This window comes from Heterodontus francisci, chromosome 12 (assembly GCF_036365525.1).
Source record: "Heterodontus francisci isolate sHetFra1 chromosome 12, sHetFra1.hap1, whole genome shotgun sequence".
NCBI lineage: Eukaryota > Metazoa > Chordata > Chondrichthyes > Heterodontiformes > Heterodontidae > Heterodontus > Heterodontus francisci.
The window spans coordinates 84,042,860-84,331,217 of record NC_090382.1 but is presented as its reverse complement, the minus strand read 5'-3'; the positions used below and the strand labels follow the sequence as shown (position 1 = coordinate 84,331,217).

General features: G+C 44.9%; 1 protein-coding gene and 1 long non-coding RNA gene across 5 annotated transcripts; one reads left to right on the top strand and one right to left on the bottom strand.

The window, feature by feature from the left end:
* Window positions 1-102,323: 102,323 nt before the first annotated feature.
* LOC137375965 (uncharacterized) lies at window positions 102,324-140,981 on the bottom strand. The gene is made up of 4 exons (XR_010976107.1): window positions 140,651-140,981; window positions 135,756-135,805; window positions 129,253-129,418; window positions 102,324-103,324 (listed from the first exon to the last, which is right to left on the bottom strand). It is a non-coding gene; the product is annotated as an uncharacterized lncRNA (long non-coding RNA).
* LOC137375964 (organic cation/carnitine transporter 2-like) lies at window positions 140,353-263,452 on the top strand. Of its 4 annotated transcripts, XM_068043769.1 has the most exons (11): window positions 140,356-140,989; window positions 166,207-166,310; window positions 173,692-173,846; window positions 180,878-181,049; window positions 203,016-203,142; window positions 217,272-217,372; window positions 228,971-229,185; window positions 232,340-232,522; window positions 247,411-247,546; window positions 251,190-251,315; window positions 259,604-259,692. In XM_068043769.1, the coding sequence occupies exons 1-10, from the start codon at window positions 140,504-140,506 to the stop codon at window positions 251,281-251,283; spliced, it is 1,773 nt and encodes a 590-aa protein (XP_067899870.1). In that variant the 5' UTR covers window positions 140,356-140,503; the 3' UTR covers window positions 251,284-251,315; window positions 259,604-259,692. The 4 variants fall into 4 exon arrangements, with proteins under 4 accessions (XP_067899871.1, XP_067899868.1, XP_067899870.1 ...); XM_068043767.1 differs by lacking the exon at window positions 251,190-251,315 and having other exon boundaries at window positions 140,354-140,989; window positions 259,604-263,452; XM_068043768.1 differs by lacking the exon at window positions 259,604-259,692 and having other exon boundaries at window positions 251,190-254,479.
* The last annotated feature ends 24,906 nt before the right edge of the window (window positions 263,453-288,358 follow it).

Below are 288,358 nucleotides of genomic sequence, written 5' to 3'. Positions count from 1 at the left end.
TACCCGCCATCCTACAGTCAGGCCGCAATCATCAGACCGGTGGCCGGCCTTCCTGCACCTTCACTTTGCTGTCTGGGAAAAGCAGACATTGCAGTGGGGGACTGTGAGATTGTTAGTGTGGGGAGGAATGGGGTCAAACTTTTGGCATTAGTGTAGGGAATGGTGGGAAAGGGTGACCTGTGAACTTTGTAAGTTTGGGTGGGGAAGGTCATATTTGTAAGGTAAATGTTTTGGGGGAGAAGGGCAGATACTTAATTTTATCGTTATTGGGGGGTGGGAAAGGGGCAACAGAATTTTAATTTGAACTGTGGGGCTTGGGGGGGTGGTTCCCCTTAAAATTTTAAATTAATCGGCAGAGCTGGCTGCCCTTTAAAAATGGAGCCAGCACCTGCACACAGGCAGCTGCACCATTGCCGGCGTCAGACAGCCCACCCCCTCCACTTGATTGGGTGGGGGGGGGGGGGAAATGGGCCAACTGGGGTACTTAAATGAGACGCTGCATGGGAGATCATGGCGGCAGGGCCGAGCATTTTTTTCACCTGCCGCCACTTCTGGTCGTAGGTGCTTAAATTCCAGCCCTTTGAGAGCACTCTGCATGGCAAGTGCTCAGGGTTGATCAGGGTAGGGGCAGGAGAGAAGAAAAGCAGCCTGTTATTTAATATAAATTCAATAATGTAAAGAATTTAGGGGAAATTTCTTTACACAGAGATGTTGTGAATTAAAATTAAATTAGTTGAAGAGAGTTGACTGGTATGGAAAGGATCCACCCAGACAACAACAGGGAATCCTGTAACAAATTAAAATAGTTTCATGAAGGTTCATTAGAGGTTAGTTGCAATAGCGAAGTAATGCTAATTCTCAGCTCTTATTTGTTGACATGATAGTGTCATCTCCAAATCACAATATATTAATAAAAATGGTCAACATTGAAATAATATGTCAAAGTGAAACAGTTGAAACAAATAGCTTAATTACCCAAGTGAACAAGTAAGGATAGCAGGACACAAACAAGGCTGCTCATTGACTTGGCCCCATAGGGGCACCAAGTGTAAGGACATCAAGGTAAAGCTACATTGGGAATGTGGAAAGAGGGCTAGGAACAGACAGATTGGTGTCAAAAGAGATACATAATAGCAAGAGCCTTTGGCACTCTCAGTGATAAATGATTAATGAGCTGCTCAAAAGTACCAATTCATTAGATGTGTGAGCCTGACTTGTTACGCTGCAGGAAGAAAAACATCGGGCCAAAATTTATGGTCCGGCTGCCGACGACAACAATGGCAGCCCATCATGGAATCGCCGCAACATTAAGAATGGCGGCTCATTTAAGTAACCAGGGCAGACTGCCCACCATGATGACCTGCCTTTGCACAGGTGCTGACATCATCTTTAAAGGGCTTCAGGCCCTACATTTCAATTTAAATATGCAAAGCTAGATTGATTTTCAAGAATTAAATAAATTAATCTTGACCCTCCACCCTACCTCCCCTCCAATAACCATCAAATTAGTTCCTTGCCCTGTCCCCCCAAAAACACTTAACTTGTGCACCTGACCTTCCCCCGCAAATGTCGTAAACTTTGCACTGTAATTCTTCCCACCATCCCCCACACCAATGAGATGAGTTTGACCTCACTCCCCCAACGCCCCGCACTGAAAAACCTACCTGCTCACCCCTCCCCATCAGTGTTCCACCTCGAATCCCCAGAAAGGGATCCGAAGGCGTGGGGGTGCCAGGCACCAGCACCAATATCGCACCTGGACGGACGGCGGGAGCGTGAAGGTACTTAATTTGTTTATTTAAATTAATTTACATATTTAAATTTAGCTCCCGTTGCCAAGCAGCAGGGGGGCCACAGCAAGGCCTTGCCGCTGCTGGCAATATGGGGCTGGGCCTTCCCAGCGCGAGGTCCATGGTGGGCTTCTCCCAAAGGCATTTTCTGGCCACCCCAGTCATGAACCCCGACGTTGGGGAGGTGTCTGTAAAACGTCCCATCAGTTTAGACACTTTCAATAAATCAAAAGGTGTGGAAACAGAAAGGGATATAACTGGCGAGAGCTGGTCAGTCAAGTAATCCCAGTAACCCTTAAATAATTATAAAAACAGAGTGATTCCTGACAACGCTGGCCACCACTGATGTCATCAGGCTGCGCCGCGGTGTGCACATGCGCAAACGGGCTCCTGCTCTCTGCACATGCACTGCATTCCGGCTTGCCAGGACTGGTTAGCGCATGTGCCGATGACGTCATCGTGGGACATGTGCACCTTCAGGCAATGCGCCTGGTCGGCCTCTGTGCATGCTCTTTATACAATGCCAACGGGTATTCACGCATGCGGTCAACCTTCGGATATTCACGCATGCGTCAAGCTTCGGCCTGAGTTTCTGAAAGTGGAAGGAGGAGAGGTTTTGTCGGGCATTTTATCGCAATTATTTAGTCATTTTGGAGATTTCAGTCTGCTTCATTTTTATTAGCGATTGCTCCAAGGTAAGTTGCTCTGAAAACATTTCCATTGTCTGGGGCACTGTATGTGCTCCAGTCCACTGCACTGCACTAAAATCCTTTCTGTTGTCTGCCACTGTGTGCAGGCAGTACATGTGCTCCAGTCCCTGTTGTAATTGGCTCTGAAAACATTTCCATTGTCTGGGTCACTACAAGTGCTCCAGTCCCTGTTGCAAGTTGCTCTGAAAACATTCCATTGTCTGGGGCACTGCATGTGCTCCAGTCCACTGCACTGCACTAAAATCCTTTCTGTTGTCTGGGGCTGTGTGCAGGCAGTACATGAGATCCAGTCCCTGTTGTAAGTTGCTCTGTTCCTGCATCCATAACAGCAGTGCACATGGACACACAGCCACCTGTTACCCCATCCGCCCTTGAAACAACCATGCATAGCCCTGTGAGACTCTGCAATTGCCAGCTGCTGCCTATCCAGCAGAGAGGGCATCCAGAGGGGTCAAGCACTTGTGGAACATTCAGCAAGAGGAGACTGAGCACTGAAAGAAGCAAGCATGCCGTGTCCAGTGGTAGCATGAATGTGAATGCTCTTGCTGAGTACACAACTGGTGAGGTGGGAGTTCCAACACACCGTTCTCCATCCCCAATGTTGCTTTAAGGCAAAGGTAGATAAGAGCAAAAGAAATGGAAGGTGATGCTGATAGTAGTAGGCAGGATTAAATGGGAGCGGATGGGAAGGCGCAGGAGTAGCATAACCACTAGCAGAGAACAGCTGAGCTAAATGGCCTGCTTTATGTTCATAGTCCAAAAGAAATGTGCTTCTTTTTCCAGCACTCTCACATCATTCATGTTGAACCTGAGAGTAGCATTGAACCATCACGAGATAGGGGCAGTAACATCATCCTGACTCCTACAGCTGAGGTGGGTACTAAGTGGCGGTGTTATCAGTGCATGCCATTACTGCAGAACATAAAGCATGTTCAACAGTAACTTCATTGGAGGGAGGGAAGCTCTGACACTGATGTTCTTTCCTTATTTCTTTACATGTAAAACGTGCCCTCGAGAAAACAATCCTTGAGACTTAAGGACGGCATTCAAGCAACGGAGGCAGTGGAGGAGAGGACGCAAGGATGTGCTGATTGCTGCATCTGAGGTGGGTAATAAGTGCTTCATTGGCGATGTTATCAATTGGTGCCTTCACTGCAGAACTTAAAAAGGTGTGCACAACAGTATTTCAGTGGATGGAGGGAGGGAAGCTCTGACACTGATTTTCTTTATTTCTTTTCATGTAAAACATGCCATCGAGAAAACAATCCTTGAGACTTAAGGTCAGCATTCAAGCAACAAAGGCAACTGGATCATGCTGCAGAGCTTGTCATGATGTGGAAAGGAACCTTACATTTATGGATGATGTGTAAGCGCACATTGGGATGCACTTGGGGAACATTCACCAAGAATAGACTGAGCTCAGACTCTTGTGAGCATGGACAATACAGTAGTGGAAAAGAGAGCCACATGTTCATTCACCACAAGGCTCTCCAGGAACAATCTCTTTAGTTCTACATAGCAGAGACTCGGCCTGCCTGTCTCACGGGAATGCTGGCGACACAACGCTTATGTATCCATGCACAGCAGTGCCTCGAATGCTTCATGTATTTAATAAAATTTCTCAATAATTAAACCCGGAATTGTTGAGGTTTTTGATGCTATTTTCCCGACTTTGCAACTGCACTTCACATATTCAACTGTTGTGTGGTCCTTGTTGTGGGGGGTGGGGAGGGCGGTGGGGTGGGGTGGGGGGGGGGAGGGGTGAAGGAGTTAAATTCAGAAGCTCCTAAAGAGAGGGATGCAAAAGGCAAGGACCAGACAGCTGGAATGCCTGCAGTACAGTTGAGAAGTAGGGGAGAGAGCGGCTGGATGGGGGATCTGCAGCTGGAGGGAACGGCTGGATGGCGGGGGCCGGAGGTGAGAGGCCGTAGAGAGCAGCGGGGAGCGAGCGGCCGAAGAACATGGTGTCGCCGGGTGCGGGGACCGCCTGGTACGTCTTTTGCTGTTGCAAGTTTATGGAGCATGCGCAGAAAAACGCACTCCTCCTCCCTCACCCGCTTCTCTCCAGCCACACCGCTCCCCCCCCCCCCACCCCACCCCCGCTGGTCTCTCCGGCCGCTCCGCTCCTCCCTGGCTCGTTCGCTTACCCACTCCCCGGCCGCTCTGCTCCCCCCAGGCCTGCTCCACTGCCCCCCCCGGCCCGCTCCGCTCCCCACCCCCCTCCCCGACCCGCTCCGCTCCCCCACTTCCCCGGCCCGCTCCGCTTCCCGGGCCCGGCCCCGGCCCTGGCCCGCTCGCTCGCTCTCTCACTCCGGCCATGTGTGTGCTGCCAGGTTGCTGCCGTGTGATTATTTGAGCAGCGCCATCTTTAGTCCTGGCAGCTGCCTAAAGTCGCTGACTGTGACGTTATAGTGGCACATGCTGCATTTGCCACCGAGCAGTAGCGTTGTCAGCAAATGCAGCCAGAAGTGCCTCAGCTGGCACAACTTCATTGATAGAGATAGTATCATTGTGATTGTTATGTCCTGTTTTCGGTAAGGTTGCATCAGAGCAGCTAGTAATGAGATATCCTCTTCGTGTTATCAAACTTTACTGCTTTACTGATTTTTAATTCTAGCACAAATAAAGCCTGAATTGATTTACTACTAGAAGTCATCAGATAGAGGAGGCATGTCATAGTATCGAAGTCTATATTTTTTCCTTCCCTAACCTTCCTGAACACATTGTAGCCAGGAATGTTTGGTTCCTAGCCTGCCCATGTTAAAGCCAGGCTTCCATTATAACCACTATCTTATAACTCCACGTGGCAACTTGTGCCTGCATCTCATCAACCTTATTTGTAACTGTCCTCACATTAACACACATGCATTTCAATACTATGCTAATCAGTTGTTTTTCCTCCATCTAATTACTGCTCCTTCTACACTTCTTTTTTTGCTGTTGTTGTTTGCCCTCCTAGTTTTCTACGCACATTGTTTCTCCTTTTTGCTGCTGTATCCTGGTGCCTCACACACTGCCAAATTAGTTTACATCCTTCCCTATAGCACTAGTTAGCCCCCCTGCGAGGACATCGGTCCCAGCCCTGTTTAAGTGCAGTTTTTCCAGGTCTCAGCAAATAATGTTCTGTTCGTGTATGTGTAAACTGTTACTGCTTAACTTTAAAGCTTGAAAGCGCACACTTTAACTCCCAATCTTTGTTTGGAATTCTGCAATCCAACATGTAGTACTCAGACGCGCTTGTTATTGTCCTCTGGAATGTGTAGGTTTGGTAAAGTTTGTTCCAAACAAAATTTGTTATCTGTAAACCCCTCCATTTTATATTTATATAACATCAAAGTGTTAATTATTTTGCTGAATGCTTCTATATAGATGGCTCCAGCCTCTTCTTGTCTCCATTGAACTCAAGTTGAGCCATTTCATGGACAGATGGTTTCTTTGCATCCTGTCTGGTTCTGTTGTAGACTAACTGATCGAAATTGATTGCTATGATAGTCAACAACTTCATTATCATTTTATCATGATGATACCATGATGGTAGATGGCAATCCCGATGGATGTTGGTCTTCTCTTATCGAACAATTCTATGTTCCTATGCTCTCCTATGTGTGCACTCACCAATGCCATTGGGAGCTTATTAGCATATACCAAAATGAGAAGAAACAGTGCTGGAGTCTATAACTTGTGCTCTTATTTTGTCAAGGGTGATAGAGCAAAATAACGGAGGCGTCCCAGTTCCCAGTATCAGTTGACATTGACAGAAGTACTTAATTTTGAAGTCTGAAGAAATTTTTGAGACTGCTGAAGCTGCTGATCAGATTTTAAAACATTATTCTTTGTGTCTTGGACCTGAATTGAGGTGGACTTGCCTCAGATACCCTGGGAACTTCTGAGGACACCACTAAATCATTTTCCCTACCCACAGTAAGAGATTCTGAGTATCAGATATTGGAATACAGATTTCTAAATAAGGTTCAGAGGGTAAAGTGAGCTTTCACAAGATTTTAAGCTGTACACGCAGTAAAAGTTTACACATTGGCAAGCACTACATCTAGTTCTTACAAATGAAATGTCTATTGGGCCCAAGAGACACAGATTGCCTTGTTACAATAGGGTCTGTCTCTGTCTTAACTTCATATTCTTAAGAAAAATATCACCCTCCTCATATAATGAGCTGTCCTTGTTTCTTTTGAATGTTTTATCTTCTCCTTTGCCAATCTTGTACATCATATTCTTAACCCTCTCTTATTTGTCAACCTCCTTACATTGCTGGTGTGAGCTTATCTGCAGAACCTTAAGCACCACGTGCTTTCATCTTTGTCTGAAAAGTGACTAACATCTGTTTTGATTAGTTCTGTAGTCAGGTATGAGGCCTGAGTCTTACATCTTCCCATAGTTGCTACCTCTAGTTTTTCCCACAGTGATGTTGCTTATGTTCAGACCAGTATTTTCCACCAAGTCTAAGCAGACCTGCAAAAAACTGTACCTCCATTGTCTGACTTTAACCTGTTCACTATCATATTCTAGTTGAAGCCTTCTAGTTATCTACTGTGGTTACATCCATGCCAGTAACTTTATTCTTGTTCAAGCAGCCTTTCTGTGAGCACAGCAGAATTTAGTTAGCCTTGCTCACTCTCTCTCTCTGCTCTCACTGCTAATTCCTATATTATTTAGCCATGATGGTCTCTTACCTATTATACTACACAGAATACTACATTCCAAGTGTGGGAATTCCAATGAGTGTTCCATTTTTGCAATTTTAAATGGAGGAGGAGGGCCAGTGCAGAATGGAAGAAAGTGGGAGGATTAGGGTAGTGGTGGTGATGAGATGGTGGTGGCAGTATTGATCAGGGACAATAATAAAGTTCTACAGTCTGACAATATACAAGAGTGTTCAAAGACTGAGGGCTAAATTTTGGTCAGCACTGTTTTTTAGGGCATGGGGTGGGGTGGGGGGTGGAGGGATGCCGGCGGTCATGATTTGTGACCTGCCTGCGCCTGTTGAGGTGGAGGTAGTGTTAAAACGTTTTTATTTTTGTACTAAAATCTTATAATTCTGAGTGTTTTAAAAAACTGAAAAAGAATTTTTCAGTTTGGACATTGACATCTGCAAATAGCTGAATTTTTTGGATGTTGACTTTGAATACAAGAACAGGAAAGGAGCCAATTTCAAGGAAACAGGCAAAGGGTTTTGACTTCCCCAGAGCAACACTTTGAATGACGGTGGAGACTCTATGTCTGGTCATGTGAACGGCTCAGGAAGGGGGTTTTGCTTTCACTTTGGACCCTTTAAAAAAACAGTGAGTTGGACAAACAGCAAGTATTTTGAAATTTGTCTTTAACATGCCTGGAGACCAGAGGGGAAGACCCAGAAAAGTGTTACCTCTCCCTGTAAAGGAAGCCTGCATCTCTTGAGAAGAAACCACTGTATGTCAGAAGTAGCAGATTCCTATTCTCTCCTGTCTCTGAAGAATTCCAGCATCAATTGTGGTTCCTGTTGCCTCCTGTATTTTAACAAATCCTGAAATCTGAAGAAGTCTTCTACTTCTAGTCTGCTGCTTTTAGACTAAGCAGCCCTGTTGCTAACCCGCTGCTGAAAGACCTATATGAAACCTACTGCAGTCAAATTGCCTTGAACGGCTTCCCATCAAAGACGGTTCATCAACCTTGCCTAGAGAGACTTTGAGTGGCATCCGACTCTGGGACACCTCACCAAACAGAAAGACTTCCTACCAGAACATGACAAATTGATTTTTTTTTTAATTATTTCTTCTATTCCTATGAAACAACTGTAAACCCAAAATCCTTTTTACCCAGTTAACCAGTTTCTTGTTGAATGTATGTGTGTGTGCATGAGGGCAAGGGAAATAAGTAGCTTTTTGTAGAAAGATTTATCTCATTATTGGTTAAGATTTAGTTTATTAATAAATAGTTAATTTTGTGTTAATTTTGTGCTTTGTTCTGGTGGACAAATAGAGTAGAAAACAGGCTGTTTTTCAGTAGGTGGGAAAATTTATTGATATGCTGTGACCCGTGGAGAAGTGGGGCTGAATTAACAGAGCACTCCTCCGTTGGTCATAACAGTAAGCAACAAGCAGATTTTGTGCAACTGCCTCATTTACCTGATTGTAGAGTAGCATTAGAATTTGGGAGTATTAAAATCAATTAACCCATTAACCCCTTCACTCAAGTTTTGAAATGATTCAAATTTATACATTATTGGTTGTACTTTATTCAATATAAATAAGACTTGACACCTCCTAATGTCTGAGCAGTAGTATCAAAGCCAAAAAGCATTACCATTACACCTGGGTAGAAGCACGGTTGGTTATGCCCCAGCTACCATCACGTCAGTCAATGCGATACATAATACCTTTACACCTTACGTGCTCAGAACACCCTTTCTTATACTCTTGCTACACGACAAAGTCTTTGGAGACCACTTTAACCCAATCATGACCTTGCTATTATTTGAATAACCCAAATACAGACAACATCCCAGACACTGCCATCACCATCCCCAGGTATGTCCTTCCCACCGGCAGGACAGACCCACCAGAGGTGGCGGGACAGTGGTATACAATAGGGAGGGAGTTGCCCTGGGAGTCCTCAACATCGCCTGCGGACCCCATGAAGTCTCATAGCATCAGGTCAAACATGGGCAAAATAACCTCCAACTGATTACCACCTACCGCCCTCCCTCAGCTGATGAGTCAGTACTCCACCATGTTGAACACCACTTGGAGGAAGCATTGAGGGTGGCAAGGGCACAAAATGTACTCTGGGTGGGGGACTTCAATGTCGATCACCAAGAGTGGCTCGGTAGCACCACTGCTGACCGAGCTGGCCAAGTCTTAAAGGACATAGCTGCTAGACTGGGTCTGTGGCAGGTGGTGGGGAACCAACACGCAGGAAAAACATACTTGTCCTCGTCCTCACCAATCTGCCTGCTGCAGATGCTTCTGTCCATGATTGTATTGGCAGGAGTGACCACTGCACAATCCTTGTGGAGACGAAGTCCCGCCTTCACATTGAGGATACCCTCCATCGTGTTGTGTGGTACTACCACCGTGCTAAATGGGATAGATTTCGAACAGATCTAGCAATGCAAAACTGGGCCATCAGCAGCAGCAGAATTGTACTCAACCACAATCTGTAACCTCATGGCCCGGCATATCCCCAACTCTACCATTACCATCAAGCCAGGAGACCAACCCTGGTTCAATGAAGAGTGCAGGAGGGCATGCCAAGAGCAGCACCAGGCATACCTCAAAATGAGGTGTCAACCTGGTGAAGCTACAACAAAGGACTATCTGCATGCCAAACTGCATGAGCAGCATGCGATACACAGAGCTAAGCAATTCCATAACCAACAGATCTGATCTAAGCTCTGCAGTCCTGCCACATCCAGTCGTGAATGGTGGTGGACAATTAAACAACTAACTGGAGGAGGTGGCTCCACAAATATCCCCATCCTCAATGATGGGGGAGCCCAGCACATCAGTGCAAAAGATAAGGCTGAAGCATTTGCAACAATCTTCAGCCAGAAGTGCCGAGTTGATGATCCAGCTCGGCCTCCTCCTGAAGTCCCCAGCATCACAGATGGCAGTCTTTAGCCAATTTGATTCACTCCGCGTGATATCAAGAAACAACTGAAGGCACTGGATACTGCAAAAGCTATGGGCCCTGACAATATTCCGGCAATAGTACTGAAGACCTGTGCTCCAGAACTTGCTGTGCCCCCAGCCAAGCTGTTCCAGTACAGCTACAACATTGGCATCTACCCTGCAATGTGGAAAATTGCCCAGATATGTCCTGTACACAAAAAGCAGGACAAACCCAACCCAGCCAATTACCGCCCCATCAGCCTACTCTCAATCATCAGTAAAGTGATGGAAGGTGTCATCAACAGTGCCATCAAGCGGCACTTGCTTAGCAATAACCTGCTCAGTGACGCTCAGTTTGAGTTCCGCCTGGGCCACTCAGCTCCTGACCTCATTGGAGCCTTGGTTCAAACATGGACAATAGAACTGAACTCAAGAGGTGAGATGAGAGTGACTGCCCTTGGCATCAAGGCAGCATTTGACCGAGTACGGCATCAAGGAGCCCTAGCAAAACTGAGGTCAATGGGAATCAGGGGGAAAACCCTCCGCTGGCTGGAGTCATACCTAGCGCAAAGGAAGATGGTTGTGGTTGCTGGTGGTCAATCATCTGAGCTCCAGGACGTCACTGCAGGAGTTCCTCAGGGTAGTGTCCTAGGCCCAACCATCTTCAGCTGCTTCATCAATGACCTTCTTTCAATCATAAGGTCAGAAGTGGGGATGTTCGCTGATGATTGCACAATGTTCAGCACCATTCGTGACTCCTCAGATACTGAAGCAATCCGTGTGCAGAAATGCAGCAAGACCTGGACAATATCCTGGCTTAGGCTGATAAGAGGCAAGTAACATTCGCGCCACACAAGTGCCAGGCAATGACCATCTCCAACAAGAGAGAATCTAACCATCTCCCCTTGACATTCAACAGCATTACCATTGCTGACTGCCCCACTATCAACATCCTAGGGGCTACCATTGACCAGAAACTGAACTGGAGTAGCCATATAAATACCGTGGCTACAAGAGCAGGTCAGAGGCTAGGAATCCTGAGGCGAGTAACTCACCTCTTGACTCCCCAAAGCCTGTCCACCATCTACAAGGTACAAGTCAGGAGTGTGATGGAATACTCTCCACTTGCCTGGATGGGTGCAGCTCCAACAACACTCAAGAAGCTCAACACCATCCAGGACAAAGCAGCCTGCTTGATTGGCACCCTATCTACAAACATTCACTCCCTCCACCACCGACGCACAGTGGCAGCAGTGCGTACCATCTACAAGATGCACTGCAGCAACGCACCAAGTCTCCTTAGACAGCACCTTCCAAACCTGCGACCTCTACCAACTAGAAGGACAAGGGCAGCAAATACATGGGAACACCACCACCTGCAAGTTCCCCTCCAAGTCACACACCATCCTGACTTGGAACTATATCGCCGTTCCTTCACTGTCGCTGGGTCAAAATCCTGGACCTCCCGTCCTAACAGCTCTGTGGGTGTACCTACCTCACATGGACTGCAGCGGTTCAAGAAGACAGCTCACCACCACCTTCTCAAGGGCAATTAGGGATGGGCAATAAATGCTGGCATGGCCAGCGTCGCCCACATCCCATGAATGAATTAAAAAAAAACAAAAGATGTCATGTACCCATCTGCCTGCCCAGGCCAGTCAAAGTCTCGGGATTTCTGACTTCAACTGTTTCACATGCTCAGATTCCTATCTGTTCATGAGCATTTCAATGCTTGTGCCTAGCCAAAGCAAGGAAAATATAGTACCAAGTGGCCTTGGTACTCAGCTGTGTTGTCTAGGATTCAAGGCACTATTGCTTTCTCTGGCTTCTATCTGAGTCTCTAGAATTTTACCAAAGTGTTTATCTTTTGGTTCTCACACAGCAGCCTGCCTGTTTTCATTCTCTGCTCGAATTTTGAATGAAGTTTACCTTTTTACAATTTGGTTCCTTTTAAACCTTTGAGGTCAATAACACAGTTGGTCAATGAAGATCCAAACCACCGATTCCCATCAAATTACCTCTCAGCCGCTTTTACCCAGGGCATATTACAAGCAGGAATATATAGTTCAATATAAGCATTACCATATCACAACTTGTTAATCAGACAACTTGTTAATTAGCAAGAAAACCCGATGTAGGGATTTCCCAGGATTCTTGTCGTAGGGTCAAGTGTTGCACACTGCTGGTTGCCTCTGCGCTCAACAGGGTATGCTAATGGCCATCCTTTTGTTCTTAAAGGCAGTCTATTGTTCTTAAAGGAAAGCTGCACTGAACTACAGGAGATTGCTGAAGACTATTCCTGCAGTTGAAACAAGGAAAATGGGACACCAGGGTAGAGAGGGGGTTTTCAGGGTCATGGATGCAACACTGGAGGGCTTAGTGGTGGAGGTGGATGCCACAGTTTCACAAGGGCGGCACAGTGGCGCAGTGGTTAGCACTGCAGCCTCACAGCTCCAGCGACCTGGGTTCGATTCCGGGTACTGCCTGTGTGGAGTTTGCAAGTTCTCCCTGTGTCTGCGTTCCTCCGGGTGCTCCGGTTTCCTCCCACAAGCCAAAAGACTTGCAGGTTGGTAGGTAAATTGGCCATTATAAATTGCCCCTGATATAGGTAGGTGGTAGGGAAATATAGGGACAGGTGGGGATGTGGTAGGAATATGGGATAAGTATAGGATTAGTATAAATGGGTGGTTGATGGTCAGCACAGACTTGGTGGGCCGAAGGGTCTGATTCAGTGCTGTATCTCTAAACAAGGGACCAGGAGACCTTCAAGGACTGTCCTCAAAAGGGATTGGGAGCTTGTGGCTAGGGAGGCCAATTCCCAACATTTGTCCCCAAGGGTTTGGCAGAAGTGCCACAAAATGCCTAATGCCTTCATGCAGGTGGTTACAGTCAGTGAATGCATCATCACATGACATTTCACATGAGTTTACATAACTCCATCAGACTCTCACACTGCTCAATGCACACTTCATCACTCACCCATCAGTACTTCCAGCCACTCAGAACTCTGTCCTGACTATCAGATACTCCACCTCACTCTCACACATCTACCAGTGTTGTCAGCCTCACATGCATTTCTTACTGCCTAACAAAAGAACAAAGAACAAAGAAAATTACAGCACAGGAACAGGCCCTTCGGCCCTCCAAGCCTGCGCCGATCCAAATCCTCTATCTAAACCTGTCGCCTATTTTCTAAGGGTCTGTAATTCTTTACTTCCTGCCCATTCATGTATCTGTCTAGATACATCTTAAAAGACGCTATCGTGCCCGCGTCTACCACCTCCGCTGGCAATGCGTTCGATGCACCCACCACCCTCTGCGTAAAGAAATTTCCACGCATATCCCCCCTAAACTTTTCCCCTTTCACTTTGAACTCGTGTCCTCTTGTAATTGAATCCCCCACTCTGGGAAAAAGCTTCTTGCTATCCACTCTGTCTATACCTCTCACGGCCTAAGCCTATCTTCAGCTAATCAGCTATGACAGTCACATCACCCAAACCCAGTGCTACACAATCATTGATATTCTGCTCTCTATCTTGCAGGACAAGGTGGCAGAGCAGAGCTCGTGGGGACAACGAAGACTGCATCTCCTAAGCCCTACGGAGGAGATTACTCTTCACATCTTGGGCATGGCTGCAACAGGTCCCATGTCATCTGACATCGCTAGATACATTGAGGATGACAGCCTGTTCTTGCCTTATAACCCTTTCCAACACCCTCATCCTGCTATCTGTCTGCAAGCCATAGGTGATGTCACCATGCACCTTTTGCTTGCCGACCCCCCCCACCACCCCACTCCATTTCCCTCACACCAACCTTCACCTTCTGATTTTCTGATTTCAGACACTCAAGAACTGCTGAAATAAAAGCAAAATACTGCAGATGCTGGAAATCTGAAATAAAAACAAAAAATGCTGGAAATACTCAGTAGGTCTGGCAGCATCTGACGAAAGGTCACTAACCTGAAACGTTAACTCTGCTTCTCTCTCCAGAGATGCTGCCAGACCTGCTGAGTATTTCCAGCATTTCTTGTTTTTATTACCCTAGAACTGCTGCCTGCCCATCCACTGCAGCTTCAGGAACAGCAGAGAGAGCAACAGCACAGCACTGATATAGGGGCCCCATCACTTAAACTGACACACCCAACGACCAGCTCAGACACTAGCACTACACATAACTTCGAGGCTAATATATCGTGTGTTGCCAGGCATGAGTGGGCTGCAGCCAGGCCATGAGTAAAGGATAGTTCCATTGCCAGCTCACCAGAGGGCAAGATCACAAATGAGTTCTGCTACAGGGACACAGATGAGAGCCACGATGGGCTGGCTTATGGAAGAACGCTGATGGACATGTGCATGGAATTTCTGGGTGCATTGTCTGGCTTGCCAGACAGCCTTCTGTCACTGCCAAGAAGCATAGAGGAGTGCAACTCTAACCTGGCAGAGGGCATGGCACAGAGCTTCCCCTCTACACAGCCTTTGCTCCTTTTCCATGGCGTGTTGCAGACATCATGAAGATGCAAATGATCCTTTCTATTGTAATAACTGCATCTCTACAACCAATTGGGCTCACAAAACTGTGGTAGACTTTTTGACTCCAAACTTGAATTCCAGAGAATGGGTGTGACAAGCTCTACTTTATGAAGATGATATGTGATTGAGTGACACCCTGACTCCATTGTCTGACAATGGCCTAACCATCAGAGACTATTTATAAATTCTCTGGAGGAGAAACTCTGGTCACATGACAGAAACTAGGTTTCTGATAAGACATTTTAATAACAGTATATTCTTGGAAGACAAAGGATAGAGAGAAAATCCTCTATGACATCAAAGAGAAAGGACCTTGGCTAACACCATCAACTTTAAGGTAGAGACTGGAGTTGGCTTTGAGCTCATCCACCAGAGAAATTGTACCAGGTTTTCGCCACAGAGCTTTGACTAGAATATAACAAGAGAAATCTGCAACAGTGCATCCATCCTCCTAAACCTCCCAAGATTTTCTTCAATGAACAAGGAAAAGATTACAGACCTGCATCATTTCAAGTTTTCACCCCAGAGAATAGCAAATGCAACAGGTAACTTTGACTGTGAAGGCTTGTGCAAATGAAAAAAATGGAAGGATGATTTGGGAAGGCTGCCTTTGTGGAGAGAGAAGCTGAGTTAACGTTTATATTTAGAACATTACAGCGCAGTACAGGCCCTTCGGCCCTCGATGTTGCGCCGACCTGTGAAACCATCTGACCTACACTATTCCATTTTCATCCATATGTCTATCCAATGACCACTTAAATGCCCTTAAAGTTGGAGAGTCTACTACTGTTGCAGGCAGGGCGTTCCACGCCCCTACTACTCTCTGAGTAAAGAAACTACCTCTAACATCTGTCCTATATCTATCACCCCTCAACTTAAAGCTATGTCCCCTCGTGTTTGCCATCACCATCCGAGGAAAAAGACTCTCACTATCCACCCTAACTAACCCTCTGATTATCTTATATGTCTCCATTAAGTCACCTCTCCTCCTCCTTCTCTCCAACGAAAACAACCTGAAGTCCCTCAGCCTTTCCTCGTAAGACCTTCCCTCCATACCAGGCAACATCCTAGTAAATCTCCTCTGTACCCTTTCCAAAGCTTCCACATCCTTCCTATAATGCGGTGACCAGAACTGCACGCAATACTCCAGGTGCGGTCTCACCAGAGTTTTGTACAGCTGCAGCATGACCTCGTGGCTCCGAAACTCGATCCCCCTACTAATAAAAGCTAACACACCATATGCCTTCTTAACAGCCCTATTAACCTGGGTAGCAACTTTCAGGGATTTATGTACCTGGACACCAAGATCTCTCTGTTCATCTACACTACCAAGAATCTTCCCATTAGCCCAGTACTCTGCATTCCTGTTACTCCTTCCAAAGTGAATCACCTCACACTTTTCCGCATTAAACTCCATTTGCCATCTCTCAGCCCAGCTCTGCAGCCTATCTATGTCCCTCTGTACCCTACAACATCCTTCGGCACTATCCACAACTCCAACGACCTTCGTGTCATCCGCAAATTTACTAACCCACCCTTCTACACCTTCTTCCAGGTCATTTATAAAAATGACAAACAGCAGTGGCCCCAAAACAGATCCTTGTGGTACACCACTAGTAACTAAACTCCAGGATGAACATTTGCCATCAACCACCACCCTCTGTCTTCTTTCAGCTAGCCAATTTCTGATCCAAAGCTCTAAATCACCTTCAACCCCATACTTCCGTATTTTCTGCAATAGCCTACCGTGGGGAACCTTATCAAACGCCTTACTGAAATCCATATACACCACATCCACTGCTTTACCCTCATCCACCTGTTTGGTCACCTTCTCGAAAAACTCAATAAGGTTTGTGAGGCACGACCTACCCTTCACAAAACCGTGCTGACTATTGCTAATGAACTTATTCTTTTAAAGATGATTATAAATCCTATCTCTTATAACCTTTTCCAACATTTTACCCACAACCGAAGTAAGGCTCACAGGTCTATAATTACCAGGGCTGTCTCTACTCCCCTACTTGAACAAGAGGACAACATTTGCTATCCTCCAGTCTTCCGGCACTATTCCTGTCGACAATGACGACATAAAGATCAAGGACAAAGGCTCTGCAATCTCCTCCCTGGCTTCCCAGAGAATCCTAGGATAAATCCCATCTGGCCCAGGGGACTTATCTATTTTCACACTTTCAAAAATTGCTAACACCTCCTCCTTGTGAACCTCAATCCCATCTAGCCTAGTAGCCTGAATCTCACTATTCTCCTCAACAACATTTTCTTTCTCTACTGTAAATGCTAACGAAAAATATTCATTTAACGCTTCCCCTATCTCCTCTGATTCCACACACAACTTCCCACTACTATCCTTGATTGGCCCTAATCTAACTCTAGTCATTCTTTTATTCCTGATATACCTATAGAAAGCCTTAGGGTTTTCCCTGATCCTATCCGCCAATGACTTCTCGTGTCCTCTCCTTGCTCTTCTTAGCTCTCCCTTTAGATCCTTCCTGACTAACTCTCAAGCGCCCTAACTGAGCCTTCACATCTCATCCTAACATAAGCCTTCTTCTTCCTCTTGACAAGCGCTTCAACTTCTTTAGTAAACCACGGCTCCCTCGCTCGACAACTTTCTCCCTGCCTGACAGGTACATACTTATCAAGGACACGCAGTAGCTGCTCCTTGAATAAGCTCCACATTTCGATTGTTCCCATCCCCTGCAGTTTCCTTCCCCATCCTACGCATCCTAAATCTTGCCTAATCGCATCATAATTTCCTTTCCCCCAGCTATAATTCTTGCCCTGCGGTATATACCTGTCCCTGCCAACCGCTAAGGTAAACCTAACTGAATTGGGATCACTATCACCAAAGTGCTCACCTACATCTAAATCTAACACCTGGCCGGGTTCATTACCCAGTACCAAATCAGGTTGATGACCTAATGAAAGATGATCAACCTGAAACATTAACTCTGTTTTTCTCTCCACAGATGCTGCCAGACCAGCTGAGTATTTCCAGCATTTTCTGTTTTAATTTCAGATTTCTCGCATCCACAGTATGTTGCTTTTGTGTGGAGAGGCTGCCCCTCCACCACCCCCTCCACCTGCCTCACTTATTTCTCTGACTCTGCCCTGGAGGTCATGCTGGAGGCAGTGAGATCCCCTGGGGATATGCTGTTTCCTTAGGACAGGAGGAAGAGAGCAGCCACACTGAGCTGAGGGCACCTTGATTGCCACCGATGAGCAGTGAATGATTCCCTGTGCCTGTGCGAATCCAGCCACTGCAGTGAAATCAACAGCCCTCTTTGTCCCCATCCATCCCCACCCTCCCCCTCCTGGCTGAACTTGTTCTCACATTGAACAGCTTCTCCTTCAACTCCGCTCACTTCCTTCAAGTAAAAGGTGTTGCGATGGGTACCCATATGGGTCCTAATTATGCCTGTCTTTTTGTGGGATATGTCGAACATTCCTTATTCCAGTCCTATTCAGGGCCCCTACCCCAACTCTTTTTCTGATACATTGATGACTGTATCGGTGCTGTTTTCTGCTCCCGCCCCAAACTGGAAAACTTTATCAACTTTGCTTCCAATTTCCACCCTTCTCTCGCCTTTACATGGTCCATCTCTGACACTTCTCTTCCCTTCCTCGACCTCTCTGTCTCCATCTCTGGGGATAGGCTGTCTACCAATATTCATTATAAGCCCACCGACTCCCACAGCTACCTTGACTACGCTTTCTCACACCCTGCCTCCCGTCAGAACTCCATTCCATTCTCTCAGTTTCTCCGTCTCTGACGCATCTGCTCTGATGATGCAACCTTCCACGACAGCGCTTCTGATATGTCTTCCTTTCTCCTTAACCTAGGATAGCCCCCATTGTTGTTGACTGGGTGCTCAGCCGTGTCCGGTCCATTTCCCGCACCTCTGCTCACACCCTTTCCCTCCCTCCCAGAACGCTACAGGGTTCCTCCTGTCTCACTTTCCACCCCACCAGGCTCCACATTTAAAGTGTCATCCTCCGTCATTTCCGCCATGTTCCAGCGTGATGCCACTACCAAACATATCTTCCCCTCCCCTCCCCTGTCAGCATTCCGAAGGGATCATTCCCTCCGCGACACCCTGGTCAACTCTTCCATTACCCCCGACACCTCGTCCCCTTCCCACGGCACCTTCCCATGCAATCGCAAGTGGTGTAATACCTGCCCATTCACCTCTTCTCTCCTCACTTTCCAAGGCCCCAAACACTCCTTTCAGGTGAAGCAGCAATTTATTTATACTTCTTTCAATGTAGTATACTGTATTCGCTGCTCACATTGCGGTCTCCTCTACATTGGGGCAACCAAACGCAGATTGGGTGACCTATTTGCGGAACACCTCCGCTTAGTCCGAAAACATGACCCCGAGCTTCCTGTCACTTGCCATTTCAACACACCCCCCCCCCCCACCCTGCTCTCATGCCCACATATCTGAGCTGGGCTTACTGCAGTGTTCCAGTGAACATCAACGCAAGCTCGAGGAACAGCACCTCATTTACCGATTAGGCATGCTACAGCCTACAGGACTGAATATTGAGTTCAATAATTTCAGAGCATGACTGGGCATCCCTCTTTTTATTTTTATTTTTACTTTTTATTTTTTATTTGTATTTCATTTCATTTTAGTTTGTTTCATCATTACTTTTTTTTTACCATGTGCCTGCCCACTGTTCTTTTTTTACATTTTTTTCATGTTTTTGCTTGTGGTTAGGGCTTTCATTATTCTGTCAATTAGCACCCTCTCTGCACTAACGCTTTGTATTTCACCACACCATTAAAACACTCTTTGTCTTTGCCTTTGCCCCATGTCCTCCTTGTCAGTTATTCTCTGTGACCCTCTGTCCGATCAACACCTTGCCATTTGTTCTCTTTTGCCCCACCCCCACTTTATTTGCTTAAAACCTATATTTCTAACCTTTGCCAGTTCTGATGAAAGGTCACTGACCTGAAACATTAACTTTGCTTCTCTCTCCACAGATGTTGCTGAAACTGCTGAGTAATTCCAACACTTATTTGGTTTTATTTCAGATTTCCAGCATCTGCAGTATTTTGCTTTTATTTTTGCCCTCTTTGTCAGCCTGGCCTCAGTTGTCAGTGTAAAAGTGCATATCAGTGATGGTTTTGGAAAACAAGGCACCTGTGAAATGCACTTGTGGGCAGCAGAATTGTGATATCCTGGAGCTATCAACAGACGATGCCTGAAAGGAGCCAGATGCAAAGAAATTCAGGGCTGTGATGATCTTTACAGCTACTGGCAATGCATGCCCACTTAGAAGGAAGTCTTGTTGCAGATGTCAGAATTGACCTGCCATGAAAGTCTGAGGTACTGTTGCTCCATTATAGAATCATAGAATGATTACATAACAGAAGGAGGCTGTGATGGCTGACATCAAATGTAGTCTCATTTGACTCATTCTTCAACTGAGGTGTTGATGTCAGAATCAGATTCAATGCTTGAAAGTGGTGTTTTCAGTGCTCTGAAGAATGGTGCATTTCTTGAGACGATTTGTGAACTGTGCTTACCAGTGATCAATGATTCTTTTGTGTTGTTCATAACAAATGACCATCACATTTCACAAGTAGTTGAACTCCTGGCTTTAGCAGTGTACCTCTAAATTTCACGTTTCACTCTGCATTTTTTTTCATTTAATCCTTTTGTTCTCGATTGCGTTCGCATATATGTTATGTTAATTTAGAAATTCAAAGAGGTCAGGGCATTGCAGCAGGATAGTGATGTGGGTAGCTCCCAACAGAATTGGACAGGAAGAGACAGAGAGTTTAACAAAAATTGTACATCGGCAAATAAGGTCATTGCAGGGAATAGAGGTAAAAAAAATGAAATTAAAGTTCCTTTACCTAAATACACGAAGCATCTGCAATAAGGTAGATGAACTAATGGCATGAATAGAGGTAAATTATCCAGATCTAATTGCCAATACTGAGACCTGGTCACAAGGAGATCTAGGTTGGGAAATGAATATTCCAGGGTACACAATATTTTGGAGAGATAGACAGAATGGCAAAGGAGAAGGGGTATCCCTAATAGTAAAGGATGACATAAGGACATTAATAAGAAGGGATATGGCCTCAGAAGATCATGAAGTAGAACCAGATTGGGTGGAAATTAGGAATAGCAGGAGTCAGAAAACACTGGTGGGAGTAGTTTACAGGCCCCCTAACAGTAGTTACATTATTGGACAGAACATTAAATGGGAAATTATTGGAGCATGTAAAAAAGGTAATCTATCAATTGTGGGGGACTTTAATCTGCATTTGGACTGGGACAATCAAATTGGCAACAGTGGTTTAGAAGATGAGTTTATAGAATGTTTTTGTGACAGTTTCTTGGATCAATACATTGTAGAACCGACTAGGGATAAAGCTATCTTCAATCTTATACTGTGTAATGAAGCAGGGTTAATAAGTAATATCATAGTAAAAGATCCATTGGGATATAGTGATCATAATACCATTGAATTTTATGTTAAGTTTGAAAGTGACTCATGTCAATCACAAACAAGAACCTGAAGCTTAAACAAAGCCAATTAAAAAGGTATGGCGGAGAACTGGCTAAGATTAATTGGGTAACTAGACTGGAAGATATGGCAGTAAATGAACAGTGGGAAACATTTAAAGAAACAATTCAAAAGGTTCAACAAAAGTACATTCCATTCAAAAACAAAAACTCGTCAAGAAAGACCCATCCGTGGCTCACTCAGGAAGTTAATGAGAGTATTAGACTAAAAGAAGAGGCTTACCGTGATGCAAAAAATAGTAACAAGTGTGAGGATTGGGAATGTTTTAGAAACCAGCAAAGAGCAACCATAAAGTTGATAAAAAGGGAAAAAATAGAATGAGAGTAAACTAGCCAGCAATATAAAAACAGGTTGTAAGAGCTTTTATAAGTCCATGAAAAGGAAGAGAGTAGTTAAAGTAGATGTTGGTCCCTTAGAGGCAGGGACAGGAGAAATCATCATGGGGAATGAGGAAATGGCAGAGGCATTGAACAAATATTTTGTGTCTGTCTTCACAGTAGAAGACACAAGTTCCATATCAGAAATCGGTAGTAACCTACGGGCTAAAAAGAGTGAGGAAATTAAGGTTATTGATATCAGCTGAGAAAAAGTATTGGAGAAACTTGAGGGACTAAAATCTGACAAGTCCCTGGGACCAGATGGCCTACATCCTCGGGTTCTAAAAGAGATAGCTGTAGAGATAGTGGATGTGCTGGCTATGATTTTCCAGAATTCCTTGGATTCAAGAATGGTCCCGTCAGATTGGAATTTGGCAAATGTTGCACTGCTTTTCAAGAAAGGAATTATAGAGAAAACAGGGAACTACAGGCCAGTTAGCTTAACATCAATCATTGGAAAGATGCTGGAAACTATTATTAAAGAAGTATTAACATTGCACCTGGAAAAGCATAGTATAATTTGAACATGGTTTTACCAAAGGGAGATCCTGTTTGACAAATTTATTAGAGTTTTTTGAGGATATAACTAGTAGGGCAGATAAAGGGGAAGCAGTAGATGTAGTAGACCTGGATTTCCAAAAAGTATTCAATAAGGTGCCACATAAAAGATTAATAGGCAAGATAAGGGCTCATAGTGTTGAGGGTAATATATTAGCGTGGATAGAGGATCGGTTAACAGACAGGAAACAGAGAGTGGGCACAAATGGGGCATTTTTAAGTTGGCAGGCAGTGAATAGTGGGGTGCCGCAAAGAGCAGTGCTGGGGCCTCAGCTATTTTCCTCTATATTAATGACTTGGGTAAGGAGACAGATAGTAATGTATCCAAGTTTGTTGATGATACAAAGCTCGGTGGAAAGGTAAACTGCAGGGAGGACATAAAGAGGCTGCAAAGAGTTATAGGCAGGCTGTGAGTGGGTAACTAGATGGCAAATTGAGTATAATGTAGTGAAGTGTGAAGTTGTTCACCTTGGTCGTAAAAATAGCAAAGCACAGTATTTTTTAAAAGGTGTGAAACTGGTAAGTGTTGATGTGCAGAGAGACTTGGGGTATTCGTACAAGGAACGCACAAAGTTAACATGCAGGTGCAGCAGTCTATTAAGAAGACAAATGACATGTTGGCCTTTATTGCAAGGGGATTGGAGTACAGGAATAAAAAAGCCTTACTAAAATTGTACAGGGCATTAGTGAGACTGCACCTGGAATACTGTGTGCAGTTTTGGTCTCCACATTTAAGAAAGGATATATTTTCAGTCGAGGTGGTGTGGCAAAGATTTACTAAGTTGGTCCCTGGGATGAGGGGGTTGTCCAATGATGAGATGCTGAGTAAATTGGGCCTATATTCTGTGGAGTTTAGAAGACTGAAAGGCGATTAAATTGAGACATACAAGATTCTGAAAGGGCTTGATAGTGTAAAAGCTGAGAGATTGTTCCCACTGGTCAGGGAATCTAGAACGCAGGGGCACAGTCTCAGGATAAGGGGCCAATCATTCAGGACTGAGATGCGAAAAATTACTTCACTCAAAAAGTTGTGAATCTTTGGACTTCTCTACCCCAGAGGGCTGTGGATGCTCCATCATTGAATACATCTAAGGCTGGGCTAGATAACTTTTTGGTCTCAAAGGGAATCAAGGGATATGGGGAGTGGGCAGGAAAGTGGAATTAAAGCCCAAGGTCAGCTATGATCGTATTGAATGGTGGAGCAGGCTCAATGGGCCATATCGTCTACTTCTGCTCCTATTTCTTGTGCTCTTGTGTAATCATTAGCTCTGCAGGGTAGCTCAGGAAGATGTGTGTGCAAAGGATGTGCAAAGATGAATGCAGCTGGAGGTTTTCCAGTAGTCCAGTGAGGAGTTGCTCTGTAATTACAAAGAAAGTGATATAGCTCTTGCTTCCATGACTTGTTCTCAGCTGTAGCTGTACATATCACTTGTTTCCAGGGTCGCATACATTTTTCAACTTCTCCGTTAGCTCTTGGCCAATGGAATATGATTTTCCAATAAGTGAACCTTAGGTCGTTTGTGAATTTGCTGATCTCATCGTTGTTGAATGGGGTCCATTATCACTTTTTACCTTCTGAGGGATTCCAAACAAAGCAAAGATTTGGTTAAGCTTTAGGATGACTGCTTTTTTTGAAGTTGACATACTAATTCCATGATTGGGAATTTGCTGTAGTCGTCAGTGACAAAAAGCAAATGTTCACTTGTGGGCAAATCTGCCAAATCAATGCTAACTTTAATCCATTTCCTGGAGGTAGGTCATACATCTTGAGAGGATCATGAAGATTTGACATTGTGGTTGCTTGACATGGCAAACACTGGTTTACTTTGTGCTGTACAAGCCTGTCAATTCCTGGGAACCATACCCTTTCCCTAATGAATTGTTTGGTTTTGTCTATTCCCTGGTGTCTTTCATGTGCTATATCAACAGTGCATTCCATCAATGAATGTGGAATGACAATGCAATTGTTGCGTAATATGAGATCAGATGTGGTTGTAACGGTGAGCTCATTTCAAACATTGTGAAGGCCTTGTATTGTGTGAGCGATTTTGTTTCTAGATGCTTTTTCGATAACGTCTTTCCAGTTTTGTGATTCCATAGCCTTCATACATGTTTGTCAAAGCTTATCTTGTTTTGTTGCTGCTTTGAGGCTGGCTAGTTCTAGCGACTTTGGCACCACATTTACGCTTATGCAGTGAACACATTGTCTGGCAACCTTTTCCTCACTACTAGTAGGACCAACTGTCAGCAGCAGATGTCGCGAAAGGTTGAGCTTGCTTGACTGATTCTCAGGATGGAACTCATACTCTTGTAATTTGAGTATCCAACATTCTATTTGAGTGGGTGATTTGCTAAGTGGATTGTTGAACAAGCTGATTAGTGGTCTATGATCAGTTATTACTTTAAATTCGCTTCCATATAGATAGAGATGAAAGTGTAAGATGCCCCCTGTGATTAAGAGTGCTTCTCTTTCTGTTTGCGAAAAATGTTGCTCTATGGGCGTTATTGATCGGCTTGCCATCGCAACTATTGATGGTTTATCTGTCTTAGTTTTCTATCCAAGAACTGCACCTAAGCCAACTGGGCTTGCATCCACAACTAGCTGAGTGGTTTTCTCAGGATTGAAATGAGCATTTGTGCAACTTGATGACAAACATTGTTTGATCTGGTGTACTGCCTGTTGCTGTGATTCCATCCATTCTAAACTGGTGGATTCTTTTGTCACATCACATATGGAGGTGGATAGCGTTGCAAGGTCAGTTTTTTTTTACTGCAATTAAGTCAGTGGTGTGTGTGCGACAGTCCAGTGTTCCCCACGACCACCTCCACCCCCCCCACCACCCCAAACATGATAGTTGATTGCAGCTTTGCATTCATTTCCACACCGTGAATACTCATTACCCTACACTTAGTTTAAATTAAGTTCTAACTGCCAGATTAAGTTAGTGGCGAGCAGTGTTCCTGTGCCACCCGGCTCACGCTCGTTTAAACGTGGTGTATCACTGTCAGCTTTGTTCAGTTGTGTCTGAAGTCAGTAGTGGAATCACGTCTTGAACTCATCGGTACACGGAGGGCCAACATTGGAACCAACTAGGGCGATTCTTCTTAGGGGATGGCGGGAAAGGCATGGGGTGGGGATGCATGGAGAAGCAGGGGAGGCATTACGGCCAGATGAGGAGAGGGTCTCCGGCTCCCCCTTTCACCCCTTCTCTGGTTTGTCCGCAACAGGGTTTATCCTTTCTTTACACAGTGATTGAACTTACCACCTCAGTGAGCACTTGCTCCTGTTCCTCTAATGCCATTGCAAAAGAACCAATCGGACAGGTTTTCTTGAGCTTAAACAAGAAAGATGTAAGTTTATTACTCTTAACACTCTAAACCGGTTAAAATATGTTATGCATTCATGCACGCAGTCACACGAGAGTTACACACGCACAAATAGATTACAGAGGGAAAACAGATTTGGTGGCTGGAGTAAAGTCCAGAATAAATGGTATTTAAATACAGTTTTAAATCTCAAGTCCACATCTGAAGTTGTATTCCTGAAGTCCTCGCTGGGCCGCATGCATAGGGTTGGGCTTGCTTTTCTCAGGGATCCTTAAGGTAGAAGAGGGGTTTGACCCTTGTACCCTAGATGCTAGCTGTGGCAGTCAGTAGACTTGAGAGGCGTGGGGGGTTGGGGGTGGGTAGTAGTTTCCAGTTGCAGCTAGGTTTTCTCTTGATATTTACTGGAGAGAGAGAGAGAGAGACTTGCTTCGCTGATGGCTTTTCAGTTACTCCTGTCTGCGTTTTGTATTACAAAGCTCACAGTCTTGCCAGTGCCGTGTAGGCAGTCACATAACACCACCAAGCACCTTTGTTGTTTTAATGAGGTCTTTCTGGAATCTTCTCTGAGATTCAGAGTGCTACACCAGTCACACTTGGAGGGGGATGGCTCTTTCAAAGTCAATGGGAATGGGTGTAGATGGCCCCTGATGACCGTGCTGATAACGTCATTCTAAGTAATTTAATCACCGAGAGCACCCCATTGTTCTGGCTAGGTTGAGTCAGTCGTCGTCTCCGGTCTGATCTTTTGGTGTTTCAAATGTAAATTCCAGTGGTCATCTTGGCTGCCAGTTTACTTTAAAAAAAAAGTTACTTGCAAAAATTTCCAGTAAAAGTCTAATGCAAGGTTCCAACCAATGACATTAATATTTCCCATTTGGCATATCGGGTTATGATGACAAGAGGGTACTAGGTCAGGACAGGGTTGGGTTATTGGATGCATGGAAGAACAAGGGAGGATACTCAGGCAGGACAGGGTGGGGTTATCGGATGCATGGAGGAGCAGAGGAGGGAGGAGGAGAGGACAAAGGATGGGGTTACCAGGTGCATGGAGGTGCAGGGGAGGGAGAGAGGTGGGGAGCGTCCAGGGTGTGTAGTGGTTGTTATTGCTGCTGAAGCTGGCTGTGAGAGGCTGCAGGGGATGTGGGGGGCTGTGGGTTGATTTGAGCATTACCGTCAACAGATGATCATGAGGGGCCTAAGGAAGGGATCAGTGCTATGTATGTCAGGGTCCTGTGGGGCAAATTCAGGGTATTGGCTGGCAGAGGGAATGGTTCTGCAACAGGAGGCAATTGGATTTTGTATGGAGGGAAGGTCAAGACTTAGGGTTGGGTATTCTACGGCATCATAGGGAGCAGAACACGTCTCAGCAATAACAACAAAATGGATTTGTGGAAGATCAAGGGTGAGAGTTGGCAGTTGATGGTAATGGGAGTAGGAATGGGGGAAGGATGGCATGAATAAATTGATTATGATCTGGTCCATGGTAATAGGGAGAGTTTCAATGGTAACAGAGGGAAGGTGTATAATTACATTGGGTGGGTCAAGGGTGATGGGTGCAGGCTGGAAAGTGGCAGGAGGAGGTTGGAAGGTGGGGAGACTTGCCTGGTAGAATTACTGCAACATTTTCTCAAAGGATAATGCAAACCACATGGCCATTCAAGGATTGCAAGTCGAGTGGGAGGAGACCAATGATGGTGGGTGGGATTACTTGCTGGCTGCAATTTTAGGGCACATAAAAATGATCTGCTCATTATCTCAATGGTTCACTGACTGGCTCAACTGGAAAGCTCTGCTCATTTAATTATTTGCAAAGTTGCAAAGACATGGGTCTCATACACCCAATTTGCATCCTACCCCGTGAAGAAGAGCAGACGGAGCAACTGAGGAGGGCTCTTTTCCCTCAATGGATGATGCCTGAATGTCAGCAACTGGCAGAACAAGAAGGTGAGGATGCTGAAAATGATACCAGCCCAGGAAAGGTATTATTGAAGACAGACACTGGCACTTCATCGTATCCTCAGGATAAGGACTAATTATCTTCAAATGAGAGGGAATGCCAGAGTTGCCTAAGGATGTCACGTGAAATGGTCACAGAAATTTGTCGGATCATGCAGCAACTGCTTGGGTTTGGTGGGAATCCCAGGCGAGTTGCCCTCAAGGTTACTGCTGCACTCAGTTTTTTTTTGCTAACAGTGTCTTCCAGGGATCAATGGGCGACATATGTGGCATATCACAGTCTGCAACCCATAGGTGCATCAGAGAGGTGCCCAATGCTCTATTTTGTTGTGCTAATGATTTCATCTACTTATCTATAGACGAGGGCAGCCAGGCAGCAAGGTCTGCAGCCTTCAGTACCATTGCTGGGTTTCCTAGAGTGCAAGGGATGATCAACTGCACTCATGTGCCTGCTGCATTTATGAAATGCCAAGGCATCCACTCTTAGAATGTGCAACTGGTTTGCGACCACAGAAGAAGAATTATGCAGATTTGCGCTCATTTCCCAGGGAGCTGAGGTAGATAGATTCTTGATAAGCAAGGGGGTGGAAGGTTATCGGGGGTAGGTGGACTCATACATTTTGCAGAACTCACAGCTGGCAGGAATTTATAAAAAAGCCTTTCACATAGGCTGGCCAGCAGCTATGCAATTTCACTTTGAATAGGGTTTCCAGCCTGTTAGTTTCAATAAACAATATCTCCCCCTGTGTTCTCGCGGTTTTGATCCTGATCAGTTCCAGACAGCTCAGGAAACTCGTGCGCTGGCTGTTAAAGGCAGAATGCCGGAAAAATTCAGAATTAATTACCTATTTCCGTATTTAAATTTCTTACTTAAGAGCTCCGCATGGTTTCCTGTTTGCCTGAAAACAGGCCGTGGTTAAACCCAGAAATGGGTGAGATCATGTTTGGTTTCCGACTCAATGGCACTTTTTGGTGCTTTAACCCCCTACCCGCACCCCAATGCATGCCTTCTTGGCAGTTAAAATTCTGCCCGACGAGCCAGATTGAATTGTTTGGTGAAATAACAGGCAGGGCCGATGAACATAATGCAGTAGATATTGTTTCTATGGACTTTCAAAAGGCATTTGAAAAAGTACCATCTAAATAATAGGCTAAGCAACAAGTATATTTTATATTTTTATTTCATGTTTAATATTTAAAAGTGGAGTGAAAGCCACAATCAGATATTGAATGTTGGAGCACGCTTGAGGGATCAAATGGCCAATTCCTGCTCCTATTTCTTATATTCTTATATCTATAAGGAACAGCACATCATCGATCAGGCTATGTAAGTGTAATATTTATTTGACTACATTAATTGCAGTAACAGCATTTAAGTAGATTATTATGAATCATCATAAGAATGCTGAAGCAGTGTTTCCAGTGCCTCAAAAGGTCAGTGGCATCCTGCTGTATAATGCAGTCAAAATTTTCTAAATGATTGTCGTTTGCTGCATGCTTCATAGCATGGCAATTAAAGGAATTCTACAAATGGGCAGCTGCACCAAGAATCCTCGGATGAACAGCTGGAAGATAAAGAAAATGATTTTGAGGGATCAGAGGAGATTGAGGGCAAAAGCACCTTCAGCTGTTGCAAGAGCTTAATTCAGGAAACTTTCACCTGAAGACCAGAAGAAAACTTATTATTTCCCATACTTTCAATATTATGCCCATTCTCTGCAATTAATCACAAACTCCTACATTCCCGTGCCCAACCTGTTTATTTCTCAGACAGGCTACACCTCATCACTGCATATCTCTTACTGTAGCCTCACAAAACTCTTGTAACTATGCCAAGGCTGGTCCAAATGTATTCCAATCAGGAGAGACAGCATCATCCATTACCAAATCCGACCTATCCCTGCTCCTAGCCTCAATGTCACTGTGCCAATGTACAAATGAGCAGACCCCATTCCAGCAGTGACTTGGCTGAAGACTGTAATAATCATACATTCCATTTGGTCAAGATGATCAGGAAAAGGGCAAACCGATATTGCAGCCACCCAGCCGAGGTGGTGTCATAAGAACATACGGATATATGAATTAGGAGCGGGAGTAGGCCACTCAACTCCTCTGCCATTCAATAAGTTCATGGCTGAACTGATGATTCCACATTTCCACCTACCCCCGATAACCTTCCACCCCCTTGCTTATCAAGAATCTATCTACCTCTGCCTTAAAAATATTCAAAGACTCTGCTTCCACTGCCTTTTGAGGAAGAGAATTCCAAAGACTCACGACCCTCTGTGAGAAAATATTTCTCCTCATCTCTGTCTTAAATAGGCGACCCCTTATTTTTAAACAGTGAGCCCGATTCGAGATTCTCCCACAAGGGGAACCATCCTTTCCACATCCACCCTGTCAAGACCCCTCAGGATCTTATATGTTTCAATCAAGTCGCCTCTTACTCTTCTAAATTCCAGCAGATATAACTCTAGCCTATCCTATCTTTCGTCGTAAGACAGGCCACCCATTCCAGATATTAGTCTAGTAAACCTTCTCTGCACTGCCTCCAACGCATTTACATCCTTCCTTAAATAAGGAAACCAGTACTGTACACAGTACTCCAGATGTGGTCTCACCAATGCCCTGTATAGCTGAAGCATAACCTCCCTACTTTTGTATTCAATTCCCCTCACGATAAATGACAACATTCTACTAGCTTTTCTAATAACTTGCTGTACCTGCATACTAACCTTTTGTGATTCATGCACTCGGACATGTAAATCCCTCTGCATCGCAGAGCTCTGCAATCTCTCACCATTTGGATATTATGCTTTTTTATTCTTCCCGCCAAAGTTGACAATTTCGAACTTTCCCACATTATACTCCATTTGCCAGGTCTTTGCCCATTGACGTAACCTATCTATATCCCTTTGTAGCCTCCTTATATCCTCTTCACAGCTTACTTTCCTACCTATCCTTGTGTCAGCTGCAAATTTAGCAACCATACCTTCGGTCCCTTCATCTAAGTCTTTTTTATAAATAGTAAAAAGTTGAGGCCCCAGTACAGATCCCTGTGGCACACCACTCATTGCATCTTGCCAACCAGAAAATGACCCAATTATGCCTACCCTCTGTTTCCTGTTAGCTAACCAATCTTCTAGCCATGCCACATGTCACATGTCGGGTGTATCATCACTAGGGAGGGGCTGGAAACAGGAATACACAGGCAATACTTTTTTAAAGTTGGTTAGTTCGGGACTGCTAATGATCAGGCCTTCAACAGAGGAGGGGAAAATAGGAGAAAACTAAGATTACAATAGCAGGAAGTTAACAGAGAACAAAAAAACTATACGAATGTTAAAATGAGTAATAATTAGTTGTACCTTTCTCAGTTTGAAAATGGATATAGATAGTCACTCTAACAACACCCTTCCCCATAAAGAGATAGAAGATTATCTCAAAAATATAAACCTTTGTGCCTGATCTTAGAACATTTGCTTGATAAGTAATGGATGAGCATACAAATTACTAGATTAACAAAGGCAAAGGTCCAACCAGTATGTCTTCTGACAGGAGTCACATGGTACAAAGATAATATAGTTGTTGACTAATCATAGTTGTTAATTAATCTACAATGGATACAGGCATCACACGAGGCATGGGGTTTTAGAAGTCTTATCTGAAAGATAATTGTGAAAATTTGAAAGGACAGCTTTGATATCATGTCTATCATTTTAGGGTCAATTTAAAATAATGGAAATTCATATCATCCCAACTGATGCAAGATTTATTATCTTCAGGTTAATGAATATCTAAAATGAATTTGGAAAAGTTAAGCAGCGGGAAAGATATAAACTGATTACATTGATAAGGAAGACAGCCTTTATCCTTTCTTTCTTAATAGTTCTAGGAAATGCTCCAGTGAACATAAATATAAATCGAAGGTCCAATTATATGGTTGGTGCTCACAGCAAATAAATTATTTATAACCACAGAAAGGAGAACATGCTTATTGAAGCATGTTAAGTACCCAATGCTGGGGGCTGAAATAAGTAGTAACGGAAGAGTAATGTCATCTGCCTGACTCCAAAATGGAGCTGCATAGAGTAGAAAATTAAAGATGGCCAGGCAGGGCTATAACAAGAAGAGCCAGTTAATTTGTTTTTATTCTTTCATGCAATGTGTCAGCATTTGTTGCCCATCCCTAATTACCCTGGAAAAGGTGGTGGTGAGCTGCCTTCTTGAACCATTACAGTCCATGTGGGGAAGGTACACCCACAGTGCTGTTAGGAAGGGAGTTCCAGGATTTTGATCCAGCGATAGTGAAGGAATTGCAATATAGTTCCAAGTCAGGATCGTGTGTGGCTTGGAGGGAAATTTGCAGGTTGTGATATTCCCATGCATCTGATGCCCTTGTCCTTCTAGTTGGTAGAGGTTGCCGGTTTGGAAGGTGCTGTATAAGGAGCCTTGGTGAGTTGCTGCAGTACATCTTGTAGATGGTACACACTGCTGCCACTATGCGTCAGTGGTGGAGGGAGTGAATGTTCATGAATGGGGTGCCAATCAAGCGGGCTGCTTTGTCCTGGATGGTTTTGAGCTTCTTGTGTGTTGCAGGAGCTGCACCCATCCAGGCATGGAGGGGAATTTGCAGGTAGACGTGTTCCCATGCATCTGCTGCCCTTGTCCTTCTAGCTAGTAGAGATTGTAGGTTTGGAAGGTGCTGTCAAAGGAGGCTTGGCGCGTTGCTGCAGTGCATCTTGTATATGGCACATAATGTTGCCACTGTGCGCCGGTGGTGGAGGGAATGAATGTTTAAGGTGGTGGATGGGGGCCAATCAAGTGGGCTGCTTTGTCCTGCATGGTGTCAGGCTTCTTGAGTTTGTTGAAGCTGCACTCATCCTGGCAAGTGGAGAGTATTCCATCACATTCCTGACTTGTGCCTTGTAGATGGCGGGCAGGCTTTGTGGAGTCAGGCAGTGAGTTATTTGCTGCAGAATTCCCAGCCTCTGGCCTGCTCTTGTAGCCACAATATTTATGCGGCTGGCCCAGTTAAGTTTCTGATCAATGGTAACCCCCAGGATGTTGATGATGGGGGATTCAGCGATGGCAAAGCTGTTGAATGTCAAGCAGAAATAGTTAAATTTTTTCCATTTGGAGATGGTCATTGCCTGGCACTTGTGTAGCACGACTGTTACTTGCCTCTTATCAGTCCAAACCTAAATGTTGTCCCGGTCTTGCTACATATGGACACGGACTGCTTCAGTATCTGAGAAGTTGCGAACAGCATTGAACACTATGCAAACATCAGTGAACATCCTCATTTCTGACCTTATGATGAAGGTAATGTCATTGATGAAGCAGCTGAAGATGGTTGGGGCTAGGACACTACCTTGAGGAACTCCTGCAGTAATGTCCTGGGGCTTAGATGTTTATCCTCCAACAGCCATAACCATCTTCCTTTGTGCTAGGTATGACTCCAACCAGTGGAGAGTTTTCCCCCTGATTCTCATTGACTCCAGTTTTGCCAGGGCTCCTTGATGCCATACTCAGTCAAATGCTGCTTTGATGTCAAAGGCAGTCACTCTCACCTCACTTCTTGAATTCAGCTCTTTTGTCAAAGTTTGGACCAAGGCTGTAATGAGGTTGGGTGTCAACTGGGCCTAGTGAAACTCAAACCCAGCATTTGTGAGCAAGCTGTGCAAGTGCCATTTGATACACTGTCGGTGACATCTTCCATCACTTTGCTGATGATCGAGAATAGACTGATGGGGCTGTAATTGGCCAAATTAGATTTGTCCTGCTTTTTGTGTACAGTACATACCTGGGCAATTTTCCACATGGTTGGGTAGATGCCACTGAAACAGCTTGGCTAGAGGGTACAACTAGTTCTGGAGCACAAGTCTTCAGTACTATTGCTGGAATGTTGTCAGGGTCCAAAGCCTCTGCTGTATCCAGTGCCTTCTCCCATTTCTTGATATCATGTGGAGTGAATCAAATTGGCAGAAGACTTGCATTTGTGATGCTGGGGACCTCAGGAGGAGGTCAAGATGGATCATCCACTCAGCACTTCTGACTGAAAATGGTTGCAATTGCCTTAGCCTTGTCTCCCCCATCATTGAGGACGGAGATGTTTGTGCCGCGTCCTCCTCCCATGAGTTGTTCAATTGTCCACCACCGTACACATCTGGATGTAGAAAGACTGATCCGATCCGTTGGTTGTGGGATTGCTTAGCTCTATCGCATGCAACTCCCTTAGGAAGGAACTCCAGAATGGGCAGCACAGTGGTGCAGTGTTTAGCACTGCAGCCTCACAGCTCTAGCAACCCGGGTTCGGTTCTGGGTACTGCCTGTGCAGAGTTTGCAAGTTCTCCTTGTGACTGTGTGGGTTTCCCCTGGATGCTCCAGTTTCCTCCCTCAGCCAAAGGCTTGCAGGTTGATAGGTAAATTGGCCATTGTAAATGACCCCTAGTATAGATTGGTGGTAGGAGAACAGTGGAGATGGGGTAGGGAATATGGGATTAATGTAGGATTAGTATAAATGGTTGGTTGTTGGTTGGCACAGACTCAGTGGGCCAAAGGGACTGTTTCAGTGCTGTATCTCTCCTTCTCTCTCAAAGAAAGGATAAATGGACTGACCAGGATAGCAGGCTTCCTGATGGTGAAGGACATCATTGACTGCATACACATGACTCTGCAGGCCCCCCACATCAACACAGTTGCAATATCACAACCACAAGGGCTACCACTCTCTGAACATGCAGTTCATCTTGATGAATGTTCGCTATCCTGGCAGCACCCAGATTGCTTTTATCCTGTACCAGTCCACAATACCAACTGTCTTCGGGCTTCCAAGATTCAATGCAATGGTGACTCCTTGGCAACAAGGGCTACCCCCTCCACACATGGCTCATGAATGTTTTCTGCCATCCCACCATGTGAAGTCAGAAGGCCTTCACTGAAAGCCATGGAACCCTAGGTAACATCATGAAGCAAGCTGTCGACTTCCTCAAGCAAAGCTTTTGCTGCTTCAATCTCTGCACTACTCACCTGAGAGGGTGTCCATGTTTGTGATGGTGTGCTGCGTCCTTCACAACCTTGCAATTCTGAGAGCCCAGCCACTACCAGAGGCCACCTTCAAAGGAGGAGGAGGAGAAAAAGAAGGAAGAGTTTCAGTGCTGTATCTCTAAACATAAACAAGAGGAAGCGGACAAAGAGGAACAGACCACAACCAACAGGACAAATAAGAGGGACTGTATAAAGAGGCTTCACTTCAGTTGAAATGAACTTCCCCAACCTAACATGGACTCTCGAGTTCCTAACAGTACATCAATATCAGATTCTGCATCACAAAGTCCCCTTGGTCAATGTCATTCAATATAGGCCAACAACAATTACCTTTAGTCACCCAGTTTATCCAGCAATACATCAATAATACAAAAAAAACCTAATCATCCCTTGTGCATCACTTACTGCCTATCTTGTGGGTGCTTTTGCCAGTCCTACTGCTCCTATACAATGCTACCCAAGTGGCTGCAGCATGGCAGGTGGCAGGCTGCTGATTTTCACTGGGGGAAGACAGCAGATGGCCTTGCAGGATGCCCTTAAGCAGCTCTAGACCTTGAGAATCCAGATTCAGACTGCAGCACCTTGGCATAGGTGGCAGAATTCTACGCTGGCTGGTTTAGAGGTAACAGCAAGGGCACTGCCAGAGTGGCAGTGGTGGAAGCATGAATGCTGCCATCCTGAGAGAGGACAGTAGGTTCTTGCTTCATGGTGCCACTACCCCTCTCACATGAAGGCACCTCAATCCTGGAAATCCACCACAGCACAGATTTCTGGACTGCTGTGAGAGCCTGTATACCCCTTTGAGCACTGCAATCCACATCTGTGATGGTGACTGTCTGTGACTAGATTGCAGCAACCTGAGCCTGCATGCCAGCAGCCAGGGAACTCATAACCTCTATTTGAGCTTCCATGGAAGCACTGAGACATCAGGAGGCCTCCACCTGTGCTGCAGTGGAAGCTGAGACAGTGGCCAGCAGGAGGCAGTTCTTGAATATCTGAAAGCACAAAAGCACAAAGGAAGAGTATGGGTAAGGGAAGGATGGATGGGGAGGAAAGCAGATGTTCCACAGTCACTCCATCTCCATTTCAAAGTCATGGCACCTTTCAGAATGCAGGTGAAGAGTGAGTGAAAGATGTGCACAAGACAGCAACTTACCATCATCCTCGATGGCCTCAGCAGTGCCAGGTGCCACTGGCCCTGTGGCATTGGTGCCAACAATTCTATGGACCAGCTCCTCAAGGCACTGTAGGGATGCAACTGTGCTGGTCCTCTGCTGGTCCTGTGGGTTTCCCACCTCATGTATGCCACATTTTTCTGCAAGAGAGAAGGCAGAATGTCAATGACAGTGTGCTTGGATGATATGCCTTCCATTGCTGAATAACTGTAGGTTTTCAGAGGTGTGAAGAGTTGTGTGGGTGACTGCCATGATTGTGAGAAGTATGTGTGTGTGTGGTGTAGCGTAAGTATGTTTGGGATGAGTCCTGAGTGCCAGGGTGAGCGGCTGGGTGAGTGGTGTGGGTATGGTTCATTGGAAAGTTTGAGAGGTGGGTAGTGTGGTGGGTGTGATTTGCAGATGCATATGCTCACCTTGACCATCTGAATGAGGTAATTAATCTTCTTTCAGCACTGCGACTATGTCCTGAGTGGGTCACTCTGGGCATTAACCGATCTTGCCACCGACTCCCAATCCCTTCTGAGGCTCATTTGTGAAGCTTTCCTACCCCCCCAATGGAAACATGGGGCTAAATTCTGTGCCTGTCGGAGGGGTCCCAACGTCAGGCTGGAAAACCGGGGGTAAATGCGCCTTGGCCATTTGGGAGAGCCTCAGTGCATTTTTACGCTCAGGCTATTAACTGCCTGGCACTGGGACTCACATCCTTTTAAAAGATGGAGCCGGCCTCCAAGAGTTGTTGTCCAATTGTAGGGCTGGCAGCTCTTCAGTCTCAGCAGTACCACTGGGAGCAGTGGCCACTGCTGGGACTGCAACAGGCCTGGACCAGCCAGCATGGATGAGGCCCAGGGTGTGCCATAGGGTGCCCTAACAGGAGGAACCTCTCCCCGAGCCTTCAGAATGGCTGTCAGCTTTTACTGGGCAGCCTCCCCATATGGCCTTCCCTCAACCCCGCTGATAAAAGGCCATGGTGGCCCTTAATTGGCCACTTAAGGGCCTCAATTGGCCTCTGGGCAAAAAGGCCGTCCTGGACCTTCTCCGCTCTGGTAAACTTCCATGGCATTGGGAAGGCAACAGGCACTGCACCTCTGCCTTCCCTCACCATTTTATGCCTCACCCCACCTCGCAGCCTGTCCCTGGAGGGCTAGTAAAATCCAGCCTATGGATTCTTTTCTGGCTCTCATCTGTCTGACCAGTACTTTCAGGGCAGTACCCTTTCCCTGGCATGATGAAACGTCCTCCTTGTCCCTTAGGCCCCAAAGTGATTAATCAGAAGCCTGCAGTGTTTTGTTGCTGCTTCCCTTTTATAGGAACTGTGCCTTTAAAAAGGGAAGGTTTCCTGGAGAACCTTGTTTGTTCAGATCACTGCTCGGTCTTCTGTGGTGAGCAGAGGCTGCCAGCAACGCTACAGAGACCAGTTCAAAACAGGAGCCACTCAGGATCATGCCACAATTATAGAGGTGAGATGGGTACACAAATTTTATGTGCTTCACACCTTGTTTTGAACCGTGTGAGTAGGTCATGAATCACCAAACCGCTGTGCAAAAAATGGGATTATCCAATTTATAGCCCCTCATGTTTAAATGAATATTTTGGTAAGAAAATCATATTCAGTATTTTACCATTTTAAATTATAGAAGTGGAGACAAATTAAATGATGTCATCTAAAAAACTGATTATAAATCAATCTGCAACATGAAATCTGTTATATTATCTATGTTTTTACTTAATGCGAATATAACATGTACTGGTATTTTATGTGGGTCCCGACCCCAATGGTCTGTGAGTCCTGCCCGCCTGTGTGATCTTCCCAGAAGTGCCCAATTAATTGGCCACCTCCAGAAACACCATCCAATTAGGAAGTCCAATCATCCATCTCTTCACTATGGACATCCAATCTCTCTACACCTTCATCCCCCACAAGGATGGTTGAGGGCTCTCCACTTCTTCCACCCAGCCAGTCCCCATCCACCACTACCCTCCTCTGCCTGGCTGAACTTGTTCTTACATTGAATAACTTCTCCTTCAAATCAATGGTGTTGCTATGGGTACCCGCATGGGTCCTAGTTATGCCTGTCTTTTTGTGGGATATGTCGAACATTCCTTGTTCCAGTCCTATTCAGGCCCCCTCCCTCACCTCTTTAACTAGTAAACTGATGACTGTATCGGTGCCGTTTCCTGCTCTCGCCCCGTACTGGAAAACTTCATCAATTTGCTTCCAATTTCCATCCTTCTCTCACCTTTACATGGTCCATCTTTGACACTTTCCTTCCCTTCCTCGACTTCTCTGTCTCCATCTCTGGGGATAGGCTGCCTACTAATATTCATTATAAGCCTACTGACTCCCATGGCTACCTTGACTACACGCCCTCACAATCTGTTTCCTGTAACGACTCGATCCCATTCTTCCAGTTTCTCCGTCTGCGACACATCTGTTATGATGATGCAACCTTCCACAACAGCACTTCTGACATGTCTGACTTTTTCCTCAACCAAGGATTCCCTCCAACAGTGGTTGACAGGGCCCTCAACCATGTCCGGCCCATTTCCCGACTTCTACCCTTACCCCTTCCTCTCCCTCCCAGAACCGCGACAAGGTTTCCCTTGTCCTCACTTCCCAGCCCACCAGTCTCCACATCCAAAGGATCATCCTTCGCCATTTCCGCCACCTCCAATGTGATGCCACCACCAAACACATCTTCCCTTCCCTTCCCCTGTCAGTCTTCTGAAGGGATCGTTACCTCCATGCTACCCCGGTCCACTCTTCCATCACCCCCGACACCTTGTCCCCTTCCCATGGTACCTTCCCATTAAATCATAGGAAGTGTAATACCTGCCCTTTTACCTCCTCTCTCCTCACCATACAAGGCCCCAAACACTCCTTCCAGGTGAAGCAGCGATTTACTTGTACTTCCTTCAATTTAGTATACTGTATTCGCTGCTCACAATGCAGTCGCCTCTATATTGGGGAGACCATACGCAGATTGAGTGACTGCTTTGGGGAACACCTCCGCTCAGTCTGAAAGCATGACCCGAGCTTCTGTTCACTTGCCATTTCAACACCAGTCCCCCATCACCGCCGCCCCCCCCAGCCGCCCCCCCCCCACCACCGCCAGCTGTCATGCCAACATTTCTGTCCTTGGCCTGCTCCAGTGTTCCAGTGATTATCAACGACAGCTCGAGGAGCAGCACCTGATCTTTCAATTCGGCACTCTACAACCTTGCGGACTGAACACTGAGTTCAATAACTTCAGACCATGACTGGACTTTTTTATATTTTTATATTTTCATTTTATTTTATTTTTTTAACTATGTGCCTGTTTTTTATGTAGACAGAGCTACTCATTATTTCACTATTAACACTCTCTCTGGATTAATGCTTCATCTTTCACCACTAGCATTAACACACTCTTTGCCTTTGTCCCAGGACAGCTTTGTTATTTAATCTCTACTGCCCTCTGTCCTATCACAAGCCTTCCCTTTTGTTCTCTTCCCCACTACCCCCCTCCCACCCCCTTCACTTGCTTAAAACTTAATTCTTTTCTAACCTTTGCCGGTTCTGATGAAAGGTCACAGACCTGAAGTGTTATCTCTGCTTCTCTCTTCACAGATGCTACCTGACCTGCTGTGTATTTCAGCACTTTCTGTTTTTATTACTAATAAATATCCCTTGCAAGTGAGTGAATTTAAAGATACTCCTAACTAAATTCATCAGGGGCTCCTAGAAACATGAATGGTACTGTTTTAATTTCACAGATATGATACTTCTAAACCTCACATTGCTTGTAGGCTGGGACCACAAGTGGCAGACATCTAAACATATTAAGATTGAGATGGCACAGAGCATAGTTTATATTGTAACTCGTGGAGAACTGACGGTTCTTGTCTGATCACTTACTTGTATCACTCTTCACCCACATCCCCCTTCCACGCCCCACCCTATCTCATTCTGTATCCATCCCTGGAAGAAACTATCCCCTATTCACTTACAACTGCACTTTCAAAAGCTCAACTATCTCGCCTTTGGCCCTCCGTTTGCCACAACATTTCTGCACCTACTGATTTGCTCAACTACTTTCACCTTTGATGTCCTGGTTAACAATAAAAAGATCAGTCTCTCTAACCCTGACTGTACCCTCTGGTGTGGCCCTCATCTCCACTTCCTTAAGTTCAAGGGATGCAGACTTGAAAGGTTATAGCAGACAACTGGTTTAGCCACCCATCGCCAGATCTGGCTGGACTACTTACAACTCTATCAGGTCCTGCTGTTGTTTTCTAATACTGCTCACTATTCCAGAATCATCCTGAATGCAAGGATAACCCCCGCTTCTTTTTCCTACTGCAAACCGTTTTCTTATGCCCCATCCCCTGTCCCCTCTACCCTCACCTCCAACAATAAGTACAAGGAGCTCATGGACTTCTTTGTCACTAAGATCAAGACTACCCGATCAACTGCCTCTGCCACATCCCTCCCTACCACTAACCCACATGGTATATTTCCAATAATGGTCCCCCCCCGCCTGAGACCTCCCACCTTACTTCATCTAACTCTTTCAGCATATCCATATAGCATCAGCATAACCTTTGAACATTAGTGACAACCTCAGAAATGACCCTCAACATAACATAAGGAACAAATGCCACATTACTATCATTATCAACACCCAGCAGAAATTGCAACATTAAGATGAACCCTCTTGAAGTGACACACATTAGCATCCTTCCCCACATATCAGTATTTGAGCTGTGCAGATCTCAGAAGCTGATGAGCGGGGTTTTTAGAAAACACATTGGGCTGAGTTTTCATCTGGGATGAGTCTTCAGCTAGAATGTGGTCAGAGTCTGACGTGTGCTATTAGTCCAACTTTGTTGTACCCTAACCCATTTCCTAGGTCATTGCTTGTTAGCAATGTTATTGCTATAAAGAGGAAGAGGCCAGTTATAGGAACCAGAAACCCCTTGAAGGTTTCCTAAAGTAGGGTGTCTAAAACAGAGCATTATATTCTAACTGAAACTTAACTCATAATTTGTATGTGTTTAGCATTATCTCTTTGCTTCTTTACTTGTACTTGCCAGAGCACAGTCATGATGCGCTGAGTTCTGCTGCAATGTAAGAAATGGTAATATTATTTCAATCAAAATCTTAGCTTATACTGCAGCACTCAAATGTTGGGTTGCTGCTTTGCACACTTCAATGGATTCTAAGATTTCGGCCATCAAATGTTGCATCATGGTCACATCCACAGTGTTCTCATGGAGTTGGCCACCACTTCCAAACTTGGAAAGGATTAACTCTAAGCTCTCTTCAAAACCCTGTGCCAAGTTGGTGCTGTATTCCTCCATGCTCCTCGACAGTGACAGCAGGCTTGCTGGCAGGCCTGCTATTGCACTGAGCATCAGTGTGCATTCCCAGCAGCCTTTTCCTGTATGCTGCCCCATTGTGTCCCCTGCAGCAGAACTTGAGTGCAACCTTGCCCACCAATGAGCTGGCACCTGTGCTATCCTTCTCCTGCCATCGCTGCAGCCCACTTGTGCTTGGTGACTCACCACTTGCCTCCAAAGTATGGACAATGCCAATATCTGAGCAGGTGACTGCGAGCTTGAGATCGAGTGACAGTGTTTCATCATGATCAGTCTCTTCTTCCTCTTCCCCCTCAAGGCCGTGCAGTACTGCCTAGCCAGGTGACAGTTCTTGAGTATCTGAAAGTAGAAAGGTACAAAGGCAAGGGTTGTGGTGAGAGGAGTAGGAGGAAAGTAGGGGGTGCATGCTTATACCCTGTGCAGCTTTGGAATCAGAAGCGATTAAGCGATTATGGGATAAGGGCGAATTAGGATGTGTGAAGGAGGGTTAGATAGGAGAGTACTGTCATCTTCACTCCTTTCTGTTGTGAGCTTCCCGTAAAAGACTGTAAGTGATGTTCCACCGGAGGAAGTAATGTCACATCGCACATGACAAGTGAGTTGTGGGTGTAGCCCGGCAGAGTAAGATATGTGTAGATGTGTTCCTGTAGTAGCTGTATATATATATATATCTATATATATATATATATATAAATATATATAAAATATATGTTCTAGTTTAAGTTATAATAAAAACCCACATATTCTCTGGATGTTACTTGTAGACCTGTGACATTTACAATAGTTCACATACCAAAGGTGTACAACTCTCTACCTGGTCTAAAGGTTCTAGCCTTTACTCTGGATATCAATGGCACACAACAACTTGGATACTGTTCCACTAGATGTGGTACATCTTTGTTATACCACTAAGCAATAGTACATACTCACGATAATACTGTTTGCTTAGCAGCCCGGAGAGCCGGAGTCCGTCCTGTTGCTCAATGTGCCGATGAATCTTCCATGCGTGATTTCTGGAAGGCTGGCCATGCCACCCTAACCACTGCAGCAAAGATGCAAAGAGAGAGAGAGACAGGGTGCAGAGAGAGGTGGGGGGGGGGGGGGGGGGCAGAGAAAGAGGGAGGAGGGGAACAGAGACAGTGGGCGACAGAGAGAGAGAAAGAGGAAACAGAGCGAGAGAGGGGAACAGAGAAATAAAGAGAGAGCAGAGACAGCACAGAGTGTGGACAACACAGAGAGGGTGGATGACACAGAGACGGGAGGACAACACAGAGATGGGGGGCAACACAGAGATGGGGGGACAACACAGAGATGGGGGGCAACACAGAGACGGGGGGACAACACAGAGGGCAGAATACAGATGAGGGGAGACAAAGAGAAAGAGTGACAAAGACAGACAGAGAGAGAGAGGAGGGAGAGAGAGTGATCGCGATCACTCCTGACAGATGGGCATCTATCGGGAATAGTCCGCATCGCAACAAGTGTGCGGGCAGACATTGACTACATGTGCAAGCAAAAACTGCCAGTTATCTCATTAAATCAGTGTCCAACAAAGTTCCAAGAAAGTAATTCAATAAATTAGTCTTCTCATTTAAACCTCTTCACAAAAATGCACATTTGTTGTTGTGTTGATTAATAGTAAGATAAATGTTCAATTCCTTTACCTTTCTGCAATTGTCTCACCAGCCACCAATGTAAGACAAAAATTGTAATATGGCCCACCATGTAAACATATTGGACACCCCTACTCCAATCCTTTAAGCTTGTGTTTTAAAATAACCTAGCAGCTGGGTTATTTTAAAACATAAGTTTAAAGGTTTGTGTTCTGTTAACTCATTTTAAAATGGCAAAAGTCACTTAGGGAATGTCTCATTTCTATGCTCTGGCACAAATTACTTTCACTTGGGACACAAGTTCAGTGACATGTTGAAAGTTGCTAGACTTTTACTGCGATATAGATGTTACAATTCTGTGGCTATCCATTTGAAATCACATTGTTCCAGAACTTGTATTGAGGGGAAAACAGGCAAGAAAATCCAAGGAATCTCCATAAGTCAGCAATGTAAGTCCTTCATGAATACAAGAGTACAGTGCAATAGGGCTGAGTGATATTGGCAGTAACAGGATGCTGCTGACCCATATACAATAGTTAGTAAATGCAATGTAATGGATAGCTTTAATAAACCTTAATATATGATGAACTGTCTAGGATTCCTTAACAAAATCCATGCTGCATTTGCAGTTTTAAAAACTGTTGTGAATGACATCGTAAAAATGTATTATGTTTCAATGTCCATGTTAGAAACAGTTATTAACTGATTTTCTTTTGCTGTGAATTGGATTAAAGGGAAAGTTTTACAAGTATGTCAAAGATCAGTAACTGCAATGTGCATCATTTACTACCCAGTTTGAGGGCTGATAACCTGAGTGGTATTTGAAAGTTATCTGTAACATATCATTAGATTGTGTCAAAAATGGCTTGGACATAAATTGGTTTGTCTGCAGTACAATCTTACAGATAGTGACTAAGCATTTTGTAACTGAATAATACATGCAGTAAGAACCACTCAACACTTTGCAGAAAAGTTTTTTGTTAATAATTATATTGTCAGAGCTGGATTGCATTTGACAGTGATAGACATGTAGACATGTGAATTTAAGAGAATCGCTTTATTAGAGGAACTGAAGGGCACTCTTTATTTGTAATTGTATTTATCTAATTTTGTCACTAGCTTTGGTGAGTAAGTGACATTTTGTCCATGAGAGATTCTGTTGTTTCAGAATTTTAGAATCCAGGACCTAGTTAAAGAGCCTGTCAAGATAAATCAACTAATCTTGGCTATCTAACTTTAACCTCTCTGTCCCTTCATGTCCCACTCTGCTTTTTTATTTTACATGACTCTTCTGAAGTACTATCTGCTTCATCTTATTGAATTCCCCTGATTTGGAGATCACTGTCCTTTAGTTGACTGCCCTGTCTTCAGACACATATTACAAGCAAGTGGAGAAATTGCACAAACATTGACCATTACATGTCAAATTCTCTTCTGACAGTTGCAGTGTGAGAAATGGTCCCTCTTCCTATTGCTGCTTTTTCTACTGCCTCACCTCAATAGCCACAATAACAATCCTCTTCTTCAGTTTCATAGTTTATTGGATGAATTTGCAATCCTGACACAGTGCGACTCCACAGAGGTCATCCGATAAGGTCCATCTACCGCCCGTGAAATGGTGTAGCTAGCTCTATTCTGCTCTCCATCCATGTTTGTATGCTAAGCTACTTTATTAATAGGGAGAAATATGTTTTAAATCACACTGTGTTTTGATGGCATTTGATTAGATTAGATTTATATATATAGATTAATTGTCCCCATGCCAATGGCTGAATCAATAATTTTGTCAAATGTCCGAGGTTCAGCATGTCGGTGCCTATCCCCAGCAGCCACTTAGATACAAAATGGGCTGAGTGACAGGAAACAGAGAGTAGTGGTTAATGGATATTTCTTGGGCTGGAGGAAGGTTTGTAGTGGAGTTCCCCAGGGGTCAATGTTGGGACCCTTGTTCTTCCTGACATATATTAATAACCCAGACCTTGGCGTACAGGGCACAATTTCAAAATTTGTGGATGATATGCAACTTGGAAGCATTGTGAACTGTGTGAGGATAGTGTAGAACTTCAAAAGGATATAGACAGGTTGGTGGAATGGGAGGACAAGTGGCAGATGAAGTTCAATGCAGAGAAACGTGAAGTTATTCATTTTGGAGAAAACATGGAGAGACAATATAAAATAAAAGGGTCAATTCTAAAGGGGGTGCAAGAGCAGAGGGTTCTGGAGGTATATGTGCATAAGTCATTGAAGGTGGCAGGACAGGTTGAGAGAGTGGTTAATAAAGCATCCTAGGCTTTATTAATAGGGACATAGAGTACAAGAGCAACAAGGCTATGTTGCACTTGTATAAGACACCAGTTCGACCTGAGCTGGGGTATTGCATCCAGTTCTGGGCACTGAACTTGTGAAAGAAGTGAAGGCATTAGAGAGAGTGTAGAAAAGAGTCATGAGAATGGTTTCAGGGATGATGAACTTCAGTTATGAAGATACATTGGAAAAGTTGGGACTGTTTTCCTTGGCGAAGAGAAGGCTGAGAGGAGATTTGATAGAGGTATTCAAAATCATGAGGGATCTGGACAGATTGGATAGGGAGAAACTGTTCCCACTTGTGAAAGGATCGAGAATGAGAGAGCACAGATTTAAAGTAATTGGCAAAAAAATCAAAAGCGACAGGGGAACCTGAGCACAGTCTTAGGTAGGACAATTTCAGGGCAGGGAACGGGAGGCAGTAAATTAGCGAGTGACTCTGAAAGACAGAAGAAGAAAAGGTTAAAAAGTGTGCAGCACAGGAATTTGGCAGTGTTAAAGGGTATTTATTTAAAGGCAAGGAGTATAGTAAATAAAGCCAATGAGCTGAGGGCACAGTGCTTGAAAGTTTCGGCTATGAGGAAAGATTGGATAGGCTAGGGTTGTTTTTCTGAGAACAGAGGAGGCTGAGGGGTGACTTATAGGAACATAGGAAGATAGGAACAGGAGTAGGCCATTCAGCCCCTCGAGCCTGTCCCGCCATTCAATGAGATCTGCAGCTTAACTCCATATACCTGCCTTTGGCCCATATCCCTTAATATCTTTGCTTAACCGATTTAAAATTAACAACTGCTCTAGCTTCAACTGCTGTTTGTGGGAGCGAGTTCCAAACCTCTACCACCCTTTGCGTGAAGAAGTGCTTCCTAACATCTCTCCTGAATGGTCTGGTCCTAATTTTTAGACTATGCCCCCTAGTTTTAGAATCTCCAACCAGTGGAAACAGTTTATCTTTATCTAGCCTGTCTTTTCCTGTTAATATCTTGAAGACCTCAATTAGATCACCCCTTAACCTAATTTGTGTAATCTCTCCTCGTAACTTAACCCCTGTAGTCCAGGTATCATTCTTGTAAACCTACGTTGCACTCCTTCCAAGGCCAATATATCCTTCCTAAAGTGTGGTGCCCAGAACTGCTCACAGTACTCCAAGTGGGGTCTAACCAGGGTTTTGTACAGCTGCAGCATAACCTCTGCGTCTTTATATTCCAATCCTCTGGATATAAAGGCTAGCATTCCATTAGCCTTTATGATTATTTTCTGCACTTGCTCATGGCATTTTAAAGATCTATGCACCTGAACTCCCAAGTCTCTTTGGACATCCATTGTGCTTAACCTCTTCCCATTTAGAATGTACCCTGCTCTATCCTTTTTTGGTCCAAAATGGATAACCTCACACTTGACTTAATTGAGGTATACACAGTTATAAGGGGCCTAGATAGAATAGACAGGAAGGACCTGTTTCCCCGAGCAGAGAGGTCAATTACCAGGGGCACAAATTTAAGGTGATTGGTAGAAAGATTAGAGGTGACATGAGGAAACATTTGCACCCAGAGGGTGGCGGGTGTCTGGAATTCAATGCCAGGAATGGTGGTGGCAGAACCCTCAGTTTTTTAAAAAGTTATCTGGACATGCACCTGAAGTGCTGTAACCTGCAAGGCTATGGATCAAGTAATGGAAGGTGGGATTAGATTGGGCGGCTAGTTTTTCAGCTGGCACGGACACGATGGGCTGAATGGCCTCCTTCTGTGCTGTAATTTTTCTATGGTTCTATGATTCTAAAAACTTTTTCACGCAGCAAGTGGTTACCGTCTGGAATACCCTGCCTGAGACTGTGGTGCAGGCAGGGTCAATCGAGGCATTCAAAAGGGAATTCGACTGTTATCTGAAAAGGAAGAATGTGCAGGGTCACAGGGAGAAGGCGGGGAATGGCATTAGGCAAATTGCCCATTTGAAGTGCTGATGCGGACATAATGGGTTGAAGGCCTCCTTCTGCGCTGTAACAATTCTTTGATTCATTGAATGTTACTTGCCCAAGTCTGAATCTTGCCCAGGTCTTGCTGCATGTGGGCACAAACTGTTTCAGTATCTGAAGAGTTGTGAATTGTACTGAACACTGTGCAATCATCAGCAAACATCCCCATTTCTAACCTTATGATGGAGCAAAGGTCATAAATGAAGCAGCTGACGATGGTTGGACCTGGGTCACTGCCCTGAGGAACTCTTGCAGTGATGTCCTGGGGCTGAGATAATTGACCTCCAACAACCACAACCAATTGAAGCTTATAAACCAACCATCAATCTATGTTGCTTTATGTTTGAAAAAACAGCAACACATGATTTTTATATTAAATCTCTTGAGTTATGAGACAGTGGGGTTGGCAAATTTATGAACAATACTTTAACAATGGTATTTCGGTTGAAATAAATCCACACCACGCATTTTTAATTTAAAGTGTATGAAACCAATTTTCAAACAGTTATTTTCCTTACAACCATCTCAAACTTAAGAACTTATCAACATCAGAAATGTGAGCAGGGGTAGACCTGCTGGCCTGCATTATACACAGTCTCTGACTATGAACATGTTCTTACTTGTTGGATTTGTTTCTCAGCTTTCTCATTGTCCTGAAGCATGTATAGGCAGTCTAGGCGATAACTTACTGACACACTGAGCTGAATTTTACCAGCCGGCCGACGCCATGGGTTGCAACGCAGGGACTGGTAAAATGCTACGGGGAAAGACCCGCCTCGAACCGCGACGTCGAGAAGGACCCGCCGCATATTACTGGCAGCGGCAGGACCTCGGTATGGCCCCCCTGCTGCATGGAGGCGGCACCACAATTAGCATATGGTAAAGAGTACTTACTTTTGCTGATAATGCTGCCCACCCCCTCTCCGCTGACACTTCCGGATTTTTCGCTGAACGGGCAGCCGTCACGTGCCTACCCATTCACGATTTGAAAAGCCGGCGGGTTCTCAGAGGCAGAAGTTGGCGCCAGTGAAGTTAAGTTCTGTTATTCAGGGGTCTAACTCTGCATTCCCAAAGGGAGGAGGGAGGGGGGATATTCAGGGGTCTAACTCTGCATTCCCAAAGGGAGGAGGGAGGGAAGATATTCAAGGGTCTAACTCTGCATACCCAAAGGGAGGAGGGAGGGGGGATATTCAGGGGTCTAACTCTGCATTCCAAAAGGGAGGAGGGAGAGAGGAATACACAGAGGTCTCACTCTGCATTCCTAAAGGGAGGAGGGACTGGGATTGCTGGAGGGAAAGCTATGCTGGCATGAAGGGAGGTACCGTGTACCATCCCTCCATTAACAGTGTATGCTCTGTGTTTGTGAGGGGGCAATGGCACACTCGGCACCCTGTGTGTGGGGAGGGTGCCAGAAAGGGCAGGAGCATTAAGGTCATATGGATGGTGTGGGCAATCAATTCAGTTTGTAGGATCTTGATGTGGTCATGCTGTGCCACACTAAGGGTTGGCCAAGATAGGCAAAGCCATGGCATGCCACATAGTTGATCCAGGAAAGCAGCTGATGTACCCGTCAACACCAATCCATGCCCTGTTAGGAACCTTCGAATACATGCAGGGTTCAACTTTATTTATCACATGGAAATAGGTATGGCTCATCCTACATTGGGTGATCCTCTGCATGTGAGGATCCCTTTGCGCCAGAAGTAATACCAACAGGCAGGTGTGATCCACAAAGAGGCCCCCGGTTGTGAGCAGCAGCTCCCATGGGAGCTGGCCATTACGTTTGCTGTGCATCTGCAGGCCCCACATGACATGCCATCGATGTCAGAGCACCAGTGTCAGAGGAGATTGCGCATGTCGAGAGGGTGGTGACTCGACTCTGTGCCCTACTTAAGGATGACCTGCAGCCCATGGGCTCCGGTGGACATCCCATGCTTTTGTTCCTCATAGTGGCAGCGGTTTTCAAGCCTGACACCTCTGCAGCCTTTTAGGGGCCCACCAGAGACCTTTGTGGGGTCACACAGTCGGCAGTGCACCGCTGCATCAGGGAGGTCACCAATGCCCTGCACCGGAGGGCCAGTATGTCCGCTTCAGGACGGACGCTCACAGTCAGGCCCAGAGGGCCATTGGTTCTGGCACCATTGCCGGAGAACCATAGGTTTTAATGTTCATAGCCTGCACTCATGTGGCCGTCAGGCCTCCCGCCAGGCTACCACTTGCAGACGTCACCATGAAAGGAGCCCTCTCAATCTAGTTGAAGCTGGTATGTGATCACCGCAGATGCTTGCAGCAAATGTGTGACCACTTCTCAGGCAGCTGTCATGACACCTGGGCCTTGCTCCAGTCACGGCCGCCACTGCTGTTAAATGAACTGGCTCAGATGGAGAGGTGGCTTCTTGGAGATAAGGGCTATCCTTTGCAGACATGGCTCCTGACGCCAGTGAGAGACTCCACCACTGCTGCAGAGGAGAGATACAATGCCAGCCACTGAACTACATGAGCCACCATTGAGCAGGAGATCAGCGTGCTGAAAGAGCACCTCCAATGCCTGGATGGATAGTGTGATGCCCTGTACTACGAGCCGAAAAGGCCAGCTCCTTTCTTTGTTGCTCTGTACAAGTACGCACCCAATAGGGGCCGGACTTGTCATGATGAGGAGAGACATCAACAGGATTCCTTCTCGGACTATGAGGACACTGAGGACCTACAACATGAAAGACGCGTGGGAGGGCAGATGGCACCCAGGCTGTCCATGCAGGGCTAGCAGTGAGCTAAGAATGTACGGAAGTGGTTTATCAGATAAAAGCTGTCTGCTCCATAAAAATCGACATGATCTCTAGAAGCCACACATCATCCTCGCTCACCTGCTGTGCACCAGTCCACATCTGCAGCATCCCTTTGTAAACCATTAGAAGCAGCAGTTGACTGAGCCAATGTCCATGTCACTGCATCCGTGGAAACTCTCATGTGTAATGGTGGCATGGCAATGATGTTATTGCATAAGTTGGCTCTCTTGAAGGGCCAACAGTGCCAAGGGATGTGACATTGGCGCTACATGCTGGCACACTTCATTCGCACAGAGAAAAGGACACACATGTTGGTGAGGAACATTTAGTGAAAGACCTATTTACATTGCTGTGACATCAGTGCATTCCCATTTGTATCAGTGTGTTCTCTGTAAACCTCTGTAATACCTTTTATGGTGTATTTAAGTCTCACGTCCCGGAATGTGCAAATTTAGGATCATTCACCCAGATGTGACGCACCTAAAAGAAGGAATGTTACACTTAAGTGGGAGAAGAGGATCGCAACATCACAGGACACTGGGACACAGTAGGGTAAGTATGTGGCAGCAAAGAGCAAAGCGGAACGTGCTAGGGTCACACAGTAGGTCAGGTAGCATCTGTGGAGAGAGAAACAGAGTTAACTTTCAGGTCTGTAACTTGGACAAGTTAACTTTGCTTCTCTCTCCATAGATGCTGCCTGACCTGCTGGGTTTCTGTAGCACTTTCTGCTTTGCTGCCAGATTTACAGCAGCCCCATTCTTCAGTAGTCAGGTAAGTATTTCTTTGGCAGCTGTCAGTAGGTAGGTTCTGGGGTGCACAACTGTCAAAAACTCTCTCACTGCGCTGAATGTCCTGCCTCTCCCCACGTAATATGGGGAGGGCGGCTCAGCACCATGATTCTAATGAGCCCCCGCGCATAATATCCTGAGGGCTCTGTGGTGGCTGCTAAATGCAGGCACTCCGCTCAGTTGAAAGGGCACCGCAGCCCAGCGCCCGAATAAAATACAGCCCACCTTGTGGGTGTGGGAAATATCAAACTTACCCGATTTCTGATGACAGGTACTTGTAAGGACAATTGATATTCGACAAACCTAAGTACAAAAAATGAAAACAGTATGTTCTTTATGGACTAAATTAAATGCAAATGTCTTGAAACTTACATGCTGTTACTGCACATGAATGCAAGATCGATAGTGTCTATGATATTCTGTAATATTGTGTGATTTGTTATGTTACTATACATGAAAACAAGGTGTATAGTAACTGTAATATTCTGCAATTACGCTGACAATTTTTGCTCTCCAATACAGCAAATAGATGTAGAATGAATAGTATCTATGATACTGTGTGTCATGCTCCAGGATTAATCCCATCACGGTCAATGAATAAAGGTTCCATATTGCTTTTCATATCTAATAACAATGTGGAACTGATCTTATTACTGAATATGAATTCAAGGTGAATATAATCTGTAATACTTCATAATATTTTGGTTTTGGTGCTGTTACTGGAATATGAATGTTGGATAGATCAAATGTTGCCTTGATGTCAAAGGCAGTCACTCTCACCTCACCTCTGGAATACAGCTCTTTTGTTCATGTTTGGACCAAGGCTGTAAGTAGGCTTTACCTCTTTTTCCAGTACATTGATGACTGTATTGGTGCCGTTTCCTGCTCTAGCCCTGAACTGGAAAGTTTCATCAACTTTGCTTCCAACTTACACCTTTTCCTCACCTTCACATCGTCCATCTTTGACGCTTTCCTTCCTCAACTTCTCTAATTCCATTTCTGGGAATAGGCGATCAACAAATATCTACTATAAACGCACTGAATCTCACAGCTACCTCGACTAAACCTCCTCACACCCTGCTTCCTGTAAGGACTCTGTTCCATTCTCCCAGTTTCTCCACCTCCATTGCATCTATCCTGACAATGCAACCTTCCATACCAGGGCTTCAGATGTGTCTTCCTTTCTCCTCAACAAAGAATTCCCCCTACAACTGTAATTAACAGGGCCCTCAACCATGTCCATTCCATCTCCTGCATTTCTCCTCTCACCCCTTGCATGCCCCCTGCTCCCCCCCACTCCCAGGACCACAATAGACTTCCCCTTGTCCTCATCTTCCACCCCACCAGCCTTCACATTCAATGCATCATCCTCTGCCATGTTCGTCACCTCTAACATGATGCCACCACCAAACAAATCTTCCCCTTCCCTCCCTTTTCGGAATTCTAAAGTTCTGAAGGAATCTGTCCCCCAACGACATGCTGGTCCACTCCTCGATCACACCTAAAACACCTTGCCTATGGTCCTTACCATGCAAGCGCAGGAGAGAAAATTCCTGCCCCTTTTGCCTCCTCCTTTCTCACCATCCAAGGACCCAAACATTCCTTACAGGTGAAACAGTAATTCACATGTACTTCTTTCAATTTAGCATACTGTATTTGCTGCTCATGATGCAGTCTCCTCTGCATTGGGGAAACTAAACCCGGATTTGGTGAACACGATGCAGAACACCTCAGTTCAGTTTGCAAGTCTGACCCAGACCAGCCACTCACCTGCCATTTTAATTTTTCTCTCAGCTCTGATGAAGGGTCACTGACCTGAAATGTTAACTCTGCTTCTCTCTCCACAGGTTCTGCCAGAACGGCTGAGTATTTCCAGCATTTCTTGTTTTTATTATAGCACAACAGCCTCTTTCCTTTCGCAATAAAGAACAAAGAACAGTACAGCACAGGAACAAGCCATTCGGCCCTCCAAACCTGCGCTGATCTTGATGCCTGTCTAAACTGAAACCTTCTGCACTTCCGGGGACCGTATCCCTCTATTCCCATCCTATTCATGTATTTGTCAAGATGCCTCTTAAACATCGCTATCGTACCTGCTTCCACCATCTCCCCCGGCAGCAGGTTCCAGGCACTCACCACCCTCTGTGTAAAGAAATTGCCTCGCACATCCCCTCTAAACTTTGCCCCTCGCACCTTAAACCTATGTCCCCTAGTAACTGACTCTTCCACCCTGGCAAAAAGCTTCTGACTATCCACTCTGTCCATGCCACTCATAACTTTGTAAACCTCTATCATGTCACCCTTCCACCTCCGTCGTTCCAGTGAAAACAATCCGAGTTTATCCAACCTCTCCTCATAGCTAATGCCCTCCAGACCAGGCAACATCCTGGTAAACCTCTTCTGCACCCTCTCCAAAGCCTCTACGTCCTTCTGGTAGTGTGGCGACCAGAATTACATGCAATATTCTAAGTGTGGCCTAACTAAGGTTCTGTACAGCTGCACCATGACTTGCCAATTTTTATACTCTATGCCCCGACCGATAAAGTCAAGCATGCCCGCCATATGCCTTCTTGACTACCTTATCCACCTGCGTTGCCACTTTCAGTGACCTGTGGACCTGTATGCCCAGATCTCTCTGCCTGTCAATACTCCTAAGGGTTCTGCCATTTACTGTATACTTCCCACCTGTATCAGATCTTCCAAAATGCATTACCTCACATTTGTCCGGATTAAACTCCATCTGTCATTTCTCCGCCCAAGTCTCCAACCGATCTATATCCTGCTGTATCCTCTGACAATCCTCATCATTATCCGCAACTCCACCAACCTTTGTGTCATCCGCAAACTTACTAATCAGACCAGCTACATTTTCCTCCAAATTACTTATATATAACACGAACAGCAAAGGTCCCAGCACTGATCCCTGGGGAACACCACTAGTCACAGCCCTCCATTCAGAAGAGCACCCATCCACTGATACCCTCTGTCTTCTATGACCGAGCCCGTTCTGTATCCATCTTGCCAGCTCACCTCTGATCCCATGTGACTCCACCTTTTGTACCAGCCTGCCATGAGGGACCTTGTCAAAGGCTTTACTGAAGTCCATATAGACAACATCCACTGCCCTTCCATCATCAATCATCTTCGTCACTTCCTCAAAAAAGTCAATCAAGTTAGTGAGACACGTCCTCCCCTTCACAAAACCATGCTGCCTCTCGCTAATAAGTTCATTCGTTTCCAAATGGGAGTAAATCCTGTCCCAAAGAATCCTCTCTAATAATTTCCCTACCACTGACATAAGGCTCACCGGCCTATAATTTCCTGGATTCTCCTTGCTACCCTTCTTAAACAAAGGAACAACATTGGCTATTCTCCAGTCCTCTGGGACCTCTCCTGTAGCCAATGTGGATACAAAGATTTCTGTCAAGGCCCCAGCAATTTCTTCCCTTGTCTCCCTCAGTATTCTGGGGTAGATCCCATCAGGCCCTGGGGACTTATCTACCCTAATGCTTTGCAAGACGCCCAACACCTCCTCCTTTTTGATAACGACATGAGCCGGTCTATCTGCACTCCTTTCCCTAGACTCATCATTCACCAAGTCCTTCCCTTTGGTGAATACTGATGCAAAGTACTCATTTAGTACCTCGCCCATTTCCTCTGGCTCCACACATAGATTCCCTCCTCTGTCCTTGAGTGGGCCAACCCTTTCCCTGGTTACCCTCTTGCTCTTTATATATGTATAAAAAGCCTTGGGATTCTCCTTAATCCTGTTTGCCAATGACTTTTCATGACCCCTTTTAGCCCTCCTGACTCCTTGCTTAAGTTCCTTCCTACTGTCTTTATATTGCCCAAGGGCTTCGTCTGTTCCCAGCCTTCTCGCCCTTACAAATGCTTCCTTTTCCTTTTTGACGAGGCTCACAATATCCTGCATTATCCAATGTTCCCGAAACTTGCCAAACGTATAGGAACATGCCGGTCCTGGATTCTAATCAACTGACGTTTAAAAGACTCCCACATGTCAGATGTTGATTTACCCTCAAACAGCCGCCCCCAATCTAAATTCTTCAGTTCCTACCTAATATTGTTATAATTAGCCTTCCCCCAGTTTAGCGTCTTCACCCAAGGACGACTCTTATCCTTATCCACAAGTACCTTAAAACTTACGGAATTATGGTCACTGTTCCCGAAATGCTCCCCTCCTGAGACTTCGACCACTTGGCCGGGCTCATTCCCCAATACCAGGTCCAGTACGGCCCCTTCCCTAGTTGGACTATCTACATATTGTTTCAAGAAGCTCTTCTGGATGCTCCTTACAAATTCTGCCCCATCCAAGCCCATAGCCCTAAGTGAGTCCCAGTCAATATAGGGGAAGTTAAAATCACCCACCACTACTACCCTGTTACCTCTACATCTTTCCAAAATCTGTCTACACGTCTGCTCCTCTACCTCCCGCTGACTGTTGGGAGGCCAGTAGTAAACCCCCAACATCGTGACTGCACTCTTCCTATTCCTGAGCTCCACCCATATTGCCTCGCTGCATGACCCCTCCGAGGTGTCCTCCCGCAGTACAGCTGTGATATTCCCCTTTATCAATAATGCAACTCCCCCACCCCTTTTACATCCCCCTCTATCCCGCCTGAAACTTCTAAATCCCGGAACATTTAGCTGCCAATCCTGTCCTTCCCTCAACTAAGTCTCTGTAATAGCAACAACATCATAGTTCCAAGCTCTAAGTTCATCTGCCTTACCTGTTATACTTCTCGCATTGAAACCGGTCCCACTGTGGTCAGCAACATCTCCCTTCCTGCTCTTCCTCTTAGTCTTACTGGCCTTATTTACTAGTTCGCCCTCAGTTATTTCACCTGCTGTCCTACTGCTCTGGTTCCCACCCCCCCTGCCACACTAGTTTAAACCCTCACGAGTGACACTAGCCAACCTCACAGACAGGATATTTGTGCCCCTCTAGTTTCGATACAACCCGTCCTTCTTTATTCTCTCTTTATTCTCTGTCAGGCCATCCAAATAGATTCTCAGTTTTAAACTGCTCCTCTCCCTCCATCAAGGACAAGAGCTCCTCAATTCTTTCAATCACAGACAGATATTTCTGGATTTCCTGTTTTTCTGTTATCCTTGATGACTTCATTTTGAAGGCTTTTGTCACCTGTATGGTCAACTTAATCAGAGGGACAGAATGCTTACTCTTATGGCTCTATCACACAGTTGTCCTATACCTGTCTGTTCCATGATCCTGACAGATCACTCTGGGACCCCTGTAAATTGATAGTTTACTAGATCTAATTAAGGACTTCCCCCTTTATCTTGTTACTTGCAGCCTGTTCATCTGGCTATTGTAGGAAATTGATAGCTACTGCATCTGATCATGGGCTTCTTGGCTTGTTGGAAAAGCATGCTGGGATACCTAGCCTTTCCAAAAATGTAAAATATCTAAATAAGCATGTATAAGTGTTCTAGGTTATATCATACATGGGACTTATTACCTTTAACTGTAAAACTGATGTTACAACTGTGTTTGTGTACTTGGTGAGTGTTAATATACTTAGTGTTCATGAAAAGGAGCTGGCTGCACTGATTCCGGTGACCACAATGGAGGGAAGAAAGATCACAATTATTCTTGTTTCATTGAAGTATGTCCCTCTGGGAATAATAATAACAAAGCGACATTTAGTATAACATTGGAAAAGGCAGAGCAAAATATCAAAATAAAGGTGCATGTATTTAATTGCTAGTAATAATGATAAATATCTGAAGAGGGGAGAAAATGATACAGACAGTGTAAATGTTTGACTGCATTGATGTACTGCAGCATTCAGATTTTGCATACTTGGGTACGGAATTTCCTATGTGGAGACATTCTGAAAGTTAGACTCCAAAATAGGCTTATTCCCCACCATTCTGCCAGTGTAAAGTTATGCTTGGGACAGATGAGGGAGCTGGTCCAGCTCGAGGTAGGTAAGGAGTACACAAGATCAAGAACAGCAACAGGAGCTTGAGGAGTCAGTCCAACCCAAATCAGCAAAGAGTGTAACAACGCAAAATCTGCGGGCACAGTAAAGAAGCAGATAGCAGGAAAACCCACATCATTCAGCAACATCCAGAGCAGCATGGGAACCAGCAGCACCATACTCACTCCCTAGATGTGAACTGTCAATCAGAGGTGGATCCTGCCTTGATTATTGAATGAAAACTTACCACTGAAAATTTGGCAGGTTCAGCACTTGTTCAGTTCAATGAATGATCCATCAGCAGAGAGGCAAATCTGACCTCTGATGTTATAGAATACAATTAGAGGAAATATCATTGGGTGCAAATATACAAAGTGGGTGATCCCCAATGACTCAACTGGTTAAGACAATGATAGCAGAGCCATACATGCTAGAATGGTCACAGGTTTAATCCCCACTCTGTTCCAAACTTCTTAATTCCAGCCAGGATAATATTTAGAATACTGCAATTGACCTTTCCACGCCTAGTTTAGAGTGGCAAAATTGGCCAAGATTCAAGTTCCTAATCACAATCCAACTCCTGCTGGAAATATACATGTATGGATGTTGGCTAAGTACTAGATGGAATTCATATGTGATACCCACACTCCACCACCACTTTTGAGCAGTTTGCTGATACTCACTTTCATGATTGAATTTGGGGAAGACAAGGAAGGAACTGAAACTCTACCTGAAGTCAATGTGAGTCAGATGTGAGCAAGAGAGGAAAATTGATGGAAAAAGAAAGAACAGCAAAAAAAAGGCTCTTTATTATAGCTTTGTCTGGCCATCATTTAATTTCCACTTTATGCACCTCTATTATGCAGTGGGATAGACTGCATTGCTCTTCCATTACTACACATTTCAGCCCCACTAGTTGTTTAACATGCTTCAATGAGCATGTTTCTCCTTTGTATGATTGTAACTAATTCATTTGCTGATGAGTGCCGACTAAAAATTTGGATCTTCTATTTGACTGTACTTATACTCAAGAGAGCACCAGAATAACACAACCACAACTCATTTTTAGCACCTTTAATGTAATAAAATGTCCCAGGGCGCTTCACAGGAATGAAACAAAATATGACACTGAGCCACATAAGGAGATATAAGGTCAGACATACAAAAGCTTGCTCAACGATATAGGTTTTAAGGACTGTCTTAAAGGCGAAAAGAGAGTTAGAGAAGCGTAGAGGTTTATGGAGGAAAGGCACGCCACCAATAGTGAAGCGATTAAAATCGGGATGCTCAAGAGGCCAGAATTAGGTGTTGCAGAAATCTCAGAGGGTTGTGGGGCTGGAGGGAATTACAGAGATAGGGATTTTGACCCAGTGACGGTGAAAGAACAGTGATATAGTTCCAAGTAAGAATGGTGTGTGGCTCATAGAAAAACTTGTAGGTGGTGATGTTCCCATGCATCTGCTGCCCTTGTTCCTCTAGGTGGTAGAGGTCGCTGGTTTGGAAAATGCTGTTGAAGGAAGCTTTGTGAGTTGTTGTAGTGCATCTTGTAGATGGTACACATTGCTGCCACTGTGCACCAGTGGTGGAGGAAGTGAATGTTTAAGAGAGGGAATGGGGTGCCAATCAAGCGGGCTGCTTGGTCCTGGATGGTGTCGAGCTTCTTGAATATTGTTGGAGCTGCACTCATCCAGACAAGTGACAAGTATTTTATCACACTCCTGACTTGTGCCTTGTAGATGGTGGACAGGCCTTGAACAGTCAGGAAATGAGTTACTCACCACAGAATTCCCAGCCTTTGACCTGCTCCTGTAGCTACAGTATTAATGTGGTTGGCCCAGTTAATTTTCTGGTCAATGGTAACCCACAGGATATCGATGGTGGGAGATTCAGTGATGGTAATGCCATTGAATGTCAAGGGAAGATGGTTAGATTCTCTCTTGTTGGAGATGGTCATTGCCTGGCACTTGTGTGGCATGATATTACTTGCCATTTATCAACCCAAGCCTGGATGTTATCCAGGTCTTGCAGCATGTAGGCATGGACTGCTTCAGTATCTGAGGAGTTGTGAATGATACTGAATACTGTGCAATCATTAGCGAACATCCCCACTTCTGACCTTATAATGGAGGGAAGTTTATTAATGATGATGGTTGGGCCTAGGACACTATCCTGAGGAACTCCTGTACCTATGTCCTGGGGCTGAGATGATTGGCCTCCAACAACCACAACCTTTGTGCCAAGTATGACTCCAACCAGTGGAGAGATTTCCCCTGGATTCCCATTGACTTCAATTTTTCATGGCTCCTTGATGCCACACTCAGTCAAATGCTGCCTTGTGGTCAAGGGCAGTCACTGTCACCTCACCTCTTGAATTCTGCACTTTTGTACATGTTTGGATGAAGGCTGTAATGAGGTCTGGATCCGAGTGGCCCTGTTGTAACCGAAACTGAGCATCGGTGAGCAGGTTATTGCTGTTAAGTGCTGCTTAATATCAATGATGCCTTCCATCACTTTGCTCATGATTGAGAATAGATTGATGGTGTGCTAATTGGCTAGATTGGATTTGTCCTGCTTTTTGTGGACAGGACATACCTGGGCAATTTTTCACATTGTCAGGTAGACGCTTGTATTCTATCTGTACTAGTTCTGTGCCTTTCAAATTAAAGTTTATTTTGTGTCTGATAATGGGTTCCAATAACTTCGGCAACACCAAAGTTAGGCCGGTTGCCTGTAGTTTCCTGGTTTATCTCAGTGAATCCTGAGCAAAAGTAAAATGAAATGATAGCAAATAGAAAGTGCAGGTGCTACTTTGCAAAGTATCACATGCGTATTCCTGTTTCCAGCCCCCTGTGGTGCCCATGATCCAACACGTGACACCAGCTACACTGGGAGGCTGCAATATCACCTTGCCCTTGCCCTGATCATCCTGTTCAAATCAACATTGTGTTTGTTACAGGCTTCAGCTCTGTCATTGCTGGAATGGGGTCTGTTCATCTGTGCATCACCATAGTGACATTGAGCAGGGATAGGTCAGACTTAGCAATTGATGATGGGGTCTCTCCTGATTGGAACACATCTAGACCAGCCTTAGCATAGTTACACAGAGTTTTGTGAGGCTAGAGTAAGAGATGTGCAGTGAATAGGTGTGGTCTGGTTGACAGATTAATAGGATTTTTTTTTCTTTCACAGGATGCAGCCATCGCTGGCTAGGCCAGAATTTATTGCCCATCTCTACTTCCGTTGAGAAGGTGGTGGTGAGCTGCCTTTTTGAACCACTGCAGGCCATCTGGTGTAGGTACACCCACAGTGCTGCTGGGAAGGGAGTTGCAGGATTTTGACCCAGTCACAGTGAAGGAACGGCAATATAATTCCAAGTCAGGATGGTGTGTGCTTGGAGGGGACTTGCAGGTGGAGCTGTTCCCATGCATCTACTGCCCTTGTCCTTCTAGGTGGTAGAGGTTTGGAAGCTGCTCTCTGGGTGAAGAAATCTCTCCTCATCTCAGTCCTAAATGGTTTACCCCTTATCCTTAAACTGTGACCCCTGGTCCTGGACTCTCCCACCATTGGGAACATCCTTCCTGCATCTAGTCTGTCCAGTACTGCTAGAATTTTGTAAGTTTCTATGAGATCCCCTCTTATTCTTCTAAACTCAAGCGAATACAAGCATAATCAACCCAATCTCTCTTCATATGCCAGTCCTGCCATCCCAGGAATCATTCTGGTGAAACTTCGCTGCACTCCCTCCATAGCAAGAACACCCTCAGATAAGGAGACCAAAACTGCACACAGATGTGGTCTCACTAAGGCCTTGTATAATTGCAGTGACATCCTTGCTCCTGTACTCAAATCCTCTTGCTACGAAGACCAACATTCGCCTTCTTAACTGCCTGCTGCACCTGCATGCTTACTTTCAGCGACTGGTGCACAAGGACACCCAGGTCTCGCTGCACCTCCCCCTTTCCCAATCTATCGCCGTTCAGATAATAACCTGCCTTTCTGTTTCCACCACCAAAGTGGATAACCTCACATTTATCCACATTATACTGCATCTGCCATGTATTTGACCACTCACTCAACCTGTCCAAATCACACTGAAGCTTCTCTGCATCCTCCTCACAGCTCACACTCCCACCCAGCTTTGTGTCATCTGCAAACTTGGATATATTGCATCTAATTCCCTCATCTATTTCATTAATATATATTGTGACTAGCTGGAGTCCTAGCGCTGATCCCTGCGGTACCCCAATAGTCACTACCTGCCACTCGGAAAAAGACCCATTTACTCCTACTCTTTGCTTCCTGTCTGCCATCCAGTTCTCTATCCATGTCAGTACCTCACCCCCAATCTCATGTGCTTTAATTTTGGATGCTAATTTCTTATGTGGGACCTTATCGAAAGCCTTCTGAAAGTCCAAATACACCACATCCACTGGTTCTGCCTTATCTATTCTACTAGTTACATCCTCAAAATATTCCAGTAGATTTATCAAGCATGATTTCCCTTTCGTAAATCCATGTTGACTTTGTCTGATCCTGTCATTGTTTTCCAAGTGTTCTGCTATTACATCTTTAATAATGGACTCCAGCATTTTCCCCACCACTGATGTCAGGCTAACCAGTCTATAATTCACTATTTTCTCTCTACCTCCTTTTTTAAATAGTGGGGTTACATTAGCTACCTTCCAATCCATTGGAACAGTTCCAGAGTCTATAGAATTTGGAAAAATGACCAGCAATGCATCTACTATTTCTAGGCTCACTTCCTTAAGTACTCTGGAATGTAGATTCTCAGGCCCTGGGAATTTATCGGCCTTCAATCCCATCAATTTCCCTAACATCATTTCCCTACAGGTTTGCGTCTGCCTGCAATGAATTTGGCCTAACCATCAGCCTCAAGAAAACGAACATCATGGGGCAGGATGTCAGAAATGCTCCATCCATCAATATTGGCGACCACGCTCTGGAAGTGGTTCAAGAGTTCACCTACCTAGGCTCAACTATCACCAGTAACCTGTCTCTAGATGCAGAAATCAACAAGCGCATGGGTAAGGCTTCCACTGCTATGTTCAGACTGGCCAAGAGAGTGTGGGAAAATGGCGCACTGACACGGAACACAAAAGTCCGAGTGTATCAGGCCTGTGTCCTCAGTACCTTGCTCTACGGCAGCGAGGCCTGGACAACGTATGCCAGCCAAGAGCGACGTCTCAATTCATTCCATCTTCGCTGCCTTCGGAGAATACTTGGCATCAGGTGGCAGGACTATATCTCCAACACAGAAGTCCTTGAAGCGGCCAACATCCCCAGCTTATACACACTACTGAGTCAGCGGCGCTTGAGATGGCTTGGCCATGTGAGCCGCATGGAAGATGGCAGGATCCCCAAAGACACATTGTACAGCGAGCTCGCCACTGGTATCAGACCCACCGGCCGTCCATGTCTCCGTTATAAAGACGTCTGCAAACGCGACATGAAATCGTGTGACATTGATCACAAGTCGTGGGAGTCAGTTGCCAGCATTCGCCAGAGCTGGCGGGCAGCCATAAAGACAGGGCTAAATTGTGGCGAGTCGAAGAGACTTAGTAGTTGGCAGGAAAAAAGACAGAGGCGCAAGGGGAGAGCCAACTGTGCAACAGCCCCAACAAACAAATTTCTCTGCAGCACCTGTGGAAGAGGCTGTTACTCCAGAATTGGCCTTTATAGCCACTCCAGGCGCTGCTTCACAAACCACTGACCACCTCCAGGCGCGTATCCATTGTCTCTCGAGATAAGGAGGCCCAAAAGAAAAGAAATTTCCCTACTAATACTGATTTCATACAGTTGTCCTTCTCACTAGACCCTATGTTCCCCAACATTTCTGGGAGATAATTTGTGTCCTCCTTTGTGAAGACAGAACCAAAGTATGTATTTAATTGGTCTGCCATTTCTTAGTTCCCCATTATAAATTCCCCTATTGCTGACTATAAGGGACCCACATTTGTCTTCACTAATCTTTTTCTCTTCACATATCTATAGAAGCTTTAACAGTCAGTTTTTATGTTCTCTGCAAGCTTACTGTCATACTCTATTTTCCCCTTCTTAATCAATCCCTTTATCCTCCTTTGCTGAATTCTAAACTGCTCCCAATCCTCAGGTTTGCTGCTTATTCTGGCCATTTTATATTTCCCCTTCTTGGATCTAATACTATCCCTGATTTCTTTGGTAAGCCACGGTTAAGCCACCCTTCCTGTTTTATTTTTGCACCAGACGGGAATGAACAATTGTTGTAATTCATCCATGCACTCTTTAAATGCTAGCCATTGCCTATCCACTGTCAACCCTTTAAGTAACATTCCCCAATCTATCATAGCCAACTCGCACCTCATACCTTCATAGTTTCCTTTATTTAGATTCAGGACCCTAGTCTTGGAATCTACTCTCTCACTCTCCATCTTAATGAAGAATTCTATCATGTTATGGTCGCTCTTCCCCAAGCGACCCCGCACAGCAGGATTGCTAACTAATCCTTTCTCATTACACAATACCCAGTCTAGGATGGCCTGTTCTCTAATTGTTTCCTCAACGTATTGGTCCAAAAGGCCATCATGTACGCACTCCAGGAATTCTTCCTCTACAGTATTATTGCTAATTTGGGTTGCCCAATCTATATGTAGATTAAATTGACCCATAATTACAGTTTCACCCTTATTGCATGCATCTCTAATTTCCTGTTTACTGCCATCCGCGACATCACCACTGCTGTTTGTGGGTCTATATACAACCCCCAATAATGTTTTCTGCTCCTTGGTGTTTCTTAGCTCCATCGATACAGATTCCACATGAGGATTCTCTGGGCTAATATCCTTCCTCGCTGTTGTATTGATTTGTTCTTTTACTAACACCTCCTTTCCCTTTTTGCCTGTCCTTCCTAAATATTGAATACCCTTGGATGTTCAGTTCCCATCCTTGGTCAACCTGCAGCCATGTCTCCGTAATCACAAATATATCGTATCCATTTACATTTATTTGCGCGGTTAATTCACCTACCTTATTGCAAATACTCCGTGCATTGAGACACAATGCTTTTAGACTTGTCTTTTTAATATTCTTAGTCATCTCAGCATTATTTCGTACTATGGCCCTATTTGCTTCTTGCCCTTGATTTCTATGCCTTCCACTTTTGCCTTTTTGTTTCCTGTCTTTCATTTCTATCCTTGTTTCCTCCTCCTCAGTCTCCCTGCACAGGCTCCCATCCCCCTGCCATCCTAGTTTAAATCCTCCCCAACAGCACTAGCAAACGCCCCTGCAAGGACATCGGTTCCGGTCCTGCCTGGGTGTAACCCATCCTGCTTGTACAGGTCCCACCTTCCCCAGAACCGGTCCCGATGTCCCAGGAATCCAAATCCCTCCTGCACTATTTCTCCAGCCACACATTCATCTGGTCTATTCTCCTGTTTCTATTCTCACTAACACATGGCACAGGAAGTAATCCTGAGATCACTACCTTTGAGGTCCTGCTTTTTAATTTAGCTCCTAACTTCTTAAATTCATCTTGCAGGACCTCATCCCTTTTTCTATCTATGTCATTGGTACCGACATGTACCATGACCACTGGCTGTTCACCCTCCCTCTTCAGAATGTCCTGCAGCCACTCCAAGACATCCTTGACCCTAGCACCAGGGAGGCAACTTACCATCCTGGAGTCTCATTTGCAGCCACAGAAATGCCTGTCTGTTCCCCTTACAATTGAATTTCCTATCACTATGGCTCTCCCAGTCTTCCCCCCACCCCCACCCACCCCTTTCACCTTCCTGCTGTGCAGCAGAGCCATCCGTGATGCCAACAAACTGGCTCTTGTTGCTTTCCCCTGGGAGGCCATCCCCCAACAGTATTCAAAGTTATATATCTGTTTGAGAGGGGGATAGCCACAAGGGACTCCTGCACTACCTGCCTGCGCCTACTACTCCACTTGGTGGTCACCCATCCCTTTTCTGCCTTTGCAGCCATTACCTGCAATGTGACCACCTCGCTAAACATACTATCCATGACATCCTCAGCATCGCGGATGCTCCACAGTGAATCCACCCGCAGCTCCAGCTCCATAATGCAGGTAGCCGGAAGCTGAAGATGGATGCACTCCTGCACACATGGTCGTCAAAAGCATGCCTGATTTCCCACATAGCGCAGGAGAGCCCATTACTTACCTTTAGATTACTTAGTTACTCCCTTTAATTAAAAAATACTAATTTGGCTAGGGGCCTTGTTCTACTCCAAACACTAACCATTACAATCTAAAGTCCTTAATAAATTACACTAATTTTAAAAAAACACACTTTAGCAGTACTAACCTTATCACTTATACAGTAAGTTTAAAAAAAGAACTTTCCCCTGATTTTTTTAAGCTATTTCCAGGCACTACTCACCAACCTGCAGCTTTCCTGTGAAGTCACTTGACTTTTTTTTCAAAATTCGGCACACCTGTACTGCTCTCTGCTCCGGGAAGGTAAGTTACTGGGCCTCGATCCTCAGGCTCAATTTATCCTCTTCTCTCGCTCGGCGTTCTCCCCACAGGTCTGTTCCTCTCTGCTCTGCTCCCGGGAGGTAAGTGCCTTGTAGATGGTGGACAGGCTTTGGGGAGTCAGGAGGTGTGTTACTCATCACAGAATTCCCAGCCTCTGACCTGCTCTTATAGCCACATTACTTATATGGCTGGACAAGTTCAGTTTCTGGTCAATGGTAACCGACCCTCCTACTCCAGGATGTTGATAATGGGGGATTCAGTAATGGTAATGCCATTGAATATCAAGGGGAGATGGTTGGATTATTTCTTGTTGGAGATGGTCATTGCCTGGCACTTGTGTGGCATGAATGTAACTTGCCACTTTTCAGTCCCAACCTGATTGTTGTCCAAGTCTTGCTGCATATGGACAAGGGCTGTTTCAGTATCTGAGGAGTCGCAAATGGCGTTGAACACTGTGCAATCATCAGTGAACATCCCAACTTCTGACCTTATGATGGGGGAACTTCATTGATGAAGCATGGTAATGTAGTTGCTTGTGATTTAATGAAGAGAACAGTTACAAGATGGGAGTACTGGAAATAGTAAGGTTCCTTGTAGTTTTTAGGAGACAGTATGCTGAATTAAGATCTGAAAAAGAGCTGTTGCAATCACTGAAGGTACTTTTGCCCTCTACCTGCTCTGGTCTCTCAAGGTCCTTTGTTTTATCTTCCTGCTTTTCTTTAGGGGGTCCTTACATGCAGTTGTCAATTTGCATAACTCTTTTAATTGTCATGCAATGGAGAATGCAACAAACCACAAAGACCTGGGAAGTTTTGACTGCATTATACTGTTGGATCCTGCTGACCTATTGAGGCACTGGAAACACTGCTTCAGTATTCTTATGATGTGCTCAATTGTGCACTGGATGGAAGCATGATCTTCACTGCATTTGTGATTGGTTCTGGAGTAGGTACCACACAGGTATCATAAGCCAAGGCTGCTGCAGATGTTTTTGTTCACACAGGATTCATAATAATAAACCACGAAAATGCTGTTGCTGCCAATAATATAGTCAAGTAACCATTACATTTATGTAACGCTATAGATGATGTTCTATTCATTATAGGTAGATATATCAAATATACTTCATGTTTGGCCTAGTATTTGGGTGGAACTTTATCAAATGTCTTTTGAATGCCCATATATACAAACCTACTAAATTATGTACATCAGCCCTCTCTGTTATTTCACCAAAGAATTTAATTAGGTTAGTCAGACATGAATTGACTTCAACAAATCTGTGCTGACTGTCACTTATTAATTCATGCTTCTCTAAGTGAAAATTATTTTTGTCCTTGCCAATAGTCACCAGTAGTATTCCCATTACTAATGTTAGATTGATTAGCCTATCATTGCCATATTTATCCCTCCCCCTTTTTTCAACAAAGGTGTATTATTTGCAATCTACTGGTCGTCTGGTACCACTCCCATAACCAAGAAGGGTTGAAAGATTATGGTAAGCGCTACTTCTATCACCATCCTAGCTTTCCTCAGCAACCTTGTATGCATCCCATCTGGATGAGGTGATTTGTTGACTTTGAGTGATGCCAACCTATATAGCATTTCCTTTCAATCTATGTTTGTCCCATCCAATAATTCTACTCTCCCTCTTCGACTGTAACATTCATTTCCTCCTCCTCCATTTAAAATTGAAAAGAATGGAATGCTCATTGGAATTCCAACACCTGGATTGTAGGATAGTGTGTAGTAGAATAGGTAAGAGACCATCATGGGCTAAGTAATATAGGGAGCAACAGTGAAATCAGAGGATGAGCGAGGCTAAATAAATTCAGTTGTATTCACAGAAAGGCTGCTTGAACAAGGATCAACATAAAATAGAACTAAAGCTACTGGCATAGATGTAACCATAGCACTGGCTGAATCTAGTTTTAGATAACTAGAATGCTTAACTTATACTTTGTTAGCGAAAGAGTTTAAGTCAGGCAAGAGAGGTACAGTTTTATGCAGGCCTGCTTAGACTTGGTGGCATGATCACTGTGAGAAAACAGGCGACAACAGCCTTGAGGAGATATACGACTCTGGCCTCATGCCTGTGCTACAGAACTAATGAGAACAGATTTTAGTCACTTTCGGACAAAGGAAAAAGCACATAGCATGGCACAGTGGCGCAGTGGTTATCACCGCAGCCTCACAGCTCCAGCGACCCAGGTTCAATTCTGCGTATTGCCTGTGTAGAGTTTGCAAGTTCTCCCTGTGTCTGCGTGGGTTTCCTCCGGGTGCTCCGGTTTCCTCCCACATGCCAAAGACTTGCAGATTGATAGGTTAATTGGCCATTATAAATTGCCCCTAGTATAGGTAGGTGGTAGGGAAATATAGGGACAGGTGGGGATGTGGTAGGAATACGGAATTAGTGTAGGATTAGTATAAATGGGTGGTTGATGGTCGGCACAGACTCGGTGGGCCGAAGGGCCTGTTTCAGTGCTGTATCTCTAACTAACTAACTGACAAGACATTCAAAGCCATCTTGGAACATTAACACTGGTGGAGATGAACCTCAAAGGGTAAACGGTGAAGCAATGGGATCCTGAGAGATTGGAATTTAGACATAATCAAATTATATTGCAAAAGAGAGAATACACTGGAAAATCATGTGACAGTCTCTCCACCTGTGTGAAACGTTGCAGTTTCTTCTCTCTACAGCAGACACACACTTGAGTTTGACCAGTGAAGGACCCAAGTGGGGGTCTGTCTGTCTCTCTCTTTCTCTCTGTCTCCAGGCAACCCTGTAAGTTTCAAAACCTGCCTATGGGTTGCTAAACATCCAAGCTTATCATTGCTACAGACAGGAACTCTAGGCAGGAAACCATCTGCATTGCTGTCTCCAAGAAAACCCTGAACCAGATGGCCACCTCTACCAGCCAGAAGGTTCAGGACCATGAGTTCAGCTGGAAGACAACTAAATTACAAGATTCCACAGACCGTATATTCTTTTATTTGTTCTCGACTATAATCCAACCAATTTATTCTTCATCACTCTTTAACCTATTTGTGTGTGTGTGATTCTCGTGTGTGTGTGTATATTAGTGAAAGTTGGAGTGTAGTTTATCATTTTACTTAGTTCGGGTTTTGGTTTTAAGTACAATAAACTAACTTCTTGTTTAAACTCAAGAAAACCCTATCTAATTGGTTCTTTAATGATCATTGCACATTAAATTGTTAAACACTCACTGAATTGGTAAGCATGTTCACTGTTTAAAAGAAATGAACCCAGTGTGGTCAAACAAGGAGAGGGACAAGAGGGGAGACTTTCGCCCCCTCCGCACCTGATCATAACAATATAAACAATGCAAATAATTTAGACTAAGCTATGGCAGAGCAGATTGCGTGTCTAGGCTGAAGTATGTGGGAGATTGCAGATAGCAAGACCATACCGAGTGAACACATCTGCAGTAGATGTCTCCATCTTGAATCTCTGGTTCAGTCTAATAGTAAATGGAGTAAGGAGAACCAGATGAGGTAGAGGAGAAGGAAAAACAGAACTGATTCTATCTAAAAGGGACAATGTATTGAATAAAGATTGATGAAAGAATAGCCAGAATGCAGACCATGGCACCTGGGAGCAGGAGGCTGTCTGAAGGGATGAGAATATGAAGCATAATGGGCGACACAGTGGTGCAGTGGTTAGCACCACAGCCTCACAGCTCCAGCGACCCGGGTTTGATCCTGGGTACTACCTGTGTGGAGTTTGTAAGTTCTCCCTGTGACTGTGTGGGTTTTTGCCGGGTGCTCCAGTTTCCTCCCACAGCCAAAGACTTGCAGGTTGATAGGTAAATTGGCCATTGTAAATTGCCCCTAGTATAGGTAGGGGAATTGAGGGAAGGTGGGGATATGGTAGGAATATGGGATTAATGTAGGATTAGTAGAAATGGGTGGTTGATGGTTGGCACAGACTCGGGGGGCCGAAGGGCTTGTTTCAGTGCTGTATCTCTAAAATAAATAATGTGATAGTTTTAAAGGATCCAATAATGAGGGAGACAGACAGCAGCTTTTATAAGCAAGATCAAGATTCCCAGAAAGTATGTTACCTTGCTGGTGCCAGGATGAGGAACAGGCTTAAAAGAATGTTGGAGAATGAGGCGAAGGATCCAGTCATTCTAGTCCATATTGGGACCAACAACATAGGAAAGAATAGGCAAGACGTCCTGTTCGGAAAGTAGCAGGAACTAGAAACTAAATTAAAGGACAGGATCTCATGGGTTATAATCCCTGGATTATTAACAAAGACACATGCAACTTGGCACAGGAATAAACAGATTAGGGATGTGAGCCCGTGGCTGAAGGAGTAGTGTGGGAAAGAGGCGTTCCATTTCATGGGACACGCACCAGTTTTGGGACAGGAAGGAACTGTACCATTGGGATGGATACATGTATGAATGTTGGCTGAGCACTAGATTGAATTCACATGTGATACCAACACCCCACCACCATTTTTGAGTTGCCTGCTGACGCTCACTTGCATGATTGAATTTGGTGACGTGCAGGAAGGAACTAAAACTCTACATGAAGTCAATGTGAGCAGGATGTGAGGAAGAGAAGAACATTAATGGAAAAACAAAGAACAGCAAAGAAATAAGATACAAAGTCACTTTTGTTGTTACAGCTCTGACTGACCATCATTACATTTCCGCACTATGCAGCTCCATTTTGCAGTCAGGCAGATAGCATTACTCTTCCATTACTACTCAAGTCAGCCCCCAGAATTGGTTGCTTCACATGTTTCAATGAGCACATTTCTCCTTTCAGTGGTTATAACTAATTCATTTGCTGATGAGCACCCACCAACAATGTGGACCTTATATTTGTCTGTACTTATGTTCAATAGAGGATTACTGAGAGTTATTAAGAAAGAAAGGATAAAAGTTGTTTTCTTTACCTATGTAATTAGTTTATATATTTCTTTCTGGTTAACATTTTAAAGTCATTTTAGATATTCATTAGACTGAAAGCAATAAATGGCCAATGAATTGGAATGATAAGAATCTCCATTATTCAGACTTGGTCCTAAAATGGTGGACACATTATTTAAGCTGTCCTTTTGTATTTTCACATCTATCTTTCAGTTAAGATTCTTAACACTTCATGCCTCATGTCATGTCTCTGTCTTATCTAGACGATTTGATAGAAAATGATTGCTCTGATCAGTCAGCAATTAATTATCTGGGTGTCAGCTGACACCTGTTAAAAGGCAAATTAGCTGGACCTTTGTCTTTGTTATTGTAGCAATGCTTTTTTTTACTCTTTCATAGATTGTGAGTGTCGCTAGCAGGTCAGCATTTGTTGCCCATCCCTAATTGCTCTTGAATTGAGTGTCTTGCGAGGTCATTTCAGAGAGCAGTTAAGAGTCGACCACATGGCCTGGAGTCACATGTAGACCAGATAAGGAGGGCAGATTTCCTTCCCTAAAGGACATTAGTGAACCAGATGAGTTTTTATGACAAACGTTGATAGCTTCGTGGCACCGTTGCTGAGATTAGCTTTCAATGCTAGATTTTTATAAAATTTTTATTTTTTTATTTTCTATTCATTCATGGGATGTGGGCATCGCTGGCCAGGCCAGCATTTATTGCCCATCCCTAATTGCTCTTGAAAAGGTTGTGGTGAGCTGCCTTTTTGAACTGCTGCAGTCCATTTGAGATAGGTATACCCATAGTGCTGTTAGGAAGGGAGGTCCAGGATTTTGACCCAGCGACAGTGACGGAATGGCGATATAGTTCCAAGTCAGGATGGTGTGTGACTTAGAGGGGAACTCCTTGGTGGTGTTCCCATGCATTTGCTGCTCTTGTCCTTCTAGTTGGTAGAGGTCGTGGGTTTGGAAGGTTTCTAAGGAACCTTGGTGCATTGCTGCAGTGCATCTTGTAGATGGTACACACTGCTGCCACTGTGCGTTGGTGGTGGAGGAAGTGAATGTTTGTAGATGGGGTGCCAATCAAGCGGGCTGCTTTGTCCTGGATGGTGTCGAGCTTCTTGAGTGTTGTTGGAGCTGCACCCATCCAGTCAAGTGGGGAGTATTCCATCACACTCCTAACTTGTGCCTTGTAGATGGTGGACAGGCTTTGGGGAGTCAGGAGGTGAGTTACTCGCCTCAGGATTCCTAGTTTCTGACCTGCTCTTGTAGCCACGGTATTTATATGGCTACTCCAGTTTAGTTTCTGGTCAATGGTAGCCCCTAGGATGTTGATAGTGGGGGATTCAGCGATGGTAATGCCGTTGAATGTCAAGGGGAGATGGTTAGATTCTCTCTTGTTGGAGATGGTCATTGCCTGGCACTTGTGTGGCGCGAATGTTACTTGCCACTTATCAGCCCAAGCCTGGATATTGTCCAGGTCTTGCTGCATTTCTACACGGACTGGTTCAGTATCTGAGGAGTCACGAATGGTGCTGAACATTGTGCAATCATCAGCGAACATCCCCACTTCTGACCTTATGATTGAAAGAACATCATTGATGAAGCAGCTGAAGATGGTTGGACCTAAGACACTACACAAATAATTGATTTTAAATTCCACCAGCTGCTATGAGCTGAAGAAGTCATATCCAACACAAAATGTCAACTCTGTTTCTCTCTCTGCACAGATACTGCCAGACCTCTGAGTATTTCCAGTATGTTCTGTTTTTACCTCTGAATTACTAGTCCAGTGACATTACCACGACACCATCGTCTCCCCATTATGATCATCCGTTCCTTATCAAGCAAATATTTGAAGTACAGCTGCAAAGGTGGGGAGGTGGTGGCATAGTGGCAATGTCACCATAGCAGATGGTGAAATTTAAATTCAATTAATAAAAATCTGCAAATAAAAGCTAATCTAATGGTGATCACAAAACCATTGTTGTAAAAACCCAACTGGTTCACTAATGTCTTTTAGGGAAGGAAATCTGCTGTCCCTATCTGGTGTGGCTTATGTGTGACTTTGACTGTTACATGCTCTTCCATTCCCATTCATTTCAGCCCCCGGCATTGGTTGCTTACCATGCTTCAGTGAACACATTTCTCTTTTCTGTGGTTATAACTAATTCATTTGCTGATGAGCACCCAGTCAATTGTATCAAACTGCTGCAAAATGCAAGAAAAGGAATGAAACCGGACGGACCATCCGGCATCTACCAAGGCACTGGAAATGACATCAGCAAGCCCATTCCTGTCAAGCCTGCAAAATCCTCCTTACTAGTTTGTGTAACAAGGGTTCTTTTTTGTACTTAAGAACTTAGAATTCTATATGTTTTAATAGCTGAAATTTTTGGATGTTGACTCTGTACAAATGAATTGGAAAGCAGACAATTTCAAGGAAACAGCAAGAGGTTTTGACTTCTGCAGTGCAACACTTTGAATGACAAGGCAGATGCTCTGCCTGGTCATGTGATCGGCTCAGGGAAGTTTTTGCTCTCACGTTGGACTTTAAAAAACCAGTGAGTTGGGCAAAGAGCAGGCATTTGAAATTTGGCTGTAACCTGCCTGGAGAGAGAGAATGTTCAGCACCATTCTGTACAGGAAGACTGCATCTCGAGAGCAGAAACCCATGTATGTCAGAGGTAGCAGATTCCCATTGCCTCCAGTCTCTGAAGAATCCCTGCATTAAGAGTTGTTCCTGTTGCCTCCTAAGTTTTGGGAGATCCTGAAATCAGAAGAAAGCTTCTACTGCTATACTACTGTTCAGAGATCTAAGCAGACCTGTTGCTACATCCCTGCTGAAAGACCTATGTGATGCCTGCTGCAGCCGAATTACCTTGACTGCCTATCCATCATAGACTGTCCATCAACTTTGCCTATAGCGACTTTGAGTGGCATCCGATAATTCAACTCTGGAACACCTCACTGTCCCGAAAACATCTTACCACAATGTGACAAACCCAATTATTTTATTATTGCTTTATATTCCTGAAGAAACAGCTCGAAACCAAAAAATTATTTTTCCCCGGTTAACCATTTTTTGGATGTACGTGTGTGTGCATGAAGGCTAGGAAGAAAAAGGAGTGTTAACAAAATCTTTTCATATGTATAGATTTATCTCATTATTGTTTAAGAATTAGTTTATTAATAAATAGTTAATTTTGTTGTTGATTAAAGAAACCTGGTTGGTGTGCTTTATTCTGGGAGTCAAATAGAGTATGTAATTGGCTGTTTTTTGGATGGTGGGAAATTTATTGATATGCTGTGACCAGTGGAGAAGTGGGACTGAATTAACAGTGCACTCCTCCTGCCTCAGTCATAACTCTTGTGCCAAAATTGGGAGCGTTGTCCCACAGTATAATCAAGCAACAATCTGACATTGTCATACAGAATCATACCCTACAGGTAATGTCCCTGACACCACCGGTAGTGGTATACAGTGGTATACAGTTGGGAGGGAGTTACCCTGGAAGTCTTCAACATTGACTCTGGACCCCATGAAGTCTCATGGCATCAGGTCAAGCATGGGCAAGGAAACCTCCTGCTAATTGCCACCTACTGACTCCCCTTGGCTAATGAATCAGTGCTCCACTATATTAAACACCAACTGGAAGAAGCACTAAGGAAAGCAAGGGCACAAAATGTACTCTGGGTGGGGGATTTCAATGTCCATCACCAAGAGTGACTCGGTAAAACCACTACTGACTGAGCTTGACAAGTCCTAAAGAACATAGCTGCTAGAGTGGGTCTGCAGCAGGTGGTGAGGGAACCAACAAGAGGGAAAAAAATACTTGACCTCGTCCTCACCAATCTGCCTGCCGCAGATGCATCTGTCCATGAAAGTATTGGTAGGAGTGACCACCACACAGTCCTTGTTGAGTTGAAGTCCCATCTTCACATTGAGAATACCCGCCATCGTGTTGTGTGGCACTACCACTGTGCCAAATGGGATAGATTTCGAACAGATCTGGCAACTCAAAACTGGGCATCCATGACGCGATGTGGGACATCAACAGCAGCAGAATTGTACTCAACCACAATCTATAACCTCATGGCCCGGCATATCCCCCACTCTACCATTACCATCAAGCTGGGGGACCAACCCTGGTTCAATGAAGAGTGTAGGAGGACATGTCAGGAGTAGCACTAGGCATACATAAAAATGAGGTGTCAACCTGGTGAAGCTACAACACAAGACAACTTGCATGTCAAACAGAGGAAGCAGCATGCGATAGACAGAGCTAAGCAATCCCACAACCAATGGATCAGATGTAAGCTCTGCAATCCTGCCACCTCCAGTGGTGAATGGTGGTGAACTATTGAACAACTAGAGGAGAAGGCTCCACAAATACTCCCATCCTCAATGATGGGGGAGCCCAGCACATCAGTGCAAAAGACAAGGCTGAAGCATTTGCAACCATCTTCAGCCAGAAGTGCCGAGTGGATGATCCATCTTGGCCTCCTCCTGAGGTCCCAGCATCACAGATGGCAGTCTTCAGCCAAGCTAATTCACTCCACGTGATATCAAGAAAAGACTGAAGGCACTGGATACTGCAAAGGCTATAGGCCCTGACAATATTGCAGCAATAGTACTGAAGATCTGTGCTCCAGAACTAGCTGCACCCCTAGCTAAGCTGTTCCAGTACAGCTACCCAGCAATGTGGAAAATTGCCCAAGTATGTCCTGAAGACAAAAAGCAGGCCAAATTCAAACCAGACAATTACCGCCCTATCAGTCTACTCTCAATCATTAGTAAAGTGATAGATGGGGCTGTCCACACTGCTAGCAAGTGGCACTTACTTAGCAATAACCTCCTCAGTGACGCTCAGTCTGGGTTCTGCCAGGGCCGCTCAGCTCCTGAACTCATCACAGCCTTGGTTCAAGCATGGACAAAAGAACTAAACAGCAGAGGTGAGGGGAGAGTGATTGCCCTTGACATCAAGGCAGCATTTGACTGAGTATGGCATCAAGAAGCCCTTGCAAAACTGCGGTCAATGGGAATTGGGGGGAAACTCTCCAATGGTTGGAGTCATACCTAACGCAAAGGAAGATGGTTATGGTTGTTTAAGGTCAATCATCTCAGTCGCAGGATGTCACTGCAGGAGTTCCTCAGGGTAGTGTCCTAGGCTCAATTATCTTCAGCTGCTTCATCAATGACCTTCCCTCCATCATAAGGTCAAAAGTGGGGATGTTCGCTGATGATTGCACAATGTTCAGCACCATTCACGCCTCCTCAGATAATGAAGCAGGACATGGCCATATGTGGCAAGACCTGGACAATATCCAGGCTTGGGCTGATAAGTGGCAAGTAACATTCGTGCCATACAAGTGCCAGGCAATGACCATCTCCAACAAGAGAGAATCTAACTATCTCCCCTTAATGTTCAATGGTATTTTCATCGCTGAATCCCCCACCCGCTACATCCTGGAGGTTACCATTGACAAGGAACTGAACTGGACTAGCCACATAAATATTGTGGCGACAAGAGCAGTCAGATGCTGGGAATTCTGTGGTGAGCAACTCACCTCCTGACTCCCCAAAGCCTGTCCACCATCAACAAGGCACAAGTCAGGAGTGTGATGGAATACTCTCCACTTGTCTAGATGGGCGCAGCTCCAAAAACACTCAAGAAGCTCAACACCATCCAGGACAAAGCAGCCTGCTTGATTGGCACCCCATCCACCAGCTTCATCATACACTCCCTTCAACATCAATGCATAGTGGGAGAAATGTGTACCATCTACAAGATGCACTGCAGCAACTCACCAATAGTCCTTCAACAGCACCTTCCAAACTCGCAATCTCTGCCATCTGGAAGGACAAGGGCAGCAGATGCATAGTAACGCCACCACCTACAAGTTCCCCTCCAAGCCACACACCATCCTGACTTGGAACTATGTCCTCGTTCCATCACTGTCGCTCCGTTAGAATCCTGGAACTCCCTTCCTAACAGCACTGTGGGGGTAGATACACCACAAGCACTGCAACAGTTCAAGAATGTAGCTCACCACCACCTTCTCAAGGGCAATTAGGGATGGGCAATAAATACTGGCCTGGCCAGTGATGCCCACATTCCATGAACAAATTTTTTAAAATTGAGTTAATCTTCTATCCCTTTGTAGGAGAGGAGTGTGTGATCGAGCCCATTTTCAAATTCCGAAAGGTACAACTAATTATTACTCATTTTAACATTCTCTGTTAACTACCTGCTATTGTAATATTAATTTTCTCCTTTTCCCCCTCCTCTGTTGAAAGCCTGGCCATCATCAACCCTGGACTACATTGCCAAAGAAATTATTTTATATCTGTATGTGTCCACCTGAAATATTAGTAGGTGTTATATCAGGTAGATACCCACCGCAATTAGATCCCACCCTCAATTTCAATGCATGTTTGCCCTGAATATCCTCTTTAATGGTTAGACCACCACCTTCTCAAGGGCAATTGGGGACAGGGAATAAATTTTGTTTTAGCCAGTGACATCCACATCCCACGAATGAATAAAAAAAATCAAGAATAGCTATTTGTGTAAGGCACCAGAGGCAGCCAACCCCTGACAGCATGTGATATGTCCCTCCAAACAGCTGCATCTCAGGCAGCCCTACAGAAAATTGTGAGAAAGCTGATATGGCAAAACACTCTTTGCAACATGTTTCAGTAACCATAAAATGTTGTGACCTGTTTTAGCAGTGCTAGCCTAGTCGCCCACTGACAAAATGCACAAGAAAATTATCTTTCCATCTTTCTCTTGTTTCAGGGAATTAGTGAGTAGTAACCTGCAGGTTCAGTTTCGCCAGCTGCATACTCTCCAATGGGGACCATGGAGTGACAGCTCATTCAGTCTCGGGTGAGCTTTAGATTTCAGGTGCTCACTCCCTTCTACTGTGACTTCTTTTTTGGAGAACATGAAAAGATTGATGAAGTACAGAGTTGGGATCGGCCTGTGGGGAGTCACCAGGTACGAGTGGGCTACCGCCAAGCCGGGGAAAAGGATACTTCACGTGCCAGCTCACCGGAGGTCGAAGTTGCAGACAAGTCCTGCTACAGGGTGAGAACCTCGATGGGACAGAATACAGGAGGACACTGTTGAGATCCACACTGGGATGCTGGGTGCATTGACTGACCTGTCAGACAGCATCCTTTCACTGGCAAGAAGCAGGCAGGCTCTAGCTTGGTAGAGGGCATCATGCAGCGCTTGCTCTCTCCAAAGCGTCTGCTCCATCACCCTGTCCTGTTGCTGCAACTGCGGCCCCTAGACCTTCTGCAGCCTTTGTATGGACAGGTCACCAAATCCTCTGCCCTCCCTGTCAGGATGCAGCAACACCACCTGCCAAATCCAGGAACTCACCACAACATCTCCAGTAAAGGCTGGCTTGGGTCTACAAATGAAACCCGACCCGAGCCCAACTGAACTACATCCGACCCGAGCCTGACCCGGCCTGAGTCCTTTCAATTTTTCCTGCGCCCGACCCGACCATCAGCTAACCTAGTTTCCATTTTTCACTTTGTTACTTATCTCCACAAGCTTAAAAAAATGTAACTGAACAACCTTTCTAGTCCAAAAAGTACATTAATATTGCAGCCACTTACCGGAAGTGGTGATAGAGTGTGTCTGACCCTGCCCGACCTGACCCGAGCCTGAATGCCGGACCCGGAAGAGCAACCCAACTTGACCCGAACCCGATACATGTCATCGGGTCCTGCCGGGTTCGGGTCGGGTAGCCTTGCTCTAACCTCCAGGAACAGTTCACAGTTTTCCAGAATCCTTACAGTAAGAGAAGTTATTCTAAATTACCTTTCTGACAAGTTGGTTGCCTGAACCTTTAAATAACGCTCATGCTGGGCTCCTTTGGTGAGTGACAGGCAAATATGTTGAATGGAACCGTATGGTCCAAGTTTGTAAATATAGCGTCAGATCAGCTGGTATAGCAGCAGCAGTTTGGAGGCTTCCAGTGCATGCAGGGGACACCTGTGCAAGTGTCCTGCCCAGCATTGGGATGCTTCATGGGCCATGCCACAAGAAGTTGGAGGTGCCTGCACACCACAGTTGGAAGACTTCTGGCTTCCATAGCACCATCCCCAGTGGCACTACAGCTCCAAATTTTGCAACCGATGTTATTGCAGTTATTAAAAAAGATGCAATGCAAGAAGTAAAGTGTTAAAATACAATTATACTTACAGAGTAGAAAAGTAAGAAGGATACAACCTGTCAACATCTACAAGGTCTTGAGTTGATCGATCTCAAATGACTTTGTGGTAACACGTGAATGTGTCCAGTTTGCTCCAAGAGCATTATAATATTCAATGCTGGTAGTCTGCCTGATACACATTAAAACATATATATTATGGAAATTTGAGCCTATAGTTGTGCCTGTCTGTCAATAGATTGCAATGCTTCCCAAGCCAAGCTGGCTCCTCGCAACTCCTGCACAGTTGCCATACTATGGTCCCATGAACATCAGATAACCACAATAGAAGAAATGTTTCCTATGTACATGCACAAGGAAGTTACACAAACTGCTGACAATAATTACTTTGAATCTAAACATCTATTTCTACTGATAAACTTGCAAAATAGTAATTTGTTCACAGTTTTCCTCTTCATATTGGAGATAACTAAGGAGTTTATAATGATAAGAAAACATTCCACATGAGCGTTCTTCCTCATCTTGGAGGATAATAACTTTATTGCAGAAACTGAATACACCTGTTCTGACATCTCCTCCCAGAGATTCGTTGGGCTGGATTTTCCTGGCTGCGTGGAGATGGGGTTGGAGGCAGTTGGGGGGAGGGGGCTAGGAGAGTAAGGGGGAGCCATGTCAGAATGGCTATCTGATGCATTCCTGCTGCCAGGTTACTTTCCCAGGGATAAGTTGGTAATTAGGGTAGTTAAGATCCGCATTAAGGGGCAAATTATTGGCATTGCTGGAACTTTCCTACCGGCGGAGCAGCCCTCCTTGACCATGTTGCGCATGGAAACCCCCAGCTTATTAGAGACAGCCTTCCTGGAAAGCCATCAGAGCTGGAAACTCTGTGCCCTAATGATGGGGCCGCATGGATGAAAGGCTGTAATCGTGGCAGTATCTTATCCTACAGCTGGGTTTCCCCTCCATCCTGATGTCCTTATTGGGAGTCTTCAGTGCAGATCTTCTGTGTTGGCCAGCATGGGCCCCTCAACATTGCAGTCCCTGACCTGCCTCAGCAGCATCCACCTCTCCCTGTGGGGCTGTCACTGCTCCAGAGCTGCTGGCCCCTTGATAGAGCCTTCAGCCCAGGAACCCACCCACCGTCCTTAATCGGAAGGCGAACATGGAGGCAGACAATTAGGAGGCTGCCTCCCTGAATATTGTGATGCCAGTTTTGCTTCCAACAAGTGGGGACTCGGGACCCTCATTGGTCCTGACATCGGGGTCCCGAAACACATGGGAAAATCCACCCCCTTGGCCCACTACAGCCAAAAGTGGCAACTGTCCTTGTCTTTATCTCATTCAGCATGACATCCCAGGTTTTCTCAAAAGAGGGAATTGTCCTCCCTCCTCTATGTGAACTAATTGATATCTAGAATCGGAGAATCATAGAAACTTACAGCACGGAAGGAGGCCATTCAGCACATGCTGGATCTTTGAAAGAGCTGTCGTACGTGTCCCATATCCCTGCTTTTTGTCTGAAACCTGTAAGTTCTTCATCTTCAAGGCTGAAATTTTTCATTGGGTGGGTGGCCCCGTCCACCAGCCGGAAAGTTGGTGGCGAGCCCATCTCCACTGGGCCTGGGGAGCCAGACTGGGATTTTTGACTCCCCAGACCTTTAATTGGTCTTGGGCGGATCTTCCACCTCCATGAGACAGAAAGTCCCGCCTAATGGAGCTGCCAGCCAATCAATGGGAGTGGTGGCCACTGTTGAGACTACAGCCAGTCCTCACAAGCAAGATGAAGGATGGCCCCGGAATTAATGTAAGTTTTTAGGGCCTCGCCAGGGACAATCAGTCGGGCCCCGGCGAGGCAAGGGGGTGTTGGATAGGAGGGTGGGGGGGAGTGTTGTGCATTGAGGGCAGTTAGGGCCTCAGGGGTGGCCCTCCTTGGGGCACAGCGTGCCCTATCAGGAGGGCCACACCCCCCCAGCCCGCAAGAATGCCATCCGGTTTCACCAAGTGGGCTTTTTGAGGCTTTTGCCATCCAGCTGTCCAGGGTAAAATATACCCGAGGCGGCAGGAGGAGGCCCTTAAGTGCCAGTTAATTGGCCAGTTAAGGGCCTTGATTGGCCTGGGGCAGGCAAGCTATTTCTCGCCACCGCCAACCCGTGTAAATTTGCAGCGGGGGTGGAATTGTGTTGGGAACGGCCTTCCCCTGCCTCCCACTCAATTTTATGCCCCCACTGTCCCCCCCACCCACCCACCATCCCACTACCAGCCCGCTCATTTGGGGGTATAAACTACCTGCCCAAGTATCTGTTCAATTTACTTTTAAAATGATTTATCAAATCAGCTTCCATCGTCTTCTTGGATAGAATGTTCCAGATCCTGACACCTCTGCAGACACTTCATCATCTCTCTACAACAAAATTTCTAACTATATAATGCCTTTAACATAATACAATGCCCCAAACTGCTTCCCAAGAACATTATGAAGCAAATTTTGACACCAAGCCAGATAAGGCAATATTCGTGCAGACTGCCAAAACCTTGGTCCAAGAGGTAGGTTTTAAGGAGTGTCTTAAAGGAGAGAAGAGAAGTAAAGAGGCGGAGAATTTTAGGGAGGGGATTCCAGAGTTAAGGGCCTAAGGAACTGAAGGCACGGCCACCGATGATGGAGCAATTAAAAATGGAGATGCCTAAGAGGCCAGAATTAGATGAATGCAGACATCACGGAGGGTTGTGGGGTTGGAGGAGATTACAGAGATAGGGAGGGATGAGGCCATGGAGGGGTTTGAAAACAAGGATGGGAATTTTAAAATCGTGATGTTGCATAACCAGGAACCCAAGTAAGTCAGTGAGCACAGGGTGTCGGGTGACCAGCAATGATGTGAATAAGAACACAGGCAGCAGAACTTTGGATGACATCAAGTTTCCGGAGGGTAGAATTTGGAAGACCAGCCAAGAGTGTGGTGGAATAGTCAGGTCTAGAGGTAAGAATCTGAGGGTTTCAGCAGCTGATGAGCTGAGGCAGGGCTGGACTCAGGCAGTCTTAGTGTTGGTGCAAATATGTGGTCAGAAGTTCATTTCTGGGGCAAATATCACACCAAGTTTGTGAACAGTCTGGTTCACCTTCAAACAGTTGCCAAGGAGAGGGATGGATTCCATGGCTAAGGAATGGAGTTTGTAGCACAGACTGAAGACAATGTCTTCCCAATATTTAATTGGAGGAAATTTCTATTCATCCAGTACTGGATATCAGACAAGCAGTTTGATAATTTAGCAGAGTAGAGAGTGATGATGGTGAGGTAAAGCTGGGTGTCGTCAGTATACATGTGAATATTAATGCTGTGCTTTTGGATGAGGTCGCTGAGGGGCAACAGGTAGATTAGAAATAGGAGGGTACCAAGGATAGATCCTTGGGAGACACTAAAAGTAGCAGTACAGGAAAACAGGCCATTGAAGGTGATTCTCCAGCTGTGATTAGATACTTTTCGGTACTATGGTAGGGGTGAAACCTGATTGGAGGAATTTAAAAATGAAGTTCCAAGATAGATGAGCACAGATTGGGAGGAGACAAGGATGTTTTTTGAGGACAGGGCTTATGACAGCAGTTTTGAAGGAGAGACGGACAGTACCAGAGGAGAGAGAACCATTCACAATATCAGCTAACATGGAGACCAGGAAGGGAAGTTGGATGGTCAGCTGTTTAGCAGGAATAGCGTAGAGGAAACAGGAAAAGGGCTCGTGAATGGGATGAGCTCAGACGGACATGAGGGGAAGTAGAAAGAAACCAATAAAATATGTCAGTTCAGGGTGATTTTAGGAGGATAGGGTAGAGGGAGCTGGTAAAGGGCTCGTGGATGGGATGAGCTCAGATGGACATGAGGGAAGTAGAAAGAAACCAATAAAAGATGTCAGTTCAGGGTGATTTTAGGAGGAATTTTAGAGGAAGTTTGGCCCAGTAGGCTAAAGCAAGGGAGGGAAGTGGCAGAAGCAGCTGATCAGATGGTCTCAATTTTAGTTGCCAAGGAGAGGGATGAAGTCCATGGTTAAGAAATTGAATTTATAGCACAGACTGAAGACAATGGAGGAGACAGGTGAGAGGGCTTTAAGCAGACTGTTTGCAGTAGAGAAAAGAAGCCAGGGGCTAGTTTGCATTCCAGGATGATCCTGGAATAGTGCAAATGAGCACAGAACCTGATAATGCTTTACGTCATCCCTCAGATCTAGCAGTGAATAGATAAACCAGTTGTCCACCATATCCTTTCAAGACCTCATCTCTTGGACTTAAGGGTGGAGAGATGAGGGCTGTCCTGGGGGAACAAGCAGAGTGAGGGAGTAATGATTTTGGTGGGGACTTTGACATCAAAGGTGGAGGCGAGGGTGGAGTTAAGCAAATCAGGAGCTGCAGAATAGGTCATGGTGAATAGAGGACCAAAGGCTAGACAGTTGGGATTTTGAAAGTGCAGTTATAAGTGAATTGGGTGATAGCTTTTTCCAGAGGCAGACAAAGAAGATATTAGGATTGTGACGTGAAAGGAGGATGTGGGTCAATTAGATCTTTCGCTAATGATTTTCAATCCATGAAACCCCATTATTAACCCATTCAACAGAAGGAATTTTTTCCTGATTGACTCTCTCATTATCTGCAAAACCTCTATGAGGTCAGCTCTTAACTTTTTCTGTTTAAAGGAGAATTATCCTAACTATCTAATTATTCCTCATAATTGAAGTCCTTCATCTCTGGTAACATCCTGGTAAAACACATCTGTACACTTTCTGATGCTTTCATATCTTTCCTGAAGTGTGGTGTCCACATTCTCTAGCTGAGCCCTAGCCAGTGATTTACAAAGTTCAAGTATGATCTCTTTGCTGTTATATTCTATTCCTCTATTTATAAAGCCAAGTGACCCATAATTTTAACCACCTTATCAACTTGCCCCACCACCTTTCAGTATTAATCTATATGAACGCCAAGGTCTCTTAGCTCATTTACACTTTACAAAATCGTGCCATTTATAGTATACTTTGTTTCGATATTAGTCCTCCCAAAGTGCATCTCCACAATCAACTCCATCTGTCCATTTCCTGAAGTCTGTAGCTATCCTCATTATGGTTGACTACTTTTCCATGTTTTGTATCATCAGAAAACTTTATAAAGCTGTTCCCTACACCTAAGTCTAGGTCATTTCTAAAAATTGCAAAGAATAATGGATCCAAAACTGACCCTTCATTGATCAGTCACTTCTGTTACCTCATCAATGAATTCAGTCGTGTTAGTCAGACAGTATTTACCTTTAACAAATCAATTCTCATTCTCCTTGATTAGCCCATGACTTTTCAAATGAAAGGTTATTTTGTCCTTGATAATTGTTTCCAATAACTTCCCCTCCATTAATGTTAGGCTGACTGACCTTCAGTTTCCTTGTTTATCTCAGAATCCTCAGCAGAAGTGAAATTAAGTAATATGTAGCAAACAGGAAGTGTAGGTGCTACTTTAAGAAGTATCACCTGCATATTTCTGTTTCCAGCCTCTCCATGGCATCCATGCACCCATTACATGACACCACCAATGCTGGGAGGCTTCAATATCACTTTAACTTTGTTCTGATCATCTTGATCAAATGGAGAGTGTGTTTGTTACAGGCTTCAGCTTTGTAACTGCTGGAATGGGGTCTGTTCATCTACAATGACTTTGAGGCTGGGAGTAGGGATAGGTCAGATTTGGCAATGGGTTATGTTGCCTTTTCCATATGGAACACATCTAGGCCAACCTTTGCATAGTTACAGTTTTATGAGGCAACAGTAAGAGATGTGCAGTGAAGAGGTGTGGTCTGGCTAACCGATTAATAGGTTGGGCATGGGATGTAGGAGGCTGTGATTTATTGCAGAGAGCTGGCACAACAGTGAGAGTATTTGGAAATAGTAAGGTTCCTTGTAGTCTTTAAGGGAAAGTTTCCTGAATTAAGATCTGGGGAATAGCTCTTGCAACTGCTGAAGGTGTTTTTGCCCTCAACCTGCTCTGGTCTCACAACATCCTTTGCTTTACCTTCCAGCTGTTCATCGGAGGACTCTTGGTGTAGTTTAACTCCTTTCATTGCCATCATATGGAAAATGCAGCAAACCACAATCATCTGGGAAATTTTGGCTGTGTTGTACTGTAGGATGCCACTAACATTGCGAAGCACTATGAACACTGTTTTCACATTCTTGTGATGTACAGAATAGTGCAATGGATAGAGGCATGCATTTCACTGTATCTCTGCTTCTGGAGGGCTATCCAAACAGGTGTCATAAGTTAAGGCCACTGCAAATATATTTAGTCACACAGGATTTATAATCATCTGCTAAAATGCTGTTAATACAAATAATATATTCAAGTATTATTCGAGAAGAAACTTGCAGCTAACGTAAAAGGGAATTCTATAGACATATAAATAGTAAAAGGGTGTAAGGATAAAGCCAACAGTATAAAGAGTTGGGGTGGAGTTGAGTAGGGACGGAAGAAGAAGCCTACAGATGGAGACAGAGGGCATGGCTGAGGTACTAAATGAGTAGTCGTTAGCAAGGAACAAAATGTTGCTAAAGTTATAGTGAAAGTTGGGATACTGGATCGGTTAAGAATTGATAAAGAGGAGGTCCTAGAAAGCCTTGCAGTACTTAAAGTTGGTAAGTCACCAGGACCGGATGGGATGCATCAGAGGATGCTGAAGGAAGTAAGGGTGGACATTGCAAATAATCTTCCAATCCTTAGAAATGGGGGGAATGCCAGAAGACTGGGGAATTGCAAATGTTGCACCCTTGTTCATAAAAGGGTGCAAGGATAAAGCCAACAACTACAGGCCAGTCAGTTGAACCACGATGGTGGGAAAGCTTTTAGAAATGATAATCCCAGACAAAATTAACAGTAACTTCGGATAAGTGTGGATTAATTAAGAAAAGCCAGCATAGATTTATTAAAGGCAAATAGTGTTTAAATAACTGAATTGGGGTTTTGATGAGGTAACACAGAGGGTTGGTGAGGGTAATACGGTTGGCATGCTTTGTATGGACTTCCAATAGGCATTTGATAAATTGCCACATAATAGGCTTGCCAACAAGGTTGAAGCCCATGGAATAAAAGCAGCACTGGCAGCATGTATGCAAAATTAGCTTATTGAGAGCAAACAGAAACAGCGAGTGGTGAATGGTTATTTTTGGACTGGAGGAAGGTGTTCCCTGGGACCTCTGCTTTTCTTGATATATATTAATGACTTGGGGGCATATGTGCACAGGGCAGGTTGAGAAAACAATTAAAAAGATATATAGCATTCAGGGATTTAAAATAGAGGCATGGAGTGCAAAAGCAAGGAGTTATGATGAACCTTTATAAAATGCTGATTCGGCCTCAATTGGAGTATTGTGTCAAATTCCAGACACTGCACTTTAGCAAGGATCTGAAGGCTTTAGAGAGGGTGCAGAAAAAATTTACAAGAATGGTTCTAGGGATGAGAGATTTCAGTAATGTGGATAGGCTGGAGAAGCTGAGGTGGTTCGTTTTAGAGAAGAGAAAATTGGGAGAGGATTTGATAGAAGTGTTCAAAATTGTGGCAGTTCTAGGCAGTGTAGATAAAGAGAAACTGAGCCCATTGGTGGAAGGGTTGAGAACCAGAGGGCACAGATTTAATGTGGTTGGCAAAAGGGCCAAAGATGACATGAGGGAAAACTTTTTTACGCAGCAAGTGATTATAATCTGAAATGCACTGCCTGAAAGGGTAGTGAAGGCAGTTCCAATCATAGCTTTCAAAGGGAATTGGATAAGCACCTGAAGGGAAAAAAAATTGCAAGGTTATGAGGAAAGGCCAAATTGCTAAATTGCTAATTGCTAAATAGCTAAATTGTTCTTGCTGAGAGCCTGCACGGGCTTGACAGGCCAAATAGTCTCCTTCTGTGCTGTAACCATTCTATGATGTCCTGTTTGACTGATTGATATATAAAATATTCTTGGTGTTTGGTCTATTATTTGGATGATACTTTATGAATTGCTTTTTGAATATTCATAAGTACAATATCTACTGCATTGCATATATCAGCCCTCTCTATTGTTTCACTAAGGAATTTAATTAGGTTCATTAGACATGAGTTGCGTTTAAGTTTCCTTTAACAAATCCATGATGGCTGACCCTTAGCAACACATTTTTCTCCAAGGAAGAATTAATTTTGTCCTTTACAATGGTATCCGTAGTATCTCCAGTACTGACGTTAGACTGATTCATTGCCATATTTTTCTGTCTCCCCTTCTTTTTGAAGAGGGGGTAACATTTACAATCCTCCAGCCCTCTGGCACCACTCATGGCGATTTGAAAGCTTTTGCTACTATTAGCTCCACCCTAGCTTCCCTCAGTAAACTAGAATACATCCCATCTGGACAAGATGATTTGTTAACTTTGAATAATTCCAATCGATTTATCACTTCCTTTCAACCTAATTTTCTTGTATCCAATATCTCTACTCCCCTTTCTGTACTGCAATATTAACTTCATCCTCGATAGTGAAGCAAATGCAAAGTATTCATCTCCATCATGTGCTCTGTCTCTACGAGAAGATTTTGTTTTCTTTCCTTAATCGGCCGGACCATTCCTTTAACCTTTTACTTTTTCTTTGTTTATAAAATATTTTTGGGTTCCTTTTATGTTACTACTAGTCTTTCTCATGCTCACTCTGTCCTTCCTATATCCATTCTCAATTTCCCCCTATATTGTTTGCATTGTACCTGGTTTGTGACAGTATTCTGTAGTTGATATTTGTCATAAAATTCATTTTCTAATATATTTTAATTTCTGCTTCCTTTGTCGTTCAGTAAGCTTTAGCTTTGATTATCCCATCTTTCTTCCTTATGGTAATATGCTTGGTTTGTACCCAAAGTCTCTCTGCCTTGAAGCCCTTGTTGACCATTTTTGTGGCCAATCTTTGCTTCCAGTCCACCTCTGCTAAATCCCTTCTCAAATCAATGAAATCTGATCTATTCCAGTGTGGTATACCAATATTAGATTTTTCTTTGTCTCTTTCCATAATTATTTTGAACCTAATTATCTTATGATCAATATTACCCAGATATTCTCCCACTGAAACATACTCCACTTGCTGTGCTTCATTCCCCAGAACTAGATCAGTGCTGCTTCCTTCCTCATTGGCTGAGAAATATACTGACTATGAAAGTTCTCCCTTACAGATTTTAGGAATTCTTCACCTTCTTTGTCCTTTACACTGTTTTTATTATTAGAGTAAGTGAAGTCCACCACTATTACTGCTCTAGTATTTTTACATTTTTCTCAAATTTGCACACGTACATTTACCTCTACCACCTTCTCACTATTGGGGTGTATAGTAAACACCCAGCTATGTAATAGCACCTTCTCTGTTCCTTAACCCGAAGCAAATAGATTCAACATTTGAACACTCTCGTATATCATCCAATTGCAGAACTGTCCTTGGTCAATACTCCCACTCCCCTGTCTTTTTTCCTTCCCTCCTCAACACATTGTAACCAATAATGTTTAGTTCACATCCCTGCCCATGTTTAAACCAGGTCTGCATTATAGCCACTATTTCATGACTCCATGTGGCAACTTATACCTGTAGCTCATCAACTTTATTTGTAACTCTCCTCGCATTAAAATATATCCAGTTCGATGCCATGCTGGTCGGCTTTGCTTTTTTCTTCCATCTAATTCCTGTTCTTTCTGCACTATTCTTTGTTCTGTTATGTTTGTCTCTTATTGTTTTCTAAGCATCTTGTCTCTCCTCTCTACTGCTGTGTCCTGGTGCCTCACCCACTGCCAAATTAGTTTAAACCTTCTTTAGGGAAACATGAATTAGCAGACCCAAAGCTAAGAGATGGCCAGGGACATTTTGTTTCTCCTTAACACTGTGAGAAAACAGGAGATTGCAACATTGAAAATGTATAAGATTGAGACCACAGAACTAAACAAAACAGATTTTAGTCACTTTCCAGTCAAAGTAAAAAGTACATAATGCTCAAGGTACTGCAAGTGTTGATCAGAGGTATGAGGTTACCAAGACATATAAGAGAGGTTAGGAATTTGACGAACAAGATTGGCAAAGGAGAAGATCTAACATTCAAGAGAAACACGAATATGTCATTATAGTATGTGGGTGATGCTCGGTTGAGCATTGAGAGCATTCTTCTACAATGACAGCTGCGCTGGTCAGGGCATGTGGCACGTATGGAGGACACTAGAAAGCCAAAAGCAGTGCTGTATGGAGAACTTGGGAAGCAGAATCGAGGTTCTCCACAAAAAACATTTCAAGGAGCAGTTGAAGAAACAACTGTCCTTGGTTGACATTGAATAACGAACGTGGGAGCAGGAAGCTGCTGACAAAAACAACTGGTGCTCAAAAATCAGGAAAGCTACACATAGGTTTGAGTCCTTAAGACCTGAAGCTGCAGTAGAAAAATGCCAAAAATGGAAGGAAGCTGCTTCCACCCAAACTCCCCCAGATCTAGAATTCCTGTGCCCGAAATGGTCAAGAGCCTGCAGATCTAGAATTGAACTGATAAGTCACCAGAGAGTGTGACAGCACCCAAAGAGCTGATTCTTCCCTTGATCTTCAACTGTGAAAAGCTCGCCATCAGGAGGGTGATTCTTTTACATACATAAAGCCTGTAAGACAGAAGCAGACCTATTGTAATGAGTTCAGAAGAAGGCAATTCATGATTCTTGGGCCCAATGAATATTCCATTTGCAAATAACCAGATGTAGTGTTTGTAGATGTGTAAACTGTGACTGCTTGACTTAAAATCTTCTAAATGCTCACTTTAATCTCTGAACCTCATTTGGAATTCTGCATTCCAATATCTGATACTCAGAAACTCTTACTGTGGCTAAGGGAAAAGATTTAATAAATAAAAACAGTAAGTGCTGGAAATACTAAGCAGGTCTGGCAGCATCTGTGGACAGAAAAACAGAGTTAACATTTCAAGTCGGATATGACTGTTCAGATTTAATGCTGGTGTCAGTGATCCCCAGAGTATCGGAGACAAGTCCAACCTAATCCAAGTGCGAGGCACAAAAACTGCTTTAAAATCTCTTCTGTAACTCCAGCCAGTCTCCAAGGTTTCTTCAGACTCCATAGTACTTCTGTCAATGTCAGCCGATACTGGGAACAAGGATACCTCATTTATTTTGCTCTCTTACCATTGACAAAATGAGAGTACAAGTTACAGGATTTAGAGACTCCAGTGCTGCTCCGCTTCATTTTAGTATATGCTCGTCAGCTCCTAACATTGGCAAGTGCACACACAGGAAGCACTGAAACATAGGAATTGTTAGATGTGTAAAGGCCAACATCCATCTAGATCATCATTTACCGTCATGATACAGCGATAATGGAGATGTCGACGAATCATAGCAATCAATCTCTATTAATTAGTCCACAGTAGAACCAGACAGCACACGAAGAAGTCCATGAAATGATTAACTAGAGTCCAATAGGACAACAAGACACCAGAGATATCTGGATAGAAGCATTTAGCAAAATAACTGACATTTTAAGATTAATATATAAACATAAAATGGAGGGGCAAAGGAAGAAAAAAACAAAGCTGCAGAATTAGTGAAACAGGGTTCAGTTCAGGAAACATCCCAGATAAGTTAATAATTCAGATAATTGATTACTTAGTCATTCCAATATCATTCTGTATGAAACAATACGAATTCAGCATGGTAAATTATCTGAAGTATGATAAATCAGTATGTATACTAGGAATGCATGGAGGTTCAGCCAGTTGAGACTACTGATCAATTTGGAAATGTTGGGGGAAGGATTTTTCTTCTGACTTCCCAAGTTAAGAATTTTCCACCCATTTTCCTCAATGGATACAAAATCACAACCAAAGAGTAGAGAAGCTGAATTTTTATCCTGTTGTGTGCCAATAAATGGCGACTCATATTACGGAAATCCATTAGGGATAAAGAAAGGGGATCTAGCTAGCAGTAAGTGAATTTATAAAAGTTGTGTCTTAGATCCAGATGGTTTAGTTTAGTTTAGTTTAGAGATACAGCACTGAAACAGGCCCTTCGGCCCACCGAGTCTGTGTCGACCATCAACCACCCATTTATACTAATCCTACACTAATTCCATATTCCTACCACATCCCCACCTGTCGCTATATTTTCCCTACCACCTACCTATACTAGGGGCAATTTCTAATGGCCAATTTACCTATCAACCTGCAAATCTTTGGCATGTGGGAGGAAACCGGAGCACCCGGAGGAAACCCACGCAGACACAGGGAGAACTTGCAAACTCCACACAAGCAGTACCCGGAATTGAACCCGGGTCACTGGAGCTGTGAGGCTGCAGTGCTAACCACTGCGCCTCCCTGGTGCTAGGGTCATGGATATGGCTACAAGGCATTCTGCAGGGTGAGGGTGCACAGCCAGAGGTCCCAAATGGAAACCCCTACTGTCCGGTCAGCCAGCCCTGAAATATTCGAAAGGTTAGACTCCACATCCTCCTATGTAAATGCAGACACTAGAAGCACCCTACCAGAGTGGCTAACAGCATTTATAGGAACCTGCAGAGACAAAGAAAGTTTTAGTTTATTTTAGAGATACAGCACTGAAACAGGCCCTTCAGCCCACTGAGTCTGTGCTGACCATCAACCACCCATTTATACTTCTTTTGGGCCTCCTTATCTCGAGAGACAATGGATACGCGCCTGGAGGTGGTCAGTGGTTTGTGAAGCAGCGCCTGGAGTGGCTATAAAGGCCAATTCTGGAGTAACAGGCTCTTCCACAGGTGCTGCAGAGAAATTTGTTTGTTGGGGCTGTTGCACAGTTGGCTCTCCCCTTGCGCCTCTGTCTTTTTTCCTGCCAACTACTAAGTCTCTTCGACTCGCCACAATTTAGCCCTGTCTTTATGGCTGCCCGCCAGCTCTGGCGAATGCTGGCAACTGACTCCCACGACTTGTGATCAATGTCACACGATTTCATGTGCGTTTGCAGACGTCTTTATAACGGAGACATGGACGGCCGGTGGGTCTGATACCAGTGGCGAGCTCGCTGTACAATGTGTCTTTGGGGATCCTGCCATCTTCCATGCGGCTCACATGGCCAAGCCATCTCAAGCGCCGCTGACTCAGTAGTGTGTATAAGCTGGGGATGTTGGCCGCTTCAAGGACTTCTGTGTTGGAGATATAGTCCTGCCACCTGATGCCAAGTATTCTCCGAAGGCAGCGAAGATGGAATGAATTGAGACGTCGCTCTTGGCTGGCATACGTTGTCCAGGCCTCGCTGCCGTAGAGCAAGGTACTGAGGACACAGGCCTGATACACTCGGACTTTTGTGTTCCGTGTCAGTGCGCCATTTTCCCACACTCTCTTGGCCAGTCTGAACATAGCAGTGGAAGCCTTACCCATGCGCTTGTTGATTTCTGCATCTAGAGACAGGTTACTGGTGATAGATGAGCCTAGGTAGGTGAACTCTTGAACCACTTCCAGAGCGTGGTCGCCAATATTGATGGATGGAGCATTTCTGACATCCTGCCCCATGATGTTCGTTTTCTTGAGGCTGATGGTTAGCCCAAATTCATTGCAGGCAGACGCAAACCTGTCGATGAGACTCTGCAGGCATTCTTCAGTGTGAGATGTTAAAGCAGCATCGTCAGCAAAGAGGAGTTCTCTGATGAGGACTTTCCGTACTTTGGACTTCGCTCTTAGACGGGCAAGGTTGAACAACCTGCCCCCTGATCTTGTGTGGAGGAAAATTCCTTCTTCAGAGGATTTGAACGCATGTGAAAGCAGCAGGGAGAAGAAAATCCCAAAAAGTGTGGGTGCGAGAACACAGCCCTGTTTCACACCACTCAGGATAGGAAAGGGCTCTGATGAGGAGACACCATGTTGAATTGTGCCTTTCATATTGTCATGGAATGAGGTGATGATACTTAGTAGCTTTGGTGGACATCCGATCTTTTCTAGTAGTCTGAAGAGACCACGTCTGCTGACGAGGTCAAAGGCTTTGGTGAGATCAATGAAAGCCATTTATACTAATTTATACCCATTTATACTAATCCTACACTAATTCTATATTCCTACCACATCCCCACCTGTCTCTATATTTCCCTACCACCTACCTATACTCGGGACAATTTATAATGGCCAATTAACCTATCAACCTGCAAGTCTTTGGCATGTGGGAGGAAACCGGAGCACCCGGAGGAAACCCATGCAGACACAGGGAGAACTTGCAAACTCCACACAGACAGTACCCAGAATTGAACCCAGGTCGCTGGAGCTGTGAGGCTGCGGTGCTAACCACTGCGCCACTGTGCCGCCCTCAAGAGGGCAGAGAAACCATGAGGGTGATGCCTTACCTAGTCGAAGTGCCACAGGGGAGTGCAGTAGAATTTGGGCAAATACCTGCAGGCAGGAATGTCCCAGAGGACAAAAGGAAGATTAGCAGAGAATCCTCCCCCACAGTCAGGAAAAAAAGGAACCAGTCATCCCCTAAGGTGAAAAGCCCTTGCATGACTCATCAAATCACTGAGAGTTCAGAGTGGAACCACCCACTGCTACCACGCCTGAGCAGCACTCCAACCTAGGGCTAATTAAATCTAACCATTGCCCTGCAGACCTCAACAAGATCAAAGACACCCTAGGCAGTCATGGAAATCTGCAAACTGAAAAACTTCCCCAAAAACCATATGTGCATTGGGCAGTCTAAGGCAGCACTGCTACCACAAAAAGACAGGCTGGAACAACTGTTAGGATTTCTGAATGAATGAGAGAGATGCATGTCTGTTTTCCTGTACTTATCTTCTCTCTTGTCCCTTTTAATGAAATACTCTTTTTTTAAAAATCGCATTTCATTCCGCTGGGTGTAGAGGTGTCATGAAGACTCCCAGCTGCCAAGAATGAGGCATATTAATTTTGTCATATAAACATTAATTTTAAATGAAATAAAACCAAAAAAGTGCTGGAAATACTCAGCAGGTCTGGCAGCATCGGTGGAGAGAGAAGTAAAGTTAACGTTTCAGGTCAGTGACCATCCATCAAAACTGGCAAAGATTAGAAATGTAATAACTTTTAAGCAAATAAAGTGGGGGTGGGGCAAAAGAGAACAAATGGGAAGGTGTTGATAGAACACAGAGAATAACCGACAAGGATGTCATGGGGCAAAGACAAAGAGTGTGTTAATGGTGTGGTGAAATACAAAGCGTTAGTGCAGAGAGGGTGTTAAATGACAGAATAATGAAAGCCCGAGCCGCAAGCAATAAATGAAAAATAATGAATAAAAACAGTGGGCAGGCACATGGTAAAAAAAACAGTAACGATGAAACAAACTTAAATAAAATGAAATACAAATAAAAAATACAAAGTAAAACTAGAAAAGGGGGGGCCTGTCACGCTCAGGAATTATTGAACTCAATGTTTGGTCCGATAGGCTGTAACATGCTTAATCGGTAAATGAGGCGCTGTTCCTCGAGCTTGCGTTGATATTCACTGGAACACGCAGCAATCCCAGGACAGATATGTGGGCATGAGAGCAGGGGGGAGTGGTGTGTGGAAATGGCAAGCGACAGGAAGCTCGGGGTCATGTTTTCAGACTGAGTGGAGGTGTTTCACAAAGCAGTCACCCAATCTGTGTTTGGTCTCCCCAATGTAGAAGAGACCACATTGTGAACAGCGAATACGGTATACTACATTGAAAGAAGTACAAATTATTTACCGCTTCATCTGAAAGGTGTGTTAGGGCCTTGATTAGTGAGGAGAGAGGAGGTGAAAGGGCAGATATTACACCTCTTGCAAGGGAAGGTGCTGTGGGAAGGGGACAAGGTGTCGGAGGTAATGGAGGAATAGACCAGGGTGTCGCGGAAGTAACAATCCCTTCGGAATGCTGACAGGGGAGGGGAGGGGACAATGCGTTTGGTAGTGGCAACACATGGGACATGGAAGAAATGGTGGAGGATGATTCTTTCAATGTGGAGGCTGATGGGGTGAAAAGTGAGGACAAGGGGAACCTGTTGCGGTTCTGGTAGGGAGGGGAAGGGGTGAGAGCAGAGGTGCGGGAAATGGGCCAGACACGGTTGAGGGCCCTGTCAACCACAGTGGGGGGGAATCCTCGGTAAGGAAAAAGGAAGACATATCTGAAGCGCTGTTGTGGAAGGTTGCATGATCAGAGCAGATGCACGGAGATGGAGAAACTGGGAGAATGGAATGGAGTTCTTACAGGAAGCTGGGTGTAAGGACGTGTAGTCAAGGTAGCCATGGGTGTTGGTTGGCTTATAATAAATATTAGTAGACAGCCTATCCCCAAAGACGGAGACAGAGAAGTCGAGGAAGGAATGGGAAGTGTTGGAGATGGGCCAAGTAAAGGTGAGCGAAAGGTGGAAATTGGAAGCAAAGCTGATAAAGTTTTCCAGTTCAGGGCAGCAGCAGGAAATGGCACCGACACAGTCATCAATGTACTGGAAAAAGAGTTGGGGGAGGGGGCCTGAGTAGGACTGGAACAAGGCATAACTAGGACCCAGACGGGTACCCATAGCAACACCTTATACTTGAAGGAAGTGAGTGGAGTTGAAGGAGAAGTTGTTAAATGTGAGAACAAGTTCAGCCAGGAGGAGGAGGGTGGTGGTGAATGGGGATTGGTTGGGCCTCTGTTCAAGGAAGACGTTGAGAGCCCTCAAACCGTCCAGGTGGGGGATGGAGGTGTAGAGAGATTGGACATCCATAGTGAAGAGGAGGTGGTTCGGGCCAGGAAACTGGAAATTGTCAAAATGACGTAGGGCATCAAAAGAGTCACGGATGTAGGTGGGAAGAGACTGGACCAGGGGAGAAATGATAGAGTCAAGATTAGAAGAAATAAGTTCAGTGGGACAGGAACAGGCTGAAATGATGGGTCTTCCAGGACAGTCCTGTTTGTGGATTTTAGGAAGGAGGTAGAAGTGTGCTGTCCGGGGTTGTGGGACTATGAGGTTGCAAGCTGTAGAGGAAAGATCTCCAGACGAGTTGAGGTCAGTGACAGTCCTGTGGACAGTAGCTTGATGTTCGATTGTGGGTTCATAGTCCAGGGGGAGGTAGGAAGAAGTGTCTAAGAGTTGGTGCTCGGCCTCTGCAAGGTGGAAGTCGTTTCGCCAGACAACAACAGCACTATCCTTGTCGGCAGGTTTTATCACGATGTCGGAGTTAGACCTAAGAGAATGGAGTGCAGCAAGTTCAGAGGGAGACAGGTTACAGTGAGTGAGGGGAGCAGAGAGATTGAGATGACCGATGTCATGTCGACAGCTCTCAATGAAAAGATCAAGAGTGGGTACCAGGTCAGAGGAAGGGATCCAGGTGGATGGAGAGTGCTGGAGGCATTCTTTTTTCATGTTTTTTCTTGTGGCTAGGGCTTTCATTATTCTGCCACTTAATACCCTCTCTGCACTAACACATTGTATTTCACCACACCATTAACACACTCTTTGTCTTTGTCTTTGCCTTTGCCCCATGACCTCCTTGTCAGTTATTCTCTGTGACCCTCTGTCCTATCAACACCTTCCCATTTGTTCTCTTTTGCCCCATCCCCATTTCATTTGCTTAAAACCTATTACATTTCTAACATTTGCCAGTTCTGATGAAAGGTCACTGACCTGAAACGTTAACTTTGCTTCTCTCTCCACCGATGCTGCCAGACCTGTTGAGTATTGCCAGCACCTTTTTGGCTTTATTTCAGATTTCCAGCACCTGCAGTGTTTTGCTTTCATTAATTTTAAACGGTTGCTGGAGTAAAGAAATTACTTGTTTGAAAAGGGATCACCAGATAGTTGGCTGGAGGACATTTGCATACTAAGAGACAGTGCTTGGAGAGCCAAATGAATTGCTTACTGATTCAATTAACAGTGATTGAGCTGGGCAATCTTTTTGGTGTAAGAGACAGTATTACAACCCTCCGCCCAACCCCGACCACCGAGAGCTTTGGAATCCACAAACACAGGAGTGGTTCATCCAGCCAGTCACATGACTAACCAGCTGTCCAGGCTTTTTGAACTAGACACAGGTCAGTTTGGTTAGGCTGCAGAACGTAACTGAACCTGGAACAAGACAGCTCTCACCTGGCTGGCACTCTTTCACTTTCTCACATGCTTCCAGACCCACTGAAGACACTTAAACCTCACGACCGAAAAGACTCCTACATCAAAACAAGTTAAAGCGTGCACTGGGCCCCAATAAACAGCAAGACCTAAAAACAACCAAAGACTCAACATCAAACTCAAAGGACCGTAAATAACTACTTTTTTGGTCTCTATCTGTGTGTGTGTTTATCATGTATGCATGCTCGCGTGGTCACGTTGCGTATTCCTAGTCATTAACCGAATTAGAGTTTAAATTAATAAACTTCCACCTTTCTTGTCTAAATCTAAGAAAACCTGTCAAATTGATTTCTTTGCATTACAATTGGAAAGCGGTAAACAAGGATTCACTGAGGGGGGAGCTAAAACACGGAATTTTTAAAAATTAAACCCTTTTACGGTTAAACCAGGCAAAGGCTGAGAGGGAACCCCTAGACCCCTTTCTCACCTGGTCGTAACAATGGCATTGCTGTGAATGTGACCATGGCCATGAACTTTAATACATCCTTCCAAGCTTCAACAGGCAATATTTGCAACATATTTGTCATCCACTGTTGCATAAGGGAGGTCACTGAGGGTCTATATGAATATATTTCATTCTCCCTTGCTAAAGAGAAGCCAATAGAGTGAGCACACGGCATTGTCAAGTTTACAGGATGCCATTAATTGTACACATGGCACTTTGAGTGCACCCCATGCAAATTCCAAAATGTACCACAACTGGAAGTGTTTCAACTCCCTGTTGTCTATCCAGTATACAAGCAGACACAATGAATCATATAGATCAATGCCTAGCATGCTAGCAGCAGTAATGATGCATTCATTGTGAGGCAGTCCACTCTACCATCTGCATTTGAGCCAGCAGGAGAAATCAGAGGGTGGCTACGGGACGGCAAGGGCTATCCACTGACTACCTGGCTCATGGCTCTGGTGCACAACCCATGTACATGTGGCCAGTATGCATATAAGGAAAATCATGCTGCCCCATGAAATGTCATCAGGCAGACCATCAGAACATAGGAACAGGACTAGGTTATTTAGCCCCTCAAGTCTGTTCTGCCATTCAATGAGATCATGGCTGACCTGTGACCTTACTCCATATACCCTCCTTTGCCCCATATCCCTCAATACCTTTGGATAACAAAAATCTATCAATTTTAGTTTTAAATTAACAATTGATCTACAATCCATTGTTGTTTGTGGAAGAGAGTTCCAAACTTCTCCCATTGTGTGCATTGTTACAACTGCGGCAGGAGCAATGCACTGTCAATTCAATCCTGTCACCCCACAGGTCCCAGCATATTATTCAGCTTTCACACCCAATTGGAAAACAGCCAAATTAGACCCTCGAGTAACCTCAAAAGGAAACAGTCCAAACCAGATATTTTTACTCAACAACAAATTAACAATTTATTAAAAAACTAAATCTTAAACACAATTAAGATAAACCTATCTCTAGAGACCCTGTAACTTCTTATTTTAATCTAACTCCCCTATTCACACACATACACTCAAAAATAACAGTAGTTAACTGTTTTTTAAAAGTGGAGATTTTAAAAAAATAGCTGCTTCTTAAGCATAAATAAATAAAGTTGTAGGTTACGTTCCTGATGGATGAGGTCTCCTAATGTGAAAATAATCAAAGGCCACTCAAAGTTTTCATTTGGATTTGATGAAAATAGTCCTTCAGTAGATAGGTATTCAAATCTTCGGCTGCAGCAATCATTAAACAGTTACTTGAACGATGAACTCAGCCATACAAATGGTTTCCAGAAAAAGAGGCTTTTCTTCTTTTCTCAGGGAATTAACTTGGCTTATAGCTCTTTGTAGAATTTCTGCTGAGAGAGAATAAACAGCTCCATTCTCTTCAGTACACCTGGCTGAAAAGTCTCTCAAAACTAACTGGTTTCAGCCAGTTTCTGCCAGTTTTACACACAGTTAAGGGGACACATCATACCGTGTGACCTCTCTCTCCACCTGTTGCCCAGGGTAACAAAATGCAGCTGTGGCACACTGTGTCTCCAGAACTTTCTCCTCCTTAAAAGTGCACTGTTTTTAACAGAGTCTTAAAGGCACACACTGCTTTTAATCTGAAGAGAAAAAAATAATTACAAATCCGTGACAGCACGAAGAAGTGTTTCCTAATTTCACTCCTGAAACTTTTGGCTCTAATTTTTAGGCTATGACCCATAGTCCTAGACTCCCCAACGTTCAGAAGTAGTTTCTCCCAATCTGTTCTCTCTGTTCCCCTTAATAACTTGAAAACTTTGATCAAATTCCTCCTTAACCCTCTAAATTCCAGGAAATACAACCCTATCTTGTTTAGTCTCTCCTAGTAACTTAACCCAGATATCATGCTAGTAAATCTATAGTGCACTCCTGCCAAGGCCAATATATCCTTCCTGAATGTGGTGCCCAGAACTGCTCACAGTTCTCCAGGTGTAGTCTAGCTAGGGCTTTGTATTGCTGAAACATGACTTCTTCCCTCTTGTATTCTATTGCTCTCGATATAAAAACTAGCATTCCATTAGTCTTTTTGATTGTTTTCTATACCTGTTGATGACATTTGAATGATCTGTGTACCTGGACCCCCACGTCTCTTTGGACCTGGGCCCCCACTGTTTATAGCTTTTCACTATTTGTACCCAGTTGTAACTTTTTTTGGTCCAAAATGGAAGACCTCACATTTGCTTATATTGAAATCTATGTGCCACCATTTTGTCCATTCAATTAATCTATCAATATCTCTTTGTAATTTTATGTTTCCATCTGCACTGCTTACAATGTCGCCTACCTTGTGACATTGGCAAATCTAGATATGTGCCTTTCAACTCCATTATCTAAGTTGTTAATGAATACAGTAAATATTTAGGACCCCAAGACAGCTCCTTATGGGAAACCTCTGGTCACATCCCGCAAATTGGAGTACCTGTCTATTATCCTTACTCGCTATCTCCTGCCTCTCAGCCAATTTCCTTACCAGGTCATTCATTGTCTTCAATTCCATGTTCTTCAACTTTAGCTAACAATCTCTTATGAAGGGCTTTACCAATTGCCTTCTGGAAGTCCATCTAAATAATATCCATAGACATTGCCCTATCCACTATTTTCGTTTCCTCTTCAAAAAATTTAATCAGTTTTGTCAGACATGTCAGATTTCCAGCATCCGCAGTATTTTGCTTTTATATTATTGTCAGACATGTCATAATTTTACAAATCCATGCTGGCTGTCGCTGATCAGCTGAAAATTTTCAAGCTCTTCAGTCACCCTATCCTTAATTATATCCTCTAGTAATTTCGCGATACCAGATGTTAGGCTAACTGGTCGATAATTACCTGTTTTCCCTCTGTCACCTTTCTTACGAAGCAGAGTGACATGTGGGCCAGAATTTTACATTGTGGCGGAGGCCTCGCCCACCGACTGAAAAGTCAAGGGTACGTCCGCTACCTCCAAGCCTGGAAGCCAGGCAGCAATTTTGCATGGCCAGGCCCTTAATTGGCCTCAGTCAGGAATTCTGCCCCTCTGTGGCAGGAAGTCCCGCCTCCAAGTGGGCTGGCAGCTCCTCAGTCCCAGCAGTGCCACCAGAAGCAGTGGCCACTGCTGGGACTGCACCCAGCCAGGACCAGCAAGACAGAGCAGGCCCCGGAATGGAGGTACGTGTGTGGGGCCTCGTTGGGGACAATCGGCTGGGCCCTGGTGAGGTGGGAATGTCGATCAAGAGGGCGGGGGGAGGTGGTCCAGCGGGGGTGGCCTGTGCCTTTGGGGGGGTGGGGGGGGACCTCCATGGGGACGAGGGTGCCTAATCAGGAGGGCCTCCTCTCCATCTACAAGGAGACCACCCCATATTACAGAAGACCAGTGGGAAGTTTTTTAAAAAGAATTTAACATGATAAAGAACTATTTTATACCCCTAAAGGGCAAAAGTTTTACTTGCCAAAAAGGACAGCCATGGCAATGAAAAAAGGTTAGAGGCAACATAAAACTAATAAATAAAGCATACAAAAAGGCAAAAAATAGAACAGATCCTAGCGAATGAGAAAGATACAAAAAGCTGCAAAGGGTGTCAAAGCAGACAATAAGAGGGTAGTCAGGAGCAATGTGGGCCCCTTGAAAACTGAAAGCTGTGATATTGCCAATGATAATTAGGTAATGGTGGCCACTTGGCCACTTAAAGGCCTTAATTGGCCTGGGGCAGGCAGGCCGTTTTTCACCACCAAGCCACTGGTAAAATGACAGTGGGGCCAGGTAGGCGATGGGAATAGCACCCAATCCCTCACACTCAATTTTACGAACACCAACCCCCCCGCCTCCAGCCCACTTCCAACCATGCACCTTTTCAATCTAAAGGAATGATTCCCAAATCAAGAGAACTTCGGATTCTATAATGGGTTCCTTCAGATATCTGGCTTGCTGAGCTCTTCTTCTACTGAAAATACTGATGCAAAGTAATTATTTAGCATGTCCACCATTACCTGCATGAGAGAGCACAAACATGTATGGACAGCAAATATCTTGTCATGCCAGCCATGCATTGTGTGGATCTCCAGATCTCCATTGTGTGTTGGGTATCATATGAAGACAATCCTCACTCCCTTGCGCAGAGACTCCAGTCTCACCATCCACTATTGAGTAGCCGTCCTGGGACCCTGCTAACTCCAGTGCTTCCTTCTCAGCCGGTGATAGAGGCCATATATCTGGAATTACTCTGCCAGCCCTTGGGGTCTCCCCTGTTATTATGGACTAACTTATCCTTCATGTGATAAGAGGGATATAGTACGTGCTTGCAGGAAGAGCGAGTTAACAGCTCCACTAGTGGCAACCTCTTGTCCCCTGATGGGGGTTCCTACACTGCTCCTCCCCACATCCGCTCTCAGGGGACGCAATGACTGTGAGCTGTGAAACAAGGTGTCCTGTGACCTAATTGCAGTGGGGGTAGGGGGTGTTGGGTGGTGGTCCAGGAGTTACCACACTGGGTTCAGCAGCAATCAGCAAACAGTAAATCACTCAAAGGCAGCAATGCAAGCAGGCCTGGCAGGGCATTAAATTTGGCACCAGCACCTGCTCCAGAGTCGTCTGATGCCGTAATCAGCGACTTGGAGCCCGCTTCCATCACGCAATTGGATGGGCCCCATTGTTCATTATGATAATTGGCTGCCTGGCGTGTGATTGCAGTCGGCTGGCTGCACAGGTGATGAGTGGCGAGGGTGCCCACTTCCAGGACCCTCGATAGAATGTTTCTTACTTTTCTCTCCTAGTTTAATTACTTGTCATCTTTTAGTTTTCATTTTACCTGCAGGTGCCTAAAGCACAATTTCTGACAGTTACTCTGCTCTCTTACCTTTTGCTCGTTTTCAAACTATTATTTTTACTACCTTTTCCACCTGATCCTCCACCACTTACTAGTTTAATGTCCTTTTAACCACCCTATTTATCCTTTCCGCTAGGACCTGGTCCCAGCTGGTTCAGGAGGAGCCTGTCTCAGCAGTACAGTTGCTTTCTGCCCCAGTACTGGTGTCAGTGTATTATGAAATGGAACGCCCCCTTTCCGACACCACTCCTTCAGCCATGTGTTCGCCTCCCTAACCTGCTTATCCCTATGCCAGTTTGGACATGGGTCAGTTAATAATCCAGTGATAATAACCCTTGAGGTCCTGACCTTTAATTTAGCTCCTAGTTCCTGGCACTCTCTGAACAGGACCGCTTGCCTACTCTTTCCTATGTTGTTGGTCACAAAATGGACCATAACAACTGGATCCTCCCCCTCCCTCTCCCATATCCTTTCAAGCCAGTTTGAGATGTTCTTCACCCTGACACGAGATAGGCAATAATCCATTCGGGACTCTTGATCCTGCTTACAATGGATGTTATCTGTCCCTCTGACTGCCACATTCGGCTCCTCCTCCATTGCCTCCCCTGGTCCCCTGCTCCAAGGCGCCATTGTCCACATTCTGGCTGTTCTTCCAACAGTCTTTATCCATATCCTCACATGTAGCAAGTAGATTGTACCTCTTGGATAGGAACAGTTTCTGTGGTTCATCATTCTTTATCTCACCTAGATTCCCCTTACTCTGTACATTATCGATAGGTCCCTATCAAATTTACATATTTAAGTTGTAAATTTCACAATGTCGCAACAAACCATGAAAGAGATCTATTTAGAACAGAAAAAAAGACAAGGGATGTTTCTGGTTTAAAATGGCATTTATTGTATACTCAAAAACTATTGTAAAAAGCCAACTATAAACAGGTCACATTCTTTACACACTGAAATTAGTGATTGAATGTAAGCCTGCAGTAACCTGCAACTATGTCTTTCTTCACTCTCTGTCTCTGCGCTGTGAACACCAGTCCATGTTTAGACACAGCTCTCTCTGCGTACACAAAGTTTGTTAGAATTGTCAGCGTAGTGCTAACCTTGCAAGGTTCTGCATTCCACAGAGTTCCAAAACTGCAACACAGGCAAAGTACAATCTGCTTCTTTTGCAATGCTTTTATAAACCCGAATCTCCAGGCTACAGTTGTTGTTAAAGCCAGGAATTGCATCAAACGAGTTTAAATCCACCATCAACAGATGCATTTGTGCAGGGTCAAAGATGCGCACACCTTTCAGGAACGCCGCAGAAGGTAGTTGAAACCTCTAAGTTGCTTTTTCTTCACTTCTTGACTCTTCCCCATAGCAGGAATATTATTTGAGCTTCTTTACCATACAAGAAAACACTTGTTGAGCACAGGCATTCAATTTATCATCATCAGAGTATTGTTTGTTTGACTTTGCTTCAGCCCAGAACAATACATCCATTACTTTATTGTAAGCTTGGTCGATTGTGATGTGTCGAGATTCAAACCAATTGATTAAATCCATCTGTTGTGTAGCATTCTTGGCAACAAACTGAACCTCCTCATTAAGCTGAGCATTGCTTAGAAAGTTTACAATGTCTGTTCAAACCTATGCTTTCAGTGTCAGTGTGAGCTCTTCTGAGACAAAGTCTGAGTAGTATTTTAGGTTAACTACATGATACTGTACTGCCTGAAATCAAGAAATCCAACCTGTAATTACTGGCTCTGGAGGAAGGATGATGTTTTGTTCAGCACTTTCAGCCATTTCAGCAATGTGTTGCCTGTATCAAAGTTTGTGGCTAGGGCAGTTTTTGAAGATCTTTTTAATGTAGCTGACCAATTTGTCAATTTTACCAAACTCGCTTTTCTGCAGAGACAAGAGAAATTATGATTGGGATTTTATAAGTTCTGCGGTGTTCCTGACAACAGGACCAGAAGTTGGTGTAACCTCCGCTTCCACCATTTTTCCCATATCCAACACGATTCTATATTTAAATAAATGGTGTGGCAATGAGCATGGGAGACACATAGGATCATGTGGCGGGGACGGCCTTTCATTGGTAAAACCCGCTGTCACTGGATCAAGCGCCATGATTGCTATTGTATATTCAGCCTCAAGGAGCAGCAGCCTTTGTGTCATGTAATCTTCAGATTTACCAAATTTTAATTTTTAACTTATTTGAAAATGCTTTTTCCTTCCTTAATTTGTGAAACCCAGTACCAACTCCCCATTGTTTTTTTTTCGCCTACAGCAAAGCAAATGTCAGTGTCTGCCCCACGATTTAGTAATGCCTCCCCGTAGGTTCTTCTCCAGGCCATCAGGAGAAGGTGGGAGGTCCTGTTCCCTGCAGATGGCGTCAGAAGACCCTCCCACCTGACCAAGGCAGTCTGGGTGAAGGTAGCAGAGGAAGTCTCGAACCATGGGGTGCGCAGAACCTGGGTTCAGTGTCGGAAACGTATCAATGACTTGCTCAGATTGGTGAGGGTAAGTGGCCTTGGCAAAGCTGCTCCATTGTTTTTCTCCTTGGCTCTGTGACTTTAAGGCAGAGGGTGGCAAAGCATGTGGTGGAATGTGTGGGCAGCCTTGGTGCCACAAATTAAATGATTGTGCACCAAGATGATGATTGGCATTGATTATGTGCATGATTGCGATGCATGTATGCAATGGTTGTGAGACATCTTTTGACATGCTGTTAAATCTGCACTGTCACCTGCAGGATAAACGAGCCCACAACCAATGTGAGCATGCTAAACGGGAGAAGGTGCTCCTGACATCAGAATGCTGACACTGGTTGATGAGGAGGTGTCAGAAACTGCGAGAGAGGAGGGAGGCAGGGTGATTGCAGATGGCCAGGCAGGATCCACAAGGCATAAGGATGAAGTATCATCTCCACTCTTGCAGCCATATGTGCACACCAAAGGAAAGTGTGTGAACTCATGTGCATCTGCTGCTTAATGTGCCTCTGTTTGTGGTCTCCACTGCAAGTGCCTGCACTTGAGTCGCAGAACGCCACGAGGCCTAAGACCTAAGACCTAAGGCCTTCTTCCTCTGGGAAGAAAGGTGAAGCAAATGCCCCAGAGGGTGCACCATCACCAGCCTCTTCTTCCAGCTCCGCTAGCGCAGAGATATCCACAAGGGCAGCACAGTGGCGCAGTGGTTGGCACTGCAGCCTCACAGCTCCAGCGACCTGGGTTCAGTTCTGGGTACTGCCTGTGCGGAGTTTGCAAGTTCTCCCTGTGACCGCGTGGGTTTCCGCCGGGTGCTCTGGTTTCCTCCCACAGCCAAAGGCTGGCAGGTTGATAGGTAAATTGGCCATTGTAAATTGCCCTAGTGTAGGTAGGTGGTAGGAGAATAGTGGGGATGTGGTAGGGAATATGGGATTAATATAGGATTGATATAAATGGGTGGTTGTTGGTTAGCACAGACTCGGTGGGCCGAAGGGCCTGTTTCAGTGCTGTATCTCTCTATGACTATGGTCCGTTGGGGGGAGGGAGGGGGAGGTTTAAGATTAGAAACAGGGTTACAAGCTGGTGGTCACGACACAGACACATCCCAGCAGCTGAGGGAGCATGTGCAAGCCAGGCCCCCTGACAATTGGGAAACTGCTGGGGACCAGGCCCCTGTTTGATGCGACAAGATGTCATGCTGAATGTGCAGCCAGCCTGTGACGTCTGCCATCTCCCAGGCGTATGAGTGTATGGCTTCCTCAGTCAAAAGTCTGGTGAGCTCCATGGCGAGACTGGATGAGGATTCGAGACATATGTGATCTGACCTGCACTCCATTGTTGTTGCTATGGGCTCCATGGAGCAGAGTGTATGCGAGAGTGGGACAAGGAATCTGTATTTTAAAAGCCTGCTGCCGAAGCAGGCGGTGGGCGTAAAAATTTGTGGCCCACAGGCACAGGGCCCACGTCACAGAGCCATGCGATTCCAAAAGTGGTGGCTCATTACCATGACCAGGCCGCCGCCGCCCTTGCCCGATGACATGGAGGGGGCAGACGAGCCGTCCCCGGCAATGGCGTCCGGCGTCAATGCGCTGGCGCTGGTGCCAATTTTAAAGGGATTAGAGCCCTAACTGACCATTTAAATTTTTAAAGCAACATTACATTACACTTTAATAAAAGTTAATGAAAAATCTTTTCCAACCCCATTCACACACCCCCAATAGCCTTACATTGCATTCATTGCCTGCTCACCCCCCAAAATACTTACCTTGACCTTCCACCAAACCCCCCCCCCACCCCCCCGAAGTTCATAAACTTTAACCCTCTGCCTCCCCTCCCACACTGAGAAATGTAACTCCTCCCTCCTCCCAACAGGTGTCGCCTCATTTCCCTGAACAGGGATTTGAAGGTGCAGCGTTGCCAGCCACCCGAATGAAGATCGGTGCAGCGAATAAGGAAGCGACAGGACCTTCATTAAACCAGGTAGGTAAATTAATTTAAATATGGAAACTGTGGTCCCGTCGCCGAGCGGCAGGGCAGCCGCCACGAGACCCCGCCGCCGAGATCGATACGGAGCCTGCCGGCATCTGAGTCAGTAGCAGACCTCCTCCATTGCTATCGTCATTCCCCCGGCCACCGTTCCCGGCATCGGAGTGCCTTTAAAATCCAGGTCCGTGGATTTAAAATCATTGACAAAAGATCAAGAGGGGAGATGAGGAGAATTTCTTTCACTCGGAGAGTTGTTGGGATTTGGAACACGCGTCTGAAAAGGTAGTTAAAGTTGATTTCACATGCAGTATTTGGACAGGTACTTGAGGGTGAGGAATTTACAGAATTACAAATAAAAAGTTGGGGTGTGGGATTAAGTATGACTGCTGCTTCACAGAGCTGGCACAGGCCTGACTGGCCGAATGGCCTCCTTATATGCTGTCAGTTTCTATGATTCATACACTTTCACACGAACATTCAGGGAATGTTCGAGAACCACTCTCCAGAGATGGTCTGATGGGAAGATGGTTAACTAGTAATGGTCAATATCCTAACAAACCCTAAGTGCTCCAGTCTTATTTCATCAACTAACTCAACACTGATTAAGGATCAAACTTGTATGGGTACCGCATCATGTGATGTCTTCATCCACCATTCCAAGCTTGATCTGTTCTCATGTCAAGGTTCACACACATATTCCAGCAACATTTCACCATCTTACATTCAGAAATGGGAATGTGGCTGATTTTTTTTCCACAGTGAGGGACACTGAGAGCAATTATGGCGTACCTACTGCTGGCCTGGTTTTGATCAAATAACTCAGCATAATCCTGGGATTGATTGTGAGGCCTACATCTTCTCCAAGCAATAAAGTTTCCAATTGAGCCTCATTTCTGATTTACTTCCCAGTTTACCTAGCTTTCCATTTTACTATAGTCCCTATTTATCTCACTCCCAATCTATCACATTCCCTATTAATTTCACCCTCTGTTTTCCATACTTCCAAATAACCATTTTCTTTGCTGCTGTCACACTGTATTTACCTTACCTAATGTTCACCATTTATCAGATTAGCACACTCAGTTGAATGAGCAGGTTAGAATTTCACTGGTGAATGGTCAAAGTGTAACTGTGGTTTATTATTTATTATTTATTAGAAGCTCATTAAAGAATTCCTGTTTGATGCAGATGGAGCAGTTGCCATTAAGCACAATGACAATCCCAGTGCCAAGATCAAACAGCTGGTCACATGCCAATGAAAAATAAATTATTTTTTTTGTTTGATATATTTTGTATTAGCGGATCTCCATGGCATAGTGAGTCAGATGATATTCTGAGCATCAAATACCGCAAACGTGCAAGGGGAAAGGTTGGGTGTTAGCAATGTACATGGTCAGAATTAGAGGCATAAATTAGAGATATGTCCCTGCTAAAAGACAGACCAAATTCCAGTGGAAGTGGGGCATTCAAAAGATGTGGCCATCTGCAATGTGGTGGATGCACGCTAATGGCAGGATAAAGACAGCAAAATCTGATCTGCCAGAAATGCCATTGTTTAAAACCTGATCTAACTAAAGCTTGTAGAAGAGTTCAGTTATGTGCATGACTTGTGGAACCGGACGTGGTTGAATTCACATTAATTTTTAGTTGCTGACCAGCCGCTGCATAAAGTGTCCCCTGTTGTTGAGACTCCAGCCTCATTTATATTTGCCAGGTGAGCTACAGGACCCCAAACAGGCAAAGGAAAATGGGTCTGAGCTACACTTAGAAAACTAAATTGTGCAGTGGGGTGAGGGTGTTTCCCAAGGCAGCAGTGTCCCAAATTATTTATTTGGGCACTCTTCACTGATAGCTAGCTATTACTGCTACTGCAAACAAAGGGTAATGATCTGGCGGAATCTTCCTGACGGTAGAAAATAGAGGGTCAGGACCATTTCCTGGTCCCGACCCCACTGGTGTCTGATGTCTGCACCCGTCATGATCTTATGGGAAGCACCCAATTAACAAAGCACCTCCTCATTTACCATCGAATTAAGGTCAGCGGTTGAGACCATGACACCGGAGACCAATAAGAGGTCCTGCAGCAGTGGACGGTCGGCAACCCCGCCGGGAGAGGTGGGTGCTGAGGAGGCAAAATGGAGGCGCTCTCGGATGGCTATGGAACATGTATAAAAAAAGGCCCAGAAGTGTCTGGGCCAGTAGTATGGAGGGAGAACCCTTCCACAGGAATGATGGTGGCCACGGCTGCAGCTGTTTTCGCCTTTGCGGCTCCGTCATTGAAGGTTTGAATGAAGGCTCTGATGGCTCTCCAAACTGCTGCTGGGAGGCCGCCTCCAAGTGGTTGCCAGGCTCTGGACTAAGCGGGGGGCCTGTCTGATGCTGGGAAAGTTCAGTCAGCATTCCTTGATTGGGGCCTTAATTGGATTGACTGGCTACCCCCCTCCACGGAGCAGGCTGCTGATTCCCACATCCCAGAGGCAGGACAGTGTCAGGGTGCCATCTTATTGGGGTTTTCTGATTCCTTCCCAGACCCTCCACCACCACCAACATTTCGGGTGTCCTCCGCAGAAGAACCTCAGCTGGCACAGCTCCCTAAATAGAGATAGTATCATTGTGATTGCTATGTCCTATTTTTGACAAGATTGTATCATAGCTGATAGTACTGAGATACCCACTTACTGTTATGAAATGTTATTGCTTTACTGATGTTGAAGTCTGGCACAAAATAAGCTTCAATTGATTTGCTACTAGAAGTCATCAGATAGAGGAGCCAATGACACCAAGGGACACAGATCCCCAAGGGAGCTTCCAAGCTTACTTACTCAGTGTAAATAAAAAGTTTAATGGCCTGACAAGATGAGTCAATGTAAGAGGAGCCAGTCATACTTTTGAAGAATATACGGTACAAAGCATCCCTGCTATTTAAAAGGATCTTCCCTTCACATTATGTTAATGTGCTTGAATGCATGGTCAGTGCCCATGTGGTAATATGGCACCCTTTACAGCTCCAGCCATTGCCTGCAAATGTTCCTTCACTCACACTTGCTTTCACCCACAAAAAGCCTCACATGGTATGTAGTTCCCTGTTGTTTACATATGTCATTATACCCATTATGGGCTACATCTAAGAACTGTATTACTGAATGCCATAGAAACAAGGAATATTTTGGCCAGTTTTGCTTTATTTTCCTAGAGCAGGTCTGGCAGCGTCTGTGGAGAGAGAAACAGAGTTAGCGTTTCAGGTCAGTGAACCTTCATCAGAACTGGCAAAGGTTAGAAATGTAATAGGTTTTAAGCAAATAAAGCAGGGGTGGGCAAGAGATAACAAACGTGAAGGTGTTGATAGTTCAGTGTCACAGAGAATAACTGACCAGAAGGTCATGGAGCAAAGGCAAACGGTATGTTAATGGTGTGTTGAAAGACACACAATTTTCTAAACAACAATTAAAACATAACTGTTACAAAATTATTTAATTTAGTTCCCCCTTATTTATCCACAAGGGATTTCTGTAACATGAGTTGCCATTTATAGGAACACAACCGTCTAAAATTCTGCTTTTCTACTCACCGACAGTGATTTTGTCTCCTTTAAGGTAAATAACTGGAAAATTGTTAACTGGGGAATTCAGGAGAAGAATTCCTTCCCCAGCATTTCCAATTGACCAGTTAGCTAGATCTTCCTGCATTCCTGGCATACATAATGATTTACCATACTTTAGATAACTTACCATGCTGAATTGGTATTACTGAATCCAGTATGATATTGGAATGAATAAGTAATCAATTATCTGAATTATTCACTTATCTGGGTTGTTTCCTGAACTGAAACTGAATGCTTCTATCCAGATGTCTCTAGACTCTCTTCTTGTTGGAGTCATGTTCAGCCATTTTATGGACCAATGATTTCTTTGGGTCCAGTCTGTTTCTGTTATAGACATATTGATAAAGATTGATTACTATGATTAGTCAATGACTCGATTATCTTTGTATCCTGTGACTACCAGGATGCTAAATGGTGATCTAGTTGAATGTTGGCCTTTAATTGTCAAACAATTCCCACGTTCCTACGCTCACCTATGTGGGTCCTCGCCAATGCTGTTGGGAACTCATTAGCATACATGAAAATGTGGAGGAACACACAGGACTCCCTAAATCCTGTAACTTGTGCTATTCTTGCATCAAGGGTTTTAAAGCAAAATAAGTGAGGCATCCCTGTTCCCTGTATCAGCTGACATTGACAGAAGTACTTGATTTTGGAGTCTGAATAAACGTTTGAGACTGATGAAGTTACAGAAGAGATTTCAAAGGTTTTTTTTTGTGCCATGCACTTGGATTGAGCTGGATTTGCCTCAGGTACCCAAGGGATCACTGAGACCAGCATTACATCTTTTCCCTTAACTACATTAAGAGTTTCTGAGTATCAGATGGTGGAATGTGGAATTCCAAGTAAGGTTTAGAAGATAAAGTGAGCTTTTAACAGATTTTAAATTAAGCAGTAACAGTTTATACATCTGCAAGCACTTCATCTGGCTATTTGCAAATGGAATATCCATTGGGCCCAAGAACAACGGATTGCCTTCTTCAAAATTCAGTACAAGACGGTCTTGCCTCTGTCTTAGAGGTTTCATATACTTAAGAAAACTATTACGTTTCTCGTGTAATGACGTATCCTTGTTTCTCTTGAATGTTTTATCTTCTTCTTTGCCAATCTTGTGTGTCATATTTTTAGCATACGAACATACGAATTAGGAGCAAGAGTAGGCCACGCGGCCCCTCGAGCCTGCTCCGCCATTCAGCAAGATCATGGCCGATTGGATTGTAACCTCAACTCCACATTCCCGCCTACCCCAAAAGCCTTTCACACCCTTGCTTATTAAGAATCTATCTACCGCTGCCTTAAAAATATTCAAAGACTCTGCTTCCACCACCTTTTGAGGAATTGAGTTCCAAAGACTCATGAACCTCAGAGAAAAAACTTCTCCTCATCTCTGTCTAGAAATGGGCGACCCCTTATTTTTCAATAGTGATCCTTAGTTCTAGATTCTCCCACAAGGGGAAACGTCCTCTCCACATCCAGCCTTTCAAGACCCCTCAGAATCTTATATGTTTCAATCAAGACGCCTCTTACTCTTCTAAACTTCAGCGGATACAATCCTAGCCTGTCCAACCTTTCCTCATAAGACAACCCTCCCAATCCAGGTATTCGTCTAGTAAACCTGTTCTGAACTGCTTCCAATGCATTTACATCCTTCTTTAAATAAAGCGACCAGTACTGTACACAGTACTCCAGTTGTGCTCTCACCAATGCCCTATATAACTGTAGCATAACCTCGCTACTTTGTATTCAATTCCCCTTACAATAAATGATAACATTCTATTAGCTTTCCTAATTACTTGCAGTACCTGCATACTATCTTTTTGCGATTCATGCACTAGGACACCCAGATCCCTTTGCATCACAGAGCTCTGCAGTCTCGCACCAAGCAGGAATTTAAGGAGCCCTCGATGTCGGGACCTGTGGTGGGGTGGGGCCTAAAGATGTCCCCAGATGAGGCCTGCCACGGACCTTGATGTCGGCAGGGCCTGGCCCGATCCTCCTGGTGGCGGCGGGGCACCGTGGCAACCCCGCAACCGCTCGGGAGTACATTAACCATATGCAAATAAAGTAAATTAATAGATTTACATCTACTTCCCATTAATCTTGATGTCCCGCTGCGATCTATGGCCTGGCAGCCGGCACTCCCGCGCCTCCGGATCCCCGTCAGGGGAAATGAGGCACAACAATGGTGGGGAAGGGGGAGGAGGTAAGTTTCTCAGTGTGGGGAGTGGGGGAGGAACTGGGCCAAATTAACATCATGGGTGTAGGGGATGGTGGGAAGGGTTGTAGTTTAAAGTTGCGGGGGGGAGGTCAGATGGTAAAGGTAAGTGTTTTGTGGGGGGAAAGTGCAAATAATTAATTTAATTGTTATTGGGAGTGGGAGCGGGGCAAAGGAGGTGTATTTATTTAATTTCATTAAATGTTCCTTTAAATATGCCAGTAGGACTAACAGCCCTTTAAAAATGCGTCAGCGCCTGCGCACAAGCAGCTGACGCCATTGCCGGGGACGGACAGTCCGCCCCCTCCACCTGATGGAGGGGGGGGGGGCAGCCCGCCTCGGCTATTTAAATGGAAATGGAATCGCTCTCTTAGTGGAATCGCGGTGGCTATTTGGCATGCGGCCCAATTTCGGCGATGGGCTTATGAAATTCATCCCACCATTTAGATAATAAGCTTTTTTATTCTTCCTGCTGAAAATGGACAATTTCACATTTTCCCACATTATACTCCATTTTCCAGATCTTTGTCCATTCACTCAACCTATCTATATTCCTTTGTAGCCTCCTTATGCCCTCTTCACAACTTACTTTCCAACCTATCTTTGTGCCAGCAGCAAATTTAGCAACCATACCTTTGTCTCTTCATCCAAGTCATTTATATAAATTGTAAAAGGTTGAGGTCCCAGCACTGACCCCCACGGCACACCATTCGTTACATCTTGCCAACCAGAAAATTTATGCCTACTCTCTGTGTCCTGTTAACTATCAAATCTTCTATCCATGCCAATATGTTACCCCCTACACCATGAGCTTTTATTTTCCACAATAGTCTTCTCTTATTTGTCTTAGCCTCCTCACATCCTTGGTCAGAGCTCGCCTGTAGTACCTTTAGCATTATGTGCTTTTTTCTTTGTCTGAAAAGTCACTAAAATCAGTTTTGTTTAATTTTGTAGGACAGACACGAGGCCTCAGCCTTGCATCTTTTCAAGGCTGCTATCCCCTGTTTTCTCACAATAATGTTGCTTAAGTTCAGAGCAGTAATTTCCACCAAATCTAAGCAGGCCTGCACAAAGCTATACCTCCATTGTCTGACTTCAACCCTTTCGCTATCAAAGTCTATGTTAAGCATTTTGGTTATCTGTATCTAGCTTCAGCTAGTACTGTGGTTACATCTATGCCAGTAGCTTTAGCTCAAGCAGCCTTTCTGTGAATACAACAGAATTTAGTTAGCCTCGCTCACCCTCTCTCTGATTTCACTCCTGTTCCCTATACTATCTAGCCCATGATGGTCTTTTATAGTTCTTGGGTATCTGAAATGAAAAAGGGACAAGGTTTTGGTGCAGGGAAAGGAAAATGCAAGAACTGTGTGAGAACATCATCTGCAGCTTGTGAGTCAGAAAAAGTTGTGTGATGACAGAGAAGTTCATTGAGTAGAGCAGGAGGATTAGATATGCAGATACCCTCTGCATGCCTATGCTACATTCCAGGTTTGGGAATTCCAATGACCATTCCATTCTTTACAATTATAAATGGAGGGCAAGGACAAATGCAGACTGGAAGAGAGTGGGAGCATCTGGGGAGAATCTAAGAATTTGGGGAGAATCTAAGTGGAATAGCATTTGAGGAGGCAATATCCTATAAGATATTACCACCTCAAATAATTTACAGGCCACACAGATCCTATGAAGATCTTAGTAAGGAGTTCTGTTCTACAAGAATGCCCTTCACCACAAAGGCAATAGGGGAGTTGAGACATCTTCGACATGAAGACCTGCATCCAAGATCATCTGCCTAGATAGGCAGACTTTTAACTGCTAAGGGAGGCTGGTTCAAGTGTAGGCACAGTAGGAGGTCATTCGGCCCATCAATTCCATGCCAGCTCTCCACAGAACTATCCATTCAGTTCCACTTCCCTGCTTGATCAGCAAAGATCTACAAGTTTATTTCCTTCAAGTGGCCATCCAAATTCCTTTTGAAGTCATTGATTGTCTCTACTTTCACCACCTTCGCGGGCAGCGAGTTCCAGGCTATTACCAGCTGCTGCATAAAAAGGTTCTTCCTCACATTCCCCCTGCATCTCTTGCCCAAAATCTTCAATATCTGTCCCCTAGTCCTATTCCATTAGTTAATGGAAAAGTTCTTCCTTGTCTAACCTATCTTTCTGTGCCTTAAACTTTCTATGATTCTAAGCCTGTCATAATCTTGTACATTTCTATTAAATGTCCCCTCAATCTCCTTTGCTCTAAGCAGAACAATCCCAGCTGTTCCAGCCTAACCTTCTAACTAAAAGCCCCCAGCCCTGGAACCATTCTGGTAAATCTCATCTGTGCCCTCTGAAGGACCCTCACCTCCTTCCTAAAGTGTGGTGACTAGAAGGGCATTTGGCTTCCGTAGTATTGTCTGCTGTGGAGCTACAGATCTGAATTTCACACCCTGAATCTATTTGGTGTGAGTTAAGGAACAGTCAAGGAGTGTTCCATTGCTGGGTGTTTACTATAGACGCCCGAATAGTGAAAAGGTTATAGAGGAGCAAATCTGAATATAAATTTCAGAAAAATGTAAAAATAATACAGCAGTAATGGTAGGGGACTTTAATTACCCTAATATAGACTGTGAAGGGCAAAGAGGGTGAAGAATTCCTAAAATTTGTGAAGGAAAACTTTCTTAGTCTGAGCTAGAAATTAGATAGCCCCGATTTTTTTGGGTGCAGCAGTTGCGATTCGCAATCTGCCTATGCTTGTTGAAATTGAGGTGGGCAACATTCAAATTTGGTGTACGCACCTCATCTGAATAATTGTAGCATTGGCTCGAGCGGCTCCAAGCTACCATCCCTCCTAATTGCTTCTTACGGCCTTTGCGCTTTGCAAGGGAGGCAAGGCAGCATTGTTTGCGAACCACATGGTGTAGCTAACCTTTCCTTCTTAAAGGCAGACTCCCTATTAAAGGGAAGATGCACTGCTGAAGTGAAGACTGCTGGTCTAGCAACTGGAAAGACTGCAGGAAGAAGAATGACACAGCACATGAAGGAGCGCATTTCCATGTTTAACAAGCTCCCTTGAAGGCTCTAGTAACTGAGGTGAAGTCCAGAAGAGAGGCTATGGTTCCCCAGATGGGCAAGAAACCCTCATGCACCAGCCTAAAGAGGAAGTGGGAGTATGTTGCCAGGGAGGGCAAAGTCCAGAGTTGCTCAATCACTGACAGTGCACCCTCTCCCTTGCAGCAGAAAGTCACGCATAACACTAAGGTGAGACAGAAAACCAGAGGGGGGCCTGCAAGACCAACTACCGTATCTCCCAGTGAAAGTCAACAGCCTTCCACCTGCCATGCTGCAATCATTGAGGTAGCACTATGTAGGAGTACAGGCCTGGCAAAGACGCCCACAAGACAGGCACTAAGGGAATTCACAAGAAAGAATAGTTCATTTTTGGTTATGTGATTAGATGTGTTGTTGGCTAAAGATGTGAATGAAAAGGGTTCTATGGGTGGCTTTTATTGCTTGGGGTGTTGGCAGACCTGCCAGACGGCCTATTGTCACTCTCACGGCGCATGGAGGAGTTCGGCTGCAACTTAGCACAGGGCTTCTTGCAGAGCTTCAAGACTATCCTTTTCCACATGGAAGCGATGTCCAACTTCATGAGCTCTGCCTACCAATCTGCCCTGCATAAGCAGTGTCCAGCATTCTCAAAGTGGGGGACATTAGGTAGGGTGTGTTAGCACATAGGTTCTGGCTGCCAACTCCATTTGTTGAGCATTAACGCTTGTGAACAGTAGGATCACCAATTCCACCCCCTTCTGTGGGTCATATATCCCACACCCAATATAACATTCCCCTTTATCCACAAAACTGGACCCATCTATATAAATGTCTCGACCCTCTGAGTGGATTTTAATCCACTATCCACTTCCCACACCTCTTTGAAAGTACAGCTATGGGGTTCACCCTGATAATTGAGGTTGGCTACGAGCTTCTATTCCACTAGCGTTCCCACTTTGAAGTTCATCCCTTCCAGTTGGAGTGTCCATCTAACAATCCACGTAATAAACTCTCCTTCGCTCAGCCTTCTAACAGGAGACGGATCATTGTGTGATGTGTAAGGAGAATAAGGGACTACGTTCTGGTGAATACCACAAAAGTTTCAACGTCCAGATACTACCTTACAGGCATAAGCCACTGGTCTCAGGTGCCCATGGGTTTCCTGCATAAGAATGTGTTCAAACTGGCATCTGTCACCATCACTTCCAGATTCCTAGATCTGGGGCTGTCTGTAAATCCCCTTTTAGCTGCAAAAACACCTCTTCACACTTCCCATCTTATTCCACTCCTTTTCTTAACAGTCTCAATCAGGGTGCTACCATGGCAGTGTAATTCTCTCTGAATTAACTCCTATCATCTGCCAGACCCAGAAATGGCCTAAGGTCATTCCTGTGTCTTTCAGCGTTTGCTTCGTCGATCATGTGCAGTCCCAGTCAGTGTTAGTCGAGAAATTGGACCTCTTTCTGTCTTATTTGAGCCTTTTTGGGGTTTACCTTAAAACCCACCATTTCAAGCAATTCCAACAGTCATGGAGTCATTTACAGTATAAAATATACAGTATCACATTCAGCCCATCAAGTCCACGACGGCTCTCCATGGAGCAATCCAGTCAGTGCCAGTCTCCCCGCTTGATCTGTCATGCTAGGCCCCCATCTGCCAAGAATGAGGCACATTGATTTTAAAAAGTTACTGGAGTGAAGAAAGGACTTGTTAAACAGATCAGCCGTGGCTGGAAAATACATTTGCATATTAACAGATAGTGTTCGGAAGGACAAAGCAGCCATTCCCAGACATTCAACCAACAATGGACTTTTGATCACCAGACACTGATTGTGGGGGAGCTCACATTCCAGGTTGACTGCTAAGATGGACGACTACACAAACGGACATGGTCAAACCAGCTAGTCACATGGCTAACCTGCTGAGCAACCTGAGTTTTTTGAATTTGTACAAACAGTTCGGGTTGGAAAGCAGAATGCTCCTGGACTGAGAAGATCGCTCTCCTGTCTGCTCCCATCTCTTTCTCACAAGCCTCTGAATCCACTGAAGACACATGAACCCCAAGACAGCAACGTCTCCTACAGTGAACAAGGTTTAAGAAGAATACTTGTCCCCAACAAAAAGTAAGATCTACCTACAATCAGGGACTCTACAGTGAGTTCAAAGAACCATAACAACAACTCTTCAGATATTGCCTCACTTTATTTTACTTCTGCTCTTTTCTGTCTCTATTTGCATGTGTGTATAGCATATGCATGCTAGCGTGAGCACGTCGTGCATCCGTAGGCATCAACCGAATTAAAGTTCAAGTTTAAGTTTAATAAATTTCAACTTTCTTCTTTAAACCTAAGAAAGCCTGTTTGTGCTGGTTTCTTTGCCTTATAATTGGAAAGCGGTGAACAAGCATTCACCAAGGGGGAGCGAAAGAACATGGTGTGTTTAAAATTAAACCCTGTTACAGTAAGACCAGGTGAAGGCTGAGAGAGACCCCTGGACACCTTTATCACCTGGTCGTAACAGTAATTTGGGTGCTAGTGTCTTGAATTGACCCACAGACAAACGAGAGAAATTGGATGTGGGAAGCCAAATTGTTCCCAATAAAATAAAGAGCAAGATTTCAATACAGGTTTTCATGTGGTTGTGTGTGTTTGAATACTAACATGTCTGTGACTGAAGCTAGTAGCTCTCCAAGCCAGGGTGAAGTAACTTGGGATAAGTTAAAAGCACTGTATATGGAGGAGTTGAGGAAAATGGATGAGCAGTGTAGGATCAATGTAAATGGCAAGGCTAGGAAGTCTGAACTCCTAAGGCTAGTGGCCAACCATCTTTCTCTTGAATCTGAAGAAGCAGAAATAGGGTTAGAAGGAGACAGGGTATTGTTAGCAAAGATAAAATTGGAACAGAAGAAACTTGAATTTGAGGAGAGGCAGAGAGAAAGAATATTCTAGAAGGAATGCGAAGAGACAGAGAGCGTTAAAGCGGCTTAGGTTAACTAGGGGGCAACAGAGTAACCCCAGTCAAAGCATAGCCCATATGGAGGAGCATAATTCAGGGCTGGGTACAAAATTGCTAAAACTATCTCAACTAATTCCAAAACTCAATGACGAGGATGTAGAAGATTTTTTGTGTCCTTTGAGAAACTGGCAAGACAGCTAAAAAGGCCAGGTGAGACCTGGTCTCTTTTACTACAAAGCAAACTCACTGGAAAAGTCCATGAGGTTTATTCCTTGTTGCCAGATGAGAATTATGAACTGACCAAAAATGTTATCCTGTAGCGTATGAATTGATGCTCGAAGCCTATCGCCGAAAGTTTAGAACCCTCAAGAAGCATGCTAATCAAAGTTATCTGGAGTTTGAAATAAGTAAGCAGCTGGCTTTTGATCAGTGGCTGAGGGCTCTTAAAGTACATCTCAGCTATGAGAATCTCTAGGAAGTAATTCTGTTCGAAAAATTTAAACACTCTCTCCCACTCTCCATAAAGACTCTGTAGAGGAGCAGGGGGTTCAGAGGGCTCAGCAAGCGGACATCATGGCACATGAGTTTGCTTTAATTTATAAGTTGGTTTCCCAGGGGAGAACCTTTCCTAGTCACCCCCACAAATCTGAAAGGGACCAAAGGTGGGAAGGTAATCGGAGCCCAAGCAGTCCTGGGAGAGAAAGGAAAGCAGGAGACACAGTGGGCCCTCCTTTAGCCAAAAAGGAAGGTGCTGTGAGCAAGAGCAAGACCTGGAGACCTATGTACTTCCATTGTAATAAAGCAGGGCATTTAAGAGCTGACTGCTGGAAACTAAAGGGAAACCTGTAGGGTTAATCAGGGCACACCCGCTCAGTGAAGAAATGAACTTGATAGCAGGCACAGCAGAACAAGCTGTGGCTTTAACTGCAGTAAGAGTGAGACTCAGGAAGCTTACGGCTGCAAGTGCAGGAACATTTAATAGGATTCCTGAGGGTTATCAAGGTTTTGAGTCTGAAGGGAAAGCAACTCCATACCCCTCGAGTGGGGCAAGCAAGCCCATAGTAATTCTCAGGGACACAGGGGCCACTAGATCCCTTTTACTGGGAAAAGGCCTGACCGTTCCCCCAGAGAGTGCAGTGAACACCAGAATGGTGGTGAATGGTATTGGAGGGCAGTATATACCTGTACCTGTCCACCAGGTGCACCTGGAGTGTGACCTAGTTTCAGGACCGGTGACCATAGGGATTGTCCCTAGTTTGCCTGTGGACAGGGTTGACCTGCTCCGAGATAATGATCTGGCGGTGGTGAAGGTGGTAGCCCCCCCAGCAGTGAAAGAAAGACCACAGGATGTCAGAGAGAAAGGGCAGTGGCAGGAGACGGATCCCTGCAGTTTCCCTGAATGTGTAGTGGATCAGGCCATGATCAAACCAGCTCCTCCAGAGGAGACTGCATTGGCACTGCAGGCAGATGACCATGAGTTCTGCCTGTCCGAGACTTTCTTTGGAAAGTTAGGAGACCCAGAGAATGAATTAGATGGATTTTCCCTAGCTGAGGCTCAGCGAGCCTACCCAGTATTGCAAGAGTTAGCACAGGCTGCCCAGTTTGAAAGTGAAACAAAGCAAGTCCCTGCTTGCTACTATTTAAAGAATGAGGTACTGATGAGGAAATGGAGTTCTTCTCAGAGACCCGAGAGCAATAAGTGGTCAGTGGTTCAACAGTTAGGTGTGCCACAGACGTACCAGAGAGAGATATGAAGAAGGGCCCACAAGACTACAGTGACTGTACATGCCGGTACACGAAAGACCAAAGCCCGCATAAAACAGCAGTTTGACTGGCCAAAATTCCACAAAGATGTGATGGAGTACTGCAGAGCTTGCCACCTGTGCCAGGTTGAGGAGAATACCTAACCTACAATGAAACCTTCACCCCTAAGTCCTGTACCGGTGTTAGGAGGACCCTCCAGCAGAGGGCTGGTGAACTGTAAGGGACCCCCGCCAAGAACAAAAAGGAATAGGAAGGCACAAGGCTGGCAAAATGTTAGACAGGGAAGGGGAACAAGTGACCAAGAGGGCAGGTTAAAGGAAGTCTGGAGGAATCCCGGAAGAAAACCTCTACTGTCTGGTCAGCCAACCCCGAAAAGTTTGAAAAGTTAGACCCCACATCTTCCTATGTAAATGCAGATACTAGAAGCACCCCACCAGAGTTGCTAATAGCATTTACAGGAACCTGTGGAGACACAGAAAGACCTGTAAGGGGCAGAGAAACCACAAGGGTGATGCCTCACCTAGTCAAAGTGCCACACAGGAGTGCAGTCGAGTCTACACAAATACCTGCATCCCAGAGTGTCCTCTGGGACAAAGGGGAGATTAGCAAAGAATCCTCCCCCACAGTCAGAAAAAATGCGAACCACCCTTCCCCTGAAGTCAAAAGCCTTTGCACAACTCAGCAAAGCACTGCAAGAGAGTTCAGGATAGACCCGTCCATGACTGACTCTCTTTAAAAAATAAAAATTACCTTAGCAGGAGCAAAGATCCCAGGCAGCCTAGACAAACGGAAGAGAAATTTCCCAAAAAAGAACCACAAGATTCCTCCGGACTTCCTTTAACCACTTTTTGGACTGCCAAAAAGGGGGCAATTAAAGCAGTACTGGCACCATGAGAAGACAGGCTGTAATAAGTTTTAGGATTTATAAATGAATAGGAATAAATGAGAGAAATGCTTGGCTTTTTCTGTATCTTACATTTTTCTCTTGACCCTTTTAATGAAATGTGCTTTTCTCAAAGTGTATTTCATTTCGTTGGGTGTGGAAGTGCCATGCTAGGCCTCTACTGCCAAGAATGAGGCACATTAATTTTATCATGAAAATTGATTTTAAACTGTTAATTAAGTGAAGAAAGGACTTGTTAAACAGATCAGCTGTGGCTGGAAAAGATATTTGCATATCAACAGACAGTGTTTGGAAGGACAAAACAGCCATTCCCTGATGCATTCAATCCACAATGGACTTTTGATCACCAGACATTGAAGGTGGTGGAGCTCACATTCCAGGTTGACTGCTAAGATGGTCGAATACACAAATGGACATGGTAAAACCATGACTAACCTGCTGGGCAAGCTGAGTTTTTTGAATTTGAATTAACAGTTTGGGCAGGAAAGCAGAATGCTCCTGGACTGAGAAGATCTTTCTTCTGTCTGCTCCCATCTCTTTCTCACAAGCCTCTGAATCCACTGAAGTCACATGAACCCCAAGAGAGAAAAGTCTCCTACAGCAAACAAGGGTTAAGAAGATTACTGGGCTCCAAACAAAAAGCAAGATCTATCTACAATCAAGGACTCTACAGTGAGCTCGAAGAACTGTAACAACTCTTCAGATATTGCCTAACTTTATTTTTCTTCTCTTTTCTGTCTCTATTTGCATGTGTGCATTGCGTATGCATGTTAGCATGGGCGCGTCGTGCATCCGTAGGTGTCAACCGAATTAGAGTTTAAGTTTAATAAATTTCAACTTTTCTTCTTTAAACCTAAGAAAGCCTGTTTGTGCTGGTTTTTTTGCCTTATAATTGGAAAGCAGTGAACAAGAATTAACCAAGGGGGAGCTAAAAAACAGTGTGTTTAAAATTAAACCCTGTTACTGTGAGACCAGGTAAAGGCTGAAAGGGACCACTAGACACCTTTCTCACCTATTCGTAACAATCCCCGTAGCCAGGCAAGTTTTTTTCCTTCAAGTGCCCATTCAATTTCCTTTTGCAATCATGGGCAGCGAGTTCCACATCATTGCCACTCGCTGTGTCAAAAATTTCTTCCTCACATTCACCCCGCATCTGTTGCTCAAAGCCTTCAATCTGTGTCACCTAGTTCTTGCACCATCAGTTAATGGGAACGATTTTCCTTGTCTATCTTATCTAAGCCTGTCATAATCTTGTACAGTTCCTTCAGTAGCCCCTCACTCTCCTAGAACGGCAATAAGTCATCCAAATACTGAAAAAACTGGCCTGGCTGACTGAATTCTGTCAGCACTTGGCCATACACTGATTGGAAATGGACGTCTGTTTTGGAACACCTGTGGCATGCATGTCCGCCTATATTGCTGCCCTTTGAAACTAAAAGCAAACATATGCTGATCCTTTGGGTGTAAGGGAATCAACCAGACTCCATTAGATATGTCTAGAACTGTGAGCATGTTGGCAGACCTGGGGATATTGCCAATCAAGTCAACCGCAGGGGTGCAAGTAATCTATAGTCATTCGTCAAGAACTGTCCAGTTTCTTAACAGGTCAAATGGGAGCATTAACATGTCTTGCGAGGAGTCTCAGTACCCCTTGTTCCACCAAGGACATAACAGCTTTTTCCAAATTCCTCTCTGCCTCTTTGGGGAAAGTGTACGTTTTTTGTGGCCTGGACATCGGTTCTCCCGCTCACATGCATCTTTTCCCCTGCCAACCTGCCACAGTCATATTTGAGGGTGGCAAAAGCTTCCTTTTCATTCCGCACTATGGTTTGGTATCTCTCGAGCACCCTGGCCACCAATTTTTCCAGGTCTTAGGGACCCATTGGTGTTACAGCCCATGTTTCCCTATGTGGTGGAGGTATTACAATTATTTGCACAGTGGCGCAGTGGTTAGCATCACAGCCTCACAGCTCCAGCGACCCGGGTTCAATTCTGGGTACTGCCTGTGTGGAGTTTGCAAGTTCTCCCTGTGTCTGCGTGGGTTTCCTCCGGGTGCTCCGGTTTCCTCCCACATGCAGGTTGATAGGTAAATTGGCCATTATAAATTGCTCCTAGTATAGGTAGGTGGTAGGGAAATATAGGGACAGGTGGGGATGTGGTAGGAATGTAGGATTAGTATAAATGGGTGGTTGATGGTCGGCACAGACTCGGTGGGCCGAAGGGCCTGTTTCAGTGCTGTATCTCTAAATAAAATTTTAAAAATAAAATAAAATCCTCCCCATCCCACAGACAATTGTTATCCATATTGTCATGCACACTGGAAGTGTGATGATACAACAATCATGGAATAACTCTGAAGTGTTATGAAAATTGTACTTTGTCTTTTAAAAAATGAATCCTTATTCTAAAAAGTGAACAATGGTCCAAAATGGCCACCAAAGAAAAAGAGATTGGCCTTTTGTGTATTCAAACTGTCTGACAAAGACAAAGGACAAATTTTCAAAGCTAAGAAGTGTCAATTCAACCCATCCTAAAACATTCCAGAACTGAATTTCTTCTTCTGAAACAAAGAAGATGTGAAGTAGCCATGTCCAGGGCTATTGTGCGATCACCATGGGGAAGAAAACAGAGGATCTCCTAACAGGAACTGAGAGATAACAGCTTTACCTTAAAAAAAGATAGCCAGAGAGAGAGAGCAACATTCTAACAGCTTGTGTTCTGGCCAAGCCAGAAAAAACACCTGCCCTGCTGCAGAAGCCAACATCTACCTTATAGAGCAGTGAGAGCTAGAAGTAACCCATTGTCAGCAATGGAACCTTCAACAAAGAGAGAAATCTACACTCATCTCAGGTCTGCATCCATTGAGAATTTGATTTCCACGAGAATATAACAGGTTTATCCAAACCTGCTGTGCCCCCCCCCCCACCTTCCTTTTTCCCTGTTCTATTTGTCCGTTCTTGTAAGTGTGCGTGTGTTTGTGTATGTGTGCAATTGCGTGAGCGAATGAGTGAATGGATGCAGCTGCGATCATTTCAGGAGAAGGCATATTGACTTTCTGTTTTCTAAAACCTACAAGAAAATGTGTCACTGCCAATTTATTTGAGAAATAAAACACCAAGGGGCTAAACTCTAGTACAACTACACTTGCTGCAGTCTGGTGGGGAGTTGAACAGTGGGAACCACCCACGTCACACCGCTTGATCGTAACAATATCCATGATAACATTATGAGCATCCAGTCTGAACCTAGAATTCCCAGCCCCAGATGGTCCCATTTCATTAGTATGCACATCCACTTTGTTTGGAGGGGTCCCACCTTGAAATACAAAGGTTTTGATACTGCCCCAGCCACTGAATCGTCCGTGAAATCCTAGGACATAAGAGGTTCCACTCGACCAGGGAGACCTCACTGAGGAGGGAGAGTGGACTACTGACCTTGACGTTCCACTGTCGACCTGATAGTCCCCTCTCTCTCCCTCTACGATGATATCTACACACTGTCTTCCCCAATCATCATACCTGAGTGGACACAGGTACTCGGGCTAGGCATGGGCCCTTCATGCTTAGGGTTCCTTGGGGTGCCTTGTCCTGTTTTCCCTCAGGCATTCTTTTATACACCAAGGAAACAATTTGGTCATATCTCCTTGGGTGGGGGCGCTTATTCAGGATCCTGTTGATATGGGGGCCTTCGACCTCCCTTTCTTTGGGAGCTGGCAGGAACACTCAAAATGTTCTGCAGCCCCCATGATTGTAACTCTCCTGTCCCTGGGCTCTTCTTTTAGGGGTAGTCCCTTCTTGTTGCCATCTCTGAAGTGGTCCTTTGGTATTGGATCCTTTCACCTACATTTCACAGATCTTGCCTTTTGGCATGTTCATTACCCCAGTATTCCTTTTGTCTACTTGTTGCACCTTGAAGCACTGGATCATTTTCCCTAAGACACTGGCTTTGGTTTTCGTCTCATTCTCCGGGTCAAAACTGGCATGGCGGCTTGCATATAGAGCAAGCTGTGGGAGATCAGGATGTGTAACTAGTGATTAACCGGTTGTCCGTCCAGTCCCCCTCTATCGCTCCCTCCCAAAGCTGCATTGTAAGTTGGCCATAGCCTATCGGCAAATGCCACTGGGTGTTCACATGGGCCTTGTGCTATGTCTGCTAAGGCTTTAAAAGGACCCCCTTTCCCTTGCCTCACCACCTAGTCTATCCCAATGTTAGTGCCTCATACTTGCCCTGCCCTCTCTTGGTCTCTTGTGAGAGGCTAGAAAAAACCTAGGACCTAAGGTGAAAAGCAACAAGCGCTTTTAGCCCCCTCATCCAAGTTGTTCTGAGTGGCTATCTAGTCTATTTCCAGGAAATGCCCTCGGAGGTCTCCTCCTTGCTCCAACTTCTTCAAATCATAGAACATTTTCCTTAACTCCTCCGTAATATATGGTACTTCAAATCCTCGATCTAATGCACCCTGAGCTGCACTATCACTGGGTGGCATTAACCGTCTTTGGCACATCAGGTTCATGGGTGGAGGTCAGTCCTCCTTTGACAGGGTGCCCCCCCACCCTGGTTCCTGATCTCCCCATCACCCTCTCTCCTATCTTAGTCCCTACTGGACAAGTTGGTCATGGCACATATACAATGCCTCTTTGAATCAGTAATTTTTCCTCCAACCCCTTGACCTTCTTCTTACACTTTATTTTTATTTATTTTTTATTTAGAGATACAGCACTGAAACAGGCCCTTCGGCCCACCGAGTCTGTGCCGACCAACAACCACCCATTTATGCTAACCCTACAGTAATCCCATATTCACTACCACCTACCTACACTAGGGGCAATTTACAATGGCCAATTTACCTATCACCTGCAAGTCTTTGGCTGTGGGAGGAAACCGGAGCACTTGGCGAAAACCCACGCGGTCACAGGGAGAACTTGCAAACTCCACACAGGCAGTACCCAGAATTGAACCCAGGTCCCTGGAGCTGTGAGGCTGCGGTGCTAACCACTGCACCACCTGGCATGGTCAGCCTGGGCACTCCGTTCCTCTAGACCCTGAGCACAAGCTTCAGGTCTTCCTTGGCTTTCTCTGCCCGGTTGCTCAATATTTTTGGATGCCTCGTCTGACAAGACATCGCACTGATTATGGTTATTTATACACTGACTCTGAAGGTACTGTGCCTTTTTATAGTTGATCTCCTTTGCCTTTCAAACTCCTCAAGTTTTCTAAAAGCAAAATACTGCGGATGATGGAAATCTGAAATAAAAACAAGAAATGCTAGAACCGCGCAGCAGGTCTGGCAGCATCTGTGGAAAGAGAAGCAGAGTTAACGTTTCGGGTCAGTGACCCTTCTTCGGAACTAGCAAATATTAGAAATGTCAAAGGTTATAAGCAAGTGAGGCGGGGGGAGGCAAGAGATAACAAAGGAGGTGTAGATTGGATAAGGCCACATAGCTGACCAAAAGGTCATGCAGCAAAGGCAAACAATATGTTAATGGTGTGTTGAAAGACAAAGCATTAGTACAGATAGGGTGTTAACAGACTGAAGATTGAACAGCAGCAAGTACAAACATGAGAAAAAAACAGTGTGTAAGCAAACTGAACAAACTAAGATGAAATGAAATAAACAAAAGAAAATTGTAAAAAATGTAAAAAAGAAAAAAAGAAAAAATAACGAAAAATAAAAGTAAAATGGTGGGCCCGTCATGCTCTGAAATTATTGAACTCAATGTTCAGTCCGGCAGGCTGTAGTGTGCCTAATCGGTAAATGAGATGCTGTTCCTCGAGCTTGCGTTGATGTTCACTGGAACACTGCAGCAAGCCCAGGATAGAGATGTGAGCAGGGGGGAGTGTTGAAATGGCAAGAAACCGGAAGCTCAGGGTCCTGCTTGCGGACTGAGTGGAGGTGTTCCACAAAGAGGTCACCCAGTCTGCGTTTGGTTGCCCCAATGTAGAGGAGACCACATGGTGAGCAGCGAATACAGTATACTACATTGAAAGAAGTACAAGTAAATCGCTGCTTCACCTGAAAGGAGTGTTTGGGGCCTGGGATAGTGAGGAGAGAGGAGGTAAATGGGTAGGTATTACATCTCCTGCGATTGCAGGGGAAGGTGCCATGGGACGGGGATGAGGTGGACAAGCACACTATTAACAAATTGTTTGCCTTTGCTCCATGACCTTTTGGTTAGCTATGTGGCCTTATCCAATCTACACCTTCTCCTTTGTTATCTCTTGCCCCACCCCCACCTCACTTGCTTATAACCTTTGACATTTCTAATATTTGCTAGTTCCGAAGAAGGGTCACTGACCCGAAACGTTAACTCTGCTTCTCTTTCCACAGATGCTGCCAGACCTGCTGAGTGGTTCCAGCATTTCTTGTTTTTATCCTCAAGTTTTCTCCTACTTTCAATCATAAGGACATATGAAATAGGAGCAGGAGTAGCCCATACAGCCCCTTAAGTCTGCTCCACCATTCAATAAGATTATGGATGATCTGATCTTGGCCTCAACTTCATTTTCCTGCCTGTTCCGCATAACCCTTGACTCGCCATAGTTCCAAAATCTGTCTAACTCAGCCTTAAATATATTCAAAGAGTCAGCCTCCATTGCTGTATGGGTTAGAGAATTCCAAAGATTCACAACCCTCTGAAAGAAGAAATTCCTTCTCACCTTCATCTCAAATGGGCATCTCCTCATTCTGAAACTATGCACCCCAGTTCTAGATACCCCAACGAAGGGAAACATGTCTCAGCATCTACCCTGTCAGACTCCCTCTGAATCTTATATGTTTCATTAAGATTCTCTCACATTCTTCTAAACTCCAATGAAATAGGTCCAAACTGCTCAACCTTTCCTCATAAGACAACCCCTTCATCCCAGGAATCCACCTGGGGAACCTTCTCTGAACTGCCTCCAATGCAAGTATATCCCTTCTTAAATAATGAGACCAAAATTGTATGCAGTATTCTAAGTCTGGTCTCAGCAACGCCTTGTAGCAAGACTTCCCTACTTTTATACTCCATCCCTCTTGCAATAAATGCAATTGTAGCTTTGTGGTTTTTCTAGTCTAACTCCATTGTATGCAGATGTGTTTTTTCTAACCTAATACCATTGTCTAGTTCTTATTAGCTTGACTTTGCAGCTTGCCACAGACAATAACAGTTGCTTACACAAGCTATTGTGTTTAGATTAGTAAGAATAGCTTGAAACCCCAGCAATTCCACTTTACAGAATTTGCCCGGCATGCCAGGCCCTCAGCCTCTCAAAGTATGCAGGTACATTAAATTCAGTTAAGTTACGGCATAGATTTGTTCAAATTCGAGATATCTGTACCATTTTACAACTTCTACCACCTAGAAGGACAAGGACAGCAGCTGCAAGGGAACACCACCACCTGCAAGTTCCCCTCCAAGTCCCACACGATCTTGACTTGGAACTATATCGTTGTTCCTTCACTATCACTGGGTCAAAATCCTGGAACTCCCTCGCTAAAAGCACTGTGGGTGTACCTACACCACATTGACTGCAGCGGTTCAAGAAGGCAGATCACCACCATCTTCTTAAGGGCAATTACAAATAGTTAACAAATGCTGGCCTTGCCAGTGATGCTCAAGTCCCATGAACGAATATAAAGAAAAAGGTGAGGCCAGGAGCAAAGCAGTGAAAAGGGCAAGGCTGGGCTCTGAGTAAATAATAGAGTAAGGCTGGGAGCAGAACAGAGCTGTAAAAAAAACAAGGCCAACAGCGGAATGGAGCAGTGAAAAGGAGAAGGCCGGAAGGTGAGTGAGGCAGTAAGAAAGTCAAGGTCGGGAACACAGCAGTGAAAAGGGCAAGGCTGGGAGTGGTAAAAAAGTAGAGGACTTGAGCAAAGCAGTGAAAAGGGGAGGCCAGGAACGGTGCGGTGAAAAGTGGGGTTCTGGGAGTGGAGCACTGAAAGGGAGAGGCCGGGAGTGATTTGATTGAAGTTTTCAAGATATTATGGGGAACAGATAGGGTAGATTACAAGAAACTATTTCTGCTAATTGAGGAATCCAGGACTAGGGTGCATATACAAACAATTAGAACCAGACCCTTCAGGAGTGAAATTAGGAAACACTTCTTCACGCAAAGGGTGGTAGAAGTTTGGAACTCCCTCTTCTGCAAACCACAATTGATCAATTGTTAATTTGAAAACTAGATTGTTGCTAGCCAAAGGATATGGAGAGAATGGCAGTACATGTTTGAGGGGCTAAATGGCCTCCTCCTGTTCCTATGTTCCTAAGCTTTCATAGGATGCTATTGGTCCCCCTAATTATTGAATCCCTTAGAACCACCATATTACGCTTAACCTCATCCCTTAGGTTAGCCTTCTGCTCCAAGGTGCCACAGTCAGCATTCTGGCCATCCTTTCTACAATGTTTATCCTTATCCTCACAGGTCAAAAGTTCAGTACACCTGCTGGATAAGATCAGTTTCTACAGATTCTCTTTCTCTATCTCCCCTGTGCTCTCCTTACTCCGTACACAATCAGTCACACCAACCCCACTCTGTTCCTGCACCTCCCTATGAGGTATGAAGGAAGTCTGGGGCAAACTCTTCAGATACTCCTCCCTTCCCTTATGTGTCTCCAACTCACATTCCAGTTCAATGACTCTGAACCAAAGAGATTTGAGGTGGAGACATCCACTGCGGATGTGTTTGCTCAGGGTAGTCACACTGTCCACAAACTCCCATACATACTGCATTGCAGACACACAGCCTGTTCTGCCATAGCTTAATCTACATTTATTTATAGTTACTGACTTTTTAGTTTATTCTAATCTCTTTACACACTAACTTGCACTAAAACACTGAACAACATTTTATATACAGCCTCAAGCTTACACAAACTATTACAAATATTCAAGGCATAAAGGAACATCACCTTTCCCCTTGCACCAAATTCCCACTGCCACCAAATTCTTAGCTTCCCATTCTGTTCACGATGCATTTTGTTCACGATGTGATGTGTGGTTGTGCTCTGTGCTTCAGCTTCTTCTTGCACTTATAGTAACAGGATGAATTCCATACAGCTACACAGTATCATAGACCTGGATTCATGTGCAGGAACAGAATGTAAGTTTAAAGGCTTTGAAATTTCATTTAATAGATAAAGGACAAAAGGACATTCTCTTTTCATTTTGTAACTAGGTTCATCAGATATCAATTGTCTTTCCATATTCCTGTCATCAGAATTCAGGTAAATTAGACACATGCATGCTATATTGCTATATAATATTGTCAGGGAAACCCTATGTGCCAATTGGGAAATATAAATTTAATCAGTTGGAAACTTACCTTAGATGTTTAATGGAAAAAATCCTACAAGTGACTTTTTAAAAAACTAGCAGCCAAGATGGCCACTGCCATTTACATCTGAAACACCAGGAGATTGAACTGGAGACTAAACGTCAAACAAGAAGCCCAGCCAGAACAATGCTTTGGCTAACTGAGTAGATTTGCCAGATGATCCTCGTTAGTGAGCCATTCAAAGTCATCCTGAGGCATTCATAAGTGGAGCCATCTATCCGGGGTGGGGGGTTGGGGATGTCCAGTGGTAAACACTAGCAACCCCACCTAAGAGGAGTTTTGGGGTTTAGACTTTGGAACTCATTAAAAACAAAGGGGGTTGATAGAACCATGTGACCACCTGTTCATCTCTGAAGAAACAAGTTTTGTTACACAGACAGCAGACTAGCGGTAACTGAGTGTATAGCTGCAAGGATGGCGACTGCTCCCCTATCTTTCTCTCTCTCTATCCCCAGAAAATATCAAGAAAAGAACTGTCTGACCCTCCAAGCCTACAGACCACTACAGCCAGAAACCAGGGGAAGAGAATCAACAACCAATTCTGTCTTCAGGAAAACTCTGAGCAAAGCAAGCCAACCAAAGTGCACTTTGACCAGTGAAGACTTCAAGAATACAGCTTCAGCTGAGGACTACTGGATTTGCAGACTGTATTTACGTTCCATTTATTCTGGACGTAAATCCAACCACCAAGTCTGTTTCCCTCTGTAATCTATTTGTGTGTGTGTGATTCTTGTGTGAATGTCTGTGTGAATGTGCCATGTATTTTTAGCACTTGTAAATCTAGCTAGAGTGTTAAGTATAATAATCTTTCCTCTACCTTGTTTAAACTCAAGAAAATCTGTCTGATTGGCTCTTTTGCAATTACATTCAAGAAGAAAGGTAAAAAACTCATTGAGGTGGTAAGCACAACCACTGTTTTGAAAAAGGAATAAACCCTGTTGCAATCAAATAAGAGGAAGGGTGAGAGGGGAGCCTGAAATGCCCTCCTCACCTGGCGGCAATAATATAAATTATAATAAATATATAATTATAATATAATTTATAACTGTGATTATAGTTTGAATTAAAGCAACTTTGGACACACTTACAATACAAAGGACTAATATTTCAGTGCATGTTCTGTCAACTGTCTAAAAGAGGCTGCCTGGTTGTTCATTCATTTGCTGTTGTGGGATCTTGCTCGATGAAAATTGTCTCTTGGTGTTTGCTAGCCAAACGTTACTACATTTCAAAATACATTCATTGATTGCAAACTGCTTCTGGATATTCTGAGGATGTGATCTTCTTCTTTTTCTTCTTCTTCTTCGGCCTCCTTGTCTCGAGAGACAATGGGTAAGCGCCGAGAGGTGGTCAGTGGTTTGTGAAGCAGCGCTTGGAGTGGCTATAAAGGCCAATTCTAGAGTGACAGACTCTTCACAGGCACTGCGGGTAAAATTGGTTGTAGGGGCTGTTACACAGTTGGCTCTCTCCTTGCGCTTCTGTCTTTTTTCTTACCAACTGCTAAGTCTCTTGGACTCACCACTTTTTAGCCCCGCATTTATGGCTGTCCGCCAGCTCTGGCGATCACAGGCAACCAACTCCCACGACATGTGGTCAATGTCACAGTCTTGCAGACATCTTTAAAGTGGAGACATGGATGGCAGTGGGTCTGATACCAGTGACGAGCTCACTGTACAATGCGTCCCTGAGGATCCTGCCATCTTCCATGCGGATCACATGGCCAAGCTATCTCAAGTGCCATTGGCTCAGTAGGGTGTATATGCTGGGGATGTTGGCAGCCTCGAGGACTTCTGTGTTGGAGATAGGGTCCTGCCACCTGAAGTCAAGGATTCTCCGGAGGCAGCGAAGATGGAATGAGTTGAGACGTCGCTCTTGGCTGACAGACGTTGTCCAGGCCTCGCTGCCGTAGAACAAGTTACTGAGGACACAGGCATAATACACTCGGACTTTTGTGTTTCGTGTCAGTGCACCATTTTCCCACACTCTGCTGGCCAGTCTCACAGCTAAGATGCTATATAAATGTGAGTTCTTTCCTTCTTCGAGCCTTGTAAGAGGATTTGTTGCATGGGGTTCAGACCATTTCTCAAAACAACTTTCATGTTTTTATACTGTTGTCATTTAAGGTTTCAGGAATATTTGTGGCAGTTGCTTCCGAAATATTTTTTCCCAACAAAACATCTTACAGTCATAATGGATTTCCCCACTCCATTTATCTTGCAATGCTGGAAAAAGACACAATGACGGGGGGGCCAAAAAGAAGTGCTTGTAATTTCAGACAGTGACATGATACTTTTATGCTGCAGTGATACAATCCAGGAGGGACCAGCAATTTAGGGTGCAGAGCAGGAGATCTCCCCCTTAAGCAAGAAGTCAAAGCAATGCAGAAGGAGATCGCAATGGCAGTCATCCAGGACTCCTCTACCATGAAGTACATGTGACCTGTAACTTTCCTACACCCAATATACCCAGATTTACATAAAATTCCATAAGCTTTCCAGCACGGAAACAGGCCCAACTGGTCTATTCAAATATTTGTGCTCCACACAAGCCTCCTCCAACCCTACTTCATCTAACCCTCTCAGCATTACCTCCAGTATCAGCATATCCATAAAATGTAAGTGACAACCTCCGTAATGAACTGCAACATGATAGAAAGTACAAATGCCACATTTCTATCATTATCAGCACCCAGCAGAAATTGCAACATTAAGATAAACACTCTTGAAATTACATACATTAGCATGCCTTCCCAAATATCAACAACTGTGCTGTGCAAATATCAGTCTCTGTCAGGAGCTGATGAGTGGAGACTTTAGAAGACCCAATGGGCCAAATTTTCTTCTGGCTTGGGGTTTTAAGTTAGAGGAGGGTCAGAGTCAGATCAGTGCTCTTCAGCTTCTTTAACCTCCTTGTCTCGAGAGACAATGGGTAAGCGCCGAGAGGTGGTCAGTGGTTTGTGAAGCCGCGCCTGGAGTGGCTATAAAAGCCAATTCTCGAGTGATAGACTCTTCCACAGGTGCTGCAGATAAAATTTGTTAGTGGGGCTGTTACACAGTTGGCTCTCCCCTTGCACTTCTGTCTTTTTTCTTGCCAACTGCTAAGTCTCTTCGACTCACCACTCTTTAGCCCCGCCTTTATGGCTGTCCGCCAGCTCTGGCGATCACAGGCAACTGACTCCCACAACTTGTGATCAATGTCACAAGACTTCGTGTCACATTTGCAGACATCTTTAAAACGGAGACATGGACGGCCGGTGGGTCTGATGCCAGTGACGAGCTCGCTGTACAATGCTTCCTTGGGGATCCTGCCATCTTCCATGCAGCTCACATGGTCATGCAATCTCAGGCGCCGCTGACTTTGCAGTGTGTATAAGCTGGGGATGTTGGCCGCCTCGAGGACTTCTGTGTTGGAGATACGGTCCTGCCACCTGATGCCAAGAATTCTCCGGAGGCAGCCAAAATGGAATGAGTTGAGACATCGCTCTTGGCTGACATACGTTGTCCAGGCCTCGCTGCCGTAGTGCAAGTTACTGAGGACACAGGCTTGATGCACTCGGACTTTTGTGTTCCATATCAGTGCGCCATTTTCCCACACCCTCTTGGCCAGTATGGACATAGCAACGGACGCCTTTCCCATGCACTTGTTGATTTCTGCATCGAGAGACAGATTACTGGTGATAGTTGAGCCTAGATAGGTGAACCTTTGAATCGCTTCCAGAACATGATCGCCGATATTGAAGGTTGGAGCATTTTTGACGTCCTGTCCCATGATGTTCGTTTTCTTGAGGCTGATGGTTAGCCCAAATCCATTGCAGGCAGCTGCAATCCTGTCGCTGAGTGTCCCCAGACGCTCTTCTGTGTGGGATGTTAATGCAGCATCGTTAGCAAAGAGGAGTTCCCTGATGAGGGCTTTCCATACTTTGGTCTTCACTCTAAGACGGGCAAGGTTGAACAACCTGCCATCTGATCTTGTGTGGAGGAAAATTCCTTCTTCTGAAGACTTGAACACATGTGAGAGCAGCAGTGAGAAGAAAATTCAAACAGTGTCGGTGCGAGAACACAGCCCTGTTTTACGCCACTCAGGATAGGAAAAGGGTCTGATGAGGCACCGCTATGCTGAATTGTGCCTTTCATATTGTCATGGAATGAGGTGATGACACTTAATAGCTTTGGTGGACATCCAATTTTTGCTAGTAGTCTGAAGAGAACACGTCTGCCGACGAGGTCAAAGACTCGTGCTCATTAATATCATCAGATCAGTGCTCATTCGTAATGTTATTCCCATGAAGAGGAGAGACCAGTTATAGGGACCAGATGCCACCTGAAAGTTTGCTAAAGTAGGGTGCCTAAAACTGAGCAGAATATTGTAAATGCAGCCTAACATAATTTGTATAGGATTAGCATTACCTCTTTGCTTTTGTACCTGATGTCCCTATCTATAACACTTAAACTTGAAGGGCTACGGGGATTGAGTGGGGAAGTGGGACTGACTGGATAGCTCCATGGAGAGTCGACATGGTCTCAATGGGCCAAATGGCCTCCTTTTGTGCTGTAAATAACTCTTTGACTCTATGACATAAGATCGCACGTGTTTTTATCTTACAGCTTGCTAACAGTGTGTAACACAAGTCATGACATTTAAGGTGGTAGATGAGCTGCTGATCAAGACAACTGCTTTGTCCTGGATGGTATTGAGCTTCTTGAGTGTTTTTGGAGTTGCAACCAGATACAGAGTATTTCATCAGCCTCCTCACTTATGTTTTGTAGGTGGAAAGGTTTTAGGGAATTAGGAGGTGAACCACTTGCCACAGCATACCTAACCTTGGACCTGCCTTAGTAGTCATGGTATTTATGTAGTAGCTCCAGTTGAATTTCTGGTCAATGGCAACTCCCAGGATATTGATGGTGGAGGATGTGGTGATGGTAATATCAAGGTGAGGTGGTTAGACTCACAGGTCTTTGAGGTGATGGTCATTACTGAGCACTTGTTTAGTTTTTGTGTGTGCTGGCCTTTATAACTAGAGGAATAGAATGAGGGAGTAGAAGTCATGCTCATCTGTTCCTATGTTCTTTGCCACTTATAACCACAAGAAAGTTTATAAACTGCTGCCTGGGCCTACATCCAATTGAAAGAGGAAGAGGATGGGGAAGCAGTTGGAAGAAGTTGGTAAAAAAAAAATTGCTGCCTACACTTCTGAGAGGGAAAGCTGAAAACAAATCAGAAGTCTCAATTGGAAGACAATCAGAAATATCAAATAATGTGCAGGAAAGGCTCCAGCTTAACCATGAGAAATAAATGGCTCTATTCTGTCATCAGGTTGATTTGGGATGTCATCTGAGACTCATTATGCTTTGGTTCATTTCAGGGGGAAAAATACCCCAAACTCCCACTCTATCCCTCTTCCTGACCACTGTTTGAGACTGTGTCAGACCAATTGTAACCTTGGCATCCTATCTGACCCAGAGATGAGCTTCCGACCCAATATCTGCTCCATCACTAAGACCATGTACTTCCAGCTCTGTAACACCAACTGTCTCAGCCTCTTCTGCCTCACCTCATCTGCTGCTGAAACTCTTATCCATGCCTTTGTTACCTCTAGATTGGTTTTCGGCTGTATACGCCCTAATCTTTGGAATTCCCTCCCTAAATCTCTCTACTTTCTACCTCCTTTAAAATGTTCCTTAATATCTACCTCTTTGACCAAGCTTTTGGTCATCTGTCCTAATATCTCCTATGTGGCTGCATGTCAAATGTTGTTATACCTGTAATGATGGAGTGATTGGGCTGACTGCATATCCACGTCCAACGTATATATTCAATGCAACAAGCATGTAACTGAATAAATTCTTTTGACTAATAAGTATGTAAACAGAATTTGCACTGTGATAAAATTCTGAGTCATAGGAAAAAGCAAATTTATTTTCGTGCCAAAAGAATAATAATTTTTCAGTTACTAAAAGGATCTGCTTTTTTTTACCTTCCGGGAGCGGAGCGGAGAGGAACAGAGCGGACCTGTGGGGAGAACGCCAAGAGCGGAGCCTATAAATCCAACCCGAGGATCGAGACCCAGTCTCTTACCTTCCGGGAGCGGAGCAGAGAGCAGTTGGACCTCTTCCAGCGCGCTGGAGCTTTGGAAAAAAAAGCCAACAGTGATGTCAGAGGAGAGCTGCAAGGTGATTGGTTGGTGAGTCACTGCTGTTTGTGCATTTAAATATCTTTAAAAAAAAGGGGGAAAGTTTTTTTGTTGAAAAAAAAACCTCTGATGATAAGGTGAGTACTACTAAAGTTTTTTTTGAAGGACTTTAGATTGTAATGGGTAGAACAAGGCCCCTAGTGTAATTAGTATTTTTTGATTAAGGGAGTAACTAAATTAATTTAAAGGTAAAGCCATGGCAGGAGAGCTCAGCCCCGTGATATGCTCCTCCTGCGCTATGTGGGAAATCAAGGACGCTTCCAGTGCCCCTGACGACCATGTGTGCAGAAGTGTATCGATCTGCAGCTACTGGCTACCCGTATTATGGAGCTGGAGCTGCGGGTGGAGCATCCGCGATGCTGAGGACGTCGTAGATAGCACATTTAATGAGGTGGTCACACTGCAGGTAATGGCTGCACAGGCAGAAAAGAGATGGGTGACCACCAGACGGAGTAGTAGGCGCAGGCAGATCGTGCAGGAGTCCCCTGTGGCCATCCCCCTCTCAAACAGATATACCGCTTTGGATACTGTTGGAGGGATGACCTCCCAGGAGAAAGCAGCAACGGCCAAGTTCGTGGCACCATGAGGGCTCTGCTGCACAGCAGGGGAGGAAAAGGGGTGGAAGAGCTATAGTGATAGGGGATTCTATCATAAGGGGTGGAGATAGGTGTTTCTGTGGCCGCAAACGAGACTCCAGGATGGTATAATAAAAGCAAAATACTGCGGATGCTGGAAATCTGAAACAAAAACAAGAAATGCTGGAATCACTCAGCAGGTCTGGCAGCATCTGTGGAAAGAGAAGCAGAGTTAACGTTTCGGGTCAGTGACCCTTCTTTGGAACTGACAAATATTAGAAAAGTCACAGATTATAAACAAGTGAGGTGGGGGTGGGGCAAGAGATAACAAAGGAGAAGGTGCAGATTGGTCAGCTATGTGGCCTGGTCCAATCTGCACCTTCTCCTTTGTTATCTCTTGCCCCACCCCCACCTCACTTGTTTATAATCTGTGACTTTTCTAATATTTGTCAGTTCCGAAGAAGGGTCACTGACCCGAAACGTTAACTCTGCTTCTCTTTCCACAGATGCTGCCAGACCTGCTGAGTGATTCCAGCATTTCTTGTTTTTGCTGCAGGATGGTATGTTGCCTCCCTGGTGCTAGGCTCAAGGATGTCTCGGAGATGCTGCAGGACATTCTAAAAGGGGAGGGTGAGCAGCCAGAGGTTGTGGTCCATATTGGTACTAACGACATAGACAGGAAGAGAGATGAGGTCCTGCAAAGTGAATATAGGGAGTTAGGCAGAAGGTTAAAAAGCAGGACCTCTAGGGTTGTAATCTCAGGATTACTCCCTGTGCCACGTGCTAGTGAGGGTAGGAATAGGAGGATAAGGCAAATGAATGCGTGGCTGAAGAGCTGGTGTAGGCGGGAGGGCTTCAGCTACTTGGATCATTGGGATCTCTTCTGGTGCAGCAGTGACCTGTACAAGAAGGACGGGTTGCATCTGAACTGGAAGGGGACCAATATCCTTGCGGGGAGGTTTGCTAGTACTACTCGGGAGGGTTTAAACTAGTCTAAACTAGTGGGACCAAAAGTAGTAGTCTCTCCGAGGTAAATGTAGAGGTTAAAGCAAGCAAGTCCAGTAGGCAGGCCGGGTAGGGGCAGGACAGGGAGTGTGGAAGGTCTGGTAGGCTAAACTGCATTTACTTTAATGCAAGAAGCCTTACAGGTAAGGCAGATGAACTCAGAGCATGGATCGGTACATGGGATTGTGATATTATAGCTATTACGGAAACGTGGTTGAGGGATGGGCAGGACTGGCAGCTCAATGTTCCGGTGTACCAATGCTTCTGGCGTGACAGAGGTGGAGGTAAGAGAGGAGGGGGTGTTGCACTATTGATTAGGGAGGACATCACGGCAGTACTTAGAAAGGTTATCCCGGGGGGAATGTCCAGCGAGGCCATATGGGTAGAACTTAGAAATAAGAAAGGGGTGATCACTTTGATGGGTTTAGACTATAGGCCCCGCAATAGTCAGAGGGACGTGGAGGAGCATATATGTAGGGAAATCACAGATAGGTGTAGGAATTATAGGGTTGTAATAGTAGGTGATTTTAACTTCCCGAATATTGACTGGGACTGCCTTAGTGCTAAGGGATCAGATGGGGAAGAATTTGTTAAGTGTGTCCAGAATAGTTTTCAGAAGCAGTACGTGGATGGCCCTACGAGAGAAGGGGCTCCACTCGACCTCCTCTTAGGAAATGAGGATGGGCAGATGGTTGATGTGTCAGTGGGGCAGCACTTTGGGACCAGTGACCATAACTCTATTAGCTTCAAGATAGTTATGGAAAAGGATAGGACTAGTCCTCAGGTTGAAGTCCTAAATTGGGGGAAGGCTAATTTCGATGCATCAGACAGGAACTCTCAAAAGTTGAATGGGAGAAGCTATTTACAGGTAAAGGGACATCTGGCAAGTGGGAGGCTTTTAAAAGTGAGATAGGAAGAGTTCAGGGCTGGCATGTTCCTGTTAGATGGAAGGGCAAGGCTGGCAAGTTTTGGGAGCCTTGGTTGGCGAGGGATATTAAAGGTCTGGTCAGGACAAAGAAGGAGGCATATGTCAGGTATAGGCAGCTGGGATCAAGCGAGTCCCTCGAGGAGTATAGGGGATGTAGGACTACACTTAAGAAGGAAATTAGGAGGGCGAGAAAGGGGCCATGAGATTTCCCCGGCAGATAAGATAAAGGAGAATCCTAAAAGATTCTATAAGTTTATTAAGAGTAAAAGGGTAGCTAGGGAGAGCGTAGGTCCCCTTAAGGATCAGTGTGGTAATCTATGTGTGGAGCCACGGGAAATTGTCGAGGTCTTAAATGAATACTTCTCATCTGTGTTTACCGTGGAGAAGCTCATGGAAGCTAGTGAGTTCAAGGGAGGGAACAGTGTTATCCTGGAGCGTATCAACATTACAAAGGAGAAGGTGTTGGAGGTTTTGAAGCGCATTAAGGTGGATAAATCCCCAGTGCCTGACCAGGTGTATCCGAGATGCTATGGGAAGCAAGGGAGGAGATTGCTGGGGCCCTTGCAGAGATTTTTGTATCATTGTTAGCCACGGGTGAGATACCGGAAGACTGGAGGATAGCTAATGTGCCTTTATTTAAGAAGGGCAGCAGGGATATGCCAGGGGACTACAGGCCGGTGAGCCTTACATCAGTGGTGGGAAAGTTATTGGAAGGGTTTCTGAGAGACGGGATTTATATGCATTTGGAAAGGCATGGTCTGATTAGGAATAGTCAGCATGGCTTTGTGCGTGGGAAATCATGTCTCACGAATTTGATTGAGTTTTTCGAGGAGGTGACCATGAGGATTGACGAGGGCAGGGCGAACATAAACTTTAGCAAGGCCTTCGACAAGGTCCCGCATGGTAGGCTGGTCCAGAAGGTTCGAACAATGGGATCCAGGGTGAGCTAGCAAATTGGATACAAAATTGGCTTGGTGATAGGAGGTAGAGGGTGGTAGTGGAGGGTTGTTTTTCAGATTGGAGGCCGGTGACCAGTGGTGTGCCGCAGGGATCGGTGCTGGGCCCTCTGTTGTTTGTCATATATATTAATGACTTGGATGTGAATGTAAGGGGCATGATTAGTAAGTTTGCAGATGACACCAAAATTGGTGGTATAGTGGACAGTGAAGAAGGTTGTCTAAGGTTACAACAGGATATAGATCAACTGGGGAAGTGGGCAAGGGATTGGCAAATGGAATTTAATGCAGACAAGTGAGAAGTGATGCATTTTGGGAAGTTAAACCAGGGCAGGACATATACAGTGAATGGCAGGGCCCCGGGGAGTGTTGTTGAGCAGAGAGATCTTGGGATGCAAGTACATAGTTCCCTGAAAGTGTCAACACAGGTCGACAGGGTGATGAAGAAGGTGTATGGCATGCTTGCCTTCATCGGCCAAGGCATTGAGTACGAGAGTTGGGATGTCATGTTACAGTTGTACATAACGTTGGTTAGGTTGCATTTGGAGTACTGTGCGCAGTTCTGGTCGCCGCACTACAGGAAAGATGTGATTAAGCTAGAGAGGGTGCAGAAAAGATTCACAAGGATGTTGCCTGGTTTGGAGGGCTTGAGTCACAAAGAGAGATTGGATAGGCTGGATCTGTTTTCCTGGAGTGAAGGAGGTTGAGAGGGGACATGATAGAGGTATATAAAATTATGAGAGGCATAGATCGCCAGAGTCTGTTTCCCATGGTAGGGATGACTAAAACTAGAGGGCATAGATTTAAGGTGAGAGGGAGGAGGTTTAAAGGGGATCAAAGGGGTAAATTTTTGACACAAAGAATAGTGGGTATCTGGAATGAGCTGCCAGAGGAGGTGGTGGAGGCAGGAATAGTAGCAACATTTAAGAGGCATCTTGGACAGATACTTGAATGAGCAAGGCATCGAGGGATATGGAATTAATGCAGGCAGGTGGGATTAGTGTAGATAGGCATTATGGTCGGCATGGACGTGGTGGGCCGAAGGGCTTGTTTCTATGCTGCACGGCTCTTTGATACCATGACTCTAACAGTACAGCGTCGGTGTGGGAGGAAGACAGGAACTGGAATCCTATTTCAATACTATCTGGAATTATTTAGACTTTGAAATAATGCTGTTCTGCAAACGTCTGCTCTGCCCTCTATCTGCCAATTGCTTTGCTGTATTTTTACAGAAGAAAACCGCAGTCGGTCTTCCCGCTGTCAATATGCGTGATTATGAAGAAATTACCGCTTTTCTCAGAAAATGGGGCCCCTACCAGAAGTTTATTTTCTTCCTTTTAAGCATCACTGTCTTTCCCAACGGCTTCGGCGGAATGTCCATAGTTTTTGTCGGGGATATTCCAGAGCATCGCTGCTTCGTTCCCGAGAATCTCAGTCTGAGTGAAGCGTGGAGGAATCGGACTATCCCTCTGGTGCAAGAAGGAGACAAACTCCAGTACAGCAAATGTAGACGGTACCGGGTGGACGTGATAATGAATCTTTCCGAGACATTTCCCGACCCAGATTCCTTCAATATGTCTGAGGTCGAACAGGAGCCCTGTTTGGATGGATGGGAGTACAGTAAGGATCAGTACATCTCCACCATCGTCACCGAGGTATGTGGCTGAAGGAATACAGTGGGCACACTGGCAATAGTTAACCTGAGAATAGTTTGTCAAGGTAACTGTAATATATTTAAACGTTTTCAAAATGAAAGGAACAGATGCATTTGAGTCCAAACATAATTAACCAACTGCAAATCTTGCATGGTCTCGGACAAAATATATTTTATTATTTTAACTTGGTATCTTTGAGTCTTTAAACATTAGAATATTGAACGTTAACACCTATCTTTAACTTTGTCCCCTCTGGCCTCAACTTTGCTCCAGTTCCAAAAGAATTTCCCTAAATTATTTATCTTTCCAACGCCAACCGCAATTCCTTTAATATAGCCAGAGATTCTACAATATGAGGGCACAGGCTCAAATTTAGAAAAGGGATTGCGAAAGGACAACTGGTGGGTGTGTGGAATGAACTGCCAAGGGGAGTACTGGGGTTGTCTGCAGCAGCAGATTTAAAAGAGAGTTGGATATGTATCGGGACAACATTTTCATAGAGGGGCAGAGAAGTATTGTGTGGGAAGATATTTCATAGCGAATGGGACCTCTCACGGACCTGAAGCGTTAACTCTGTTTCTCTCTCCACAGATGCTGCCTGACCTGCTGAGTATTTCCAGCACTTCCTGTTTTTATTTCAGATTTGCAGCATCTGCAGTGAAGGCCTGCTCGGGTCTGCAAAAAAAAACCCACCCGAGCCCAACAGAACCATATCCAACCCGAGCCCGACCTGGCCCGAGTTGTTCTATTTTTGCCCGTGCCCGACCTGACCCAATCATCAGTTAACTTACCTTCTGTTTTTCAATTTGTTGCTGATCTGCACAAACTTAAAATGACTGTATCAAAACCACCATTCTAGTCCAAAAATTAAATTAACATTGGAGCCACATACCTGTGATAGAGCGTGTCCAACCTGGCCCAACCCGGCCCGAAAGCTGGTCCCAGAAGGCCAACCCGACCTGAACCCGACACATGTCGTCGGGTCCCATCAGGGTTGGGTTGGGTAGCAGGCCTTTAATCTGCAGTACGTTGCTTTTATTTGTAGTTCTTTGGACTGTTCCATATCCTGAATTGTACGATTGCGCACTTGGGTATGCTGACGTCACCACGCAATGATGTCATCACGCCATAATAGCTGCGATCGTCGACTGCATTCCCCCCGGACAGTAACCCGCTCCCTCCCGCTATCCCAATTCAACTTCCCGCTCCCTCCCTCTATCACACTTCAACTTCCCACTCCCACCCGCCATCCCGCTTCAACTTCCCGCTCCCTCCCGCTATCCCAATTCAACTTCCCACTCCCACCCGCCATCCCGCTTCAACTTCCCGCTCCCACCAGCCATCCCACTTCAACTTCCCGCTCCCACCCGCCATCCCGCTTCAACTTCCCATTCCCACCCGCCATCCCGCTTCAACTTCCCGCTCCCACCCGCCATCCCGCTTCAACTTCCCACTCCCACCCGCCATCCCGCTTCAACTTCCCGCTCCCACCCGCCATCCCGCTTCAACTTCCCGCTCCCACCCGCCATCCCGCTTCAACTTCCCGCTCCCACCCGCCATCCCGCTTCAACTTCCCACTCCCACCCGTCATCCCGCTTCAACTTCCCGCTCCCACCCACCATCCCGCTTCAACTTCCTGCTCCCACCCACCATCCCGCTTCAACTTCCCGCTCCCACCCGCCATCCCGCTTCAACTTCCTGCTCCCACCCGCCATCCCGCTTCAACTTCCCGCTCCCACCCGCCATCCCGCTTCAACTTCCCACTCCCACCCGCCATCCTGCTTCAACTTCCCACTCCCACCCGCCATCCCGCTTCAACTTCCTGCTCCCACCCGCCATCCTGCTTCAACTTCCCGCTCCCACCCGCCATCCCGCTTCAACTTCCTGCTCCCACCCGCCATCCCGCTTCAACTTCCCGCTCCCACCCGCCATCCCGCTTCAACTTCCCACTCCCACCCGCCATCCCGCTTCAACTTCCCACTCCCACCCCCACCCGCCATCCCGCTTCAACTTCCTGCTCTCACCCGCCATCCCGCTTCAACTTCCCGCTCCCACCCGCCATCCCGCTTCAACTTCCCGCTCCCACCCGCCATCCCGCTTCAACTTCCCACTCCCACCCGCCATCCTGCTTCAACTTCCCGCTCCCACCCGCCATCCTGCTTCAACTTCCCGCTCCCACCCGCCATCCCGCTTCAACTTCCTGCTCCCACCCGCCATCCCGCTTCAACTTCCCGCTCCCACCCGCCATCCCGCTTCAACTTTCTGCTCCCACCCGCCATCCCGCTTCAACTTCCCGCTCCCACCCGCCATCCCGCTTCAACTTCCCACTCCCACCCGCCATCCTGCTTCAACTTCCCACTCCCACCCGCCATCCCGCTTCAACATCCTGCTCCCACCCGCCATCCTGCTTCAACTTCCCGCTCCCACCCGCCATCCCGCTTCAACTTCCTGCTCCCACCCGCCATCCCGCTTCAACTTCCCGCTCCCACCCGCCATCCCGCTTCAACTTCCCACTCCCACCCGCCATCCCGCTTCAACTTCCCACTCCCACCCGCCATCCCGCTTCAACTTCCTGCTCCCACCCACCATCCCGCTTCAACTTCCCGCTCCCACCCGCCATCCCGCTTCAACTTCCCGCTCCCACCCGCCATCCCGCTTCAACTTCCCGCTCCCACCCGCCATCCCACTTCAGCTTCCCGCTCCCTCCATCCCACTTCAACTGCCCGCTCTCTTCCGCCATCCCGCTTCAACTTCCCGTTCCCTCCTGCCGTCCCACTTCAATTACCCGTCCCACCCACCATCCCACTTCAACTTCCCGCTCCCACCCGCCATCCCGCTTCAACTTCCCGCTCCCTCCCTCCATCCCACTTCAACTTCCCGCTCCCACCCACCATCCCGCTTCAACTACCTGCTCCATCCCGCTTTCCTCAGCCATTCACTCCCGCCCTTGCCATTCTCCCCGCTCCGCAGCTGATTGCTCCCTGCCGCGCTGCCCAAAGAAGCAGCGGGGGGCGGTGCGGGGAAGAAGACACTGAAGCAGCAAGGCAGAGAGTGAGAGGCTGAGGGCTGACGGGGCGACGCGGGAGCGAGTGGCCAAGAGGGGGGAAGCAGGAGTGGCCGGGGGCAGGGAGAGGGAGCAGGGAGCGAGCAGCCGAGGGCGGGGAAGATGCAACGAGGGTTGGAGTGAGTGGCTGAGGGAAGGCAGCAGCGAGGTGGGGAGCAAGTGGCAAAGGGGCAAAGAGAAGGGCGATGAAAGGGAGCAGGGTAATGTTGGGGGTGGGATGGAGGTGGTGATCACAGCCATTGAGAGGATTTGGGTTTAACTTGTTTTTTTGTGACAAATTGAACAGCAGCATCATTCCTACTGGCATAGTAATAAAAGCAAAATACTGCAGATGTTGGAAATCTGAAATAAAAACAAAAAATGCTGGAAATACTCAGCAGGTCTGGCAGCATCTGTGGAGAGAGAGGCAGAGTTAACATTTCAGGTCAGTGACCTTTCATCAGAACTGGCAATGGTTATAAATGTAATAGGTTTTAAGCAAATAAAGTGGGGGTGTTATCTCGTGCCCCATATCTGCTGTGTATTTCCAGCATTTTTTTGTTTTTATTTCATTATTATTGGCAGCAGCCTGAGACGTCGCAGACAGTGACGTTTCAGTGGATGAGGCTGCATTTGCATATGTGCCAGTACTGCACCACTTAGTAGTTGTGTTATCAGCAAACGCAGCCTTTGCAGTATTAATGATGACAAAACTGTCAGTGTTTTGTCATTATGTTTCCTGAGACAACAGTATCTAGAGTCCGTACAAGCATGTTGAGGAGGATATTTTGTGCCCTTGAGCTGAGTGGCTTGCTGAGCAATTTCAAAGGGCATTTTAAGAATCAATTACATTGCTTGTGTCTGGAGTCACATGTAGGCCAGACCAGATGGCAGATTTTCTTCCCTTAAGGATATTAGTAAACCAGATGGGTTTTTACGACAATGGTTTCATGGTCACCATTAGACTAGCTTTTAATTCCAGATTTATTAATTGATTTCAAATTTCACCATCTGCCGTGGTGGAATTCGAATTCATGTCCCCAGAGCACTAACCTGGGCCTCTGGATTACTAGGCCAGTGACATTACCACTTAGGTCACTGCCTCCCCTCAAGAGGTAGTTTACCACAGTCACATTGGATGCCATACAAATGAGAAATATTTGCATTTAGAGCTTCACAGAAGCATGATAAGAGTAAAACGGACTCCAGGACGAAGAAGGAAATATTAGGTCAGGTGACGAAAAGCTTAATCAGAGCTAAGTTTCAATGAGAATCCTAGTAGGTGAGAGAGATGGAGAGACAAAGAAGTTAAGGGAGGGAAGAGCAAAGGTTAGGGTGAAGGCACAGACACCAATGGTGTGTTGAAGAGATGGGGGGATGCACAAGAGTCTAGAGTTAGAAGAATGCAATGTTCTCGGAGGTTTCTAGGACTGAAAGATGTTGCAGAAAAGGTGAGGAGTGAGGCCATGGAGGGATTTGAAAACAAGGTTGAGAATTTTAAATTTGAGGTGTTAGAGGACTGGGAGCCCATGTAGCTCAGCAAGCACAGTGAGTGAAAATTGGTGTGTTAAAATATGGGCACCAAGGAACAGTATGTAGATGTGAAATTGGAGGGAACCAAGGATTTATCCTTGAGGAACTCCAAGGGTAATGCTGCAGGGCGAGAAGAGAAGCCATTGCAGGATATTAGAAATAAAAACAAGAAATACTGGAAATACTCAGCAGGTCAGGCAGCATCTGTGGAGAGAGAAGCAGAGTTAACATTTCAGATCAGGGACTCTTCATCAGAACTGGCAGAACCAGAAATGTAATAGATTTTAAGCAAGTAAAGCGGGGGTGGGGCAAGAGATAACAAAAGAGAAGGTGACAAGGTCACAGTGAATAACTGACCAGAAAGTCGTGGAGCAAAGGCAAACAGTATGATAATGGTGTGCTGAAAGACAAAGTGTTAGTACAGAGAGGGTGTTAATTGACAGAAAACTAAAGAGCCTGGTCCAAAGAACAAACATGAAAAGAACAGTGGGTAGGCACAGTAGAAACAAACTAAAACAAAATAAACACATAAAAAATAACTTAAAATAAAAATAAAAAGGGGGGCCTCTCATGCTCTGAAATTATTGAACTCAATGTTCAGTCTGGCAGGCTGTCGTGTGCCTAATTGATCAATGAGATGCTGTTCCTCGAGCTTGCACATGGGATCAGAGTTGAGGTGGCAATATGGATACAGAACTGGCTCGGTCATAGAAGACAGAGGGTAGCAGTGGAAGGGTGCTTTTCTGAATGGAGGGCTGTGACGAGTGGTGTTCCGCAGGGATTAGTGCTGGGACCTTTGCTGTTTGTAGTATATATAAATGATTTGGAGGAAAATGTAGCTGGTCTGATTAGTAAGTTTGCGGACGACACAAAGGTTGGTGGAGTTGCGGATAGTGATGAGGATTGTCAGAGGATACAGCAGGATCTAGATCGGTTGGAGAATTGGACAGAGAAATGGCATAAGGAGTTTAATCCGGACAAATGTGAGGTAATGCATTTTGGAAGGTCTAATACAGGTAGGAAGTATACAGTAAATGGCAGAACCCTTAGGAGTATTGACAGGCAGAGAGATCTGGGCGTACAGGTCCACAGATCACTGAAAGTGGCAACACAGGTGGATAAAGTAGTCAAGAAGGCATACGGCATGCTTGCCTTCATCGGTCAGGGCATAGAGTATAAAAATTGGCAAGTCATGCTGCAGCTGTACAGAACCTTAGTTAGGCCACACTTGGAATATTGCATGCAATTCTGGTCACCACACTACTAGAAGGATGTGGAGGCTTTGAAGAGGGTACAGAGGAGGTTTACCAGGATGTTGCCTGGTCTGGAGGGGATTAGCTATGAGGAGAGGTTGGAAAAACTCGGATTGTTTTCACTGGAACGACGGAAGTGGAGGGGCGACATGATAGAGGTTTACTCAGTTATGAGCGGCATGGACAGAGTGGATAGTCAGAAGCTTTTTGCCAGGGTGGAAGAGTCAGTTACTAGGGGACATAGGTTTAAGGTGTGAGGGGCAAAGTTTAGAGGGGATGTGCGAGGCAAGTTCTTTACACAGAGGGTGGTGAGTGCCTGGAACTTGCATCCAGGAGGAGGTGGTGGAAGCAGGTACGATAGCGACATTTAAGAGGCATCTTGAGAAATACATGAATAGGATGGGAATAGAGGGATACGGTCCCCGGAGTGCAGAAGGTTTTAGTTTAGGCAGGCATCAAAATCGGTGCAGGCTTTGAGGGCCGAATGGCCTGTTCCTGTGCTGTACTGTTCTTTGTTCTTTGTAGGTGGTGCTGCAATGGCACATGCGCAAATGCAGCCTATGCCACTAAAACGTCACAGTCTGCAACGTCAGGTAGCTGCCAGGATTAAAGATGGCGCTGTTCAAATAATCACACGATGGCAACATAAACACATGGCAGCACACAATGTCAGAGGGGAGTGAGTGAGCGGGCCGGGGAGGGGAGAGAGTGAGCAGGCTGGGGAGGGGAGGGAGTGAGCAGGCTGGGGAGGGAAGGAGAGGGAGTGAGCGGGCCGGGGAGGGAAGCGAGCAAGCGGGCCAGAGAGGGGAGGGAGCGAGCGGGCCAGGGAGGGAGTGGCGGATCGGGGAGCGGGCCAGAGAGGGGAGGGAGCGAGTGAGCGGGTCGGGGAGGGAGGGGAGCAAGTGGTCGGGGGTGTGGCAAGGGGGCTGTGAGCGTGCAGTCGTGCAGGTGGTTGGCGGTGAGCGAGCAGTCGGGGGGTGGGTGGGTGAGTGAGCAGGCTGGCAGCGGGGGGAAGGAGGAGAGCGCACCCGCCACCAGCAAGGTCTTTGGCTGCGCGTTCCCCGCACCCGTTCCCCAGACCCTCTCTCCCCGCACCCCTGCTCTCTCCACCCACCCCTGCTCTCTCCCCCCACCCCTGCTCTCTCCGGCCCGGATCCCCCACCATCCGCCCGCGTTACACAATGACATCATCTGTGCATGCGCCAACCATTCCTGGCACTGCGGAACACAGCGCTTGCGTAGAGGGTAGGAACTAATCTGGGTATGTGCGCAGATTGGTGTAGTCTGATGATGTAATCTGCTGGCTGCGTTGTCAGTAATCACTTCGATTTTAAAAATGGCTGATACATTGGGGGCGATATTCGGCTCTGTAGCTCCCAATGTTTGGTAGCACTTTCAGGCCCTTTAGGGTTCCAAAATGGTGGCTAGAGATTACTACCTTTGAGGACCTATGTTTTGATTTCTTTCTTAACTTCCTAAAATCTACCTGCAGGACCTCATCTCTCTTTCTACCTTTGTCATTGTTACTGATGTGGACCACAACCTCTGGCTGTCCATCCTCCCGCCTCAGAACGCTCTACAGCCACTCAGTGGCATCTTTGACCCTGGCACCAGGGAGGCAATATACCAATTGGAATCAAGTCTGCAGTCACAAAACCACTTGTCCGTTTCCCTATTAGATCCTTATCACTATTGCTTACCTTCCTCCATCCCCCACCCTATGTACAGCTGAGCCATCGATGATACTGTGGACTTAGCTCTGGCTGTAGTTCCTAGATGAACCATCACCCTCACTGGTACTCAGAATGAAATACCAGTTAGAGAGTGAGATGCACTCAGGGGACTCCTGCACTACCTGTCTAGTCCTCTTTGTCTGTTTGGTGGTCACCCATTCCCTGCACGTAGCTTTAGCCTCGCAGATGCACTGCAGAGATACCATCTGCTGCTCAAGCTCTGAAGCCCAGAGCTCAGGCTCCTTCAGCTGGTGATATTTCCTGCACATGTGGTTGTCCAGACATGAAACACATCCTGGAGTTCCCACATGGGACAGGATGTGCATTCTTCCAGCTGTTGCTACAATTCTACACATTTTTGGCAATTTCCATAGTTGTTTCAAGTTTCAGAAGTCTACAAGGGGTGGTGTGGCATGTGCTGAAGTACATTTTGCTGATTTCAAGGCTTCTGCACAAAACAAATTGCTCACAGGCATGGGTATACTAATAAGACTTCCTTTTGAAATTGAGCATGGCTGGGAGAATGAACAGAGGAAAGATCATGGAGGGCAGGACGAGCTACTAGAAGAGCAAGGAGGAGGGGGGAGGAAGGGGTCTCCGCAGGAAACCATAGCTGCTCAGGGTGCTCAAGGAGCAATTCTCCTACCTCAGCTTCAGCGACGAGCAATGTTTGAGATGTCTGCCCTTCATTGAAATCTGCCAACTGCTGTAGCCACAACTCCAACTTCAGAGCAAGGCAAGGGCTGTATTGTCAGTCACTGTGAAGGAGACCTTATCTCTGAGCATTTATGCATCTGGCTCCTTCTAGACTGGTGCTGGAGATATTTGCAACATTTTGCAGTTTGCATTCACTTTTGCATAAGAGAGGCCATTGAGGCTCTCTATTCAAAGGGAGATAACTTCATTTCATTCTCTCTTGCTAGAGAGATGCAGGTGGACTAAGCAGAGGATTTGCAAGGATTGCAAGCTTCCGAATGGTGCAGGGAGCCTTTGACTGCATATTGCTTTTCATGGACCTTATATTAGCTCTGCCATGTACCTGAACTGAAAGGGATTCCACTTCCTCAATGTCCAGCTGGTGTGTAATGATAGGAAGTGCATGATGCAGGTCACTGCCCAGTATCCTGACCACAGTTATGATGTGCTCATTCTACAGCCGTTTTTGTGTCAGCTACATTTTGGCCTCCATAACAAACCAAAGGGTGGTTACTGGGTGGTAAGGGCTATCTGCTGACGACATGGCTCATGATTCTAATCTGTAACTCATGCACATGTGCACAGTATGCATACAATGAAAGCCATGCTGCCACAAGAAATCTGACAGAGCAGGCCACTGGCATTCTGAAGCAATGATTCTGCTGCTCTAGAGGGGACCACCATTACTTGGCTGCATGAGTCTTTGTGGTAGTATGCTGCATGCTGCACAGCCTTGCCATCATGAGGGAATGGCCCTTGCTACCAATTAGTGATAATTGGAGGAGAAGGAGGAAGAGGAGGAGGTGGAAGAGGAAGCGAGGCTGAAACCTGGACAGCCCCTTTCTGTCTGGGCTGTACGTGAAGGACTAATTCAAGTGTAATACCAGTAACCTCAACCCCAATTCGCCATTGACCAACAATCCCACATTCCTTACTTATCCTCTGTCAGTGACCATTATGTTGTTCTCTTGGCCACAATACAAAAATAAAAGCCAACACAAAGTACACAAAGTTCTAGTGTTCCTATGAAGTTCTATCCCAGTGTTTGCAGTAGGGTTGTTGGAAGGCTGCTGACTTTCAGTGGAGGAGACTGCAGATAGCCTTGGAGGATGATCTTGAGCAGCTCTGAGGCTAAAAGGCCCAGCTTCTGACTGCACCATCGCAACATGGCCAGCAGTGGTCTGGGCTGGCTGGCTGACAGGCAACAGCAAGGGCACTGGCAGAGTGGTAGGGGTGGGAGATGAAGGCTGTTATCTTGAAAGACAATGGCACATTCGTGCTCCATGGAACCACTGTTAATTTCTCACGGCAATGCCTCAGCTATCCTGGTAATCTGTTGGAGGATAGATAGGTGGACTGCTGTGACACCCTTAAGAAAGCAACTTTAAACTCTGGCATCCAGAGAAATTATGGCAGCAGTCTGAGCTTTCGTGGCAATATTCAGACCTTGGATGACTGCTGCTTGTGCTGCACTGGAAGCTGAGATGTTGACCATCAGACGCCACATCATGGTTGGTTCCACAAGTATGTTGATGGAGTTGGCCGCCAGTTCCATGCTGGAAAGGATGGGCCCCAAGCTCCGTGGAAAGCCATGTGCCAAGTTGGTGCCAGATTCTTCCACACACTTTGACATTGAATGCAACTTTTCTGGCATGCTTCTGAATGCACCAAGCATTTCAGTGTTTTGACCTATCAGCCTTCTTCTGTAGCCTGGCCTATCTAAGTCCTCATCTGAATCCTCTGCCGCAGAACTTGTGTGCGATCTCACCTTCCAGTGAGCTGGCACCTGTGTTATCCTTGCCAGCTGCCCTTGTGCAGTGCCCTTGTGCCCAGTGCCGCACCACATGCAGATCTCATTGCTGTGCTATTGTTACGGAGAGTAGGAAAGGAGTGTAGGTGATTCCCACTGTTCACCTCCCAGCTGACTACAATCATGTTTTGAGTTAGCCCCTGAGTGTTTTTTAGGGTCAAATAAACAGACAAATGATAGATTTTCTTGTAGGTTTAAAAAAAAACAGCTATTATTTACGTAATTCCCAAAATGGTCACAACCTCACTCACATATACATTCACTTACACAAACACAAGAATAGATAGAGAGAAGAGGGTAGGATGTAGTTCAAAGTGAGGTAGGTGTTTACGGTAAACCTGTTGAATGTTCTGAGGAGGACAGTCTCTTTTAAGGTGCAGGGTTGGGGTGTTGGTGGTCTTGAACTTGTTGAGGTGTTGTAGATTTCGAGTGGCTAAGACTTCAGACTGGAGGTGGTGTTGTGCCTAACATGCACTCTACTCTTAAAGAATCCACAGAATCCGATTGGTGAAAGGTATTTCAATATTTTATTCACACGCTAAATCATCAAGTACAAGCTCTCGCTACTGGTACAGTATACTACCCGTCAAGACATGAGGTGATCAGTCTCAGACTTGCAGCTGCTCTTCTGTTCTCTGATCCCCTTGCTCAGGGTATCTTTTCGAGTGTTCTTCCCCAGGGTTCTCGTACCTTCCTCAGTTTCAGTCAGGGGTTAAATCTTGTTTCTAAGACCCGCCCCTCTTACTTACTCATAGGGGTCTGGTATAATGACATAATCATAATTCCTTATTTGGCTCAGTGAGCACCTGTTCAAAACATCACAGTTTCCCATTGTCTATTATGAGTTTAATCATATCTGGTGTCCATGACGACTTCTAGTTTCTGATGGAACCTACCATCACCTGCTTTAAAAAAACATAAAGAATCTATTGTGGCTCTGCCCCTGAGCCCAATGGGTTAATTTGTCCAATTATATCTGTCAATATTTAGAAATTTAAGATTTAATAATGTCCAATATATATAAATTTTACTCTCAGCAATGTAAAAATTGTGTGGTGGATTATATGGAAAAACAATAGCTGCAGCGGGGTTAATTTCTTTGTTTGTCTCCAAGGGGGCGGAGCAAAACATTCTCAGCTGTATCATTTTACGTAACTTTTTTTTGATCGAAAAGAATTACACTCCATTTTAAAATTTTTTACAATCCTTTTGGTATCCTTAGGGTTTGAAAACAACAAAATCATTAGTAACATTATCAGCTTCAAAGGAAAGCATCTCCATCAGGAAAGACAGCATTTTAGATTAAACTCCAATTATTTCCAAACTTTTACCATCTTTTGTAAGAGGTTTCTAATCCAAGGATTTTTTTTTAATATAACAAAAATGATTCCAAATTCCAATTTACTGCAATAAATATTTAAAAATCAAAACTGACAATGTTACATGAACGAGTCTTCTGTCCGGAACTGAAGACTTCTCCAAAACTTGACATAATAAACTTGAAAGTTCATTGTGGCCACAAATTTTCAACTTAACAGGTCAATTAACCTTAATAGTATAAACTTAACTCAGACTTATTAACTTAGAATACTTATTAACTACACACAGAACAGAATAGCACGTGCTTTTTTTTTAAGATGGTAAATTACGTCATTTTTCTTGTTCGTTCTTCAGGTGCCTTTTCAAATGACTGTAATAAAACCAAAAACTAAAGAAAGAGTTATTTAACATTCTTAAAACAAAAGATTTAACACCAGCTTCTTAAACAAACTTTAAACAGACAGAATCTTTCCGATATCTCCTTTGTTTATCCTTCTCTCCCTTAAACCAATATCCAATTCCTGTCATTTGCTACTTAAATACAGTCAATAAAACATGTCTTTAATTTAAACTCCAAAAAAACCAAGAACAGATTTTAAACTGGAACTCCAATTAAAATAATGTTTTAAACTTCAAACTGGACTTTTGCCAGACATCTTCAGACCTTCAAGGCTGAAGCTTACCTCTTAGAAAATTATTCATTGCCTTTTCACAGTTGCAAAACCAACTTTTAAAATAAAAATAAAACTTTAACTTAAAATATAATTCAATTTTATATCCCATTTTTGGGGGCACAATCTTAAATTGAAATGAATACACTCAACAATCACTTTTCACACTCATTCAATTCCAAACAACTTAGAAAATTGATTCCTGTAATGGGCTATGAATTCAAAATACCAAAATCTCTGTCAAATTCCCTGTCCCAATGCCAAGGAACACACAGGTTCAACTAATTCACAGCCAAAATAGGTTCCCACAAAATATACACCCGTAAAAATAGAAAAAGTAACAGACTCATTCTTTCATCATTAAGGCCAGATAACAAAGAGTTAACGACAGTCGGTTCTACAGAACACAAGCTGCACATCCCACATTCATGTAAGCTTCCAACATTCACATATTCGAATCAAAAGACACAGTAACTTGTTTCTACTCACTTGAGATTTCACTAAAACATAGTCTTTTTATGTCACTCTGCCATTAACTTAGTCATGGAGCCCTCTGGCCCCCCAGTTATTAATGGGCCATAGGTAAGGCGCGGGTTGGGGCTGATGGCTCAATTGGGGATTCGGGGGGTGGTCATCCCATGGTACTTACTGACCTCATCTGCCAAATAGGCCCGATTAAAGTCGTCATTGTCATCATCCTCCCTATCCACAAAAGTGGATATTATGCCCCTCTGCGCTGAGAGTTGAGACTCTGGTTTATATGTTTCCTCCTGACATTTGTTATGATCCGCTGACTGGTACACCTGCTGCTTCTGTAAGCGGTGCAGAACCGTCATTGCGGTCTGTAAGTCAGAGCATTTCTGATCCGCTCCTGTGAGCTGTTCCTTCGCCTTGTCCACTTCCCTCTCAGCCTTACTGCGACTGTACTCAGCCTTTTTGGCCTGAGACTGGAACTACCTGTGCTGAACTAACTGAATCTGCCTTCAGGGCCCTATCATGCCACTCAGCAGTGGCTTTCACTAACTTAGGCGCCCATTTGGCTTGGTGGGTATGCACATCCTCCCAATGCTGTACCCCAGCAGACCCCTGGCCTGTGTACTGTTTAACTGCAAACTCTATCCACGAGGGCCACTTGCCCTTCAAATATTTCCGGAGCTCCAACTCCCACTCCGGCCTGGCCAGGGCCATAATTACTCAAAGGTTCACCAATCCGATCCGTCAGACTCGTAGCTTTGTTTATAATTTAGTTCAAACTCAGCGAGGCTATTCAAAATAACTTGAAATAGCACTACAACCGAGTCCCTGTTCGGGTGCCAATTATGTTGTGCCTAACACGCACTTACTCTTAAAGAATCCACGGAATCCAATTGGTGAAAGGTATATCAATATTTTATCCACACACTAAATCATCAAGTACAAGCTCTCACTACTTGTACCGTATACTACTCATCAAGACACGAGGTGATCAGTCTCGGACTCGCGGCTGCTCTTCTGTTCTCTGATCCCCTGGCTCAGGGTATCTTTTCGAGTGTTCTTCCCCGGGGTTCTCGTACCTTTCTCAGTTTCAGTCAGGGTTCATTGTTGTGTTACTGGCCCCTTTGTTTTAATTAAGTTCTTATGGGTTTTTGCTATATGTGTTTTTACTGGGTCTACAGTGGTCACTTTCAGTTCTTTGCTGCAGCAAGTTGAAGTGTAGAATTAGCAGCAAGGCTTCTTCTTGCTTGGCTGGATCTCTTTCCACAGCCTCTGACTAGACTGTTTTCTAAAGATGTTGGCTTGATTTCCCCTCTTTTTTGTGATTTTGTTTAGCAGTTGACTTTTAAATTCATAATTCTTCCATTTCATTGTTTATTTCATCACGGCTACTTCCGTGAATGACACTAACCTCTAATATATGCGCAGCATCAATATCTAAGCTGATGGCAGTGAGTGTGAAATTAAGTGATGGTGTGTCTTCATCATCACTGTCTTCTTAGTCTTCCTCCAATGCCTGGAAAGCTTGCAGTTTTTGGGTAAAGGGGAAAAAGGGAAAAAGGGGAAAGGAGAAGCAAGGAGAAATTAAAAGTGCATGCTTACAACATCTGTAGTTTGTAAGTCAGAAGAGGTTGTGGGATGGTGAGGAAATGAGATGCAAGAAGGAGCATTAGGTGTGAGGAAATAAAAACAAGAAATGCTGGAACCATTCAGCAGGTCTGGCAGCATCTGTGGAAAGAGAAGCAGAGTTAACGTTTCGGGTCAGTGACCCTTCTTCGGAATGAGGTATAAGGATACTGTCAACTTCAATGGATCCAGCCCCAATGATGGCCACTATCTCAACAATAGCCCTTCATGGGGGTTTGAACATACAGGCGAGTCTCTCCCCCTCTGGGCAGTTCATGCTGCCTCCAGTTATACATCACCTTCTCCTGCAAGAGAGAGAGCAGTGTGCCATGGTGAATAGCTGGCAGTATGTGCAAGCTGTGAGATGTGGGTGTGAGGCTTACAACAATGCTAATTATGTGAGGGTGAGGTGAAGCACATGAATGTTAAGTGTGAGTCCTGACTGATTAAGATTATTTTTAGATTTAGAGATACAGCACTGAAACAGGCCCTTCAGCCCACCGAGTCTGCACCGACCATTAACCACCCATTTATACTAATCCTACACTAATCCCATATTCCTACCACATCCTCACCTGTCCTTATATTCCCCTACCACCTACCTATACTAGGGGCAATTTATAATGGCCAATTTACCTATCAACCTGCAAGTCTTTTGGCTGTGGGAGGAAACCGGAGCACCCGGAGGAAACCCACGCAGACACAGGGAGAACTTGCAAACTCCACACAGACAGTACCCAGAATTGAACCCGAGTCGCTGGAGCTGTGAGGCTGCAGTGCTAACCACTGTGCCACTGTGCCGCCCTAAAGGTTGATAGGTGAGTGATTGGGGTGTGGTGAATTGAGCAGTGTCTGAGGCTAGTGCGACATTTGGTAGGATATCGCATTTGAAGATGCATTCACTGACCTTGACCACTTGTGTGATTTCATTAAACTTCTTGCGGCACTGTATCCAGGTCCATGGAACTAGCATTGACCTCTGTAGGTGTCTGTTGCCGCTGTCTTCTCATAGTGTGTCTGGAGGACCTCCTGCTCCCCTGCAGATACAGGACATTTTCCTCCTTTCCACTTCCTCCACCAAGACCTCCAGTGCATCTGAAAACCTTGGTTCACATGCACTCCCATGGTCAGCCATTGTTGATTGTTCCACAGCACAGTATACCCAATGATCTCAACACCTCCAGCCCCCACAATGCACCTACCCTTTGCAGGCTAGCTTTAAGCAGCGCAAGTGAGCTTTAAGTAGTGCTCTGAAATAATAATTTTAAACCCACTGCTGATGCTTGCAGCCATTGAACAGTGTGATTAGTGTTGGTTGAATGCAGAAATCATTCAAATGAACAGTCAACATGCCGCCTGCATTACACTGAAAGGGCATGGAGTAATCATGCAATGAGCTCTCCACATTTCTTTTCGGGGACTATCCAATTTAACCTCTGCATTTTGCTGAAGCTGGCAAGTTTATTACTTTGCCAATGAAAAACCAGCAACTATTTTACAAGGCGCTGCATTTTGTTTCCAAAGTGCAGGATTCTCCCAAGTCCACAATGTGAGTGGCTGCACTCTGCAGTCCTATGTGCTCCTGTACACAAGAACTGCATCTACGAGCCCCAAGAGCTATCTGACTATCAATGTTTGGCTGGTCTGCAACCAACTGTACAGTGTTGTACAAATCAATGTCCACTCCCCAGAAAGAAGCCATGTTGCCTTTCTTTTCAGGCAATCCTATTATCTGACCTACAAGAAAAGTGCTCCAAGATAGGAGGCTGTGACTAACCTTTGCAGTCATGTTCATGGCACATCTTTACAACCACATACACCTGCTCTGCATACATAGGGCTGGATTTTACTCTGGCGATGGGGGTCCCAGTGGTGGGGCAGGAGGCGGGAGAAGACCCCACATCGGCCTTCCATCGGTCCCCTGTTGCAATTTAATTGCCCACTATTAGGGACGCCGTCCCTTTAAGAGACATAAAAACGGAGAAAATAGGAGCAGAATAGGCCATTCGGCCCTACACCGCCATTTAATACGTTCATGGCTGATCATCCAAACTGAGTACCCTGTTTCCACTTTCTTCCTGTATCCCTGGATCCCTTAGCCCTAAGACTTGTATCTAACTCTTTGTTGAATATATTTAATGATTTGGCCTCAACTGCTTTCTGTGGTAGAGAATTCAGGTTCACCACTCTCCGGGTGAAGAAATCCCTCCTCATCGAGTCCTCTCACTATGAAGGCCAACATACCATTTGCCTTCTTAACTGCCTGCTGCACCTGCATGCTTACTTTCAGTGACTGGTGCACAAGGACACCTAGGTCTCGCTGCACCTCCCCCTTTCCCAATCTATCGCCGTTCAGATAATAATGTGCCTTTCTGTTTTTGCCACCAAAGTGGATAACCTCATATTTATCCACCTTATACTCCATTTATTTGCCCACTCACTCAAGCTGTCCAAATCACACTGGAGCTTCTCTGCATCCTCCTCACAGCTCACACTCCTACCCAGCTTTGTGTCATCTGCAAACTTGGATATATATCATCTCCTACCACTGCAGAGGAGAAGCTGGAACAGTGAGTGGGGTCGGGGTTGCCAGGGCCAGTCAGGCAGGTCCCTGCAATGGGGTAGGTGGGGTGGTTGGTGATGGCCGGTGCATGGGGGTTCTTCCCAGGGGTTGGGGGTGACCTTTTTTTATTCTTTCTTGGGGTATGGATATCACTAGCAAGGTCAGCATTTGTTGCCCTTCCCTTATTGCCCTTGAACTGAATGGCTTGCTAAGCCATTTTAGAGGGCAGTTAAGAGTCAACCACATTGTTGTGGATCTGGAGTCACATGTAGGCCAGACCAGGTAAGGACAGCAGATTTCCTTCCCTAAAGGACATTAGTGAACCAGATAAGTTTTTATGGCAATCGATGATAGTTTCATGGCACTGCTACTGAGACTGACTTTCATTTCCAGATTTTTGTTAATTAATTGAACTTAAATTCCACCAGCTGCCATGGTGGGATTTGAACCCATGTCCCCAGGGCACTAGCCATAGTCTCTGAATTATTAGTTCACTGATATTACCACAAAAGCGGGGCTAAAGAGTGGCGAGTCGAAGAGACTTAGCTGTTGGCAGGAAAAAAGACAGAAGCGCAAGGAGAGAGCCAACTGTGTAACAGCCCCGACAACCAATTTTATCTGCAGCGCCTGTGGAAGAGTCTGTCACTCTAGAATTGGCCTTTATAGCCACTCCAGGCGCTGCTTCACAAACCACTAACCATCTCCAGGCGCTTACCCATTGTCTCTCGAGACAAGGAGGCCAAAGAGAAAGAGAGATATTACCACTATTCCACTGTCTCCCCCACTGCCACTAGGGTGCCCTCTATGAGCCATAAAATGCCACCAAAGGATGGCTCCCCCGACCCCGATAGCAGATAGCCAGGTCTCATCTGGTGTCATTTCCATGCGCACGGCAGGCCCCTCCGGTCCCCACAATATTGGAGTGCAGGCGGGAATAGGCCCTTAAGTGGCCCTTAATTAGCCATTTAAGGGCCTCAAATTGGCCAGGTTTGGAAGGCTGTCTTTGGCTTTCCCCGGTCCAGACAAAATGGCAAGGGGCCGCGACAATGTCAGGAACAGCACCCCTTGCCATTTTGTTTGCCCCCACCCCCAAGCCTTCATTCCCATCTCCAAGAGCAGGATAAAATCCTACCCATAATTATAGAGAGTCAACAGAGACAGGCTATTCGACCAAGCTGGTTCTGATCCACATCAGACTCCTCCAAACTTTCTTCATCTAACCCCATCAGCATAGGTACAATGAGGTATGTATCAGTGTACACTCAATCATCAGCATCGTGATGAAAGAAGCCATCAACAGTGATATCAAGTGGTACTTAATTACCAATAACCTGCTCACCAACCCTCAGTTTATGTTCCGCCAGTACACTTTGCTCCAGACCCCATTACAACCTTGGTCCAAACATGACCAGAAGAGCTGAATTCCAGCTACGATATGAGAGTGACTGCCTTTGATATCAAGGCAACATCCAACCAAGTGTGGCATCAGGGAACCCTAATAAAACTGAAGTCAGTGAGAATTAGGAGGAAAACTCTCCAGTGACTAGAGTGATACCCAGCACAAAGGAAGATGGTTGTAACTGTCGGAGGACAATCATTTCAGTACATTTTTGCAAGAATTCTTCTGGACAGCAGCCTGGTGCAATTTTCTTTAGCTGCTTCATCAATGACTTTCCCTCAATCATAAAGTCAGAAGTGGGCTGTCACTGATAATTGCACAATGTCATCTCCATTTGCAATTCCTCAGGCAATGAAGCAGTCCATGCCTGCATGCAGCAAGATCTGGCACCATCTAGACTTGGACTGATACATGGTAAGTAACAATCATGCCACATATGTACCAGGCAATGACCACTTCCAACAAGGGAGAGTCTAACCATCTCCCCTTGACATTCAATTGCCTTATCATTGTTGAATCACTCACCATCAGCATTGATTAGACACTCAACTGGACAAGCCACATAAATGTTGTGGCTACTGGAGCAGACCAGAGGCTGAGTATTCTGCAGCAAGTGGCTCAACTCCTTACTCCCCAAACCTTTTCCACCACATGTCCAGTGTGTTATGGAATCCTCCCCAATGGCCTGGATGAGTGCAGCTCCAACAACACTCAGGAAGCTCAACACAATCCAGGACAAAGCAGTTTGCATGATCTACCACCTTAAACATCTAATCCCTCCACCGCCAGTGTACCTTGACTGCAATGTGCACTATATACAGGATGCACTGCAGCAACTTGCAAAGTCTTCTTCGATAGCACATCCCAAACCTGCAATCTCCAGCACTTAGAAGGACAAGGATAGCAGGTACGTGGAACACCATCATCACCAACTTCTCTTCCAGGTCACAAACCAACCAACTTGAACTGTTTCTCATAGTCACTGTGTCAAGAAATCTGGAATTCCCTACCTAAAAGTCCTGTGGGAGTAGCTTCAGCAAATGTTCTGTTACAGCTCAAGAAGATGACTCACAAAAACCTTGTCAAGGGCAACTATGGATGGGCAATAAATGCCTTCCTTGCTAATAAGGCCCATATCACCAGAATGAATTTAAAAGAAGTAACAAGACTTAAATCGTAATGAGGAACTTCCTGCCATCTGGACAATTGTAATTTTGCAAACTCCGTGAAATAGGTGGCTCGGACTCCCATTAGAAGGAGGCAAGAGTCTAATTACAGTATGCAAATCAGAAGCCGGAATGTAACTTTAAGATGGTAGCCACGCCCACCAGCTTAAAAGTCAGGGGCAAGCCCGCCTCTGCCGGGCCTAGAAATCACGCTGCTATTTTGCGTGGCCCAGGCCATTAATTGGCCTCGGTCAGGACTACCTCCTCTCTGAGACAGGAAATCCTGCCTCGAAGAGCTACCAGCCAATCAGAGGGCTGGCAGCTCTTCAGTCTCAGCAATGACACTGGGAGCGGTGGCCACTGTTTGGAATGCACCCAGCGAGAGGAGCCATGACCGACTCCAGCCTTGGAGCAGGTAAGGGGGGATCAGGCCTCACCAGGGACAATCGGCTAGGGAGGGGTAGGTCGGAGAGCAGGGCAGGGAGCTTGTATTAACAGGACAGGCCCGTGCTGCTGGGGGGTCCTTCATGGGGCACAGAGTGCCTGATCAGGAGGGCACCCTTCACCACCTCCCCAAGATCCACAAGGAAGTCCACCAGGTATTACAGTATTGCATTTCTGACTGTAATATAGTACATTAAAATAGTTTGTTCAGGATGCTATCTATAAATTGCTACTATTGCCAGCCATTAAATTACTACCTGTATGGTACTTGAAAGCATTTTTGTGGAGGAACTCAGTACTGTAACCTGAGACCTGTAGCTATTTCACAATTCAACTTTTTCCTACTATAATTTCACATTCCATAGCTGCAGGAAAGAACTTGTCACTATTTGTGCTGATCAGTCTTGTTTATCAGGGCAAGAACTGGAATAGCGAAGGTTATACAATCCCAGTCTATAGCACGATCTCCTGGGTTGGGTGTCTCCTTAGTGTTGTGACAAATTCAAGTATTTCCATGCTGGTGAAATTTTTACAGAGGCATCAAACAAACAGTTCTGCAATTGCTATTATTTTCTTTGATAAAATAAGGGAATACTTTGAATAAAACTATTCCTTCTCAGCTTACCTTCGCTTTTAATGAAAGTGTATTTCCACTGGTGAATGGTACAAATTGCAGCAATAGTGTCAAGGACAGATTCATGGAGAAAGGTCTGGGAGATCCAACCCATTGCAACTGGGAAGAGTTTGGGACTTTTAACTGCAAAGATTTTGCCATTAAAGAGGACTGTGTAATGTATAAGTGTGGTGTGAGGTTTTCAATTGTTTCAGAAATAAAGAAACTTCCTTTCTTTGTAATTTGGGGTATCAGCTACTTATAAACTACTATTTAGTTAATAAGGATTTCTTTTAGTTTAGTTGTTATAATAAAAGTAATAAAAAGTGAAATCTTGTGTAATTTGAATTGGTCTAGGGGTTCATATCTCATATTTTAACATGAGTGCTCAAACTGGGGTTGTAACACTTAGATGAGGGGACTGTATATAACACAGCCAAGTTTGTTGACCATACAAAGTTAGGTAGGAAAATAAGCGGTGAGGAGGATGCAAAGAGGCTGCAGAGGGATCTAGACAGGTTGGTTGAGTGGGCAAGGCCATGGCAATGTAGCAAAGTATATAAGCATCCACTTTGGTAGGAAAAATAAATATAGCATATATTTTGAATGGTGAGAGACTGGGAAATGTTTGCATTCAGGTGGATCTGGGTGTGCTTATACATGAATCATAGAAAGCTAATATGCAGGTACAGCAAGCAATTAGCATGGTAAATGGTATGTTAGCTTTTGTTACAAAGAGTAAGAGTAAAAAATCTTAATACAGAGCATTAGTGAGGCCACATTCGGAGTATTGTGTGCAGTTTTGGTCTCCTTGCCTAAGGAAGGGCCTACTTTGCACAGAGGGAGTGCAACAACTATTTCCTGGTTTGAGGGGATTGTCCTATCAGGAGAGATATAGCAGACTAGGCCCATATTCCCTGGAGTTTAGAAGAATGAGAGGTGATCTAATTGAAACGCATACAATTTTTAAGGGGCTTTACAGGTTAGACGCTGAGAAAATGTTTCACCTGGCTGGGGAATCCAGAACACAGGGTTACAGTCTCAGAATAAGGCGTCAGCCAATTAAGTCTGAAATGAGAAGAAATTTCTTCGTTCAAAAAGTTTTGAATCTTTAGAATTCTCCGTCCCAGGGAACTGTGGATGCTCAGCCATTGAGTATATTCAAGACAGAGGTTGATAGGTTTTTTCAGGTACTAAGAGAATTAAGGGATTTGCGGACAGTGCAGAAAGTGGAGTTGAGGTAAAAGATCAACATTAATCTTCTTGAATGTCAGAACAAGCTCCAAGGACCAAGTAGCCTATTCCAACTCCTGTTTCTTATGTTCTTGAGTCCTTATTTGAATTAAGTATTTTTTGTTAGTAGATTGGCAGGTAAAGTTAAATCATTGTTCTTTATTTTAAATGTCATAAGGTTTCAGACTTGGAAATTAATTGTTACATTTGATTTGAAAGCTTACTTTATTCCAGGGACTTATCCGAACAATTGCAATCAGTCAAAAAGCATTTAAAGGCATTGGAGAAAGTGTAAGAACGTTTTACGAGCATGATACCAGAACTGAGACATTGTAATTGTCAGGATTGTCTGGACAGGCTGGGCTGCATTCTCTAGAAAATGAAAGGCTGAGGCATGACTGAAAAAATGTCTTTAAAATTATGCAGGGATTTGATAGGGTAGACTTAGAAAAGCTGTTCCCACTTGAGGGAGAGTCCAAAACCAGGGAACATATATATATATTTAACATAGTCACTCATAACTCCAATAAGGAATTAAGGAGAAATGTTTTTAACCAGAGAGAGATTAGAATGTGGAACTTTCTACCTTATGCAGTAGTTGAGGTAAATAGCATACATGTATTTAAGAGGAAGCTAGATTAGTGTATAAGAGAGAAAGGAATAGAAGAATAGGCTGATAGGATTGGGTGAAGTAGAGTGGGAGGAGGGTTCTGTGGAGTATGGGCTAGTTGGGGTGAATGGCTTGTTTCTGTGCTGTAAATTCTAAATAATGTTTTAATTAATCTGATTCTGATGAACATAGGAACAGGAGAAGGCCTTGACTCTGTTCTGCAATTCACTGAGATCATGGTTGATCTGTGACCTAACTCCATATATCCACCTTTACCTCATATCCCTTAATGTTTTTGGTTAAAAATAAACTATCAAGTTCAGATTTTAAATTTAAAATATAGCATCAATTGCCGTTTGAGGAAGAGTGTTCTAAACTTCTACCACCCTTTGTCGAAGAGTTTCCAAATTTCATCCCTGAAAGATCTGGTTCTAATTTTTTTAACTATGCCCCCCTATTCCTCGACTCTCCAGCCAGCAGAAATAGTTTCTCTCAATCTCCGCTATCTGTTCAACTTTAACCTTCTAAATTACAGGGGACACAATCCTAATTTGTGGAGTCCAGGTATCATTCTGGTAAATTTACACTGCGTTCCCTCCAAGGTGAATATATCCTTCATAAGGCATAATGTCCAGAACTGCTCAGAGTACACCAGGTGTGTTCTAACTAGGGCTTTATATAGCCAAAGCATGACTTCTACCCCTTGAATTCTAGTCCTCTAGATATAAAGACCAGCAGTCCATTAGCTTTTTTGATTATTTTCTGTACCTGTTCATGACATGTTAATGATCTATGTACCTGGACCCCTCTTTACTCTCTTTGGACCTCCACATTTTCCAGCTTTTCACCATTTACAAAGTACACTGTTCCATCCTTTTTAGGTTCAAATTGGATAACCTCATATTTGCCTACTGTGATGGAAACCACATCTGCCAAATGGAAACATATTAATTTTGTCATATGGAACACTATTTGAACTGTTACTGGACATAGAACATAACTTGTTTAAAAGAGACCACAGAGCAGTGGCTGAAAACATGGCTGTATATTTGCATTCTGAAAGACAGTTGTCTAGAGAGACAATGGGAGTGCTCCCTGATGCAGTTACCTAGATGGGTTTTGTCAATAGTGATGATCAAAAGACATTGAGATTCATTGTCTGTGTAAGAGCCAGCATTCCAACCGCAGCTGCCCCCCCCCCCCCACCCCCCTCCCCTGCCATTGAGTGTGTCTCGCAAGCTTTGAAGAATCAACAATCCTTGCAGGCGATCCTGTGGAAAGCAAAGAGCGAGTCGAGTCACATGACTAACCTGATGGCCAACCTGAGAATTGATTGAATTGTGCAACACAGTAAAATTTTGAGGCAGACTGCATTTTGAAAACCAAAGAGAAGCAAGGTCTCTCTCTCTCATGCAAAGTTCCAGGGACACACGGAAGTAACTTAAGCCTCAAGATAGAAGACACCTGCAGCCTTTTGGTACTGGCAAAACAGGTTTGAAAGTGTGCACTGGGCCCCAATGAGAACTGCAAGACTTAACTTTAATCAAAGATTTCACAGCAAACCAACAATCGTAACTGAATTCCATCTACTACTTCAAACCTTCCCCTCTTTAATTATTTCTACTTCTCTGTATCTATTTGTGTGTGTATCACGTATGCATGCTAGCGTGGTCGTGTTGCATATTTTTAGTAGTTTTAACTGAGTTAGAGCTTTCAGGTTAACAAAATTACACCTTTCTTGTTTAAACCTGAGAAAGCCTGTCTGTTTGATTCCTTTACAGTTACAATTAGAGAGCTGTGAGCAAGGACTCACTGAGATGGAGCTAAAACCACCGTCATTTAAAAGTTAAACCCTGTTACGGCCAAACCAGGAAAAGGGCAAGAGGGGAGCCTGAGACCCCTTCCTCACCTAGTTGTAACACTATGTTGAAATCCATTTGCTGCAATTTTCTCCATTTACTTAATCTATCAATATCTTTTTCTAATTTTATGCTTTCATCTACAAGGCTTACAATGTTGGTTATCTTTGCATCATCAGCAAATTTGGATTTGTGGTTTTCTATTCCGTTATTCAAGTCATTAATAAATACAGTGAACAATTGAGGCCACAACACAGATCCTTGTGGGATGCCACTAGTCACATCCTGCTAGTTAGAGTACCTACTCAATTTCCCTACCAACAGTCAATTTCTTAACCAGGTCAATAATTTGCCTTCAATTCCACAAATACATGAATTGCAGAATGTTTTCTTGTGAAAACATCATGCTCAGAACTCTTTCTTAAACAATGTAATTTAAATTTCAATAATCAATGGTGAGAGTGACTGCCTTTGACATCAAGGCAGCATTGACCGCACGTGGCATCAAGGAGCCCTAACAAAATTGAAGTCAATGGGATTTGGGGAAAACTCTCCACTGGTTTTGTCATACCTAGCATGAAGGAAGATGAGTATGGTTGTTGGAAGCCAATCACTTCAGCCCCAGGATATTGCTGCAGGAGTTCCTCAAGGTAATGTCGTAAGCCCAACCATCTTCAACTGCTTCAGCAATGACCTTCCCTCCAACATAAGGTCAGAAGTGGGAATGCTCACTGATGATTGGACAGTGTTCAGTACCATTCTCAACTCCTCAGATACTGAAGCACGCTGTGTTGGCATACAACAAGAACTGGACAACATTTAGACTTGGGCTGACAAGTGCCAAACAGTGATCATCTCCAACAAGGGTGAATCTAACGATCTCCCCTTGATGTTCAATGGTATTACCATCACTGAATCCCCCACCATCAACATTCTTAAGGTTACCAGTGGCCAGATACTTAACTGGGCCAACCCTGAGGTGTGAATTGCTGCCACGGAGGTTGGGCTGACCTCATAGTTGGTTTAGTGAGCTGAATGCGCTTTTCTAGTATTCTGTTTCTATCCATTCTGATGATGTAGAGTGCACATTCTTAGATCCAATGCAGTAAAATCTTTTGCCTGTAATTTTGGCTAAGTTCATGTGTTTGGAATTTTTCCTTTTGTTTTTCAGTGGGATTTGGTGTGTAACTCAGACTGGAAAATGCCACTTTCTATGTCGATATACTTCCTAGGAGTGCTGGTTGGCTCCTTTTTTTCTGGAATGTTATCAGACAGGTGAGTGATTTCCTTTATTCATCTCTGTTGGAAAGACTTTATTTATTTTAGAAATTGTTCAACTGTTTGGCCAATTGATTGTGTACTCCTATGCTGGAGGCAGTGTTACAACCAGGTGAGAAATGTGTCTATCTTCACCTGGTCTTATTGTAACAGGGTTTAATTTTAAACACACTATGTTTTGAGCTCCCCCTTTTGTGAATCATTGTTCACAACTTTCTAATTATCAGGCAAAGAAATTAGCACAAATAGGCTTTCTTTGGTTTAGAGAAGAAAGATGAAATTTATTAAACCTTAATACGGTTGACGCTTACAGATATACGACATGCTCACGTTAGCATGCACATGCCGTACACACATGCAAATAGGGACAGAAAAGAGCAGAAGAAAAGATAAGTAAAACAGTTTGAGGCACTATTTGGTTACTGTTTTTCGAGCTCGCTGTAGTCCTTGATTGAAGATATGGTCTTGCATTTTGTTGGGCCCAGTATTCTTCTTAAACCTTGTTCACTTGGGAGGCTTTTCTCTCTTTGAGTGTCTTCAGTGGTTTCCGAAGCTGGTGAGAGCGAGATGACGGCAAACAGGAGAGGAGGTAATTCTTGCTTCAGTTCCAGGAGAGATCTTCACTCCATGAGCACACGGCTTTGTCTCAATTCAAATCCTTTGTTGGAAATTCAAATTCTCTGCAACAGCCAGTTAGTCATATGACTAAAACTGGTCTGACAACTTCTTCTGTGTATTGGGGAAGCAACAACTGGGTCCCCATTGTTCCAACACTGCTAGTACTATGCAAATGTCCTTCCAGTCAGGGGCTTGCAATTTTAAGTTTTAATGTTCATGTGGCAAAATAATTTGTGCCTCAGTCTTGGCAGATGGGGCCTTTGCCTGACAGCAGATAAAATGATTTAAGAGACAGATTTGAATATCTTCTACAGCAAATGTAGTAAAGAAGGTGGCTGTCTGAAAATGTATTTAAGATTTAATCAACAAGTTCATGGATTAAAGATATAACATTCCATAGTGTGAATTTACCTTTATTGAGGAAATGCAATTATATGAAGTTCATTTCTATTATTTTACCAAATGTATTAATCCGCTTAAATAAATGGGTGAAAAACCATCTCTGATACTAGGCTGAATTTTATTTTGCTGCTGCTGTAATCGGCAGCGGCCGTACAAAATGGCTTTACTCCGCAGAGCCACTGCAATATTAAATGCGGCGGCTCATTTACATGGCTGGGGTGGACTGTGCCCCCCGCCCCGATGACGTGGAGGGGGTGGGCGGTCCATCCCTGGCAAAGGCGTCCGGCGCCATTTTTAAAGGGCTTCAAGCTCTTACATTTAATTTGAATTTTTAAGGAAACAAATGCTTAGACTTCACTAAAAAAAAACTTAATAAATGTTTCAAGCCCCTCTCGCATCCTCCCAATGACCAAACAATTCATTCCTTGCCCTCCCTCCCCCAAAATACTAACCTTTTGCACCTGACCTTCCTTTCCCAAAGTTCATAAACTTTGATCTTTAACCCTTCCCACAACCTCCTGGACCAATGAAATTCATTTTACCCTCCCCTGCATTGAGAAAATTAACTTACCCCCCTCCCCACCATTGTTACACCTAACATCACTGGTCGAAGATCCAACAGCACCGGAGTGCTGGCTGACAGCTCCAATATTGGCACCGGAACAGACAGCGGGAGCGGGTAAGTATTTAATTCAGTTATTAACTAAATTAACTTATTTAAATTTAGGTCCCGTTGCCGAGCAGCGGGATGAAGGCGCCATGAGGCCTTGCCACTGCCAGCAATATGAGGCCAGGCCTTCCTGGCGTCGAGGCCCAGGGAGGCCTCTGCCAGAGGCATTTTACGGCTCCCCCCCTCACACCGCCATGACCCCCAACATCAGGGTGGGCGGTAAACCCGGCCCACTATTTCACCTCTCTGATCTGTTCTTTGTGCTTCACTGTTATTTTGTTATTCTTTCGCGGGATATGAGCATCACTGGCAAGGCCAGCATTTATAGCCCAGCTGTAATTGCCCTTGTAAAGGTGGTGGTGAGTCACATTCTCAACTGTTGCAGTCAGTGTGCTACATTTCTACATTGCAAAATAAATTGTGTTGAAGAATAAAAGGACAGTGAGAATAATTTTATTTCCATATCTCTGACAGCTTTTCTGAAGATGGATATATAAGTGAGTGTTTGTATGAACTTCTGTGCTTGTATGAAATTGAGTGTATATTAGAGAGTGTGTGAATGAATGAATGTGTATTCTTAATGAGTATGAAAGCATTTGTTCATGTTCAAGTGACTGTGGGAGTATTTTTAACTTTCTGTCATCGTGTAAACCAGGCACTAATAGATCAGCCACCCTTTATACACCCTTCCCAACTTTCCTTTGAAGTCAGGTTGGGTTTATCCTTTTTGAATGTATAGCACATACCTGAGCAATATTCCACACTCGAATCATAGAAGAATCTTACAGCACTGAAGAAGCCATTTGGCCTGTCATATCTGTGCAGGCTCTTTGAAAGATCATTCCAACATAGACCTATGCCCTGACTTTTCCCCATAACCCTGCAAATTAATCCTGTTCAAGTACATGTCCAATTGCCTTTTGAAAATTCCTATGAAATCTGATTCCATAGTTTCTCTCCACTTGCTCTATCAAAGCCCCTCATAATTTTGAATACTTCTATTAGGTCTTCCCTTACCCTTCTCTGTTCTAAGGCAAACAATCGCAGATTCTCCAATCTCTTCACATAACTGAACTCCGTCATTCCTGGCATCAGCTTGGTAAACATCCTCTGTACTGTCTCTGGGACGTTGACATCTTGCTAAAGTGTGGTGCCCAGAATGGTACACAATACTCTACCTGAGACTAACCAGTGATTTGCAAAGGTTTAGCATGATTCCCTTTATTCTTGTTCAATCCCTCTATTAACAAAGCCAAGTATCCAGTATGCTTTCCTAACTGCCTTATCAACTTGCCCTTCCAGCTTCAGAAATTTATGAATATGTACCCTCAGGTTCCTCTGCTTTTGCACCACCCACACACCTGCCGCCCCACCCCACCACCCCCCCGCCGCCACCACTGCCCCACGCCACAACTCAAAATATTACCATTTAGATTAAACAGCCACTCCACTTTGTTTCTCCCAAAGTACATTACATTTCTTCACATTAAATTGCATCTGCCATGTGTCTGTCCATTTTCATCAGTCTATGTCCTGAAGTCTGCTACTGTCCCGTTCACTATTTACTCCATTGCCATCTTTTGTATCATCTGAAAACTTCAAAATTGTACTCCCTATACCCAAGTCCAGGTTGTTGTATATACAACAGGAAAAACAATGGTCCTAATACTGACTCCTGGTTGGCCTCACTGCATATTTCCATCCTGTCAGAAAAAACATTTGTCAATCGCTACTGTATACCTCCCATCCCTCAGCCAATTTTGTATCCAAGTTACCACTGTCTCTTTAACACCAGGTGCTTTCATTTTTCAAATAAGTCTGTTCTGCAATACTTTATCAAGAACTTTTTGTAGGTCCATATACACAACACCAGCAGCACTACCTTCATTAGTGCTAAGAACAAAGAACAAACAAAGAAAAATACAGCACAGGAACAGGCCATTCGGCCCTCCAAGCCTGCACCAATCTTGATGCCTGCCTAAACTAACACCTTCTGCACTTCCGGGGCTCATATCCCTCTATTCCCTTCCTATTCATGTATTTGTCAAGATGTCTCTTAAACGTCGCTATCGTATCTGCTTCCACCACCTCCCCTGGCAGCAAGTTCCAGGCACTCACCACCCTCTGTGTAAAAAGCTTGCCTCGCACAGCCCCTCTAAACTTTGCCCCTCGCACCTTAAACCGACGTCCCCTAGTAACTGACTCTTCCACCCTGGCAAAAAGCTTCTGACTATCCACTCTGTCCATGCCGCTCATAACTGAGTAAACCTCTATCATGTCGCCCCTCCACTTCCGTCGTTCCAGTGAAAACAATCCGAGTTTTTCCAACCTCTCCTCATAGCTAATCCACTCCAGACCAGGCAACATCCTGGTAAACCTCCTCTGTACCCTCTCCAAAGCCTCCACGTCCTTCTGGTAGTGTGGCGACCAGAATTGCACGCAATATTCCAAGTGTGGCCTAACTAAGGTTCTGTACAGCTGCAACATGACTTGCCAATTTTTATACTCTGTGCCCCAACCGATGAAGGCAAGCATGCCATATGCCTTCTTGACTACCTTATCCATCTGCGTTGCCACTTTCAGTGACCTGTGGACCTGTACGCCCAGATCTCTCTGCCTGTCAATAAGGGTTCTGCCATTTACTGTATACCTCCCGCCTGCATTAGACTTTCCAAAATGCATTACCTCACATTTGTCCGGATTAAACTCCATCTGCAATTTCTCCGCCCAAGTCTCCAACTGATCTATATCCTGCTGTATCCTCTGACAATCCTCATCATTATCCGCAACTCCACCAACCTTTGTGTCGTCCACAAACTTACTAATCAGACCAGCTACATTTTCCTCCAAATCATTTATATATACTACAAACAGCAAAGGCCCCAGCACTGATCCCTGGGGAACACCACGAGACACATCCCTCCATTCAGAAAAACACCCATCCACTGATACCCTCTGTCTTCTATGACCGAGCCAGTTCTGTATCCATCTTGCCAGCTCACCTCTGTTCCCGTGTGACTTCACCTTTTGTACCAGTCTGCCATGCGGGACCTTGTCAAAGGCTTTACTAAAGTCCATATAGATAACATCCACTGCCCTCCCTTCATCAATCATCTTCGTCACTTCCTCAAAAAACTCAATCAAATTAGTAAGACACAACCTCCCCTTCACAAAACCATGCTGTCTCTCGCTAATAAGTTTGTTTGTTTCCAAATGGGAGTAAATCCTGTCCCAAATAATCCTCTCTAATAGTTTCCCTACCACTGACGTAAGGCTCACCAGCCTATAATTTCCTTGATTATCCTTGCCACCCTTCTTAAACAAAGGAACAACATTGGCTATTCTCCAGTCCTCTGGGACCTCACCTGTAGCCAATGAGGATGCAAAGATTTCTGTCAAGGCCCCAGCAATTACTTCCCTTGCCTCCCTCAGTATTCTAGGGTAGATCCCATCAGGCCCTGGGGACTTATCTACCTTAATGCTTTGCAAGACACCCAACACCTCCTCCTTTTTGATAATGAGATGACTGAGACTATCTGCACTCCCTTCCCTAGGCTCATCATCCACCAAGTCCTTCTCTTTGGTGAATACTGATGCAAAGTATTCATTTAGCACCTCGCCCATTTCCTCTGGCTCCATACATAGATTCCCATCTCTGTCCTTGTGTGGGCCAACCCTTTCCCTGGTTACCCTCTTGCTCTTTATATATGTATAAAAAGCCTTGGGATTTTCCTTAATCCTGTTTGTCAATGAATTTTCATGACCCCTATTAGCCCTCCTAACTCCCTGCTTAAGTTCCTTCCTACTGTCTTTATACTCCTCAAGTGCTTCGTCTGTTCCTAACCTTCCAGCCCTTATAAATGCTTCCTTTTTCTTTTTGACTAGGCTCACATTTGAAAGACTCCCACATGTCAGATGTTGATTTACCCTCAAACAGCCGCCCCCAATCTAAATTCTTCAGTTCCTGCCTAATATTGTTATAATTAGCCTTCCCCCAATTTAGCACCTTCCCCCGAGGACTCCTCTTATCCTTATCCACAAGTACCTTAAAACTTAGTTACTTAAGCAAAGAACTCAATTTGTCTACTCAGATGCAATTTGGCTTTGGCTGGCTATCCCTTATCAACTCATGTTTCCCCAAGTGAGAATTCATTTTGTACTTGATAATAGTCTCTAATAGTTTTCACACAACTGGCATTAGACTGATTGGCCTATAGTTACCAGGTTTATCCCTCTGCCCTTTTTCGAACAGGGGTATAACATGTATAATCCTCCATTCCTGTAGCACTATTCCCATATTCAAAGAAAGATTGAAAAATTGTTGTCAGAGCTTCTTCTATCTCCAAGCTAGCTTTCCTTAGTAACTTAAGATGTATTCTATCTGGACTGTGTGATTTACTAATTTTGAATGATGAAACCCTATTTAGTAACTCCTTTCTGTCAATTTTTATCCTATCCAATACCTCTACTTCCTATTCCTCTACTGTAACATTAACTTCACACACTTCATTGTGGGTAGATACCAGTGTCACAGTTGTACTGAAACAGTTTAGTTTGGGGCTTTGCTCACACTGGTGCATGGATATTCAGCATTACAACCAGGATGTTGTCTTAGCCCATAACCTGTGTCTAGCGCAGTCAGATTTTCCTTAATGCCTTGAGGAATGAACTAAATTGGATGGACCCTGGTATCTATGATGGTGGGGAGATCAGAGGGAGGTCGAATAAGATCATATACTCAACAAATTTGGCTGAAGACGCTTGCTTAGTACTGGCAATCAGTAAGGTGCTGCATCCCACTGTAAATGCTGAGTAGCATCTGTCTAAAATCTTTGTCACTGACCCTGTCAAAGTTTACGTGGCCAAAGTGATATCCCTTCATTATGAAGATAATGGCCATTGCCCACGTCATTGGTGAGCATCCAGGGCACCTGTTCACCAAAGTAGCCAGGAGGTCAGATAAAGAGTAACTGATGGGGGAGTGGCAGGTCATGTGAGGAAGAGGGTAGGCTGGGTTCCCAAAACATCAGCATCTTCAAGTTTCCAGAGTGATCTTTTATGTAAGGGGGCATAGTGAAGTGTTTTTTTAAAATTGGAAATCCTTTTCTTCTAGAAGCTCAGCCTGGAACCCCTGGTGATCCCCACCTCCACTGTTTAGCAGATAGGTAGGCCTAATCGCACCAAAAATGTCTCCACTGACACTACACTGGGTCTTTTTGAAGGCTAGAGTTGCGGAATTCATAATGTCAGGCAACCCCACTTCCAGCCTTGTTCCTCTTATACCAATGACTTTTTTTTTGTAATACCAGAGATTACTCCCTCTGCATCAAGCTATCTCAGTATCTCGGAGGCAAGACCCTTAATATTTGGGTCCCAACTTAATTTCTAGTCTTTTCCAGTGCATACTTATCAAAGTTATGGCAGGTATGTTTCCGACAGATCATGCTTTTTCTGTCCCAGTATGTTTTTATGTAAATATGAGCATAAATGGATGTGTCTGTGTTTTGTTTTCTTGACTACTTATGTAATTTTGAGAATATATATATGACATATGCACTAGTGTACATGTGTGTGCATAAAAACATGATTTAGCATGTGTATAACTACGTGCATCAATTTATGTGTATGTTTGTCAATAAAAGTGCAGTGCTGTATACATGTGAAACTTTGGTTGGTTCTGCTTTACAGGTTCGGTCGGAAGGCAGTTCTGTTTGGGACAATGGCTGTACAGACTGGATTCAATATACTTCAAGTATTCTCACCAAACTGGGAAATATTCTGCCTGGTTAATTTCCTTGTAGGCATTGGACAGATCTCAAACTATGTGGCTGCCTTTGTTATTGGTAAGTGTCCATACCACTCAGTACTATTATTCGGCCTGTCCTTGCAACCTTTGATGATTCTGTCACTCACAGTATGACACAAAGTCCTGGTCATTACATGTTGGCATAGATTTTCATGTAATGGCAAGATTGATAATATACAACGTGCATCTCGCCGTTGCTAACATCTTCCAGCTTTTCCTGGTTTTCTAATTAGAATATGTCATAGCGAGCAGAGCAGTGAATCAGGCACTTCGCACCGATCTAAGGAATGACAGCACGTTTACTGTAAGCAGCCACTGGGGGTGAGGTGTGGTGCAGGAAGGAGTTAGAGTTAAGTGAATGATACCTTACAGACAATGTCCCAGACACCGCCATCACCATCCCCGGGTATGTCCTGTCCCACCGGCAGGACAGACCCAGCAGAGGTGGCGGCACAGTGATATACAGTCGGGAGGGAGTTGCCCTGGGAGTCATCAACATCAGCTCCAGACCCCATGATGTCTCATGGCATCAGGTCAAACATGGGCAAGGAAACCTCCTGCTGATTACTACCTCCCGTTCTCCCTCAGCTGATGAATCAGTACTCCTCCATGTTGAACACCACTTGGAGCAAGCACTGAGGGTGGCAAGGGCGCAAAATGTACTCTGGGTGGGGGACTTCAATGTCTATCATCAAGAGTGGCTCGGTAGCACCACTACTGACTGAGCTGGCCGAGTCCCAAAGAAGATAGCTACTAGACTACGTATGCAGCAGGTGGTGGGGGAACCAACAAGATGGAAAAACATACTTGACCTCTTTCCCACCAATATGCCTGCCACAGATGCATCTGCCCATGACAGTATTAGTAAGAGTGACCACCGCACAGTCCATTTGACGACGAAGTCCCGTCTCCACATTGAGGATACCCTCCAGCGTGTTGTGTGGCACTACCACCGTGCTAAATGGGATAGATTTCAGACAGATCTAGCAATGCAAAACTGGGCATCCATGAGGCGTTGTGGGCCATCAGCAGCAGCAGAATTGTACTCAACCATATTCCTTTCAGGTGAAGCAGTGATTTACTTGTACTTCTTTCAATTTAGTATACTGTATTTGCTGCTTGCAATGTGGTCTCCTCTACACTGGGGAGACCAAACGCAGATTGGGTGACCGCTTTGCGGAATATCTCCGCTCAGTCCGAAAGTATGACCCCGAGCCTCCGGTTGCTTGCCATTTCAACACACACACACCCCTGCTGTCCAGCCCACATACCTGTCCTGGGCATGCTGCAGTGTTCCATTGAACATCATGCAAGCTCGAGGAACAGCATCTCATTAACTGATTAGGCACGCTACAGCTTGCTGGACTGAACATTGAGTTCAATAATTTCAGAGCATGACGGGCCTCACCTTTTATTTTAGTTATTTTTATTTTTTATTTGTTTATTTTATTTTTGTTTGTTTCATCATTAATTCTTTTACCATGTGGTTACCTACGTTTTTTTTCATGTTTGTGCTTTGGGCCAGGGCTGTTCATTTTTCTGTCAATTAACACCCTCTCTGCACTCACGCTTTGTCTTTCAGTACACCATTAACATACCATTTGCCTTTGCTCCATGACCTTCTGGTCAGTTATTCTCTGTGAAACTAATTTCATTGATCTAGGGGGTGGTTTAAAGTTGATGACCCTTGTTGGGGAGGGGAAGGTCAGGGACCACAAGGTAAGTGTTTTGGGAAGGGAGAGGGCAGGTTATTATTTCCATGGTATTGGGGTGGTGGGTAGGAGAGGGTCAGGATGAATTTATTTCATTTTTTAAAAGCACTGTATCTTTAAAAATTTAAATTGTAATGCAAGGCTCGAAGCCCTTTAAAAACGGCATTGGCGCATGTACAGTGGCGCCTGACATTGTTGCCGGGGACGGACCGCTCGCCCCCCTCCACATTATCGTGGTCAGTGGGGGGTGGATCGTCCACCCGAACCATTTAAATGAGTTACCATGCTAAATATCGCAGAGGCTCTGCAACATGCAGTCCAAACAGGCGGACTGCCATTTTGGAAGCTCTTAGCTTATAAAATCTAGCCCACAATTTCACTTTATGATCTAATTTGTTTAATCCCTGGTACTGCTTGAATTCAGGCAGGTAGGCAGCAAATTGATTCTTTGGCTCCCCAACAGTCACTGCCACATCTGTGATTATCTGCTGGAAGACTGGGTTGTCTTTGAATATTTCCACACAAATATTTGTGGACATATTCAAGTTACAGGTCAATGGTTGTATCATGTTATGCACAATTAATGTCATATCCCTGATGGACTCTAGAAGCCTTCCATGTAACTTCAGTTCTGGCAGCATCCCCAGCAAAGTGGAAATTCTAGGTTTATGACTGGCATCAAGTTTATGTTAAATAGAATTTAAAGCACAAAAATAAGCCATTCAGCCCACTTGTCTTCTCCTAATCTATTGACTTTATCTCGCTATATTAACATGTTTGCTATCTCTGTCAGATCTTGCATTCTGTGGATTAGAATAAGGCTTTGGTTCTCATTGGCATTCCTCCTATTAGATTAAGTCTTCTATCCTTGGTGCTCAAGCTCAGGGACCAGAACATTGCAAGCTTTACATTTAAACAAAGCAAGAGATTCATTCTTCACTCCCATTTGGTACTATAAGGCTCAGGCATGTCTTTTGTACATGGAAATTGTCCTGCTTTCACTAGTTTCATGTACAGGTGTCATGCATGAGCCACATAGCATCAGATAGGAGTGAAGAATCAATCCCTTGCTTTGACCCAGAGTAGTTGGAATAATTAAACACTGTAAATGTCACATCATTCGGTAAGACATTTTTTTATTGTCCCTGGACTAAACCCCATGAGTAAAAATGAAATACAACTCACTGCAATCAGTTACTAAAGTTTCTGCATTCCCAGCGCCATCACAATGAAATCCCCTCAAATAAACAACATCTGTCCTGCTGACAAGTACATTCTTGACATTCTTTTACTGTGAGAAAATCATTGATGATTCAGATATAATCTGAGTATTTGGACATTGGATCTGTCATACACTTGTGAGATGGTCACTCTTAGTTAATGTTTATTTATTATGTTTACAATTAAATCAAAATTATGTAAATATTCTGCTTGTTCCATAAGTTTAGATTATTATATTGTTCTTGTGTCTCTCTATTTGTCGCTAATTAGACCCCTCCATGTATAAATACTCAGTCTGGTCTCTTGATGCAGAATTTTCTTTTAAAGACTACTTCGGCTGTGATCAATATACTGAGAAGTTACATCAGGTTTGCACACCACTGGTTTTCATTTTGGGTGCTCTGGGATTCGACTATGATGAGTGAAATTTGAAACAGTGTTACTGAATTTATATCACGGAAGCAGGTCATTTGGCCCAACTGGTCTATTCCAGTATTTATGCTCGGCACAAGCTCTTTCCCACCTTAGTTCATCCAATCTTATTAGTGTATCCTTCCAATTCTTTCTCTGTCATGAACTAATCAAGCCTCCCCTTAATTACATCTGATTTATTCATCTCAACTGCTCCATGTAGTAGCATAAATAAAAACAAGAAATGCTGGAAATACTCAGCAGGTCTGGCAGCATCTGTGGAGAGAGAAGCAGAGTTAACATTTCAGATCAGTGACCCTTCATCAGAACTGGCAAATATTAGAAATATTAGCATCTGCAGTATTTTGCTGTATATCCATGTAGTAGCATGCTGCACATTCTAACCTCTCTCTAGCTAAAGACGTTTCTCTTGAATTATTTACTGGATTTCTTGTTGATTATCTTATATTTATGACCCTTGGTATTGGATTCCCCACACGTAGAAAGTTTCTTTACGTATATCCTATCAAACTCCTTTATAATTTTACTGACCTTTATTAGTTTACATCTCAGCCTTCTCTTTTCCAGAGAAAAGAGCCCCAACCTGTACAATCTTTCCTGATAGTTATAAACTTTCAATTCTGGCATCATCCTTGCAAATCCTTTTATACACCTTCTCGTGCATCTGTATCCTTTGTTTGATGTGGTCTAAGCAAGATTCTGTATAAGTTTAATGTAACCTTTCTGATCTTTAATTCTCTTTCTCTAGAGGAATTTTACATTTCGTGCAGAGGGATCATCTATACCATTTTCCATGCTGATAGGTACCAAATTTAGTGGGCTGGATTTTACTGGGCCCCTTACGTCAGGCTTCATGGCGGGGGTGGGGGTGGGGGTGGCGTTGATTGGAAGATTGTTCAGGCTGAGGCCCGCCATGGAGCCCGATACCGGGGGAGTCCAGCCTGATCTTCCCAGCGGCGGCGAGTCTCCATGGCGACCTCCCGCCGCTGGACGACAGGTCCTGGATTTAAATATTTAAATGAATGAGATGAATAAATTTAAATCAACTTGCTTTGAATCTTCTGAGCCCGCTGCAGCTGGCACTCCCGTGCCTTCAATTCCCCGTCTGGGGAAAGCCGGCATGACATTGGAGTTGAGGGGGAGGAGCTAAGATTTTTTATTGCGGTGGGGTGAGTAACAGGGTCAAATAAGCATCATCAGTGTAGGGGATGGTGGGGACTGGTGAACTTTCAACTTTGTGCAGTCTGGGGTGGGGGGGGGGTGGAAGTCAGAATTCAAAGGTAAGTGTTTGGGCGGGGGAAGGGCAAATACTTACTGTAATTGTTATTGAGGTTGGGAAAGGGGCATTAGAATTTTATTAGATACATTTTGGGGAGGTATTCCTTTAAAAATTTAAATATGTCGGCTGGCTACCCTTTGTAAATATCGCCAGCGTCTATGCACAGGCAGCTGATGCCATTGCCAGCGTCGGACAGTCCGCCCCTCCATGCGTTTGGGGGGTGGATGGGCTGCCCCGGTTATTTAAATGAGCCACCGCACGGGAGATGGTGGCGTCTCTGTGGCGCATTTTTTGAGGCCGTCGCCAAGAGTGATGACAGGCTCTTAAAATGCAGCCCAATATGTCAAACCACCCAGCACTGCTGTTATTGTAACATTGTAGACTGTAAGAGTGAGGCTGTACTGCTTCACATGGAACTTTACTAAACCTACATTAGGGAGTTCTCTGATGACTTAGTAGCAAAATGTGTTTTGCTGTGGAGTATGAAGTTACATAAGCCGTTAAATCCCAAGAATTCTGCTTCATCAATGTAAGTAGGTGGAGCGGAAAAGAACTCTCATCCACCTACGCCTGTTTACAAACCCATCCCAAATTGCAGAGACAAGATCATTAGAATGGCGGGGGTGGATGCATTGCTCTTGCAAGTGTGTTTCAGCAGTGCCCGCTCCAGACCACCAGCCAGAAAGTCAGAGTGGCAGCATTCAATTTTGATGGCAAAGAAGAGGCTCACTTAGACCCCAATGAAAATTTTCTTCCTTCAATTTCATGCTCACAATAGAGCAAGTGGGCACTAGGATCAATTACCTTTCCCTTGTGAATCCTTGGGGCCTTCTTAAGGTCCTTAATGGGGCATACACAAGCTTTCATTTATGTAAGTGACCATGAAGCTTCATAAGGGTGGATTGGATAGAATTTCCCAAGGGAGACCAGCAGTTTCCCAAATATGCCTCCTTGGCATGGGGGGTGTGGACAGAATTGACCCAAAATCCTAACCTTTCGCTCCCCAACAGAAAGCTTCCATTCTGCCGCTCTGCAGCCCAGGAACTTCAGTGTCATTTAGAATAAGAAGATCTAAGACTTGATGTCTGGTTTATACTGAGTTACCTGATCTTAGTTATTGTGGTAGATCAGATGTCACAATTGACTTCAGCACTTCTGGAACAGGAAGGGAGAAATTCTATAAGAAATCCGAAACTTATAGGCGCCTCAGAAAGGCAGCAGAGCAGGGCTTCCAGCTGCCATTCTGCCTGACATTGATCCTGTCTGAAATCCCAGGATGGCATCACTTGCTATATCAGGGTTGTCCAACCTTTTCACATGGAGGGCCACATTACAGTTTTTGTCTTACATGGGGGGCCGGTGAGACAATTGCAGAAAGATAAATGCATTAAAATGTTTCTTACTATTAATCGAAACAGTAACAAATGTACATTTTTGTGAAGAAGTTTTAAATGAGAAAACTAATTTATTGATTTACTTTCTCTTCACTGTGTTAGACACTGATTTAGTGAGATACTTGGCATTTTCTTTTTGCTTGCACAAGTAGTCAATGTTTGCTTGTACACTTGTAGCGGTGTGGAGTATTCCGGATTGATGTCATTCTGTCAGGAGTGGTCTTAATCTGACAGGTGCTCGGAGTGGGAGCAGTGGTTTCTGAACTTTGGACAGAATTGGGGTTTTCCGGCGGGCATTTAAAAAACCCCAAATCTTTCGGAAGTTGGGAAACAGCTGTTCCTGCTGTTAGCTGTGAAACTGACTTCCAATTTTTAAAAAAATTGACCAACTGTGTGGAAGAAGACAATGAAAAATTTCTCATCTCCAGTCACGGAGTCCCTGCGAGGTTGAGAAACGGCCCAGGTACAGCTTACATCCACGGGCCGGATGGAAACCTTTGGCAGGCCGGAGCCTGGCCTGCGGGCCGTATGTTGGACAACCCTGAGCTATATCATTTAAGGGACTCCCCCGAGTATCTGCTCCGTGGAGAACCAAGCATATCAGAGTGACACTTTTGCTGGTCTATTGGAGAGTTATGGAGGGCATTCTGGCCAAAGATAGAACACTTGTTTACATTGCCTTTTAAACTTCACTTTGTTGTCAATTGTTTTCCAAATGTATTGCACTCTTTTCCCTCTTCTCCCTATCGTGTGTCATGCTTCATCTTTTGTGTTATGTCTGCTTATGCTGCTCAATCATTGGTCTCTAAGAAGCACACAAGGTGGACTAAGCAGACATCTGCATTCAGGATCCTTCAAACAGCTTGGTTTGTGGATTAAGTTTAAAGAACATTCAACTTAATTACTGAAAGTTTTTTTTAACTAAACATAAAGAAAAGTTTCTTTTAGTGTGGTGATAATAGGCACTGAAATAAAATTAGGAAGTAACTCAATCACTGTTGTCCTTAACCTGGTCATTCTCTTCTTATAGGATCAGAACTTCTTGGGAAATCCATTCGGATTACGTACTGTACGCTGGGAATTGGAATTTCTTATGCATGCGGCTATATGTTCCTGCCTTTGGTTGCATATTTCATACGAAGCTGGCGGGCGTTGCTTTTCACCCTGTCTCTCATTGGCCTGATGTACATTCCTTTGTGGTGGTAAGTTGGAATCTGGAACACACTGCCTGAAGGGGGGGGTAGAGGCAGGAACCCTCACAACATTTAAGAAGTATTTAGATGAGCATGTGAAATGCCATAGCATACAAGGCTACAGCCCAACTGTTGGAAAATGGGATTAGAATAGATAGGTGCTTGATGGCCGGCACAGATACGATGGGCCGAAGGGCCTGTTTCTGTGTTGTATAACTCTATGACACTATGGTGTATACTGAGTTACCTGCACTGATCTTGAATAGGGATCGGGCACTATAACTGCCTTTAGCATTTCTGGGTTGGGAAGCAGATAATCATCCAAGTGTCGCAATCTTCATTGCATGTGAAATGAAAACTGGCTTATTTTCACCTGTGATGCTTCCCTGGGCAAATTATTTCTTTAACATATGCAGACTCAGCATATAATTACAGCCCTCTTCGAGCGTTGTAACCACCACGAATGCAAAGTTTATAGGCCACCAGGTAGTTTAGTTAGTGGCAAGGATTTCGCAATGTGAGGCTTGGGCTGGAATTTTGGCCAAAAAGTCAGGGGTAAGCCCGCCTCTGCCAGGTCTGGAAGCCGCACCATGATTTTACGTGACTCAGGTCCTTAACTGGCCTCGGGCAGGAATCCCGCCCCTCTGAGGCAGGAAGTCCCACCTCCAAGTGCTGCCGTCCAATTAGCGGGCCAGTAGCTCTTAGTCCCAGCAGCAACACTGGGAGTGCTGGCCACTTCTGGGACTGTATCATCGAGTGAAGCAACAATGGAGGAGGCTGCAGGATTAAGGTAACTGTGTGGGGCCTTGCCGGAGACAATCAGCTGGGCCCCGGAGAGGCGGGGGAGTCAGCTCGGGGCGGGGGGTGGGAATGTGCTCCAGTGGGGATGGCTTGCGCCGTGGTCGGGGCCCTCCTTGGGTCACAGGGTACCATTACAGGAGGGCACCCCCAACCCGCAAGGAGTCCGCCAGGTTTCACTGGGCAGCCTCCTGAGGTGCTGAGCCAGCTGTCCGTTGCTGATAATATACCCGTGGTAGCGGGAAGAGCCCTTAAGTGGCAATTAATTGGCCACTCAAGGGCCTTAATTGGCCTGGAATGGGCAGGGTATCTGTCACCTTCCCCACCACTCGTAAAATTGCAGCCTGGGTGGAAAGGCGACGGGAACGGCACCACCTGCCTTCCACTCACTTTTACACCCCCTTTCCCCACCCTTGCCTTCAACCTGTTTCTGCGAGGAGGATGTAAAATTCCAGCCATGGTTGTATTTACCTGCAAGAATATTTGTCATTGTCATTGAGGCACATGTCTCTATCCAATTCAAAAGTGGTTCAGAGGTAACCAACTGCGGCGTGGCCAATTGAATCTTGGTTGAAGGATTCTTCACATCAGTGAGTTGGTAAGGAAAAGTCAACAGAATCAGGAAGCATTGAAGATATTGGGTGTCTTGAAGAATCTGCTGTTGGTGGAGAGAACAAATTAGAGTGACTTGGCAACATGATTTTGTCCCAATGTCTATTCACCGTTCAGCTGGGGAGTTATCCCCGGTGTCCTGGCCAATATTTATCCTTCAACCAATATTACCACTGAAACAGATTATCTGGTCATTATCACATTGCTGTTTGTGGGAGCTTGCTGTGCACAAATCAGCTGCCACATTTCCGACATTACAACAGTTCAAAGTTACTTCACTGGATGTAAAGCGCTGAGGTTTTTTTCATTCATAGGATATGAGCATCGTTGGCGAGGCCAACATTCATTGTCCACCCCTAATTGCCCTTCAAAAAGTGTTGGTAAATCACTTTCTTGAACAACTGTCTGATGTAGGGACAGTGCTGTTCGGGAGTTTCACGATTTTGACCCAGCAAAGGGAACCATATAACTCATGGTTGTCCAACATATTGCCCGCAGGCCAGAATCCAGCCCTCCAAAGGTTTCCAGCTGGCCCGCGGATGTAAATTGCTGGAATGTGAGGCACCTCAGCGGGTAGCTGTAGGTTTGTTAGGACCCTGCTGCCAAGTAGAGAGGCAGCATTCACAACCTTCCTCTATTATCCACCTTTATGGTGAGTGCACCGACGGGGAGTGGAAAGTGAAGTGCAGGGAGCGGGGAGTGAGAGAGAGACATATAGAAAAAGAGCAGGGAGATAGAGATGAGAGACAGAGAGAGTAGGGAGAGAAAGAGAATCAGAAAGCACAGGTGGAGAGACAGAGGCAGACTGAGCAGGGGAAGAGAGAGAGACAAAGAGAGAGGGGGAGAGAGACAGAGGGCTGAATTTTATGCACCGTTGGAAGACAGGTTTTCTGGCGGGGTGGTCAGAGAATCGACGCAGGTTAGTCTGCCACGGAACCTGGTGCCGTAATGCCGGGTTCTGATTTCCTCGGAGGCAGTCAGGTTCTGTGGCGGCACCTCCGCTGCAAGGCGACGGGATTTTGTTTCAATATGTTAAATGCTGTTTTGCATACATCAGTATATAATCCGTCGGGATCTTACCAGGCTTTCATGATCTTCTGCATGACGTGCGGCACTCACATGCCTTCACTTTCCCATCTTTAAAAAGCTGGTACAACTGAGGTGGCAGTCCTCCATGCCTGCTAAGGTTAGGTAACTTATGCGTTGTTATCTAGTTGAATTTTTTCAGCATCGAACCTTGCCATTAAGCTCAAACTGCAGATGTGAGGGAAGGGGAGAGCTCTGAAAGTGGGTACTGTGGGGGGAAGGGGGAGCTCTGAAAGTGGGTACTGTGGGGGGAAGGGAGAACTCTGCAAGTGGGTACTGTGGGGGGAAGGGAGAACTCTGCAAGTGGGTACTGTGGGGGGAAGGGGGAGCTCTGAAAGTGGGTATTGTGGGGGGAAGGGAGAACTCTGCAAGTGGGTACTGTGGGGGGAAGGGAGAACTCTGCAAGTGGGTACTGTGGGAGGAAGGGAGAACTCTGCGAGTGGGTACTGTGGGGGGAAGGGGGAACTCTGCAAGTGGGTACTGTGGGGGGAAGGGAGAACTCTGCAAGTGGGTACTGTGGGGGGAAGGGAGAACTCTGCAAGTGGGTACTGTGGCGGGGGGGGTGGGGAGGAGGGGGAATCTGCAATCCAACATCAGAAGATGCCGTAAATGGCATTGCCAATGCTACCACTGCCATGTGATTGGGGCAGTGTGACAGGGTAGGCAGTGGTGTAGTGGTATTATCACTGGACTAGTAACCCAGAGACCCAGGGTATTTCTCTGGGGACATGGGTTCGAATCCCACCACAGCAGAAGGTGGAATTTGAATTTAATTAATAAATCTGGAATTAAAAGCTAGTCTAATGATGGCCATGAAACCATTGTCGATTGTTGTAAAAACCCATCTGGTTCACTAATGTCCTTTAGGGAAGGAAATCTGCTGACCTTACCTGGTCTGGCCTACATGTGACTCCAGACCCACAACAATGTGGTTAACTCTTACATGCCCTCTGAAATGGCCTAGCAAGCCACTCAGTTGTACCTAACTGCTACGAAGTCAATAAAAAGAAATGAAACCGGACGGACCACCCGGCATCGACCTAGGCACCGGAAATGACAACGGCAAACCCAGCCCTGTCAACCCTGCAAATTCCTCCTTACTAACATCTGGGGGCTTGTGCCAAAGTTGGGAGAGCTGTCCCACAGACTAGTCAAGCAACAGCCTGACATAGTCATACTCACAGAATCATACCTTACAGACAATGTCCCAGACACTGCCATCACCATCCCCGGGTATGTCTTGTCCCACCAGCAGGACAGACCCAGCACAGGTGGTTGCACAGTGGTATACAGTAGGGAGGGAGTTTCCCTGGGAGTCCTCAACATTGACTCCGGACCCCATGAGGTCTCATGGCATCAGGTCAAACATGGGCAAGATAACCTCCTACTGATTACCCCCTACCGCCCTCCCTCAGCTGACGACTCAGTACACCACTTGGAGGGAGCACTGAGGGTGGAAAGGGCACAGAATGTACTCTGGGTGGGGGACTTCAATGTCCATCACCAAGAGTGGCTCGGTAGCACCACTACTGACCGAGCTGGCCGAGTCCTAAAAGACATAGCTGCTAGACTGGGTCTGTGACAGGTGGTGAGGGAACCAACACGAGGGAAAAACATACTTGACCCCGTCCTCACCAATCTGCCTGTCGCAGATGCTTCTGTCCATGACAGCATTGGTAGGAGTGACCACCGCACAGTCCTTGTGAAGACGACGTCCCGCCTTCACATTGAGGATACCGTCCATCGTGTTGTGTGGCACTACCACCGTGCTAAATAGGATAGATTTCGAACAGATCTAGCAATGAAAAACTGGGCATCCATGAGGCGCTGTGGGCCATCAGCAGCAGCAGAATTGTACTCAACCACAATCTGTAACCCCATGGCCTGGCATATCCCCCACTCTACCATTACCATCAAGCCAGGAGACCAACCCTTGTTCAATGAAGAGTGCAGGAGGGCATGCCAGGAACATCATTGAGGATGGGGATATTTGTGGAGCCACCTCCTCCAGTTAGTTGTTTAATTGTCCACCACCATTCACGGCTGGATGTGGCAGGACTGCAGAGCTTAGATCTGATCCGTTGGTTATGGGATCGCTTAGCTCTGTCTATTCTATGCTTCTTACGCAGTTTGGCCCGCAGATAGTCCTGTGTTGTAGCTTCACCAGGTTGACACCTCATTTTGAGGTATGCCTGGTGCTGCTCCTGGCATCAATTTTTCCAATGCTTTTAAACAATGAATGGATGAACTATACAGTCTGTGTTTCAAGGTATGGTAAGACCAAATCAGAGTACAATGTTCTGCAGCTGAATAGCAAAGTGTAAAAACAGATGAGTGTAAAGCGTAAAGCATTTGTTCCTGACACATAGACAGCAAGCTTGGCAATTACGACATTCAGGATTTTGACTTTTTCAGAAGTTTCAGTTGATAGATTTTGTAGGTATTGACTGGTGGGGGGCAGAACTCAAGGAAACAGGGTGAGCAACATGTTTAAGAAGTTGATCATTTAGAATGGTAAGTTCACAAGAGGCACTACAATTGTGCAAGTGAAAGACAGAGGATACATTCTTTGTGGTACTTTGTTGAAGACAGAATTTCAGGCTGTACTGCACCATAAATTTAATATCATTAGCGAGTGTGGTTTCTAGCAAGACAATGCATCAACTTTCACACTGTGCCCCCTGTGAGTGATCGATTTATTGATGAAGCTGGTTATGCAATCAGCAGAATGAATCAGAGAATCTTCAGATCCTGGACTATTCTAGCCAGACAGGACTGCAACTTAACATTGAATGTTTCGCTGCTGAGAGACTCAGTCATCTGCACCATCTCCATCTGGCACAATTTGCCTTGAAGCAACCCACATTGCAACAAATTAAGCTTCGGTATTGATGGATTTGACATGGTATATCATGCATTTTATGCAAAGCATGTCTGAGCTGCCTATGTCCATAACAACATCTTAGATACGACTCGCATCTTATCAACTAATCGCTAATGTGACACAGGATAGTGCTTTCAAGATTGTGAACATTTATAAACCACCAACTTAAACCTCATGAAACAACTTCCTCTCATGTCTTTCTTACACGGTGTTGATGACTTTAAAGGTACCTTACAAACTTGGGATACTCACAGTCCAACAAAGATGGTGCTTGGTTAGGAAGCTGGGCACCTACCTAGTAATGACCATGCCATAATCCATGATCCTTAACATGGCACCTTCTGCTCAGCGAGGTGGGGGTACTCCCTAACAGCAAACAACAATCACAACCAGCATTGTGCACAACCATCACATGACCATGTCAACCTGTGTCTATCATGCTTCATAAGTACAAGGAAACCCTGACAGAACTTCAGGAAAGCTAATTGCGTTTTACAGAGAGAGTTGAATGAATCATTGTTACTATCCCAAGGTATTGGGACCAATTGTGGAAGCATGCAAACACTTTTGTGACATCCTCTACAAAACTGCAAATTCGACAATCCCACATGAATTTCACCCCTTGTGACTCTGTGCCTGGACAAAAAGTCAGTCAACTGGGGACTGCTCAATGTCCACCAGGGCAGACTCGATGATCTGTGTCAGTCAATACTATTGCCAGTCACCTACTAATAATGTCCTGAACCAGGACCTCCACCAGCACTCACAACATCAGAACTCGACTCTGTGCTACATAATATGAAATCTGGTACTGTTGGTGGCTACAACAACATATAGCCTGAATTGTTGAAGAATCTTGATCCACAAGCTTGGAACTGGCTCTCACTTTTCTTCTCTCATGCCATCCTTGATGATCAAATTCCAGCTGTATGGCACAGAGCAACAGTCATTGGCATACTTAGCCAGATAAGGGCCCACAGTTAGCTGCAAGCTACTGATCAATCTCCCTCCTGAGTCTTTGCTATAAACAATTGGTCCTCCAGTGTACATCTCTGTAGTGAATGCTGTGCTGAGCTCAGACATACATCGTTTCTACTGTGGTTACAGCACTTGTAACTAAGCACTAACCATCACCATCATGGCTTTGAGAAAAACCTGAACACCCATATTGGCTTCCTTGATCTAGCAGCTATAAGAAAGCTGATTTTCGGAATTCTGGCAATCTATGCCAAAGGACCAGACGGATCCTTAATACCCTCCTTTAACTCCTCACCAAGGAACCTCTCAGTATAGGCCTAGGGATGAGTAATGTCTGACATGGCACCTGAACTGTCTTATATTTAACCCAGCTTGAATCAAAATAACTATATTTTGCTAACCCTCAGTTAGGTTACCTGCAAGCTGCTGTGTGGGTGATTAATTCATTTTTGCCAAATTGTCAAGGAGGAAATCAGACAAGTCATGCACAAAATATTAAAGTTAAAAATGAGAACATGAAAGTTTAATAGATATGCATATGTGTAATCAGTTATCTAGGAGTTGAGCAGCAATCAGAATGGCAGTGTCACTTAAGAAAAATGAGCAAGAAAGGTTACACAAGTAATAATTTATTGTAAATCAGCACGAACTATAACAACAACCAGGATATATGTATATTAGTGAGATAACTTGTTATCCATCAAAGGAACTACTCTGAAAGCAAACAGCTTTGAAGAGCCACTCTACCAAATAACTGAAGATTGCATATGTGATAGAGTTCAGGGGTTACATGACCTCATCATTAAGAACGGTGCAAGTGAGTCAATTTCCTTTCTCAATGGAATGCAAGCGTTAGCTTCTGTAGTGTTGAGTCGATGAGCCCCCTTTTAGTAGAAAGATTATCCATTCCCACTTGGATCTTCGTCTCCAAATGCACCCATCTTATGCATAAGTGATAATATCTGAGCTGGCTTCACTCTCACTTCTTTCTGATGTTGAGCATTTATAAATAGGGTCCTAGCAAATTCACGGCTGTGAAAAATGCATCACAGACAGTGAAATCTCCGGTCCTTCGTGAAATCGGCCATTTTGTGAACTCCACACATTTTATTCATTGACACAAGTCTCACCTCATTGATTGCTGGGCATGTTGCAAACATCGAGCATTTTAGTGATTGACACAAGGCTCAACTCACTGATTGGTAGATGAGGATGGGCTTCTGGTGTAGTTTTGACAGAAGCATTCTCCGAGTATTAGCGGACAAGTGAATACCAGAATGAGCAAGCAACCATTAATGCAGCACATCGAGTGAAACAATTTGGAAGCCAAATTCTGCCTGCCGATGGTGGAATACTATTTTGTACCAGCTGCAATGTTTCGTTGGATCACACACAGCAGGCTACAGTTCTGTGCCACTTGGAGTCCAAAAGCCATCTCTGCAGAAAGAGAACATCCGACACTGCTGGAAAATAAGCACTTAGAAAAACAAGCAACAATATCATCTCTTTTTAAGAAGTCAACAGAGAGCTCAGAAAATCATCAGTCGGTTACAATGGGACTAGTCGATGCTTTTGCAAGCACCAGCATACCATTAGAAAAACTTGATCACACAAGCTGTGGGTATTCATTCAACATAATGTGCAAAATGGTGGAAGGACTGCCTATCCAAGGTTTCTGATACACATTGTGAGGAGATGAAGTCTCAGATTAATGCATGAGTCTTCTGCAATTATTTCTGATGAGTTCACCAATGAGCAAGAAAACTATGTGCTGCATGTTTTGTTTGATTTCATCTCTGGTAAGGTCGAAGATGTACAGTTAGGAAAGCTAACAACAGTGCTTGCAGACTGCACCTACTTAGAAGCTACACCACAGTTTCCCAAGCAATAGTCAAAACCATTTCAAAATATGGTGGTGATTTCAACAAAGTGGGTCTGCTTTACTTGGTGACAATACAACTTTTCATGACAAAATCTTTCAAATCTGTACTTCAAGGTGTAATGTCTATTGGTGTCCATATTACAACTAATGCACATATACGTTCTCTTGTCAGTGAGCTGTGGAAAAGCTAGTTTGATAAAGTTGACAAACTGGTCAGCTACATTAAAAAGATCTTCAAACACTGCTCTAACTGCAAGCTTCGATACAGGCAACACATTGCAAATATGGCTGAAATGGCTGGAATTGGGGAAACAAAACATCGCCCTTCCTCCAGGGCTAGTAATTCCATGTTGGAATTCTTGGTTTCAGGCAGTACAGTATCATGCAGCTCACCTGAAATACTACCCAGACTTGGACTCAGAAGAGCTCACACTGACAACAAAAACTCAGGCTTAAACAGTCATTGTAACACTTCTAAACAATGCTGAGCTTAATGAGGAGGATCAGCTTGTTGCCACGAATGCTACACGACTGATGGATTTAATCACTTTGAATCTCGACATGTTACAATCTACAAAGCTTAGAATAAAGTAATGGATGTACTGTTCTGGGCTGAAGTATAGTCAAATGAACAACACTGATGACTCTGAATTAAATGCCTATGCTCAAGAGTGTTTTCTTACATGACAAAGAAGCTCAAACAATATTACAGCCATGGGGAAGAGTCAAGTGGTAAAGAAAAAGCAGCTCAGAGGTTTCAACAACCACCTGCGGTGTTCCTGAAAGCTGTGCATATCTTTGACCCTGCACAAATGCATCTGTTGATGGTGGATTTAATCTCATTTGATGCAATTCCTGGCTTTTACAAGAACTGTCGGCTGGAGATTCCTGTTTATAAAAGCATTGCAAAAGAAGCAGATTGTACTTTGCCTGTGCTGCAGTTTTGGAACTCAGTGGAATGCAGAATCCCCACCTTGTAAAACTAGCAAGGCGCTAACTTACAATTCCAACAAACCCTGTACACTCAGAGAGAACTGTGTCTAAACACAGACAGGTGTTTACAGTGCCGAGACAGAGAATGAAGAAAGAGACAGTTCCGGGTTGCTGCATGTTCACATTCAACCTCAATGAGTAAAGAATGTGACCTGTTTATAGTCAGTCTTTTACAATAGTTTTTGTAAATAGTTTTTAGATCATGTTCATGGTTTGTTGCAACCAGTGAAATTTATGATTTAAATACGTGAAATCATGAAATTCCCGATTCTTGAAATGCTGTGACCACGAAATTTGTTAAATTTGACTATGAATTTGGTAGGGCCCTGCTTCTAAAGTGAGTGAATTTTTGCCTGCAATTGGCTGGTACAGTCTCACAAGATAACTCTGTTTTACTCTTGGCCCTTATACAATGCACTGCAAACGCACCTTTCCATGTCGGCTGGAAAAAAGATTATTACAGAACTAGGCGAATCTAAGTGAACTAGCAAAGACTGTTTCTTCTACAAAGAGAGACAGCTTGTCTTTATAAATATGATTGCGACAAATTGGTACCTACTACTGACTACCAGTTGTCCAACACTGATCGACTGCAGAGGTGCAGAGCCCTCTATTTTATATTTTAATTTTAAAAGGTGTTCTCTCTTAACCAAGCAGGCTGATGGTGCTTCCGGAAGGCCTTGCTCACCTTCTGCTGATTAAACCTGATCAATGTGGAGTCCTCTGGCTAACAATGAGTTGCTGGAGCACTGGGTTGAATTTACTTACCTGAGCCTCAGGGAGCAGGTTGGTCAGAAAATTGTGGGGAATTCAGGATTTGCCTACAGGCTATGGACTTTTAACCCCACAGAATGTCCCCTGTCTGGAGGCCAGCCTGATTGACAGGCTTAGCCACCAGTTAGTAAAAGCCACAGGAGCAGGTAAGTCTGCGCTGGGTGAGGGAAGATGTGGTTTGGGGTGGGGAAGAAAGTACCGGGACGTTGTGAGGTGAAGTTGGATGCCTGAAGGGGAGATTCCGAGGCATTATGATGGTGGGAGGTCGAGGCAGGGGATCTGATGTGGGTGGGAGGAAATTGGGGCCTGAGCTTGGGCGGAGAGAGAGAGAGAATTGGGGTCTTGTAGAAGTGAGCAGAGGGTGGAAATTGAGAGCCTTGTGATGGGTGTGTGTGAGGTCAGGGGCCTGATTGAGTGGAGGGGAAGGAGGAATTGGGGCCTCGCGAGTAAAGGGGGTATTAAAGATACAGTCAGAGGCCGGAGGGATGTGGGGTGGTGCAATATTGGTGGGGGTTTTCTGAGCGCTGCGGCTCCTCAGGTAGGCATCTAGGTCCAAGAGGTAGGTGCAAAGGCACTTGGCTCCTGAATCCGTCAAGTTCTCGTCCCAGTGAAGTTATCAGACATCATGCCGCTCAGGAAACTCTGTTAACAACAGTTACAATTGAAAACCTGAATGATAGAGAGTCACAACCTCATTATCATATTTAAAGTTCCAACTTGCCACCTTGGAGTGGGTTGGCTGTCCTCACACGTTCCAGCCTTGGTTGAAGCCAGAGGTGGGCAGGTTAGAAGTGGGTTTGGGTCAGGATACTGACTTCTCAGACTTTAGCCCTACACCTGACCCAAACTCACCTTTTTAGGTTAAAATTCCCTCCATGGTCTTTTTCCAGGTTTGAGAGATTTTATGGCAAATTATTTTTAGAATCACCCCTGCCTTTAGTCAAGAAGATTATCCAGGAAACACCAGGGGAAACATTTAAGTTAAGCCCAACAGCAGATGCAGGGATCGGGGTGTGTGGTTACCCTACACCTGGTCCAATCGAGGCAGGCAGAAGAGAAACTTTGTGCCATCTGATTGCAGCATGCAGCCCAGGCTAAACATGTTGTTCACTGGCTGCATGCTCAGCAGGGGGCCCAGGTGCATTCATGGCTAACACAATGTACAGTTAGCCTGCACTTCTTAAGGCAGTCAGCCCCCTCTTAAAGGGGAAGTGCACTCAGGCTTAGCCGCTGGTGAAACTGTTTCAGAAAGGCTTTGCTGTTAGGAAGAAGACCTGTAATGCAGCAACAGACCAGAGAAAGGCTCCCAGGTGCTCTGATGTGGCGTTGGAGGCTGAAATCCAAGAGGTCCAAAGGAGGAGAGAGGTCATGTTTCCAGTGGGGGCCAGGATGTCCTCAAGGCATACACTGCATAGAGAATGGGAGCAAGCGGCCAGGGAGGTGAATTTCCAGAGTCTGGCGCCGAGTTCAATGCATTCACACTTGTGGTCAAGGTCAGTGAATGCATCTTCAAATGATATCTTCAACTCACGGTGCCACCAAATTCTCATGCTGTTCAATGCACCAAACCCCCATGACTCACCAATCAGCAATCAAGCATGCCTAACATTTAGATGCTCCACCTGCCCTGTAAGATCTTGGGTTTGCTTTAATTTAATTGTAAGACTTAGGTCAATTACAATTATAGACTAAGTTGGGAGAGCAGATCTCAAAGGGACTTTCAGTTCAGACTAGTTACAAATCTCGCTGAGTATGAGTGTGTTTTCACGGGCTTCACTGGATTCATTGAGCTTTTCACAATGAGTACAAAACGTAATATTTAACAAAAGGCAGAGGTAAGCAGTCGCATTCACCGTGGAACACCAATCCTCAACCTCCAGTTGACTACGGCATGCGTCTCTTCACTATTGACTGATGACCTTTGATGCTTCTTCTGTTGTTGTGCGCCGATGTCTCTCAGCACCTTTCTTTTATCTCCCTCCGTGGGTTTCTTCATTCAATATTAGGTTATATTCCAACTTAACCCTTTCGATTGGTCAGGTATGAACTCACCTTCCATACGTTGTCTCTACAGATGGTTTGATGGCCTAATTAATTGTCACACAGTGGGGAATGTTTGATATCCCCATCAATATTCCAGTTATGAATGGCCTCCGAATAACTTCATTTACATTTCCATCCTCATGAGGCCTGTAAATCTATCAGTTATTGTTACTCTGAGTCTCCCTCTTAATTGAAATGGAGAGAGACAGTCATCAGATATCCTGTCTTATCTCAAAAGCCACTTCTGCTATTGTTACTACAGTAGACATCCTGTCTTTCAGCATCGTTCCTGTACAGCATACGAATATACATTTCACAGCACGACATGATTCCAGACACGAAAGCACACAACTTAATTCAAATATAATGCATTGATACACATACAAAGTACAACTATTTCCAAGCATAACCGTATCATTTCTTCAAAGCATTCTATTTTTAAAAAACTATAACACCTCATGTAAACTGCAGTCGGCCATAACCTGCACAGTTTCATTCAAGCAGTACAGTAACACCGGATTAAACATAGCAGTTGTTAACTGCTTAGTTCCTACATGCCCTCACACACTTACCAATGCTGATAGCCTCACATCTACCTCTCGCAGCTTCTACACATCTCAGCCATTCAGGTATAGCAGGCAATGCACCCAAACACATTACAACACACTCACTGCCATTCTTTTCTCTCTCTTGCAAGGTCACACATTACCACAGCAAACAGCAGAGAAACCCAGGGGAACAGGCAAGCCTGCATCTCGAGAGCCCTTTGGAGTAGACGATGCTTCTCATTATAGTGTTGGCAGTGACTGAGGTCTTTGCATCTGGTGTCGACGGGAACATTCAGAATGACGGTATGTTCCTGCCTTATGCACCTTCCCAAGTCCCACTTCAGCCTCATCCTCCTACCTGGCATGAACTGCAAGCTGCAGATGGTCTGACCACGGATCTCCTACTTTCAACCCCACCCCACTTCCTCACCCAACTTTCAGACACTCAAGATTTGTCACCTGACAGCCAGTATCGCCTCACCATGAAAGGCATGAGCAACAGCAGACCTGTGATGAAGAAGCACCATCACTTGATCTGGCAATTACAGCCATAAGCTCAGATACTGGCACTGCACGTGCATTAGAGGGTAGTATAGATGTGGATTGAGTGCATGGTGAGTTGCTGGGCATGCACAACGAGATGCTTGGTGCACTGGCAGGCCTGCCACAGAGCCTGTTGCCATTGTGAAGGAGCATGGAGGAGTTCAGCTCCAATTTGGCACAGGGCTTTACACAGGGGTTGCAGCCCATCCTTTCCAGTGTGGAAGTGGTGGCCAACTCCATGACAGTGCTTGCGGACCTAGCCACGATGCAGTGTCTCATGGCCAGTGTCTCAGCTACCATTGCAGCACAAGCAGAGCCACACAATGTCTTTGTGCTGCAGTGGAAGCTCAAACTAAGGTCATAAAATTCATGCAAGCCCAGCTTTATCCCATGCAGGCACAGACTGCTGCCATTAGGGTTGTGTACACCAGTGTTCAAAGGGGATTGCAGATTCTCAAAGCAGTTCAGCAATCTGTCCTCCAACAGATGACTAGGATTGCTGAGACACTGCCCTGGAGGAGTGGCAGTTGCTCACTAGTGCATGAAGAAGCTGTCCTCTGTCAGGATGACAGTATTCATGCTCCTACCAATGCCACTCCGCCATTGCCCTTGCTGTTGCCTGTTAGCCATCCAGCCCATACTGCTGCCTTCAATGCTGAGGTGATTCAGTTCGAAGTCGAGCCCTGAAGGCTCTTCGAAAACACCCTGCAAGGCCATGCATTCTCTACCACTGAAAGCCAGCAGCTTTCCACCAGCCTTGCTACAGCCACTGGGGTAGGAGCATTAGGCCAGGCAAAGGCACCCACAGGACAGGAACTAAGGGAATGCACGAGGGTGACTAGTTCAGTTTTGGATGTAATATTGGAAGTGTTATTGGATAAAGTTGTTATGGAAAGGTTTTTTTGTGACATCTTTTATTTCAGGATTTTGGCCAAGAGGACTCTGTAACAGTTGTAGCAGGTAGATTGAAAATGTGGAGCAACGTGATGTAGAGATGAGATTTCAATTCAATTTTCAATTGCAATTTACTGTTCCTAGAGAAATTCATTTCGGGTACATTGCTCATCCATTAAAAATTTATCTATGAGTAGTAACAATAAAAAGAAGAAAATTACTCTATCACAAAAACTCTGACTTGATTAAAATATATGTTAAAGACTAATTTCAATACATTAAAATAATTAATCAATGAATCCCATCATGAGTGCATATCCTCATCCATTCATCAAGCTCTTGTTAAAAGTTCTTATAGAGAAAGGCACAAATGAGTTCAAGAACTGATTTGTCCTGCATCTAAGGGATTGTAGCCTTTTCCCTGAATGCATCCAACAGTAATACTGAGATAAGGGGTGATTCTCACTGTTCATAATACTCTTTACTTACAGCAAAATTCTTCGAGAGCAGATTTCATCAAGAAAAAATCTGCTCATCAAATACCCTTGCAACCTGGTTCAACAATCTCTGTACCCTTAAAGAATCTCCATTCCTAAGACAACAGTACCAGGAGAGACATCTAAAAAGGTTAATACTCTCAATTACAGCCATATAGAAGAGTTTCATAATTGTGGGATCTACTCGAAGGGATCTTAACTTTCTGAGGTAGTATAATGATGTATGTCCCTTGGCCACCACTTCTCTACACTGTTCCCCCAATTCAACTTATCATCTCCTTTGATACCTAGATACTTGTAGCTGGTGACTATTTCAGTGTCCATATCATGACTCTTCACGGGAACAATATCATTAACTGGCTTTTTCCTAAAGTCTAGAACTATTTCTTTTGTCTTATTTTCATCCAATTTGAGAGAATTGTCATCGCACCATTTTATGAACCTCTCCCCCGAGTCCCTATAATTTATTTCGTTATTCTTGATGAGGCTCACAAGTACTGTATCATCAGCATTATGTCATCATGTTCTGATCGACAATCATTTGTGTAGAGGATGAAGAAAAGCAAAGGTAAAAGCTCTGAGGAGAACCAGTATTCACTAACATGGTCTGTGAGTAAACCGTGGACACTAACACCCATTGGGTCCCGTTGTGAAGAAAATCACTGATGCAAAGTAGGAGAGTAGGATTAACATCAAAGTTTTTCAGTTTCTCAATAAACTTGAATGGTTGCATGATATTAAAAGCTGAAGAGAAATCAACAAAGGTGGCACAAGCATAGTTGCCTAATCTATTCGTGTGCTGTTGGGTCAAATGGACCAAGGTCAGAACAGTATGGTCCACTGATTTATGAGATTGATAAGCAAACTGTAGCTGATCAATATGTGGAAGAAGAGAATCTAAAATATGCTTTGACACAATGTCCTCAAAACACATCATGACTATCAATGTAAGAGCAACTGGTCGATAATCTTTCAGCTCAACAGGCCACAACTTCTTAGCAACTGGAATGACGATGGCTGTTTTCCGACACCAAGGAACAGGATATGTAGCAAATGATTTCTGAAAGACCAGGGAGACAGGATCTTCCAACTGATGAGCACAGTCGTTAAGAATTTTTCCGTTGATCTGATCTGGGGGACATGCCTTCCATGGATTCACTCGCTTGAATTGCTTTTTTACCTCCCATTTGTTGATCGTAACATGAGATCCTTCTAATTAATGAAGGGACGCATGCTGCAAAAAGTACATGTTCCTCAAATTCACCATTTTCAAACCAGCTAAAAAATCCATTCAGTTCATTTGCAACATTACAAGGATTGTCTCAGACAAAAAGGGGTAATTTCTCTTTTTCGATGTGAAGCTTGTCATATTATGCGTACACTTCCATGCCTCTCTGGGATTATTTGACCTAAAACAATTATGCAACTTGGCTCTATACATATTTTTCGCATTCTGAATTTCCTTTCTTACTTTGATTTCTAGTTTCATTCTAGTTCATCTTGGTCCCCCAATACTAAATGCAATTTGTCTTTCCTTCATTATTACTTTGAAGTCCTTTGTAATCCAAGATTTCTCATTTGGATAGATCTTAATCGTTTAATTTGGACATGAAGCTGTTCACAAAAGATAATATAATCATTTAGAATATCTGTGGTCCTATCTATGTCATCATCCTCCATAAAAATATGCCAATTCGTGTTGTCAAAGCAAGTTTGCAGATCTTGAATGGTCACATTATCAATTTTTGTCGATATTTGAGGAGGAGATACACAACATTATGATCTGAATCTCCAATCATTGGTCGAATTAGAGTCCTGTAAGAGTCAGGAATGGAGAACAAATATTGATCCAGTGTATTACCCCCATGAGTTGGTTTGTCAACACACCTAAGCCAGGATTTTATTGAGGCTCTGTGGTGCGGCGGCTGGAAGATCGCTCTGGCAGCGGCCCGCCACGGAGCCCGACACCAGGAGTGCTGAGCCTGATCTTCCCAGCGGTTGCTGGGCTCCGTGGCAACGCCCCCCCCTCCACCCCCCACCACCGCTCGGCAATGAGACCCCTATGAACATTTAAATCAATGAAATTAATACGTTTAAAGAAAATCAACAGCCATCATACCTTGCAAGCGGCAGCCGGCTCACGCGCCTGCACTTCCCCTCCACGGAAAGCAGGCGCCACCGTGGTGGGGAAGGGGGGCTGTTATAATTTTTAGCGTAGTGGCCGGGGTGAGGGGGGTGTGGTGGCAGGGGTGAGGGATGGAAACAGGCTCTAATGCAGATTACCCGTATGGGGAGGGTGAAAAGGGCTGACCTCTGCACTTTGTACGGTTTGTGGGGGGAAAAGTCAAGTGTTGAAGGTAAGTGTTTTGGAGGGGGGCAGGGGAGAGGGCAAATATTGAATTTAATCGTTATTGGGGGAGGAAGGGGTGATAGATTTATCGGTACTCCATTGGTGGAGGGCAGGGGGGCTAGCCCATTAAAAATTTTAATGACCTGGCACGGCTGGCTGCCCTTCAAAAATGGCGCCAGCGCCTGCACACAGGCAGCTGGCATCATTGCCTGTGTCAGAGAGCCCGTCCACTCCACGTGATTGGGAGGGGCAGTCCAACCAGCTCATTATCCGGGAGCGCCGCAAGGAAGATCACGGCGGCATGCGGCCCACACATGCGGGCCACCATTTCTTTCAGCCGCCACCACTCCTGGCAGTGGGAGAAGAAAATCCACCATCTAGTGTAGTTATGGAAAATGGCTCTCAAAGCCATTAATATCACCGAGAATGATCTTCGGTGAACCTGGGGAAGGAGCAACCATTTCTTGGATTGTTTCATAAACAACTCCTGCAACTTCCTCCAAGCTAGCATCCTGTGGAATATATACCAGAATGATGTGTAGTTGATGGAATTCCTGGGGCAAATAGAAGAACTTAAAAGCCACGCACAGGAATTTAATGCTAATAACAAGGGGAACCAGAGTCCGAGTAGCCAATCACGGTCAGTCAGTCCAGAGCAAGGGGATCGTGGATGGCTCCTCCCTGCTGCCTCCTCCTTCTCTTCTCCCTCCTTCTCCCGAAGGCCTGGTGGCAAGAGTTGCTCTGTCATGACAGCAAGGTTGTGGAGGATGCAGCAGAGCACCACAACTAGGAAACTAGCTCTGGCGAGTACTGGAGGGGTTCCCCCAAGTGGTCCAGGCAGTGGAACCGTAGTTTCAGAATGTCAATGCTTTGTTCCATGGCATTCCTCATGGCAGCATAGCTCTCATTTCAGTCATGCTGTCCACACGTGGTTGTGTGGCAGAGGGGAGTCATGACTTGGATGAAGAGACAGAGTGTAATGTATCTACATTTGCTGATGATACAAAGGTAGATGGAAAGGTAAGCTATGGGGAGGACACAGAGAGACCTGAACGGAAATATAGACAGGTTAAGTGAGTGGGCAACAAGATGGCAGATGGAGTATAATGTAGAGAAGTATAAAGTTATTCACTTTGGTTGTAAGAATAGAAAAGCAGAATATTTTTTAAAAGGTATGAAACTTGTCAGTATTTATGTTCAAGACTTGGGTGTGCTTGTACAAGGAACGCAAAAAGCATGCTGGTACAGTAAGCAATTAGGAAGGCAAATGGCGTGTTGGCCTTTATTGCAAGGGGATTGGAGTACAGGAATAAAGAAGTCTCACTACAATTTACAGGGTTTTGATGAGACCACATCTGGAATACTGTGTGCAGCTTTGGTCTCCATATTTAAGAAAGAATATACTTGCATTGGAGGTAGTACAGTGAAGGTTCACTAAATGGGTCCTTGGGATAAGGGTATTGTCCTATGATGAAAGGCTGAGTAAATTGGGCCTATATTTTCTAGAGTTCAGACGAATGAGAGGTGATCTCAGTGAAACATACAAGATTCTGAAGGGGCTGGATAGGGTAGACACTGAGAGATTGTTTCTGTTGGTTGGGGAATCTAAAACATGGGGGTACAGTCTCAGGATAAGGAGTCGTTTACTTCACTTAAAGGGTTGTGAATCTTTGAAATTCTCCACCCCAGAGGGTTGTGGATGCTCCAACATTGAATACCTTTAAGGCTGGAATAGATAGAATTTTGATCTCGCAGGGAATCAAGGGATATGGCGAGCGGGCAGGAAAGTGAAGTTGAAGCCTAAGATAAGCCATGGTAGTATTGAATGGCAGAGCAGGCTCCTTGGGCCATATGGTCTGCTCCTGCTCCTATTCCTTGTGTTCTTGTATGAGCCAGCTGTAAAGCAGGTAGCTCTTGTCACCAAGTCGCCAGCCTCTGATTTGTCATGGTGGTCGGAAGGTGGCAGGTTTGGCTGAATGGTGAAGGATAAATGCATTGTGGCTGCAGCCTGGAAAGCTGGTATTCAACAGCAGGAAGTTCTGTCCATGGCTGCAAATCAACTGCGCATTCATGGAGTGGTTGCCCTTATGGTTGCAGTACAACTCCCCATTAATATGTGGTGCCGCAGAGCCACGTGCATGCAGTCGATGGCACCCTGCCCCATTGGGAATCCCGCTAGCATGGCAAAGTCATATGACCTTCACAGCCACTGACAATATCATCCTCGCCCTGTTTCTGTGGCTGTAGATTCAGTTGTAGGAGGTGGCACAGTTCAGTGACCACCTCCTTTGCAAATGAAACCATGTAAGATATTGCTCCTTACTGAGGTGGAGGTAGGAGAAGTGTTCTTCTCTGAAGACCCTTGGTAAATATGGCCTTCTTTGACAGCCCACCTCCATCCCCCTCTGCACACAGCTTCCCCTCTCTGCTGCTTGTGCTCCATGTCCTTGTTGCAGCCCAAGATGAACTGCAACTATAACCCCCATTGCTAAAAGAAGGTTTTCTGCTGACAGGCCTTGCAACTCCATGGACCGCTTTGTCTAAATCCTCATGAATCCAAAAACTTTTCCAAACTCCTCCAATAACACATTACTCCACCACAGCCATGGCGGACATTCCAGAAGAGGTGCAGCCAACATTTTTGTAATTCTGGGCTTCCATAGCAGTGGCACCAGTGGCACAATGGAGTCGAGTTTTGCGGCCACCATGTCTAAAAGCCTGGGTGATAATTTGGACTAGCTGAGCATGTGGATTAGCTAAAACCCATTTCCCAGCATTCAGTACAGTAAACTGCGCTCCATTTGGTGTCGTCAACTTTAAAGCTAAAACCACTTTTTAAGGCATATTTCAGAGCATTTCCCCAACCAATCTTTAGGTCTCTTGACAATTTATGGAGCACTGTTTCTACACAGTAGCCTATGACAATATGCCTACTGGTCCTGCAGCACACTGGTCTTGCAAGAGTATTGGGCCACATTTTTGGTTGAAGTACTGCTTTGGGGCTGACATCTCGGAGCACATGGTAGACCTCACCAGCTTTTGGAGATACCAAACCAATGCCCTCACACATAGGGTCAGTTTTAGCATAGTGATGACTTTGCTGGTGTATCTCTTCAAAAGAGAAATAAGAATATAAAGGGTAATATGCTAATTCTTTAAAATAAAAGAAAAACTTAAGTTATGTAAAAAAGTTGCTGTAGCAGGTGCTTCCAACAGAATTTTTATCAGACAAAAGTTTTTTTTCCAAAATTGCATTGCAATGACCCACAAGTAGAATTTTATTATTCATGGAACCTGTATCCACAAGAGATGCAATACCTGCTGTGTATTAACCGGTACCCTGGGATCATGATGGTAAATATATTTGGTGAGTGTTGTCAATTGCTCAAACCAATAATTGAGCCTTTCTGAAAACAAAAGTACAAATGTGATTCTTTGCACTGGTCACTAAATGCTGCCAATCACAGAGCCAGTGCATTTATCTAACAGAATATCAGGGTTTAATTTCTGATCAAGAATGTGGCAGATGGAATATAATGTGGAAAAATATGAGGTTATCCACTTTGGTAGGAGGAATAGATTTGCAGAGTATTTCTTAAGTGGTAAGAGATAAGAAAGTGCAGATGTGCAAAGGGACCTGGGTGTCCTTGTCAATAAGTCACTGAAAGCTAACGTGCAGGTGCAGCAAGCAATTGGGAAGACTAATGGTGTGTTAGCCTTTCTTCTTCTTTGCCTCCTTGTCTCGAGAGATGATGGGTAAGTGCCTGGAGGTGGTCAGTGGTTTGTGATGCAGCGCCTGGAGTGGCTATAAAGGCCAATTCTACAGTGGCAGACTCTTCCACAGGTGCTGCAGATAAAATTGGTTGTTGGGCTGTTACACCTTTATTGCAAGAGGATTTGAGTACAGGAGTAGTGAAGTCTTGCTTCAATTGTGTAGAACCTTGGTTAGACCGGACCTGGAGTACTGTGTGCAGTTTTGGTCCCCTTACCTAAGGAAGGATATTATTGCCATAGATGGAGTGCAACAAAGGTTTGCCAGACTTGTTCCTGGGATGGCGGGACTGTCCTATGAAGAGAGATTGGGGAAACTAGACCTGTATTCACTACAGTTTAGAAGAATGAGAGGCGATCTCATTGAAACTACAAAATACTTAAATGGATAGACAGAGTAGATGGAGCTAAGATGGTTCCCCTGGTTGGGGAGTCTCGAACCAGGGGACACAATTTCAAAATAAGGGGGTAGCCACTTAGGACAGAGATAAGGAGAAATTTATTTACCCAGAGGGTTGTGAATCTTTGGAATTCTCTACCCCATAGGGCTATGGGAGCTCAGTTATTGAGTATGTTTAATACAGCAATTGACAGATTTCTAAATACAAATGACATAAGGGGATATATTTAACCCCCATTATGCCCTGACACTTTTTTTTTTCATTCTTGACCAGTTTGCAGCTAGGTTTCCGTTAATGCTATTGTCCAGATCTTCCTGTAAAGCAATGGCTTCCAGTTCCTCAACTTTATTTCTTACATTCTATGCATTGTAATGCATGCCTTTTAAACTATTATCTTTTTAATATGATTCATTTTCTCAATTTTTTGTCTATCTCTTAAGCTATCTCTTACTTCACCGGTCTTTCACTTCTTTATATCAATCCATTGGATATTATTCTTCTATTCCATGCCCCCCTTGGTAAATTGTTTTCTTCAACAATATTATCATCTATTTCTTGCTGCTCCATTACCTGATTCTGATTGTTTTTACTTACTGAACCACATCAGCACCTCTCACCACCCCACTGCATCCTCCTCGTTTATTATTCCTCGTCAAGTCTCCCTGCCCCACACACAATGTCATAGTGAGAGTGTGTCCAAAACTTGCACCGTGGTGCACGTGATCCACGTATTTCGGTAAGCCTGTCAAAATTCATGTTAAATACAATTCGCACCATCCCAGGCCATTGTTGTTTCTGAATCCACTCCTACATTCAAATATGTTAATATCATTGATGAAAGAGTATTTTAAAATTAATAGTAACGTCACAAGTCCTTTGTACAATCTTGGTGCTCTTTTAAAATAACTCTTTTACTCCCAGGTTTATTCCTGAGTCTCCACGCTGGCTGCTGTTAAAGGGAAGGGTACAGGAGGCTGAAGCAATACTCCGACACATTGCAAAGAGAAATGGTGTCACTCCACCAGAGGTGCTCTTCAATGATCTTGAGGTATTGGAACACAATATTGCTTTTGCTTCCTGTGTGGCCAAAAGAGCCAAAAAGATTTTCAAGATTACTTTTCCAGTTGTGGGAGAGTCCACTCTAACATCGGTATCACCCAGTCGCTCTTCAAAACCCCTCACAACTAACCTCGCTTTAGCCTTTTAAGTTCCATCGGGAAGGACTCTTTCAGTACAAATCCATCTATGTGACAAGGCCGGCTGTCTCCTATCTGGTACCTCAGAATAGACTCCAAACTCTCTCCAACTCTCTAATTCCTTATGTTTTGCTTCTCTTATTAGTTTATCCTCAGGTTTATTGGCAGCCACTAAAACTTCATGGTCATGAGAACTTCTGCTTCTAGTTCTATTCCAAGACTGCTCTCTATTCTTCATTTCATTGTGGAATCTGTTAATACTATGGTCTCTGTTAGCACTTTGATGTCTTTCAGAACCACTGCTAGAAGATCTCCCTCACACTTCAACGGAGGCTCTTTCTCCAGTACGTTATCGCTTCCTTATGCAAGAGTCACTCCCTGACCCACGATCAAAACCCGCACTGCACTTTCTTACCCTCCACACTTTCACCCCATTCTGCCAGTCCATGGCTCTGGCTTCTTGGCCATCATCTTAAACATTTAACTAATATTTAAATTTGCCTGTAGATATTCAAGTCTGTCCCACAGTTGTTACATCCCTCCATTTACCAGACCCCTCTGGAATATCTGTCACCCAAGTAGCTGCACGAGGCAATTGGCCTTTGGATGCGATAGCTCTTTCTTGAGCATTATGATCCGTTACATTACTATCCAACTCTTGATCTACCTGTGCCTCAGGACTTCATCACAAAACACATGTGTATTCAAGGTACAAGGTGCCTCTTTTCCCTCCATCAGCTGCTCAGATTCTGAGATTTTGTAATCAACACCGATTAATCGTGAAGAATGAACCTTAACAATTTGATTTCCATGCTTGATAACTACTGTTTATCATCCCGACCGATTATCTTACCAGGGCCCTTCCATTTCCTATGGTTCTCTCTTTTATGATAGACCATATCTCCTGAACTAAATTCCTCCTCAGATGGCCTTATACAAGGCCTCAGAGTTCTACGAATTTTCTGAGACCTCAGCCTTGAAAGCCCGTCTCCCTGCATGTAAAGCATTCAAAGGTGTAGAAAAAATGGAACTAATTGTAGTACCTTCTACAGCAGGAGGATCATCACACAGTACAGAAGGCAATTTGGGATTCTGCCCATAGACCAATTGATAGGGACTATATCCTCCAACTATCTGAAGTGAATTCTTCGCATGAACTGACCATGCCAGGGCATGCACATTTGGTCCAACAGGGAGTCTTTATCCAAGAACCGAACCCCAGCTTGAACCAGGAGCCTGTCCATATGTGACACCCTAGCACAATCTAGCAATTTAAAAGCTAGCACTGAACCAGGGGTCTCCAAACTGAATTTCCTCAATCTTTAATGCAGTCTGTTAAAGTCCACGATTTACTCCTCCATTGAATAACTACCTGATTTTGGAAATCTATCAAAGTCTGACCTTGCCTCATACACATTCAATAGGTAAACTTTCTTGTAAATTTCATCCAAAAATCCTAACAGTAGATCCAACCCTTCATCAGTATCTAACTGACGAGCATCCAGTTCAGAAAACACTTTACTTCTGATTTAACTTTTGGTAAGAAGTGACAACGTCTAGGCCATACCTTGTTTCCTTTTTGGTAGAGATGTAATCAGTGTCCACATATCCACTTCATTCTTCCACTGGTCATATGGTTCAGACTCCGAAAACACCGGAGGGTAATCATACCCTGACAATTTGCACCTGCTTTCTGCCATGTTTTCACAATAACCTTTGAGACTTTAGTTTTCTATCCCAAAAAAATTTCTTATTTTCCAACTTTCAGCTTCAGGCAGCCATCCTCTGCTACCATGTTCAACTCCAGAAAGATTGTTATAGAAGGATAAGACTGGAGCCTATATTTACTCAGTTTCACATTTATTGTGCAGAATAAAAGTATTACAAACATGCAGCTCTTCAAACAATTCCCTCCCCCAAACACTGGCAGGCAAGATAAAGGAAAATCCAAAGGCGTTTTATAAGTACATAAGGGCAAGAGGATAACCAAGGAAAGAGTGGGGCCCATTAGGGACCAAAGTGGCAATCTGTGTGTGGAGCCGGAGGACATAGGTGAGGTTTTGAATGATTACTTTTCATCAGTGTTCACTATGGAGTAGGACGATGTAGGTGTAGCGATCAGGGAGGGAGATTGTGATGTACTTGAACATATTAGCATTGAAAGGGAGGAAGTATTAGCTGTTTTAGCGGGCCTAAAAGTGGATAAATCCCCAGGCCCAGAAGTGATGTATCCCAGGCTGTTATGTGAGGCAAGGGAGGAGTTGGCAGGGGCTCTCAAACAACTTTTCAAATTCTCTCTGGCCACAGGAGAGGTACCAGAGGACTGGAGGACAGCAAATGTGGTACCATTATTCAAGAAGGGTAGCAGGGATAAACCAGGTAATTACAGGCCGGTGAGTCTAACATCAGTGGTAAAGAAACTATTGGAAAAAAATCTGAGGGACAGGATTAATCTCCACTTGAAGAGGCAGGGATTAATCACGGATAGTGAGCATGGCTTTGTCAGGGGGAGATAGTGTCTAGCAAACTTGATTGAATTTTTCGAGGAGGTGACTAGATGTGTAGATGAGGGGAAAGCAGTTGATGTAAACTACATGGACTTCAGTAAGGCTTTCGATAAGGTCCCGCGTGGAAGATTGGTTAAGAAGGTAAGAGCCTATGGGATCCTGGGCAATTTGGATCCAAAATTGGCTTAGTGGCGGGAGACAGAGGGTGATGGTTGAGGGTTGTTTTTGCAAGTGGAAGCCTGTGACCAGTGGTGTACCGCAGGGATCGGTGCTGAGACCCTGGCTGTTTGTAGTGTACATTTCTGATTTAGACGTGAATATAGGAGGTATGATCAGTAAGTTTGTAGATGACATGAAAATTGGTGTTAACGTAAATAGTGAAGAGGAAATCCTTAGATCACAGGACGATATAGATGGGCTGGTAAGATGGGCGGAGCTGTGGCAAATGGAATTTAAACCTGAGAAGTGTGTGGTGATGCATTTTGGGAGAACTAACAAGGCAAGGGAATATAAAATGGTTGGTAGGACCCTAGGAAGTATAGACGGACCTTGGTGTACTTGTCCATCGATCACTGAAGGCAGCAGCACAGGTAGATAGAAAGGCTTTTTTTTTATTCATTCATGGGATGTGGGCTTCACAGGCCAGGCCTGCTTTTATTGCCCATCCCTAATTGCCCTTGAACTGAGTGGCTTGCCATGCCATTTCAAGTGCATGTAAGAGTTAACCACATTGCTGTGGGTCTGGAGTCACATGTAGGCCAGACCAGGTAAGGACAGCAGATTTCCTTCCCTAATGGACATTAGTGAACCAGATGGGTTTTTACAACAATTGACAATGGTTTCATGGCCATCGTTAGACTAGCTTTAAATTCCAGATTTAATTGAATTCAAATTCCACCTTCTGCTGTGGTGGGATTCGAACCCATGTCCCCAGAGCAATACCCGGGTCTGTGGGGTTACTAGTCCAGTGACAATACCACTATGCCACCACCTCTCCCTTGGGATACTTGCCTTTATTAGCTGAGGCATAGAATATTACAGCAGAGGGGTTATGATGGAGCTGTATAAAATGCTAGTTAGGCCACAGCTGGAGTACTTTGTACAGTTCTTGGCACCATGCTATAGCAAGGAAGTGATTGACCTGGAGAGGTTGAAGAGGATGTTGCCTGGGCTGGAGCATTTCAGCTGTGAAGATAGACTAGATAGGCTAGGGTTGTTTTCCTTAGAGCAGAGAAGGCTGAGGGGGGTACTTAAGGAAGTGGCCTGAGAAATAGTGGATGCATTGGTGGTCATCTTCCAAGATTCTATAGACTCTGGAACAGTTCCTACAGATTGGAGGGTTGCTAATGTAACCCCACTATTTAAAAAGGGAGGTAGAGACAAAGCAGGGAATTATAGACCAGTCAGCCTGACGTCGGAAGTGGGGAAAATTCAAGAGTCCATTATCAAAGATTTTATAGCCGAGCACTTAGAGAACAGTGGTAGAATCGGGCAGAGTCAGCATGGATTTAAAAAAGGGAAATCATGCTTGACAAATCTACTAGAATTCTTGGAGGATGTAACTAGTAGAGTTGATGAGGGAGAGCCAGTGGATGTGGTTTTTTTGGACTTTCAGAAGGCTTTCGACAAAGTTCCATGTAAGAGATTAGCGTGTAAAATTAAAGCGCATGGAATTGGGGGTAGTGTATTGCGATGGATAGAAAATTGGTTGGCGGACAGGGAAAAAAGACTAGGGGTAAACGGATCTTTTTCTAAATGGCAGACAGTGACTAGTGGGGTACCGCAGGGATTGGTGCTAGGACCCCAGCTATTCACAATATACATTAATGATTAAATGAGGGAAATAAATGCAATATCTCCAGTTTTGCAGATGACACAAAACTGGGCGGGAGGGTGAATTGTGAGGAGGATGCAGAGAGGCTTCAGGGTGATTTGGACAAGTTCAGTGAGTGGACTAATGCATAGCAGATGCAGTATAATGTGGATAAATGTGAGGTTATTCACTTTGGTAGCAAAAACAGGAAGGCAGATTGCTATCTGAACGGCTGTAAACGGAGAGTGGGGAATTTACAGCGAGACCTGGGTGTTCTCATACACCAGTCGCTGAAGGTAAGCATGCAGGTGCAACAGGCGGTAAAAAAGGCAAACGTTATGTTGGCTTTCATAGCGAGAGGATTCGAGTACAGGAGCAGGGATGTCTTGCTGCAATTATACAAGGCCTTGGTGAGGCCACACCTGGAATATTGTGTGCAGTTTTGGTCTCCTTATCAGAGAAAGGATGTTCTCGCTATAGAGGGAGTGCAGCGAAGGTTTACCAGACTGATTCCTGGGATGGTGGGACTGACGTATGAAGAGAGATTGAGTCAGTTAGGATTAAATTCACTGGAGTTCAGAAGAGTGAGGGGGGATCTGATAGAAACCTATAAAATTCTAACAGGACTTGACAGGGTAGATGCAGGAAGGATGTTCCTGATGGCTGGGGAGTCTAGAACCAGGAGTCATAGTCTAAGGATACAGGGAAAACCCTTCAGGACTGAGATGAGGAGAAATTTCTTCACCCAGAGAGTGGTGAGCCTGTGGAATTCACTACCACAGAAAGCAGTTGAGGCCAAAACATTGTATGTTTTCAAGAAGGAGTTAGATATAGCTCTTGGGTCTAAAGGGATCAAAGGGTATGGGGCAAAAGCAGGAACAGGCTACTATGCTGGATGATCAGCCATGATCATAATGAATGGTGGAGCAGGCTCAGAGGGCCAAATGGCCTACTCCTGCTCCTATTTTCTATGTTTCCATGGGACCTGATTGAGGTATACAAAATTATGAGGAGCATTGATAGGATAGATAGGAAGAAACTTTTTCCCTTCGCAGAGGGGTCAATAACCAGGGGGCATAGATTTAAGGTAAGGAGCAGGAGGATTAGAGGGGATTTGAGGAAAAAAAATTTCACCCAGAGGGTGGTTGGAATCTGGACCACACTGCCTGAAGGGTTGGTAGAATCAGGAACCCTCACAACATTTAAGAAGTATTTAGATGAGCACTTGAAACACCATAGCATACCATAGCATAGCATACCAAGTGCTAGAAAATGGGATGGGAATAGATAGGTGCTTGAAGGCCGGCACAGACACGATGGGCCGAAGGGCCTATTTCTGTGCTGTATAACTCTATGACTCTTTGAGTCCCAGTGATTGTCTGCTTTTAAGTGCTCAACTAAAATCCCAGTTAACCCCCTTCACCTTCAAATAATCAGACAATTAACAACCTACAGCTGTAGCACCAAGCACCCATCTGCATTGCCTGCTTGCCTTCTCTTAGGAGACTTTCAACACCAGTAACACTTTCTGAAAATCTTCTATCGAGGATGACACAATTACCAACTCCATAAAACGCTCTGATAATTCTACCTCTGAGAAGTCAGAGTTTGCCCTTCTCCTGGCACCTGCTTATGAACTGGTCAATCGTCTCTCTTTATTGCTGCCTGTCTGTCATCAGCACTAGGCGGTGAATCCTGAAATTAATCCTGACCTTGAGCTGATCCTCTAACATAGACCATCGTCTTGTTGGCTCCTTCAGAAAGTCCCGAGGTGTTAATCCGGTGTAGCCCATCATTACCGATTGCTAATTTTATCATGACCACTTGTTTTTCCAACTCCATGACAGCCAAATCCAAAAGACCACAACTCCATTCTTTGAGCTTGGTTTTACCAAGCCCTCAATGTTGGGCTCTGTAGCGGGCAGGGGCCAGAAGATCGTACCAGCAGTGGTCCACCATGATGGTCGACGCCGGGAGACCCAGGCCCAATTATCCCAGGGGTGGCGAGGCTCTGTGGCAGCACCACCCCCCCCACCTCCCCCAGCCACCATTGCGCGACAGGACCTGGATTTCAATATTTAAAGTAATGACTTACATAAATTTAAATAAACTTACCTTGAACCTTCCAAGCCGCCACCATCTCCGGTGTGGCAGCCACCACTCTCACACCTGCAGTTCCCCCGTCCGGGGAAAGCCTGCGTGACAATAGTGGAGTGGGGGGAGGAGTAAAGATTTTCAGTGCGAGGTGGGGTGGGGCGGGGTCAAATAAATGTAATGGGTAAAGGGGATGGTGGGATGGGGTGAACTTTAAACTTTGTGCAATCTGGGATGCGGGAGAAGGTCAGAATTAAAAGGTAAGTGTTTTGGTGGGGGAATGGCAAATAGTTATTGTAATTGGTATTGTGGGGGGTTGGGAAAGGGGCGTTAGAAACTAATTTAATAAATTTTGGGGGGTGTATCTTTAAAAGTTCAAACTGACTCTCAGGGCTGTCTACCCTTTAGAAATGGCGTCAGCACCTGCACATAAGCAGCTGAAGCCATTGCCAGGGACGGATTGCCTGGCCCCTTCATGAGTTTGGTGGGGGGGGGGCGCGGGCCGTCCCAGCTGCTTAAATGAGCTGCCGCATGTGAGATCACCGCAGCTCTCTGGCGTGTGGCCCACACGTGTGGGCCACTATTTTTTTAGCTCGCCGTCAGGATCAGTGGCGGGCTGTTAAAATCCAGCCCTTTGTTTAAGAAGTTGAAAATCGTGGAGGAAGTCTTGAGCTTTCCAGTTCATGGAATGATATTTAGTGGATGTGGTGCCGAGCTCCCAGTGTCAAAAATGCTGTTGGAGTATTTCCCCTTAAATTGCAGCCTCCACTGCTTTGCTTTTTTCTCGGGCCGTTCCCTGGAGGGAAAATAAAACTTGCAGGTCCACTGTCTGCAGCGTTGAGATTTGGCCATGTCCAGAACCTGTACCTGCAGCTTGGGCTTTCTGCCTGCTATCGGGGAGGCCTCGCCCACGAAGCGCTAACAACAGGAAAAAACCCGGCGCATCATGGCAATGCCGATCCACAGCCTCGACGAGAACTGAACATGCTTGTGGTCTCTGAGCACAATTCAGCCCAATTTCTGCTGTTTTTCTTCTGGCCACAGTCGATGTGAACAATCCCCTTTGTGTACTCACTGTGTCTTGAGCACCCACTTTATGGAAGGTCATTAAACTTACCCGTGCCAAATCGCCACCAAGAAATAGTTGTGCTGCCCTTTCCATGCCAGAGACAATGGGAGAGATCACTGGTCTCGATGTTCTGCCGTGATGGCTGGTTCCCGTGAGTGCTGTAGCCACATCGTGAATGGTGTGCTGCTTCAGAGACCACACACTGTCGTGATGTCAATGGGGGTTTGATTGTTCAGAAACCAAACACTGTCACCGATGCCGTCAATCTCACCAAGGCCATCATCTTGCATTATTGCTTTTATGTAGCAATATGGAACCAAATAATCTTAAATTGAGTGGTCAAAAACTGGGGATTCTTTATACTTGTATGGTAACACATTTACAAGAGAGCTCTGTCTGACACCTGTGACTAGGTGCCCTGCTCAACTCCAAATAGTTGATCACATGCTGACTGATATCACTTCCTGTGATTCTGTGTGGAGTATCTACATTGCTAAAGCAATATCGCAACAGGGTCTACTTCCCAAGAGTCAGCTACCTGCAAATGACAGAGCACCAGTGCCGTCGGAGGCTGCACCTATCCAGGCAGATTATCATGGACATTTGTGCTCTTATCCACAATGACCTGAGTCCTTGTAGCTCCCATGGCAGTCCCTTACCTGCAGCCATCATGGTCACAGTCCCCCTGAATTTTTATGCAACTGAGTCGTTCCAGAGATCAGCTGCGAACCTATGTGGCATCTCCAAGTCAGCAGCTCATCATGCCATTTGGCAGGTCAAAGATGCCATATTCAGGAGGGTGGGGGAATACATCCCTTTGACAGAGGTGAATTTGGGCTTTGCTGCCATCAATGGATTCCCTCAGGTCCAGGGGGTCATTGATTGTACCTACGTGGGCATCAAGGCACAGACAGACCTGCCAGTCAGATTCCTGAACAGAAGGGGCTGGTCATTGACTGTCCAGCTGGTCTGTGACCATAAGAAGTGATTCTTGTAGGTCTGCGCCCAGTTCCCGGGCAGCTGTCATGACTTCTTTATCCTGCGTGACCCCCCGAATGCCGCACCTCTTCAGGCCCAAATCCAGACTCCAGGGGTGGCTACTGGGAGATAAGGGTTATTCCCTAAAGTGATGGTTCCTAAAACCCGTCCACTACCCAGACATGGATGGAGAGGAGCGCTATAACCAGAGCCATACGCTAACACAAACCTGCATTGAACAGACCAATGGCACCTTGAAGAAGCACTTCTGTTGCCTTGACCGGTCAGGTGGTGCCCTCCTGAGCCAGCCAGTGTGTCTCGTGTCTTGCACAGACAAAGAGGTCTGGAGATGGATGAGGAGGAGGAACTGGAATGCCACTCCACCTCAGAGGAGGGCTGGGAAGAGGGGGAAGAGGAGGAGGAAGGGATCACTCCAGACGTGTCCAGAGCCCAGACATGAGAGGATGCCTGGTGATACCATCCCAGACCTCAGGGTGAACTGCAGGCTGGCATGGTCGCTAGGGCCATACTGATTCAGCAGCATTTCACCTGATCACCTCCAAGCCCTTATGACTGATGATCCCACAACTCACCTTACAGCATGGAGAGCTATCATTCTGTGATGACCCATATCTCTGAAGTCCCATTGCCAGCCATGACCATAGAGAATGAGGCTTCCACCGCCAACATTCTCCAACATCACAAATCATGGAAGTAGAGCAATCCCAGGGCCCCATGGCCCCCACACCAACCCTACAAAACTCTATCCCCCTTTTAGCATGAAATATCTGGGATCATCGGTCAAAAGGGCCCCGAGGTGATCAGGTGAAACGCTGCTGAATCAGTGTGGCCCTAACATAAAATATCAAAAACACACATGTTAGATTGATAACATAAACAAGTGATAGTGTAATGAAAACAAGAGAGCAGACAAATGTGGAAAACAGCACCCAGGTGACCCATTAAGTGAAATCATTGGCATGGCATCTTTCTTTCCCTACCACTTCTATGGGGTGCTGCCCCACCCCATGGCAGAGGATGAGATGGAGGTAGCCTGCTTCCTAGTCTCTGCCTCCGGCTAAGATGCCTGTAGCTTCCATCCTCATCTTGGAGGTGCCTGTGGGGATCCTTCATAGGCTGCCACGTCTGCATCATTGCAGGGGCAGCCTCTGTCACAGGGTCTTGGCCCACAGATGCCTCCCAAGTCAGAGGGGGCGAGGGGCTGAAGGGTGGCACTGGTGCCCCTGTGGGTGGCCCCTTCATCTGCCACTTCGACCATCTCAGCCCTTTCCTGGCACCCTTGGATGCTGGATGTGGCCACCGACTGTGATGCAGCTGACATCTACTCCGAACATCTCAGCGCCATCAGCAACACTGAGTGATCTATGTTACAAGAGAGTCTCAATCATTCTGTGCACGTCAGCGTACTGCTCCTGCACCCACTCAGAGTGGTGCTGCTTATGGCTCTCCAAGAGGTTGCCCAATCTCTCAATGGAGGAGCTCATGCAGTTGAAACCCTGAGACATGACAGAGCACATGTGCTGCATGGACTCCTCCATTGCCTGCCCATGGCTCCTCAGGGCCTCACGGAACTCCAATAAACTTATCTGCTGGTTCTCAAGTAAGATCCTCCTTGTTTGTGACACCCGAGGACCAGCATCTTCGCCCAGCGGAACATTGCCGTGTCTGTCCTCAGTCTGACTCGGCCTCTCCCTCCTCCTCCTCCTGCTCATGTATGTTGTGAGGTTCAATCGATGCTCCCTGTTCTAAGCTACTCTTGGGTCCAACCAAGGTGAATGTGTCTGCTCTGGTGGAAGGTGCTGAAGTATGATGTGACGGTGCTGGTTCCGGTGAGTCTCCCCGCACTCCCTGCGGAGCAGGGTGGTGATGATTGTACTTGAGCACTCTCTTCCCCCTCTGCAACTGGCCCAGTGGGAAACACAAGAAAGTGGAAATGAGAACTTTTCCTACTCAACAAGTGCCCCAGCACAACCAATCCCTTAAGTGACAGCAGTCAAAGATCCACAGCACACATTGGGCAGGAGTCTCCTCCATGCCCTCCATGTCACGATAGAGCTATCAAATGACCCTGCTGTTGATGGACTCCCATCTCACTATCTCCCACAGCCTGACGAGTTGGCACCCTGGAGACCTCCACCTTTTCCAGCATGACATACAAGTGAACTGCTGTGCCCCTTTCTGAATAGTGCCCAATATCTGAGGGTGACTGCCATCTATCTCAGTGATGTGACTGGACATAAAGGTGTGCAAAGGAAACCCGACCCCAGTCCGAATGCCAGAGCCGGAAGCCTGACATGACCCGGCCCGCACCCGACACGTGTCGTCTGGTCCCGTCGGGGTCGTGTTGGGTAGCAGGCCTTTATATCAGTACATGGGTAATCTGGAATGCCCCACCTGAAAATATGGTAGAAACAGGCACAGTAGTAACTTTCCAAAGGGAATTAGATATATACTTGAAAAGGAAAAATTTGTAGGGCCATGGGGAAAGAGCAGGGGAATAGGACTAATTGGAAAGCTGTTCCAAAGATCCAGCACAAATATGATGGGCTGAATGGCCCCCTTCTGTGCTGTATGATTCTAGAATATTGAAATTTGCTGATGCTACTAAATTGGGGGAAATGTGAAGATAGGCTAGCAGAATGAGCAGTAGTTAAATGAGGTGAACATGGACAGCCTGGCAATAACAGTGAAGATGCTGGCTGCTTCCTCCTTCTCTTCTCCCTCTTCATCCTCCTGAACTGCTTGTTGTATTCCTAGTGGCAAGGGCTCTATCCTCATGATGGCCACATTGTGTAGGATTTAGCAGACCACCATGAATCAGGTTACATGCTCTAGCGAGTACTGAAGGGCTCCCTCAAAGTGGTCTAGGCAGCTGAACTGGTGCCTCGACACACTATGGGTCTTGACAATATTCTGGCAATAGTACTTTATAGCATTTTATACATTTTCTTTGAACACTTTTATTATTAATTATAAAAATATTGAAGATTGGAGAAAGGCCTGGGCAACGTAGTTATAGGCAGGAGGTTATGAGATGACATTTCCAGAAATGCATCCGACCAGAGTGAGCAACCCTATGTAGAGTCCTGTATTCTAACACAGTCATTGTAAGTTATCAATTTTTATCAATGATTGCCAGCAGTTGCATCATGCCTGCAGATGTGCTGGAACACTGCTGGACTGAAAAGAAAACCGGGCAACCACTCAAAAGGTAGACCTTTTAAAAAGCATATAATTTACAGGAATAGCACAGTTGTCAGGGACTTTCTTTTTACTTCGTAATACATTAGTCTCATATTTTCATGCAAAATTTGCTAATAGAGATTTGTATTTACCTGATACTATAAGAAATAATTGTAGTTTAATTATTTGAATTTTAAGGATACATTTTTCAATCAATTTCACAAAATCTTCCTTTCAAATCATTTCTCCCAGCGAAACTATTCCTAGTCCCCATTAATGTCCCAACTAAGCTCAGCTAAATGACCCACAGAATGGGGAACTGAATCTGAGACCTTTCTTATTTGTATGGCTCAATACATCATCCATTGTGTATTTATCCACTTAGATATTCGGGTAGCTACTTCATTTGTTTAAAAAAAGAGACAAATTTAGCCTCATACCTAAATCTATCATTACATCATATTGATAAGGATAAGGCATTATAGAGTTTTTTAGTCTGTTTGATGCCTGGAACAGTCCACAACAAATACAATGCTGAAAAATTGGCTGCTACTAGTAATCAGCAGCTTCAAGATCTTTCTTGCCACATTCATTTATAATGTCTTCTCTCACATTTTTATAGAAATTAGGATTCTTTAAAAATAAGCACCACCTGCCAATGTTATTGTGTCACTGGTCATACCATTACACTCTTGTCTCTATGCAGTTAAAGGTAAATATCTTAGAAAGGATATCACCATGACAAGAGAACTTTAAACAAATGCAAAAGTGTCCAAAACATTACTATTTTTCTCAAGCCAGTAAAGATGAATTTAGAACCATCGAACCATAAAAAAAAATTACAGCACAGAAGGAGGTCATTCAGCCCACCGTCTCTGCACCGGCTGAGAAAACTAGTCGTCCAATCTAATCCCACCTTCCAGCACCTGGTCCCTAGCCTTACAGGTTACAGCACTTCAGGTGCATGTCCAGGTACCTTTTAAATGAGTTGAGGGTTTCTGCCTCCACCACCATTCTGGGCAGTGAATTCCAGACACCCACCACCCTCTGGGTGAAAAAGTTTTTCCTCATGTCCCCTCTAATCCTTCTACTAGTCACCTTAAATCTGTGCCGCCGGTAATTGATCTCGCTACTAGGGGAAACAGGACCTTCCTGTCTACTCTATCTAAGCCTCTCATAATTTTGTACACCTCAATTAAGTCACCCCTCAGCCTTCTCTGTTCTAAGGAAAACAACCCCAGCCAATCCAATCTTTCCTCATAACTGCAACTTTCAAGCCCTGGCAACATTCTTGTAAATCCCCTTTGTACTCTATCCAGAACAACTATTATTAATCATGGTGTTCTAACTACACACTACGTCCTACCTGCTAATGTCCACATACTCAACTCTGAAGGAGATTGAAGGAAGAGCTATAATGTATAACTTTGTTACAATTTCTGTCAAAAATTTATACAGCATGCCCCCAACCCACAAAAACATTTTGTCTATCCAAGCACAGACTGAGAGTGATATGTTGTAAATAATATTCCTCTTTGAGGATTGGCCAATATCATAAACTATGGCACCACATTAATAAAACGGGGGTTTTATTCTGTTTGTATTGAGCCCCACTTGTCTTATTTATAGTTGGTGCAGGGTCAACACAAAAGGTGATGGGGAGGGGAAAGAAAGAAGTTGCAAAAGTGGTAGTTATACTACACTGCTTTCAAATATTGATAAATTCTAAGCACTGATTCTGAATTTATGGAGTTTACACTGTTAGTCAAAGTTCAGATTTTTGGATGAAAGTGAAACACCGCGGATGCTGGAAATTTGAAATAAAAACAGAAAGGGCTGGAAATACTCAGCAAGTCTGGCAGCATCTTTGGAGAAACAGAGTTAATGTTTCAGTTCAATGACCTTTCATCAACCTGAAACATTAACTCTGTTTCTCTCTCCACAGATGCTGCCCGATTTCCTGCATATTTCCAGCACTTTGTTTTGATTTCAGATTTTGGATCTGTCTGGTCAATTTTGAGTTAAACTATGGACTGAGAAAATATTCAATCATTGCATATTCCTCAAGAATTGTAATGTTTCCCACTGTGAGGTATGATAACACCGCATACAAGTGGCACAGCATTTTCTAAAGCTTCTTTTCAATGTGCATGGTACATTTCTATAAACCTCTTTCGAACTAATTCACAGAAATAATTATGGCTTTTTCAAATTAGTTTTCTGGATCACCCATGCCCAAATTAACTAATTATAACAGATAACACTGATATTTTTTGATATTCTGCAATAGTACTGAATCCTCTGCTTTTCTTCCAGCTTGAACATATAAAGGATAAAAATGTAGACTCCTTTGCAGTTATTCGCTTGGTAAAAGCCCGTAATAGTCGAGGCATCACTATGATAAACATTATAGTGTGGTAAGTTTTAGAGCTAAGAAAAATCCTCAAACATGTTTATCAAATAAAATCGAGCTTCTAGTCTATTGTGTTCGGGAGATCATTAGAGTTATACTGCACAGATGGTTTGCAGTTTCTGCCTTTTTTACTCCAGATCAGATCGAATTGGTGGGGAACTTACTGCAATGTCGTTATTGGCGATGATCGATGTAAGTAACACCATTGATTGCCTTGATCCCCAGGACCAATCGAAAGCCCAAATATGCTGTGAAACCCAATGAACTTCACAGTGATGCCTAAGGAGCTTTGAAGCAGTGCTACTGCTCAGAAGCTGACCAACTGTATACACAGTAAAAAAAACAGTTTGAAGACAGTGGCACAACTGTCCAATACGATCTTATTGCTAATTATAAAATGAAAGAAAAAGTGAAGGAAAACGAAAGAATGATACAGCACAGAAGGAGGCCATTTGTCCTATTGTGCCTGTGCTAGCTCTTTGAAAGAGCTATCCAATTAGTCCCAATTCCCCTTCTCTTCTATTGTCCTTTATCCTATTCTCCTTTAAAAAATTATTATTGAATCTTCTTCCACCACCCTTTCAGGTGGTACATTCCAGATCGTAACAACTCGCTGTGTAAAAAAAAACTTTTCCACATGTCTTCTTTTGAACACCTCAATCAAATCTCCCCTCAACCTTCTCTGCTCTAAGGAGAACAACTCCAGCTTCTCCAGTCTATCCATGTAGCATAGCTGATACTATTCTAATAAATATTCTCTGCGCCCACTCTACACCCTTAGCATCCTTCCAAACATTTGGTGCCCAGAATTGGCTACCATACTCCAACTGTGGCTGAATCAGTGTTTCATAAAAGTTTAGCCTAACTTTCTTGCTTTGGAACTCTATGCCTCTATTTATAAAGCTAAGAAGCCTGTATACCTTCTCAACTTGTCCTGCCACCTTCAAACACTTGTGTTACTACATCCCCAGGTCACTCTGTTGTTCCTACACCCTTTTAAATTTGTACCATTTAGTTCATAATGCCTCCCCTCATTCTTCCTACCAAAATGAATCATAGTTCTCTCTGCATTAAATTTCATCTGCCACATGTCTGCCTATTTCACCAGACTATGTCTCCTGAATTCTATTATTATCCTCCTCACTGTTTAGTACATTTCTGAGATTCATGTCATCTGAAAACTTTGAAATTCTGCCCTGTATATCCAGGTCCAGGTTATTAATACATATCAAAAAGAGCAGTGATTTTAATACCGTCTCCTGGGAACACCATCGTAAATTTCCCTCCAATCTGAAAAACAACTGTTCACCACTACTCTTTGCATTCTGTCCCTTGGCTAAATTTGTGTCCAGGCAAGCACTGCCCCTTTAAGACCAAAGTAAGACATTCTTGCATTTATATAGCATCTTTCGTAACCTCAGGACTTCCCAAAGTGCTTTAAAGCCACTAAAGTGCATTTGAAGCATAGTCACTGTTGTAATGTAGAAAACCCAGCAGCCAAATTGCACACAGCAAGATCCTACAAATAGTAGCAACAACAACTTATATTTATGTAGCGCCTTTAATGCAATAAAACGTCCCAAGGCACTTCATAGGAGCATTATAAAACAAAATATGACACAGAGCCACAGAAGGAGACATTAGATCAGATGACCAAAAGCTTGGGCAAAGAGGTAGGTTTTAAAGAGTGTCTTAAAGGAGTAAAGTGAGGTGGAGAGATAGAGAAATGTAGGGAAGGCATTCCTGAGCTTAGGGCCCAGGCAACTGAATGTGCAGCAACCAACGGTGGAGCGATTCAAATTGAGGATACCCAAGAGGCTAAAATTAGAGAAGCATAGATATTTCGGATGGTTATGGGGCCGGAGGAGATTACATAGGTAGGGAGGGTCTGAGAATTTTGAAATCAAGATGTTGCTTGACTAAAAGCCAATGTAGGCCAGCGAGCACAGGGCTGATTGCTGAACGGGACTCGTTGCAAGGTAAGACACAAGCAGCAGAATTTTGGGTGGCCTTAGGTTTATGGAGGGTAGAATTTGTGAGACCAGCCAGGAGTGCTTGGAATACTCAAGTTTAATGGTAACAAAGGCATGAATGAGGGTTGCAGCAGCAGATGAGCTAAGACAAGGCAATGTTACAAAGGTGGAAATAGGCAGTGTTAGTGATGCTACAAATATGAAGTTGGAAGCTCATCTCGTGGTTAAATGTGGCACCAAGGTTGCGAACAGAATGGTTTAATCTCAGACTGTTGCCAGGGAGAGGGATGGAATTGGTAGCTAGAGAACTGAGTTTGGAATGGGAACCAAAAACAATGGGCTCAGTCTTCCCAATATTTAAGTGGAGGAGATTTCTGCTCATCCGGTACTGGATGTCGGATAGGCAGTCTGATAATTTAGCAACTGTGGAAGAATCGAGAGAGGTGGTGGTGAGGTAGAGCTGGGTGTTGTACATGTGAAAACTAACACTGTGCTTTCAGAGGATGTTGCCAAGTGGCAGTATGTAGATGAGAAATGGTGGGGGCGGGTGGAGCCCAAGTATGGATCCTTGGGGGACACCAGAGGTAATAGTGCAGAAGCAGGAAGAGAAGCCATTGCAAGTGATTCCATGGATACGATTAGATAGATACGAATGGAACGAGGTGAGAGCACTTCCATCCAGCTGGAAGACAGTGGAGAGGCTTTGAAGGAGGATGGTTTGGTCAACACTGTCAAAGGCTGCAGAGAGGTTGAGAGGGATGAGGAGGGAACATTTACCTTTGTCACAGTCACCTAGGATGTTGTCATTTGTGATTTTGATAAGAACTGTTTCGGTGCTGTGGCAGGGACAGATACCTGATTGCATAGATTCAAACATGGAGTTCCAGGATAGAGGGGAACAAACTTGGAAGGCAGCAACACATTCAAGGACGTCACAGAGGAAAGGGAATTTGGAGACGGGATAGTAGTTTGCAAGGATGGTGGGGACAAGGGTTGTTTTTTTGAGAAGAGTGATGACAACAGATTTAAAGGAGAGAGGAATAGCACCTGAAGAGAGTGAACCATTAACAAGATCAGCTAACATGGGGACCAGGAGGGGAAGTTGGGTGGTCAGCAGTTTAATGGAAATAGGAGCAAGGGAGCAGGAGGTGGGCCTCATGGACAAGATGAGCTCAGAAAAGGCATGAGGGCAGTTGCAGAGAAACTAGAGAAAGATGCGAGTTCAGGGTTAGGTCATGGCGAACTTTTGAGGAAGTTTGGCCAGGTGGGCTACAGGAAGAGAGGGACCCAGCAGAGGCAGCTGATCACATTGTTTCAATCTTTGTGACAAAGAATTCCACAAGCTCCTCGCACTTATTGTTAGAGAGGAGGCGGTGGCGTATTGGTATTGTCACTGGACTAGTAAAACAGAGACCCAGGGTATTACTCTGGGGACATGGGTTCGAATCCCACCACAGCAGAAGGTGAAATTTGAATTCAATTAATAAAAATTCTGGAATTAAAAAGCTAGTCTAATGATGGCCATGAAACCATTATCAAATGTTGTAAAAACTCTGGTTCACGAATGTCCTTTTGGGAAGGAAATCTGCTGTCCATACCTGGTCTGGCCTACATGGGACTCCAGACCCACAGCAATGTGGTTGACTCTTACATGCCCTCTGAAATGGCCTAGCAAGCCACTCAGTTGTATCTAACCGCTACGAAGTCAATAAAAAGGAATGAAACCAGACGGATCACCCGGCATCGACCTAGGCACTGGAAACAACTGTGGCAAACCCAGCCCTGTCGACCCTGCAAAGTCATCCTTACTAACATCTGGGGGCTGGTGTCAAAGTTGGGAGTGCTGTTTGACAGACTACCGCACAGTCCTTGTGGAGATGAAGTCCCGCCTTCACATTGAGGATACCCTCCATCGTGTTGTGTGGCACTACCACCGTGCTAAATGGGATAGATTTCGAACAGATCGAGCAATGCAAAACTGGGCATCCATGAGGCACTGTAGGCCATCAGCAGCAGCAGAATTGTACTCAACCACCGTCTGTGACCTCATGGCCCGGCATAGCCCCCACTCAACCATTACCATCAAGCCAGGAGATCAACCCTCGTTCAATGAAGAGTGCAGGAGGGCATGCCAGGAGCAGCACCAGGCATACCTCAAAATGAGATGTAAAACTGGTGAAGCTACAACACAGGACTATCTGCATGCCAAACCATAAGCAGCATGCGATAGACTACGCTAAGTGATCCCATAACGAACGGATCAGATCTAAGCTCTGCAGTCCTGCCACATCCAGTCGTGCATGGTGGTGGACAATTAAACAACTAACTGAAGGAGGTGGCTCCACAAATATCCCCATCCTCAATGATGGGGGAGCCCAGCACATCAGTGCAAAAGATAAGGCTGAAGCACTTGCAACAATCTTCAGCCAGAAGTGCCGAGTTGATGATCCATCTCGGCCTCCTCCTGAAGTCCCCAGCATCACAGATGCTTGACTTCAGCCAATTCAATTCTCTCCGCGTGATATCAAGAAACGACTGAAGGCACTGGATACTGCAAAAGCTGTGGGCCCTGACAATATTCCGCCAATAGTACTGAAGACCTGTGCTCCAGAACCTGCCGCGTCCCTAGCCAAGCTGTTCCAATACAGCTACAACACTGGCATCTACCCTGCAATGTGGAAAATTGTCCAGGTATGTCCTGTACACAAAAAGCAGGACAAGTCCAACCTGGCCAATTACCGCACCACAGCCTACTCTCAATCATCAGTAAAGTGATGGAAGGTGTCATCAACAGTGCCATCAAGCGGCACTTGCTTAGCAATAACCTGCTCAGTGACGCTCACTTTGGGTTCCCCCAAGGCCACTCAGCTCCTGACCTCATTACAGCCTTGGTTCAAACATGGACAATAGAACTGAACTCAAGAGGTGAGGTGACAGTGACTGCGCTTGACATCAAGGCAGCATTTGACCGAGTATGGCATCAAGGAGCCCTAGCAAAACTGAAGTCAATAGGAATCAGGGGGAAAACCCTCCACTGGCTGGAGTCATACCTAGTGCAATGGGAGATGATTGTGATTGTTGGAGGTCAATCATCTGAGCTCCAGGACATCACTGCAGGAGTTCCTCAGGGTAGAGTCCTCGGCCTAACCATCTTCAGCTGCTTCATCAATGACCTTCCTTCAATCATGTCAGAAGTGGGGATGTTTGCTGATGATTGCACAATGTTCAACACCATTCGTGACTCCTCAGATACTGAAGCAATCCGTGTAGAAATGCAGCAAGACCTGGACAATATCCAGGCTTAGGCTGATTATGTGCGCTCATCCCCAAGGGGTCTCGCACAACTAGATTATCAATAATTCCTCTCTCATTACACAATTCCCAGTCTAGGATGGCCTGTTGTCTAGTTGGTTCCTCAACATATTGGTCCAGAAAACCATCCCGTATACACTCCAAGAATTCCTCCTCTACGGTATTGTGACTAATTTGATTTGCCCAATCTATACGCAGATTAAAATCACCCATAATTACAGATGTTCCTTTATCGCATGCATCTCTAATTTCCTGTTTAATGCCATTCCCAACATCACCACTACAGTTTGGGGGTCTGTATACAACCTCTACTAATGTTTTTTGCCCCTTAGTGTTTCTCAGCTCTACCCATACAGATTCCACATCGTCAGAGCTAATATCTTTCCTCACTATTGCGTTAATTTCCTCTTTAACTAGCAATGCAACTCCACTGCCTTTTGCTTTTTTTCTGTCCTTCCTAAATACTGAATACCCCTGGATGTTCATTTCCCATCCCTGGTCACCTTGCAGCCATGTCTCCGTAATCCTGACTATATCATACCCGTTTACATCTATTTGCGCGATTAATTCATCCACTTTATTGCGAATGCTCCATGCGTTAAGGCACAAACAGATTTCCATTCACAAAAACATCCGTCGACTACTACCCTTAGCTTCCTATCACTGAGCTAATTTTGGATCCAACCTGTCACACTCCCCTGTATCCCATGGCTTTCATTTTACTGACCAGTCTGCCATGTGTGACCTTGTCAAATGCCTTACGAAAAACAATGTAGATCACATCCACTGCACTACCCTCATCAATCCTTCTTGTTATTTCCTCAAATAATTCAATTAAGTTAGTAAGATATGGCCTTCCCTGAACAAATCCATGCTGACTATCCCTAATCAGTCCGTGCCTTTCTAAGTGGCAGTTTATCCTGTCCCTCAGAAATGATTCTAATAATTTACCCACCACTGAGGTCAGACTGTCCAGCCTATAATTATTTGGCTTATCTCTCGCACCCTTTTTACACAATGGTTAACGTTCGCAGACCTCCAATCCTCTGGCACCTCGCCCGCATCCAGTGAGGATTTGAAGATAATCCTCAGCGCATCTGCTATTTCCTCCCTGGCTTCCTTTAACAACCTGGGATGCAATCCATCTGGCCCTGGTGATTTATCCACTTTCAAGGATGTCAGACCCTATAGTACTTCCTTTCATTGCTTGTTGTAAAAACCCATCCGGTTCACTAATGTCCTTTAGAGAAGGAAATCTGCTGTCCTTACCTGCTGTGACCTACATGTGAGTCCAGGCCCACAGCAATGTGGTTTTAATGTCTCAACTGAAAGACAGTGCAGTACTCCTTCCGTATTGCACTGAAGTGCCAGCCTAGATTAGGTGTTCACAGTGGAGATGGTGGCAGGATGTTAAGATCACTGGACTAGTAATCTAGAGGTCCAGGCTAATGCTCCGGAATCATGGGTTCAAATCCCACCATAGCACCTAGTGAATTTAAATTCAATTCATAAATTCAAGTAATTAATTCAAAATCTGGAATTGAAAGCTAGTCTCTCAGTAATGGTGCCATGAAATTATCATTGCTTGTTGTAAAAACCCATCCCGTTCACTAATATCCTTTGAGGAAGGAAATCTGCTGTCCTTACCTACTCTGGCCTACATGTGAATCCAGGCCCACAGCAATGTGGTTGACTCTTAACTGTCCTCTGAAATGGCCTAGCAAGGGCAATTAGGGATGGGCAACAAAGCCTGACCTGTCAGCGACACCCCCATCTCATGAAAGAATTTTTTTTAAAAGTCTGTGGAGGGAGGCTTGTGCTCATAACCTTCTCGCACAGAGTGCGAGAGTGCTATCACTGAGCCAAGGCTGACACAAAAGAGTTAAACAATTCATGCAAGTTTTGCATTTTTATATTTTAAGCATCTTTATTCCTTTACCTAGGTTGATTAGCACAAATAGCATTAGTCTTATTTTATATATTCTTCTTCTTCTTTGGCCTCCTTATCTCGAGAGACAATGGATAGGCGCCTGGAGGTGGTCAGTGGTTTGTGAAGCAGCGCCTGGAGTGGCTATAAAGGCCAATTCTAGAGTGACAGGCTCTTCCACAGGTGCTGCAGAGAAATTTGTTTGTTGGGGCTGTTACACAGTTGGCTCTCCCCTTTCGCCTCTGACTTTTTTCCTGCCAACTACTAAGTCTCTTCGACTCGCCACACTTCAGCCCCGTTTTTATGGCTGCCCGCCAGCTCTGGCGAACGCTGGCAACTGACTTCCACGACTTGTGATCAATGTCATGTCGCGTTTGCAGACGTCTTTAAAGCGGAGATATGGACGGCCGGTGGGTCTGATCCCAGTGGCGAGCTCGCTGTACAATGTGTCTTTGGGGATCCTGCCATCTTCCATGCGACTCACATGGCCAAGCCATCGCAAGCGCCACTGACTCAGTAGTGTGTATAAGCTGGGGATGTTGGCCGCCTCGAGGACTTCTGTGTTGAAGATGCGGTCCTGCCACCTGATGCCAAGTATTCTCCGGAGGCAGCGAAGATGGAATGAGTTGAGACATCACTCTTGGCTGACATACGTTGTCCAGGCCTCGCTGCCATAGAGCAAGGTACTGAGGACACAGGCTTGATACACTCGGACTTTTGTGTTCCGTGTCAGTGCGCCATTTTCCCACATTCTCTTGGCCAGTCTGGACATAGCAGTGGAAGCCTTTCCCATGCGCTTGTTGATTTCTGCATCTAGAGACAGGTTACTGGCGATAGTTGAGCCTAGGTAGGTGAACTCTTGAACCACTTTCAGAGTGTGGTCGCCAATATTGATGGATGGAGCATTTCTGACGTCCTGCCCCATGGTGGTCGTTTTCTTGAGGCTGATGGTTAGGCCAAATTCATTGCAGGCAGCCGCAAACCTGTCGATGAGACTCTGCAGGCACTCTTCAGTGTGAGATATTATATTAATCTGTTCAAATTACCATTATTAATCCATTTTATCAAATGACAATGGAGTTTTTAGTATTTAGAACTTTACCATGGTAATATGGCTGGAATGTCTGACTGGCTTCATTTGGGTAGAAGAACCAGTTCGCGTTTAATGCCTTGATATTGTTCTATTTTAAGTAAGTTTGTTCAAATGCTTAATTGGTCCTTCCTTCCACAGAATAATCCAGCATCAACTGGCACACAAGTAAATTGAGGATATGGTGAAGATTTCACCAAGCCCTTGTGCCTATAAAAAAAAGCTTAATTTTCTCCAAAGCCCTCAAGCAGGCACAATTTGCAGAACTGCACAATTCAATGTGGGGGTGTTGCAGGGCCAGCTTCCAGCACAATGTTTTTTAAATTACCACAAAAGATCAAAGAAACTCTATTTGCCCTGAATGTCATTTGCACTTGAAATTCATCGATCTTTTGCCCTGGTTTGGCTGATTTTGGGCACACTGTGCGGAATAAAACAGAGCAACCTAGCAGAAACCCCAGGCCAATGCCTCTGACTTTTACAAGGAGCAGCCTGCGCAGTCCATTTTAATAGCTGAATTGGTGTTCTGCCTTTTCTGGACTCCAGCAGTGACAGTCAGATTGCATCCAACTGTTGGCAGGCTTGCCTTCAAAGTGCCACAATTCGCTCAGCTGAAACAAATACATTCAAGCAATCCTGACTTGGAAATATATGGTCGCTCCTTCAATGTCGCTGGATCAAAATCCTGGAACTCCCTCCCTAACAGCACTATGGGTGTACCTGCACCAGGATGGTGTGTGACTTGGAGGGGAACTTGCAGGTGGTGGTATTCCCATGCTCTGCTGTCCTTGTTCTTCTAGTGGAAGAGGTCGGGGGTTTGGAAGGTGCTGTCGAAGAAGGCATGGTGAATTGTTGCAGTGCATCTTGTAGATGGTACACACTGTGCGCTGGTGGTGGAATGAGTGAATGTTTAAGGCGGTGGTTCAAGAAGGCAGCTCACCACCACTTTCCCAAGGGCAATTAGGGATGGGCAACAAATGCCAGCCTTTCCAGTGATGCCCACATCCCATGAAAGAGTAAAAAACATTTTAAAAGTTGTATATTGCCACAGTGAACCAACAGGGACTGCATGTTACTTTCTAAATATTTATTAATCAGTAGCTTCTTGTTCAAAATAGATCTTGCTATAGATTACTGGCACCACAACTGCCTGCAAAAGTAAAACCAGTAGGCATTTCCTCACTATTGGGAGGCACATAATGTTAACAGTCCCCACTTTGCACCAATAAATGTTTAGGATCCATGTTTGCACTGTTTGCAACAGTGCAAAGAGCTCAAATTTTCCAGATGTGATTCATACCCCTATTACGCCTTTTAAAAACAGTTGCATCCAGCAGCGGTCACGAGAGGGTGATGCATGGAATGGTCCTGAGCAAGTTTATTTGCATTACCATTGATGCAAGCATTGATATGAAATCAGTGTAAAACTGGGATTAGTGTAGGATTAGTATAAATGGGTGGTTGATGGTCGGCACAGACTCGGTGGGCCAAAGGGCCTGTTTCAGTGCTGTATCTCTAAATAAAAATAAATAAAAATAAAAAATAAAATAAAACAATTGTAAGCAGCTGATTCTCCAGGGAACTTCTATACAGCCTTTTCAAACACTATACAGCCTGCCCTTTTCAGCAGCACTCTAGAAGACAAACAAGTAAGCCACAAATGATGCCTTCTCTTTCATTTCCTTCTCACATTAGTTCAAAGTATATCTGAAAAATACCTCAATTTTTGGCAGCATTATGACTAGTCAAATGCCATCTGTGTCCAAAGAACAGCATTGCAGAGTTACAGCAGGAGAAGGACTGAGAACTGCTCTGATAAAGACCTCCAAGCCCTCCTGATAAAAGGTTGAAGCCAGGAGGCAAGGGCTCTGGCTTTGACAATCCATCATAGCAGCCAGGAATGGCAGGACTGCCTGAAGGGAGCTGGCACTGAATGCCAACTCCCTCACTCCCAGGCCTGTAGAACAATGTTGTCACTAATGGCAATTAAGATGTCAAATCATTGCAATAATTGAATAATCAACCTAACAAACCAGAATTAAGGTCCTTAAGCCTGAAAGGTTTCATCTCATAATGTCAACATTATCACAGACAATTGCTACTTGCATTGTTACCTCATTCAACTATGGCACCTGCATACATGTAAGCCTGCTCTGCTATGCTCAATTGTGATACATAATATTTACCTTTATTTTAATATTTAACAGATATATATAAAACCAATCCAGTTTACACAATGTACTACTCAAAGGCTTGAAAATACACTAAAAAAGTCAGAAATCAATATTTCCTGGTGTGGGTTGCATTCAAATTCCACCTAGAAAATGAATTTTGCACATTCCCGCTCACTTTCTCAAAAGTTTCTCAATCCATTACTGCAAAAATTGCAGATTTGATGTGTCTTTCCTCCAAATCAACTGATGGAATTTTCAGCTTAGCTACAGCTTTAGCCATGACAAACTGGGGTCCCATTGTACTCTCATTTTAACTACTTTCTATATGACATATGTGAGGCCTTTGGGATTTAGATTTCACAGAAACTACAAAATGTGATTTCACAAAATAAATAAAGGGATTTAACTTATCCAGTCACGTTGAAGCAGCAGCCTTGGTCCGATGCATTTATTCAGGGTTCTGTTTCAATTGCATAGTTTATTTTTAAGTGACCAACATCTTCGGGGCTGCATTCACCTCTGTAAAATGCTTTGTAAATTCACATGAATGTTGCACTCTGGCTTTGTTTTCAGTTTATCTTTAATCCCATTTTCATTGATTCCTTTCTACCTCATGACATTATGTGACTTAGAGGAAAAGTAGACGAATGACTTGCTTCACTATATTGCTTTGATCCAACCATATATGTTTGCTATAGCCAGTTGGCCTTTGAAGGTGGAGTCTCACTGAGTTAAATGTCAACATCCACAGGGGAATGGCCTTGGGAGAATTTCTGAGTATATTTTCTGTAGAAATAACCATTAACTCCAGGGATTTCAGGCACTTTTATTTCAATTCTCCAGGTTTTATTTGTCTGCTTTCATTGTTGGTCTCAATAACTCCTTTTATGCCTGTAATCTTCAATAAGGTTATTAGCATGCGGCCTGTAAAATGCACCATATTTGTGAAAAATGATTGGCCATCCTTTACTTGTTTCGGGAGACAGAGGAACTGTCCATTGTGGTATGCCTAAATGAGGCAATTATGCATTTCATCACAATCTATTTTAATTGCACTAGTGTAATAAGAAATATTCTACTAACATGAAGACTGACTTTACAAGAAGAATTTATAATTTTGTTGCAGGATGATTTTAGCAGTTGGATACTATGGTCTGTCTTTGAACACACCCAATCTCCATGGTGATGACTATTTGAATTGTTTCTTCGCTGGTGCCATCGAGATTCCGGCCAACATAGCTGCTTGGCTTTTTCTGCAGAGGTTTTCCCGCAAGTTCAGCCTTTCAGGCACACTTTTTTTTGGCGGAATTATCCTATTCTTCGTCCAGCTCATTCCTCCAAGTAAATTTTTGCTGTGCATTTAGAATTAACCTAGCCTGGCTTTTATTAAACATTTTAAAGCAGCATTTCATGACAAATTGAAACATACGGGTGTTGGAATCCCACAAAGGTTTTAGCCTCTGGCATACTGTGGCACACTAGTCTGCAAAGCTATGAAGACCCCTCCACCCTTTCCCACCCAGCACAACTTCACTGCTTTTAGCTGTGTTGGAAGGATAGGCTACTGCGCTGAATTTTCAGTCCTTTAATCCAGCAGAAACATGGTGGTGGCATCCAAAAATGGTGGACAATGACCTGGCCACATCACTATGTGTACTAGGACCAACCATTCAGCAGCCAGAGCATTCAGACATTAGGCCTATTTAAAATGGAAATTGGGATTCTACAACTTCAATTGGACGCTGAATGGACTGAACTAGCTGGAGCGTGCCTCGTGCGTGCTCTGACCAGTATCTGCAGGCAGCTCGGCTTAAGAGGATCTATGTGGAGCAGCTGACACTCACTTCTTAGAATATGGCATACATTATGTTTTGCAGTAAATCTATTCTGTATAAATTTACTGGTGCATCCACATCTCCCCCACTGCCGCCCCTGCTATTGGCTCACACCGGTAAATAGATGTGGCATTTGTTTTCTTGGGAGAATTGAGCCTCAAACACAACGTGCTCTGGTTTCCATTGAGTTTCAGAGGGTCAGTGCTAAGTATAGGCACTGGCATTAGTTGTATAATGCATCAGTTAGAATACTACTGGCAAGAAGCCTCACCTATCAACTTATGAAAATCATAAATTCACACAATGTCACAAGTGTTCTGACCACCCAATTTTGCTTCCTGGTCCTCTTTATAGCTAATACTGTAAATAATACCTCTTCCCTAGGTACTATCCCCTTCAAAATCAGAATTATTATCCCTTTTTTTCAAAAAGCTCACCAAGATCTCTGCCCTTATAAATCACCACCACTCTTCAACCACTCTTTCCTCATCAATTAATTAATAAAAATCTGGAATTGAAAGCTAGTCTCAGTAATGGTGTCACAAAGTATCGTCGATTGCCATAAAACCCATCTGGTTCACTAATGTCCTTTAGGGAAGGAAATCCTCTGCCCTTACCTGGTCTGGCCTACATGTGACTCCAGACCCACAGCAATGTGATTGACTCTTAACTGCCATCTGAAATGGCCTAGCAAGCCACTCAGTTGTCAAGGGTAATTAGGGATGGACAACAAATGCTGACCTTGCCAGTGATGCCCACATCCCATGAAAGAATTTTTTTAAATGCTTTGAATGTGTGTGGCCTCCAAGATTTGTGGCCATCTCTCCTGCAACTCCATGTTTGAATCCATCCAATCAGGTGTTTACCTCTGCTACAGCATCAAAACTGCCTGAAACAAAGTCACATTCAGCATTCGCTGTGAGTGTGACCATGGTGCATTATTCTTATCCTCCTCAACCTCTATGCAGCTTTTGACAGACCCAATCACACCATGATCCTTCAATGCCTCTCATATCTTGTTGAGCTTCCTGGGACTTCCCCCACTAATCTGATCAGAGCCTAAGGACCTCCACAATTGGATTCACTTTCCACTCCACAACACAACCTTGGGAAACCCAAGGTTTAATCCATGGCCCCCCCCTCCTCCTCACTGCCCCCATGTTGACATCATTCACAAACATTGAGTCAGCTTTCATACCTATGAGGATAACGCCATCCACAACCCCATCACTAGCTTTGTACTGTCAGACCATTTATTCAACAACCAATCTTGGATGAGCCACAATTTCCTCCAAGTAAATATTAGGAAGATCAAAGTCATCATTTTCCACCCTTACCACAAACTCCATAATCTCAGTATTGACTCCATCCTCCTACTTGGCCACTGCCTCAAGCTGAACCCTACTGTTCATACCCTTGATTTCTTATTAGATCTTGAGTTGAGCTTCTAACTATGCATTTTCTCTATCACAGGACCAGTTATTTCCACCTCTGTGAAATTGCCCTTCTCTGCCCCATCTCAGCTCCTCTACCACTGAAACCCTCATTTGTGCTTTTGTCACCACCAGACTTGAATACTACACTTTCGTCCTGGCCAGCTTCCCATCCTACACCCTTCAAAAATATTAGTTCATCCAAAATTATGCTGCCTGTATCCTATATCATGCCAAGTCCATCAATCACCCTTGTCCTCGTTGACTTGCATTGGCTCCCAGTCCCCAGTACCTCAAAGCTAAACATCTCATCCTTGTGATTAAATCCTATTGTCTCACCGTTACATAACTGTATATCCTTCTCCAGCTCTAGAAGCATCCGCCACCATCCACCCCCCACCCCACCCAAACCCCACACCTCTTTGTTCATCTGGCCACAGCTTCTTATGCATCCCCTTCACATCTTCACTCCATCATTGACAGCTACATCTTCAGTCACCTAGTCCCACCCTCTGGAATTTGTTCCTTAACCCTGCTGCCTCATCACTTCCCTCTCGTCCTTTCGGGGCTTCCTTAAAACTCAATTGTTTTGACCATTTTCTTCCTCTAATCTCTCCTCATTAGCTCAGCATCTATTTTTTGGATATACTTATGTGAAGCAGCTTTTTCTCTTTTAAAGGTGCTATATAAATTTAAGTTATAGTTGTTGTTGGAACCTGGCCAGAATGAGTGAGGTGCCTTCATTAAATGTACCTCACTGCCGCCAGCCCAGTAATTGTAACACCAGCATTAAGGAGCCTTTTTTATAAATGCATACTTTCATAAAATCATAGAATGATTACAGGACATAAGGCGGTCATTCGGTCCATCGAGTCTGCACCAGCTCTCTGCAAGAGCGTTTCAGCTAGCCCCACTCCCCTGCCCTTTTCCCATAACCCTGGAAATGTTTTATCTTCAGGTACTTATTCAATTCCCTTTTGAAAGTCTGTGCAGAATCTCATCATTTAGCAACGTATATTGGGAAATTGTGGATGCCTGCATTTCCATCCATTAATTTTAATGGATGGGGAGCACCACTATGAATTCCCAATATGGTGAGGATCCGTGCCAGAAGCAAATATTCCAAAAATCAGCCTGTGTGTTAAGTGTGTGACAGGATTATACAGACAGCTGCTTGCAAACCACTGCAACTTTTACCAAGTTTAACATTACTTATGGTTTTTCTAGATCTTTCAATACTTGCCACAGTGCTGGTGATGGTTGGAAAATTTGCAAACACATGCGCTTTTGCCATAATTTATGCCTATACTGCTGAACTCTACCCAACCGTGATAAGAAACACAGGTGTCGGAGTGAATTTGACAGCTTCCAGGCTGGGCAGCATCGTCTCGCCTTACGTTTTTTATCTTGGTAAAGTAACAGTTTAACTTCAATATATGGTGGAATATAAGGAAATTTTGCATGATTCTAACACCCACAGGCCATTCCCAAATGATAGGCATACTCTTTGCATTATCAGTTCTGGAACTCTTTCATATGATCTACAGGTTCAATTGAATGCACCTTTTATCTATTCCAAATTCTTAGACAGATCTAGATTTCACTGACTCTGGAGTTCTGTGATTTTAGGTAGGTTAGTCAAGGCTCAATGGTAGCGCTCTCACTTCTGAGTCAGAAAGTTAAGACACTTCAGAACAAAATCTAGGCTAAATCAGTGGAGTAGTGAGGGCGTGCTACACTGCCAGAGGTGTTCTCTTTTTGATGAGACATTAAACTGTCTGCCCTCTCAAATGGATGTAAAAGATCCCATGGAACTATTTTGAAAAGCAGGTGATTTCTCCCTGTAGTCAATATATATCCCTCAAACATCACGAAAACAGATCTGCTGACTGTCAGACTTTGCTGTTGGGCAATTCGGCTGCCACATTTCCTACATTACAATATTACATTATAGGGGAGGCGGTGGCGGAGTGGTTTGTCACGGGGCTAGAAACCCAGAAACCCAGGGTATTGCTCTGGGGACATGGGTTTGAATCCCACCACAGCAGAAGGTGGAATTTGAATTCAATTAATAAAAAATCTGGAATTAAAACGCTAGTCGAATGATGGCCATGAAACCATTGTTGATTGTTGTAAAAACCTATCTGGTTCACTAATGTCCTTTAGGAAAGGAAATCTGCTGTCCTTACCTGGTCTGGCCTATACGTGACTCCAGACCCAGCAAGCCACTCAGTTGTATCTAACTGCTACAAAGTCAATAAAAAGGAATGAAACGGGACGGGCCATCCGGCATCGGCCTAGGCACCGGAACGACAACTGCAAACCCAGCCCTGTCAACTCTGCAAAGTCCTCCTTACTAACGTCTGGGGGATTGTGCCAAAGTTGGGAGAGCTGTCCCACAGACTAGTCAAGCAACAGCCTGACATTGTCATACTCACAGAATCATACCTTACAGACAATGTCCCAGACACCACTATCACCATCCCCGGGTATGTCCTGTCCCACCGGCAGGACAGACACAGCAGAGGTGGCGGGAAAGTGGTATACAGTAGGGAGGGAGTTACCCTGGGAGTCCTCAACATTGGCTCCGGACCCATGAAGTCTCATGGCATCATGTTAAACATGGGCAAGGAAACCTCCTGCTGATTACCACCTACCGCCCTCCCTCAGCTGATGAGTCAGTACTCCTCCATGTTGAATACCACTTGGAGAAAGCACTGAGAGTGGCAAGGGTGCAGAATGTACCCTGGGTGGGGGACTTCTATGTCCATCACCAAGAGTGGCTCGGTAGCACCACTACTGACCGAGCTGGCCGAGTCCTAAAGGACATAGCTGCTAGACTGGGTCTGCGACAGGTGGTGAGGGAACCAACACGAGGGAAAAACATACTTGACCTCGTCCTCACCAATCTGCCTGCCGCAGATGTCCATGACAGTATTGGTAGGAGTGACCACTGCAAAGTCCTAGCCTTCACATTGAGGATACCATCCATCGTGTTGTGTGGCACTATCACCGTGCTAAATGGGATAGATTTCGAACAGATCTAGCAATGCAAAACTGGGCATCCATGAGGCACTGTGGGCCATCAGCAGCAGCAGAATTGTACTCAACCACAATCTGTAACCTCATGGCCCGGCATATCCCCTACTCTACCATTACCATCAAGCCAGGAGACCAACCCTGTTCAATAAAGAGTGCAGGAAGGCATGCCAGGAGCAGAAGCAGACATACCTAAAATGAGGTGTCAACCTGGTGAAGCTACAACAGAGGACTACTTGCATGCTAAACTGCGTAAGCAGCATGCAATAGACAGAGCTAAGCGATCCCATAACCAATGAATCAGATCTAAGCTCTGTAGTCCTGCCAGATCCAGCCGTGAATGGTGATGGACAATTAAACAACTAACTGGAGGAGGTGGCTCCACAAATATCCCCATCCTCGATGATGGGGGAGCCAATCACATTAGTGCAAAAGATAAGGCAGAAGCATTTACAGCAATCTTCAGCCAGAAGTGCCGATTTGATGATCCCTCTCGGCCTCCTCCTGAAGTCCCCAGCATCACAGATGCAAGACTTCAGCTAATTCGATTCACCCCACGTGATATCAAGAAACGAATGAAGGCGCTGGATACTGCAGAAGCTATGGGCCCTGACACTATTCCAGCAATAGTACTGAAGACCTGTGCTCCAGAACTTGCCGCGCCCCTAGCCAAGCTGTTCCAGTACAGCTACAACACTGGCATCTACCCTGCAATGTGCAAAATTGCCCAGTTATGTCCTGTACACAAAAAGCAGGACAAGTCCAACCCGGCCAATTACCGCCCCATCAGTCTACTCTCAGCCATCAGTAAAGTGATGGAAGGTGTCATCAACAGTGCCATCAAGCAGCACTTGCTTAGCAATAATCTGCTCAGTGATGCTCAGTTTGGGTTTTGCCAGGGCCACTCAGCTCCTGACCTCATTACAGCCTTGGTTCAAACATGGACAAAAGAGCTGAACTCAAGAGGTGAGGTGAGAGAGACTGCCCTTGACATCAAGGCAGCATTTCACCGAATATGGCATCAAGGAGCCCTAGCAAAACTGGAGTCAATGGGAATCAGGGGAAAACTCTCCGTTGGAGAGTTGGAGTCATACCTCGCGCAAAGGAAGATGGTTTTGGTTGTTGGAGGTCAATCATCTGCGCTCCAGGACATCACTACAGGAGTTCCTCAAGGTAGCGTCCTAGGCCCAACCATCTTCAGCTGCTTCATCAATGACCTTCCTTCAATCATAACGTCAGAAGTGGGGATGTTTGCTGATGATTGCACAATGTTCCACACCATTCACGACTCCTCATATACTGAAGCAGTCCGTGTAGAAATGCAGCAAGACCTGGACAATATCCAGACTTGGGCTGATAAGTGGCAAGTAACATTCGTGCCACACAAGTGCCAGGTAATGACCATCTCCAACGAGAGAGAATCTAACCATCTCCCCTTGATATTCAATGGCAATACCCTCGCTGAAACCTCCATTATCAACATCCTAGGGGCTACCATTGACCAGAAACTGAACTGGAGTAGCCATATAAATACCATGGCTACAAGAGCAGGTCAGAGGCTAGAAATCATGCGGTGAGTAACCCGTCTCCTGACTCCCCAAAGCCTGTCCACCATCTACAAGGCACAAGTCAGGCAAGTCAGGCGGCACAGTGGCGCAGTGGTTAGCACCGCAGCCTCACAGCTCCAGCGACCCGGGTTCAATTCTGGATACTGCCTGTGTGGAGTTTGCAAGTTCTCCCTGTGTCTGCGTGGGTTTCCTCCGGGTGCTCCGGTTTCCTCCCACAGCCAAAAGACTTGCGGGTTGATAGGTAAATTGGCCATTATAAATTGCCCCTAGTATAGGTAGGTGGTAGGGTAATATAGGGACAGGTGGGGATGTGGTAGGAATATGGGATTAGTGAAGGATTAGTATAAATGGGTGGTTAATGTTCAGCACAGACTCAGTGGGCCGAAGGGCCTGTTTCAGTGCTGTATCTCTAAATCTAAAAAAAAGATACTCTCCACTGGCCTGGATGGGTGCAGCTCCAACAACACTCAAGAAGCTCAACACCATCCAGAACATCGCACCCCATCGACAAACATTCACTCCCTCCACCACCGACGCACAGTGGCAGCAGTGTGTACCATCTACAAGATGCACTGCAGCAACGCACCAAGGCTCCTTAGACAGCACCTTCCAAACCTGTGACCTCTACCACCTAGAAGGACAAGGGAAGCAAATGCATGGGAACACCATCACCTGCAAATTCCCCTCCAAGTCACACACCATCCTGACTTGGAACTATATCGCCGTTCCTTCACTGTCGCTGAGTCAAATCCTGGAACTCCCTTCCTAACAGCACTGTGGGTTCAAGAAGGCAGCTCACCACCACCTTCTCAAGGGCAATTAGGATGGGCAATAAATGCTGGCCTAGCCAGAGACACCCACATCCCATAAAAAAAAACAGTGACTATATTGCAAAAGTACTTCATTGGCTGTAAAGTGCTTTGGGCCATCCTGAGGTTGTGAAAGGTGCTATACAAATCTTTTGATGATGACAATGTCACAATTGCTTCAGTTGTACAATGGAGTACAGTGACACTGGCTCTATATTTTCTGAAGTTGTTTTTATATTATAGTGATCTGAGTGTCCTAATCATGTTCATGCAACAGGCAACTTGGCCTTGACTTTTGTTAGCCCACCAGAAACATCATAAGGCAGGGGTTTCACCTACCCACATGATCTTTATTAACAGTCATTGTGATGGTGGGGTGGTGTGGGGTGGTAATTAGGTACGCAGGACATGTTCCAGGTGATCCAGCTGCTGAATTATTTTCTGCCACAGTGCGAGAGAAGTGCACAGCAGCTGCAGTAATCGAAAGACCACTGCAGTTTAAAGGGTCAAGCAATTGTGTTGGATGCAGAGACAAGCAGGAGCACAGTAAGAAGAGAATGACAGAAACTGGATCAGCATTGGGAATGTCTGACATAGTCAAAGTCCCAATATTCTAAAGTTTTGTAAAGGTAATGTTGAAGGAGAAAAAGGATGCTTAGAATCCAAGAAAGAAAGCCCCCCCCCCCACCCCGCACAAAAGGGTAATGAAGGCAATACAGAGAAAAGTGATGCAAGCAGTATGAAGAGCAGTAGCACAGACAATCGGTGCATATCAATCACTCCCTGAATGGAAATATCACATAAGAAAGGTGTGATTGGCTAAAGTAAGTGAATGCATGGGTACCCATGCAGGTACTGAAACAGTCCACACCATTCACATCCATGTGGTGTAAATGAAGAGGTAAGTGAGACAAGAATTATGTACAAAGTACCTTACCAGCTTCACCCTTCCCATAGCAGCATATCTGTTTCCCACCATTAACTGTTCATTCTCCCACTTTGAGATGAATAGCAGTGATGTTTGAATGAAAGCATCATCACAATGAATTGTTACAAGAACCTGGGTGAATTTACAAGAAAATTATGCCTTCATTCATGTTGTGATTAAGAAGAAGTAACATAGAAGTCCTTTCAATTAATCAGAATGTCTGAACATTGTAATCACTCACAATACTAGAGGTTGGCCATCTCACTATTAACCTGAGGCTGGCAGCTCCCTTTAAATGTCTCCTTCTCCCATTGCCTCGATGGTGTGTCTATCCAGAAGTTATAGGCTGGAATTTTACGCCCACCCGCCCCCACAACAAATGGGCTGGTGGCGGGTGTTGCATAAAGTTGAGGTGGCGGGGAGCCATTCCAGACCACCTACCGCCCCTGCTGCAATTTTTTGTGGGGTGGCGAGAAACGGCCCACCCACCCCAGGCCAATCAAGGCCCTTCTTCTTCTTCTTCTTTGGCCTCCTTGTCTCGAGAGACAATGGGTAAGCGCCTGGAGGTGGTCAGTGGTTTGTGAAGCAGCGCCTGGAGTGGCTAGAAAGGCCAATTCTTCCACAGGTGCGACAGATAAAATTGGTTGTCGGGGCTGTTACACAGTTGACTCTCTCCTTGCGCTTCTGACTTTTTTCCTGCCAACTGCTAAGTCTCTTCGACTCGCCACGCTTTAGCCCCGCCTTTATGGCTGTCCGCCAGCTCTGGCGATCACTGGCAACTGACTCCCACGACTTGTGATCAATGTCACAGGACTTCATGTCACGTTTGCAGACGTCTTTAAAGCGGAGACATGGACGGCCGGTGGGTCTGATACTAGTGACAAGCTCGCTGTACAATGTGTCCTTGGGGATCCTGCCATCTTCCATGCGGCTCACATGGCCAAGCCATCTCAGGCGCCGCTGGCTGTGTAGGGTGTATATGCTGGGGATGTTGGCCGCCTCAAGGACTTCTGTGTTGGAGATACGGTCCTGCCACCTGATGCCAAGGATTCTCCGGAGGCAGCGAAGATGGAATGAATTGAGACGTCGCTCTTGGCTGACATACGTTGTCCAGGCCTCGCTGCCATAGAGCAAGGTACTGAGGACACAAGCTTGATACACTTGGACTTTTGTGTTCTGTGTCACTGCGCCATTTTCCCACACTCTCTTGGCCAGTCTGGACATAGCAGTGGAAGCCTTTCCCATGCGCTTGTTGATTTCTGCATCGAGGGACAGGTTACTGATGATAGTTGAGCCTAGGTAGGTAAACTCTTGAACCACTTCCAGAGTGTGGTCGCCGATATTTATGGATGGGGCATTTCTGACGTCCTGTCCCATGATGTTCGTTTTCTTGAGGCTGATGGTTAGGCCAAATTCGGTGCAGGCAGCCGCAATCCTGTCGATGAGTCTCTGCAGACACTCTTCAGTGTGAGATGTTAATGCAGCATCGTCAGCAAAGAGGAGTTCCCTGATGAGGACTTTCCGTACTTTTGTCTTCGCTCTTAAACGGGCAAGGTTGAACAACCTACCACCTGATCTTGTGTGGAGGAAAATTCCTTCTTCTGAATACTTGAAGTGGCCAATTAACTGGCACATAAGTGTCTCCGCCCACCGCCATTTGTATTTTACCCTTGACTGGTGGTGGCTGAGTTCTCAAAAAGTCTACCTGGTAAAACCAGGCAGCCTTTTTGCGGGCTGGGGATGGCCCTCCTGATCGGACATCCTATGCCCCACAGAGGGCTGCCCCCGAACCCCCAACGCTCAACACTCTCCCCACCCCACCCCAGCAATCGGGGCCTGACCGATTGTCCCTGGCGAGGCCCTAAAAACTTACCTTAATTCCGGGGCCATCCTTCATCTTGCGATGGCTGGGTCTAGTCCCAGCAGTGGCCACCGCTCCCAAGGAGGTGGAAGTCCCACCCAAGACCAATTAAGGGCCTCGGGAGCATAAAACCCCGGTCTGGCTCCCCAGTCCCGGGGGAGGCGGGCTCGCCACCGACATTTTGGACAGTGGACAGGGCCTCCCGCCCAACAAAAAAGTTCCGGCCATAGAGTTTCCTCCTCAGGTCTATTGAAGGGCTTGTTGGTTGCCATTCCTCCACCCCGTTACTTTATTGCATTGATTATGAATCACTTTTTTCTTTGCAAAGAAAACAAAAGTATGAGAACGACTAGAGATTAATTCAGAATTGAATCACACCCAGATATCTGCAAACATTCCCATTGTGAAAATATTTTTTGAGTCGCAGGCAATACAGCAATCTCTTCCATTTTCATTCAACCGTATTCAACCACTCGTGCCTGTCCTGTCAGTTAATTAGATCATGGGAGACCTGTATCATAACATCATTTACCCGCGTCAGTCCATATGCCTTCATACCCTTGCTAACAAAAATCTATTGATCTCAGTTTTGAAATTTTCAATTGGCTGAGCCTCAACCGTTTTGTGAGGAAAGAGATTTCCAGATTTCTACTACTCTTTGTCTGACAAAGTGCTTCCTGACTTCACAACTGAATGGCCTAGCTCTAATTTGAAGGTAATGTCCCCTTGATCTGGACTCTCTCACCAGGGGAAATAGTTTCCCTATCTACCCTATCAAATCCTTTCGTTAGCTCAAACAGTTCAATTAGATCACCCCTTAGTCTTCTATACTCAAGGGAATACAAGACTAGTCTATGCAACCTGTCCTCATAATGTAACCCTTTTCCCCCTGATATAATTCTAGTGAATCTGCACTGCAGCCCCTCCATGGCAAATATCTCCTTCCTGAGGTGCGGTGTCCAGAACTGAATGTTAATACTACAGGTGGGGTCTAATCAGAGCTTTACACAACTGTAGCATAACTTCTACCTCTTTGTACTTCAGCCCCTTGAGTTAAGGCTAAACTGTAATTATTATTTTTTGTAACTGTGCACTAGTTTTTAGTGATTTCTGTACATGGACCCCTAAATTCCTCTGCTCCTATATGATTCCTAACAACCCACCATTTAGAAAATATTCTGATCTTTCATTCTTAGGTCCAAAGTGGTTGATCTCACACTTCCCTACATTGAACAAAATTCCCCTTCTACCACAATTTTACCCAGTCACTTAATCTATCAAACTCCCTTTGCAATTTTCTGCTCCCATCTTCACTATTTTCTGTACCATTTAACTTACTGTTGTCAGCACATGTGCATATATGCCTATCTGTCCTTCGTCCAAGTCATTTAGAAATAAGGTGAAAATCTGAGGCCGAGTACAGATTTCTGGGGGACACCACTAGTCACAAATGCCAATTCAATTATACACCCAATATCCTTATTCTCCATTTCCTATCTCATAACCAATTTCCTATTCATGCCAATGGGTTGACTCCAAATCCACACAAAAACACAAAAAATAGGACCAAGGTTAGACCATTGAGCTTGCTCCACCATTCAAAACAATCATGGCTGATCTTGGGATTCAACTCCACTTTCCCACCTGCTCACCATATCCCTTGATTCCCCGAGAGACCAAAATTCTGTCTATCCCCGCCTTAAATGTATTCAACGATGGAGCATCTCCAACCCTCTGGGTTTCATTTTTCATTTTTGCTAACAGTCTTTTGCTTGGAATGTTATCGAATGACGGCAGAGTTTAAAAGTGTAGCGGGAAGGAGCGAGACTGCGTGAGACCGGCAGAGTTTAAAAGTGCAGCGGCAGTGGAAAGAAGCGAGACTGAGTGAGACCGGCAGAGTTTAAAAGTGCAGCGGTAGCGGGAAGGAACGAGACTGAGTGTTACCGACAGAGTTTATAAGTGCAGCGGCAGCAGGAAGGAGCAAGACTGAGTGAGACCGGCAGAGTTTAAAAGTGCAGCGGCAGAGCGCCTGCGGTTTGGGAAAAAAAGCCAACAGTGATGTCACAGGAGAGCTGCAAGGTGATTGGTTGGTGAGTCACTGCTGTTAGGGAGCAGCTCTAAATAGCTGGGTAAGTATCTCAGGTAAGGAAAGTTTATTTCAAATGTAGTAAGTAGTGTTTTTATTTAGGGAGTTCTGTAGTAACGAGGACCAGGGAAGAAGGATGCTAGAGTAACTGATATTATTGGACATGAAGATCTTCCAGAAGGTTTAATTTAATTTAAAGGGTTAAGTCATGGCAGGAGAGCTCAAAGCCCTGGTGTGCTCCTCGTGCTCCATGTCGGAAGTCGGGAACATTTTCAGTGCCCGGGACCAGCATGTGTGCAGGAAATGTATCCAGCTGCAGCTCCTGGAAGCCTGGGTTTCGGAGCTGCAGCTGCAGCTGGGGAGACTGTGGAGCATCCACGAGGCAGAGAGTATTGTAGGTAGCACGTATAGAGAGGTGGTCACACCGCAGGCGGGAGGGGAATGGGTGACCACCAGGCAGAGCAAGAGGACTAGGCAGGCAGTTCAGGAATCTCCTGTGGCTATTCCCCTGCAAAACAGGTATACTGCTTTGGATACTGTTGGGGGGAATGGCCTCTCAGGGGAAAGCAGCAATAGCCCAATTCGTTGCACCACTGTTGGCTCTGCTGCACAGGGGAGGAGCAAAAATTGTGGGAATGCAATAGTTATAGGGGATTCAATTGTAAGGGGAATAGATAGGCGTTTCTGTGGTCACAAAAGAGACTCCAGGATGGTATGTTGCCTCCCTGGTGCTAGGGTCAAGGAGGTCTCAGAGCAGTTACAGGACATTCTGAAGGGGGAGGGTGAACAGCCAGTGGTCGTGGTACACATTGGTTCAAGCGACATAGGTTAAAAAAAAAGGATGAGGTCCTAAAAGCAGAATATAGGGAGCTAGGAAGTAAGTTGAAAAGTAGGACCTCAAAGGTAGTGATCTCAGGATTACTACCAGTTCCACATGCTAGTCAGAGTAGAAATAGCAGGATAATTGGATTAATACGTGGCTGAAGAGATGGTGTGAGGGGGAGGGTTTTAGATTCCTGGGGCATTGGGATCGGTTCTGGGGGAGGTGGGACCAGTACAAACTGGACGGGTTACACCTGGGCAGGACCGGGACTAATGTCCGAGGGAGTATTTGCTAGAGTGATTGGGGAGGGTTTAAACTAAAATGGCAGCGGGATGGGAACCTTTACGAGGAGTCAGAGGAGGGGGGATCAAAGACAAGAACAAAAGACAGTAAGGGGAATAAGAAAAGTGATAGGCAGAGAAATCAAGGGCCAGAATCAAACAGGGCTACAGTGAAAAATATTGGGAAGGGGACAAAAGTAATGTTAAAAAGACAAGCCTTAAGGCTTTGTGATTTAACGCGAGGAGCCTTCGCAATATTGTGGATAAATTAATCGCGCAAATAGATGTAAACGGGTATGATATAGTCGGGATTACGGAGACAGGACTGCAAGGGGGAGGCGGTGACGTAGTGGTATTGTCACTGGACTAGTAACCCAGAGACCCAGGGTATTGCTCTGGGGTCATGGGTTCAAATCCCACCACAGCAGAAGGTGGAATTTGAATTCAATTAATAAAAATCTGGAATTAAAAAGCTAGTCTAATGATGGCCATGAAACCATTGTCGATTGTTGTAAAAACCCATCTGGTTCACTAATGTCCTTTAGGGAAGGAAATCTGCTGTCCTTACCTGGTCTGGCCTACATGTGACTCCAGACCCACAGCAATGTGATTAACTCTTACATGCCCTCTGAAATGGCCTAGCAAGCCATTCAGTTAGGGCAATTAGGGATGGGCAATAAAGGCTGGCCTGGCCAGTGACGCCCACATCCCATGAATGAATTTAAAAAAAGGTGACCAGGGATGGGAAATCAACATCCAGGGACATTCAGTATTTAGGAAGGACAGACAAAAAGCAAAAGGCAGTGGAGTTACATTGCTAGTTAAAGAGGAAATTAACACAATAGTGAGGAAAGATATTAGCTCTGACGATGTGGAATCTTTATGGGTAGAGCTGAGAAACACTAAGGGGCAAAAAACATTAATGGGGGTTGTATATAGACACCCAAATTGTAGTGGTGATGTTGGGAATGGCAATAAACAGGAAATTAGAGATGCATGTGATAAAGGAACATCTGTAATTATGGGTGAATTTAATCTGCATATAGATTGGGAAAATCAAATTAGTCACAATACCATAGAGGAGGAATTCTTGGAGTATATACGGGATGGTTTTCTGGACCAATACGTTGAGGAACCAACCAGAGAACAGACCATCCGAGACTGGGTATTGTGTAATGAGAAAGGAATAATTGACAATCTAGTGGTGCGAGACCCCTTGGGGATCAGCGACAATAATATGATAGAATTCTTCGTCAAGATGGAGAGTGATGTAGTTGATTCTGAGACAAGGGTCCTGAATCTTAGTAAAGGAAACTACGAAGGTATGAGGCGCGGGTTGGCCATGACGGATTGGGAAATGTTACTTAAAGCGATGACGGTGGATAGGCAATGGCAAACATTTAAAGAGCACATGAATGAACTGTAACAATTGTTTATCCCTGTCTGGCGAAAAGTAAAACGGGAAAGGTAACCAAACCATGACTTACAAGGGAAATTAGAGATAGCATTAGTTCCAAGGAAGCGGTATATAAATTTGCCAGAAAAAACAACAGACCTGAGGATTGGGAGCAGTTTAGAATTCAGCAAAGGAGGACCAAGGGATTGATTAAGAAGGGGAAAATAAAGTACAAGAGCAAGCTTGCAGGGAACATAAAAACTGACTGTAAAAGTTTTTATAGGTATGTGAAGAGAAAAAGATTGGTGAAGTCAAATGTAGGTTCCTTACAGTCAGAAACAGGGGAATTTATTATGGGGAATAAAGAAATGGCTGACCAACTAAATGCATACTATGGTTCTGTCTTCACAAAGGAGGACACAAATATCCTACCAGAAATGTGGGGGAAATCAGGGCTTAGTGAGAGAGAGGAACTGAAAGAAATCAGTATAGTAGAGAAATGGTGTTGGGGTAATTGCTGGGACTGAAGGTCGATAAATCCCCAGGGCCTGATGGTCTGCATCCCAAAGTACCTAAGGAAGTGGCCCAAGAAATAGTGGATGCATTGGTGGTCATCTTCCAAGATTCTATAGACTCTGGAACAGTTCCTACAGATTGGAGGGTGGCTAATGTAACCCAACTATTTAAAAAGGGAGGTATAGAGAGAAAGCAGGGAATTATAGACCAGTCAGCCAGACGTTGGTAGTGGGGAAGATTCAAGAGTCCATTATCAAAGATTTTATGGCAGAGCACTTAGAGAACAGTGGTAGAATCGGGTAGAGTCAGCATGGGTTTATGAAAGGGAAATCATGCTTGACAAATCTACTAGAATTCTTCGAGGATGTAACCAGTAGAGTTGATGAAGGGGAGCCAGTGGATGTGGTTTATTTGGACTTTCAGATGGCTTTCGACAAAGTCCCACATAAGAGATTAGCATGTAAAATTAAAGTGCATGGGATTGGGGGTAGTGTATTGCGATGGATAGAAAATTGGTTGGCTGACAGGAAACAAAGAGTAGGGATAAATGGGTCTGTTTCCAAATGGAAGGCAGTGACTAGTGGGGTACCGCAGGGATTGGTGCTAGGACTGCAGCTATTCATAATATGCATTAATGATTTAGATGAGGGAACTAAATGTAATATCTCCAAATTTGCAGATGACACAAAACTGGGTGGGAGGGTGAGTTGTGACGAGGATGCAGAGAGGCTTCAGGGTGATTTGGACAAGTTGAGTGAGTGGGCTAATGCATGACCAATGCAGTATAATGTGGATAAATGTGAGGTTATCCACTTTGGGAGCAAAAACAGGAAGGCAGATTATTATCTGAACGGCTATGAACTGAGAAAGGGGAATATGCAGCGAGACTCTGGGTGTTCTCGTACACCAGTCACTGAAGGTAAGCATGCAGCAGGCGGTAAAAAAGGCAAATGGTATGTTGGCCGTCACAGTGAGAGGTTTCGAGTACAGGAGCAGGGATGTCTTGCTGCAATTATACAAGGCCTTGGTGAGGCCACACTTGGAATATTGTGTGCAATTTTGGTCTCCTTATCTGAGGAAGGATGTTCTTGCTGTGGAGGGAGTGCAGCAAATGTTTACCAGACTGATTCCTGGGATGGTGGGACTGACGTATGAGGAGAGATTGAGTCGGTTCGAATTATATTCGCTGGAGTTCAGAAGAGCGAGGGGGATCTCACAGAAACCTATAAAATTCTCACAGGACTTGACAGGGTAGATGCAGGAAGGATGTTCCCGATGGTGGGGAAGTCTAGAACCAGGGGTCATAGTCTAAGGATATGGGGTAAACCTTTCAGGACTGAGATGAGGAGAAATTTCTTCACCCAGCGAGTGGTGAGCCTTTGGAATTCGCCAGCACAGAAAGCAGTTGAGGTCAAAACATTAAAATAAAAGCAAAATACTGCGGATGCTGGAAATCTGAAACAAAAACAAGAAATGCTGGATTCACTCAGCAGGTCTGGCAGCATCTGTGGAAAGAGAAGCAGAGTTAACGTTTCGGGTCAGTGACCCTTCTTCGGAACCCTTTGTATGTTTTCACGAAGGAGTTAGATATAGCTCTTGGGTTTAAGGGGATCAAAGGGGATGGGGCAAAAGTGGGAACAGGCTACTGAGTTGGTTGATCAGCCATGATCATAATAAATGACAGAGCAGGCTTGAAGGGCCGAATGGCCTACTCCTGTTCCTATTTTCTGTGTTTCTATGACTACTGAAAGTCCATATAAATAACATACATGGAGACTCCCTTATGAAACCTCCCCTGGGTGTCGACACCTCACAACGTAAGCCATCACTTGGAATTTTCCTCCATGCCATTCCACTCTGTGCTGAGGGGTTTCCTGTACAGGCTGCTCCTGCACACTCTCCACTCCATCATCCTCATCTTCAGTCATGACACGTCCTAGCATTCAAGTCTTCCTGTCCAGCAGAGGTGGGGGCCTCCAATGGAGGGCACTCTGGATGGGAGTCATCCCCTGTTCCATTGGGGGTCTGGCATGGAGAGGTTGGCATGGAGTAGTCCGAGCAATTAGGTTTTAAGCAGATTCAAGGACTCCCAGGCTGCTTGTAACCTTTGCAACCTGGATGAGTCTGTGTTTCACGTATTCGTTGAGTGTGAGAGCTTGCAGCCCCTCTACCACTATTTGAAGGGGCTGCTGCTCAAGTTTTGGCTGAACTGCAGTTCCACACTCCTGATCTTTGGCCACGAGGTGCAGAAGGGAGCAGGCACATCTGAGGATCTGCTCATGGATCTGCTCCTGAACCTGGCCAAGGTATCAATTAACAGGTCCGGGCGAAATACAGTTTAGGGTGTTGTTTAATCCAGCTGCGAGTCTTTCCTTGACCAATGGCAACACAGCTGAAAAGTGAAATGGCATTTTGTTGGCAATTAGTACTTGGCTACATGTTAAAGTCAGGAGTGACTGATTCTGTATCCATACTGTCACTTTTTTCAAGAATGAAATCAAAATCAAGGGCATAATTGCATTTGCCCAGTATGCAGGACATTCTGTAGTAAACATGTAAAACATCCGATACCAGCATGTTGGTGTCCTAATGGACTGCATCACAGAATGACAGAACATGGGTTTGATCTTGTTATTGCCCTTGCAATAATTGTATAAACTATCCAGGCCCATCAGGTAGTGTCATGTTGCTTGCCCAGAAATTGCAAGGAAAAATCAAAGTAATTCCAAAGCAATTTCCTGAAATCTCAAGCTGATGATTGAAACATGTTACCTTACTCTTCACTGGGAAATGGTGCCCGACAACGGGTCAAAACAAGCAGAAAAAACTAACCTCAAAAATGGAAATGAACAAAAAATTCCCATGTTATTTGAATGTACCTACATTGAAAATACATTAAAAGGTTGTTATTGACCATAAGATCTGCGTATGGCTTTAAGTGGATGTGCAGGTCTTCATCTTACAGACAATGTATGCCCTATATTTTCACAGGCATTTATCATGAATCTCTGCCGTTTATTTTGATGGGAGGTTTGGCAATGTTTTCAGCAACTCTGGTCTTATTTCTGCCCGAAACATTCAATATTCCTCTCCCAGACACCATTGACCAGATGCAGAAAATGAAAGGGTAAGTGTCTATAGTTTTTACGATTCAGTCTTCCTTATCAATTTTCTGCCCCAAACAACAATGCAATGCTTTAATATAGAAAATGTGCCAAGGTGCTTCACAGAAACAAAAGAGCATGTGTGCATGCTTCATGGAAGGATTAAATAAAGTGATCAAGAGACTGGGAAAAGAGACGTGTTTTAAATATGGGGAGGGAGACAAAGAAGTGGGAGTACTTAACAGGAGAATTGTGGGGTGTGAGCGATGGTGAGGAGGTCCAAGTTTAGATAACCAGAGAGCGTGGGAGGATACAATGGGTTGGAGAAGATTGCAGAGACATGGTGAAGTGAAGCTGTGGAGGGATTTGTAGACAAGGTTGATAATCTTAACTTCAATTGGACAAAGAGCCAATATAACTCAGCAAAGAAGGGCGGTTGTGGATGAGTGAGGTGTAGTACAGAACAGGTTTCAAAATGGCAGAGCTTTAGATGATTTGGAGTTTATGGAGGGTGCAGGATGGGAGGCTGGCAAGGAGGGCATTGGAAAAGTCAATTCTAGAGACCAAATTGTGGATAAGGGTTTCAATGATAGTAAGAGTGAGATAGGGGTGGAGGCAGGCAATGTTGCAGAGGTCGATTAAAGCAGTTTTGGCAATGGATAAGCCAAAGCATTTGAAACTTTGGATCAAACAGAACGCCAAGCTTGTGTGCAGTCTGATTCAGTCTGAGCAAGCAGCCAGGTAAGGAGAATAAAGTCAATAGCAAGGGTTCTGAGTTTTTGGCAGTGGAAGGAATCAATAGCTTTGATGTTACCAATGTTTAATTGCAAAGAATTCTGACTCATTCATGACATAATATCAGACAGCCAAAATGACAGCATAATACAGAGGTCATGGAGTTACAAGAAGTAGCAGAAAAGTAAAATTTCCACATGGAAGCTAATGGATGATATCACCCAGAAGAAACTTGCAGATGAGGAAGAGGAGAGGGCCAATAACAAATCCTTAAGGAATTCCGAAGGTGGCTCTGGAATACCCTCCCTAAACCTCTTTGCTACTCTACCTCACTTTCCTCCTTTAAGACACTTCTTAAGACCCAGCTTTTTACCCAAACTTTTGGTCATCGGACCTTATATCTCCTTGTGTGGTTCAGTATCATATTTTGCTTTATATTGCTCCTGTGAAGCAGCTATAGAGGTGCTATATAAATAAAAGTTGTCAGTTGTTGTTTTGGCTGCATGCAGCTGGAGCAGAAGCCATTGCTTTGACCGAGTCGGGACATCTAGGAGTGCAAACACTGGAGCAGGAACCTGGAGGTGAGCCATAGAAGGTAGATTGTAACAGAGATGATATGATTCATCATGTCAAATGTTGCGGTGAGGTCCAGATGGTCAAGGAAAGATAATGCCCCGTGATTCAGTCATAAATGCAGTGCCTTTGCCCAGGGTGGTTTCAGTGCTGGGAGCAGCACAGAAAATATACTGAAAGGAATTAAAGAGGGAATTACAGGAAAGGTAACCACTATTTGTTGAAGGGTCCAGAGAGGTCATGGTTGAGGAAATATGATAATAGTCGTTTTGAAAGAAAGAGGGAAAGTGTGTGATCAGACTGAACTATTACAATGTTGACGAGCATTGGCACCAGAAAAGGTAACTGGTAGGAGTAGGGTAAGGAGATCGTCAAGAGGGTAGTAGATGCATTTCATACAAGAGGAGAGTTTCTATGAAACCAAACTCCTTGTAATACTGTTTAAAGTATGATGTTACCTTACGCCAACCTTAGTTTCAGAGCTATGTGGCCTTTTTTGCCTGAGCAAGGGTAGTGAGTGACAATGGGGTAGTTATCTGTTGGTTCACACTCAACAACCACACCTACATTTGCCATTAGGGATCACTGTGTAGCAATGAAGGCCAAGAACCCTGGCTTCCCCCCTCCCAATTCAGGGACCACTAAGGCAAATGGGAACACCTTCACCATTGTTTCACATCACATAATGAAACTGTTAATGAATCAAGGAAATCGCAATCTTTGGGTCTCAACACCACAACTGACAGTGGACCTACCTGCAGAACAATGGGCATTATCTATTATAGCAGGAGTTAGGTGCTATCTGGAGTTCCCTCAGTGCTGCTTCCAAAACATATTAACTGTTTAAAGAAGGAAAACAAGCCTGGCACTTATATTAGCCTGATGTTTCCATTTTCTACTCAGCCTGCCCATTTACTGTTGAACATAGATAGTTTGTGCTTGTGTTCCCTCTCATTTGAGTTGAGATTGTTTTTTCCTATCATCCTGAACTTAATTGAAATGTGCAGGTCCGAAGGGCCAAAATTGATAGTCCCACCACCATAATTGGAGGCAGGCGAAAACAACAGCAGCCTGCCTGCACAGGCCACACATCATGGAGCCGTTGCGATATTAAGCATGGTGGCTCATTTAAATAGCCAGGACGGACTACCCACCCCGATGATGTGAAGGGTTCAGGCTGTCCGTGCCCGGTAATGATGCCAGCTGCCTTTGCGCAGGTGTTGACGCCATTTTTAAAGGGCTTCAAGCCCTACATTTCAATTTAAATATTTAAAGATATATTGATTTTTAAAAATTAACTAAATTGATCCTGACCTTCTCCCACCTGCCCTCTGCCCTTCACCCCAAAACACTGACCTTGTGCATCTGACCTCCCCCCCACCAATGTTCATAACCTTTACACTTTACCCCTTTCCACCATCCCCGACACCAATGAAATGACTTTGACACCTCTCCCCCACATCGTCGTTCCACACTGAAAAGGTTACCTGCTCAACCCACCCCACCCGTGTTCCACCTCATTTCCCCAGATGGGGACCCGAAGGCATGGGAGTGTCAGCCACTGGCACCAATATTGCTCCAGGACAGATGGCAAGAGCGAGAAGGTAATTTATTCCTTTATTTAAATTAATTTACATATTCAAGTTTGGCTTCAGTCACCGAGCGGCGGGAGGGGCCGCCACGAGACCTCGGCACCGCTGGCAATATCGGGCCTTCTCAGCATCGAGGCCCATGGCGGGTCTCTGCCAGAGGCATTTTCCGGCCCACTCCTGCCTCGACCCCTGACGTCTGGGAGTCTGTAAAATTCGCCCCTATAAGTGCAAAGCCTGAATTGCCATTCAGTCTCCCAACCCACTATTTTCTGGCAGCACAATTGAACCAAAGTCCATGGAACCTTCTCTATGTTAAAGGCACTATATAAATGCAAATGTTGTTGTTGTTGTTTCAATTCTACTAGTGTACAAAACCATGAAAACATTGCTGAAAAACTGAATGTGCCAAGATCTTGCTACTGAATAGAATCAGTAAAAAATAAGCTTTTTAGGCACTTGTTAATATCTGTTTTCAGTACTGCAACTAGACAATGCAGGAAATTAGATCGGAGTGGCTCAGCACATGATTATTTAAAAATTTGTGAAACTCTGATGTGTGGGCAACCCATCTCCTAGCAATCTGTGGCACAGTAATGCATTAGTGCACTAGCACACTCCATTGTCATACCTCCTGAACATTTTTGAATTATTGAAATAAAGCCAATCTGATATGAAATAAGTGACTGTATCTACCCAGTGAAATGTGATGGGAAAGTTTCCATTAATGTGCATTCTTTAATGACAGTGCTTTTTTATTCAATTGCAGGTTCAAAAATACTTGCAGCAATCATGACTATTTTAATGAAAATGTAACAACTGGAGAAAACAATATAGTGGTGATTAAAAAGGAGGATATTTGACCCAGTTCTGGCCACAGATCTGCAGCAATGGAGTAATGGGCATTCATCATGTCTTTCCAGTTTACACCACAAGCTAACAGTATCTACACTTAAAGTATACTTAGTAATGCAACAGAGATACCCAGAGACCACTGTCAAATACTCAAATCATCAGTATTCAGCCCCTTTTGATGCTTCATACAAGGTTTTAAATAACTAATTTACTGGACTTTTTACAAAGTCTTATACAGTTTGGAACATAGTTTGCTAACTTACATCTCATTGCCTGTTTATTCAGTGGATATTTTGGATATGTTCCTCCTGACAGAGCAATTTTGCCAAAGGCAATGAAGCAAACATCAGCACCAGACCACTGCAATCCCTTCAGTTAATGTCGTTTGCTATTGTTTTCAACTGTTACTTCAACTCCATTCCTCCAACTTCAGTCCAAACTCCCACTGTTGTATAAAGTTAGAAATAGATCATCAGATTCAGAACATAGGAATAGGGTGTCATTCAGTCCCTGGAGCCTGTTCTAATTTTCAGTTAGATCATAGCTGATCTGTATCTTAACTCCATCTACCTGCCTGGTTCTATATCCCTTAATCGACTTGCTTAACAAAAATCGATCCATTTCAATTTTTGAAATTTTCAATCGGTCGAGCCACAACAGCTTCTTGTGGAGAGAGTTCCAGATATCCACTACTTTTGTATTCATTTATGGGATGTGAGCATTGCTGGCAAGGCCAGCATTTATTATCAATCCCTAATTACCCTTGAGAAGGTGGTGGTGAGCTGCCTTCTTGAACTGCTGCGGCACATATGGTGTAGATACACCCACAGTGCTATTATGGAGGGAGTTCCAGGATTTTGACCTAGTGACAGTGAAGGAACAGCAATACAGTTCCAAGCCAGGCTGCTGAGTGACTTAGAGGAGAACTTGCAAGTATTGCAACTTGCAAGGGTGGCACAGTGGCGCAATGGTTAGCACCGCAGCATCACAGCTCCAGCGACCTGGGTTTGATTCTGGGTGCTGCCTGTGTGGAGTTTGCAAGTTCTCCCTGTGACCGTGTGGGTTTCTGCTGGGTGCTCTGGTTTCTTCCCACAGCCAAAGACTTGCAGGTTGATAGCTAAATTGGCCATTGTAAATTACCCCTCGTGTAGGTAGGTGGTAGAGGGGATGTGGTAGGAATATGGGATTAATGTAGGATCAGTATAAATGGGTGGTTGATGGTCGGCACAGACTCGCTGAGCCAAAGAGCCTGTTTCAGTGCTGTATCTCTAAATAAATAATATCGGTGTTCCCATGCATCTGCTGTCCTTGTTCATCTAGGTGCTAGAGGTCATGGCTTTGGAAGATGCCGTCAAAGGAATCTTGGCACTTTGCTGCAGTGTATTTTGTAGATGGTTCGCACTGCTGCCACTGTGCACTGGTAGTGGGGGGAATGAAGATTTAAGGTAGTGGATGGGGTGCTGATCAAGCAGGCTGCTTTGTTCTGGATGGTGTCGAGCTTCTTGAGTGTTGTTGGATCTTCACTAATCCAGGCAAGTGGAGCATATTCCATCACACTCCTGACTTGTGCCTTGTAGATGGTGGACAAGTTTTGGGGAGTCAGGAGATAAGTTACTTGCTGCAAAATTCCCAGCCTCTGACCACTGTGGGAAGCAATATTTCCAGACATCACTACATAGGCCTACCTAGCTCTAATTTTAAGCTTATTTCCCCTGTTCTGGACTCTCCCGCTAGAAGAAATAGTTTCTATCTATCTTATCAAATTATTTAATCATCTTAAAAACCTCAATTAGATCACTCCTTAATCTTCTGTGCTAAAGGGAAAACAAGCCTAGTTTACACAATCTGGCCTTGTCATTTTAACACTTTTAGCTCTGGTATAGTTATGCTATCAAGAGGTCTTGAGGTAATTCCCTCCAAAGTCTTGCATCTTTTTCTATTCCAAATCTACCCAGAGGGTTTCTACCGCCTGCTCACCCTTAATGATATTCCCTCTTTCTAATGTAATAGGTTCCTTTATCAATACTGCAGCTCATCCACCTTTTCCAAATTCCTTGTGCTTTCCAAAGCTCTTATAACCTGGAATATCTATCTCCTAATTATACCCAGCTTGTAGCCAGGTCACAGTGATGGCCACTCCGTCATACCCTTTAAGCTGCATTTGCACATATTATTGATTTGTTTTGTCCATTATGCTACGTGTATTTGTGGGACTCTTATTTCAGAAACAGATCTGACTGCACCCTTTTGCCCTGATGCTGTTTTTAACTATTACACTTACTGTTTTTCACCACTCCTGCTGTATTTTTATCAGTACTTTTATTATTTTCTACATTTTTTCTGAACCTGAACTATTTCTATTACCATTAACACTTTAGAGTCATAGAGACATTTACACCATGGAATGAGGCCATTCTGCCCATCGAGTCCACGCTGGCTTTCCGCGGAGCAATCCAGTCAGTCCCTCTTCCCCACTCCATCCCCATAGCCCTGATAGTCTATTTCCTTCAAGTGCCCATGCAATTTCCTTTTGAATACATTGTCTCTGCTTCCACCACCCTCATAAACAGCGAGTGGTCATTACCACTCGCTGTGCAAACGAAGTTCTTCCTCACATTCCCCCTGCATCTCTTGCCAAAAACCTTCAATTTCTGTCCCCTAGTCCATGTACCATCAGTTAATGGGAACAGTTTTTCCTTGTTGAACTTATCTAAGCCTGTAACCTCGATCAAGTCTAGCCTGAATTTACTTTGCTCCAGGGAGAACTACCTCAGCTCTTCCAACCGAACCATGTAACTAAAATTCTCCATTCCTGGAACTATTCTGGTAGATATGCTCTGGCCTCTCTCAAGGACCCTCATAAGATCATAAGAACTAGGAGCAGGAGTAGGCCGTCCAGCCCCTCGAGCCTGCTCCGCCATTCAATAAGATGATGGCTGATCTTTTCGTGGACTCAGATCCACTTACCCGCGCTCTCACCGTATCCCTTAATTCCTTTATTGTTCAAAAAGATATCTACCTTAGCTTTAAAAACGTTTACTGAAGAAGCATCAACTACTTCACTGGGCAAGGAATTCCAGAGATTAACAACCCTCTGGGTGAAGAAGTTCCTTCTTAATTCAGTCCTAAATCTGCTCCCTCTAATCTTGAGGCTATGCCCTCTTGTCCTAGCTTCACCTGCCAGTGGAAACATCCTCTCTACTTGTATCTTATCTATTCCCTTCATAATTTTATATGTTTCTATAAGATCCCCCCTCATTCTTCTGAATTCCAATGAATATAATCCCAATCTACTTAGTCTCTCCTCATAAACCAACCCCCTCAACTCCGGAATCAACCTAGTGAACCTCCTCTGCACCCTCTCCAGTGCCAGTACATTCTTTCTCAAGTAAGGAGACCAAAACGGCACACAGTACTCCAGGTGCAGCCTCACCACTACCTTATACAGCTGCAACATAACCTCTCTGCTTTTAAACTCAATCCCTTTAGCAATGAAGGACAAAATTCCATTTGCCTTCCTAATTACTTGCTGTACCTGCAGACCAATCTTCTGCGATTCATGCACAAGGACACCCAGGTCCCTCTGCATAGCAGCATGCTGCAACTTTTTACCATTCAAGTAATAATCCTTTTTACTGTTACTCCTACCGAAATGAATGACTTCACATTTATTAACATTGTATTCCATCTGCCAGACCTTTGCCCACTCACTCAATGTATCTATGTTCCTCTGCAAAGTTTCACAGTCATCTGCACACTTTGCTCTGCCACTCATCTTAGTGTCATCTGCAAACTTTGACACCATACACATGGTCCCCAACTCCAAATCATCTATATAAATTGTAAATAATTGCGGTCCCAACACCGATCCCTGAGGCACACCACTAGTGACTGATTGCCAACCAGAATAGCACTCATTTATCCCCACTCTCTGCTTCCTGTTAGTCAACCAATCCTCTATCCATGCTAATACTTTACCCCTAACGCCATGCATCCTTATCTTATGCAGCAGCCTCTTGTGCGGCACCTTGTCGAAGGCCTTTTGGAAATCTCGGTACACCACATCCACTGGGTCCCCATTGTCCACCTTGCTTGTAATGTCATCATAGAATTCCAAAAGATTTGTCAAGCAAGACCTGCCCTTCATGAACCCATGCTGTGTCTGCCCATCGGGACAATTTCTATCGAGATTCCCTGCTATTTCTTCCTTGATAATAGACTCAAGCATCTTCCCCACAATAGAGGTTAAGCTAACCGGTCTATAATTCCCCATCTTTTGTCTACCTCCCTTTTTAAACAGTGGCGTCACATCTGCTGTTTTCCAATCTGCTGGGACTACCCCAGAGTCCAGCGAATTTTGGAAAATTACCGCCAGTGCACCTGCTATTTCTCCCGCCATCTCTTTTAGTACCCTGGGATGCATTCCATCAGGACCAGGAGACTTATCAATCCTTAGCTCCATTAGCTTGCCCAACACTACCTCTTCCGTAATAGTGATTGTTTCCAGGTCCTCACCTACGTTCGTCTCTTTGTCAATTACTGGCATGTTATTAATGTCCTCCACTGTGAAGACCGATACAAAATACCTGTTCAATGCCTCGGCCATTTCATCATATCCCATAACTAAATTCCCCTTCTCATCCTCTAAAGGACCAACGTTTACTTTAGCCACTCTTTTTCGTTTTATATATTTATAGAAACTTTTGCTATCTGTCTTTATATTCTGTGCTAGTTTTTTCTCATGTTCTATCTTACTTTTCTTTCCAGCTCTTTTTGTGGCTTTCTGTTGACCTTTAAAGTTTTCCCAATCTTCTAGTTTCATGCTGTTTTTGGCCACTTTGTATGCCTTCTCTTTCAATTTGATAGCCTCCCTTATTTCCTTAGACACCCATGGCAGATTACCCCTTTTCTTCCAGTCCTTCCTTTTCACCGGAATATACTTTTGCTGAGCACTTTGAAAAATTGCTTTGAAAGTCCTCCACTGCTCGTCAACTGTTCCACCATAAAATCTTGTTTCCAGTCTACTTTAGCCAAGTCCTCCCTCATTCTATTGTAGTCCCCCTTGTTCAAGCGCAGGACCCTGGTATTGGATTTTATCTTCACACTCTCCATCTGTATTCTAAATTCAACCATATTGTGATCACTCCTTCCAAGAGGATCCCTAACTATGAGGTCATTAATTATTCCTGTCTCATTACACAGGACTAGATCTAGGACAGCTTGCTCCCTCGTCGGTTCCATGACATACTGTTCAAGAAAACTATCATGGCTACACTCAACGAACTCCTCCTCAAGGCTACCCTGACTGAGTTGGTTCAACCAATCTACATGTAGATTAAAATCCCCCATGATAATTGCCGTCCCATTTTTACAGGCATTAGTTATTTCTTTGTTTATTGCCCGCCCCAATGTGATGTTATTATTTGGTGGCCTATAGACCACGCCTATCAATGACTTTTTCTTCTTAGAGTTTCTAATTTCCACCCAAATGGATTCAACCTCATTCTCCATAGAACCTATATCATCTCTCAGCACCGCCCTGATGTTGTCCTTGAATATCAGAGCGACACCACGTCCCTTACCTTCCTGTCTGTCCTTCCGAATAGTCTGGTACCCCTGGATATTTAACTCCCAGTCATGACCAGCCTGTAACCATGTCTCTGTAATGGCTACCAAATCATATTCATTCGCGATGATTTGTGCTGCTAACTCATCAACCTTGTTACGAATGCTACGAGCATTCAGGTAAAGTGCCTTTATGCTAGCTTTCTTACCCTCATGATTTCCAACATCAGTACCTGTGCCAAGGGAGCGGGGCCGTGCTCAGCCAGGAGCCGAGAACCCCAGTGCCTTAGCTTGGCAGCTGCTCGGATGGACGGGGCAGAGTCCCTTCCTGGTCCCCATGTTAACATATTAACAATGATATTGTTAATAATAACAATATCATTAACAGATAATATTGTTAATGGTAATCTGTCTTCAGGAATCCAGGTCGGACAACCCCAGGGGAAGGGAGAGGGTCTCTCACCTCTGACTCAGCAGCTTCGGGATTCCAGACATAAACTCCAAACAGACACTCCCCGGACCCAGGGTCCCCAATACTGAGGGAGTGCTGCACTATCACTCTGTCAGTACTGAGGGAGTGCTTCACAGTTGAAGGGTCATGACTGAGTGAGTGTTGCACTGTTGGAGGGGCACTACGGAGGGAGTACTGTACTGTCGGAGGGTCAGTACTGAAAGAATGCCGCACTGTTGGAGGGTCAGTACTAAGGGAGTGCTGCAGTGTCAGAGGGGCTGTTCAGAGGGACTGCTGCAGTGTTAGAGGGGCTGTTCAGAGGGACTGCTGCACTGTTGGAGGGTCAGTACTGAGGGAGTGCTGCACTGTCACTGTGTCAGTACTGAGGAAGTGCTGCACTGTCACTGTGTCAGTACGGAGTGAGTGCTGCAGTGTCAGAGGGGCTGTTCAGAGGGACTGCTGCACTGCTGGAGGGTCAGTAATGAGGGAGTGACTACACTGTCACCACAGTCAGTAGCGGTGCTACCGAGCCAGTCTTGGTGATGGACATTGAAATCCCCACCCAGAGCACATTTTGTGCCCTCACTACCCTTCGTGCTTCTTCCAATTGATGTTCAACACGTAGAAGCACTGATTCAGCAGACGAGGTGGGGGCAGTATGTCGTTATTAACAGGAGGGTTCCTTGCCCATTTTTTACCTGATGCCATGAGACTTCATGGGGTCCAGACGCAATGTTGAGGACTCCCAGGGCAACTCCCTCCCGACTGTATACCACTGTGCCGCCACCTCTGGTGTGTCTGTCCTGCCGGTGGGACAGGACATACCCAGGACGGCGATGGCAGTGTCGGGGGCATTGTCTGTAAGTTATGACTGTGTGAGTATGATTATGTCAGGCCAATGCTTGACTAGTCTGTGGAACAGCTCTCCCAACTTTGGCACAAGCCCCCAGATGTTAGTAAGGAGGACTTTGCAGGGTTGACATGAGTGGGTTTGTCGTTGTTGTTTTCGGTGCTGAGATCGATGCCGGGTGGTCAGTGCTTTCCTTAGACTTTGTCGCTGTTTGATTCAACTGAATGGCTTGCTAGGCCATTTCAGAGGACAGTTAAGAGTCAACCACATGGCTGTAGGTCTGGAGTCACTTGTAGGCCAGACCAGGTAAGGACAGCAGATTTCCTTCCCTGAAGGACATTAGTGAACCAGGTGGGTTTTTACAACAATTGATAATGTTTTCTTGGTCAGCTTTTTAAATTCCAGATTTATTAGTTGAATTCAAATTCCACCATCTGGATAGACATATGGATGAAAATGGAATAGTGTAGGTCAGATGGTTTCACAGGTCGGCGCAACATCGAGGGCCGAAGGGCCTGTACTGCGCTGTAATGTTCTATGTTCTATGTTCTATGTTCTATCTCTAATAATAACTCCTGAGTTATCCTTCCTTTCTGCTTCTTTCATAGTCTGCCTTGAACTTAAACCCTCCTGCACACATGTTAACCTGCTGCTTACCTTTTTATTTACCATCATACTCCCTGTCGTTTTCCCTTTCCCTTCCCCCCGACTCACTAGTTTAAAGTCCTAGAGACCACCCTATTTATCCGTTTCGCAAGAACACTGGTTCCAGATCGGTTCAGGTGGAGACCGTCCCATCGGTACAGATTGCCCCGGTTCCAAAACTGATGCCAATGCCCCATGAAATGGAACCCCTCTTTCCCACACCACTCCCTTAGCCATGTGTTTACTTCCCTAATATTCTTATCCCTAAGCCAATTTGCGCGTGGCTCGGACAGTAATCCGGAGATTATGACCCTCGAGGACCTGTTCCTTAATTTCGTTCCTAGTGCTTTATAATCCCCAAACAGGTCCTCCATCCTAGCCTTGCCTATGTTGTTAGTCCCAACGTGGACCACAACAACTGGAGCCTCCCCCTCCCGCTCCAATATCCTTTCAAGCCGGTCAGAGATGTCCTGCACCCTGCCACCGGGCAGGCAACACACCATGCGGGACTCCCGATCCGGCTTGCAAAGGATACTATCTATCCCCCTAATTATAGAATCCCCTATAACTACCACTTGTCTTTTTGCTCCCCCCTCTTGAATGGCCTTCTGCACCATGGTGCCATGGTCAGTTGGCTCATCCTCCCCGCAGCCCTTTTCCTCATCCACACAGGGAGCAAGTATCTCGTACCTGTTGGATAAGGTCAAAGGCTGAGGCTCCTCCACTCCTGAACTCAGGATCCCCCTACCTGCCTCACTTGCAATCACACCCTGTTGTCCCTGATCACTAACTGAATTTGAATTACTTAATCTACCAGGTGTGACTGCCTCCTGAAACAAAACGTCCAGGTAACTCTCCTCCTCCCGGATGTGCCGCAGTGTTTGAAGCTCAGATTCCAGATCATCAACTCTGAGCCGGAGTTCTTCCAGCAACCAACACTTGCTGCAGATGTGGTCCCTGCCGTTCACAATGGGGTCAGCCAGCTCCCACATCATATAGCTACAGCACATCACCTGCCCAGCCATCTCTACTTAGTTAATTACTTTATTACTTTATATAAATTTATGAGTTAAATACTTTCTGATACTTCTCTGCTATGGTCTTTTTCAAATAACCAATTAATAGATAAATCAAAAAAAGAAAGTGAAAAAAGAAAGTAAATTTTTAACCAATCACACGATACAGAAGAAATAAAAAAGCTTACCTTATCAACACACCAGAGTCCTTTTTTTTTGGTTAGAGGAGGAGGGCGGGTGGGAGACACTACACATGTAGTGTCTCGGGTTCAGCCACTGCCCAAATATATAGGTTTTTACTTACCCAGCAATCTCCTGGAAATCCGAAACAAAAGGTAATTTACTTTAAGCTGAAACTGACCTTCCCAGCTGATAACTCGCTCGCACTATCTCTGCTTCCGAAAAAGCTGCTGCAACAAAAGGTAAGTTATTTTAAAGCACTCATATCCTTCCTAAAAGTGTGGTGACCAGAACTGAATGCAATACTAAGTTGAGGCCTAACCAGAGCTTCATAAAGTTTCAGCATAACTTGCTTTTGCACTCAATGCCTCTATTTATGAAGCCCAAGATCCCATATGCTTTGCTAACCACTCTCTCAATATGTCTTCAAAGATCTATGCACATGCACTCCTAGGTCCCTCTGTTCCTGTGCACTCTTTAGAACTATGCCATTGGGCTGAATTTTATAAGCTTGCCACCGAGAACGGAGGCGAGCTTAAAAGAAGGCACAGCACACGCACGACTTGTGCACCACTGAGCCCCTGCGATATTTCGAGCGGGGGTTTATTTAAATGGAGGGGGCAGAACGGCTGCCCCCGAAGACGGCTTCAAGCCCTTAAAAAAAAAAATTAATTTTTAAAGTTACATTACTGTGCATTTTCTTTAAAAAAAAAGTTGGAGGCCCTTTCCCAACCCCCTAGAGTTTGTTTTTATTGGCCTATATCACGAAAATTAACTTTATTCCCAAACCTAACATTCCCCCCAACCTTGTCACATTTGCCCTTCAACCCCTTCCCACCATCCCCCCGCCCTGATAATTCCACTCTTCCCTAGTAAACACTGATACAAAGTACTCATTAAGTATTTATGACATGGACTTTGCTATCATCCAATGTTCTGTCTAATCTGCACAGCTGCGCGGTCACACAGCAACCCAAAAGTTCCCGCACAGGCCCCACACAAAAGGCCTGTTTAAGTTATTGTGTGTGCACGGCCGTGCAAAAAATTTAAAAGATCTGCGTACTTAAACAAATAGCTGCGCACTGCAACAAAACAAAATTAGAGGATACGTTGCTCTCATCCCTCTTTCTCATCTTTAGGCTATTTTCACTTTAATTTTGATTTCTTTCTGAGCTCTCCCACCTCTTTATTGGCCTGGATGTTGCAGTCAGCGGCAAAATGATGGTGGTCACTGCTGGCCTCGAAGAAAGCTGCCCACAGAGATCTAGCGATCTCTCTGACATGAATTTCACCTTTCCCAATCACCCTTAGTTTGAATCTGGTACCAATACAGGGGAGCTCTAGGCATTCAGAAATAGTGATGATAACAAGCAGGGTAAGCAGCCAATTACATTGAAGCATTTTCACAGACAGCAAACCAGAAAGTAAAATGTACCAATTATCCTTCACTTTTATAAAATTTACAGAGAGCAAAATAAAGATTGGGATGCAAATTAGAAGCTAAAATATCATAAACTACTTAAAATATTTTATTAAAAAACTATGAAGTTTTTATCATAATAGAAAAAATTGACAGTACATAAATATAAAATAATTTTCCATAGTCAGGGAGGTTCTTCAGCTGCAGTTGACTTAGTACACTGTAAAGAACCCAGGTACACCTCATTAACAAGGCATGACCTTTTCAGGGGTTTTTAACAACAATGTTACAGTGTAAAAGGGGAAGTTCACATCAATTCAGTGATTTCTAAAGATTGCCTTCTACAGGGACTTCAACAGCGTACCGTATGGAGAAGTGGGGAATCACTGACAACAGCTTCTGGATTTCTGCATTTATCTGTGCATGTACAGATGCCAGAAGTTTCTGTCTGTTTCATAGGGCAAAGACCGACAGTTTCACTGTCATTACAACTGCAAAATCTGGGCCAATGTTTTAAAGTCCTTTCTGGAACATTATTTCTCCTTTCAACAATCTGTCCCAGTGGTAATGCTCCTTCCTGTCCCTGTACTGGTGCCACTGTTCCATGTAATGCAGCCCTTTTTCCCACACCAGTCCTTCAGCTACAAATTTACTTTCCTGATTTGTTTGTTCCTATGTCAATTTCATGTGATTTCTGTAAAATCCCAAGATCATTACCCTCGAGGTCTTGCTTTTTAATTTAGTTCCTCGCTCCTGATACTCCCTTATTAGAGCCTCATCCTTGTTCTTCCCTATTTGTTCCAACATGAGGCACAAACACTGGGTCTTCCCCTTTCCAATTTCCTCTCTAATTGCTCCAGGTTAGCATTTGCCTGGGCAAAAGGTAGGCAACACATTCTCCTGGGCTGTCTGTCACAACTGCAAAGGATGATATCACCCTAATTTATCAAATCCCCTATGACTGGAGCCTTTCTATTCTCCTTGTCCTCTCCTGAGACTGCCCCCTGCTCTGAGGTGTCCTGGTTGTCATTCTGGCCTGCCTCCCTGCAGCCTTCATCCTTATCCTCACAAGTAGCAAGCACATCATACCTTTTGAATAGGACTGGTGTCTGCGGGACCTCCTTCTCTGCCTCCCCTAGGTTCCCCCTAGTCTGCTGCCTCACAATCACATTTTTCTTTTCCTGCACTTGTGCTTTCCCCTGAGGTGTGTCTGCACTCTGAATAAAATTATCTAGATTTAAAATTGGCGATGGAAGCCAGGACTGAAGTTGAGAAGAATAGTTGTCCTTTAAATAGCATAATATTGGAAAATTGGAGTAACAGTGGATAAAAACATTCTATCTGAGCTGAGAAAAAATAGAAAAGATTTTATTGTGGATAATGACATGAAGCTGAGCATTTCGATGAACAGAAGCTTGATAATAAGAATATAATAAATTCTTTGTATCATGTTATACAAAAACAATTATAAATAATTGGGTGGATTTTCTTAGACATGGTGCAAGTTATACACTAATATCTATAATGCTTCACGTTAGATATAAATCACACTCCAAAACAAGATTTGAACATATGTCAGCAGTCATTGTTTTTTTGTGAATTGTGAATGCAGTCATTGATGATGTTCAGTTCATATTGCATGTTACTTAATTTATCCTTTTCATTAAACATTTCTTTTGCTTATTGATCTCAGGATGGCAATTTATTCCCCTAGTTAGGAAGTGTAATTATTAAATCTACAGTCATGGGCTGAGTATGAGTACTTAGGCTGTTATCAAGGGCTACGATTGTTAATCTAAATTACAGGAGTGAGACGTGAGTGATGTTCAGAATTCATTGAAACCTCTTGATTTTTTTCAGTATCTTATTTCCTTTAAAAAAACTAATCAAAGACCACATGAGATCATTGTAAAATTAATATTGCCACAGAATTCATACGCGAGTCCAAAAGCAGGTCTAGATGATGCCTACTTTAAGTAAATAACTTTTATATGTTTGTGCATTCTTTTATTCTGTTTACGAAAATGTCATTGTTCACAGTTTTGAGGCAAAATTATTGACCATAACAATGTTTGCTCCAAATGATTTCTTCATAAGGTAATTTGCCTCCTGTGTGAATAGAAATTAAAATCCTCTTCAATTCAAATAAAGATGGTTTACCAATAAATTAAGTCTCTTCTGACTCAGCATAAACTGCTGATTCTGAATGACTAAATATGTCCTGCTACCTTCAAAGATCTATTCACATGAACCCCCCCTCTGTCCCTGCACACTCTTCAGAAATGTGCCATTTAGTCTATACTGCCTCTTCCTATCCCTTCTTCCAAAATGCATCACCTCACATTTCTCTGTATTAAATTCCATCTGCCACTTGTCTCCCCATTCTGCTAGCCTATCTATGTCCTGTTACAGTCGATTGGTATCACCCTCACTGTTTGTCACATCTCTAAGTTTGATATCATCAACAAATTTTGAAATTCTACTATATCAAAAAAAGCAGTTATCCCAGCACTGAAACTTGGGTAACACCATTGTCTACCATCCTCCAACCTGAAAAATCAATTATTTACCACGACTGGCTGGGCTGAATTTTGTGGTAAGGGTGAAGATCACGGGGGCGACACCAGAAGCAGGTGCAGATTCCACTTGCTTTTTCAACGGCTGGCCGCATGCAATCTTGCAGCAGCCGACCAATTAAGTAACGCAAGGCGCAGGGGCCATCCAAACCAGGACCCAAGACAGAAAGTCAAGCGGCAAAGTCAGCTTCACTTGATGCCACGGCACGTACTGGCACCATATTTAAAGAACTGCCAGCCTTTCATTTACTGCTGCCTGAACAAAGGAGTCCTTCCCTTGATTGCTGCCTCAACCATTCACCTCTTCCTGCTGCTCCCTGACTGCTGCCTCCAACCAACCAAGGAGCTGACCAGAAGGTTACAGCAAGAATGGCAGAAGGAAGAGCACAGAGGCCCCACAGTTCACCGATGCCTCCCCTCAGATTCTCCTCTAGGCTGCAAGGGCAAGGAAGGATGTACTGTTCCCGAGGGATGGGAGGAGGAGAGGCCCCGCCTGTCCAAGCAAGCCTGAATCAAGATTGCAGAGGAGACCAGCAGCACCCACTTTGGCGTCAGCCCCCAAACCCGAAAGCTCATCAATGGGGCCTGTCAAGGCGAGTGCTCCATACCTCTTTTCCCTTTGGGGCTTGCATGTGACAATGAAGATGTGCTTGGTGGAGAGAGAGTGACCACCCAGACAGTGGAAAGGGAAACAGGCAGCATCATATCCCGTCAGAGATATGGCTGCATCTGGATGAGAGGTGCCCATCTGTCATTGCTGATCTTCACAAGGTTCCTCGAGAGTGGCGGTGTGCAGGTGGCATTCATGTGCCTCCATCATGGACTGCTGGGCCCCCAGCAGCATGGGCATTGTGCTTGTCTCTGTGGGGAAACTAACAGTCGTCCTTCTTGTGTTTGCAAGAGAAATTGTACACAACACTAAAGAGAGGGCCAAGACCGGTAAAGGGATGCGGTAGCTCCACATCCTCACTCCCATGAAGGAGGAAGCCTTGGAGCTGGCAGGCACCAGGGCAGCCATTCGATACCTGATGGCGAGACCCGAGTGGCAAGCCAAGATGGTGAGAGATCGAGTGCAGGTGCACAAGGATGCATCTGGCACACACATGGAAAAGTGCTCATGTGACCCACGTTGGACATAGTTGGGATGAGGAAATGGAAAGCCCTTAACAGTTACATGTTCTCTCATGCAGATCAGGGACAAGCTGAAGCAGGAATAGGTCGAGAGACCGGGGCCAGATGGCCACCTCTGAGGAGGAACATCCTCAGAGGGTGTAGCATCATCATTCCTCCCGCACCCTCCAGAAACACAGATACTCTCACGTCGGTGGGTATGCATTCACGATTAGATTCAGAGTCACAACCTGGTGAGCACATCATAGATGCGCCCAAGCAGCTGATGGAGGCTGGGACAGCCGAGGCCACTAACAGTAGGAGAACTATGGGAGGCCAGGCCCATGCTAAGCCTCAGACTGATGACGTGCCTTTGGAGCCAACCATAACACAGCAATTGCTGCAGCTGCAGTGAGAGGTCAGGGAGCAACTGGTGGAACTTCCAGAGGCTGTATACATCCATGTATGAATGATGGCAGAGTCCATCCAGGCCATGAGTGCTGCCATGTCTCTGGCCTGTGTACACATGGCTTTCTCCATTGAGAGATTGGTGACCCTCATGGAGAGACAGCTCCAGCAGATCAATTAGTGGATGCCGAAGATGTGTGCAGGCCTGCATACCATCACGTTGTCCCTGAGCTCAATGTAGCAGCGGCAAGTCAAAAAGGGGTCGAGGCACCCGGAGTCTTCACTATGTTGTTGACCTTCTCAGGTCAGCCGTAAGGTGCAAGTGTGCCTTGCAAGGCAGGAGGAGTGGTTGACCTTTGCTCTGGGGGCTCCTCTCAGGGCACTCCCGGTGTGGACAGCGAATCCTCAACACCTCTTTCAGTGACACCATCGCCTCAAATAGCTGCAATAACAGAGGTGGGTCTTGCACCTGTACAGGAGCCCCTTAGTATGCCGGGGCCCTCCAGGCCTCAGGCATCCGGAAGACGGCTGCCAAAGTCATCCCAAGCCACAAGGCAACACAATCAGCAGCCTGCCTCCAATTCAGCTGCAAGTGCAGAGGTTGCACCTTGTAGGAGCACTCATAGGACAGTTAAAAAGAGCAACTAGTAAAATGGTTGGCCACATGTTTTAGGATTACTGGTTTTCTAGATTTTTGGCGTATAGTATTCCCTAACTGCCAAGAATACATTCCTCAACCCTTCAATGGACAGGACTTTTAACCTGTCCCAAGTGACTTCACTCTGGTCTAAGAAGGTACTGACCACAAATGTAGACATTTTAGTACTCTAGCACTGAAAACCACAAGAAAACCTTGCTTTTAAATTTTCTCTAGGGATCAATTTGGTTTCCGGCTTCCAATTTCTCATTTGTCTTTGGGATTTGATCCCAGATGCGAGCCCCCAAATTTCTATCACGATCAGGCGAGGAGGGGTTGTCCCTCTCTTTGTTTGACTGCAACAGGCTTTATTTCTTTAAACATAAAATGTGCTTATCTATTCAGTGAGTGTTTAACCCTTTGTGTGCTGTGATCATAACAGAACCAATTGGACAGGTTTTCTTGAGTTTAAACAGGAGGTTAGGTTACTGTACTTAAAATCAAAACCCAATCTATGTAGAGGAAATAAACTACCCTTCAACTTTCTCACAAATACACACACACACACACACGAGAATCACACATACAAATAGGTTACAGAGTGATAAAGAATAGTTTGGTTGGATTAGAGTCCAGAACAGGTAAAATAATATACAGTTTGTGGGGTCTGTAATTCAGTGTCTTCCAGCTAAATCTGTGGTCCTGAAGTTCCTGGCTGGTAGAAGTGGCCCACTTGGTTCAGGGTTTTCTTGGAGACAATGATGTAAATGGCTTTCTCCCAGGAGTCTCTGTCTGTAGCAATGATAGACTTGGATTTTCTGCAGTCCACACACAGGGTCCAAAACTTGCAGTATTAGCTGGAGAGAGAGAAAGTGAGACAGCCCCTCTGGGGTCCTGCACTGATTAGCTCTCAAAGCTTGTCTACCGAATGTAACAGAAACTCCAAGTTTTCACATTGATGGACAGACTGTCACATGATTATCTGTGTATTTTTTTTTCACTTTAATGAGATCCAAGTCTAAGAATCCCAATCTCTCTCAGGTCTTACTGTTTCAATGTTTACACCCTGGAGGTTTGTCTCCACGAGTGTGAATGTTCCAAAATGGCTTTGAATTCCCAGCTAATGAAGGTGATACCAGATAATTCACTCAACTGTTCAAGCCATTGTTCTGGATAAGGGCTGTTTAGACATGTGTCTCCACCTTGATACCTTGGAAATGTGAGATATTTCAATGCAAATTACAGTGGCCATCTTAGCTGCTGTCTTTTTTAGAAGTTAAATTTAGGATTCCAGCTTTCCTTTTAAAAGTTTAATGTAGGTTTCCAACCGATTAATTAAAATCATCATTCAGAATAGCACATTTTCATGACACAGTCATGTGAACCTTCTCTGAACTGCTTCTAAAACAATTTTATCCTTTCTTAAGTAAGGAGACCAAAACTGTACACAGTACTTCAGACGTAGTCTCACTAAGGCCTTGTACAGCTGTAGCAAAACTTCCCTACTTTTATATTCTATTCCCCTTGCAATAAATGACAACATTTCATTTGCCTTCCTAATCACTTGCTGTACCTGCATACTAACTTTTTGTGATTCATGTACCAGGACACCCAGATCCCTCTGTACCACCGAGTTCTGCAATCTCTCTCCATTTAAATAATATTCTGCTTTTTGATTCTTCCTGCCAAAGTTCATATTTTCCCACATTATACTCCATCTGCCACATTTTTACCCCTTCACTTAACCTATCAACATCCCTTTGCAGACTCTTTGGCTGGAATTTTACCTACCTTAATTGGGTCAGTTCAGAGACATCTGGGCGGTAAAATGGGTCGGATCCTCGGCGTCATCACACACAGATTCCATTTTACAATCCAGGAAGTCGGATGTGATCGAGTCAGCACTCGCACGCCCGACTGCAAGTAATTTCAAGGCACTTAAAGTAATTGAGAAGCCAATTGACTGGAAATTTACATGGCCATCTGATTTTACGGCCATGAATCGGGTCATTGATCGTGTTGGGGACCCGGCAACTTTAAAAGGGCGTAAGGCAGGCATTCAGTGTGGGTGTTGGAGGTACAGATTTTGGTCTTTCTTAGCTGTGAGAGTTTTTGTGTGTTATATAAATTGTAGACATTTGTAGCTTTTGCAGAGGGATCTAACTGAGTCTGACTCACTGCAGCTCAGGACTTATCTGGTCTGAGTCAGTGAGTGGAAGGAAAGGGATTGTGTGTGCCTGTCCTGATAGCTGGAACTTAAGAGATTTTGTTATTGAATCTGGTAACCAATCCAACGATGGGGATTGTGCATTCTGGAGGCAGCTCTTCAGAGGAGGAGGGCCATGCCCCAATCAGGGACAGCAGGTCAGCTGGGCACGGGCATGCGCAAGCAGCTGGTCAAGTGTCTCCTCGTTATGTGGGAGGGAGAGCAGGTGGCAGAGCCGGCCGAGAGCGAACACATGTCAGGAGACCCGCCTACCCAACAGGCAGGATACACCGCCCGCGTCTGAACTACGTGCACCTGTCAGAACGCCAGTGCAGAAGAAGACTGCAGTTGTCACGTGAGACTGTAACATTTCTTTGTGAGATGCTGGCAGTGGATGTAACCTCAAACTGCCTCGGTGGCCATCCAATGCTTCTCGCTCTAAAGATGACCATCGCCCTTAACTTTTATGCGTGTGGCTCTTTCCAAGCTTCGACGGCAGACTTGTGCGGAGTCTCCCAAACAGCTGCACACCACTGCATAGAGGTTGTGACTGATGCACTGTTCAGACGTGCTAACAATTTCATTAGTTTCAAAATTGACAACACCAGCCAGGCTGAAAGAGCAAGAGGATTCAGCGCTATAGCTGGGCTCCCAATGGTTCTGGGCGTGATACACTGGACGCTTGTGGCAATTAGATCACCAAAGAACAAAGAACAGTACAGCACAGGAACAGGTCATTTGGCCCTCCAAGCCTGCGCCGATCTTGATGCCTGCCGAAACTAACACCTTCTGCACTTCCGGGGCCCATATCCCTCTATTCCCTTCCTATTCATATATTTGTCAAGATGTCTCGTAAACGTCACTATCGTATCTGCTTCCACCACCTCCCCTGGCAGCAAGTTCCAGGCACTCACCACCCTCTGTGTAAAAAACTTGCATCGCACATCCCCTCTAAACTTGGCCTCTCGCACCTTAACCCTATGTCCCCTAGTAACTGACTCTTCCACCCTGGGAAAAAGCTTCTGACTATCCACTCTGTCCATGCCCTCATAACTTTGTAAACCTCTATCATGTCGCCCCTCCACCTCCGTCATTCCAGTGAAAACAATCCGAGTTTTTCCAACCTCTCCTCATAGCTAATGCCCTCCAGACCAGGCAACATCCTGGTAAACCTCCTCTGTACCCTCTCCAAAGCCTCCACGTCCTTCTGGTAGTGTGGCGACCAGAATTGCACACAATATTCTAAGTGTGGCCTAACTAAGGTTCTGTACAGCTGCAACATGACTTGCCAATTTTTATACTCTATGCCCCGACTGATGAAGGCAAGCATGCCGTATGCCTTCTTGACTACCTTATCCACCTGCGTTGCCACTTTCAGTGACCTGTGAACCTGTACGCCCAGATCTCTCTGCCTGTCAATACTCCTAAAGGTTCTGCCATTTACTGTATACTTCCCACCTGCATTAGACCTTCCAAAATGCATTACCTCACATTTGTCCAGATTAAACTCCATTTGCCATTTCTCCGCCCAAGTCTCCAACCGATCTATATCCTGCTGTATCCTCTGACAATCATCATTATCCGCAACTCCACCAACCTTTGTGTCGTCCCCAAACTTACTAATCAGACCAGCTACATTTTCCTCCAAATCATTTATATATACTACAAACAGCAAAGGTCCCAGCACTGATCCCTGCGGAACACCATTAGTCACAGCCCTCCATTCAGAAAAACACCCATCCACTGTTACCCTCTGTCTTCTGTGACCGACCCAGTTCTGTATCCATCTTGCCAGCTCACCTCTGATCCCGTGTGACTTCACCTTTTGCACCAGTCTGTCATGCGGGACCTTGTCAAAGGCTTTACTAAAGTCCATATAGACAACATCCACCGCCCTTCCCTCATCAGTCATCTTCGTCACTTCCTCAAAAAACTCAATCAAATTAGTAAGACAACGACCTCCCCTTCACAAAACCAGCAGATCATTCAGGGGCATTCATTAACCGAAAAGGCTTCCATTCATTGAATGTTCAGCTTGTATGCGATCATCGGAAGAGAATCATGCAGGTTTGTGCACGGTACCCAGGGAGTTGCCACGATGCATTCATTCTCCGAAACTCTCAGGTGCCTGCTCTTTTCAGCCCCCCAGACAGACCAGAAGGTTGGATACTTGGCGACAGGGGTTATCTTTTGAAGACATGGCTGATGACACCTGTGAGAATCCCAAGGGGTCATGCTGAGGAACACTTCAATGAGAGCCATGCGGCCACCAGACTGACAATCAAACAAACGATTGGCCTGCTCAAGGTGAGATTTAGCTGTCTGGACCGCTCAGGAGGATCACTGCAGTAGGCGCCAGCACGGGTATCCAGGATTATTGTCATTTGCTGCGCCTTGCATAATCTTGCCATGGAAAGGGGAGACGCCATTGAGGAGATTCAAGGTAACTGTGAGGGGTCATCAGATGAAGGTGGAGTTTCTGATAAGGACAATGGGCAACATCCACATGATGGTATGGTAGAGGAAGCAGAATGTTCTCTGGAATTAAGAGCAGGAGAGATCCGGGATGCCCTAATAGGCAGGCCTTTCTCTTGAGAGGATCGCTCCATGCAAGGATTTCACATTGTGGCATGCACTGAGCCATTGTGGGATTGCGAGAGGGGAAAGACACGCACATCCAAGGGAAGAGATGATCAGATTAAAAACAACATCATGTCACGATGAACCCAACCCAAGTGTGTGACATCTGATATCTAACCGCTTGAGCCATGCAACCATGTCTGATGCAACCTCATGGATGACATATGCAAAGTTAAATGTTCAAACCACAAAGTTATTTACGGTGATGTAATATGCAATTGAAATAAATAATCGGAAGATAACCCAGTGAACTAGGAGTGATGTTACTGTGATTGCTTAAAACCTTTGCGGGTGCTCTTACGTGTGGACGATCCCTCACCAGACTCACCAGAGGCAGGTGGCTGATCGGCCTGTCGCCCTGCTGTTGATGACTTTGGCATATGTCCTCTGTCTGCTCACGGCTGTGCAGGCTGCAGCATATCACGGTGATCATGAGAAATATCACGTACACCCTCTAACACCGTGGGAGTTTGCGGTTGACATGTTACTGGCGGAGGGAGCAAGGGGATGCTTGATGCATCAGGAGTACCCTGAGAGAAGCTCACATGTGCTATCGGCTGCTGCCCCTGTGCCCTCCTGAGGCTCCACTCCTCCTCATAGCTGACCTCAGAGGGACTGAGCCTCGACCTGCCACATGCGCAGCTGAGTTTGCGCCCTGATGACCTGGTCCAGGGAGGCTACACTTGCCCTGAGATCATGGATGGCTTCAAGTACTGGCCCCTCCACTGCAGCCACCAATCTCTCAACAGAGGATGCCAGCTGGACAAATGCCTGAGAGTTTGTAGCTGACACGCCCTGGATGGAAGTTTCCAGGGGTTGAGATATGGCTCGCAGCATCTCTGGTAACTCCGCCAGATGTTCATGCACCGCATGTTGAAGCTCCAACATCTCCCGCCGAATGGATGTTCTCAGAGGCACATCATCAGCGTGCGGCTTTGCACTAGCCTGGTCTTCCACACTCCTCCAAGTGTGTGAGGCATCGGCCGGTTCTACCTCTGGTGGCTGGTCCGGCAACTGTGCTGTGCTAACACCCGTAAGTGACATCCTTTCCACGGAGACACAAATCCCAACCATGGTGGAAGTCTCTGCGCTGGTGCTTGGTGAGGTGTGATGATGTGACGGTGCACCCTCTGAGGCAATCTCCTCATCAAAGGGGGGGACTGTTGAGCCCCTGAGACCCCTCCTGGCCGCTGATGTGTTTCACCTGCAGGGAAAATCAGATTGATCAGTTTGATCAGCACCACAGATTTAGGCACATGTCCCTTACTGCAGTTTATACACATTTGTGTGAATCAACTTTTATTAGCACACTTCAGTGCATGAGACCATCACCACTGCAGCTGCCCTCAACCAGCCCCCCCAACCCCTTACACCCTCCCACCACATTATGGGTCGCTCAATCTGACGACCAGGGCCGCCAACCTCGTTATCTGCCACGATGCGTCATCCGTCCTCGCCTTCCAGCATCAAGGCATCCTCCTCCATACTGGTCAGGTATTCCTGATTGGCCTGGCCACCACCGGTCTGGGACCTCTCTCAGGCATTGTGAGCCCTCTTCTATTTGAACAAACATACCTAGTTTAGACATATGATTTGGTCTCTCACACCCTCACCCATTGTGTTTGTTGTTCCATTTCAACGCGACTGCAATGCAGTGCCCAATTTGAACACATATGGATCTCAATGTATCCCAGACCTGCCCATCCTGCCTCCCAATATAATGCGGCAAGCAAGGACTGCTCATTGCTGGTTTCCACCTAATCGTTAGGACAGACTGACACTTCCCTGATACATTCACAATGAGATTAATGAGGAGTACCCCTTACCTGGGCAGAGCGAAGCAGGTCATTGAGCTACTTGCGGCACTGGAGTCATGTCCTCTGTACCACACAGCGGCTGCTGACCTCCTCGGCGACCTCCAGCCAGGCCCTCTTGGTCACAGTGGCGCAGTGGTTAGCACCGCAGCCTCACAGCTCCAGGGACCCGGGTTCGATTCCAGGTACTGCCTGTGTGGAGTTTGCAAGTTCTCCCTGTGTCTGCGTGGGTTTTCTCCGGGTGCTCCGGTTTCCTCCCACAAGCCAAAAGACTTGCAGGTTGATAGGTAAATTGGCCATTATAAATTGTCACCAGTATAGGGAGGTGGTAGGGAAATATAGGGACAGGTGGGGATGTTTGTTGGGAATATGGGATTAGTGTAGGATTAGTATAAAATGGGTGGTTGATGTTCGGCACAGACTCGGTGGGCCGAAGGGCCTGTTTCAGTGCTGTATCTCTAATCTAATCTAATCAATTGAGCGGGCTTCCTTTGGCCATCGGCATTAAATAATATGTCACGCCTTGCCTCCACCGCCTGCAGAAGGACCTGCAGAGATTCCTCTGAGAATCTGGGAGCTTTGGTGAACCTTCTCCCCTCCATCACTCTTGATTTCTTCTGCAAACGTTTGCCACTTTCCTGCCCCTGGGCACTGTCAGTCTTCCTTCGCTCCTTCACTTTCCAGTCAGTTGGTCACCTCGGCAGTTACACTCACAACTCCTCCTCCGCTGTATTCCCCTGAGCAGCTGCTCGATTGTACTGCTGTATGCCTCTTTAAAGGGCTGACATTGGCCTCACCCCCAAATCTTTCTAATGCTGCCTGCCTTTCTAAAGGGCTGACAATGGCCGTCCCCCAAATCCACTGCTGCAGCTGGCCGCGCACGCCCTGACTGGTTCCAAATATGCCGAGGGGCCGCTAATTGGCAGCCCTGTGACCAATGCCGGTAGGTGGGCGGCGTGGAGCGGATTCAGTTTTCTCAGCCGCTTCTGACCCGGCCACCCCGGAGTCGCCGGGAGTCGAAAATTCCAGCCTTTATGTCCTCTTGACAACTTACCTTCCTACTTATTTTTGTGTCATCAGCAAATTTAGCTCCGTACATTCAGCCCCTTTATCCAAATCATTGATGTTGATTGTAAATAGTTAAGGCCCAACACTGATCCCTGTGGCACTCCACTAGTCACATCACACCAAGCAAAAATGACCCATTTATCCCTACTCTCTGCTTCCTGGTGGCTAACCAATCCTCTATGCATTCTAATATGTTATCCCCTACATCATGAACTCTTGTTTTTTATAGTAATAGTAACCTTTGATGTGGCACCTTATTGAATGCCTTTTGGAAATCCAAGTAGACCATATCTATAGGTTCTTATTTATCCACTTTGCTTATATTTCCTCAAAGAACTCTAATAAATGAGTCAAACACTATTTCCTTTTCACAAAACCATGTCGACTCTGCCTGAGAACATAATGATTTTCTAAATGTCCTGCTATAACCTCCTTAATAACAGATTCTAGCATTTTCCCTATGACAGATGTTAGGCTAACTGGCCTATATTTTCCTGCTTTCCATCTCACTCCTTTCTTGAATAGAGGTGTTACATTAGCTATTTTCCAATCCACTGGGACTTTTCAAAAATCTGGGAAATTTTGGAAGATTATGCATCTATTATCTCTGTAGCCACTTCTTTTAAGACCCTAGGATGCAGGCCATCAGGTCCTGGGGACTTGTCAGCCTTTAGCTCTAATAGTTTTTTCCCAGTACCTTTTCCCTGATGATTGTGATTGTTTTAAGATCTTCCCTCCCTTTTACTTTCTGGTTTTCAAAGTATCTTTGGAATTTTTTTGTGTCTTCTGCAGTGAAGACAGACAAAATATCTGTTCAACACTTCCACCATTGCCTTGTTACCCACAATTAATTCCCAAGACTCACTCTCTAGAGGACCAATCCTCACTTGAGTTACTATTTTCCTTTTTAAATACTTGTGGAGACTCTTAACCATCTGTTTTTATATTTCTACCTAGCTTTCTCTCATACTCTAATTACTCCTTTTTTTTTAGTCCTTTTTTGTTTTTTAAAATCTATCCAGTGTTCTGATTTACCACTAATCTTTTCTTTCAGTTTGATACTTCTTTAACTTCCTTATCCACAAATGGTGTATCCTTCTCCTAGTGTCTTTCTTTCTCACTGGAATATATTTTTGCTGAGAGTTATGAAATATCTTCTTAAATGCCTGCCTCTGCTTCTCTATTATCCTATCTTTTAACCAAATTTCCCAGTTCACTTTGGCCAACTGTGTCTTCATACTCTTGTAATTGCTTTATTTAAGTTAAAGCGCTAGTCTCAGACCCACACTTCTCACCCTCAGACTGTGAAATTCTATCATGTTATGATCATTGTTGCCTCGAGGCTCCCTTACTATGAAGTCATTCATTAATTCTGTCTCATTACGAGGTCTAGAATGGCCTGCTCCCTGGTTGGCACTAAAATGTAATGCTCTAAGAAATTGTCCCAAATACACTCTATGAACTCATTTTCCAGGCTACTTTTGCTATTTCTTATCTCTACCCAAACTGATTCTACATCTTGATCTTTTGAACTAAGGTCATCTTTCACTACTGTACTAATGTCACCCATTTTTGCAAACTCTGGTATTATTTGCTGGTGCACTTTTAAGTTTCTATGCTCTGTCCCTTCCTGCCACACTCTGGTAATCATTACCCATGCTGCCACCCTGCACTATTGCCTTGTGCTTTTCCTTTAATTTACCACAACTCCCCTCACTTAATCCCTCCCCTACACTATTTAGTTTAAATTTAATTTAAAGCCCTCTCTACTGCCTTCGTTATACGACTCGCCAGAACATCGGTCCCGGCACAGTTCAGGTGAAGACCATCTCAATGGTACAGCTTCCACTTTCCCCAATACCAGTGCCAGTGCCCCATAAATTGAAACCCATTTCTCCACACCAGTCTTTGAACCACGCATTTAACTCTCTAGTCTTATTTACCCAATGCCAATTTGCGTGTGGTTCAGGTAGTTTAGCCCTTAGCTGCTGTAGGGTATGAGAGTCCCTTGCAGTGTCTCACTTAGGTTCTGAGCTGTACTCTGGATGTAACAGGACTGAGTGACTCAACACCAAATAATGTGTTAAAACAGTAAATATTATTAAATAATTATGAAACAATTTTTAATGATAAAAATTGGAAAGAAATATAACTTTATTAAAAAGAAAGGAAGGAAAAGGGTGTAAAAAGACAACAAAGCTGTAACCCCAAATTAGTCGGTTCACGACAACTCTCTAAAATGGGATAATTCCTATAGCACAACTGCTATAACCCCAAATTAATCTGTTCAAGAACATAGAACATAGAACATAGAACATACAGCACAGAACAGGCCCTTCGGCCCACAATGTTGTGCCGATCCTTTGTCCTCTGTCAAGGACAATTTAATCTATACCCCATCATTCTCCTTTATCCATATACCTATCCAAAAGACAGCTCCCTAAAATGCTACTGTTCCCCTTTGGTACGTACATCACCAAATCTCCGGTGAACCTTGCACGGGAGTGGACTCTCCGATCAGTCACTCCATCGAGATCCCTTCCTCTGTAGTCTTCAGTGGATGACTAGTCCACTCCAGCTGCAGCCCCGAATGTTGGATGCTATGCCCCTTTAAGTCTATTTTCTGGCTCCATTCCAGCTTTCTGAGGTCTCCGTCCAGAGATTCTCAAAACAAGAGTCTGACAACCATGAATCCTTATCGAACTCTTCTCACAGGCATTCCGAGGGCGTTCAGGCTGTTTACACAGCCTTTGATGGTGTCTCTGACCTGTTATCAATTAGGTTATACTGTCCATCAATTAAACTCCATCTTCTGACTTCACACCATAGTTGACCACCCCATTGTCCTGGCTTGTAGTTCAAGGGTCATCGAATACCAGAAGAACTGACTCCTGTTAAAAATATAGGAAACAACCATTACTTTTAAGAAGAGAAAAACAGTAGTTTAGACAAAACAACAGCTGTGAATATGGCCTGCTTTGACCAGCATGAAAACATAAGGAAGGAGTTCTTGGGAAAAACAAGTTTACAGTTAATAATATTACTATTATTATTACTATCGATTACATAATTGATGAATTACTTGACTCAACCAGAGCACAATCACACTGGGTTTTAAATCAATGTCTGCCAAGTAACCTTTGAAAATTCAATACACATTTAATACAGGTCTTTTTTAAATCAAGAGCGAAGCAGAAGTAAAATGCAAAAATATAAAAGTGTAAAAAGTAGTGACTGCTCATAATCCCTTAGCAGGACCTCTTTCCTTTTCCTATCTATGTCATTGGTACCTACAGGGACCGTGACGACTGGATCTTCGCCCTCCCACTGCATGTTCCTCTCCAGCCCGAGCAGATGTCCTGAACCCTGGCACTGGGCAGGCAACACAGCCTTCCGGACTCATGCTGTCTGCTGCAGAGAATGGTGTCTATTTCCCCTAACTATACTGCCCCCTACTACCACTATATTCCTATGAACTCCCGCACTTGAATGGCTTCCTCTATCATGGTGCCATGGTCAGTTTGCTCATTCACCCTACTGCCCTCGCTCTCATCCATATGAGCTGCAAGAACCTCGAACCTGTTGGGCAATTGCAAGGGTTGACGCTCAATCACCTGTACCTTACCTGCCTCACTCGCAGTCACAACTCCCTATCCCTGGCCACTGATCAAATCATAAGGCGGAGGGATCAATAACCAGGGGCATAGATTTAAGGTAATGGGCAGGAGGTTTAGACGGGATTTGAGGAAAAAAATTTTCACCCAGAGGGTGGTTGGAATCTAGAATGCACTGCCTGAAGAGGTGGTAGAGGCAGGAACCCTCAACATTTAAGAAGTATTTAGATGAGCACTTGAAACGCCATAGCATACAAGGCTACGGGCCATGTGCTGGAAAATGGGATTAGAATAGTTAAATGCTTGATGGCTGGCATGGACACAATGGGCCAAAGGGCCTGTTTCTGTGTTGTATAACTCTATGGCTCTATGACACTAACCTAAGAGGTGTGACTGCCTTCTGGAACAAAGTGCCAAGGTAACTTTCCCCTCTCTGATGCATCGCAGTGTTCATAGCTCAGCCTCCAGCTCTTCAACTCAACTGAAGTTCCTCAAGCCACAGACATTTACTGTGTGTTTGCCTTGGATCACACTGGTGTCCACTAGTTCCCACATACTACAGCTGCAACACATCGTTTGCCCTGCCATCCTTATTGTGTTTTAGTTAACTAATTAATTATTATTTTTCTTAATTACTTTTTAATTAATGCCTCTACTCATCAACCACTTAGGTTACTAATTTAAGCCCTTCTAATCCTGATAAACCTTACTCCTTACAAATAAAACAGAAGATTCAACAGCTTCTTACCTTCCTTCTACTGGCATTTCTTTATTAATTATAAGGTAGCTAATTAAGCTACTTAAACCATTTTCAAATTTTTAAATTTATTTACGTTTTTCTAATGTCCACCTCTTTACACTCTCTAATAGCAGTATACCCACCAGCTCTTTACACACACACTAACAGCAGTTACTCACCAACCATCAACTTACGGCTTTTCTGTGATGTCGCTTTTCACTTTTTTTTTCCAAACTCTGCACCTGGACTCCTACACTCCTCTCTGCTCCTCTCCTGGAAGGTAAGTGGTGTAGGCCATGATCCTCTGCTCCCCGGTCTGTGTTCCTCCCGCAGGTCTGCTTCTCTCTGCTCCTCTCGCGGAAAGTCCCGTGCGTCATCGGTAAAATTAGAAATGTGCTGTAAAATTACAGTTAATTGGCCTTTCAACTACCTTGACTGGTGTCCCGCCACCTTTTTTTCTGACGTCCACCCTCCATGCTTCCCGCCGTTTGTACAATCCAGAAGTGCGACGTCAAGACAGCCAAACGCGGTCTGCTCCCATTTTACGGCCATGCACCAGCACCACCTCCCCACCCCCACCACCTCCAAACTCAATCTAAATGGCCCAGTAAAAATCCAGCCACTGTTTTCTGACCTTAAGCCAATTTTCTATCCAAGCTGACACTGACCCTCCTATTCCATGAGCCTCAATTTTGTTAACCAGCCTTTTATGTGGTACCTTGTCAAATACTTTCTTAAAATCCATGTCGACATCATCCACTGCATTCCCTTCTTCAATCTTCTCTGTTACTTCATCAAAAAACTCAATTAGATTAGTCAAGCATGATCTGCCAAGTCCGTGCTGGTTCTCCAAAATTAACTCACCGCTCTAAGTGCCTGTTCATGTTTCCCCTGATTATCGTTTCTAAAACCTTACCCACTGATGTTAAATAAACCAGCCTGTATTTACAAGGAATGTCTTCACATCCTTTCTTGAACAATAGTGCTACATTTGCCACACTCCAAGCCATCCGAACCAGGCAACTTATCCACTCTGGCATAGCCAGCCTTTCCAGTACATCTTGCCGACCAATTTTCAGTGCATCCATTAGCCCTACCATCTCCGCTTCTGCCGATATTTTGTCAGCATTCTGTTCCATAGTAAACACGGATACAAAGTTCTCATTAAGTATTCTCGCTTTTCCCTGCACCTCTAAGTATACATCACCTTCTTATCCCCAATAGGTCTCACCCCACCTCTTACTACCTGCTTACTATTTACATGCCGGAGGAGCATTTTGGGTTGCTTTTTATGTTAACTGCCATTCTATTCTCATATTCTCTCTTTGCCAGTTTTATTTTCCTCTTCACCTCCCCTCTCAACTTATTGTATTTGGCCAGGTTCTCGCTTGAAGAATTCACCTGGCATGCATCATATACCATCTTTTTTTGGTTTCATCATATTCTGTGTCACCTTCATCATCCAGGGAGTCCAGCCTTTCTCTCTTGTTGTAATGTACCTAGCTTGTACCTGAAACATCTCTTCCTTAAAGATCACTCATTGTTCCGTTACTGTTTTTCCTGTCAAACTTTGGTTCCACTTTATCCTGGCTAGATCCCCTCTCATCCCTTTGATGTTTGCCCTCTTCCAATTTAGAAGTTCTACTTTAGATTTTTCCTTGCTCTTTTCCATTACTAACCTAAACCTTATGATATGATGATCACTCTTACCCAAGTATTGCCCCACAGACACTTGGTCCACTTGGCCCACTTCATTTTCCTGCACCAGATCCTTATTCCCAGTTGGGCCAAGAGCAAACTGGTCAAGAAAGTTTTCCTGAACACATTTCAGAAATTCCTCCCCCTCCTTTCCCTTTACTCTAACATTATCCCCATCAATATTTGGGGAATTAAAGTCAACCAATATCACCACTCCACAGTTCTTGCACATCTGTGCGATTTCCCTACAGATTTGCTCCCCTACCTCTCTCTCACTATTTGAAGGCCTATAGAATACTCCAAGTAGCATGATCAGACCCTTTTTGCTTCTCAACTGTAACCAAATTGATTCTGTCCTTGCCTCCTCAAGGACATCCTTTCTTTCCAACATTTCATTGTCTTCCCTAATCAGTACTGCCACCCCACCTCCTTTTTTTCTTCCCTATCTTTTCTGAATACTTTATATTCTGGAATATTAAGTGCCCACTCCTCACCATTTTTAAGCTACATTTCTGTTATTGCCACTACATCATATTTCCACATGGCTCTTTGCACTTGTAGCTCACCCTTCTTATTCACCATACTTTGTGTGTTTACATACATACATTATAAGCCTGTTTGTATTCCTTGTAGTCCTTCTTAGTTTGCTCCTATCTAATATGGTACTACTTCTCTAGTGCTATCCAACACTCTCTCTCTCTTTTATGCACCATATTCCTCTTTTCTACTTCTATATGTCAGTGCCCACACCTTTCAGTTTAGTTTAAACTCTCCCCTGCGTGTCTATGGCAGAATCCACAACAAGCATCTATGCTATGTTAGATGACCATCTGACTAATCTATAGTCAACCATGGAGGGCATGGCCATTCCAGTGCCCTCTGCAGTGAAGCCTCCCTAGAAAAAGAGTCCTAAGCTCAGACATAGCTTCCATCTCAAATTCTTTGATTGATGCTCTGCAGATCTTGAGCTAAAATGGTTTACAATATATTTTATCTGGATTCACTGCTATGAGGTATTAGGCTGAGCTGGCAGAGGGAGAGATTTAGATGTGTGTTACAGATTGAAGCAGGCACTGCCCAATGTGATTAGCGAGATGCCTGAACCATTTTAATGTTATATACTTATCAGAAATGACAAAATAAATAGTAATTATCAAGGTATTACCCCATAGTGCCTTTTTTTACATCTCTTTACCCTAATTATAAAAATCAAAATATACAGCACAGAAGGAGGCCATTCAGCCCATCATGCTTGTGCCAACTCTCGGAAAAAGCTATCAATTCTAATATACCAATTCAACTACATCAATGAAGTGCTTCCCCATTGGCCACAGCATGGGTTGTTGAAGCTTGCTGATACTCAGATGAGGGTTTTCAGATCTGTTGCTGGCAATTGACCCCTTTAGAATGCAGCATCTTGACTGCAGTAAGGGCAGTCTGATCCTGCTGACTAATAAGGCACCATGGTGGGCATTGATTGAGGGGATGGCAGGTGAACAGGCATGTTGTTTTAATGGGAGAGGGCCGCATGTGCCAGTCCCACTGCACCATTACCACTTCCATGAGACTGTGGTTCATCACTCCCACTAATCTGCGTGAGAACAGATTGTTAGAGATCTGTGATGAGATTGAAACTATTATCAATGCATTCCCCCAGCTTTTCAATGGCGGTGAAAATGGTGGACCCTGGAATCGGGTGGAAGTGTGAGGTCAACCACTTTGGACTTAAGAGAGATAAATCAGAGTATTTTCTAAACGTGAGAAGCTAGGAACTGTGGAGCAGCAGAGAGATTTAGGGGTCCATGTAGAGAAATCACAAAAAAAAAGTGGTTAAGTACTAAAAGTAATTAAAAGGGCTAATGGAATGTTAACAGCTATTTTAACGTGGAAGTCATGCTACAATATAAACAGAAAATCCTGGAAGTGCTCAGCAGGTCAGGCTGCATCCATGGAGAGAGAAACAGAGTTGATGTTTCTGGTCAATAAACTGCCATCAAAACATTTTGGCAAAGGTCATCGACAGGAAACATTGGGCAGGGTTTTCCCTGTGGGCTTTTAAACCCTGCCATCAGGCTCAAGTAGAGGTCAGTAGACAGCCCTATGTGGGAAACAGACACTCAATGTAATTTTTCCCAGAATGGCAGATTAATGGCCAGAGCGTGGGCTCGCTGTCCAATTAAGGATGGTGGGCAGGCTCTCAAAGCTGGAGTGCCAATCAGAGGCCTTCCAGCTTGAAAGCAACAGCAACATGCCATTACAGCTGAGTGAAGGAGAAGGTGCTTCAAAATGGAGGCACCCCTCTCTCAAACTTTAAATTAAAAATAACCTTTGCATCCAGGCCACCACTGTGGGAGGAGAACCCCTCCACACGGCAGCCTGCAGCTGCTACTGCAGCCAGGCAAGCAGGGAGGGCCTCTAAGCCAGCCTAGAGTGCTGGTCCCCCTGTCTGCTGCCGGGAGGCTGCGTCCAGGCAACTAAACTGTCTCCCATCACCTGCAGGGACCTGGAGGCAACTGGAAAATCCCAGTCAGCCTCCATTAACAGGCCTTTAATTGTGACAATTGGGACAATTGCCCTGCCTGACCTGCTCAGAATTTGCAGCATTTTCTGTTTATAGTTCAGATTTCCAGTACCTGAAGTCGTATCGAGCTCTGGTTAGACTGCATTCAGAGTACCGTGTTCAGTTCTGGGCACCCCACCTCTGGGAGAATATGTTGGCCTTGAATGGGGTACAGTGCAGATTCATCATAATGATCCCAGGCTAAAAGTATTATATTATGAGGATCCATTGCATAGACTAGGCTTGTATTTCCTCGAGTATAGATTAAGGAATGATTTAATTGAGATGTTGAAGACAATTAAAGGATTTGATAGATAGATAGAGACAAGCTATTTCCTCTGGTAGGGAACAAGGGGGCATAACCTTAAAATTAGAACTAGGACATTCAAGAATGATGTCAGGAAGCATGTCTTCACACAAAGGGTAGTAGAAATCTGGAATGCTCTCCCCAAAATGCTGTTGATGTTAGGTCAATTGAAAATTTCATAACAAAGATTGATAGAGTTAGGTGAAGATTTTAAAGGATATGGAAATAGGGCAGGTCAATACAGTTAAGATCATCCATGACCTAATTGAGTGACAGAAGAGGCTTGAGGGGCTGAATTACCGACTCCTGTTCTTATGTTGCCCATGTTCCTGTATCAATAGTTAGCTCTAACAATGTAGTTACATATCCACTAGGTGGCAATGTTGTACTCTTTTCATGTGCCTGTTTCCCATTCTGATGACATGCTTGCCCATCTACTGCCTGCTCTGGTGGCATTAGCCTCTGTTGGGTTCTCTGCTCTGGTGCTGTGCTTCCCCCATCTCCCAGCTCTAGTGTTTCCTCCGAATGAATCCTTCTGTGTAAGGCCACAGGAGATCAACTAGTAATTATAAAAATAGTAAAGTTTGTATCAACATTACAATATTGCAAATGATAAACTTAAAAAACGTGATTTGTCATTTTTTTTTAGTTCAGCTGCTCAGACACCCTCGGGAAAGGTATAATTTATAATGCAAATAACATGTAAAAATTACAAGTATTTTGACATCAAATCAGCCAATTCTTATCCATTAATTTTTCACCCCCTGAAATCTCTATCAGAGATATGATCCACCTGAACTGTCTGTTATCCACATTCCAGAACGTAGCATCCAGCTCCAGCCCAGTTGACTTTTTGGTGATTTTCAACATTCAACATGATTAAAAGTCTTGCAATTGCAATATTATTCTCCCGGTGAGGAGTCTCGCTAAATGGGAGCAGAGATTGGAGAACCAGCTTTGGAGGTCAGTATACCCAATTCGTGGTGCTCTTGGTTTTCAAACTGTTAATCTTAATGGCTGTGAATTTAGCCATCCTGAATATTGAGTAATCCAACCTTTATTTTCATCAAGTTATAGGGCTGAATTGGTGATGAGCTGGAAGGTGGGAGGCCTGGCAAAATGGTGAGGGCAGGTATTGGGAGAAGAGCCTGATATCACAGACATGATGGGCTGGAGGGCTTGTTTCTGTGCTGTATAACTCTATATCTTCCCACCACCATAGCATATTGCCAGTGGCAGGAAAGTTTGCAGCTTGGCTGCCAATTGGGTGGCCAACTAACAGCCACTTCCCACCTCTGCAGGCATTTTGCCCACGTCGGAAGGGCCCACTGTCGTGTGGTGAGTCCACCCAGTGGGCTCCGGAAGAGCGCCCTGCTTTGTGGACACTCCACGGCCCATGGAGGGCACCCCCACCCCCACCCCCCCCCGGCGGCAATGAGCACCCTCACGCCAACAGTGCTACCAGTGGTCAACAATTCCTCCCCAACCCCGATCGCCTGGGCCTGGCTGCCATTCCTCAGCTTCCCCCAACCTACCTCAACTCTTTCCGAGGGGGCCCCGCCATTGAGGTGCCCTCTCTCTGGAGCTGCAGCCTCAGCAATGGCCACTGCTAGCAGTGGCGCTGCTGAGCTGTCGGCCGTCTGATTGGACTGGCAACTCTTGGGGACAGGCCGTCATCTTTAATTGTTAAATGGCTGCTGCCGGCAATATACTGTCCCAGGGCCTGCCGAAGTGGGGTCGCCTCCCATTTTGGCCCCGCCAACGGGTCTTACCATTACACAGAAAACTTCAGCCTATAGTCTCACAGTTTTATGGCTGTACTGAATTTTCTCACTGTATTTAGCTTAATTTAATTTAATCCACACAAATGTTTACCTTATTTTCAAGACTCCCCTTCCCAATTGTCATGTTTGCAGCTGCTAGATTCTTATTGCAGGTTTCAGGCCTACTACCCAATCATCCTGTTTTTTTACTTAGCTAGTCGCAGACTAGTTTTGAACCTAAGTCTTGGGCATACCTGCTCGTGCCAATTCCAGCCATCAGACTGACATTGCGGACTGTCTCATAACATTGTTAGTAGTTGTCAGGCTTAAGGCCTGCCACCTTGGACTTTTTACTTGCCCACATCACAAGTCCCAGCCCCGCAACCATCAATGTCCTAACCCCCCAGTCCCTTTTCCCCATGATTCCCCGGTCCTATCTTCATGCTAGCTAAGCCAGCATTAACAACATGATCCCATTAGATGCATAGGAACATTGGAATAGGAGTTAACATTCAGCCCCTCGAACCTGTTCTCCCATTCAATCAGACCATGGCTGATCTATATTTCAACTCTATTAGCCTGATTTTGATCCATATCCCTTAATATCCTTAGGTAGACCTAAGAAAAATCTATTACAGTTGACCCAGCATCCATATTCTTTTAGAGAAGAGCATTCCAGATTTCCACTACTCTTTGCGGGAAGAAATGTTTCCTGATTTCATTCCTGAAAGGACTAGCCCTAATTTTACAATTGTGCCACCTTGTTCTCAGTGCCCCCTCCAGAGGAAATAGATTCTCTGGGGACTAAGTTGGATAGGCCCAAAAACGGGCGCAAGGATTGCAATGCACGATTAACTCATGCTTGTTCAATGTAATGCAGGCAGCCTTGCAAATTCATGTTGCCTACTCATTTGAATGATTGATGTGTGCAGCCAGCACTAACCACACTGTTCATTGGCTGCACGCATCAACAGGAAATCTAAAATTTTCTCACAGCAGTTAAAGCTAACCTGCACTGCTTAAAGCTAGCTTACACCTCTTAAAGGGAAGGTGCATTGTGGTTGGATCAGGTGTTGGCATTTGTGTAGGAAGTGAATCCTACCTGGGAAATAGTGAAGAATGACACAACGTGGGAAAGTGGACTCCAAAGTTTTCTGATTCTGCGCTGTAGGCCTCGGTGGAGCAGGTGGAAAGGAGGAGAGATGTCCTGTGACCACAGAAGGGCCAGGAGGCCCTCCAGACACACAATCAGAAGGAATTGAGAACAGAAAGCCGTGGAGGTCAATGCCAGATGTCAAGCCCCGAGACCCTGGATGCAGTCCCACAAGAAGTTCAATGACACCACACAAGTGGTCACGGTCAATAATTGCAATTTCAAATGCCATATTCTACCAACTGTACCACTGTCCTCAGACACTGCTCAATTCACTACATTCCCATCACTCACCTACCAACAATGTCTACCAATCGGGACTCATACTTGACATTCATATGTTTCACCTCAATCTCACATACTTAGCACTGCTGCAAGCCTCACATCCACATCTCACAGCTCGCACACAATCGTCTACCATTACAGCTACATTACTCAAGCACTACACTCACTGACACACTTCCCTTTCTCTTGCTGCATCTAGGTGGGGAACAACTGGAGGCAGCAGGAGTTAACTGGAGGGGTGTGCCTGCATGCCCTAACCTCCATGGAGGAGACATTGCTGGCCATTATTGGGATGCCCATTGCTAAGGACATGGTTTCAGCCCCACCACTGACCATCGAAGATGACAATATCCTCATACTTAAACCTCCTTCTCACATCCTATTTCCCTCTCATATGAACATATGAATTTGGAGCAGGAGTAGGCCATTCGGCCCCTCGAGCCTGCTTCACCATTCAATAAGATCATGGCTGATCTGATTGTAACCTCAACTCCACATTCCAGCCTACCTTGATAACCTTTCACCCCCTTGCTTATCAAGAATCAAGCTACCTCTGCCTTAAAAATATTCAAAGATTCTGCTTCCACTGCCTTTTGAGGCTCATGACCCTCTGAGAGAAATAAATTTTCCTCATCTCTGTCTTAAATGGGTGACCCATTCTGTTCTGATTTGCAAGCTGCTGATGATGTAAAGCATGCACCTCTTACTTTCCCCCTCTCTCATACCACAACCGTACCCATCTGCCTTTCTCCTTTCAGATACCCAAGAGTTCCATCCTGGCCAGGCAGTAGAGGAATACCAACAGAACAGTGATGATGAAGACACGGCAATGTCACTTGATTTCACGCTCGCAGCCACCAGCTCCAAAAGTGACACTACATGCATTTTGGAGGATAGAGGCAGGATCTGCATGAGGCAAGGCACTGAGTGGGAATGCGCTGAAGCCTGAACAGGCCGAAAGGATAGCGCAGGTGCCAGCACACCAAAGTTTGAGGTTACCTATGGGTTCTGCTGCAGAGGACTCAGGTGAGCAGTTTGATGGGGCAGCCTTCAGAACAACACTGATGGGAATGCATACCAAATATTTGGTGCATTGGGAAATCTGCCAGAAAATCTGCAATCAATGTTAAGGGAGGAGTCCAGGAACAACTTGGCACAGGGCTTTGCACAGAGCTTGGATTCCATCCTTTCCAGTGTAGAAGTGATGCACACGTGCAGACCCAACCACAATGCAGTGCCTGATGGACGGCATCTCAGCATCCTTCCATTGTAGCACAAGCTACACCCTCCCAATGTTTGATTACTCAGGCTGCTGTCATGGAAGGTCAATTTCCTGCCTTGCAAGTTCAAACTGCAGCATCCTGGCTGTGGATTACCGTGTGCAAAGGGGCTTGCAGGGTGACACAGCAGTCCAGCAATTTGTCCTCCCAGCAGATTATGAGGATTGTTGAGACACCACCCTGGGAAAGTGGCAGTGGCTCCATGGAGAACAACCCTGCTGTCCTCTCTCAGGAAGACAGCATTCGTCCCCCCACCCCTGCTACTCTGCCACTGCCCTTCCAGACTGCGGCTGCCCATGCTGAGATGGTGGAGTCCACAGCCAAGCCTTCTATGCCTAGGACTACTCAAAGCCGTCCTCCAAGGCTATCTGCAGTCTCCTTCACTGAAAGTCAGCAGCCTTCACCAGTGATGGTACAGCTGTTGAGGTAGCACTGCGTAGGAGCACCAGGACAAGCAAAGGCACATGGAAGACAGGCACTAAAGGAAATCACAAGGATGATTTGTCGATGTGTGTATGCCTTATGGCATGATTTCATTTATAAATTTAGTTCGGAATGTTTATTTGGTGCTGGCTTTTAATTTTCCATTGTGGCTAAGCAGACGCTGTGATGGTCAGTGACAGGGAAGGGGAGGTTTGAAACTGTTGACAAATGGTGAATTGAGGTTGCGGTTACTGGTATTGCACTGGGTAGGTCCAGGCAACAGAAGTATTATTTCAGCATGCCAGTGGTCTGCTCTGTCACATTGCATGTGGCAGCAAAGCTTTCATTGTGTGCATGCTGCACACATGTGCATGAGTTGCAAAGCAGAGTCATCAATCATGTCATCAGCAGATAGCCCTTGTCACCTTATAGCCATCATTTGGCTTGCCATGGTGACTCAATTGCAGCTGGCACAGGGGACTGCCACAGAATAAGGCATCATGACTGCTGCCAAGACACCAGGCATTAACCTACATGATTCACTGCCGATTATCATGCAGCAGCTGGACTCTGAGGGAGTGGAATCACTTTCGGTTTCAGTATTTTGCAAAGTTGGCATGTGGTGCCCACAAAGTGATACGCAAGCAGTCATTATCACCCTGCACTATGGGGAAG

Bases quoted from the DNA above. Each gene is read 5' to 3' on its own strand.
- LOC137375964 (XM_068043767.1), top strand. From the start codon at position 140,504: ATGCTGTTCTGCAAACGTCTGCTCTGCCCTCTATCTGCCAATTGCTTT. The intron at 173,847-180,877 runs GTAAGTGTCCAT...CTCTTCTTATAG, and splicing joins TGTGGCTGCCTTTGTTATTG to GATCAGAACTTCTTGGGAAA. The intron at 247,547-259,603 runs GTAAGTGTCTAT...TTAATCTACCAG, and splicing joins CAGATGCAGAAAATGAAAGG to GTGTGACTGCCTCCTGAAAC.